A 243,793-nucleotide genomic window follows, 5' to 3' on the forward strand; every position below is an offset into this window, starting at 1 on the left:
GTTGCAGACATGGCTCAGATCCTGTATTGCTATGGCTGTGGTGTAGGCCTGTAGCTGCAGGTCCAATTTGACCCCTAGACAGGAACTTCCATATGCTGAGGGTAATGCCAAAAAAGACAAGGAAAAAAAAAAAAAGAAAGAAAGAAAAGAAAAATACTACTTCAGGAGTTCCTGCTATAGTGCAGTGGACAAAGAATCCAACCACAGTGGCTTGGGTCACAGCTGTGGCTCGGATTTGATCCCTGGTCCAGGAATTTCCATATGCCATGGGTGCAACCACAAATAAATAAATAAAATAAAAATACTGGTTCAGTTTCTTTTTAAAGTCACCTGAGGAGTTGCCACTGTTGCACAGCAGAAATGAATCTGATTAGGAACCATGAGGTTTCGGGTTCAATTCGTGGCCTTGCTCAGTGGGTTAAGGATTTGCACTGCCGTGAGCTGTGGTGTAGGTCGCAGATGCGGCTTGGATCCTGTGTTGCTGTGGCTGTGGCGTAGGCCAGCAGCTGTAGCTGATTTGACCCCTAACCTGGTAACCTCCATATGCCCCGGGTGCAGCCCTAAAAAGACAAAAGACAAAAAATAAAAATAAAATAAAAACAGCTATGTCAGTTACATTTTAAAACAATTCTTACTGAAGTACATTTTAAAATAATTCTTACTGAAGTATGTATGTGTATAAATGTACATTAAATCTTTAGTATGCTTAACTATACACAACTTTTCCCTCAAAGCATTTACCAGTCACTCCAACCAAAATTTTCTTTCTCTGGAGTTGTGATTTTCAACCTGAGGGATGTTTGGCAATGTTTAAGCCTTTTTTTTTTTAATCTTTTTAGGGCCACACCCACATCATACAGAGGTTTCCAGGGAGGGGTCGAATCGGAGCTGTAGCCACCAGCCTACGCCAGGGCCACAGGTCTGTCTGTGACCTACACCACAGCTCGCAGCAATGCTGGATCCTTAACCCACTGAGCAAGGCCAGGGAACAAATCCGCATCCTCATGGATGCTGATGGGGCTTATTAACTGCTGAGCCATGATGGGAACTCACATTCTGGAGACATTTTTAATTGTCAGAATTAAGGAGTTGCTTTGAGCAGCCAGTAGAAGGAGGCCACAGATGTGGCTACATACCCTACTAGGTACAGAACAGACCCCGCCTGACAAAGAATCATTTTCTCTAAAATGCCAATAACGTCAAGGATGAGTCACAAACATATATAATTTGTGTTTTCCACACTTTCATGCCTTATAATTTTGGTTAATTTCTTACTTAAAATAGTATTAGCCTTTTAAAACAATTTTTTTTTTTTTTTGGCTGTCCCACAGCATATAGAGTTCCAGGGCCAGTGATGAGATCCAAGCCACAGTTGTGACCTACACCAAAGCTTCAGCAATGCCAGCTCCTTTAATCCACTGTGCCAGGCCAGGGATCAAACTTGCATCCTGGTACTGCAGAGACACCACAGATCCTGCTGAACCACAGCGGGAACTCCAAAACAATTGTTTCTTAATTTCGTTATCACCTGTGATAGTTCACATCAAGCTGACCAATACTCAGAAGAGTATACATAAAGAAGATAAAAAGTAAAAGAACAGGAAGTTCTCTGGTGGTCTAGTGGTTAGGACTGGGCACTTTCACCACTGTGGCCCAGGTTCAATCCTTGAAATTCCACAAAAAAAAAAATTAAAGACATAAATGAGAGCCTGTGATCAATGCATACTCTATCTGCAAATAACCCCCAGGCGAGAGTGGAAGAATATTCAAAAATGATTAATTGAAAAAAAAGGGGAGTTCCCGTCACGCCGCGGCGGAAACAAATCCGACTAAGAACCACGAGGTTGCAAGTGCGATCCCTGGCCTCGCTCAGTGGGTTAAGGATCTGGGCTCAGTGGGTTAAGGATCCAGTGTTGCCATGAGCTGTGGTATAGGTCACAGACATGGCTCGAATCCCGAGTTGCTGCAGCTGTGGCACAGGCTGGCAGCTGTAGCCTCCAATTCACACACCATATGCCATGGGTGCGGCCCTAAAAAGACAAAAGATAAATAGACAGACAGACAGACAGATAAATAAATAAATAAATTTTTAAGAGGCAGGGAACTCAGCCTCAAGATTAAGCATTGTGGGAGTTTCCTGGCTCAGCAGATTAAGGGCCCGGCATTGTCACAGATGTGGCTAGGGTTGCTGCTGTAAAACAGGGTCGCACCCTGGCTCCAAGCTCCCCATGCCAAAGATGTGGTAAAAAAAGAAAAAAAAAAAGGATCTATCACTGTGTCTGCAGATGAAAATCTGAATGCATTCAAAGCGTACGAATCCATCTCAAAACAGGCAAAATGACCAAAATTTATAGGGTTACAAGTCAACATAGTAGGTCAATTATATCTAAATAAAACTGCAAAAGACAAAGTGCAAAAAAATTTTTATATTATTGCAAATGTCTATTTCCTGGTTTTGATGCTGCACTACAGTTTATATAAAATGTCACCTCTGGAGGGAACTAGGGGAAGTGTAACCAGAACTTATTGCGCAGCTTCCCATAAGCCTATAATTACTTCAAAATTAAAAAGTTTTCAAAATGAATTCAAGAGTTCCATTATGGCTCAGCAGAAATGAATCTGACTAGTATCCATGAGGATGCAGGTTTGATCCCTGGCCTCACCCAGTGGATTAAGGATCTGGCGTTGCCTTGAGTTGTGGTGTTGGTCACAGATGAGGCTCCCATATGGCATTGCTGTGGCTGTAGCGTAGGCCTGCAGCTGCAGCTCCAATTCTACCCCTAAACTAGGAACTTCCATATGTTGCAGGTGTGGCCCTAAAAAGCAAAAAAGAATTCAAAAACAGACCAAAAAAAAAAAAAAAAAAAGCAAAACAGAGATGGCAAAATATACCTACTCATATTTGGTGGTGAAAGAATAGTCCTTTCAGGAAATGGTGCAGAATCAATCTTTTTTTTTTTAATTTTTTTTAATTCGTAAAAGCCTTGATCCCTATGTCATACCAAACACCAAAAATTTCAAAAGCATTATAAACCTAAAGATAATGACAATAACCTTCTAACAGAAAATATAGGAGAATGACTTCACGGCCTTAGAGTAAACAATGATAGAAAAACCATTAAGAACAGAGTGAACAGGGAGTTCCTACTGTGGTGCAGGAGAAACAAAGCAGACTGGTATCCATGAGGATGCATGTTCAATCCCTGGCATTGCTCACTGAGTTAAGGATCTGGCGTTGCTATGGCTGTGATGTAGGCTGGTGGTCTGGGAACCTCCATATGCCACAAGGTACAACCCTAAAAAGCCAAAAAAAACAGAAAGAAAAGAAAAGAATAGAGTAAACCACTAAACCACTTAAAATCTGATCTGGATTTCTTTCATCAGAAGACATTAAGTAAAAATGAAATTGACAGAACAACATAAATCAACTATAATAGAAAAAATAAAAACCTAAAAAAAAAAAGTAAAAATGTGAGAAAACCTATAAAGAAGTCTATTAGGACAAATGATGAAATCAGAAAATGTTGACTGTAGATTACATAACAGTATTACATCAAATTTAAATGTCCTGGTTTTGATAATAGTGCTAGGGTTGTACAAGATTATGTGCTTATTCTCAGGAAATATATACTGAATTATTTATGGAAAAGGAGGGCATGAATTCTCTTACTTATAAACAGTTCAGGAAAAAAATACGCACACAAAAAATTGAGCGAATGGTAAAGCAAAAGGAATAAAATGCCCTTCATTGGTAAACCTGGGTAATGGGTAACAGGAGTTCCTTATACTAGTCAATAAAATCTTTTGAAAATTTGAAATTACTGCAAAATAAACGCATCTTTAAAAGCCCACAATGAGGAGTTCCCATCGTGGCGCAGTGGTTAACGAATCCGACTAGGAACCATGAGGTTGTGGGTTCGGTCCCTGCCCTTGCTCAGTGGGTTAACGATCCGGCGTTGCTGTGAGCTGTGGTGTAGGTTGCAGACGTGGCTTGGAACCCGCGTTGCTGTGGCTCTGGTGTAGGCCGGTGGCTACAGCTCCGATTCAACCCCTAGCCTGGGAACCTCCATATGCCGCCGGAGCGGCCCAAGAAATAGCAACAACAGCAACAACAACAACAACAACAACAAAAAAGACAAAAGACAAAAGACAAAAAAAAAAAAAAAGCCCACAATGAGAAGTTCCCTTGGTGGCACAGTGGTTAACGAATCCGACTAGGAACCATAAGGTTGCAGGTTCGATCCCTGACCTTGCTCAGTGGGTTAAGGATCCGGTGTTGCCGTGAGCTGTGGTGTAGGTTGCAGACGCGGCTCGGCTGCCACGTTGCCGTGGCTGTGGCGTAGGCGTAGGCCGGTGGCTACAGCTCCAATTAGACTCCTAGCCTAGGAACCTCCATGTGCCATGGGAGTGGTCCTAGAAAAGGCAAAAAGACTAAAAAAAAAAAAAAAGCCCACAATGAGAAGTTCCCATCGTGGCTCAGCGGAAAGGTATCTGACCAGCATCCATGAGGACGCAGATTCAATCCCTGGCCTCACTCAGTGGGTTAAGGATCCAGTGTTGCCATGAGCTGTGGTGTAGGTTACAGATATGGCTTGGATCCGGCATTGCTGTGGCTGTGGTGCAGGCCACAACGCTCATTCAACCCCTCGCCTGGCATCTCCATATGCTGTGGGAGTGGCCCTAAAAAGACAAAAATAAATAAATAAATAAAACCCCACAATGAAATACCAGCACATACACACAAGAATGGTCAAAATTAATGAGACTGACAATACCAAGCGCAAATGAGAATGTGGAGCAAATGAAACTTTCAGACATTGCTGGTGGGAGTACATATTGGTAAAACCACTTTGGAAAACTGGTTGGCGATACCTACTAAAATTAAACACACACCCACACTATGACACAGCAAATCCACTTCTAGGTATCCAAGAGAAATCGATGTGGCATATATCCACAAGTAACACATATAAGAATGCCAGAGCAGCTTTATTCACAACACTCGGAAAGTGGAAACAATATAAATGTCTACCAGTTATATAAAGGACTTTTTAAAATGTGTTGTATTTGTGATAAAATACTATATAGCAAAAGTATGAACAAATCTCTGCTATATACAATAACGTGAAAGCATCTCATAGTCACACTGTTAGGAGAAAGAAGCCAGACAGAAAAGAATAGACTGGATTTGGTGACCACCACCACCCCTTGTATAAATTCAGGAAGAGAAAAAACTAATCTCTCTTGATAGAAGTCAGAATAGTGGTTACTTAGAGGTACGAGGTACGAGGAGGAGAGTATCGATAGGCAAGTGGCATGAGAGGCTCTGCTGAGTTGCTGAGAACACCGTAATCCGAATGGTGTCCAGAAGGTTATATACATATATAAAAATTCAATCTGTACACTTCAGATCTGTGCACTTTCTTGTATTTAACACATTCAGTAAAATTTATAACAAAAGAAAAAGCTGCCTTCCACACACTGTCCAAAGAATATCTTCCATTTTAGAATGGAAAAACATCAAAAATATTTCAAACAAGACTCTAATGCACAGGAATAAATTTCAAATTCACTTCTCAAGTCAACAAAAGTCACATAAAGCCACTATTAAAACAGAGGAAAGAGTCAACTTCAGCTATAAGACTTCTCTAATGTGACGCCATATGAAACACTCTATGAAAAAATATTTTCCTCTACTAGTACGAGTGGATTCCAAAAGTGATTTCAGTATTATTCTTCATTTCTGCTTTTATTCACTCCATGACACCCAACGATTTTCCATTGCCAGATGACTCAAGAGTCATCCATTACTTCTCTTTCCAGTAATAAGAGACTGGACCAAACAAAATGAGACTCCACTCTCAACAAAGCCAATTTTTTTATTTGGGTCCATACTGAAACTTTCTCTGCCTGCCAGTTACCCAAATCACTGACTTTATATTGTTCCCAAATGAAATCCATAAAAATTGTTTCCTGGCTAGCAATCTTGACATGGCAGAGTCTGTTGGCATCCAACCTCAAATAAATAATAGACTAATTGGTATTTACCTCAAATATGTCCTTGCATGTTTTCCCTAAAGTTTTTAGTGTAAAGGCAACACTAAAAGTGTAAAAGCTATACTTTAGGGCAAATATTTCCTTTCAAGGCAAAGGTTGTACTTTTTTTAGCTCAATGTGTTAGCGACACCTAGTGTTATTTCTTTGCAGTATATTCAAAGCTCCAAGAACACACCAAATCTGAACTGAAACTAAGACTGTTTCACACAATTCAACTCTCATCTTTTAAGTGCTGCAATGAATGTATTTTCAAATTTTCAAGATATATTTTTTTAGCTATGTAAGTATATATATATATGTTTTTTATTACTCAATGAATTTTATTACATTTATAGCTATACAATGATCATCACAACCAAATTTTATACCATTGCCATCCCAAACTCCCAGTGCATCTCCCCACCCTGAACCTGTTTCATTTGGATAAAATTCTTTTTTTATTTTTGGCCACACCTGTGGCATGCAGAAATTTCCAGGCCAGAGACTGAACCTGTGCCACAACATCAACCAGAGCCACAGCAGTGACAATGCTGGATCCTTAACCTACTGAGCCACCAGGAACTCCCAAATTCTAATTCTTATAAACTATGCTCCAACACCCATTTCTGATAAAAAAAAAAAACCTTTCCAAAAGTGGGCATAGAGGGAACCTACCTCAAACAAAGAACCCCATCAAAAAATGGGCAGGTAATCTAAACTGACAATTCTCCAAAGAAGACATACAGATGGCCAAAAAACACATGAAAAGATGTTCAACACCACTCATTATTAGAGAAATGCAAATAAAACTACCTTACACTGGCCAGAATGGCCATCATCAAAAAGTCAACAGAGGATAAGTGTTGGAGAGGGTGTGGAGAAAGGGAACCCTATTACACTGTTGGCGGGAATGTAAATTGGTGCAACCACTATGGAAAACAGTTATGGACATGCCTCAGAAAACTAAAAATAGAATTACCATTTTATGCCACTCCTGGGCATCTATCCAGAGAAAACCATGACTCAAAAAGATACATGTACTCCAATGTTCATTGCAGCACTACATACAATAGCCAAGACATGGAAACAACCTAAGTGTCCACTGATAAAGAAGACGTGGTACATATACATGGTGGAGTATCACTCAGCCATTAAAAGGAAAGAAGTAACAGCATTTGCTGCAACATGGATGGACCTAGAAATTATCGTACTAAGTGAAGTCAGTCACACAAGGAGACACCAATATCAAATGCTATCACTTACATGTGGAATCTAAAAAAAGGACACAATGAACTTCTTTGCTGAACAGATACTAACTCACAGACTTTGAAAAACTTATGGCTTCCAAAGGTGAGGGGATGGCACTGAGGGTTTGGGATGGAAATGCTGTAAAATTTGGTTGTGATGATTTTTGTACACCTATAAATGTAATAAAATTCATTAAGTAATTTTAAAAAAATTAAAATAAAATAAAACTATGCCATATAACTTACCAGGCAGCACCAGCCCCCAATCAAGACCTTGGAAACATCTTTGACTTCTCAATGTCTTATCAGTTACCAACACAACAAACTTAGTTCAGGCTCTCAACATCTCATATAAACAATGTCAAACTGACTCCTAAGGGGCCTCATGTTCTCTTCTTTTCTCCTTATTTTCTATTCATTCCACAGCCACATAAAACCAATCTTTATTAAATATGGATTTGGGAATTTTCTGTTACTCAAAGATTCTTAATGAGTTCATACTGGCTAAAAATTAATAAATCCAAATCCTCGTTCTGCAATTCAGATCTCCTCCCTGAATCTTCCATATCTCATTCCATGTCCACGGAGAGCTTACAACCACTCAAACATCAGTATTCACAGAGATGCTATTTGTGTTAAATGAAATAATACATGACAGAAAAATCTCTAAAACACACTCACTGTCATAAACAATTCCTCCTCCAACTGGATGCCCTGCTGACAGTGTTTGTCAAGCCATGTTATGAAGGCCCGATTATTTATTTTTTTTTTAATTTCCACTCTGGCACAAACAGATACTTCTGTAAATGACAAACACATGTTTTGGTGATGTTTAACTGGCAAATAGCTATAGGTTTCCAAAAGCTTACTCTCATTTTCTGTACCTATCTTGTTGTAAACAGTAACAAACATTTCACTATCACCAGTTCATGGACCAGCACCAGTCCATGGTCCACAAACTCACTGTGTTTCCTTCCAAGTCTGCTCCTTATCATACTTTTCCTATTTTTATAAGAGGCATCGCTGTTGACCTCTGTTCAAATTCCTCCAAAGACTTCTACAACCCGTTTTTTTTTTTTTTAATGGGCAAAAAAACTGTACAGATAATCCCTAAAAGATATCCAAATGGCCAATAAACATGTGAAAAAGTGTTCACCCTTATTAGCCATCAGGGAAATGCTAATTAAAACCACAAACCACCAGAATGGCTGAAATTAAAAAGACGGACAACACCAAACATTGGCAAGGATATAGAACAACTGATACATTATTGGCAGAAATGTAAAAAAAAAAATACAACTACTTGAGAAAAAAGGTTTGGAAGTTATAAAACTAACTACAGGAGTTCCCAACATGGCACAGGGGGATCAGCAGTGTCTCTGCAGCACCAGGTCACAGGTTCAATTCCAGGCCCAGCACAGTGGGTTAAAGGATCAGGCATCACTGTGGCTACCATGTAGGTCACAACTGCGGCTGGGATCTGATCCCTGGCCCAAGACCTCCACATGCCATGGTGCAGCCAAAAAAAGAAAAAAAAAAAACATTAACTACATTCCTACCCTATGAAGCAGCAATTCCACTTGTAGATATTTATACGTTTACAGAAAAAACAGAAGTGCTTTGTTTATAACAGGCAAAAGCTATTAATAATAGCCCAGTTATCCCTCATTAAGAGAAGGGATAAACTATGGTTTATTCACATACTGGAATACTATTGAGCAATAAAAAGGGACAATGAACAAGAGTGACTCTTATAAACATGCTGAGTGAAAGGATCCTCACACAAAAAGAGTGCAGTGCATACAGTATAACAGTACAGAAAGTTCTAAAACAGGCAAAATTAATCTATAGTAGAAAAACAAAATCAGTGGCTATTTCATGAATAGGAGAGAGGAAAAATTGAGAATGGACATAAGGGAAATATCTTGAGTGACAATCACATTCTATTGGGTTCTATTGGGTTTCCCTGCACTTATCAAAGCTCCAGAAATGCACATATTAAGATTTGTGTAGGAGTTCCCATTGTGGCACAGTGGTTAACGAATCCAACTAGGAACCATGAGGTTTCGGGTTCAATCCCTGGCCTTGCTCAGTGGGTTAAGCATCCAGCGTTGCCGTGAGCTGTGGTGTAAGTTGCAGACTCGGCTCGGGTCCCGCGTTGCTGTGGCTGTGGTGTAGGCCAGCCACTGCAGCTCTGATTAGACCCCTAGCCTGGGAACCTCCATATGCTGTGGGAGCAGCCCTAGAAAAGGCAAAAAGACCCAAAAAAAAAAAAAAAAAAAAGTGTGTAGAAGATCCCTGGTAGCCTAATGGTTAAGGATTTGACATTGTCTCTGCTGTGACTCAGGTTGGGACCCTGGCCTGGGAATTTCCACATGCCATGGATGTACCCAAAAAACAAAAACAAAAAAATTAAAATTAAATAAAGATTTGTGTATTTAGTTGTGTGTAAATTTTACATTAGAACGCTAATCAAATATTGAACTCTAATGATATGCATGCAAAAAGTAGGGGAAAGTATTCTGATGTTTGCAATTTACTTTGAAATACATCGAAAAAGATGGAAAGGTAGAGAAAAAATGAAGCTGGTAAAATTTTCACTGTATACCCTAGTTGGTGGGTGTATGTGTTTCAACTTTGCTCTGTATTCAAAATGTTCTTATGGAGTTGCCATCATGGCACAGTGGAAACGAATCCAACTAGGAACCATGAGGTTGTGGGTTTGATCCCCGGCCTAGTTCAGTGGGTTAAGGACCTGGCGTTGCCATGAGCTGTGGTATAGGTCGTAGATGAGGCTCAGATCCCTGCAGCTCTGATTCAACCCCTACCCCGGGAACCTCCATATGCTGCTGTGTGGCCCTAAATGTTTGAAGTTCTTACAATGGCACAAAGCTCATTTTGTAAACTATCTGGCATTCTTCACCTGCCCACCCAGCTCCACCAAATTGCCTCCTTGCTGTTCTTAAAGGAAATAGTCCTATCACAGAGGCCACTGCCTTGGAATGCCCCTTCCTCAAACACCAATAAGGATCAGGCCTCCATACTTCTGCTCAGACGGTCTTTGAGAGAGGCTTTACAAGAAAGCATCTTATGTAACACATCAGCCACCCCATCATAACACTTGGTACATGTCTGTTTATTATCAAAGCATAGCTGGGAATTCCCTGGTGGTCTAGTGGTTAGAATTCAGATCTTTCACCACTGCAGCCCAGGTTCACTCCTTGGTCTGGGAACTGAGCTGCTGCACACCACAGCCAAAAAAAAAAAAAAAAAAAGAAGAAGAAGAAGATGAAAGAAAGCATAGTACATCTGTGTATATCATCTTCCCCATCCTCCAACCCACCTACCTAGAATGGAAATTCCCTAAGAATTTAGCTCAATGTTGTTTTCCCAGCACCTTGAACAGGGTCTGGCGTATAAAAAGCAATCAATAAATCGTTGCTGAGTGAATGAATTAATAAATGAACAAGGCAAGTATAAATCACATGGCTTTACAAGAATGTAATTTGGCAAATCAACCAAAAGCCCTAGTACACCTACTTTTATTGATCTCTCCAAACTACATGACCAAACAGATATTTATCTCAATATTTTTTAAGAAGGAAAAAACCTTAAGAAACCCAAATCAATGTCCAACTCTACAGAAAAGAACATTTCCACCTCAGAGCCTCTGACTTTACTTTTTGCAATTCCAATCTTTTTTTTCTTTTCCTTTTTTTTGCCATGCTGACAGCATGCAGAAGTTGTTCCTGGGCCAAGGATCAAACCTGTGCCACAGAAGCCACCCAAGCTGCTGCAGTGGCAGTGCTGAATCTTTAACCCACTCCACTGCAAGGGAATTCCCTGCTTTTCCAATCTTACTATGGCTAAATCATAATTAACTTCTATGCCACTTCCTTATTATAACCTCTTATTTGCTTCTTCATATTACAATTTGTCTGTAAGCCTGTTTACTCTTCAGTAAAATGCAGTTAAAGATAATAATAACTACTTAATAGAGTTACATGATGAGAAGTGAGAGCTTGCATGTAAAGAGATTCCCACGATTGCTGGCCCACTTTACAAGTCATATACAGCATGTCCCTCATTCCTTCAGCCTTGAATGGCATGGCAAACATAGCCGTCTCTTAGCAACTGCTTGTGAGATAAATGGATGGGACCTTAGAGAAAGCATCGCCAGGTTTCCTAGCAGCTAGCCTGCTGCAAAGTATTTTATTTTAGGGATTCAACCATCTTCATACTTACAGGGATGCTCCAGACCTGCATTCCATCACTGTAGCCAATCATGATCAACAAAGGAGGCTCATTCCCTGTGCTATGTATTTCATGAAATTCCAGATTTCTTGATGTATCTGCATTAGAATTAAGTAACAAGGGAGCAAATTAAAAAGTCACAATGTCAATCAACAAAACAACCTCACTGTCATTACTGTTCTTGGTGAAACAATTGTTTAAATTGTTTTTCAATAAAAAGCGCACATTTGGAAGACATTTCAAAGCGAAATTACAAGTTGAAATTACAAAACTAGTAGTTTTTTCCTTTTTTAACAGTACCTATAATAATTAGCACAAGTAAGGTTATAAAAACCAACCTCACTAGATACCTAGGGAATATTAATATCAGGAACAAAACCACTTGTAAATGATCAATGAAAATAAAACACTTTACCAAAATTAATTAAATATAAATATGAAGCATTATCATCCAGAATTTCTAATATGTATAAATTTAGCAATGGAAAAAAATATTATGTTCCTTTACACACAGGAATTAAATTCTCATATAAGTGAACAAACTGGGCATATGGTCCATTACAAAAGAATTATGTGTACTTTTCTAACCAACTTTTCTCATTCACATCAGTGAATATTAAGCATATGTTATATAATCATATTACAAACGACATCCTTATTGAAAAAAATATTATACCTCAAAAATCTCTAATCAAGCCTTCTATTCTCAGATCACCTTATCTCCCGGCAAGTTAGCTCAATTATCTGCTTATGATTCATTCTCTGACTTCAGTAGGACTCCAAGCCACTGACAGCCCTGTCTTCTCCGTATTCTTCAGATCCCTCTTATATCTACTCTCCTCCCACCTTACAGTCTTAGATCAATCATCTCAGTAACTTCTGCCAATTGCCTACATTCTCTCTCTCTCTCTCTTTTTTTTTTTTTTTTGCCTTTTTAGGGCCAAGCCTGCAGCATATGGAGGTTTCCAGGTTAGGGGGTCTAATCAGAGCTACACCTGCTGGCCTACACCACAGCCACAGCAACACTCAATCCTTAACCCACTAAGTGAGGCCAAAGGTGGAACTTGCATCCTTATGGATACTAGTCAGATTCGTTTCTGCTGAGCAACAACAGGAACTCCAAGCACCGCTATAAATTAACTTATCTCCAAAAACGTCAACTGAACCCTCAAAACTGCACAACGAGCCTACTCTATTTTCTGGAATTTATTCCACATTTTCAAGGACTCTCTTAAACTTTCTCCAAGCCCTGACTCCATCCAACCTCTCCTTACTCAGCAGATAATGTGTCTCATATTACACAGGCAAACTAGAAACTTCCTGTTTCCAAAGACCTATGTGCATCTGGACCACCCACTTCTCATTCCATCCTATTACAAACAGTCGTCTTTCCTTCTGTCTTAAGTAAATCCCTCCACTCTGCTTTGGATCCCATCTTCCCCCAACCTTTTCCAAACACTCCTTTCCTGTAGCTTTCATTCCTTCCATGCTACTGGGTATTGAAACATGTTAAAGTCTCTCCTATCTTTCAAAAATGTTCACATAGGCATTCCCATTATGGCTCAGCGGAAACAAACCAGACAGAGGAATATCCATAAGGACTCAAGTTAAATCCCTGCCCCTGTTCAGTGGGTTAAAGGATCCGGCATTGCCATGAGCTGTGGTGCAGGTCGCAGATGCAGCTTGGATCTGGCATGGCTGTGGCTGTGGCTGTGGTGTAGGCCAGCAGCTGTAGCTCTGATTCAACCCCTAGCCTGGGAACTTCCATATGCCATGGATTCAGCCCTAAAAAACAAAATAAATAAATATAAATAATAAATAAAAATGTTTATATAAACCAATACCAGGGAAATTTAGATTCAAATGACAACAGTAAAATTAATAAAAACTCTAGAGAACAATGTAGAAACATATTTTCATGATCACGGTACAAGGACACCAAAAACCCTCAACATAAAAGATTGGCTAATTCTAGGAGTTCCCATTGTGGCTCAGCAGAAACTAACCTACTAGTATCCATGAGGACACAGGCACTGATTAATCAGGTAAATCATTTAGGTGGTGATTGGTAGAAAGAGCTTCTATTTTGTAGTCATTCTTGGAAGGGTTTTCATGAAAAATGAGGTAAAGAAGTGAACTCATAGAAAATGACTGAGGAGTTCCCGTCGTAGCGCAGTGGTTAACGACTCCAACTAGGAACCATGAGGTTCTGGGTTCGATCCCTGGTGTTGCTCAGTGGGTTAAGGATCTGGCATTGCGGTGAGCTGTGGTGTAGGTCGAAGACACCGCTCAAATTTGACACTGCTGTGGATGTGGCTGTGGCTGGTGGCTATAGCTCCAATTGGACCCCTAGCCTGGGAACCTCCATATGCCAGAAGCGCAGTACCAAAAAGATTAAAAAAAAAAAAAAAAAGAGATTGGCAAATTCTACTATAGTATTCATTACATTAAAATGAAGCCCACTGTGCTGCAGCAGATTAAGGATCCAGGATTGCCGAAGCTGTGGTACAGGTAGCAGCTGCAGCTCAGATTTGATCCCTGGCCTAGGAACTTCCACATGCCGCAGGTAAGGCCAAAAACAAGCAAAAATAATTAAGAACTTGTGTTAATCATGAACCATCCTTAGCAGAAAAATGAAAAGCCAAGCCAGAGCAAGGGAGAAGAGACACTTGTAACCCCACAAGGATTCACCTAATACAACTAACAATTAAAAATCAATATGAAGGAGTTCCCTAGTGGCCTAGTGGTTAAGGATCCAGTACTGTCACTGCTGTGGCTCTGGTTACAGCTGTGGCTTGGGTTAGATCCCTAGCCCAGGAACTTGGCATGCCCTGAGCACAGCCACCAAAAAAAAAAAAAAAATCAGTATGAAAAAGGTAACTCAGAAAACAGGCAAGAGACATGAAAAAACACTTCAAAAGTAGGAGAGTCAATCATCAGTAACCATGAGAAGTGGCTCAACCTCGTTTGTAATCAAGGAAGTGCTAATTAAAACCACAGTGACAAAACCAAGCATTGGCAGGATGTGGAGTCAAGAGACTGCCTATTTACCGACAGTAAATGTATTCAATACAATCACTTTGGAAAATCGTTTGACAATATATATTCAAGTTGAAGATACCACGCTCTTTGACCAAACAGTTCCACTCTAGATGTATACTCTTTAGAAGCATAAGCACATATACACCAAGAGACAAGAAAACTCAGAGCAGCATTATTTGTAAAACCCCCAAAACTAGAATCAATCCAAATGTCCATCAACAGAAGAATGGACAAGCACAGCAGTATACTGATACAATGGAAGACCATATTCACAGGAAAAAATGAACTACTACCATATACCGTAACATGGATGAACCTCACAGACATAATAAGTCAAAGAAGCCAGACACAAAAGCCTATGTACAAATGATTCTATTTATATGAAAGTTAGAATCTTTGGCAATTAAGTAGCAATATTCTATTTCTTTTTTTTTTGTCTTTTTGCTATTTCTTTGGGCCAATCCCGCGGCATATGGAGGTTCCCAGGCTAGGGGTTGAATCAGAGCTGTAACCACCGGCCTACGCCAGAGCCACAGCAACGTGGGATCCAAGCCGCGTCTGCAACCTACACCACAGCTCACAGCAACGCCGCCGGATTGTTAACCCACTGACCAAGGGCAGGGACCGAACCCGCACCCTCATGGTTCCTAGTTGGATTCGTTAACCACTGCGCCACAATGGGAACTCCAGCAATATTCTATTTCTTAACCTAAGTGATGGTTACATAGGTTTTGGATTTGTAAATATTCATTCATTCATCTATACTTTTGTATAATTACCATGATATATTTGCACAATAAATATTTTTTTAAATCATAAATCAGGAGTTCCCTGGTAGCCTAGCAGTTAAGGATCTGGCCTTGTCACTGCTGTGGCCCAGGATCTATCCCTGGCCCAGGAACTTCCACATGCCTTAGGCATGGCCAAAAAAAAAAAAAATCATAAATCAAAGCAGTGATAGCCCTGTCCCTTTATTTTACTTCATCATTTCCTTTCTTTCTACAAGTAAAATTCCCTGTTTGAAGGAAGATACACAGATGGCCAGCAAACACGTGAAAAAATGCTCAACATCGCTGATTATAAGAGAAATGCAAATCAAAACTACCATGAGGTACCACCTCACACCAGTCAGAATGGCCATCATTAATAAGTCCACAAAGAACAAGTGCTGGAGGGGTTGTGGAGAAAAGGGAACCCTTCCGCACTGTTGGTGGGAGTGTAAACTGGTACAGCCACTATGGACAACAGTTTGGAGATAACTTAGAAATCTATACAGGAGTTCCCCGTCGTGGCGCAGTGGTTAACGAATCTGACTAGGAACCATGAGGTTGCGGGTTCGGTCCCTGCCCTTGCTCAGTGGGTTAACGATCCGGCGTTGCCATGAGCTGTGGTGTAGGTTGCAGACGCGGCTCGGATCCCGCATTGCTGTGGCTCTGGCGTAGGCCGGTGGCTACAGCTCCGATTCGACCCCTAGCCTGGGAACCTCCATATGCCGCCAGAGCAGCCCAAGAAATAGCAACAACAGCAACAACAACATCAACAACAACAACAGACAAAAAAAAAAAAAAAAAAGACAAAAGACAAAAAAAAAAAAAAAAAAGAAATCTATACATAGAACTTCCATATGACCCTGCAATCCCACTCTTGGGCATCTATCTGGACAAAACTCTACTTAAAAGAGACACACGCACCCGCATGTTCATTGCAGCACTATTCACAATAGCCAGGACATGGAAACAACCCAAACGTCCATCAACAGATGATTGGATTCGGAAGATGTGGTATATATACACAATGGAATACTACTCAGCCATAAAAAAAGAATGACATAATGCCATTTGCAGCAACATGGATGGAACCAGAGAATCTCATACTGAGTGAAATGAGCCAGAAAGACAAAGACAAATACCATATGATATCACTTATAACTGGAATCTAATATCCAGCACAAATGAACATCTCCTCAGAAAAGAAAATCATGGACTTGGAGAAGAGACTTGTGGCTGCCCGACGGGAGAGGGAGGGAGTGGGAGGGATCGGGAGCTCGGGCTTATCAGACACAACTTAGAACAGATTTACAAGGAGATCCTGCTGAGTAGCATTGAGAACTATGTCTAGATACTCATGTTGCAACAGAACAAAGGGTGGGGGGAAAATGTAATTGTAATGTATACATGTAAGAATAACTTGATCCCTTTGCTGTACAGCGGGAAAAAATTTTTTAAAAAAATTCCTTGAGTTGTTTCTGTCATATGTTCTTCATCTCTCATTCACCCCAAATCCACTTCAAAATGTGTTTCTGTACCCAACATTTCTCCCAAGTGACCTCCGCTATGGTCACCAATAACCTACAAGTTGTTGAATGTAGGTTTTCCAGGCATTTCTTGTTAAGACTATTTAGCAGCTTTAACCAATGCTCACCATTTTCTCCTTAAAATATTTTCCCTTGATTTTCTAAGCCTATCCTCCTGGTTTTCTTCCGCTCTAGTCACTCCTTGGCCACTTCCTCTGCTGGCTGAGCTTTTTCTAACTACTCCTTAAATACTGGAATTACTCTGAGCTAATTCTACATGCCCTCTTCTTCTTACAGCATACCCTCTACACCCCCCCCCCCCGCCCCCACCAAGTGATCGCATTCCAACCATTCCTTCAGTTAGGATCTGCTAGTGACTCCCTCAGTGTGGGTTTCTGGATGTCTCAACAGACGATCAAAGTCCGCTCCAAGATCAGGATTTCCTCCCCAAACCTGATCTTCCAGGGCTCCCTATTTTGGTGAAGAGCATGATTATCTGTCCAGATAGCAAAATCAGGAACCAGCTTCTTCCCTCCCTCTAGCAATAAATCTAGGGCCAATCTTCCTACACACCCCTGTGTACAATGTCTACTGCAAAAGCATAAATGACTTCCTGCCTCCACCACTGCCCACCGTACTATACAGTCAGAGTGCTCTTTGTAAGATACAAATAACAACATCCCTCCTCACCCCAGTTCTAGACATTAGAGACTTCCCGTTGCTCAAATATAAAGATGAAAAGATTGAACACAGCTTATACTCAGTGATTTTTTTTCATGCTGATTTTCCTTTAACAGGAATTCACTAGCAGAAAATTCATAGCACGTGATTCTGTGTGCAGCAAAATTCAGAATCATAACCTTATTTTCCTAGGGCATAATTAATGCTCTTTAAATCTAACATTTAAATGCTCTTTTATCATCTGTGTTTTGTATATACATCATTTAATTGGGTGCACAAAAACCCTGCTTGACATGCATCTTATCATTGATAAGACCAAGGTATAATTTACTCAAAGCCAAAGAGAAATCTCAGGACTGTCGTTTTTGTGTTTTGCCTTTTTTTTTTTTTTTTTTTTTGGCAGATGGAAGGTTCCCCACCAAGGATCAAACCCACAATGAAGTTGGAACTGTGCCATAGCTGCCTGTGGCAACACTGGATGCTTAACCCACTGTGCCATTCAGGAATTTCCGAGAAATCTCAGGACTCTTGACACTCAACCCAGTCATCTTCTACTACAGCTACCATCTTGGAATTCTCCTGTGGTGCATAGGTTGAGGATCCAGCATTGTCACTTCAGCAGCTCAGGTCACTATCACAGCTCAGGTTTAACCCCTGGCCTGGAAACTTCCACGTGCCATGGCACAGCCAAAAAAAAAAAAAAAAAAAAAAAAAACCGAGGAAACAAACAAAAAATACAGCAACCAACTTGATCACAGGTTGTGACTTTTAGAAGGGCTCAAATGCCAAATATAAGACTCCAAGGTCGTTATATAAACAAAATCTTCTTATTCTAGATTCTGCTTAGTCACTTGTGCTATTTTCATTTCTCTGGATGGTGGTAGAACAACCTTTATTACCTGTGAATGAAACTCTTAATTTCATAAAAATCTTATTCTTCAGAACTGTTAGAGCTTTAAGCAATTCTTATTCTTTGACTTTATATCTTCTATCACACAATCAATCACTGGTTAGTTCATCCAATAACTACTCTTCACCTTTTTTTTTTAACTGGTTTCTTTTTTATTTCTCCCTTAAATATGGACTTTACGGTCTTACCTATACAGACAACTAGCCATGTGGTTTTAGCTAACGACAATGTCCTCCTTCAAAACACGTCTATCTTATCTGTGAACCTCGCCCAGTGTGTACTCAGTACACTCTCCCTCCTTAGAAAACTGTTTGCAATTGAGAAGGGGAGTAGGGAATACTGGCTTTTCTGCTCACCTTCCATCGTGGCTCAGTGGTTAATGATCCTGACTGGTATCTATGAGGTTGCAGGTTCAATCCCTGGCCTCGCTCAGTGGGTTAAGGATCTGGCATTGCCTTGAGCTGTGGTGTAGGTCACAGACGTGGCTCGGATCCTGAGTTGCTATGGCTGTGGTGTAGGCCGGCAGCTGTAGCTCCAATTTGACCCCTAGCCTGGGCGCCTCCACATGCCTCAGGTACAGCCCTAAAAAAAAAAAGCAAGAGCAAACCCATGGTTACTAGAGGGCTCAGATCTGATCCCTGCTGGGGAACTCCATATGCCACAGGGTGGCCAAAAAAAAAAAAAAAAAAGAAGAAGAAGAACAGATATATGTGTGTGCACTTTGCTGTGCACTTGAAACTAACACCACATTGTAAGTCAATTATACTCCATTAAAAGTGAACACACACCCATACACAAAAGTTCTGGGCCTTTAAGGGCCGGAAAGGCAAGTGGGGTTGAAGCATAGCTTAAGAGGGGACATAGTTAGATGGGAAAAGGACTAAGCTTGAGGCACTTGTAGGACATCTAAGTGAATACATCTAGGAAGTAAGTAGCTGAAATGGGGATCCAGGCCCACTGGAGCCACAGAGGCTTATAACAGCTACTATCCTTGCATACCTCATACACTTCCTACTCTATGCTTCCCTCTTTCCTTGTAACTAATCCTACCCCCCCCCCCCATCAAGCACAGGAGCAAGCACACAGCTAGCCGAGCCAAAGCTAGTACCACATCCTTAACCACTGCAACTATTCCCATAACTGGAAAGTATTCCAGCAGGGACTTAAAGAGATAGCTGTACACACACGAATATTAGTATTATTCAGAAAGCCAAAAGGCAGAAGCAACCCACATGACCATCGATGAAGAAATAAACAATATGTGGCAGATACACACAGTGGATCATCAAGCACAGGCTACAGCATGAGTGACCCTGGAGGAGATTATGCTAAGTGAAATAAGCCAGTCACAGAAAGACAAATACCGGAGTTCCCCCTGTGGCTCAGCAGAAGTGAACCCAACTAGTATCCATGAGGATGCAGGTTTGACCCCGGCCTCACTCAGTGGATTAAGGATCTAGCATTGCTGTGAGCTGTGGTGTAGGTCACAGACATTGCTCAGATCCTGTGATATTGTGGCTGTGGTGCAGGCCGGCAGCTGTAGCACCAATTCAACCGCTAGCCTGGGAACTTCCATGTGCCGCAGGTACAGCCCTAAAAACCAAAAAAAAAAAAAAAAGACAAATACTGTATGATACAGCTTATAAAGTATCTTAAGTATCTCAAATTCATAGAGAATTCAAGTAGAATCATGGCTGCCAAGGGCTAGTGGGAAGAAGAGAATGTAAAGTTGTTGTTTAATGGGTGTAGCATTTCGGTTTTATAAGATAAAGAGTTCTGGATTTTGGTTGCCTAACAATATGAATGAACTTAACACTATTGAGCTCTGCACTTGAAAATGGTTAGGATGGGACATTTTACCACTGGTTGTTTTGGGGGTTTCTTTTGGCCTTCTAGGGCCAAACCCAGGCTAGGGGTCTAATCAGAGCTACAGCTGCCGGCCTACACCAGAGCCACAGCAACGGGGGATTTGAGCCGCATCTGCGACCTACACCACAGCTCATGGCAACGCCGGATCCACTGAGCGAGGCTAGGGATCAAACCCACATCATCATGGATCCTAGTTGGATTCATTAACCACAGAGCCACGAAGGGAATGCCCATTTTACCACTGTTGGTTTGTTTTTTTGCTTTTGATAGCCATACCTGCAGCATATGGAAATTCCCAGGCCAGTTCCCACTCCACAGCCACAGCAATGCCAGATCTGAGCTGCACCTGCGACCTACACTGCAGCTTGTTGTAACAGCAGATCGTTAACGCACTGAGCGAGGCTAAGAATCAAACCCACATCCATACAGAGACAACATCAGGTCCTTAACCCACTGAGCCAGAGGGGGAACACCCTGGTAAATTGTATGTTAAATGCATTTAACCACAATTAATTTTTTTTAGATTCCCTTAAACTAATGACTTGCAACTAAAAAAAAAAAAAATCCTGTTGAATATAAAAATCAATGACTAAGTACAATATTAGACCTTGATATTAGAACTGACCAACTCAGGATGAGCTAGAGGAAGGCAAGAATTTCCCCTCACAGGCTAGGAAGTGGGCAGTTCTTGTGTTTTGGGACTCAAACTATACACTGGGAGTTTCCATTGTGCCACAGCAAAAACAATTCTGACTAGAATCCATGAGGATGCGGGTTTGATCCCTGGCCTTGCTCAGTGGCTTAAGGATCTGGCATTGCCTTGAGCTGTGGTACAGGTCACAGATGCAGCTCGGATCTGACGCTGTGGCTGTGGAGCAGGCCGGCAGCTACAGCTCCGATTGGACCCCTACCCTGGGAACTTCCATATGCCATGGGTGCAGCCTTAAAAAAAAAAGAAAAAAAAAGACCAAAAAAAAACATCATTTTTTTTACTGCTGACATGAAACTGTTAAAAATTACTTATTATTTTTCCTCTATGCTGTACAAGTGTTTGCTACTATCTGGCTCATATTGCCAAGACCACAACCACATTTTCTTTGTTATTAAATCAAGAAAGTCCTACAATACATTCTGACATCCACAAAGCAAATATATTTCCAGCAGAGAAAAAGTCTGAATTCAGGAGGAAATGGTGACAGAAAACAAAAGATGGCAGATACATAAATAGTTTTTAACAAAGAAGGAAAAGGAAGGGAGTTCCCAGGCAGCTCAGGGGGTCTGGCATTGTCACCGTGTGGCTCTGTTTACAAATGCGGCACGAGTTCACTCCCTGACCCAGGAACTTCTGCATTTCGTGGGTGCCGCCAAAAAAAAAAAAAAAAAGAAAGAAAGAAAAGGAGGAAAAATATACTGGTAAACAGGAAATTTCACAGTCATAAAAAGATAATTTTTTTTGTCTTTTTGCCATTTTCTTGGGCCGCTGTCACGGCATATGGAGGTTCCCAAGCCAGGGTTCAATCGGAGGTGTAGCCACTGGCCTACACCAGAGCCACAGCAACGCGGGACCCGAGCCGCGTCTGCAACCTACACCACAGCTCACGGCAACACCGGATCCTTAGCCCACTGAGCAAGGACAGGGACCAAACCCGCAACCTCATGGTTCCTAGTCGAAATCGTTAACCACTGCACCACAACGGGAACTCTGGTAATGATTATTCTGCAGTTACAAATCTGATACAACTGACCAAACTTGAATTATAAAAACCTCTTTTCTAAGAACTTGTTATCTCACTTGGACCTGACGTTGAAGGCTAGGCAACATATGTTGACAGTGACTTTAAGTAAGACTCGCACGACACAATATTATTAATAGTTCTAATAAAGTTTCCACAGTTGAATATGTTACTTTTTAAATTAAAAATAAAATTGTCTTATTTCTCTTACTTTAAGAGAAAGTAATCTGACTAAAAGTAAGGGTTCTCTTTTTGGAATTAGGTCAACCTCAAAGATTTAATTCATATGCCCCCCCCAAAAAAAGTTAAAACCATACCATTTAAATCTGCATTTTCAAATCTGACCCAGACTATTTTCTCCTTCTCTTCTGTTAGAGGCGTTCCACTGTAAGCCTGCAGAACAAACAGAAACATTTGAATGAAAATGTTTTTGTGGGTTTTTTTTTTTGTCTTTTTGCCTTTTCTAGGGCCTCTCCTGCAGCATATGGAGGTTCCCAGGCTAGGGGTCGAATCGGAGCTGTAGCTGCCAGCCTACATCAGAGCCACAGCAATGCGGGATCCAAGCCGCGTCTGCAACCTACACCACAGCTCACGGCAACACCGGATCCTTAACCCACTGAGCAAGGCCAGGGATCAAACCTGCAACCTCATGGTTCCTAGTCAGATTAGTTAACCACTGCGCCACAACGGGAACTCCCAGAAGGAAAATGTTTTAAAGCTCAAATATTACTGTTGTTCAAAACAAAGAATAACTTAAAGCCAACCCTATCCCCTTTGAACATCACCAAGCCTCTATCTTGGGTACCAGCACATTTTGTCATATTTTTACTCCCAAAGTTATGCAGGAGTCTGATAACCTTGGTCAAAAAACATTTTTTTGGAGTTCCCTTATAACATAGTGGGTTAAGGACCCAGCATTGTCACTGAAGCAGATCAGATGGCTGCTGTGGCAAACGTTCAATCTCTGGCTGAGGAACTTCCGCATGCCACGGTCACGGCCAAGGGTTTTAGCCTAAGAATTGCAGAAACCTAAAGTACAATGATCAGGAGTTCCCGTTGTGGCGCAGTGGTGAACGAATCCGACTAGGAACCATGAGGTTGCGGGTTCGATCCCTGGCCTTGCTCAGTGGGTTAACGATCCGGCGTTGCCGTGAGCTGTGGTGTAGATTGCAGACGTGGCTCGGATCCTGCGTTGCTGTGGCTCTGGCATAGGTTGGTGGCTACAGCTCCGATTAGACCCCTAGCCTGGGAACCTCCATATGCCGTGGGAGCGGCCCAAGATATAGCAAAAAAAAAAAAAAGAAAGAAAGAAAAAAGAAAAAAAAGTACAATGATCATAGTCTATTAGGAAGTATCACTATAATTCAAAGGTATTCAAAAAACTAAATAATCTCCTATATTGGTCAACAAATAGAGCTGAAGAAATAAACCAAACTACCACACATAGGAGTTGATGATCAGGCAATTATACTCTACCTAGAACTGTCAAAAGCATTACATTCTGCTAACCACAGCTCTGGAGGATGCTGGCCTAGGACTGGGGGTGAAGAAAAAAAAAGTATTACTTTTTCAGTCTCTTATCTGGCCTCCAGACCCAACCTATTAGCTTTCTTGCAGGCCTGCAAGGGTCACAAAGATAAGTATAAACTGCCAAGAAGTCACAGGAAGAGTATCAACAGTACCTACTAGTATTCAAAGGGAGTCATGCCCCCACAAAGCAAATATTTTTATTTAAAATATTTTAGATTACTATACATATTTGTAAGCATTTAACGCGTCAAAAGAAGAGTGGCAACATTTTCAGTTATAAAGTAGTACTCAGGTCACAGAACATTTCATATAAGCTGTATTGAAAGCACACAAAAAAAACCACTATCCCATATGTAATTTGTGTTACACAGGACTTGCTTTCAATTCTCAAGCCATTTTATACTCCCTTTCTCATACCACACAAGGTTAATGGCCACTGAAAATATTACTAAAAGACAGGGTTATTATTTTTTTTTTGTCTTTTTGCCTTTTCTAGGGCCACTCCCAGGGCATATGGAGGTTCCCAGGCTAGGGGTCTAATCGGAGCTGTAGCCACCAGCCTACACCAGAGCCACAGCAACTCGGGACCTGAGCCGCGTCTGCAACCTACACCACAGCTCACGGCAATGCAGGATCCTTAACCCACTGAGTGAGGCCAGGGATCGAACCCGCAACCTCATGGTTCCTAGTCAGATTCATTAACCACTGAGCCACGAAGGGAACTCCAAAACAGGGTTAGTTTAATAGTAGGTTTACTATACAATAAGAGAAAAAACATACACCTCCTTATGATTTCAATTGTCTTTGTTTTCAAAAAAAACAAGCAGAGATGTGTATAGGGCAGTTGATTCCTTTGGAGAAAAGGAAAACTTGCACTAAAAACAACTGATTCATCAACTTTATCTTCAACCACCTCAGCATCTTCTTTTCTTCTTCCTTGGCCTTGCTCTCTTCATCCTTAAAACTCTCCTTTTTAAAAAATAGCCTTCTTGACGTTCCCATCGTGGCTCAGAGGTTAACAAACCCAACTAGTATCCATGAGGACTTGGGTTTGATCCCTGGCCTCGTTCAGTGGGTTAAGGATCTGGCATTGCCATGAGCTGTGTGTGATGTAGGTCAAGACACAGCTCAGATCCCACTTTGCTGTGGCTTGTGGTGTAGGTTTGCAGCTGTAGCTCCGATTCAACCCCTGGCCTGGGAACCTCCATATGCCACAGATGCAGCCCTAAAAAGATGAAAGACCAAATTAAAATAGCCTTCTTTTTTGGGAATAGTTTTAGATTATTAAACTTAGTAGAGTTCTCATATTGCTCCCCCCCGACCCCTGCTCCGGCCAGTAACTCCTACTGTTAACTACCTAATCTAACCAAATCGTACCTTACACTATGGTGTACTTGTCCAAACTAGGAGACTAGCACCGTGCATTGCTACTAATTATGCCCCAGACTTTATTGGGATTTCACCAGTGTGTTTCCACCAATATCTTTTCTCTGCTCCAGGACCCAATCCAGGAATCCACACTGCATTTCCAACCACTTCTTTTTTTCCTGTGTCTGGCTGTCCCTTAATCTGGTAAAGCAATAACATATTTCAAATTTTTCTTCCATTTAGCAGATTGATTATAAGGCTCTGTATCTCCTGCTTATTCAGCATTCTCTCAATGCCTCTGCAACATTTACAGGATGCTCTCCTTTGATTTCTGACTGATAGGCAGTGCCAAGGTTTAAAAGAGGCCTTTCAGTGTACTGGGATTCTTAAACTGCTTTTCTTTCCCCTTCAGGGGGAAACAAGACTTTCATAATGAGGCTGCATATTTTTGCTATGTCTTCAAGTTTTCCTCTCTCCTTAGCAGACATAGTGTCCTTTTCACTAAGCATTTCTGAGAAATTTCTATGAAGTTGACTTAAGCATCTTAGGGCTGCTTCTTATGTATCTTCCTGCAAGTGGGCATCAAGAAAGCATGTGACAGGGAGTTCCCGTCGTGGCACAGCAGAAACAAATCTGACTAGGTAGGAACCATGAGGTTTCGGGTTCAATCCCTGGCCTTGTTCAGGGGGTTAAGGCTCCAACATTGCTGTGAGCTGTGGTGTAGGCTGTAGACGCAGCTCGGATCCCGGGTTGTGGCTGTGGATTGGAACCTCCATATGCCTCAGGTGCAGCCTGAAAAGACAAAAGACAAAAAAAAAAAAAAAAAAACAGAAGGCCTGTGACAGCATGACATTCTGCCTCTCATTTTTTTATGATATTCTTTGCTCATGTTTGGTATTTTATTGTTAGTGAAGCCCAGATGCACCCAGTGCCCATCCAGGCTCATTTGCTACCTTCATGGAGGTCACTGTACTGCCGCACAGAGGCTTGTCCCTCTCCCCCCAGCACTGACTCTGTTAGCCCTCCTGCTCACCCAAGAGCCAAGTGCTCTACCTCTTATTTAGACTTGAAATTTCACCTCATTACTGAGTACAGGGTAGGTTTAGTTCTCCTTTTATTCCTTATCTGGTTTCTAACATATATACACGTTCGTAAGCGTAAAGCTACGGTTGAATTTTTAAAACACAGAAGGGAATTCCTGTCGTGGCACAGCGGAAACAAATCCAACTAGTATCCTTGCGGATGTGCGGGTTCAATCCCTGGCCTCGCTCTGTGGATTAAGGATCCCGTGTTACCATGAGCTGTGGTGGAGGCCACAGATGCAGCTCAGATCCCACATTGCTATGGCTGTGGTGTAGGCCAGCAGCTATAGCTCTGATTCAACCACTAGCCTGGAAACCTCCATATGCCATGGGTGTAGTCCTAGAAAAAGGCAAAAAGACAAAAAAAAAAAGACTTAGCACACGGGAAAAAATAAGTAAATAAAAACACAGCAACTATCATTATAAATGTGATTGTTTTATTTTTCACCATAGAGAAAATAACTTCCATATGTGCTATTATCAAAAGTAAAAATTTTTTTCTTTTTATTAAACTACAGTTGGGGAGTTCCCGTCGTGGCTCAGTGGTTAACGAATCCAACTAGGAACCATGAGGTTTCGGGTTTGATCCCTGGCCTTGCTCAGTGGGTTAAGGATCCAGCATTACTGTGACCTGTGGTGTAGGTTGCAGATGTGGCTTGGATCTCACATTGCTGTGGCTGTGGTGTAGGCCGGCAGCTACAGTTCCGATTAGACCCCCAGCCTGAGAACCTCCAAATGTCGAGGGAGTGGCCCTAGAAAAGGCAAAAAGACAAAATAAATAAACAAACAAACAAACTATAGTTGGGAGTTCCCATTGTGGCTCAGGGGTAATGAACCCAACTAGTACCCATGAGGACACAGGTTTGATCCCTGGTCTCACTCAGTGGGTTAAGGATCCGGCTTTGTGACAAGTTGGGGCATAGGTTGAAGATGAAGCTCAGATCTGGCATTGCTGTGGCTGTGGTGTAGGCCAGCAGCTGCAGCTCTGATTTGACCCCTAGCATGGGAACTTCATATGCCAAGGGTATAGGCCTAAAAAGATAAAAAATTAAAATATAAATAAATAAACAAATAAACAAAAATATAGTTGATTTACAATGTTGTGCCAATTTCTGCTCTACAGCAAACTGATTAATATATATACACACACACACATATATAGACATATTTTATTATTTTCAGGCATGCTCTATTCCAGGAGATTGGATATAGTTCCCTGTGCTATACAGTAGGACTTTATTGTCTATCCATTCTAAATGTAATAGTTTGCATCTATTATCAAAAGTATGAAGTGGTTTCAGGCATTCCTGCTGGCAAAATGGTTTAAGAATACAACTGCAGTGGCTCAGGTTGCTGCGGAGGCTTGGGTTCAATCTGGCATTAAAAGGATCTGGCGTTTCCATTGCAGCACAGGTCACAGCTTCAGCTCAGATTCGATCCCTACCCCAGGAACTTCCATATGCCATGGGTTGCAGTCATTAAAAAAAAAAAGTAGTTTTTTTAAATTATAATTATTCTATAGGGACCATGTATCATAATTTGCTTAACTGCTACTGACATTTGGGCTGGCTACAATTTTTCACACTGAAAAAATGTTACATGTCTCACTGAAAAGTTTTGAGCTTTAACTTTTATCTTTGCTGACGTGTGTGCACATGCACGCACTTTTTAGGGCTGCACCCTTGGCATATGGAAGTTCCCAGGAGGGGTCAAATCAGATCTGCAACTGCCAGCCTATGCCATAACCACAGCAACGCCAGACTCGAGCCATGTCTGCAACCTAACCCACAGCTCATGGCAATGCCAGATCCTTAACTCACTAAGTGAGCCCACAGATCAAACCCACATTCTCATGGATCCTAGTCGGGTTTGTTAACCGCTGAACCATTAAGGTAACTCCCTGACATTTTTTTTTAATAAAATTTCCTAAATACAATTATTGTATCAAAGAGTACATTGGATTTCCCATCGTGGCTCAGTGGTTAACAAATCTGACTAGGAACCACGAGGTTGTGGGTTTGATCCCTGGCCTTGCTCAGTGGGTTAAGGATCTGGCATTGCTGTGGCTCTGGTGTAGGCCGGGGGCTACAGCTCCGATTAGACCCCTAGCTGGGAACCTCCATATGCTGAGGGTGAGGCCCTAGAAAAGACAAACAAAAAACAAAAAAAAACAAAGGGTACAGCATAGGGTTTCTACCAACCATTAATGACACCTGTAAAACAGTGTGAGTTCATTCTATTTGTGACAACTAAAAAAGCTATACTAAGCTAACAACATATTTTTTCCCTTTGAAGGGTATCTGGAAACTCACAGAATAATTTCTAAGCTCCATGAACTCAAGGATTCCCAGAATAGGGCAGGAATTGGAACATAAGAGTAGCTTTTTTTTTTTTTTTTTTTCTTTTTGGCTTTTCTAGGGCCGCTCCCACAGCATATGGAGGTTCCCAGGCTCGGTGTCTAATCAGAACTGTAGCCGCCGGCCTACACCAGAGCCACAGCAATGCAGGATCTGAGCCGCGTCTGCCACCTATACCACAGCTCATGGCAACGCCGGGTCTTTAACCCACTGAGCAAGGCCAGGGATGGAACCCTCAACCTCATGGTTCCTAGTCGGATTCGTTAACCACTGAGCCACAGTGGGAACTCCCATAACATCAGCTTTTAAAAAAATCATTTTCCAAATGGCTGACCACACAGTGCCACTGGGGGATTTTGGATTAAATATGGAAAAAAGGGGGCCATGAGTCACCAAATCTGGCCTGCCACCTGTGTTCATAAATAAAGTGGGTTGGGTTTTTTTGTTTGTTTCTTGCCTCACTCATGGCATATAGAAGTTCCTGAGTCAGTGATCAACCCACACCACAGCTGTGATCCAAGCCAAAACAATAACACTGCCAGATCCTTTAACCCACTGCGCCACCAGAGAATGCCAATAAAGTTTTATTTTAACACAGCCACACCCATTCTTTTACAAAAAAAAGCAGGACTAAGTAGGTGCAACAGACATTGTATGGACTACAAAATTTATCTGGCCATTTACAGAAAAAGACTGCTTGAATGCTGTGCAAAACCAGGAAGCCAACTTAACCCAGTGCCTTGACACAGTGGATGCTGGAGTAAATGCCTGCTGCCTGAGTTTTTGCTTGCTTTCCACAGTAACTAGAATAAAGACTTGCATGACATAAATTTCTTTTTTTTTTTTTTTCTTTTTAGGGCCGCACCTGCAACATATGTAAGTTCCTAGGCTGGGGGTCGACCCAGAGCTGCAGCTGAAGCCTTCGCCACACTCACAGCAACACCAGATCCAAGCTGCACCTGCAACCTATGATGCAGCTTGCACCAACTCTGGATCCTTAATCCACTGAAGGGGGCCAGGGATTAAACTCGAATCCTCATGGATACTAGTCGGGTTCTTAATCTGCTAAACCACAATGGGAATTCCCAACATAAATTTCTTTTTTTTTTTTTTTTTTTTTTTTTTTTGGTCTTTTTGCCTTTTCTTGAGCCGCTCCCGTGGCATATGGAGGTTCCCAGGCTAGGTGTCAAATCGGAGCTGTAGCCACCGGCCTACACCAGAGCCACAGCAACGCGGGATCCGAGCCGCATCTGCAATCTACACCACAGCTCACGGCAATGCCGGATCGTTAACCCACTGAGCAAGGCCAGGGATCGAACCCGCAACCTCATGGTTCCTAGTCGGATTCGTTAACCACTGCACCACGATGGGAACTCCCCAACATAAATTTCTTAAATGAATATTCTCATTCTTAGATAGATCCTTGATTACAATTTTACTTCCACATTTACTTAACTCTGATCCAAATCTTCACAGACAATAGCGTTGATTATCTCCTTTCTTTTCTTTTTATTTTATTTTTATTTATTTATTTTTTTTCATTTTGCCTTTCCTAGGGCCGCTCCCGTGGCATATGGAGATTCCCAGGCTAGGGGTCTACTCAGAGCTGCAGCCACCAGCCTACACCAGAGCCACAGCAATGCCAGATCCGAGCCGTGTCTGCGCCCTACACCACAGCTCACGGCAACACCAGATCCTTAACCCACTGAGCAAGGCCAGGGATCAAACCTGCAACCTCATGGTTCCTAGTCAGATTCCTTAACCATTGCGCCAGGACGGGAACTCCTCACTATCTCCTTTCTAATGCACAATCCTCATAAAAACTAAGTTAATCTTCCTTCCAGCATTTCTACCCTATCAGTTTTAGCAGGCCCCTATTTTCAAACCATTACTCAATCTAGTATTGTTATTTCTCTAGCAAACTCTCCAACTATTCCCTCAAAGCCTCTGACCACAGCCTCTCTCCTCCAGCCTACAAAAACATGCTACACAGGGATTCCACCAGCACAAATGGTGCCTCTGTAAAAATTTGATAAAGCGGCACCCAAGGGACAGGCAAATTACCAAATTTTTTTTTTCTTTTGTCCTTTTAGGGCCACACCTACGGCATATGGAGGTTCCCAGGCTAGGGGTCTAATCGGAACTGTAGCTGCTGGCCTACGCCAGAGACACAGCAACGTAGGATCCGAGCTGCATCTGCAACCTACACCACAGCTCACAACAACGCCTGATCCTTAACCCACTGAGCAAGGCCAGGGATCGAACCTGCAACCTCACAGTTCCTATTCGGATTCATTAACCACTGAGTCAAGATGGGAACTCCACCAAAATTTTTAAATGCCCCTTCCTTGGAACTAGCCTCATGTCAGGGCTCAGGGCATAAGAGAAAGGTACAGTTTGCAGAAGACCAAGTTGGATTTCTGCCCCACATTGTCTGGAAGCCTGGGCTGTACAGAGTACAAGATGTTCCACAGCCACAGCAAATCTGCTGCCTACCATCCCCAGAGAGGCAATTTCCCTCACTACCAAGTACCCAACCTTTCCAACCCTTTCAATTAATTCTACCTTCAATGTCCTTTAGAACTTGATTCTTTCCCTCTTTCTTCACTATGCACTCCCTTAGCAATATTCTGTCTATATGATCATGTTTAACACTTTCTAAGTCACTGCTACTACATCTGACAGTTTCAAGCAAACAGACTTCCCTTCTTAAGCAGGATCCTCAGGAAAAGAAAGTATATACACCCCACAGACCTTATCATTGTGGCCTATTTTCATTAAAGTTGACTGAAAATAAAGAAGTACCCATGTGCCTTACTACTTTCCCTTATTTGAGTCATACAATTTTTTTGCTAAAGGGACATTTGGATTTTAGACTTTTCAAGGGCCTTTTTTTTTTTTTTTTTTTTGTCTTTTTGCCATTTCTTGGGCCACACCTGCGGCATATGGAGGTTCCCAGGCTAGGGGTCGAATCGGAGGTGTAGCCACCGGCCACGAAAGGAACTCCATCAAGTGCCTTCTTATAAAGCTAGGACACTGGATCTATGAATGTCCTCTCTGAACATGACAGATTCCACGGCGGTCAGAACACGGACATCACCACAGGAGAAAACACAGAAGCTCTTCCCTTCAGAAGTTCCAGTGAACAGTGCTTCCCAAAGAGACGGTTTCAAGAGTTCCCGTTGTGGCTCAGTGGTCAACGAATCCAACTAGGAACCATGAGGTTGTGGGTTCGATCCCTGGCCTGGCTCAGTGGGTTAAGGATCCAGTGTTGCTGTGAGCTGTGGTGTAGGTCGCAGATGCGGCTTGGATCCCACATTGCTGTGGCTCTGGCGTAGACCAGCGACTACAGCTCCGATTGGACGCCTAGCCTGGGAACCTCCATATGTCGCGGGAGCGGCCCAAGAAATAGCAAAAAGACAAAAAAAAAAAAAAAAAAAGAAACTGTTTCACAAGAATCACCTGAGATTCTTGCTAGCAACCCAAGTTACTGGATGCCAACCACAATCTCACTGAGTGCAAGTCTCTTGGACACGGGCCTGGAACTTAGTATTTTTAATGAGTGTGCCAAGTGTTATGTTAATTTAAGTCTGGGTGAGCAGAGACTCAAGTCTTAAGTGCGGCAGAGATGATCCCAGGAGGACTGCTCCCATTCTTTTTTGTCACATTTACAGAAAGGGAACAGGAACGGACTCACTCTCTTACAACTTAGTAACAAGGAACTTCGTAACCAGGCAAGTTCTAACTGGCATAAAAGCACTGCCTGAGATGAACATGATACAGACTTGCACTGGTTAATGTAACATCTAGTTAACCAAATAGAAAGCCTATATTGTTTTTTTCACTTCCCACAGGCAACATTTAAGTAGGACAAGAGAAAGACTTTGGAAACAGAAGCCAAGGAGACCGTCCCAAGCCCCATCTCTCAACTTCACATCTCACCTCGATTCCTTTTAGGAAAGCAGGTGCTGAGGAATAATAATTGTGCCACCGTCAGCACAAAACTAAGGCACATCTAATAACAGCAAGAATGGTTCCACCCTGCAAATGCTCAGGGTGCTACAACATCAAAAGTCTTTCTAAATTTTTTTTTTTTTCTTTTTAGGGTCGCACACACGGCATATGCAGGTTCCCAGGCCAGGGGTCCAATCGGAGCTACAGCTGCCAGCCTATGCCACAGGCACAGAAACGCAGGATCCAAGCCGCCTCTGTGACCTACACCACAGCTCACGGCAACGCGGGATCCTCAACCCATTGAGCGAGACCAGGGATTGAACCCACAGCCTCACGGTGCCTAGTCAGATTCATTTCTGCTGTACCACCATGGGAACTCCAAAAGTTTGAAGCTGATACTGGTGTCAAGTTTAGGAAACAGACTGTTTCAAGGCTTCCCTGGACAAGAGCAAACTTACTATTTCTGACACCACAGACACTTACCTGAGGTACAACATCCTGCAGAAAAGTCACGACACTTTCCATGTAGGACTGCTCTCTGAAAAAAAGGGTGAAATGGATAAAATTTATCATGTCACCTTAATACGAAACATGGAAAAGCTTCTTCTACGAGCCCTAATAAAGTTATTCATAACATTTTTTTAAAAAAGAAAAAGAATCTCCTGTGTGGCACTGCGGGTTAAGGATCCGTCAATGATGCAGCTGTGGTGCCGGCTGCAACTACGATAAGGGTTTGTTCTTTTTGTTTGTTTTTTTGTCTTTTTTTTTTCTGCCTTTTCTAGGGCCGCTCCCACGGCATATGGAGGTTCCCAGGCTAGGGGTCTAATTGGAGCTGTAGCCACAGGCCTACGCCAGAGCCACAGCAACTAAGGATCCAAGCTGCGACTGCGACCTACACCAAAGCTCACGGCAATGCCGGATCCTTAACCCACTGAGCGAGGCCAGGGATCGAACCTGCAACCTCATGGTTCCTAGTTGGAATCACTAACCACTGCGCCACAACGGGGAACTCCTATGATGCGGGTTTGATTGCTGCCCCAGGAACTTGCATATACCATGGGTTCAGCCAAAAAAAAAAAAAAAAAATTCTCATGGCCTGGTAATTCTGCTAATCTGCTTTCTTAATTTCTTTGTATATTGTGTTAAATACAAATGATATTTTAACTTTTAAAACATTCTCTTAAAATTTATGCCCTTAAAAGGTATTTTTGGTTGCACCCATGGCATGTGGAAGTTCCCAGGCCAGGCATCAAACCCATGTCTCAGCAGTGACCTGAGCCACAGCTGTAACACTGCTGAATCCTTAACCACTAGGCCACCAGGGAACTCCCACGCTCTTTTTTTTTTTTTTTAATGTTTGGCTGCACCCATGGCATGTGGAAGTTCCAGGGCCAGGGAGTGAACCACAGCTGATGCAGAAACAATGTAGTTATGCCATGTACTTATGCTGTAGGCCACACAGGCAGTCCACCATGCTCAATTTTTTTTTTTTTGACTAAAGTATAGTTGATTGAGAATATTGTGTTAGTTTCAGGTGAACAGCAAAGTCATTAGTTCTACATTTTTCTGATTTTTTTTATGATAGTTTATTACAAGATATCAAATAGTTTTTTGTGCTATACAGTATGCCCTTGTTGTCTCTCTATTTTACATATAGCAGTACACATGTTAACCCCATATTTCTAATTTATCCCTCCCTCATCTTTCCCCTTTGGCAACCATAAGTTTGTTGTCTATACCTATGAGTCTATTTCTGTTTTATAAATAAGTTCATTTGTTATTTTTTAAATGCCACATATAAGTGATACTGTATAATGTTTGTCTTTCTCTGCCTGGCTTAGTTCATTCACTATGATAATCTCTAAATACATCCATGTTGCTACAAGTAGCAACATTTCATTCTTTTTTATGGCCACATGCTCTTTTTTTTTTTTTTTTTTTTTTCTGTCTTTTGTCTTTTTAGGGCCGCACCCTCAGCATGTGGAGGTTCCCAGGCTAGGGGTCCAATCAGAGCTGTAGCTGCCAGTCTACACCACAGCCACAGCAACGCCAGATCTGAGCCTCCTCTGTGACCTACACCAAAGCTCACGGCAACGCTGGATCCTCAACCCACTGAGCAAGGCCAGGGATGGAAGCCCGCAACCTCATGGTTCCTAGTCGGATTCGTTTCCCCTGAGCCATGACGGGAACTCCATGCTCTCTTCTTTTGATATAGATGAACTTTTAACTAGTGTTTGAAGGACTGATGACAGAAGACTTGGCTTAAGCAGGACCTTCCTCTTGAGTCAGAGCAGAAGCATGCCCTAGTTAGAGCAAGAAAAGCTGTTGCTGATGACTCAGTATGTCATGACCTCCTCTTTAATCTGGTTACAAACCTTGTCCCTTACCTGTATAGAGCAAAATAGATCTCTATTTTGCTGCATGTGCAGGCCTTAAAAAGAGTTTTAAGACATCTTCACAGGGAGTTCCCTTTGTGTCTCAGTGGCTGAGGAACCCAACTAGTATCCATGAGGATGCAGGTTTGATACCCAGCCTCGCTCAGTGGGTTAAGGATCTGGTGTTGTCCTGCACTGTGGTGTAGGTCGCAGACACAGCTCAGATCCTGCATTGCTGTGGCTGTGGTGTAGGCTGGTAACTGCATCTCCGATTTCACCCCTAGCCTGAGAACTTCCATGTGCCCTGAGTGCGGCCCTAAAAAAAAAAATTTTTTTTAATTAAATTAAAAAAAAAAAAAAACTGGAGTTCCTGTCGTGGCTCAGTAGTGAATGAATCCGACTAGAAACCATAAGGTTGCGGGTTCGATCCCTGGCCTTGTTCAGTGGGTTAAGGATCCGGTGTTGCTGTGAGCTGTGATGTAGGTTGCAGATGCAGCTCGGATCCTGCATTGCTGTGGCTCTGGAGTAGGCCGGTGGCTACAGCTCCGATTCGACCCCTAGCCTGGGAACCTCCATATGCCGCGGGAGCGGCCCAAGAAATGGCAAAAAGACAAAAAACAAATAAACAAAACAAAACAAAACAATCATAAAAAAAACTAAGTATGTCTTCACAGAACTATTTTTTTCTTTTCTTTTCAGGGCCAGACCCAGGCTAGGGGTCGAATCAAAGCTACAGCTACAGGGCTACACCACAGCAACATGGGATCCAAGCCACATCTGGGACCTACAGCACAGCATAGACAACGCCAGATCCTTAACCCTCTAAGTGAGGTAAGGGATCACACCCACATCCTCATGGATACTAATCGGATTCATAACCTGCCGAGCCACAGAGGAACTTCCAACCATTATTTGTTAAAAGAATACTGAATAAATAAAATAACTTCAAAAGTACTAAAATTATGTATTGCATAACAAAAAGCAATATACGTGAGGCTGCACAGAACACTGCATAAGCACACAGACTGGAGACAAACTGCTTGAGTTTGATCCAGGTTCCCCTTTCTTTCTTTTTTTTTTTTTTTTTTTGGTCTTTTTGCCTTTTCTAGGGCGGCTCCCGCGGCATATGGAGATTCCCAGGCTAGAGGTCTAATCAGAGCTGTAGCCACCGGCCTACGCCAGAGCCACAGCAATGAGAGATCCGAGCCACGTCTGCAACCTACACCACAGCTCACGGCAATGCCAGATCCTTAACCCACTGAGCAAGGCCAGGGATCGAACCCGCAACCTCATGGTTCCTACTTGGATGCGTTAACCACTGCGCCATGATGAGAACTCCCAGGTTCCCCTTTCTTGACTGTTACCAAGTACAATTTATTTAACTTTTCTCTGCTTTGGTTTCCTCACCTATAAAAGGAAGACTGAAATAGTACCTAACTCATAACTTAACCTGTTGCAATGGTCCATCATTAGCAAAGAAATAAAGAGCCTTAGGAAATGCAGGAGGGAAAAAAGGAAGAATAATGGTAAAATATCATATTATACACATACTTTTGTTAGCCTGAGAAGGTAGTCTTTACATATCATGCTATTCTGTCCAAGAGAAATAATTCAAACTGCTACAATCCCATTATTAACATTTTAAAAGGCAGAAAACAAATTTCACTTCTTAGCCAAGTATTCAAGGGTCTTAATTGTCTACCGCAACCTCCTTTAAACAGGGCAACTTCCCTAGATTTCATTTATGAAAACAGCTTGCCATTCCCACCTCAGCTCACTCTATTACCTTTGCCAAAAATGTGAGCTTGACTCTAACTGCCAAAATTCTATTCATTTAGCTTCTTAATGAAACCTAAAGATCTAAAATACTCCCACTAGGAGTTCCTGTCGTGGCTCAAACGATCCCAAATAGCATCCATGAGGATGCATGTTCAATCCCTGGCCTTGCTGAGTGGGTTAAGGATCCAGCATTGCCATGAGCTGTGGTGTAGGTCACAGATGAGGCTGGGATACAACAATGCTGTGGCTGTGGTATAGGCCAGCAGCTACAGGTCCGATTCAATCCCTAGCCTGGGAACCTCCATGTGCTGTGAGTGCAGCCCTAAAAAGACAAGAGATCAAAAAATAGAAATAAAAATAAAATAAAATAAAATATTCCCACTAAAATATTCCTTCTAAATTCTCATGCTGTTTTGCTAGCATATTTTTTACTTATTATAGTGCTTCCAAGTATACACATTTAAAACTATATTAGATTAAAAGTATAGATATGCTTTGTCAAAAAATGCTTTAAATAGGGAGTTCCCATTGTGGCTCAGCGGAAATGAATCTGACTAGTATGCAGGAGGAAGCAGGTTCGATCCCTGGCTTCACTTAGTGGGTTAAGGATCTGGCATTGCCCTGAGCTGTGGTGTAGGTCCCCGGCACAGCTCGGATCTGATGTGGCGGTGGCATAGGTCAGTGGCTACAGCTCTGATACAACCCCTAACCTGGGAATCTCCATATGCTGCAAGTGTGGCCCTAAAAAAAAAAAAAAAAAAAAAAGACAACAAAATGCTTAAAATATAGAACTGTACTTCCTATGACACTGACTATGAAATTTCTGAGATCTAGCGTAAGTGACATCACAATCTAGTAAACATACACACACATATGAATGAATATATCTATGTGCATGCCACAAAACAATACTAACTCCCAACTTTCATGTTTTATTTCATTTTTTAAATAATGGTCCTGATCCATTAAATGATTTAATGACCCACTAACTGTTAAACTTGAGGTTTGAAAAAAACAGTACTCAAGGATTTGTGGAGTTCCCTTGTGGCACAGGGGGTTAAGGATCCAGTGATGTCACTGCAGCAGCTTGGAAGAGTTCCATTCCTGGCCTAGCAACTTCCACATGCCCTGGGGACAGGCCCCCACAACTAAAACCAAAAAAAAGGATTTACCATAGTGCTTTTCACATACTCTATAAATGTGCTAAATACATCAACCTGAGCTCCAAATTATTGCTTTTATTTGGCCTTGGTAATGATATTTGTCATCCTGTAAAGCCAAAATTAAACGGATTTTACAAAAGTAAGCACTGCTCACAAAGGAAACCTGAAAGTTACCACTCCTTCATTTATTAGGCTTATCTGAAACTTGCTTACGTGACAGCCTGAGGGCGCACCACCACTCCACCAGTACATCGACTGGGTCTTCTGGGGGAATCTGTAGCCATTGCTTCATTCACAAAACCTGTTTCCAGAACAAAAAGACAGAAAAAAACAGATTATTGTCATTGGGGGGGGTAAGGAGGAAGATTTAGGGCTGCTTGCTAGAGATCCCTTGCCAAAAATACCTACAATATAGGAAAATTCCCCAACAATTCCTATTACACCTGAAAGAGGGGAGGGCAGAAGAGGAAAAAGTAAGATAAAAGATTTCTTGAGGTTTTCTTATTTGGACCACGACAAGAACCACAAAACTACTTAAGACTCTTGCAGGACCCTGTGATCCCCTGTTAATATAAACTAGGAAGGGATGCAAAGCCCAGCACAGGATCACTTTATAAAAACAAATGTGCTACCTTTGTGAGCCAAAATTAAAGAATTTACTGAAATCTTCCATTGAGAACAATGAAAATATACCTGGTACACTATTTTAAGACCAAATGGAACAATGAGGTAATACCTCCAACTAAGACTGTGGGGACTCTATGAATAAGACTGTGTATTTTAACATGTATTGTGATGGATGTGAACTAGTCTTACTGTGGTGGTCATTTCACAATATATACAACTTTCAAATCATTGTGTTGTACACCTGAAACTCATATATATATGTACACCTGAAACTCAATTATATGCACTCAAAAAAAGACTGCATGATCACAATTTAACAAGATGTTTGAAATCCCATTTGTTAAAACCCCCATCCCCCACCCCCACTACTGTAACCTAATCATCATTGTCTAAATAAGCAACAATAACTTATATTAGAAGCCCCTTATCCTTTCCAGTCACGTCATTGAACCCTGACCCTCGAATGTCTAAAAAGCACCTGAATCACTGGGGAGATTTTAAAAGCATGGAATGTGCTTGATTAAGGTTAAAAGAGACAGATCTCTTACATGGTTCAGGAAAGAAAGCCCACAGCCTGGAATTAATCTTGAAAGCCCCTAAAACCATCTCTTTTAAGCAGGGAGCATTCTATCACCTTATCTGAAAACTCGCACATTGATGAGTCCCATCTGCCACAACCAAAACACCCTTCGCCCCAACTAGCCCAGGTACCCATTTCCCCAGTGGATACCTTCACCTCCAGTCCCTCAGCTCTCTCATTTCCATTCCTCCCTTTATTTCTCGAAACACAGCCTCCCAAGAACAGTCCTCAAGGGCCCTGTCTCCTGAGGAAGACCCTCGCCAGCCCCTCAGATCCCACTCTCCTGAAAGACAACCAGCACGGCGCTACCCACTTAACCTCCAACGCTGAGCCACCGCTGCCCCTGGCCGCCCTCTGGCCCCTTGCCCTTCCTCCCCTCCCCCTCCGATCTCCACAGATCCCCCTCGTCGAATTCCTGCCAGCCAAGCCCTCTCCCCTCACGCAGCTAGTCCCTCGTCCTCGCCCAGCCTCCCCAAAGCCACAGCACCGCCAGCCCTCTCACCGGCCGCCCCGCCGGTAAACGCTGTTCTCCAGCTCAAGGCTCACTGTTTGGAGTCTCCCTTCGTGATTGACGGTTACCACTTCCTACCACGCCTCAGCGGAACTACCTTTCTAGCCAATCCCAGAAGCAAACTGTTCGCTGCCGGGCACCGCCCTCAGAGGTCAGCTTCGCCAACCAGCAAGTAGAAAAGAGGCGGGCCCGCCTCCTGAATTGATCCAATCCGCTGGGGCTCGAGGGAAAACAAAACAGTATGTAAGTTCGGGTGAAGCCGAGGTGTCAGGTTCGGTTGCGAACGCAGGCAGGTGTGGAGGAGTGACTAACATGTCTCTTTTCCTTTGCACATAGAACCTCCGTAGCTTCGTGAGACAGTATCATGCTGCAAAAGCCTGTGCACCTCACTTGGGCGTCTCAGGCTGGGAGTCGGACCACTGGAGAACCGGTCTGTTTACATCGAATTCTCGCGACAGCTGGTTCGGAGCTCAAAGCACGTGGACATGGCAGCTGCCAATCACTGTTAGCGGGCCACTCACCCATCCCGAACCCGCCTTCTGCCCCGCCCTTCTCGATGTGTTTACCTTCCGGGAGCCTAGGCTTATTTGCGCTGGTGGGCAGCCCTGGAGCCTAGGTGGTGATCTGAATGAGGGGTGAGGAGGGTATTATCAATTTGACTTAGGTTTGTGGACCACGCCTGACCTCTTCCTTACCTGTTTATACTTCCCGTAAGGAACAGATTGAGATTTCCATGGTGTCTTTCCATCAGATATATTTACTGTTTTATTGAAGGAACACTCAGTACAGTCCTAGGCACTTCATGAGTACTATCAAGTTTAACACTCATGACAATCCCGTGAGAATATGGCTTATTAATAGGCACGGAGTTTGTAACAAAGTGGCTGATACAACAGTAGAATTTTTTTTTTAATTTTTAGCAGAGTGGAGGAGGTGAAAGTTTAGTAAAGACACCTCACCGGAAATATGCAGTTAACCAAGTGCTGGAGAGACAGACAGAGACCTAGCCAAGAAGCCACCCGTTTGCTTGTGACGCTCAATTAGTGCCAATAAAAAGGACACCCTAAGTGATATTTATCAGGCTAATGTTTGCACATTGGCTAATAAAAGATTTTGAACATTCGTCTTTTTCCACAACACAAATTCCCAGAACTGTGGAGATTTTTTCGTCTTTTTTTTTTTTTTTTTTTTTTGAGTTTTTAGGGCTGCACCCAGGACATATGGTCAGGCTAAGGGTCAAATCACAGCTGTAGCTGATGGCCTTCACCACAGCAACAACATGAGACTAGAGCAGAGTCTGTGACCTACACCACAGCTCACAGCAACACCGGATCCTTAACCCACTGAGCAAGGCCAGGGGTCGAACCCGCAACCTCATGGTTCCTAGTCGGATTCGTTAACCACTGAGCCTCCACGGGAACTCCAGGAAAACAGAAATAAACTCACAGAAGTTTGTTATAAATAAACTTCAATAAACACATTGAAGTTGTGTAAAATGCTATAAAAAATGGATATAAATAGAGATAGGAGATGGCTTATTTTAGGTGTTGTGATCAGGAGGTGACATTTGAACAAAGAATTCAATTAAGGAAATGAGAAAGCTACTCTAAGGGAAAAGTAGTCTAGACAAAAGACACAAGTATATAGGCCCTAAAAAGGAATGAATTTTGAAGAAGAATTATTAGGGTGTTCCCATCGTGGTGCAGTGGGAACAAATCTGACTAGGAACCATGAGGTTGGGGGTTCGAATCCTGAATTGCTATGGCTGTGGCTGCAGCATAGGCCAGCAGCTACAGCTCTGATTCACCCCCTAGCCTGGGAACTTCCATATGCCACGGCTGCAGCCCTAAAAAGACAAAGGACAAAACAAGCAAACAGAAAAAAAGGATCCCACGTTGCTGTGACTGTGGCATAGGCCAGAAGCTGTAACTCCAATTCAACCCTTAGCCTGGGAACTGATGCCACAGTTGCGGCCCTAAAAAGCAAAAAAAGAAAGGAAGGAAGGAAAAGAGAATTCAGAATGATGCCTGTAATTTGGGCTTGAGCAAATGAGTGACAACATTTACAGATAGGATGAACCCCGTTGAAGTTATGCATTTTTTTTTACTGGAAGTGAATTTCTCTGCCCGGATTTCATCCTTTGTGAATTGTGGAAAGAATGTTATGAGCCTCATAAGATAATGTTACGAGGTGTAAATAAATTTTAAATTCCTAGAACCAATTAGAAATTTCTTTAAATTAACTACTTCTAAGTATGAATTAATCAACTATTTCTAATTACTCCTTTTTCTCCACAAAGATGTTCAAATCTCTCATGAGCCTGCAAATAGAGAATAAAGTAGAATTTGTGGTGAGCATTTCCCACTCATGCTTAATACATTTTGCCAGCTCCTGAGTCATTTCAGAGTATTGGAACTTGGGGAAACTTCAACAATCTATTCTGGGGACTGAGCAATCCCAGCTAGGAAAATCATTTTCAGTGTAAGAGTGATTTCAAGCCAGAGTCCCGTGTTCTTCCAGTTGCTACAATAGCCCATTGTAATAAATCTCAAATGACTAAAATTGCCCCTCCCAAGGCCCTGCAAATCAAAAACAACGAAGAATTTCCCAGAGAATTGTCAGGGAACTGTACATATGCAAACCAAATGTCAAGGTCAAGATATTTTCTTTTTGTTTGGTAGGATTAGGATTCTTTTTTTAGCCTCAAACAAGCCATTGCCTCACTTGTTTTGGCCCCCAAAACACTGGAACAATAATCACATGATTTAAGCAGTGATAAAATAATTTGATTTCACTTAGAATCATGATGAACTGAGCCTGGAGGGAACTCCCAGAACTTTAATATTTCAATTTTCAGTCAAGCATAAGGAAAAATAAAGAGGAGTTCTCTTGTGATGTATTGGGCTAAGGATCCAGTGCTGTCGCCACTGTGGCTTGGGTTCATTCCCTGGCCTGGGGACATCTACATGCCAAGGGTGAAGCCAAAAAAAAAAAAAAAAAGGAAGGCATTCCCGTCGTTGTGCAACAGAAACAAATCTGACTAGGAACTATGAGGTTGCGGGTTCAATCCCTGGCCTTACTCAATGGGTTGAGGATCTGGCGTTGCTGTGGTGTAGGCTGGCAGCTATAGTTCAGATTAGACCCCTAGCCTGGGAACCTCCATATGCTGCGGGTGAGGCCCTTAAAAGACAAAAAAAAAAAAAAAAGAAAAAGATGGGGGGCACCAGCATGGGGTCCAGAAAGATGTGGTTTTCTCCTATTGGCCTTGCTCAATTACCCATATCAGTCTTTGTCCAATAGGGTCTTAGGGGTGAAAATATTCCATAAGTCTCATAAATTCTTTGCCCTTTTCTTCCCATAAACTGAGTCACAGGAGATTAGGGATTAATGTGCATCTGGGCATAGGTACACTCCCTACAGTAAACAAGGCCTGTGGGGATGTTACTCCCTGGAGCCCTTAAGCCACAAATGTTAATCAATGGCCATATCAAAGAATGTGTGGAAGCTCATGCTCCTACACTGACTACCTGAATTAATATTCTGCAGGTTTGATTCCTGGCCTCACTTAGTGGGTTAAGGATCTGCGTTGCCAGGAGCTGTGGCTCATGATCACGCGGCTCAGATCTGGCGTTGCTTTGGCCATGCTGTAGGCCAGTGGCTACAGCTCAGATTCAGATTCAACCCCTAGCCTGGGAGACTCCATTTGCCTTGGGTGCAGCCTTTTTTTTTTTTTTTTTTTTTTTTTGTCTTTTGAACTTTCAGGGCCGCACCCACGGCATATGGCGCATGGAGTTTCCCAGGCTAGGGGTTGAATTGGAGTTGTGGCCGCTGGCCTACTCCACAGCCACAGCAATGCCAGAACCCATCTGCATCTTCAACCTACATCACAGACGGCAACGCCGGATCCTTAACCCAGTGAGCAAGGCCAGGGATCGAACCCGAAACCTCATGGTTCCTGGTCGGAACTCCCGATGCAGCCTTAAAAAGCAAAAAAATAAGGGGAGTTCCCGTCGTGGTGCAGCGGAAACAAACCCTACTAGGAACGATGAGGTTGGGGGTTCAATGCCTGGCCTTGATCAGTGGGTTAAGGATCTGGCATTGCCGTGAGCTGCGGTGTAGTTTGCAGACACAGCTTGGATCTGACATTGCTGTGGCTCTGGCGTAGGCCAGCAGCTACGGCTCTGATTCGACCCCTAGCCTGGGAACTCCATATGCCATGGGAGTGGCTATAAAAAGACCAAAAAAAAAAAAGCAGAAAAATAAAATAAAAATAAAGGATCTGTGGTGGGAATCTGTGGCTGGAGTTCATGGCAGGAACTTCCATATGCTGTGGCCCTAAAAAGACACTGCTATGGCTCGAGTCACTGTTGTGAAGCAGGTTCAATCCCTGGCCCAGGAACTTCATGTGCCATGGGCAAGGCCAAAAAAAGGGAAGAAGTTAAAAAAATGAGTAAGACTATTAGGTAACATTTAAAATTGAATCTGCAGTAACAGTTTTGAGAGGGTAAAATTTTAATATTAGGTAACATTATTGAGCTCTATATGGCAGTCATTGTAGTATTATTATCTACATTTTACAGGCGAGGACCAAGACTCAAAGATGATAAGCCATTTAGCCCCAAATGCAGGCACAGTGGTAGCACTCCATGGTTCTTGACACCCCAGCTTTCTGCCTGAAAAGAGGAACCCCAAAGAAAGAGTACTGGGGAGACTGTATAGAGGGAGGAGCTCAGGAAAGTGACTCCACTGAGTACATTATGCATGGATCAGATCCTAATCAGCAAGTCAAAGACTAAGAACTTAACTGGCAGATAGATCACTGCCCAGGTCCCAGGCTCCACTGGGTGATGCACACAAGGGGCAGATCAAATTATACAATGGCAGAGGTTTCCCAGGAAATGAAATGACATTGAAACCACAGCCCACAGAAGGTGGGTTGGAACATGAAGCATGCAATTAGCCAGATTGATTGCCTATTAAAACTATCAGTGATTCCCCCGAAGAGCTCATCAAGAGTGTCACATTATTCAGATGTCTAGGATATAATCCAAAATTACACGGTGTACAAAGAACCAGGAAAATTCCACTTCACCTGGAAAAAAAAATTAACAGATGCCAATACCTAGATGACAAAGATTATCTGGTGCTTTAAGCAATATTAAAAAATTGGCCTTGCAAGAAACTGTGAACACGCTTGACATGAATGAAAAAAATAGAAAAATCTCAAAAAAGAGAAGATACGAAGAAGAACTGTAAGCAGTTAGGGTCGGGGGGGCGGGGGGGGGGGGAGGTGGGGTGGGGAGGTGGGGAGACAACCAGGCATGGCTCTCTTGGATCCTAGGTGGGTTAATTAACTGCTGAGCCACAGTAGGAATTCCAGACATGGCTCTCTTAAGTGAAGCAATTTTGACCTAAGCCATTTTGTGATCTAAGCCTGGCCACGAAGCTTGCCCTTGAACAGGTCTCAGTGATTTTAAGGGAAGTGAGGGAACACAGAAACAAAGGAAAAATCAAGAAATAACAGTTCAATGATAAAACAGAGTCCCAGTTCCTCTTCAAGGGATATACATAACAATCTCACACAGGAAGTTTCCCTGTGGCACAATAGATTAAGGAGCTGGTGAGGACAAAGAGGTGCATAAGTTCAATCCCTGGCCTAGGAACTTCCACATGCCATGAGTAGAGTCCAAATAATAAAAACAGCAATATGATGCATATCCTCTGGGTTGTCCTTTTTTTTTTTTTTTAAACAGCACATGGAAGTTCCTGGGCTAGGACTGAGTCAGAGCTGCAGCGGTAGGCCTATACCATAGCCACAGCAATGCTGCATCTACAACCTGTAACTCAGCTTGAGGCAACACCAGACCCTTAACCCACTGAGAAGGGCCAGGGATCAAACCTGCATCCTCACAGATACCATATCAGGTTCTTAACTCACTGGGCCACAATGGGAACCCCTGTGTTCTCAATTTTTTGTTCATAAGAGATAAGCTTCTGGGAGTTTCCATCGTGGGCAGTGGTTAACGAATCTGACTAGGAACCATAAGGTTCCAGGTTCGATCCCTAGCCTTGCTCAAGGGGTTAAGGATCTGGTGTTGCCATGAGCTGTGGTGTAGGTCACAGACACAGCTCAGATCCTGCATTGCTGTCGCTCTGGCGTAGGCCAGCGGCTACAGCTCCAGTTAGACCCCTAGCCTGAGAACCTCCATATGCGGAGGGAGCGGCCCTAGAAAAGCCAAAAAAAAAAGAAAGAAAGAAATAAGCTTCATTCAGGCGCTTTCATCTTCCCTGAGTTCCAAAGGGCAGATTCAAACAGTGGTTTATCAGGGAAGGGAGGAAAAGCAGAAACAAATGAGGAGGAGCAATCAAAAAACAATAGTGCAGGGAGTTCCCATTGTGGTTCAGCAAGTTAAGAATCCCACTAGTATCCATAAGGATGCCGGTTCAATCCCTTGGCCTCGCTCAGTGGGTTAATGGATCTGGTGTTGCCAAGAGCTGCAGTATAGGTCACAGATGCAGCTTGGATCTGGCATTGCTGTGGCTGTGGTGTAGGTAGGCAGCTGTAGCTTGGATTCAACCCTGCAGGTGTGGCCCTAAAAGAGAAAAAAAAACAAAACCAAAACCAATAGTGCAGCAAAGGTTCAGGGTCCTGGTTCCTCCTCAAGGAATATTACAATATCTTTGAGTTTTTCAGTAGGAACTAAGGCCCCCAACCCAGGGAGGAGGGATGGTAACTTAAGGCTGAGAATGAGATTCCTGAAACACTGTCCTGTTACCTCATCACCAACCTATCAGAAGAAAAGTCTCAACACAATAGAAGATAAAAACTCTGTCTTACCCCTCCTCTCCCAATGATTTTTTTTTTCTTTTTAGGGCTGTACCCACGGCATATAGAAGTTCCCAGGCTAGGGGTCAAATCATAACTGCTGGTCACAGCCACAGCCTCAGCCACATGGGATCAGAGCCCTGTCTGTGACCTACACTGAAGCTCACAGCAACACCAGGTCCTTAACCCACTGAGCAAAGCCAGGGATCAAACTCGTGTCCTCACATATACCAGTTGGATTTGTTACCATTGAGCCACACAGGAACTCCCCCAAATGATTTTTTTAGATTTAATGGTCCTTGGACTTCCTCTGTGGCTCAGTGGGTTAAGGATGCCAGCATTGTCACTGCAGGAGCAGTGCTAGGATCATTGCTAGGGCACAGGTCTAATCACTGGCCCAGGAATTTCCACGTGCTGGAGCATGACACACACAACCCTCCTCCGTATTTCATGGTCCAGCAGAATCTTCAGAGTTGGTTTTGGGACCACAGTCCTCCTTCTCCCCAGGTTGCTGGCCTCCTGAATGAAGCATCTTTCCCTTTCCAACCAACACTCCTCTCTTGAGTATTGGCTTTGGAGTAATGAGAGGATGAACCAGAGTTTGGTAACAACAGTTTCCTCCTGGGAGAAGAGGAGGCTGCTGATTGAGTTAATAACTGATCTTGCCTACATAGGAAAACCTCCATAAAAAAATCCCTGAACTTTGAGCCTCAGAGAGCTGCCAGGTTGGTGAACATACTTATGGGCTGGGAGGGTGGTGCAACCCAAATTCATGGGGACAGCACCCCCTACATTTGGGACCCTTCTGGACTTTCCCGATGTCTCTTTATCTAGCTATTCATCTATATCGTTTATTATATGATAACCTAATAAAACATGTTTCCCTGAGTTCTGTGAGCTATTCAACCAAGTGTCAAAGCTGAGGCGGTGACTGTGGAAATGCCAGCCAGTCAGAAGTATATGCAACACCTGGGACTTACAGTTGGTGTTGAGGAAGCACCAGGAGACTGAGCCCTTAACTTCTGAGATCAGAGGGACAGCGTCAGCCCGAAATGAATTGTAGGACCCCCAGTTGTTGTCTGCAGGAAATTGGAGAACTGGGAGTTTCCACTGTGACACAATGGGATCGGCGGTCTCTGCAGAACCAGGACACAGGTTCAGTCCATTGCCTGGCACAGTGGGTTAAAGGACAGAGCATTGCCACAGCTGCAGCATAGGTTGCAACTGTGGCTCGGATCTAACCCTGGCCCAGAAACTCCACATGCCAAGGGGTGCTCCCGCCAAAACAAATAAATTGGAGAATTGCTTAGTGTGGGAAAACCCGGAGATCTGACAAGTACTATGAGTGTGAGTAAAGGAAGAAATAGTGTTTGTTTTCCTTTCAGTGGACATGGTTAAGTAGTGGCATAGTTACATAATATATCCAGGACTTCTCTGGTGGCACAGTGGGTTAAGGATAAGGCTTGCGGCGGGTTTAATCCCTGGCCTGGTAACTTAGACATGCCACAGTTGTGACCAAAAATAATGAGAATAGTAGTATATCCAGAATAGAACAGTAAAGAATGAGGAGGCTTTGTAATGTACTGATTTGGGAAAATCTTCAAAATATGATTGAGAGAGAGAGAGAGAGCACATGTATAGTTGCATATCTATGCACAGATTATCACTGAAAGAACACACAAAAGGGGGGAATTGTTGGCTACTTAGGGACTGTGGTTAGGGTATTTTCATTACGTACCATAAATTTTCCATCATGTATTATAATACTGATCTATACACTATAGGCAAATAAAATTTCATAAAACTAATGGAAACATCAAAACACTATTTGTGACATTCCCACTGTGGCTCAGCAGAAACGAATCTCACTGGCATTCATGAGGACGCAGGTTCGATTGATGGCCTTGCTCAGTGGGTTAAGGATCTGGCGTTGCCGTGAGCTGTGGTGTAGGTCGCAGACGCAGCTCAGATCTGGTGTTGCTGTGGCTAAGGTGTAGGCCTGCAGCTACAACTCCGATTGGACTCCTAGCCTGGGAACCTCTATATGCTGCAGGTGTGGGTGTAAAAAGACAAAAATAAATAAAATAAAGCACTATTTGTAATTGCATGACATCTTCAACCCCTGAAAGAATAGGCCTAAAAACAGCCCTAGGAACCCATACTCAAAAGAGCTAATTTTACCTTTCAGTTTGTCTCAAACAAAAAATATTTCCAGTATTAGATAGCTACTAGTACAGTATGGAACTGGACTCTTTTGCACTAAAAATATGATCTAGAAAAAATGCTACCGCATTTTTGCATTAAAAAATTGGTCTGAAAAACAAAGATGGAAAAATCTTTCACAGAAAATTGACTCCAAAAGCATATGCTGATTGCTATGTTATCTTGGAAAGATCTGAAAAAAAATTCAAAACAAATTTTTTCAGTTTTGAAAACTAACCAGAATTAACTTTTCACCCTGGATCACTGAGTCTCAATCAACCCTCTTATGGAAAACTGGTATGCTTCCAATTGTGCCGTTCCTGGCATACTTACTGTAGGTTCATGGTCAATGTTGAAGCATGAATTAACTCTTCAATGTCTTATTTAGAGTCCTGTTGTAAATTAATAAAAATTTAAAAAGTCTCTTTAGGAGTTCCTGTCGTGGCGCAGTGATTAATGAATCCGACTAGGAACCATGAGGTTTCGGGTTCGATCCCTGGCCTTGCTCAGTGGGTTAAGAATCCGGCGTTGCTGTGAGCTGTGGTGTAGGTCGCAGACGCGGCTCGGATCCCGCGTTGCTATGGCTCTGGCGTAGGCCTGTGGTTACGGCTCTAAGGCTCTAATTCGACCCCAGCCTGGGAATCTCCATATGCCACGGGAAGGAGTGGCCCTAGAAAAGGCAAAAAGACAAAAAAAAAAAAAAAAAAAAAAAAAGTCTCTTTATAGGTAGTTCCCCTTTTGAGTCATCAGATTAAGGACCCAATGTTGTCTCTGTGAGGATGTGGGTTTGATCCCTGGCCTCACTAGGTTAAGGATCCGGTATTTTTGTTTCTTTTGTCTTTTTAGGGCCACATCCACGGCATATGGAGATTCCCAGGCTAGGGGTTGAATCGGAGCTACAGCTGCCTGCCTTCGACACAGCCACAGCAACTCAAATCCAAGCCATGCCTGTGACCTACACAACAGCTCAAGGCAACACTGGATCCTTATCCCACTGAGCAAGGCCAGGGATCGAACCCACATCCTCATGGATCCTAGCCAGGTTCGTTAGCCACTGAGACACAAAGAGAACTTCAGGATCCAGTGCTGCCATTTCGTGCAGCCTGTTTCGGATGTGGCTCAGATCTGGTGTTGCCTTGGCTGTGGTGTAGGCTGGCAGCTATAGCTCTGATTCAACCCTAGCCCAGGAACTTCCATGTGCTGCATGTGCAGCTGTAAAGACATTAAAATTTTTTTAAATTTCACTTTCTAGAAAAATTCATCACAGCAAAATGAATGGGTTAAGGATTCGACATTGCTGTGAGCTGTGGTGTAGGTTGCAGACGCGTCTTGGATCTGGTGTTGCTGTGGTTCTGGTGTAGGCCAGCAGCAACAGCTCCAATTCAACCCCTAGCCTGGATATCTTCATATGCTGTGGGTGCAGCCCTTAAAAAAGAAAAAAAAAAAAAAAGAGCCACCAACAAAAATCCAGCAACATCAGCAACAGTTCACTGATTTATTAGCTGAACAAACATATCCATATAATCAATGAAAACTGTACGATATATAAAATAATTTAAGAAATGTTGGGAATTAGCAGCACCATCCGTTATTGAAATAGCAATAAAAACTTCACATATTTTTGCAAACACGAGAAGAGGATAACTACTTTTAAGACCTACTAATGCCACTGAATAGCTAGGATGATTGAGAAGGGCATTTTTAGCAAACACGCCTCCTTCTACTTCAAAGATCTGGTGAGCAAATCTGATAATTAATGTTTTATTTTTTATTTTATTTTTTGATACTTAATGTTTTAGAAAAAATGCTACTGAATGAAATACGAGATACTGCATAGTATTTTAATTAGGACAGGAAGTCTAACATCCAGCTATTGTTGCATGGCTCAACACTTCTGCTTCTATGAAAAATTTAGTTCTTAATTATGAAATTAGAAATAAAAATAATTTTTAAAAGACCACTAGTTGTCTCTAAGAAACATTAAGCGGAACACAGGTCACTATGAAAATACATCACTTTTCCAGTTTGCGTAATAATTTACTTTAAAAAGTTGTGTAGCTTTCATCACAAGTGACTTATACAAATTTCTTAATAACCATTTTTAAAAGTTTAAATGTATTTCTAAAATCTAATAGAGTCTTCTGATTTTTTTGTTTAAACCTTTAGCCCTGTTGTTACATTTACCATGTATCAGAGTAAGAGACTGAGTTTGTGTGAAGGATACAAATTTACACACATTTTACAGTAACTTATACCCTAAAATCTACAAAATTCACATTTATAATACAAGCAAGTACAAGGCTAGGATAAAACAGAATTCCAAAAAGTCAAACTGTTTACTATTTTTTATTCTGCCCCCTTAAAAAAAGTTCAACTTCGGCACCAAATTCAAAAAGCCCTCTTAGAAGTCTGGAAAAAAGTTTTCCAGACATATTTCAGCAAACACAAACAGTTTTTCTGTGCTGGTGAAGTAAAGGATTTCCAATTTTCTTCTGGCCCCTAAGTCTGCGCCGCATGGTAAGTTTAACAGAGTTCTTTCGCTGTGAGGTTGTGGGGAGGCTGGCAGGCTGAGCACCGCTGTTTCGACTTAAGCCATTTCTTCTATGCTTCTTCATAAGAGGACCAGAGTTGGATTCTTCTAATGTCCTTTTGAAATTTGCTGGAGGGGTTCTTTCAACTTCTTGGGCTTTCATTTGACCTGGGGTCGACATTTTTAAATTTTTTTGGTCCATGACACTGTTTGTTGAATTGGTAGGCACAAGACCAACTGACAGGCTATTATTCAAAGAATCGTGTATCCTTAGAGTCAGGGCTTTAGTGCAATTTTCTTCAAGTGGCTCTGGATCTTTTGAGGATATGACTGCAGGCTGGATATTCCCTCGAGCCATCTCAGTGGGGACTTCTAAATAATTCTCTGAGAAGGCACTGCTACGGACAAGGGCAGAAATATGGTCCTTAGAGTTCAGCCGTGGCCACGGGTCCTCCTCCAGAGACTGGAAAACAACAGGGTAAAACAAGTAAGAAATAACTTATCCTACAATTAATTCAGCTTAACCACAGGGAGATAAAGGGACTTCATTAGAGTGACACATTTATTTGGGGGATTTCTTTCCTATGTTTTAATTTCTAAATATTTAATAGTGTGGAAAATCCATCTCCTGAACACTAGCTGCTGTTCTGTGATTTGAGAAAACTGGACATATGGGGGGGGGGAACATACTAACTATGGTGGGGGCAACTTTCAAAGATAAAAGTGAAAGTCATGTGGAAACTTTCCAGCATTTTTTTTTTTTGCTTTTTAGGGCCACACCCATGGCATATAGAGGTTCCCAGGCTAGGGGTCGAATCAGAGCTGTAACCACAGGCCTACGCCACAGCCACAGCAACGCGGGATCTGAGCCACGTCTGCGACCTACACCACAGCTCACAGCAACGGCAGGTCCAAGCCACATCTGTAACCCACGCCACAGCTCACGGCAATGCCAGATCCTTAACCCACTGAGCGAGGCCAGGGATCGAACCCACAACCTCATGGTTCCTAGTCAGATTTGTTTCTGCTGTGCCATGAAGGGAACTCCCCAGATAAGAGTATTCTTATAAAATAGATATCTTCCACTATAATATTTAATAAAGTCATTGCTTTAATACTTTCTCAAAGACCAAGCTTAAGCCTCAATACTGTGTCTTCCCCAAATACATAACATTTCCCTCATTTTCTCTCTCAATCAAATCAAATTTATGAAAACATTAGCATATTCTTAAAAGCCCAAGTAAACTGTTTTTCAGAATGGTAAATGAAGGCATATTATCTGGTTGGCCTCTGGTACAAAATTAAAAAGTGGCCTAATAAATAAAATAATAATATTTCCATTAATGTTTCTGGAATCAAAAAAAAGAAAAAAGAAATTGAAGCAATCTAAAACATTTCAATCTAACCATTCACATGAACATGTTTTACCGAAAAAAATAAACGGATTTTAGGTCCAATGAGACTGGAAATAAGAAACGCTGAAGTTCCTAATTTGGTTCTGCCCCAAATAGAATACTGCTGCTGCTACTACTGCTACTACTTTTTTTTCTCTCTCTCTTAAATTAAGAATATACTCTTTCTTTTGGGGGTCATAGGTTCATTTGTACTTCACACAGTTTATTGAAAGCCCAATTCTCCTTATCCGTTTTCAGACATTGGGCAGCAACCCTATTTCAAAGTACCAGTGTGGAGAAAGGATAACAGGACAGTCTCTGTTCAAAAATATCAACAACCTGTCTTTGAATTTATCACCTCTGCATTAGGTCGATTCCAATGCCTACTTCTTACTACCCTGATCACAAACGTTCTGACTAATCCTAGAAAATTATATCTAGTCATAAGCAACTGCTGCTAAAAGTTCATCTTGTTTGAATACAGAAAAAGCATCTGTAACTAGACCAGGCAGCAGATAAGTTTTTTAGAAGACTTCAGACTATCAAATCACTAATTTAGGCACAAGAAAAAAGGTACTGATCAAGTTATTTATAAGAACAGAACATATTGCCCTAGTTTGTATAACAAGGTTAGAAACTGGATAGAATTGATTTACAAAAGAAAAACAATGCGGGAGTTCCCATTGTGGCTCAGCTACAGTAACTTACATTTCTAAGCCCTCTTATGAGTTCAGAATGTTCGTGATTTTGCAAGATTACACCCTAAAAATACACACTTTAAAAGGTTCACTACTTCAGAGATCAACTTTCTTGAAAGCCCCATATAGTTTACAATCCAACAGTAAACAACTAATCACTAATTGTGCCTAGAATACAACTGAAACTAAGTGTTGATTTTCTGAAAGAAGTCTCTTCCTCACTGCTCCTTCCTATAGCTCTTGGCTTATTTTAAAAAACAGCTAAATTTAGTTTTGCCCTAAAAAAAAAAAAAGATGGAGAAAGAAATGTGTGCCATAGTAACATATCACTTAAACAGAAGTATCTTTACTCTATCTGTCCCAAAACAAAGATCTGACTACCGGTTTAAGCTTATGATTTAAACAGAAGTTGAAATGTCTATAGATAAATAAGCTAGTCACAGATGCCTAGTCTGAACATGCGTTAAGTCTTAAAAACCACTCAAAATCAACAAAAATATCATTATATTTATCTGGATGTTATTAAACACTGTATTATTATAATAATGAAATAAATCAGAGATACCTGTGAGTAGCCATGGTTAAGTGAATTAAGACAAACAAAACAATCTCTTGAGCAGAAATTTGCCTTTACTTACTTGTTAGGCTGGAGCCAACAATACTAGTTATTCTAAATGGCTCTAAATATTTTTTTCATATTTAGATTGGAGCAAATGGTTAACGAATAACCATGTCTACATATTAGTGCATTCATAAATCTCCTAATCTTTACTTTGGTGTAATTATTAGATCATTATTTCTCAGAATTTTAAAATACGTTTTTTGGGGTTTATTGGCCATGCCCATAGCATATGGATTGAGCCACTGCAGTGACAATGCTGGGTCCTTAACACACTGTGCCACAAGAGAACTCCTAAAATATGTTTTAAAAATTATTTTTGGAGTTCCCGATGTGGCGCAGCAGAAACAACTCTGACTGGTATTCATGGGGATGCAGGTTCTATCCCTGGCCTCACTCAGTGAGTTGGGGATATGGGGTTTCGGTGAGCTGTGGTGTAGGTCGCAGACCCAGTCTGGCTCTGGTGTTGCTGTGGCTGTGGAGTAGGCCAGCAACTGTAACTCCGATTTGACCCCTAGCCTGAGAACCTCCATATGCTGCAGGTGCGGCCCTAAAAAGAAAAAAAGAAGAAGAAGAAAACTACTTTCAGGTAATACTAAGCAGAGAAATTCTGTCTATTATAACTTAAACAGTATAGAACTATGTACCTTGACCGGTGGTGTAGAACATGGGGAAGGAGTTATCACGCAGGTTTCTTGACTATTATAGGAAGGACTATCGGTCAGGTTCAGATAAAGCTCGTCTTCATTGGCGAAGTTTCCCTTACTGTCCACTCCCGGAGATATGCAGATCACTATGGCACTAGTGTTATCTGCTCGAAGCATTCGCTGCCTCCAGCGGCCTAGTGCTCGATTCACAAGCATTTTGGCACAAGATTGTCCATGCTCACCCTGTAATTAAAAGAAGGAAGATAACTCACACTTCATTGCCACTACATCTGGAGCAAAAAATTAGGTGTTCAACATGGCCTATATAATTAAATTTGCAAAATTTCAAACATAATCCACAGTCTCCATAACTACGTTAACATAGTAACTGCTCTAAATTTTAAAAAATAATAAAATAAGGCCTTATCCTGTGGTTAAATTTCGCCTTTATTTTTATCTTTTTGGTAGCAAGAAACTTGGTTTACATCTTAAACTTAATGAGGAAAAGTTATACAGAAGTTACCTTAAAGTAGAAGCCTAAAGTAATTATCAACAATTCACAAATGAAATAATCACATACTGCAAAAAAAAAAAAAAAAAACTCATTGCAAAGGGATAATTTCCTCCACAAATAAGAGCTTTCTGCCAAAGACAATCCTAGCATAAAAACTGTCAAACAATATGAACAAAATTCAGAGATAAGGAAATAAAAATGGCCCTTCAATATATATAAACGGTTAATGTCACTCATATGAAGAAAAACCAATACAATAAGTGGTTATAGTAGGGATCAGGTACATACCAACAGAAACAGTTAAAAAAAAAAAAGAAAGAAAGAAAGAAAGAAACAAAAAAGCTTAAGTGATCTTGTGTTATACAAATAAATGTAGCTTGGAGTAAAATGTATAGCATCCACACATGGATTTAATAATTGCTAAGTTTCAAAGAACAGAAATGAAAATGATGTGCTCCAGAAAACAGAGCTTCATAACTTTAAAAGTACTGAAAGATGAAGAGAAGTGGAAATATTTGACAAAGAAAGATGTCATGAACTAAGTGGGAAAAAATTTAATTAATGTTAATTTATGTAATGTGATAAAAATGTATTAATGTATTAGAAGTGTAAAATATTAAACTACTATATTATAATGTATGCTCTATCATAAATAATGTACTATAGTACTATAAGCACTTTATTAAAAATTATGTAGTGCATATATATCATTTATTGTCAGCTATATCCCTGAAGTTTATATATTCAAACTGGATATATAACTGGGTTTTGTTCATCCTTTCCTTGGGAAACAGGGAATCTTTTTTTTTTTTTGCCATTTCTTGGGCCGCTCCCAAGGCATGTGGAGGTTCCCAGGCTAGGGGCCTAATTGGAGTTGTAGCCACCGGCCTACGCCAGAGCCACAGCAATGCAGGATCTGAGCCACGTGTGCGACCCACATCAGAGCTCACAGCAACGCCGGATCCTTAACCCACTGAGCAAGGCCAGGGATTGAACCTGCAACCTCACGGTTCCTAGTCGGATTCATTAACCACTGAGCCACGACGGGAACTCATGGGAATCATTTTTATTTGGGGTTGTCTGATCTTGGTCATGTTACAGTACTCCAACACTTTGATGATAATGGCAAACTGCAAAACTCCTCTCAGCTACTTTAAAATCTTAATATTACGCCATTCTGGCATTCTGAAGAAAAGTATCACTTTGCATTTTTTTTGGTCTTTTTGTCTTTTTAGGGCCACACCTGCAGCATATGGAGGTTCCCAGGCTAGGGGTCGAATCAGGGCTGTAGCTGCCAGCCACAGCCATAGCCACGCAGGATCGGAGCCACCTCTGCAACCAACAGCACAGCTAATGGCAACACCAAATCCTTAACCCACCGAGCAAGGCCAGGAATTGAACCCTCGTCCTCATGAATACTAGCTGGATTCATTAATAACCACTGAACCATGATAGGAACTCCTTACAATGTTTTTTAAAAATGCTTTTTCTTCTTTACTTTTCTCTTTTATTTTGGCTGTGCCCACGGCATAGAGAAGTTCCTGGGCCAGGGATCATCCCATGCCACAGCTATAACCAGAACCAGATCCTTTAACTGCTGAGCCACGAGGAAACTTCTCCCCCTCCCCCCGTTTTTTTCATTTTAGGATGGCACCTGCAGCTTATGAGCCATGACGGCAACTCCCAACATGCTTCTTCTTGATAACAGCTTCTAGCCACCAGTAAGAAATTTGAGTGTCAGCATATTTTCCCTCCTTAAAAACCCTAGTTGTGTTAATTCTACCACTGACATATTTCTTTTTTGCTTGTATGTGTGGTATGTTCTGTTTGCTTTACCATTACTGCCTTAGGTCAAGCTGGCACAAATTTTCATTTGGAACATAACAGCAGCTTCCAAAGAGAAAGCCTAATAGATCCATTAGTAAAAATCAAATAAGATACACTGGCAATGAGAATCAATATGTGAAGAGAGGTGGAAACAGTCCTTATAAATAGGATTCCATTCATCAACATTTACTATTTCTCAGGATTCTTCACGAATCACTGCTGATACCCATTTTCTTTCATTGCCAGCTCTGCATGAGTTTTATTAAAGGGCTAAGTGGTTTTCCTACATCTCTTAATAAGTAGAATCCTCAGGAGTTCCCACTGCGGTGAAACGGGATTGGTGGCATCTTGGAACACTGGGACCGAGGTTTGAGCATCGGCCTGTCACGTGGGTTAAGGATTCAGCATCACCACTGCTGCGACTTAGGTCACAACTGTGGCTGGATCTGATGCCTGGGCCAGGAACTCCATATGCCATGGCGTGGCCAAAAACAGAAAAAAAAAAAAATTAAAAAACCCCAGAATCCTCGTATATTATTATTTACCCTCTATTTTACATTCCACCCTGCAATGGGTGTGCTTTCTAAAATGCAGCTTTTCAGTAACTCTACTACGGACCATAACGACCTAACTTCATGACAGATCATTTAAAACCATTTTGCCTCCTGTCTTCCACTCACATCAAGTTACTTGTGAAAACCGAATTTTGTTTTGTTTTTTTGTTTGTTTGTTTTTAGGGCTGCACTTGTGGCATATGGTAGTTCCCAGGCTAGAGGTCGAATCAGAGCTATAGCTGCGGGCCTACACCACAGCCACAGCAACTCGGGACCCATACTGTGTCTGGGACCTATACCACAGCTCACGGCAACGCCAGATCCCCGACCCACTGAGTGAGGCCAGGGATTGAACTTGCATGCTCATGGATATTAGTCGGATTTGTTTCCGCTGTGCCATGACGGGAACTCCATGAAACTAAGTTTTGTGTCTCTTCTCTTTGACTTACACATTCTATTCCTTTGCCTGGAAAGCTTTGCTCTCCTTTCTTGATCTCTTTACCTGGCAAATTCAGCCCCACCTTTAAGACTTGCTCAAATACCACTCTTGTCCATGACATTTCCTTATGGAGTCTTGCCAAGTTTCCTATTTTCTCCCTCTCAGTTCTGATAACACTTGTTCTAAGTATTGTTGTATGATGCTTCCTTCACTAGTCATACTAAAAACATAGGTGTTTATGAATAGGTTTTCCCAACACACTACTCACTAGCTCTCGGCCTCATCATTCCACTCTGTCATAGTAAAGAATTCTAAATCCAATAGACAAAACAGTCTATTTTATTTAGTCTTTCTTTCACATCTAACATCACTGATCGAATGCATCTTACTAGCCTCAATTTCATAAAACTGAATAGACATGATTCTTAAACGACTGACAGTCAAATGGTATTGACAGCTATCTATATATCCTATTTGTAATAATATGGTGAATGCTAAGCAAGGACCACATCCTATTTACCTGTGCATTCTTTACACCTAGCACCTAATATGTTAGTTGAGAAAATGAATGGAGGCTATTTAATTTTTTTTTTTTTTTTTTTGTCTTTTTAGGGCCCCAGTGGAGGCGCATGGAGGTTTCCAGGGGTCTAATGGGAGCTGTTGCTGCTGGTCTACGCCAGAGCCACAGCAATGTAGGATCCGAGCCACGTCTGTGACCTACACCACAACTCACGGCAACGCCGGATCCTTAACCCACTGAGCAAGGCCAGGAATCGAACCCGCATCCCCATGGTTCCTAGTCGGATTCGTTTCCACTGTGCCATGATGAGAACTAATGGAGGCTATTCAATACAAATTCTTTTATATTGCCTCCTTGTCATCCTAAAATAGAACCCATCCTAGAAAAAAAAATCATCTTTTCATAGCTCACGCCCTTGAGCCACCGATTCCAGTTACTTCCATGGCTCTGGACCTTCAGTCCACCAATATCCCTACTTCTCTCATACTGTCAGTCTTCCTCTTAAGACTATAAATATGCCTCCCCCTTTTTTTTTTTTGCTTTTTAGGGCTGCACCTGCAGCATATGGAAGTTCCCAGGCTAGGGGATGAATCTGAGCTACCAGCTGCCTGCCTACGCCACAGCATAGCAACACGGGATACAAGCCACATCAGCAACCTACACCTAAGCGCACAGCAACCCCAGATCCTTAATCCACTGACTGGGGCCAGGGATCAAACCCATGTTCTCGTGGATACTAGTCACGTTCACTATCGATGAGCCACAACAGGAACTCCTAAAACTGCTTTTAAGACCCTCATTATCTTTTCAAGCTTTCAAGTTAACAATGGCACATTCCCTTGTCTTCTTCAATACCCACGACATCTATTTTCCTAGACTCCCCAAGCATTCTTTCATCATTTCCAATCTGCTGGCTAATGCCCTCACTTCACCCGAAACTCTTCATCCTCAAAGGTCACTAATAAAAGATCCTGTCAAACCTAACACCCTGTCTGCATCTACCTGCCTCTACTTCTTTGTAGAACTTGACCTTGCTGACTACTACACCAAAACTTTCTCTCCTTGTTTTCAAAAACACTGTACTTTCCCAAATCTTCTTACTTTGCTCAGAATGAAGAGAAAATCAATTTTCAAGCAAGCCAGGAAGGAAAGATAAGGGTATTCTTATTAACCGTTTTTTCTGGGTTTGCAATTATCTAAATATAGGTGACACAGAGTTACCATGTGACCCAGTAATTCCACTTCTAGGTAGACACCTGAGAGATCTGAAAACATGTCCACACAAAAACTCATATATGAATGTTAACAGCCCTGACATTCAAAATAGCCAAAAAGTGCAAACAACTCAAATATCCATCAACTGATGAATGGATGAATATTATATATCCATCACTGGAAAATATTCAACCATAAAAAGGAATAACTAATATAAGCAACATAAATGAACCTTGACCATGTTTTGCTTAAGTGAAAGCAGACAGACACAAAAGGTCACATATTGTATGGTCTCATTTATACAGCCAAAACATGCAAATACTCAGATATGAAAAAAAAAGAATTGGTACCAGAGTACCAGAATGACTGTGAATTTTGGCTTTTGTTTTTTGGGAGGTTTTTTTTGGCCATGCCTGCAGCATGTGGAACGTTTCCAGGCCAGGGACTGAACCAGTACCACAACGGCAACCTGAGCAGTTGCAGTGACAATACTAGATCCTTATCCCACTGCACCACAAAGGAACTCCATGCTAATGGTTATGGGGCTTGTTGGGGGGAGCAGTGATGAAATACTGTGGAATTAGTGGTGACATTATAACTTTGAGAATATCCTAAAAACCACTGAACTGAATACTTTAAAAAGGTAAATTTTGGTGCTCCCTGGTAGCCTAGTGGTTGAGGATCCACCATTGTCACTGCTATGACTCAGGTCACTGCTATGGCACGAGTTCAATCCTTGGCCCAGAACTTCTGCATGCTGTGGGCACAAACAAGAGACATAAAAATAACAGGATTTCCCATTGTGGCTCTGTGGACTAAGAACCTGACATAGTGTCTGTGAGGATGCAGGTTTGATCCCTGGCCTCACTCAGTGGGTTAAGAATCTGGTGTTGCTGCAAGCTGCAGCATAGTCACAGATGTGGCTTGGATCCAGTGCTGCTGTGGTTGTGGTGTAGGCCAGCAGCTGCAGCTCTGATTCAAACCCTAGCATAGGAACTTCCATATGCCACAGGTGGGGCCTTAAAAAGGAAAAATAAAAGAAACTTTTAAAATTTAAAAACAAAATAAAAGGTATATCTCAATTTTTTAAAACAAGGATTGTTGAGAGTTCCATAGGCCAGTTAGTCAAGGGCTGTTAGCAGTTGTGTGTTTTGTTATCTAGTTTAATTTAACTATTCCCTGTCTCACTCCCCTAATGAGCTGCAGTCTACATTTTCCTTTCTTCTACAGCCAAGTAAAATGCAAAAATCTACTCAAGGTGAACATCCCTAGTTTATATTCAAGACCCACAACAAAAGTACTAGAACAGAAGTTCCCACTGTGGCACAGTGGGTTAAGAATCCAACTGGCGGAGTTCCCGTCGTGGCGCAGTGGTTAACGAATCTGACTAGGAACCATGAGGTTGCGGGTTCGGTCCCTGCCCTTGCTCAGTGGGTTAACGATCTGGCGTTGCTGTGAGCTGTGGTGTAGGTTGCAGACGCGGCTCGGATCCTGAGTTGCTGTGGCTCTGGCGTAGGCCGGTGGCTACAGCTCCGAATCAACCCCTAGCCTGGGAACCTCCATATGCCGCGGGAGCGGCCCAAGAAATAGCAACAACAACAACAACAAAACAACAACAAAAAAGACAAAAGACAAAAGACAAAAAAAAAAAAAAAAAAAGAATCCAACTGGCTCAGGTCACTGAGGAGGCGAAGGTTGAATCTCTGGCCCAGCACAGCCTTGCCACAGCTATTGCTTGGATATGATCCGTAGCCCAGGAACTTTCATATGCTGTGGGTGTGGCCGTTTAAAAAAAAAAAGGACTGGCGCAATATGTAGATAATAATATTGAATTGAGTTACTTCTCACCATCAAGTATTTTTTCTCCTCTTGGTCCTGGCACATTGAGACAGCATCTTGAGGTGGAATCATATTCCAAAGTCCATCACTCCCCAAGATAATATACTTGTGCTTCTGGGGGTCAAGAGTGTGGACACTTGTGTCTGGTTCAGGTGACACCACAAACTCACCACTGAAGAAATCATAGCTCCACAAATCACCTGGGGAGCAGGAAGCAGAAAAAGCAACAATATTATTTGTTGTCTATCACATCAACAGAATAAAGGACATCCCCATGTTCATCTCATGTACAGAAAAGCATGTGGTAACATTAAAAATCCATTTATGATTTAAAAAAAAATTATTAGCAAACTAGAAATTTTAAAAGGTTAACTCCCTTATAAAAGTATGCCTTTATCATCATTTATCTTCCAGTTCTATACACCAGCTATCCTTCTCAACACAGTAAGATAATAAATATAAATCATATATATGAATTGGAAAGGAGAAATTAAAAATATCATTCCTTGTAGACAATTTTATTTTTACATGGGAAACCAAAAAATTAGACAACTTATCAGAATAGAAACACTCAGCAAAGTTGTTAAATACAAACCCAATATATGTCAGTTTGACTTATTTATTTTTTTGTCTTTTTGCCTTTTTGCTTTTTTTATTGTTTTTATACAATAACAAGAAACAGAAAATGTAATTTTTTTTGGTCTTTTTGACTTTTCTTCAGCCGTTCCCGTGGCACATGAAGTTCCCAGGCCAGGGGTTCAATGGGAGCTGTAGCCACCGGCCTACGCCAGAGCCACAGCAACTCGGGATCCAAGCTGCGTCTGTGACCCACACTGTAGCACACAGCAACACTGAATCCTTAACCCACCGAGCAAGGCCAGGGATTGAACCTGCAACCTCACGGTTCCTAGTCGGATTGGTTAACCACTGAGCCACGACGGAAACTCCAAAATTTTTTTTTTTTTAAGGGCTGCACCCAGGCTAGGGGTGGAATTGGAGTTGCAGCAGCTGCTAGCCTACACTGCAGCCACAGCAATGCCAGATTCGAGCTGCATCCGTGACCTACTCTACAGCTCATGGTAACACTGGATCCTGAAACCCACTAAGCAGAGCCAGGAATCAAACCCGGGTCCTCATGGACACTAGTCAGGTTCATTACTGCCGAGCCAGAATGGGAACTCAGAAAATGTAAAATTTTAAGCAATTCCATTTACAACAGTGAACTAAATGTAAGGTACTAGGAAATCAATTTAAAAAATGGTGTCCAAATCTTTCATGGTGTCCATTATACTACATATACAATCAGATTTCAAAACATTAAAAAGACTAAATAGGAGTTCCTGTTGTGGTACAGCAGAAACAACGCTGACCAGTAACATGAGGTTGTGGGTTCAATCCCTGGCCTCGTTCAGTGGGTTAAGGATTCAGCGTTGTTGTCAGCTGTGGCATAGGTAACAGTCACGGCTTGGATCCTGTGTTGCTGTGGCTGTGGCGTAGGCTGGCAGCTGTAGCTCCGATTAGACCTCTAACCAGGGGAACTTCCATATGCTGTGGGTGTGGGCCCCCCCCAAAAAAAGTGAATAAATGGAGAAATAAACCATAATCAAAGATAGAAGACTTATTATGAAGATGTTAATTCTCCCAAAAATAACTTATAACATCAATGTAATTGCAACCAAAATCCTAAAAAGACTTTAGAAGAATTTCACAAGCTGATTCTAAAATGTATAAGATCCTAAGATGTATAGGATCTGAGCCCCACCTGTGACCTATGCCACAGCTTGCAGCAACACCAGATCCTTAACCCACTGAGCAGGGCCAGGGATGAACACTCAACCACACGAATACTAGTCAGGTTCTTAACCAGCTGAGTTACATCAGGAATTCCCCCTCCCTTTCTAAACTTTTTTTACAGGCTGCACTTGAGGCATATGGAAGCTCCCGGGCCAGGGATCAAATTCGTGCCACAACAGACACAATGCCAGATCCTTAGCCTATTGCACCCCAGCAGGAATTCCTTCCTAGTTCTTCTTGACTAGCTCCGCATATGACAATGCCTAGACTTCTGCCTTTTAGATTAGATGTAAACCTCAAAATGTTTAATGGAACTTTTAGTTTACTCAGGGCATCCAAAAGATAAAGGAGTTCCCATTGTGGCTCAGTGGTAATAAACCCGACTAATATCCAGGAGGATGCAGGTTCGATCCTGGCCCTGCTCAGTACACCAAGGATTTGGCACTGCCGTTAGCTGTTATACAGGTTGCAGGTTTGACTTGGATTCCAAGTTGCTGTGGTGTAGGCCAGCAACTACAGCTCTGATTCAACCCCTAGCCTGGGAACTTCCATATGCTGCAGATGCAGCCCTAAAAAAAAAAGAAAAAAGAAAAAGATAAATGAAACTGAAATAGAAAAAAAATTATAGAAACTACTGTTTTGTGATACATAAAATACAGTAATAAGTGGGACAACATAAACTCCTCTTTTGTTCCCCAAAACAGGAAGGAAGAGATAGAAAGGAGGAAACATTAATTTCTGCCTCTTTTGTTTGTTGTGAAATACTTTGGGGGATATCCTAAATTAAGAGTAAAAGGTTTTCAACAAGAGGATAAACTGTTTCTGCCATCTTTCAGTAAATCTGACTCTTGCTAAATAAGCTCTTTGCCCTCTCCCTTCCTTATTTATAGGAAGCGCTCTCTGAGAGAATCAGAGTTCATTCACTTCATCTACTTATTTATTTATTGTTGGCTGTGCCTTCAATATACAGAAATTCCCCAGAGCAAGGGATGGAACCCACACTGCAGCAGCTTCCCGAGGCGCAGCAGTGACAATGTCGGATACTTAAGCCACCACACCACAAGGAAAACGCCTCTCATTCTCAGCCACAGCCTATAAAAATGTAGTATTTTCTCATGATATCTATTCCTTTTATTCTCACTTCTCTGTTCCATCTACCCTAGCCTTTCATCAGACTCTCTTCTATTCGCCTTTATTCCTCCTATCACAATGCTGTTGACAAACGCAGTTCCTGTGCCTAGAACACATTTTCTTCCTCTATCAACTTCTAGTAATTCTTCACAACTCAGCTTAAACATCACTTCTCTGAAGTTCCTGATGTGGTGCAGGAGAAACGAATCTAACGAGGAACCATGAGGTTGCAGGATCAATCCCTGGCCTCGCTCAGTGGGTTAAGAGGATCTGGCATTGCTGTGGCTGTGGCGTAGGCTGGCGGCTATAGCTCCGATTAGACCCCTAGCCTGGGAACCTCCATATGCCACGGGTTCAGCCCTATGAAGCCAAAAAAAAAAAAAAAAAAATCACTTCTCTGGCCTCTCAGGTAATATACTCCTACTCTAAGTTCTCATTAACACACATACAAATACTTTATAGGTATAATTTTTCACCTCTTTTTATGATCAGTTGATGAACGTCTTTTCCCTTTAGGATCTGTCACTCAGCACATATTGCACGCAAATATCTGTTCAATGAATGAATTGCAATATTGAAACGCAATTCCATTAGGCAGCCACTAGGAGGCAACTTTGCTACATGTGCACTTCAGTAATTGTGATCTTCACCAGTGCCTAGATGGTACCAATTTTCAAAAGCAACCTTCTCTCTTTCCCAAAAACTAGAAAAATAGCCATAAGACATAAGAATGGGAGTTCCCATTGTGGCTGAGTGGGCTGCAAACCTGACTAGTATCCATGAGGATGTGGGTTCAATCCCTAGCCTCAGTGGGTTAAGGATCTGGAGCATGCATGAGCTGCAGTGTACGTTGCAGATGTGGCTTGGATCTGATGTTGCTGTGGCTATGCTATAGGCCAGTAGAAGCAGCTCCAATCTGACCTGGGAGCTTCCATGTGCTGTGGGTGTGGCCTTAAAAAAGAGAAAGCAAGCAAGAAAGCTAGAACTTAAGTATTTCCTACATTTTGTCCACAAGTGCCAGAACGAGGACTGGAAAAGTAATATAACAAAGTATTTCTTCCAGCTTAAATGTTCAACTCTAAAGAATATTACCTTTTGGAGTTCCTGTCACGGCTCAGTGGTTAACTAGAAACCATCAGGTTGCAGGTTTGATCCCTGGCCTTGCTCAGTGGGTTAAGGATCCAGCTTTGCCGTGAACTGTGGTGTAGGTCACAGACACAGCTCCGATCTGGTGTTGCTGTGGCTGTGGCGCAGGCTGGCGGCTACAGCTCCGATTACATCCCTAGCCTGGGAACCTCCATATGCCACGGATTCAGCCCTAAAAAGACAAAAAAAAACCCAAACAACAATAACAACAAAAAAACTGTTGTAGGACCCTACTTAGAGCAATCATATTTTCTCTCCTGCAGGGAGTTTTTACTGTTCTTGTGGATCTTTCTCATCAACTGCTATTTTTTCTTATTTATTTTTAATTTTTTTGTCTTTTGAGGGCCGCACCTGTGGCATATGGAGGCTTCCAGGCTAGGGGTCTAATCAGAGCTGTTGCCACAGGCCTACACCACAGCTACAGCATCGCTAGATCTGAGCTGCATCTGCGACCTACACCACAGCTTGCGGCAACGCCAGATCCTTAACCCACTGAGCAATGCCAGGGATCGAACCCACAACCTCATGGTTCCTAGTCGGATTCATTTCTGCTGCACCATGACAGGAACCCCATTTCTTTCCTTTTAAAAATAACAATACTTTCTAGTCTAGCAAAACCTGCCATTTTTCTCCATCCCAAATTCTGAAAAAAGTGTCTAATCTTTTTTTAATGGCCACAGCAGACATTTAATATTTAGTGAAAGAATAAACAAACATGAAGAAATGAGGACTCTGTGTGTGGTTTTAAAACACGACCACATATTCTTTTTTTTTTTTTTTTTTTTGCCATGCCTGCAGCATGCAAAAGTTCTTGGGCCAGGGCTCAAACATGAGCCACAGCAGTAACAATACAGGATCTTTAACCCACTGTGCTACCAGGAAACTCCAATGTGCACATATTCTTTTTTTTTTTTTTTTTTTTTTGTCTTTTTGTCTTTTGCCTTTTTTTTTGTTGTTGTTGTTGTTGCTATTTCTTGGGCCGCTCCCGCGGCATATGGAGGTTCCCAGGCTAGGGGTCGAATCGGAACTGTAGCCACCGGCCTACGCCAGAGCCACAGCAACTCGGGATCTGAGCCGCGTCTGCAACCTACTGAGCAAGGGCAGGGACCAAACCCGCAACCCCATGGTTCCCAGTCGGACTCGCCAACCACTGCGCCACAACAGGAACTCCCACATATTCTTTGAAACTACTTTTTTCTTCTTTTTCCCTGCTTTTTAGAGCTGAACCCAAGGCATATGGATGTTCCCAGGCTAGGGGTCGAATCAGAGCTACAGCTGCTGGCCTACACCACAGCCACAGCAACATGGGATCCGAGCCGCATCTGCAACCTACACCACAGCTCACGGCAATGCCAGATCCCTAATCCACTAAGTGAGGCCAGCCAGGGATTGAACCTACATCCTCATGGATACTAGTAGGGTTCGTAACCCGCTGAGCCACAAGGGCAACTCTAACACTACTCTTTTTAAAGAAGTAGAGCACAATTCCCCTCCACTTACTGATGGGTGAGACTTAGGGATTCAGTGCTAACAATATCAACAACAAAATATATATATATATGGGGCAAGTGATGAAGTGTCATTATGATACTAGATCACAAAAACATATTGTGGGAAGTACCTTGTTCTCAGATCACTCGCTCTGGGGAAGCCAGTGATCATGTCATGAAGACTTTTCAGATGATCAAAGTCATAGCTGACAGCTTGACTGCAACCACATGAGAGCCCCTGAGCCAGAACCACCTGGTTAAGTCACTCCCAGGTTCCTAAGTAACAGAAACCATGTGAGATAATAAATGTTTTGAACTACTCAGTTTGGGAGTATTCTGCCAGATAGCAATAGATAACTAATACAGTGGAATTTTAATAATCTGGTCTAATTATTTTGGGGAGAAATTCAGTAATACCTGAAGCTAAAGATGTATATGTATCTATGAACTGAGCTTTCCAAGTGGTATGCCTTGGATGGCCTGAGTGTGAGCTTGGTCTAGTAGGGTGAATCCTGGGTGGCTAGAGCCTTTAGGCCAGTTACTTCCAGCCTCAATTAGCCTTTTCTGTTTTTTCATTTTGTTTTGTTTTTTTAGGGTCACAACTGTGTCATAAGGAGGTTTCCAGGCTAGGGGTCAAATCGGAGCTGAAGCCGCTGGTCTATACCACAGCCACACCAACACCAGATCCGAGTCATGACTGTGACGTACACCACAGCTCATGGCAACGCCAGATCCTTATCCACTGAGCGAGGCCAGGGATTGAACCCATTTCCTCATGGATACCAGTCAGATTCATTTCCGATGAGCCATGATGAGAAGTCCAAGAATTTTTTTTTTAACCAGCTACAATAATTTTTATTTAACTGACCTAAAATTTGCTTCTCCTTTTTCTAGTTCCTCAGACCTATTTAAAAAAAAAAAAAAAATCAGGCTAATTTCTCTTCTAGATGACAAAACTTCACAAATATTAAACCAGCTAGAAGTTTCCTCAGTATTTCTATTCCAGGCTACAAATATCCTTCCAACTTATAGTGTGTAAGTTCAGGAGAGTAGCAGCATCATCTAGCAGAAAGAGCTTATACTCTTAAATTGAATTAAGCCATAATCAAAATGCCAACTATGTAGACTTGGTCAACTGACTATTTCAGCTAAGGCAGTTTCTTAATTAATAAACTGGATATTCTACTGTATTATAGCATTTTAAGACTGGTTTTTTTGTTTGTTTGCTTTTTAGGGCTGTGCCCGCAGCATATGGAAATTCCCAGGCTAGTCAGGTTCATTAACCGCTAAGCCACAGAGGGAACGCCAGGTCTGCATTAGTTTTTATGACTAAAATACATTTAACACTGTGGGATTATTTTATGCTCATAAGCAATCAACTAAAACAAAAAACAGGAGTTCCTGTTGTGGCTCAGTGGTTAAGGAATCTGACTAGGAACCATGAGGTTGTGGGTTCGATGCCTGGCCTTGCTCAGTGGGTTAAGGATCCGGCGTTGTCGTGAGCTGTGGTGTAGGTCACAGACATGGCTTGGATCCCGAGTTGCTGCGGCTCTGGTGTAGGCCAGCGCTGATTAGACCCCTAGCCTGGGAACCTCCATATGCTGTCAGTGCGGCCCTAGAAAAGACAAAATAAAATAAAATAAAATAAAATAAAATAAAACAAAAAACAAAAAAAAACCTTCTCATTCTCTTTCAAATGAAATGTTATGAAAGCAGACAGTCTCCCAAAGAATATTCTGAACTTAAACCTAGCACTTTATATTTATTAAATTTCAGATTACTGTCAGCTTACTTTAAAAAATATTTCACCTGGAGATCATTTCAAATGTACAAAGTTATAAAAATAAAACTGTGAGAAAGAACACCCATCTCTGCTCAGATTCACCTACTGTTGACATTTTTGCTCCGTCTGTTTTCTATCTACATATAAAGATTCTGTGTGTATATATAAACAATATTTTATTTTATTTATTTATTTATTTATGTCTTTTTGCTTTTTCTAGGGCCGCTCCCACGGCATATGGAGGTTCCCAGGCTAGGGGTCGAATCGGAGCTGTAGCCACTGGCCTAGGCCAGAGCCACAGCAACGCGGGATCCGAGCCGCATCTGCAACCTACACCACAGCTCACTGGCAACACCGGATCCTTAACTCACTGAGCAAGGCCAGGGATCAAATCCGCAACCTCATGGTTCCTAGTCGGATTCGTTAACCACTGAGCCACGACGGGAACTCCAACAATATTTTAAATAATGGCCTTTTATTCCTAACTACTTCAAAGAGTATTTGTGAAGAATAAGGACAATGCAGTTATTAGCTCCATAAATTTACATTAATGTAACATTTATCTAATATACCATCTACCAAACATATTCTGAATTATCAGATGGCCAAATAATGTCCTTTACAGGATCCAGGCATAGGATCAGGAATATCGTTTACTTGCTAACATTTATTTAGCCTTCTTTAATCTAGACTGAGGCTATGCATTCTTTTTTTCCTTTTTTTGGCCGCCCCACAGCATACTGAACTCCCAGGCCAGGGATGAGATCCAACCCACAGTTGGCAAACCACGCCACAGAAAGGGCAATACCAGATTTCTAACCCACTGCGCTAGGCTGGGATCAAACCTGAGTCTGAGCGCTCCAGACGTGCTCCTGATCCCACTGGGGCACAGCAAGAACTCTGAAGCTATGCATTCTTTTTTTTTTTTTTTTTTTGTCTTTTTGTTGTTGTTGTTGCTATTTCTTGGGCCGCTCCCGCGGCATATGGAGGTTCCCAGGCTAGGGGTTGAATCGGAGCTGTAGCCACCGGCCTACGCCAGAGCCACAGCAACGCGGGATCCGAGCCGCGTCTGCAACCTACACCACAGCTCACGGCAACGCCGGATCATTAACCCACTGAGCAAGGGCAGGGACCGAACCCGCTACCTCATGGTTCCTAGTTGGATTCGTTAACCACTGCGCCACGACGGGAACTCCGAAGCTATGCATTCTTAACCAGAGTACTGCATGGTGATACATGCATCACACGTCAGGAGGCATATACTGTCCAACTACTCCTCATCAGTGAGGGTGATTTTCATTATCCAGTCAAGGTACTTACTACCTGATTTCTCTACTCTCTAATTACTACGTTTTCTCTCTGGCAACTAAAAGTAGTTAATGTTAACATTTTACCGTGTAAGTACTTTTGAATATTCGTATAATATACAAAAATGAGGACTACCCCCCACCCTTTTTGTCGTTTTGCCTTTTCTAGGGCCGCACCATGGTGTATGGAGGTTCCCAAGCTATGGGTTGAATCGGAGCTGTAGCCGTCAGCCAGAGCCGAGCCGCATCTGCGACCTACACCACAGGGATCCTTAACCCACTGAGCAAGGCCAGGGATCAAATCCACAACCTCATGGTTCTTAGTCAGATTCCCTAACCACTGAGCCACAATGGGAACTCCCCAGGACTACCCACTTTATTTCGTTCTCTAGGTAGTTAACAAATGTTGAAACAAGCTAAGGAGGAGTTCCCATTGTGGTGCAGCAGAAACAAATCTGACTAGTATCCATGAGGATATGGGTTCAATCCCTGGCCTCGCTCAGTGGGTTAAGGATCCAGCGTTGCCGTGAGCTGTGGTATAGGTTGCAGATGTGGCTTGGATCCCGTGTTGCTGTGGCTGTGGCACAGGCTGGCAGCTGTGGCTCCAATTCAACCCCCAGCCTGGGAACTTCCATGTGCTACAGGTGCAGCCCTAAAAAGACTAAAAAAGAAAGAAGAACCAAGCTAAAGAAAAAAAAAAAAATTAGCATTACATCAATCAAGATCTCCCTCTTTAAACGTACATCAATCTATTAACCAATACCTTTTGACATACCCTGAAAAAAGCTCATGTAATGTTTATTATTCAGCCTCCATCTCCCCACACGCTTATGCCATCCCCGAAAAACCAACAGAATATGTCATAGAGAAACTTAACCTTGTAGCAGGTCATAAGAGAAATATCTAGAGATCTGAGCTTAATAAGCCAAAAAATGTGGTAAGATTACTAAAAGTTAACAGCAGCCAGGATTCTAGGACTCCATAAGTCCAATGCTCAGGTAGCAGGAACTAGGTGCTTCCACTGTACTTCCAAATGGTCAGACTACATCTTGCAAAATGTCCTCAATTCTGGAATCATATTATTGAAGGAAACATCTAGAGGAATATGCCAAGACTAATGAAGGGTCTAAAATTAGCCTAGAAGAACAGGGTAGCCAGTTCTGAATGGGTAAATGACTGTCATTATGCAAAAGGAAAAATAAATACACGGCACTGCCCTGTCGGAACACTTCTGTGGAGGCAGATTTTAACTCACAGGAGAGTTGCCTAATAATGCAACAGTCTGTACTTTGAAACATTTCAAGTAAAGATTACTGAAGACATTCAAATGGGTTGAATTCCTTTTTGTCTGAATTACTCCCGAGCTATCTCTCTGAACTGAGTAGGAATGTCTAAAACAGGAAAACCAGTTGTTTTTTCTGCTCTGTCCCTCCTTCACCTGTTCTTTCTCTTCTCAATCACTTAGGGGTTTCAAGGCTTACTTGAAATACTTGGCACATACACACGTCACATATACAAAATAACTTGGCATCTACTTTTCTAAAGTGAAAGTTCACTGTAGTTTTGGACCTGGAATAAGACCTTGCCCTCGGTCTGTGCTGAGTTCCCCATGAAATAAAACCCTCCATTCTTTAGTAATATTAATTCCTTGCATCCCATGCCTTCCTTCTAAGCTCACTAATGTTACAAATGCCAATAGGTAACTCGAAATTTGCCATCCTCCTGAACTGTTAACAGCAGCTGACTATATCACCTTCCCCTCTCTTTTTGCCTTGCCAACAACCGGAGAATCAAATATCAATCAATTCACTTATGTCTACCATGAGTGAAAGGGCTGGGTAACTCAGACAAAAATTTGTAAAATATGTAAAGTGCCTAAAATACTGCTACAGGCCCCTAAATGGAGTCCTTGGCTCCAGTTTTACTGCCTTATAATTTTAGCCATTATGACCTTTTAAAAACAAACCAGATCATGTCACTGCCCTACTTGAATAAACAACAGCAACAACTTTTATGGATCATTTACTATGTACCAGGCACTATTTTAAGCACTGTACATGAGTTAAGTTACCCAATACTCCAATAGTATGGAGGTCCCCTGTGATTGGAACCTAGCAATTCTGGCTCCAAAGTCTACCTCTTAACCACTATGGTTTCTTATCCTACTCTTCAATCCCCTTCCAAAAGCATTTAAAATAAAATTCCTCCTTGCAGGTCCCATCGTCTCTCAGTGGTTAATGAATCTGACTAGGAACCATGAGGTTACAGGTTTGATCTCTGGCCTTGCTCAGTGGGTTAAGGATCCGGCGTTGCCATGAGCTGAGGTGTAGTTTGCAGATGCAGCTCGGATCCCGCGTTGCTGTGGCTCTGGCATAGGCTGGCTGCTACAGCTCCGATTAGACCCCTAGCCTGGGAACCTCCACATGTTGCGGGAGTGGCCCTAGAAATGGCAAAAAGACAAAAAATAATAATAACAATAAAATTAAAAAATAAAAAATAAAATTCCTCATCAAGGTCTAGAAAGGCTTGTAGGATTTAGTTCTTACCTACCACTCATAATGTTTTTACCAAACTCCTTACTTTAGCCTGCACCACAGCATTTTTTTTTTTTTTTCCTTTTTAGGGCTGTGGCAAATGGAGGTTCCCAGGCTAGGAGCCAAATCTGAGCTACAGCTGCCGGCCTACACCACAGCCACAATGCCAAATCCTAGACACATCTACATCCTACACCACAGCTCACGGCAATGCCAGATCCTTAACCCACGGAGCAAGGCCAGGGATCGAACCTGCAAACTCACAGTTCCTATTCGGATTCGTTTCCACTGCACCACAAAAGGAACTCCTGCACCACTACTTCTTAATCAGGTAGGTGTCCTCATCTCCATCTTCATCTGTGTTTTTTTTTTGGCTGCCCTGCAGTATGTAAAAGTTCTCATGCTGGGGATCAAACCTGGGCCACAGCAGTGACCTGATCCACTGCAGTAACAACATAGGATCCTTAAACTGCTACTCCATAAAGGAACTCCCTACGAGTTTACTTTTTTTTTTTTTTTTTAATTTTGTACTGGAGGCATATGGAAGTTCCCCAGGCCAGAGACTGAATCCGAGCCACAGCTGCAGCAATGGCGGCGGGTCCTTAACCTAGTGTGGCACAGCAGGAGCTCCCACGCTAAGTTATCTCTATAGCTGTAATCTTCTAGCCTTTCTTCTAAAATTGGGTAGAAGAGAAAAAAAGTACGTTCATTTTGTCATGGACAGTTTACTTTGCTTGCTAAAGAAAAAAAGAGCTTTGAAGTTTCCTAAGAAAAATATGATGGGCTGAATAGGGAAGGACACTCAGAAATAGTGTGAAAGCTAACATCAAGCCTGGTCATATATTACTTCCTTAAGAATAAAGAGGAATGGAAGTTCCTGTGTGGCGCAGTGGTTAACGAATCCGACTAGGAACCATGAGGTTGCGGGTTCGGTCCCTGCCCTTGCTCAGTGGGTTAATGATCCGGCATTGCCGTGAACTGTGGTGTAGGTTGCAGACGCGGCTCGGATCCCACGTTGCTGTGGCTCTGGCGTAGGCCGGTGGCTACAGCTCCAATTGGACCCCTAGCCTGGGAACCTCCATATGCCGCGGGAGTGGCCCAAGAAATAGCAAAAAAAAAAAAAAAAAAAAAAAGAATAAAGAGGAATTAACAAAACATTCAACATAACTTATGATCAAAGAACAACTGGCACTGCAATCCATACTTTACCTTCCCCTCAATTAGGTTTTAAATCATTTACTATCATATCATATTTCTACCTTCATTATGTGGCAAATGAGGTTAATTCTCAGGCTTCTCTTTATTTTACCACCACATATTGTAGAGAATCCAAGATTATTTCACCAAATATAAGTTGTACTTACCAAGTGCTCTTGCTACTGCCAGAAAAGGAATCTGGTCAATGACTGTGCTCCTTCTGACAGGTCCATTGTGGGTGAGCCGAGGTCGTTTCCAAACTACACGATTCACTCCAGATTTGTTCATCACACTAAAAGATCAAGTTCATATAAATACTCTAAATGATTAAAATATGACAACTAAGGCTAAATAAGCAATGTGTTAAATAACATATAAAATCATATTACATCACAAAATAATGACTTGTCTGTTTTAGATACAAAGATGCATAAACCAAAGCTCCTATTTAGAAGGCAGAAACAAAACAGGGTAGATTAATTAGAAGAATTTGGGAGTTCCCTGGAAGCTTAGCAGGTTAAGGATCTGGGATTCCCACCACTGTGGCTTGATTTGATCCTTGGCCCTGAACTTCCTCACGTTGTGGCTGTGTCCACACACACACACAGTAGAAAGGGTCCCTCAATCTATGCCTGAATGTCTGAAATGGGAAACAGGCCCTTCAACCAATTTAAGCATAATCTTTCTAGAATTTTTTTTAAAAGCAAAGAGAAGAAAAGTATTCCTTCCTAAAAAAAGTTGAGGGAAAGAGTGACAAAGAGAATTTCTAAGAAACTGTATTAGCCTGCCTGATATTCACCTGACAGATACCTGCACAAGTCGGAAGTTGACTCCTGACTCTCAAAGACAGACTACATCAAGATAATCAAATTAAGTTCTCACACTCAGGGCCCACGTGCACACTGAAACACTTTGACTATAATCTGAATTTCATTTGATCGACAGCAGGCCAGCTGACAGGGTGTGGTCTTCTTGACAGTCACCGTTCTCGTTACCAGTGAGAACTATGACACCCTGATGTAGACACGAGTCTCTTAATAGTTTACTATGTTGACTATGAGTAGCATGACTGTCCTCCTAAACTGATGAACACTGAAACTAAACTAGTTTCAAAAGATGGAAAGCTGGGGAGTTCCCATCACAGCTCAGCGGTAACAAACCCAACTAGTAGCCATGAAGACAGGGGTTAGCTCCCTGGCCTCCCTCAGTAGATTAAGGATCTGGTGTTGCTGTGATCTAGGCTGTAGCGGTGACAATATCGACCCTTAGCCTGGCAACTTCCGCATGCTGCAGGTATGGCCCAAAAAAGACCAAAAAAAAAAAAAAAAAAAAAAAAAAAAAAAAAAAAAGATACGGAGTTCAGTGGTTAACAAATCCTACTAGGAACCATGAGGAAGCAGGTTCGATCCCTGCCCTTGCTCAGGTTGAGGAGCTGGCGTTGCTGTGAGCTGTGGTGTAGGTCGCAGATGTGGCTCGGATCTGGCGTTGCTGTGGCTCTGGCATAGGCTGGCAGCTACAGCTCCCATTCGACCCCTAGCCTGGGAACCTCCATATGCTATGGGAGCGGCCCTAGAAAAGGCAAAAAGACAAAACAAAAGATATGAAAAGCTTAAGAAAGGACACATGGTGACCATCTCCACAGGAACGTCACTTACGAAATGCTGTATACCTCAGCAGTACCCAGCCAGTTAGCTTCCATCTATGGCTTTTCTATTTCTGCTCTAACTTCAAAGGAATGACGATATTAGAAAGAGCTGAGACAGAGAGAAATTTCCTGCAATGACGGAGATGTTCACTCTGCACAGTCCAATACAGCAGCCATGTCTGGCCACTGGGCACTGTCATCACGGCTAGCACAAATGAGGAACTGAATTTTTATCTATTTATTTGTTTTGATCTTTTTAGGGCTGCACCCACAGCACATGGACGTTTCCAGGCTAGGGGTCAAATCAAAACTGCAGCTGCTGGCCTATACCACAACAACAGCAATGCAGGATCCAAGCCATGTCTGCGACCACAGCTCATGGCAACACCAGATCCTTAACCCACTGAATGAGGCCAGGGATGGAACCTGCATCCTCATGGATACTAGCCAGGTTCTTAACCTGCTGAGCCACAATGGGAACTACAGGAACTGAATTTTTAATTTTATATAATTTATGTTTAAATTTAAATAGTCATATATGGCTAGTGGCTACCATACTGGACAGAATAGGAGAAGAATGAAGCAAGTACAGAATGATCAGACAACTCTGTCTATGTTAACGCAGAGAAAAATTCAAGAGAGCTGCTCACTCACTATCCCCTTTAAGAATCAGTTTGGAGAGTTCCCATTGCAGATCAGTGAAAAGAAATCTGACTAATATCCATGAGGACACAGGTTCCACCCTGGCCTCACTCAGTGAGTTAAGGATCCAGCGTTGCAGTGAGCTGTGGTGTAGGTGGCAGATGTGGCTTAGATCCAGTGTTGGTGTGGCTGTGGTGCAGGCCAGTGCCTACAGCTCTGAATCGACCCCTAGCCTGGGAAGCCCTTAAAAAAAAAAAAAAAAAAGTTTGCTTTGTAATACTGAAAGCAACATTGTTGTGTGTCATAGTGGAAGTCAGAGTATCAAAGGTAGTCACTTTGTGATTTTATGCTTTCTTCAATGCCCATTCTCAAAAAGCAAACAGGAGAGCAAAGACTAAATCTACCATTCACAAAAATCTATGAAACGTAAGTTATACGAGGAGAGGGCAACATTCTGCCTTCGTAACACTTTATGCTGTTTTGTTCTTTCCTAAACATGCTCCCTACAAAACAAGGCTTAATACTTAATTACAGCAGCTACCCAAATTGCTTCCAATATAACTCTACTACACGCTCTCTTAATACTTAACATTCAAAGATATTATGGTGTCTGTGTTTCTGAGAAAAAGGAGACAAAATAATGGCACTGGTTAAGAGTTTTAAAGCCAGTATCAAAAACCCAAAGCAACGTTGTAAAAGATGCTGCTTTTATCGTACTCCCTGCTATTGTCCTGTATGATTAAAAGGCATATACAAAGGATCAACCTGATTTGCAGAGCAGCAACAGAAGGCTGGAAAAACAGAGCACTGGCCCGTTGCCTAGGATGAGGACAGGGGGAAAGGAGGAAATAACCTATAATCAAACAGCTCAATTTGTGCAAAAAGATTCCTGCTCCCAAATGGCAAAGAGCATCTGTCCAACTAGCCACATAGTATTTTAAGTTATAGGACAAAAAATATAAACTCTAAAAAATTACTAAATAAAAATATAATTTTAAAATTCATAGAGAAAAATAGTCAAGTAAAGTATTTTTTAAGACTGATGAGAAGAGTTCCCATTGTGGCTCAGTGGTTTAAGAACCTGACATATTATCCATGTGGAGGCGACTTCAATCCCTGGCCTCCTTCAGTAGGTTAAGGAGCCCTGGCCTCACTCAGTATTAAGGATCTGGGAGTTCCCATCGTGGCGCAGTGGTTAACAAATCTGACTAGGAACCATGAGGTTGCGGGTTCGGTCCCTGCCCTTGCTCAGTGGGTTAAGGATCCGGTGTTGCCGTGAGCTGTGGTGTAGGTTGCAAACGCGGCTCGGATCCTGAGTTGCTGTGGCTCTGGCGTAGGCCGGTGGCTACAGCTCCGATTCGACCCCTAGCCTGGGAACCTCCATATGCCGCGGGAGCGGCCCAAGAAATAGCAAAAAGACAAAAAAAAAAAAAGGGATCTGACATTGCTACAAGCTGCAGTGTAGGTCACAGATATGGCTCAGATCCAGCATTGCTATGGCTGTGGTGTAGGTCAGTGCTGAAGCTCTGATTTAATCCCCATATGCCACAGGTAGGGCAATTTAAAAAAAAAAAAAAAAGAAGGTACTAGAAAAGTGGCTTTCAAAAGTGCATTTAACTAGGAGTTCCCATTGTGGCTCAGCAGTTTATGAACCCAGCTAGTATCCATGAAGATGCAGGTGTGATCCTTCCCTCATTGGGTTAAGGATCCAGCATTGTGGTGAGCTGTGATGTAGGTCAGAGACATGGCTTGGATCCCACGTTGATGTGGTGTAGGCCAACAGCTGAGGCCCCAATTCAACCCCTAGCCTGGTAACTTCCATATGCCACGGGTGCAGCCAAAAAAAAAAAGGGTAGATTTAACTACATTAAAATAAACTTCCATGTGGAAAAAAATGCCAGGAGCAGAATCAAAAGACAAACTGTGAAAAAAAATCTGAAACTTATCCCATACATTAGTCTAATTTCTCTAATGTATATAAGTGGCTCCTACACACTAATGCAAAAAAAACACAAAGAATGTAAACAAAAATACACAGAAAAGGAAATATAAATGGCTCAAATGAAAAGATAATCAATCTTAAGATCAATCCAAATTGAAACATCACCAAAATACTTTTTCTTTTTGAGCCGCCTCATGGCATATGGAATTTCTGGGATAGGGATCAGATCCCAGCCACAGCTGCACTGTAGCAATGCTGGATCCTTAACCCACAGCACCACAGGAGAACTCCCAGATGCCTCTTTTTTTTTAACCTAAAACTGAATACAATCAAAAAGTTCTATAAGTACGTTGTCAAGAACATCCACATATACTGTAGACAGACATATAAACTGGTACAACCTCCATGGAGACAGTGTGTGTGTGTGTCTGTGTGTATTTTTTTTTTTTTTTTTTTTTGCTTTTTAGGGCCACACCTGCGGCATATGGAAGTTCCCAGGGTAGGGGTCTAATCAGAGCTACAGCTGCTGGCCTACACCACAGGTGCTGCAACGTGGGATTCGAGCCTCATCTGTGACCTACACTTCAGCTCACGGCAACGCCGGATCCTTAACCCACTGAGCAAGGCCAGGGATCAAACCCGCATCATGGATCCTAGTCAGGTTCATTAACTACTGAGCCACAGAGGGAACTCCCCATTCTCATATTAAAAATTCCTGGCTGGGGTAGGAGGAATTGAGGAATGTGGTCAAAAAGTACAAGCTTCCAGTTATAATTACATACCATATGGATATAATGTACAAATGAGGACTATAGCTAACACTGCTATATGTTATACAGAAAAATTATTAAGACAATAAATCCAAAGTGTTTTCATCACAAAGAGAAATTTTTCTTTAGTCTCTCTTTTTTTAATTGTATCTCCACAAGACAGATGTTAGCTGTACCTACTGTGGTGATTATTTCACAACCTAAGTAAACCAAACCAAACCAAACCAAACCATCATTTAATGCATCTTAATTTATACAATGTCATATGTCAATCATTTTTCAATGAAACAGGAAAAAATTGTGTGTGTATATATATATATATATATTTTTTTTTTTTTTCTCTTTAAATAATACCACAGGAGTTCCCACCAGGGCACAGTGGGTTATGAATCTGATTGCAGCAGCTCAGGTTGCTGCAGAAACACAGGTTCAATCTCTGGCTGAGCCCAGTGGATTAAAGGATCTGGAGCTGCTGCTGGTGCAGTGCAGTTAGCAACTGTGGCTCGGATTCAATCACTGGCTTGGGAACGTCCATATGCTGCAGGTGCAGCCATAAATTTTTTTTTTTTTTTTGTCTTTCTGCTTTTTCTAGAGCCACTTCCGTGGCATATGGAGATTCCCAGGCTAGGGGTGTAATCGGAGCTGTAGCTGCTGGCCTACACCACAGCCACAGCAGTGTGGGATCTGAGCCGTGTCTGCAACCTACACCACAGCTCACGGCAACACCAGATCCTTAACCCACTGAGCAAAGCCAGGGATCGAACCAGCAACCTCATGGTTCTTAGATTCGTTAACCACTGCGCCACGACGGGAACGCCATATAATTTTTTTTTTAAAAAAAGGTAAAAAAAAAAAATTTCCCCATATATATGAAGTTCATACTACCCTACCTTTACTTTTATGTGTAAACATTTTGATAACACCATAATTTTAAAAAATTTATCTATAAATATTATTTTAATGGCCCATATCATAGTCAATGTTACAAACATATAATATACTTAATCACTTTCCAGCTGTTGAGCCTTCAAGTTATTTTCAGCTAAATTACCAATCAGTAAACACTATATTCAATAACTCTACTCAGATATTTTGGTCCACATTTCTTATTTCTTCTTTAGGGTAGATTCCTGAAATTACTGAGTCTATATTTTAAAGTTAGTAGTATGTGTTTTATTTTGTATAGGTCATACCAATATATAATCCAACCACCAGGATACCCATTACCACACAAATTTTGCTAACCCAATAGCAAAAAATAGAATTTCATTTCAAATAATGTTAAACATTCTTTCAAATGTTTATACTACTCTTTTGTGTTTTTTTGTTGTTTAAACTTCCTCTCCTTTATCCACCTTTCTGAAGGTGGTAGGGTTTCAGTATTTTCTTATTGCTCTTTTGAACTCCTGGTAATTTAAAGATGTTAATTCTTTTCTTCAATTTATTATATCTCTGTAAAAGACTATTTTGATGTAATATAAATAAGAAAAAGGAAGCAAGTAATAGCATCAAGGTAATATTTTATTTAGTCTTTTTAGGGCCACACCTACAGCATATGGAGGTTCCCAGGCTAGGGGTCAAATCGGAGCTTCAGTTTCCTGTCAACGCCACAGCCACAGCAATGCAGGATCTCCAACCCACTGAGCAAGGCCAGGGATCAAACCTGTGTCCTCACTGAATGAATTTTTTTTCTTTTTAGGACTGCACTCATGGCATATGGAAATTCTCAAGATATGGGTTGAATCAGAGCTATAGCTGCCAGCCTACACCACAGCAATGCAGGATCCAAGCCACGCCTGCAACCTACACCATAGCTCACATGGTGAATGCCGAATGCCCAACCCACCAAGGGATCGAACCCACATCCTCATGAATACTAGTCAAATTGCTTCTGCTGCACCACTATGGGAACTCTTAGAATGAGTATTTAGAAAACACTGGATTCTGTTTAACTTGCCTTAGATCTTTGATTTTTAAAAATTAGTATTGGGTTAATTTTTAAATTTTCTTATTCATTCCTCTGATTTTTAGAATAATGTTACATTTTACTTTGTATCAAAAAGTATTACTCTGAAGTCAAATTCAGTTCATAGTTTACAAACTGTCTATACATTTTAAGACGAAAGTTGAAATAGGGGTTTTACGCACATATGACTTAGAATCAAAGGGAAAAGCTGAAGGCTAATTCTAATAAAATTCCACTCCCAACAGATTAAAATTGTTCTACTCTGGAACTCTAAGGGCTGCTCTGTCCAAATTCTAAAGGGCTTGCTGATCTGATCAGTATTTATGTAAAAGGTTTCCAATAAATCCTTGTATGTATTGTTACTTGAGTGCCATTAAAATATTATTTCCCTTAGGAGTCAGTATCAGAAATAAAACAATAATTCAAAATAATAAGATAAATATGAACATACACAGACTTTTCACAAGCAAACTAAATATCTGTAATGCTGAGAAAGTAACTTCATTAAATGGAGAAGTAGGTTAATCTGGGTAAGTAAAGAAGAAAAGGACCACAAAGAACCAAAAGAAGAAGGACAAAAGAGCACAATGATTACCTTCCACCAAGTCCTTCGATTCGTTCTCTTTCCTTGGGAAGTTCTGGCTTATGATCCTGTGTCACCTCCACAGCTCTGATAAAATCATCTTTTGGGTCATCCTGAATTCCAAGAACCACCCCTGAGTCACCCACGTGAGCTACATACATCTTCAGGCCCCGTATGATGACCACACTGGCAGTTGTCCCTGATGTGCTGGGAAGACCTGTCATAGTCTTTGGCCATTCTGCTGTAATTAAAAATAAAACATTTTACTCTTCCAGGTGTAAACATTAATACTGTGGCAGAATACAAATGGCAACATAGGGGGCGTTCCCATGGTGGCTCAGTGGAAGTGAATCTGACTAGTATCCATGAAGACGCAGGTTCGATCCCTGGCCTCACTCAGTGGGTTAAGGATCCAGTATTGCCATGAGCTGTGGTGTAGGTCACAGACTCAGCTTGGATCTGGCGTTGCTGCGGCTGTGGCATAGGCCATCGGCTACAGCTCTGATTCAACCCCTAGCCTGGGAATTTCCAAATGCCATGGGAGCAGCCCTAAAAAGACTTAAAAAAAAAAGAAAAAAGAAAAAAGCAACGTGCGCTGAATTACCATCTTAAAATTTAAATTAGCTTGGGAAATGTTTAAGAAAAATATTTTGAAAGCTATTAAAGAACTTGTATTAATTCACTGACACATTAATAAATTAATTTTATAAACATTATGATCATCAAGGCAATCCTAGGAGAAAAATATTACAGGACACATCTACTAATTTCACATAGGTTTTAGTCCTAACCACATTTAGTGGCAAAGGCATTGTAAGTTTTGATACCATATTGCCAGCGACTTCTTTATTAAACTTTCTTCAAAAAGATTTTCAGAAAAAGCAATTTGTTTTTGAAGTAACTGTTAAATATTCACAACCTAGTAAGTAACATTTATGGAGCACCTACTGTATACCATATTCTGTGTTATATGTAATACTAACAACAAGCCTAAAAGATAATGAAACTAATCCTGCCTATTTTGCAGATGAGGAAACTAAAACTTTGAATGGCTAAGAAATTTTCTCAAAATAATTCAAGTATTTAAAGTGGCAAAGATCCCACATATTTAATTTCAAAACCTATAATGACTGATTATATTCACTATGATTTAAAAATTCTGAAATATTCTGTACTATTAAACAAACTACAAGTTATAGCTCAAGATAGCAAACTGAGTTCAAAAACTGACACATTCTACCCATCAAAATCCTACTGAAAGGACAGAATATATGTAAATATTAGAAAAAGTCCATAGCAGTCATGAAACACAGAGAATGATCATAAGAAAATCTGAGGAATTCCTGGAATTTTAAACTAATTGAATTATAGTGAGGGAAAAATCAAAATGCAAAATCTGTAATACAACATAAGGAAAAAGCACAGTCAGTAAAGAAGGCAGTGCATCAATCAGTATTCTCTGTAAGATAGAATTCCAGAAAACTTCAAACTCAGAGGCAGCAGCAAAGACTATAGACAGGAATGGATGATAAAAGCTTGGCCGTCTCCTAGGTCAGTGCCTTAACTCCCTGCATGGTAAAAGGTAAACATTTTCATTCCTAAGCTGGTAACTAAATATCTCTCTGGTGCATCTGCGGATAGCGACAACTGGGTCTCAAAGGGGATGAGGAAGAAGAAATACACCCCCCCCCCACGCACACAAAAAAATGGATGAAGTGCCACACAATGTTTATAGACAAAAGGTTTCTCTAACATATTCTAGCTAGCTGGGTTTTTTTCCCCTATATTACATATGCTGAAAAGACATCTCTTGAACCCTACAGTGTATCTCCCCATCACATACCTTCCCAGTGATGGAACCCACGCTACTGTGTGATCTCACAACAGAGATCTGCTTACAGTACACGAAATAAATGACCTTCACAAGTGAGGGAAACCAGAACAGCTATCAATATTGATGAAGCTGGAAATTCACATACACACAAGCATATACAAATGTAAAACCATCTGTAACAGTACCAGACACATAGAAAGTGCCTGTGGGAGTTCTAGGCAAGGGCCTGAAGCCGAACCACGGCAGTGACAATGCCAGATCCTTATATCCTGCTGCTCCACAAGGGAACTCCATATTTCACACTTTTAAGTTAAAAAGAAAAAGAAATTTAAAGCAGGAAGAAGGCATCAATTTTGCAAGCAGAGAGCTCCCTAGCACATCCTTTGCAGTTTGGTTACAGACGTCATCCCTAGAAGCTTAGCCTGGAATATTGTATATGTTTATTTAGCCCTGATTTCAATTATTTTATGGGTTAAACTAGAGCTCTTGCTAAAATTTTCCTTTTTAAACAAGCTAGAAGAAATTGTTTTCTGCAGCTAAGAACCTGAGGGAAAAAATTATCACAATAAATGTGAGTGAGGTGAACAGCCAGAAAGAAGAGTTCTAAGATGACTCAAATTTAACTACAGTATACAAATAATTTGGCCGTTTTCAAAAAGCACCTAGAACAAGATGGAAAGGAAGAAAAAAAGCTAAAAATAAAAAAATATATTCAATGCAATATTAATATTTAAATCACATTTTTTGGTCAAAAGTACTAATATATCATCGAAGATATTCTGCAATTATCTAAAAATACTGAATACTCCATGCTTTCCCTATTCATTTTAAATGTCACCTTTTATCATGTTTTACATTTTGCCTCATATCTATTTCTGGACTCATCCAACTAATCTATTTATGGTTCTTTCTAATAATTTGGAGTATAAGCATCCCCCAATTATTCTTCTTTTTCAATATTCTCTTAAGCATTTTTCCAGATGAATTTTAGAAGCAACTTGCAAAACTGAAAAACAAAGCCTATGGAGGTTCTGATTGAAACTGCAATAAATTTACATATTAAGGAATCTCTTCTCTTTACAATTTGTCTTCCTTAGTCTTTCTTGTTTTCTACTTTACATTCTGTACCTTTTTTTTTTTTTTTTTTTTGGTTGCGCCTGCAGCATTAGAAGTTCCTGGGTCAGGGACTGAACTCACATGGCCACAATGACCCAAGCCACTACAGTGACACCAGATCCTTAACCCTCTGAGCCACAAGGGAACTTCTTTACAATTTAATCTTTTAATTTTCAACAAAATGACTTAAAACTAGGAGCATAATAAAAGGACAGTATCAGATAGTATAGGAACTCTGGCTTAAGTATCCTTTAAGAAATGTGTTTAAGTCATTAAAATAAAAACTAATAAACTTTACACTGAAATATAAAATTTCTGTATGAGAGCTTCCTTGCCTGCCCACTTGCATCTCTTACTAGCATCCTATTCTAATAAATCTGTTTCTGACCTAAAAAATAAAATAAAATTTCTGTATGAAGTAAAGCTATTATAAACAAGTATAAAATGTATATGTTCCTTAGGATAAACTTAACATTTAGGGTACTTACGTACTTAACCATGTACCAGTTAATATATACTGACTCATTTAACTTTCAGGAGGTAGGTACTATTATTAACTCTTTTTTTGTTTGTTTTGGCTATACCCATAGTTCCTGGGCCAGGGAGAAACCTGTGTCATAGCAGTGACAATTGAGAATCCTTAACCACTAAGCCACCAGGGAACTCCTTATTAACTCCATTTTAATAAAGATGAGGGAGTTCCCATTGTGGCTCAGGGGTTGACATACTCGACTAGTAACCATGAGGTTGTGGGTTTGATCTCTGGCCTTACTCAGTGGGTTAAAGATCTGGTGTTGTTGTGAGCTATGCTGTAGGTTGCAGACGTGGTTTGGATCCCATAGCTTTGGTATGGAGTAGGCTGGCAGCTACAGCTGTTTCGACCCCTAGCCTGGGAACCTCCATATGCCGAGGGTGTGGCGCTAAAAAATTAAATTTTAAAAAAAGATAAGGATACGCTGGCACACAGAGGTAAGGCCACACAGGTACTAAGTGCAGAAGCTGGGACCCAAACCCAGGCAATACAACATACTCCTGATTACTACGCTAAGAGTTCTTACAGAATTCTAATGTTGGGAGTTCTAAATTCTTCTAAATAGGGCGTTCTAAATTTTTCTAAACAGGAATAAAGAGGAGTTCCCGTGGTGGTGCAGTGGAAACATATCCGACCAGGAACCATGAGGACCTGGTTCGATTCCTGACCTTGCTCAGTGGGTAAGCTGTGGTGTAGCTCGCAGACATGGCTTGGATCCCGCATAGCTGTGGCTGTGGCATAGGCCAGCAGCTATGGCTCTGATTCGACTCCTAGCCTGGGAACTTCCATATGCTGCAAGTGCAGCCCTAAAAAGCAAGAAAAAAAAAAAAAAAAAAAAAGAATTCTAATGTCAAAGTAGTACTGAATAGTAAAAGTCTTAAGGAAGAAATTTGAAAACTTGTATCAATAACCATCAAAAGATATAAGTATTCTTTTACCAAATAATTTGACTTTGGGAACTTTTTTTTTCTGAGGAAATAATCCAAATGGAGGCAAAGGCTGCTGCTTTTACTTTAGCCTTTATTTATAGTATTAAATCTAGTACATACCTGTCTAGCCCACATTCTCCCTTCAAGTATTAGCATCCCGGTTTTGTTCTGGGGTACAAAGCCTACCCTGCCCCCCCCCTTTTTTTTGGTCTTTTTAGAGCACATGGAGGTTCCCAGGCTAGGGTTCAATCAGAGCTACAGCTGCCAGCCTACACCACAGCCAGAGCAACATGGGATCTGAGCCACATCTGTGACCTACACCACAGCTCATGGCAACGCCAGACCCTCGATCCACTGGGTGAGGCCAGGGATCGAACCCATGTCCTCATGGATGCCAGTCACATTCACTAACCGCTGAACCACGACAGGAACTCCTGTACTTCTTTAGTGGAATTGAAAATCCTGCTGGCTCCTGGCCTAGGATGTAGGCAAATGACCTAAACTATTTCACTCTTTCAGGTATTTGCATCTTTAGACAGAAAAGCATAAAGTCAGAAAACTGTGGGAGCTGACTGATCCCAGAGAATGAAAACTTTCAATGAGCGTCCACTAATTCTGATCACCTACGGCCTCAGACAAACCCTGGTTCTGTCCATTTTGAGACCTGGTTTAGCCCTTGGTTTGATTCTGTGAGCTATCAAATGCCTTTCCAATCAATAAACTCCAATGTTCTTTTCCTTCCTTGTTATAGACTGAGTCAGTGTGTGCTATTTTCAAAAAATTGTAATACAGGAGTTCCCGTCGTGGCGCAGTGGTTAACAAATCCGACTAGGAACCATGAGGTTGCGGGTTCGATCCCTGCCCTTGCTCAGTGGGTTAACAATCCGGCGTTGCCGTGAGCTGTGGTGTAGATTGCAGACGAGGCTCGGATCCCGCGTTGCTGTGGCCCTGGCGTAGGTCAGTGGCTACAGCTCCGATTGGACCCCTAGCCTGGGAACCTCCATATGCCACAGGAGCGGCCAAAGAAATAACAAAAAGACAAAAAGACAAAAAAAAAAAAAGTAATACAAAACTAGTATCACAGAGTAGGTTGCAGGCAACTGACCCTCAGAAAACTGTCAATTAGCTATGGAACCAATTTGAGACTCTTGTTCAAATTCTAGATAGTAACCAGTAATTAAGACAGGGCTGAATTACCGATAAAGAATAATGATAAGCAGGTCGAATAGTTAGCATACTAGCTTAGAACTTTGGCAAAATTTTTCTAGGTCAGCTAATGCAAACATAGACCCAACTCTGGCCTAAGATTCCACGATTAAGAAACAATTTGATATGACTGTTACAAGGTGAATTATGTCCCTCCAAAAAAAAAGGTATGTTGAAATCCTATTACTCAGTACCTCAGAATGTGACCTTGATGTTAAAACACATAGGGAGGAGTTCTCTTGTGGGGCAGGGGGTTAAAGATCAGGCATCATTACAGTGGCCTAGTTGCTGCTATGGTGTGGTTAGATCTCTGGCCCAGGAACTTCTGCATCCTCGGGTGTGGGAAAGACACACACACACACACACACACACACACACACACACACACACACACACAAACACGACAGCCATGTGACTAGAATGATGCATCTACCAGTCAGGGAATGCCGGGAACGCCTGATAAACAGGAAGCTATAAGAGGTAAGGAAGGACTCTCCCTTAGAGCTCTCAGAGTAAATAGAACATGGCGCTGCCAAAATCTTGATTTTGGACCTCAGGTCTCCAGAACTGTGAAACAATAAATTTTTGCTGTTTTCAGCCAACCAATTTTGGTACTTTATTATGGCAGTTCCAGAAAACAAACACAATAATACAGAGAAATAATTCAAAGATTTGGGAAGATGGGACGCTTAGATTACATCTTTTATATGCACATGTATCCTACTTACCCGTCCCAAGAAAGGTTGGCAAGAGTCTCCAACTTTAATACTTAGGGAAGCAATCAGGTAAATACCAAAATCTCTTCTTTACTGATTGACCGACTGATTAATTTTTGCCTTTTTAGGGCAGCACCCATGGTATATGGAGGTTCCAGGCTAGGGGTCGAATCGGAGCTACAGCTCCCAAGGCAACTAAGGATCCAAGCCACGTCTGCAACCTACACCAAAGCTCATGGCAACGCTGGATCCTTAACCCACCGAGCGAGGCCAGGGATCGAACCCGAAACTTCATGGTTCCCAGTTGGTTCGTTTCCGCTTCGCCACAACGGGAACTCCCAAAAATCTCTTTTTAATTGACGTATAGCTGATTTACAATACTGTGTTTGTTTCAGGTATACAGCAAAGAGATTTGGTTATACATATATCTGCATTCCTTTTTAAAATTCTTTTCCATTATGGGTTATTACAAATTTTGAATACAGTTCCCTGTGCTATACAGTAAATTCTTATTGTTTTATCTATTTTGTACATAATAGTGAAACACCAAAATCTTTTAAATACATTTTACTGACTTCTCTCTCTAGGCAAGAAATACTAAGGCAAGAGGCTGCAATGAAAACAATCTCTATGGGGTGGGAGAACCCCAAGGTGAGAGATCACATAGGAGCAGTTAATTACCCAAAGTAAAATTGTAGACTCACCAACACAGGGTAGAAGAAAAACTGGATCTCCAGAATGGTCTTTCACCAAAAAAAAAAATCTTCCAAGATTAAAGAATTGTTACCTTTCTTCAAAGTAATATGTGGCCATTTCCACTTAGCTATACACCAAGAAGAAAGAAATACCCACAACACTGACAAACTACTGAATGATGGCTCTAAGATAATTCTGGAGCTACAGAACACAGCCACAGTCCATTGATAATGAGGTCAGGTACTACAAAGGACTCTCTTTTTTCTTCAATTTTTAGCCACCTGGCAGTATATGGAGTTCCCAGGCCAGGGATCAGATCCAAGCTGCAGCTACAACTCTGGATCCTTAACCCATTGTGCTGGGTTGGGGATCAAACCTTCGTCCCAGTGCTCCCAACATGCCACCAATCCTGTTGCATCACAGCAGGAACTCCTAAATCTGGCCCACCTCAGACTCAGTGAAATCCCAAACCTACCCCACAGCTAATTTGGTCAGTGACTCATAGCTTCCCCTCATAGCTCTTCACTGATTGGTCAGAAAGTCTATCATGGTAGAAAAGGCCAAGTGCAAGACTTTGGAGCGCCCCACCAATGATACTCCCTTCCGAAATAATAAAGAATTATTGATTGTAAATCAACTATAATAAAAAATGCTTTAAAAGAATTATCACAGCTCTCAGAGAATCATAAAGATTGCTGTCACCATTAAAACACGACAGGTGGCATGGTGATCTAATGTATTCCACTCTATAGTTTGACCACTGCAAAAGTCTGATAGTTCCTGGAAAATGACAGAGAATTATAAGCAAATTGTGATTCCAAATGATGCTGAAGTTTCTGATTTATTCTCTTTATTAAGACAAATAAATATAGTCTTGGCTCTCTGGTGTGCATCCAGCAGCAGATCTCTGATAAAACTGCTACCTAGATTCCTGGAGGTATCCAGGTTTCTCATCCGAAACCTGCTTCTTCAGGTTAACTCTTTTTTTTTTTTTTTTTTTTTCAGGAATAATCCAAAGAATTTTTCTTGAACAAAGAAGAGAGTAAACTGTCAACAAAATATTCCATCACTCCCAAATACTATCATAGTATCTAGTTTCTTTTTTTTTTTTCGTCTTTTTGCCATTTCTTGGGCCGCTCCCGCGGCATATGGAGATTCCCAGGCTAGGAGTCGAATTGGAGCTGCAGCCACCAGCCTAGGCCAGAGCCACAGCAACGCTGGATCCGAGCTGTATCTGCAACCTACACGACAGCTCATGGCAACGCTGGATCATTAACCCACTGAGGAAGGGCAGGGACCGAACCCACAACCTCATGGTTCCTAGTTGGATTCGTTGACCCCTGCGCCAGATGGGGACTCCTAGTTTCTTTTTTTTTGACCACACCCTCAGCATGTGACATTTCCCAGCCCAGGGATCAAATGCATGCCACAGCAGTGATAATGCTGGATCCCTAACCGCTAGGCCACCAGAGAATTCCTACAGTATCTGATTTCTTCAAATGGGCATCTCCTACAGAACCGAAATGGGCCATCAAAATCAATTAACCCTGATACCATACTACCATCTAATCCACAGATCTCATTCAAATTTCATCAATTACCCTAATAATATGCTTTATAATAAGACGATAAAACTCAGGATCCCTTGTTATATTTACTTATCATGTCTCTTTAATCTCTTTCATCTGGAACAATTCGTCAGTGTTTCCTTAATGCTTTTTAGGAGTACTTGGCCAATCATTTCAAAAATGACTCTCAGTGTGGGATCTGTGTCCTGTTTCCTCATGTCTGTAATCAGATTATGCCTATTTTGGCAGGAATATCACAGAAGTGTTAAAGATGATCTTCTCACTGCAGGCAGTAAACGATTTCAATTTGTCCCATTAAAAGTGATGCTACCCTTGATCATTTGTTAAGATGGTGTCTACCAGGTTTCCCCTTATATTTCTCCTTTTGTAATTAATAAATGTTTCATTGGGAGATTATCTGGAATAATGTAAATATCCCCAGAGTGGGTTGAATGGTGCCACCTCAACCCCAATCAATAAAAGACATATCCACCCAGAACCTGTGACTGTGACCTTGTTTGGAAAAAGGATCTTTGCAGATGTAATTAGGTTAAAGATTTTAAGGGGAGATCATCCTGGATTAGAGTGGGCCCTAAATCCAAAGATGAGTGTCCTTAAAAGAGAATAGAAGGAGGAGATATAAAGACAGTGGAGACTGGACAACATATCTACAAGCCAACAAATGCCAAAGACTGCTGCCAGCCACCAGAAGCTAGGAAAGAGCATGAAACAGATTCTCCCTCAGAGCCTCCAAAAAGGAATCAACCCTGCTTACATCTGGATTTCAAACTTCTGGCCTCCAAAATCATGAGAGAACAAATTTCCGTTGTTTTAAGCCACCCAATTTCTGCTAATTTGTGACAGCACCTCTACAAAACAAATACAGCAATTCTGTTCCTCAAATTTTTTACATAACTAGTTTTGTAACATTTATGATGTTTCTTGGCTGAACAATTGATTATGATGGTTACCAAATGTGAATTTTTAGTTCCATCATTCCTTCTACATTCATCAGCGGACTTTTATAAAGTAATGATGATTAACAAAAATGGGGAAAAACAAGTACTTGTCAAGTAGGGCAAATTCGTTCAGAACATATGATGTGTGAGAGGGTGAAGGTCTAGGTTCAAAAGCCTATGATGTCCACATTAACAAAAAAAAAGTCAAAAATCATATGATCATCTCAATAGACGCAGAAAAAGCATCTGACAAAGTTCAACATCCATTCATGATCAAGACCCTCGCCAAAGTGGGTATAGAGGGAACATTCCTGAATATAATCAAAGCCATTTATGATAAACCCACAGCAAATATAATCCTCAATGGGGAAAAACTGAAAGCCTTCTCACTCAAATCTGGAACAAGATAGGGATGCCCACTCTCACCACTGCTCTTCAACATAGTTTTGGAAATCCTAGCCACAGCAATTAGACAAACAAAAGAAATAAAAGGCATCCATATAGGAAGAGAAGAGATCAAACTGTCACTGTATGCAGATGACATGATACTATACCTAGAAAACCCTAAGGACTCAACCCCAAAACTCCTTGAACTGATTAATAAATTCAGCAAAGTAGCAGGATATAAGATTAACATTCAGAAGTCAGTCGCATTTCTGTATACCAGCAATGAAATATTAGAAAAGGAATACAAAAATACGATACCTTTTAAAATTGCACCTCACAAAATCAAATACCTCGGAATACACCTGACCAAGGAAGTAAAGACCTATATGCCGAGAACTATAAAACTTTAATCAAAGAAATCAAAGAAGATGTAAAGAAATGGAAAGATATTCCATGTTCCTGGATTGGGAAAATCAATATTGTAAAAATGGCTATACTACCCAAAGCAATCTACAGATTCAATGCAATCCCTATCAAATTACCCACAACATTTTTCACAGAACTAGAACAAACAATCCAAACATTTATATGGAACAACAAAAGACCCAGAATCGCCAAAGCAATCCCGAGAAACAAAAACCAAGCAGGAGGCATAACTCTCCCAGACTTCAAGAAATACTACAAAGCCACAGTCATCAAAACAGTGCGGTACTGGTATCAAAACAGACAGACAGACCAATGGAACAGAATAGAGAATCCGGAAATAAACCCTGACACCTATGGTCAATTAATCTTTGACAAGGGAGGCAAGAACATCAAATGGGAAAAAGAAAGTCTATTCAGCAAGCATTGCTGGGAAACCTGGACAGCAGCATGCAAAGCAATGAAACTAGAACACACCCTCACACCATGCACAAAAATAAACTCAAAATGGCTGAAAGACTTAAATATACGACAGGACACCATCAAACTCCTAGAAGAAAACATAGGCAAAACACTCTCCGACATCAACATCATGAATATTTTCTCAGGTCAGTCTCCCAAAGCAATCGAAATTAGAGCAAAAATAAACCCATGGGACCTCATCAAACTGAAAAGCTTTTGCACAGCAAAGGAAACCAAAAAGAAAATAAAAAGACAACTTACAGAATGGGAGAAAATAGTTTCAAATGATGCAACTGACAAGGGCTTAATCTCTAGAATATATAAACAACTTATACAATCCAACAGCAAAAAAGCCAATCAATCAATGGAAAAATGGGCAAAAGACCTGAATAGACATTTCTCCAAAGAAGATATACAGATGGCCAACAAACACGTGAAAAAATGCTCAACATCGCTGACTATAAGAGAAATGCAAATCAAAACTACCATGAGATACCACCTCACACCAGTCAGAATGGCCATCATTAATAAATCCACAAATAACAAGTGCTGGGAGGGGCTGTGGAGAAAAGGGAACCCTCCTGCACTGCTGGTGGGAATGTAAACTGGTACAGCCACTATGGAGAACAGTTTGGAGATACCTTAGAAATCTATACAGAGAACTTCCATAAGACCCCGCAATCCCACTCTTGGGCATCTATCCGGACAAAACTCTACTTAAAAGAGACACGTGCACCCGCATGTTCATTGCAGCACTATTCACAATAGCCAGGACATGGAAACAACCCAAATGTCCATCGACAGATGATTGGATTCGGAAGATGTGGTATATATACACAATGGAATACTACTCAGCCATTAAAAAGAATGACATAATGCCATTTGCAGCAACATGGATGGAACCAGAGAATCTCATACTGAGTGAAATGAGCCAGAAAGACAAAGACAAATACCATATGATATCACTTATAACTGGAATCTAATATCCAGCACAAATGAACATCTCCTCAGAAAAGAAAATCATGGACTTGGAGAAGAGACTTGTGGCTGCCTGATGGGAGGGGGAGGGAGTGGGAGGGATCAGGAGCTTGGGCTTATCAGACACAACTTAGAATAGATTTACAAGGAGATCCTGCTGAATAGCATTGAGAACTTTGTCTAGATACTCATGTTGCAACAGAACAAAGGGTGGGGGAAAAACTGTAATTGTAATGTATACATGTAAGGATAACCTGACCCCATTGCTGTACAGTGGGAAAATAAAAAAATTATAAAAAAAAAAAAGTCTATGAAGTAATAATAGTTTTCTTCATATTTAGTTACAACTCGCTTTCCCTCTCTTTCCTCTTATCCCTCTCACCTGCCTTCTGTACTCTGTCCATTTCTGACTCTGTCTTTAATGAAAACTATCTGCCAAACCCAGAACAATTTAAGAACAGTTTCTTCATGACTCATTCATTTGGCCATCTTCTTTGAAGTAAGTGCTCTGATCTTTAGTTGAAAAAATCAAAATAGGAGTTCCCATCGTGGCGCAGTGGTTAACGAATCCGACTAGGAACCATGAGGTTGCGGGTTCGGTCCCTGCCCTTGCTCAGTGGGTTAAGGATCCGGCGTTGCCGTGAGCTGTGGTGTAGGCTGCAGACGCGGCTCGGATCCCGAGTTGCTGTGGCTCTGGCGTAGGCTGGCGGCTACAGCTCAAATTAGACCCCTAGCCTGGGAACCTCCATATGCCGTGGGAGCGGCCCAAGAAATAGCCAAAAAAAAAAAAAGAAAGAAAAAAAAAGAAAAAATCAAAATAAATAGGAGTTCCCGTCGTGGCACAGCAGAAACGAATCTAACTAGTAACCATGAGGTTACAGGTTCGATACCTGGCCTTGATCAAAGGATTAAGGATCCGGCGTTGCCGTGAGCTGTGGCAGACAAGACTCGGATCTGGAGTTGCTGTGGCTCTGGCATAGGCCGGCAGCTACAACTCTAACTAGACCCCCAGCCTGGGAACCTCCATATGCCGCGAGTGCAGCTCTAAAAAGACAAAAGAAAAAATAAATAAATAAACCTTCCATATTTCATCTTCCTTTACAAATACTTCGGCAAATTCCCTATAATCATATCAGAGATAACATTTCATTTATTTCAACGGTATGGTGTTACCTTTCTAATGGCTCTCTTGATAACATAAATCAATGAACCATGATACAAAGGAATGAAAACTGCATTTTGTTCACTATCTTGTCTGGACCATCAAAAGAAAAGGGTAGTAAGAAAATTATTTCTAAAAAAAAAAAAAACAATAACAACTACAGCAATGCCAGATCCTTAACCCACTGAGAGGGGCCGGGGATTGAACCCACATCCTCAGGGATACTGGTGGGATTCATTCGTTGCCTCTGAGCTACAACAGGAACTCCCCTGGCTAATATTTTAAGTAAAATATTAGTGTTTCCACTGTAGTACAGCAGGTTAAGAATCTAGCGTATGCATATACCATATCCAGCCTCAGGAGAAAACGATGACATATGCTACAATTTGGACAAACTTTAAAGATACTCTCTGCTAAATAAAATAAGACACAAAAGGCCAAATACTGTATGATTTCACTTGTATGAGGCACATAGAATAGGTGAATTCATAGCTAAGGAAAATAAAATAAAGTTTTACCAGGGGCTGGGGAAGAGAAAAATGGGAAATTACTGCTTAAGGGTGTAGAATTTCTGTTTGAGATACCAAAGAAATCCTGAAAATGGACAATGGTGATTGTGGCACAATACTGTGAACATGCTTAATGCCAATGAATTGTACACCTAAAAATGGCAAAAATAGTAAATCTTGTACGTATTTTATCACTTTTTTTTTTTTTTACAGTGGCAGCATTTGGAAGTTCCCAGGCCAAGCCAGGGATCAAACCTGCACCTACAGAGTGGTGGGATTCTTAACTCACTGTACCACAGCAGAACTCCTATCACAATTTTTAAAAGGGGAAATATTTTTAATTTTAAAAAAGTAAGAAAGTCAATTTAATCATTACACAAAGAAATTCAAAGAAATTAGAAGCTACTAAGCAAGGAATTGCATGATTAGCCCTAAGAGATTAATTATAAGATATGCCATACAGTATCTTTGCCCCAAAAGACCTCTTTCAGCTGAGACACAGATAAAACAGCAGTTATCTCAAAATGGTGAGTGATCTTTACAGGGATTCTACAAGGCCAAAGCTATTCTCACAGTAATAAAGAATTTATTTGCCCTTTTCACTGTGTTAACATCTGCACTGATGGTTCAACAGAAATGGTTAGTAGAGATCTTGTTATTAGAGATCAGCGATAACAAACCCAACAGTCATTCATGAAGATGCTGGTTTAATCCCTGGCCTCACTCAGTGGGTTAGGATCTGGTGTTGCCATGACCTGTGGTGCAGGACCCAGATGCAGCTCGGATCTGGTGTTGTTGTGACTCTGGCGTAGGCTGGCAGCTGTAGCTCCAACTGGACCCCTAGCTGGGAACTTCCATATGCCTCAGGTGCAGCCCTAAAAAGACCAAAAAAAAAAAAAAAAAGCAGTGGTTAGTAAAACTGCTGGTGCCTCAGCAGTTGTCAAAGCAAACTAAAAGTCACTGTATTTCGCCACAGTTACCCACTTAAGAGTTTTTTTTAAAGGAAAAAAGAAGGAAAGAAAAGAAAAAAGACAAACAAGTTTCAATTAAGAATGTCCTTGAGGAGTTCCCATGGTGGCTCAGTGGTTAGTGAACCTGACCAGCATCCATGAAGACGTGGGTTCGACCCCTGGCATCGCTCAGTGGGTTGAGGATCTGGCATTGCCATGAGCTGTGGTGCAGGTGGCAGATTCGGCTCGATCCCCCATTGCTGTGGCTCTGGTGTAGGCCAGCGGCTACAGTTCTGAACCTCCATATGCCTCAGATGCAGCCCTAGATGACAAAAAGACAAAAAATTTTTAAAAATAAAAGAATGTCCTTGATGGAGTTCCCTGGTGATTCAGCCAGTTAAGGATCTGGCATTGTCACTGCTATTTGCTGCTGTGGCACAAAAGAGTTCGACCACTGGCCCAGGAACTTCCACATGCCACGGGAGTGACCCCCAAAAAACTCCAGAATGTCCTTTGATGATGCAATAAGTTAACTTTATTTTAAACTTCCACCCATGTCTTTTTAACATCCTGTATGACAAAAAGGGAAGCATGCATAAACACTTCTGTTGCATGCTATGGCTGTCTAGAGAAAAAGTGAAAAGCACTTGTGATTATGCAAGTTATGAAATGAACTAGCCACATTCTTCACAGACCATCATTTTTACTTGAAGGACTGATAAAATGTGTTAATAAACTTTGGCATTTTGGGAGTTCCCATTGTGGCACAGTGGTTAAGGAATCCGACTAGGAACTATGAGGTTGCGGGTTCTATCCCTGGCCTTGCTCAGTGAGTTAATGATCCAGCATTGCAGTGAGCTGTGGTGTAGGCTGCAGACGTGACTCGGATCCAGCGTTGCTGTGGCTGTGGCGTGGGCCAGTGGCTATGGCTCTGATTCGACCCCTAGCCTGGGAATCTCCATATGCCGTGGAAGCGGCCCTAGAAAAGACAAAACGACAAAAAAAAAAAAAAAAAACTTTGGCATTTTGTACATTTTCTTCAAAACAAAGTGCTTTTCACTTCAAGAAAAGCAACTGACAGTATTTATTGCTAAGTGACAAATTTCTGCCTCTTAAGAACTCATATTTTAGGAGTTCCTACAGAGGCGAAATGGGATTGGTGGCATTTCTGCAATGCCAGCACACAGGTTTGATCCCTGGCCCAGCACAGTGGGGTAAAAGATCAGGCACTGCCACAGGGTGGCCAAAAAAGAAAAAAAAAAAAAAAACCTCACATTTTAGGAATTCCTGCTGTGGCACAGTAGGTTAAGGATGCAGTGTTGCTGCAGCTGCAGCGTAGGCTGCAGCTCAGAATTGATCCCTGCCCCAGGAACTTCCATATGCTGGAGGCCAAAAAAAGCCCTCATATTTAAGACTTTGTATATCCACTACGATGAACTTGATAGCTTCCTAGTCTTAAATTTCTGATGAGATCAGTGATATTAACAAATGTGATGCTTTAATATCATATGATAAATGCATCAGGAGTTCCCGCCGTGGCTCAGTGGTTAATGAATCCAACTAGGAACCTCGGGATTGTGGGTTTGACCCCTGGCCTGCTCAGTGGGTTAAGGATCTGGGGTTGCCATGAGCTGTGGTGTAGGTCGTAGCCTGGGCTCGGATCTGGTGTTGCTCTGGTGTAGGCTGGTGGCTACAGCTCCGATTAGACCCCTAGCCTGGGAATCTCCATATGCGTCAGGTGCAGCCCTAGATGAGACAAAAAGACAAAAAATAATAATAATAATAATTAAAAAAATAAAATAAAATGCATCTATACTTGAAAGATATGCATAATTCAGTGAACCATTATTTTCCAAATTCCTAATGAATGGCACCATGTCACAAAATCACAACTGGGTAAAAGACTGATTCAAGGTGCAAGAGACCAATGGCTCTTAATGTCAAAATGCAGAAGTTCAATGGATAAGGTTTCAGATTCTATTTTGAGTAACCTTAAGAAGCTACCAATTTGGTATGGAATATCACAATCATCTGAAAATACAAACAATTCCTCCCTTTTCCTACTACATACGTTTGCAAGTCTGCCTTTTCACTTACATACGTCACCAGACAACACAGCATAAGAGAGTGAATGAATGCAGAAACAGGTATGAGAATATTTATTTCAAATTTTCTTATTTGGGGGAAAAAAGTAATTTTTCACTTAAAAATATGTCAACATATATGTTTATTTTTAATAGATTAATAACTTTAATTTCTCAATTTTTAACTTCTCATACAGTAAATATGATAGATATAGCCCACACAAACAAAAGCTCTTTAGGGTTCTAAGTCCTTTCAGTACAAATTTACGAGAGCAAAAAGTTTGAGAAACACTACTATAACCCAATGAGAACTACAAAAGTGGAAACTTGACATAGGAAGTTTCCTTTGTCAGGACTTCCATATACTCAGCGTACTCTTTTTCCTTAATTCAAGTTTTGCGGATAGAGTATGAGATTAACTGTGGAACAAAGCAAACTTTAACATTTGGTGCATAAGGCTCTAAACCCATGCCTCAAAGGAGTGAAATCTTGGCACAAGAATTATGTTAAAAAAAAATACACATTCAAAAATAAATAAATAAATAAATAAAACACAGACATTCATTAATAAAGCATGGTTTCTGCTTTATTAAAAAATGCTCAAGTAAAAGGGTTTATACTTGGATCCTTTTGGTGAAAACATGTGGCAAATTCATGCTGTTTCAACTGTACTGCAAAATAAACAGAATTCCAAGTAGTACTTTGTGTCTAATCTTCCTCTATCTTGTCTTGCTGTCCCTCCTACTTGCCCTGCAAGCAATGAAATGACATATTTCTGGAATATACTGCAGTGCTTTCAGCTCTGCTCTGCCTACACAAAAACAAAACAAATCCATAATAGGGACCTCTGGGATTGGATGGAAAACAGCCTCCCACAGGCGGACTGGTTATGCTATGAGTCAATCAAATAATTCTTGGCAGAAAGCCAGGCAAATAGAAAACAGACTCTGAAAGAGCCTAGTCTACAACTCCATCAGAATACCTTTTTAAAAATGTTTTGTATTTGACCAATCTTTACACTCTATGTCTCTCTTCTGGAAATAAAGCAACACTATGCCACCATATAAACAAGAGGATTTTTTTTAATGACACACAGTATCATTTTTTCCTCTAAAAAATAATTTATGCCATTCATTCACAGCAATGGGTAAGCAACTATAACTCAACTTATGTTAGGTACAGAAACAATGGCTGCTTTAGAAAACATTTAAGGCTTAGATGAAACTGCAACTAAACCAAACTTTTAGAAATTAAGGTCTCTAATTCCTTTTAGCATATCAGCAATTCCTTATCTCTTGCTACTTTGACGAGCAGCTACAATTTAGCTACAAAGAACTTTTAACTAGGAACTGCTGAGAACTATCTGACAGCAATTAGCTAATAGCAACTTCAGCAAAAAAAAAAAAAAAAAGTGCACTTTAAAAAAGCCCTAGCTGAATTTAACACGTATTCTTAACGTAGGATCAATTTAGGCGGTAAGAATGCATTCGGCGCTGGTTTTCATGAGCAGTACAAGCATAAAGATCCTAGAAACACTTGATGACCACCACACACACGAAATTCCTTCCAAGCCTTTAGGTCGCCGGATAACTTGTTAGCCTAACAGTTTACTCTAACTACCAGCCACCAGGGGTCAATTTTGGAGGACTGACACCGCCCGTAGGAGACAACCGAGTCTTTCAAAAGCAAAATTGTGACAAATTCGAAGGAAACGCTCTAATTTTTGCCATCTCCCGCTTCCTTTGCGTGTTTCAGGCAGCACCGTGTCTTCAATGAATCTTTTGGCCAAATCTGGCGCCAGGTTTCAAACATGTTTTCGCTGGCCGCCACCAAAGTGAAATCGCGAAGGGAGAGGACCGCTCCCCCACTGATCCTTGGCGGGGATGGGGGGTGTAAATAAAACGTGGAGCGTTTGCACAGAGACAGTAATCCTGTCCTGCCCAAAGCTACTTTGTTTGCCCGGACCTCCACCTAGAAGAGTCTTCACTCCCACCGATGGACACTGAGAGCGCTCTCGTTGTGGGGACCTGCAGTGCTGCAGCTACGGCCCCCAACCTGGCGCTACAGTCTCCTGAAAAAGAGGCGGGCGCCAAATAAGCCGGGGAACTTACCCAATTTCTTCCACATGGCGAGGTGACAAGCAAGGAAGCCCTTGCGGATGGCAGCGCACACCTTCGCCGGCTCGGACGAGGTGAAGCCCTTCTGTTTTTTGATGAAACCCCACAAGTGCTCCCGGGCAAACTGTGCCGCCTCCCGCCCGCCGTGCCCGTCGCACACGGCGAAAAAGGCCACCGAGGAACGGCGGCGGCAGCAGCGGCCGGGAGCTGGCGAGGCCCCGGCGTCCGGCGGAGCGTCGCGAGCTTCTCGGGCTGCCACCGCTGGGCCTTTCCCCGAGACTTCGCCTCCAGGAAGGGCCGGCGGTGTCCGCTGCGGGGGCGACGGCTGAGAAAGCGACCGCCGCGGCGAGGGCTTTTCTTCAGTTGTCGGCTCGGGCTCCACCACGATCTGAGTAACGTCCTCCATGTACTTCCTCCCGCCCTGGTCGGAGAAGACGCTCACTCCCAGTGAGTACAGCCCCGCCATGGCCGGCTGGCCGAGATCCCGCCGGTCCCACGCAGCCCGCCGAGCGGCGGGAGACACTCGGCGCTAGCCGGCCAACTATTGTTTATCTTCGACGACGCCGAGAAGGGGGAGGGGGCGGTCCCGGAGGTGGGGGGGCGCGATGTCGGGACTTGTCCGCGAGAGCTGGGCCGGAGCGCCCGGGCAAGCGGAGCCTAGCAGCTGCGCCTGCGCAATGCACCTCCCCCGCCTGCCCGCGCCCACCACACAAATCGGACGTTCTCCCCGGCTGACGTCACTCGGCTCTCTGGGGCCGACCAATCCGGAGTCGAGTTGGGGGCGAACACGCCCTCCGCCCCTCCCTTCTCCCTACAACGGCCGCACTCCCTCCTCCCTGCGCGGGCGCGAAGCCAGCGCGCTACCCGGCTGGCTTTCGCTTTGCAGTGGGCGGTTTCGTCCTCCGGCTTTTCGGCGGGTGCTAAACGCTTATCTAGCGCCTTCTCTGTCACCTTTTTGCTCCGTCCCCGCGGTCGAATTGCAGCCTGCTGCCCAGGGCGTTGCGTTGCTTGCCTGGTGGGAAAAGCCGTGTAGGCTCGGGCCTCGCACGAGTGTGAAGAATCTAGAGAGAAAAACCTTCCATTTCTTGAAGTGGCGGGAAACCTCAGTTTGGAAGGTGGTTTGTGAATAGGCTGGGAAAAGCGTGGCACTGTCGAACTGGACTTGGGTGGGATGGATCCGACTGGGAGTTGTGAAAGGAAATCCACTTTGTGTTAAGAAAACACGGGAAATTTCCACCATTGGCTGCACGGTCTCGTTTCACATAAACTAGGTATGTCGGACACTTAAACGGCTTATGTTTTAAGTTCTTTTCAGCTTTTGCTAAAAGTAGTACTTTCCCCGATGAGCCCTGGATGCAGCATTTTAGTCCTTCGGCGGAATCACTTGAACAGACCACTTGAAAATAGGTTACAAAAACTGCCCAGCGCTCGAGTGCTCCAAGACCTTGGTTATCGTCTCTCCTCTTCTCCCATGGGTTGCAATCTAAGCCCTAAAACCTTTGCCCGGATTTCGACGGCATTAAAATAAGCCTCAGAGTTGGCAGGTCAGTTTGTTATCAACAGCAAATGTTCCTGTGAGTCAAATTAAAGTTCACTTTTTCAGTTTTCGGCCACTTCACCATCACCTCTGCTGTGTGCCCCTTCCTGTACAGCCTTAGAAATTTCCAAATGAAATGCTCCTGGTACTGAACTGGGAATAGGGAAAAAAACTGCTCTCTCTCTTTTTTTTTTTTTTTGTCTTTTTGCTATTTCTTGGGCCGCTCCCGCGGCATATGGAGGTTCCCAGGCTAGGGGTCTAATCGGAGCCGTAGCCACCAGCCTACGCCAGAGCCACAGCAACGCAGGATCTGAGCCACGTCTACAACCTACACCACAGCTCACGCAAGGCCAGATCGTTAACCCAATGAGCAAGGGCAGGGACCGAACCTGCAACCTCATGGTTCCTAGTCAGATTCGTTAACCACTGCGCCAGGAGGGGAACTCCATGCTCATTTTTTTGACATCTGGCACAAGAAATACAACTAGAAAAAAAAATCCTCCCAATAAAAGAAGTAAAATCACCCCGAAATGGAGAAAATCTGAATAGATCCATTAAATTAAAAATGTAATCAAAGATAAGCCCTATGTTAAAATGCACCAGACCAGATGGTTCCAGAGTGTAAAAACACTTGGAAAAAATCCCAGCTTGTTTTGAAAGGTGATCATAATCCTGTTATCAAAACCTAGTAATTATAACACTAGAAGGAAATCTATAGACAACATTTTATACTAAATGCAAAAAAAGGTGAAATATTAGCAATTCTAATCCAATAATCTCCATAACACAAGACCTGCCAAAAAGAACAGTTTATGTAGCTCTATATTATTCCTCTTAAATAGTTTACCCAACTTCCCTTCCCCTTGTAGAGATTACAAAGGGATCATTACTTCATTCTCTATAATCCTTTTCCCTCAGTCACAATCAGTAGCCTCAGGGTCATCCATCATTACCCTGATTAGCATCTCCATGCTACTCTCTTGATTCAGTACCCTGCTCTTCACCAGTCATCCTAACCATTTCTCTCCACCCTTTAGGTTTCAACATCTGTTATCAGCCATTTCCTCTTTGTTTTTCACTCTTCTCTAAATGTTCCCATCAGCTTCCTGTTCCAACCGAAAACTGGTTGATTGCCTAGCAAAACTACCTCCCTTACAACTTTTCAAGTAGATTATTTTTCCTCTCAACAGATATTCTTATCTTCGAACCGTCTCATATTGCCTACAAATCATTTCCCTTCCTTCCTCCTTCAAAAATCTAAGCTCTCTCTCTCTTTTTTTTTTCTTTTTGCCATTTCTTGGACCGCTCCCTCGGCATATGGAGGTTCCCAGGCTAGGAGTCGAATTGGAGCTGTAGCCACCGGCCTACACCACAGCCACAGCAAACGCCGGATCCTTCACCTACTGAGCAAGGTCAGGGATCGAACCCTAAACAGTACCTAGTCAGATTCGTTAACCACTGTGCCACAATGGGAACTTCAACCTAAGCTCTTTTAAAATTAGTGACAACTGCCACAACACCAAGATACTGTAACACCCCCTTCATTTGTTCCTGGCTCACTGTCTAATTTGCTTCCACTATGCTTTTTGTTTTGTTTTGTTTTGTTTGTCTTTTTAGGGCCGCACCTATGGCACATGGAGGTTCCCAAGCTAGGGGTGGAATGGGAGCTGTGGCCGCCGGCCTACCCAACAGCCACGGCAACTGGGGATCCCAGCTGTGTCTTCTACCTACACTACAGCTCACAGCAATGCTGGATCTTTAACCCACTGAGGGAGGCCAGGGATCGAACCTTCTCCTCATGGATACTAGTCAGATTCGTTTCCGGAGTCAGGACAGGAGCTCTTGTCTTCCACTATTCTTGTCGCTTCTTAGCCACTTTATTTTTCAAAATGTTATCCACATTTTCTGTCCAATACCCTGGCTTCTCAGCTCTTCATCTTCCTCTTCATGGTGACATGGCCTTGCTACCATTAAGAGCAATCCCTCTATTGTGTTCTCATTTCTCTTTCCTCTATTGAGATCTTTACTCCACCAGGTATCTTTTTTTTTTTTTTTCTTTTTTTGGTCCTACCTCATCAATTCATCAATTTCTCTTTTTCCACCAAGTCATTTCCATCTTTGTAAAAACGTGTCCTGGTTTCTCCGCCTCCTCCCCCCACACCCATGGCTTGCAGAAGGTGCCAGGCCAGGGGTCAAACCCTTGCCCCAAGCCTCTCTCTAGATTCTACTTCCAATTCCTACCTCATAACTTCTCCTTAACCCATTCTAATCAAGTGCCATCCCTGTAATGCTGCTAAGACTATTTTTAGGACATAACCAGACCTCTCTGCTTCCAAAGCTAATGATGATTTTTCTGTTCTTAGGAACTTCTATTCCAACTGATGCAGCCAGTGGAACCACTATTTCCTTCCTGAAACTTAGTAGCAAGTCAAACCATTGCTTCCTTCTCAAAATTTTGTTCTCTTGGCTGAAAAGAGACCACACCATTCTTCATTTCTTCCTACCTCATTGATTGATCACCCCTTTTCACTTTCCTTTGCTGATTTATCCCCAGCTAGACCTCAGGTGGTTGGGAGTGCCCAGGGCTTTGTCATGTTGGGCGTGCCCAGGGCTTTTTCTTTTCCTATACACTCTTCCCAGGTAATATCATCCAGGGCCAAAGCTCTAAAAACTACTCGCTGATGACTCGCAAATTTATATCTCCAATCTAAACTCTACCAGAGTCCCAGACTCTGTATGCAACTGACACTTGACAGTTCCACATAGGTGTCTAATGGCCATTTCTACTTAACATGGCCGTAACAAACTCTTAATTTCTTCTTCATGTCTCCTCCTCCCTCAGTCTTACCCATATCAGTAAACATGGCCATTCCCATGCTGTTCAAACCACCAAACAGGAGTATTTTGATTCTCTCTTTCCTCCATCTCCACCCTCCTAGATCCCCAACCCATTCCAATCCTTCTAGTTCATCTGCACATCCTTTTGACTAAATCTTCAATATCGGTACTGAACCCACCACTTTTCACTATGTCCACCATTACCATTCCATTCCAAGCCACTATTACGTACGACTTGGATCACTAGATTAGTCTCCTCTCTTTCACTCTTGGACCTCTGCAATCTTTTCCCCACTAGCTTTCTATCTAATCTTTCAAAACCGTGAATGAGGAAGTTCCCTTGTGGCACAGCAGGTTAAGGGTCTAGTGCTGTCACTGCAGCCGCTTGAGTTGCTGCTGTAACTCAGGTTTAATCCCTGGCCCGGGAACTTATACATGTTGTGAGCACAGCCAAATAAAATAAAATAAAATAAAATGTGTCCAGAAGAGGAAATGGATAGGAATAGTCAAAATGTTATTGAAAAAGAAGAATATTAAGATGGTTAGTGGTCCTGCAAATATTGGAATATTTTATAAAGTTGAGAGTGGCAGAGAAATGGCAAATTGACCAATAGACAATAACACAGAACAGAGAGAGTTCGTAAGAGGATCAATATATATATTTTAAAGGAGAATGAGATGGATATGACATTTCAAACAATTGAGGGAAAGACTGATTATTCATTAACTGATGTTAGGACACCTGGCTATCTCTTTGTTGGGACAACTTGCTATCCTTGAAATGGAAAAAAGGAGTTCTTGTCCTGGCTCAGTTGAAACGAATCTGACTAGTAACCACAAGGACATAGGTTTGATTCCTGGCCTCGCTCAGTGGGTTAAGGATCCGGCATGGCTGTGAGCTGTGGTGTAGGTCACAGACTTGGCTCAGATCTGGTTGAGATCTGGTGTTGCTATGGCTGTGGTGTAGACCAGTAGCTGTAGTTTGTTCTGGACCCCTAGCCTGGGAACCTCCATATGCTAAAGGCACAGCCCTAAAAAAAAACAAGAAAGGAGTAAAAAGGTGAAGTCCTTAATACAGGCCAGTTCTAAAATAAAATGGCAGGTGGACTAAAGTCCTAAATTAAGGGAAAATATATAAAAGTGCAAGAAGAAATGAGATTTTTTTTACTTTTCAGATTGGCAAAGTTTGATCATATATAGAGCTGGGAAAGGTGTAGAGACACGCACTCTAATTAACCATTAATTTATTTCTAGTTTCAGTCCGTATCAACTGAAATTTAAACTACATATATCTTTTGACCTAGAAGTTCCACTGCTAATAACTTATTATATAGGCACTTTTGCAAAAGGTACATTTATAAGGATTTTTGTAGCAGCATTGTTCATAATAGTAAATTTATATATATATATATATATATATTTTTTTTTTTTTTTGTCTTTTTGCTATTTCTTTGGGCTGCTCCCTCGGCATATGGAGGTTCCCAGGCTAGGGGTCGAATCAGAGCTGTAGCCACTGGCCTACGCCAGAGCCACAGCAACACGGGATCCGAGCCGCGTCTGCAGCCTACACCACAGCTCATGGCAACACCAGATCCATAACCCACTGAGCAAGGGCAGGGACCGAACCCGCAACCTCATGGTTCCTAGTCAGATTTGTTAACCACTGCGCCACGACGGGAACTCCAATATATATATATTTTTTAAATGCTAGAAGAAAATATGGGATAGACTGTGCTAAAGTGCCTCTTGAACTTTTTCTTTGACCCAAGCCACTACAGTGACAATGCTGGATCCTTAATCTACTGCACCATAAAGGAACTCCATCTTTAACTTTTCTTTCTTACGTTTCCAGTGGTGTTATGCTTAAAATATCCTTTTCGTTTCTGAGATCCGTGAAATAGGAGTAAATTTTCATGTTTTCTTCTAGTATCTTTGTGGTTAAAATGTGTTTTTATATTCAAGTTTATTTGGAATTATCTTGGCATGAAATGGATTTGAGTTTCTTTCGAATAGTTGTTTTCCAATGTCTTTTATAAAATGACCCATTTTTTGATCTATCGGTTAGTGACACTCCCATTATTAAATAATAAGTTTTTATATACTCTTGGAGCTATTTCAGTTCATCTAATTTTTTTTTTTTGGCTGCACACTGCACACACAGCAGAAGTTGGCCAGACCAAACCTGCACCATATCAGCAACCCAAGCCACATTGGTAACAATGCTGGATCCTTAACCAACTGAGCCACCAGGGAACTCCTTAATGTAACTATTCTTATTCACTAATTTGTTGATTTGGGAGTCATATTTTGCTTCTAATTATTGAGTTCAAAATGTTAAACATATACTACAAGGATTAATCTTAGAAGAAAAATAAGACTATAATTAATTTGCTGTTGTTTCTTCCTATGGCAGGTAAATAGTAGCATCTACTTAGTATAGTTCATTGCTCATCTATTAGAGCCACTCTGTGTACTTAGACTTGTGAGGATAATGTGTCTCAAGAGGTTAAATTCTATAACCTTGCCTTTACTCTGACCCTGTTGTTTTTGCAACTCAGTATTTAGCAAAATAATCAGTCTAATCTGGCTGCCGCTGTCACATTCATCTTGTGCAAAAGTAAATTGGTAGGAGACACAAAATTAGAAGCACTGCTGCCAGAGTCCCAAAGGTGTCAAACCTGTATGTGTTCTTAATTAGCCATGGAAATTCAATCTGTCATGTTTTCTGCAGATAGCTGGTTTTGGTCATTAGTGTGGAAAGAATATTCATACCTTTTCTCTTTAGATAGTTCTACTTACATACTTAGGCTCTTTTTCTAAAGAGAACTAGCCTACTTTTGAATTTATTAATGCTTTTCCTTGATGAAAATTTCCATTTTTATCATTTTCTGAAAAGTTAAACAGAAGTTATATGGCTAAGTAATTTGGGAAAGGCATTTTTTTCCTTGAAGTACTGTGTACTATTAGTTGTACTCAGCAGTATTGTTTACTATGCTTCTGTTTGAGGTTTTAAGCTCCAAATAGTGTGCCCTTCAAAATTAGAGACAAAATCAGAGAAGACCACCTTTAAGATAGAAACTAATAAAATTTAAAGATCACATTCATTTTTAGATGCTAATGTCACAATTTTTGTTTCTTTTTTTTTCTTTTCTTTCTTTCTTTCTTTCTTTTTTTTCTTTTTTTTTCTTTTTTTTTTTTTTGTCTTTTTAGGGCTGCACCCGCAGCATATGGAGGTTCCCAGGCTAGGGGTCGAATCGGAGCTGTTGCTGCCGGCCTACACCACAGCCACAGCAACAGCAGATCCAAGCCGCATCTGCGACCTACACCACAGCTCATGGCAATGCTGGATCTTTAACCCACTGAGCGAGGCCAGGGATAAAAAACCTCATCGTTCCTAGTCGGATTCATTTCCGTTGCGCGGGAATGCCATAATTTTGGTTTCTGAGATAGGGTAGGAGCAGATTATTTTAGAATACTCACTGCCTCTGCTGTGCCAAACGGAACTATAAAGCATAAGTTTTTTTTTCACCGTTTTTTTCTTCCATCTAGTCTGTGGGACTTGGAACTTAGAAGGGACTTCAGGGCGTTCCCTTAGTGGCACAGCGCAGGTTAAGGATCCAGTGTTGTCACTGCTGTGGCTCGGGTTTTGATCCCTAGCCCCAGAATTTACACGTGCCGTGGGTGCGGCCAAAAAAACAAGGGACTTCCGAACTGACTTTTAAAGATAAACTTTTTAAAAATTTATTTATTGAAGTATAGTTGATTTACAATGTGGCGTTAATTTCTACTGTACAGCAAAGTGATTTGTTTTTTTACATATATATAGAGTCACACACATACATTCTTTTTCATATTCGTTTCCATTATTGTTTATCACAAGATATTGAATATTTTCCCTGTGCTACACAGTAGGACCGTGTTGATCCATTCTATATATAATAACTTACATCTGCCCATCCCAGTCTCCCACTTTATCTCCCCCCAAACCACCTCCCCCTTGGCAACCACACGTCTGTTCTCCATGTGAGTTTGTTTCTGTTTTGTAGATAAGTTCATTTGTGTCATATTTCAGATTTCATACGTAAGTGATATCATATGGTATTTGTCTTTCTCTTTCTGACTTTCTTGACTTAGTGTGATAATCTCTAGGTTCATCCATGTTGCTACAAATGGCATTATTTAATTCTTTTTTATGTCCAAGAGTTGTATGCCATTGTGTATAGGTACCACATGTCCTTTATTCATTCCTCTGTCAATGGACATTTAAAAAAAAATTTGTCTTTTTAGGGCTATTCCCTCAGCATATGGAGGTTCCCAGGCTAGGGTTGAATCGGAGCTGTAGCCACCGGCCTACACCAGAGCCACAGCAATGCAGGATCCAAGCCGCATTTTCGACCTACATCACAGCTCAGAGCAACCCACTTAACCCTAACCCACTGAACCCACCGAGCCAGGCCAGGGATCAAACCCACATCCTTATGGATGCTAATCAGGTTCGTTAACTGCTGAACCACACTGAGCCACAAAGGGAACTCTTTTTTTTTTTTTTTTTTTTTTTGTCACTGGATGTTTACCTTGCTTCCAGGTCTTGGCTATTGTAAACAGTACGACAGTGAACGTTGTGGTACATGTATCTTTTCAAATTTTAGTTTTTTCCAGTTATGTGGGATTTCAGGATCATATGGCAACTCTTTTTAGTCTGTTGAGGAAGCTCCACACTTTTTTCCATAGTGGCTGCACCAATTTACATTCCTACCAACAGTGTAGGAATGTTCCATTTTCTGCACAGATTTATTATTAGTAGTATTATTTTATTTTTTTGTCTTTTTGCCATTTCTTGGGCTGCTCCCATGGCATATAGAGGTTCCCAGGCTAGGGGTCTAATCAGACCTGTAGCTGCCGGCCTACGCCAGAGCCACAGCAACACGGGATCAGAGCCACAGCAAGGCAGGATCCGAGCCGCGGCCACGACCTACACCACAGCTCACGGCAGCGCTGGATCCCCAACCCACTCAGCAAGGTCAGGGATTGAACTCGCAACCTCATGGTTCCTAGTTGGATTCCTTAACCACTGCACCACAATGGGAACTCCTATTTAAAGATTTTTTTTTAATGATAGCCATTCTGACCAGTGAGAGGTGGTATAAAAGTAACCTATTAGATCACCTATTTTAGAGAAAGGAAGCTTGTATTTTTAAATTAATATTGGCTAAGTAGCAAGAACAGAACACTTAATACTTACAATTTGCTTTAGATTTAATGCTTTTATTTTTTTTCTCCTGGGATGTTCTCTTATCAGAAAAATCCTGTTTTTTTTTTTCTTCCAGCATATGCTTTAACAAAAAAATCAATTCCACTTTCTCACTAACTTGGTGCAAGTTACTTCATACTATCTCCTCTGTTGTAAAAAAAAAGTAGTGAAATCAACTATAATGGTAATAATTAAAATCATTTTTTAAAAAAAAACAAAAAATAGGGAGTTCCCGTCGTGGCACAGTGGTTAACCAATCCGACTAGGAACCATGAGGTTGCAGGTTCGGTCCCTGCCCTTGCTCAGTGGGTTAAGGATCCCGCGTTGCCGTGAGCTGGGGTGCAGGTTGCAGACGTGGCTCGGATCCAGAGTTGCTGTGGCTCTGGCGTAGGCTGGTGGATACAGCTCCGATTCGACCCCTAGCCTGGGAACCTCCATATGCCTCGGGAGCAGCCCAAAGAAATAGCAAAAAGCCAAAAAAAAAAAAAAAAATGTAATCATTGAAAATGTTTTAACATTTTTAGCTTGTGGGCTGTAAAAACAAAACAGGTGGCTGGCCAGATATGGCCCAGGAGCGGTAGTTTGCTGATCTAGACTTATCCTCATTCAAATATGAATAATGAGAAAAACACTTGATCTGTGACTGTTAGGAAACGCAGAAGAAAAAGCGGCCCTAGAAATGGCAAAAAGACAAAAAAATAAAATAAAAATAAAAATAAATAAAAAAATAAAAAATAGGAGCTCGGATCCCGTGTTGCTGTGACTCTGGCGTAGGCTGGCAGCTACAGTTCCGATTAGACCCCTAGACTGGGAACCTCCATATGCCTTGGGTGCAGCCCTAGAAAAGACCAAAAAAAAAAAGACAAAAAAATAAAAACAACATCAAAAAATAGTGTATAGAAAATGTCTAGGATAGTACCTGCATACAGTAAGCACTCAATAAATGTTAGCTCTTCTCATTGTTATTGATGACTTATTTCTTTTCTTTTTTTTTTTTTTTTTTTGTCTTTTTGCCATTTTTTGGGCCGCTCCCATGGCGTATGGAGGGTCCCAGACTAGGGGTCGAATCGGAGCTGAGGCTGCCAGCCTACGCCAGCGCCACAGCACCACGGGATCCGAGCCGAGTCTGCGACCTACACCACAGCTCACGGCAACGCCGGATTCCCAACCCACAGAGCAAGGTCAGGGATTGAACCCCCAACCTCATGGTTCCTAGTTGGATTCGTTAACCACTGCACCACGATGGGAACTCCTGATGACTTATTTCTATTAAGCTTCTTGATTAGGTTTTCTCAGTATTATTTTTCACTTTACTCTCCTATAATCTGCCCTCCATCCTCTTTTCCTTCCTGAACCGTCAACCTCTTATCTACTAATTATCAAATTCAATTCCATTTCTCTTGCTCATTGACCTCTGTGCTTAATTTATAGCTTTCACCACACATATTCATATGTACTTTAAACATTTTAACTTACATTCACATCTATTCATTTGCCAATCTTTTGATGTAGGGCCAAGGCCTTTACTTTGAATATGAGTCCACTGTTTGGAGTTCAGCATCCCTCCTTCTCCCATAAACCACATCAACAGTGTATCACTGATGACTTTCAGTTTTGACTTTCTTTTTTCTTTTCTTATAGGGCTGCTCCTGTGACATATGGAAGTTCCCAGGCTAAGGGTCTAACCACCTGAGCTACAGCTAGCTGCCAGCCTACACCACAGCCACAGCCACACCAGATCTGAGCCGTGTCTTTGACCTACACCACAGCTCAGGGCAATGCTGGATCTTTAACCCACTGGGCGAGGCTGGGGGTCGAATCCGCAACCTCATGGTTCCTAGTCAGATTCGTTTCAGCTGCACCATGACAGGAACTCCAGTTTTGATTTCTTTAAAGTGGAACAAGAACATAAAAACTGATACTGAGTGCTCTGAATGCAGAATCCTGCTGTGTTTTATGACTTACCCAACCCACCACCCATCCTTTACAGTAGTCTCTCTCACTCACACCTAATTCACAGCCATTTATTTTACAATTGATTTGCCTTTATCACATCTTTCTAAATCATTCAATTTATTTTTTTTAATTTTTTTAATTACTCAAATAAATTTATCACATCTGTAGTTGTATAATGATCATAACAATCTGATTTCACAGGATTTCCATCCCACAGCCCAGGCACATCCCAAACTGTCTCCTCCAGAGACCATAAGTTTTTCAATGTCTGTGAGTCAGCATCTGTTCTGCAAAGAAGTTCCGTCTGTCCTTTTTTCAGATTCCACATGTCAGTGAAAGCATTTGATGTTGGTGTCTCATTGTATGGCTGACTTCACTTAGCATGATAGTTTCTAGGTCCATCCATGTTGCAAAAAATACTGGTGTTTCATTCTTTTTAATGGCTGAGTAATATTCCATTGTGTATATGTACCACATTTTCTGGATCCACTCCTCTGTCGATGAACATTTAGGTTGTTTCCATGTCTTGGCTATTGTAAATAGTGCTGCAATGAACATTGGAGTACATGTGTCTTTGCGAGTCGTGGTTTTCTCTGGATAGATGCCCAGGAGTGGGATTGCTGGATCAAATGGTAATTCTATTTTTAGTTTTCTGAGGAATCTCCATACTGCTTTCCACAGTGGTTGCACCAATTTACAATCCCACCAACAGTGTAATAGGGTTCCTTTTTCTCCACACCTTCTCCAGCACTTATTGTTTGTAGACTTTTGGTTGATGGCCATTCTGGCTGGTGTAAGGTAGTAACTCAGAGTGGTTTTGATTTGCATCTCTCTAATAATGAGTGACGTTGAACATCTTTTCATGTGTTTCTTGGCCATCTGTATGCCTTCTTTGGAGAATTGTCTGTTTAGATCTTCTGCCCATTTTTTGATAGGCTTGTTTTTTTTTTTTTTTTTTTTTTGGTATGGAGCTGCAGAAGTTTATAAATTTGGGAGATTAATCCCTTGTTAGTTGATTCACTTGCAAAGATTTTCTCCCATTCTGTGGGTTGTCTTTTTGTGTTTTTTAGGGTTTCCTTTGCTGTGCAGAAACTTTGAAGTTTGATTAGATCCCATTTGTTTATTTTTCTTTTTATTGTCAACACTCTGAGAGGTGGATCTGAGAAGATGTTGCTGTTGTTTATATCAGAGAGGGTTTGGCCTATGTTTTCCTCTAGGAGTTTGATAGTGTCTGGTCTTATATCTAGGTCTTTAATCCATTTGGAGTTTATTTTTGTGTGTGGTGTTAGGGAGTGTTCTAATTTCATTCTTTTCCATGTGGCTGTCCAGTTTTCCCAGCACCACTTATTGAACGAGCTGTCCTTTCTCCATTGTATATTCTTGCCTTCTTTGTCATAGATTAGTTGGCTTTAGGTGTGTGGGTTTAATTCTGGGCTTTCTATCCTGTTCCACTGATCTATATATCTGTCTTTGTGCCATTACCATGCAGTTTTGATGACTGTTGCTTTGTAGTATAGTCTGAAGTCCGGGAGCCTGATTCCTCCAGCTCCATTTTTCTTTTTCAGGATGTCTTTGGCTATTCTGGGTCTTTTGTGCTTCCAAACAAACTTTAAAATATTTTGTTCAGGAGTTCCTGTCGTGGCGCAGTGGTTAACGAATCCGACTAGGAACCATGAGGTTGCGGGTTCGATCCCTGCCCTTGCTCAGTGGGTTAACGATCCGGCGTTGCCGTGAGCTGCGGTGTAGGTTGCAGACGAGGCTCGGATCCCGCGTTGCTGTGGCTCTGGCGTAGGCCGGCGGCTACAGGTCTGATTAGACCCCTAGCCTGGGAACCTCCATATGCCGCGGGAGCGGCCCAAGAAATAGCAACAACAACAACAGCAGCAAAAAAGACCAAAAGACAAAAAAAAAAAAAAAAAAAAATTGTTCAAGTTCTGTGAAGAATGTCCTTGGTAATTTGATAGGGATTGCCTTGAATCTGTAGATTGCCTTAGGTAGTATAGTCATTTTGATAATATTAACTCTTCCAATCCACGAGCATGGTATATCTTTCCATCTATTTGTGTCATCTTTGATTTCTTTCATCAGTGGCTTGTAGTTTTCAGAGTATAGGTCTTTTGTTTCTTTAGGTAGTTTACTCCTAGGTATTTTATTCTCTTGGATGTGATGGTAAGCAGGATTGCTTCCCTAATTTCCTTTTCTGCTTTTTCATTGTTAGTATATAGAAACGCTGTTGATTTCTGTGTATTGATTTTGTATCCTGTGACTTTGCCAAATTCGTGGATGAGCTCTAACAGTTTTCTGGTATAGTCTTTAGGATTCTCTAGGTATGGTATCATGTCATCCGCAAATAGCAATAGTTTTACTTCTTTCTTTCCAATTTGGATTCCTTTTATTTCTTTTACTTCTTTGATTACTGTGGCTAGGACTTCCAGAACTATGTTGAATAGTAGTGGTGAGAGCAGACATCCTTGTCTTGTTCCTGATCTCAGCAGGAATTCTTTCAGCTTTTCACCTTTGAGAATGATGTTTGCTGTCGGTTTGTCATATATGGCCTTTATCATGTTGAGGTAGGTTCCCGTTATGCCCACTTTCTGAAGGGTTTTTATCAGAAATGGGTGTTGCATTTTGTCAAAGGCTTTTTCTGCATCTATTGAGAGGATCATATGGTTTTTATTCTTCAGTTTTTTAATGTGGTGTATCACTCTGATGGATTTGCGGATATTGAAGAACCCTTGCATCCCTGGGATAAATCCCACTTGATCGTGATGTACATTCCTTTTAATGTATTGTTGGATGCAGTTTGCTAGTATTTTGTTGAGGATTTTTGCATCGATGTTCATCAGTGAATTGGCCTACAGTTTTCTTTTTTTGTAGCGTCTTTGTCTGGTTTTGGTACCAGGGTGATGGTGGCCTCATAGAATGAGTTTGGGAGTATCCCTTCCTCTGCAATTTTTTGAAATAGTTTCAGAAGGAGAGGTGTTAGCTCTTCTCTAAATGTTTGATAGAATTCTCCTGTGAAGCTATCTGGTCCTGGACTTTTGTTTGTTGGAAGTTTTTTAATCACAGTTTCAATTTCAGTTCTTGTGATGGGTCCATTCATCTTTTCTATTTCATCTTGGTTTAGTCTTGGAAAATTGTACTTTTCTAAGAATTTGTCCATTTCTTCTAGGTTTTCCATTTTATTGGCATGTAGTTGCATATAGTAGTCTCTTATGATCCTCTGTATTTCTTTGATGTCCGTTGTTACTTCTCCTTTTTCATTTCTAATTTTATTGATTTGAGTCCCCTCTTTTTTTTCCTTGATAAGTATGGCTAGGGGTTTATCAATTTTGTTGATCTTTTCAAAGAACAAGCTTTTCGTTTTATTGATCTTTTCTATGGTTTTCTTTGTTTCTATTTCATTGATTTCTGCTCTGATCTTTATGATTTCTTTCCTTCTACTCACTTTAGGTCTTGTCTGTTCTTCACTCTTGAGCTGCTTTAGATGTAAAGTTAGCTTGTTTATTTGGGCTTTTTCTTGTTTCCTGAGGTGGGCTTGTATTGTTATAAACTTTCCTCTTAGAACAGCTTTTGCTGCATCCCATAGGTTTTGGAGTGTCGTATCTTTGTTGTCATTTGCTGCTAGGTATTTTTTAATTTCCTCTTTGATTTCTTCAGTGATCCATTGGTTGTTTAGTAGCATGTTGTTGAGTCTCCACGTGTTTGTGTTTTTTGCAGTTTTTTTCTTGTTGTTGATTTCCAGTCTTATAGCGTTGTGGTCTGAAAAGATGCTTGATATGATTTCAATTTTTTTAAAGTTACTGAGGTTGGATTTGTAGCCCAGGATATGATCAATCTTAGAGAATGTTCCATGTGCACTTGAGAAGAATGTGTATTCTATTGCTTTTGGATGAAATGTCCTATAAATATCTATTAAGTCCATCTGATTTAATGCTTCATTCTGGGCCTGTGTTTCCTTATTGATTTTCTGTCTGGTTGATCTGTCCATTGCTGTAAGTGGGGTGTTAAAGTCCCCCACTATGATAGTGTTATTGTTGATTTCTCCTTTTAAGGTTGTTAGCAGTTGCCTTATATATGGTGGTGAACCTGTGTTGGGTGTGTAGATATTTAAAATTTTTATATCATTTCTTGGATTGATCCTTTGATCATTATGTAATGTCCTTTCTTGTCCCTTAAAATATTCTTCATTTTAAAGTCTATTTTGTCTGATATGAGTATTGCTATCCAGCTTTTTTTTTTTTTTTTTTTTTTTGTCTTTTTGCTATTTCTTTGGGCCGCTCCCACGGCATATGGAGGTTCCCAGACTAGGGGTCGAATCAGAGCTGTAGCCACTGGCCTACGCCAGAGCCACAGCAACACTGGATCCGAGCTGCGTCTGCAACCTACACCACAGCTTATGGCAAGGCCGGATCATTAACCCACTGAGCAAGGGCAGGGACGGAACCCGCAACCTCATGGTTCCTAGTCGGATTCGTTAACCACTGCGCCATGACGGGAACTCCTCCAGCTTTCTTTTGAGCCCCGTTTGCATGAAATATTTTCTTCCATCCTCTGACTTTCAATTTGTATGTGTCCCTAGAAATGAAGTGGGTCTCTTGAAGACAGCATATATATGGGTCTTGTTTTTGTATCCATTCAGCCAGTCTGTGTCTTTTGGCTGGGGTGTTTAGTCCATTCACATTTAAGGTAATTATTGATATGTATGTTCTTATTGCCATTTTATTAATTACTTTGGATTTGTTTTTGCTGCTCTTTTTCCTTTCCTTCTTCTCTTGTTCTTTTCTGCCTATAGAAGTTCCTTTAGTATTTGTTGTAAGGCTGGTTTAGTGTTGCTGAATTCTCTCAGCTTTTGCTTATCTGTGAAGGTTTTGATTTCTCCTTCAAATCTGAACGAGAGCCTTGCTGGGTAGAGTAATCTTGGTTGGAGTAAACCATTCAATTTAATTTTCACACAGAGGACTTTATTTTTCTTCCACTCATATTTCAACATGTTATGCAACGTTTAATTAAGTATGTAATTAAACAAGAACAACTGGAAAAAACAGGTTTCTGAACCAGCATTGACTCAACGAGTGGGAGCAGTAGTGTCTGGATGTATCAGAGAATCAAAATCTAGTCCCAGAGATTCAGCATGCATTCGGCCTCAGTGTCTTTTTTTTTTTTTAGAGGCAAAGGAGAGCACTGATTAATCCCGTAAATCATTTGGGTGGTGATTGGTAGAAAGAGCTTCTATTTTGTAGTCATTCTTGGAAGGGCTTTCATGAAAAGTGAGGTAAAGAAGTGAACTCATAGAAAATGACTGAGGAGTTCCCATCGTAGCGCAGTGGCTAACGAATCCGACTAGGAACCATGAGGTTGTGGGTTCGATCCCTGGCCTTGCTCAGTGGGTTAAGGTTCCGGCGTTCCCTTGAGCTGTGATGTAGGTTGCAGACTCGGCTCAGATCCCACATTGCTGTGGCTGCGGTATAGGCCAGTGGCTACAGCTCTGATTCAACCCCTAGCCTGGGAATCTCCATATGCTAAGGGAGTGGCCCAAGAAATGGCAAAAAGACAAAAAAAAAAAAGGATCTGGCATTGCTGTGGCCGGCAGTTACAGCTCCAATTAGACCCCTAGCCTGGGAACCTCCATGTTCCGTGGGTGTGGCCCTAGAACAGAAAGAAAAATGACTGATACTGTCTTTGTAATGAGAATAGTATAGCTTACTCTGCTTACCTACATACAATAAACTAAAAATGAAATTAAATATAATACTCTAAGAGTAGATTTTTTTTTTTCCTGTTCAGCATCCACCCACCTTTCTTTTGGTAAAATTATACAGTGATTTTCTTCTCTCTCCCTGACTCTCAAGCTATCTCATTGGGTAGCACTAGTCCCAACACCAGCTCTAGGAGGGATCCCAGATTGGGGTTAAGCTGTTCAGTGTATTCTGTCCCATTAATGAATTCATAGCCTGATCAGAAGCTGGTGAGATATGAGGACACATTTGCTGGGGCTTCTGGGAGAGAAAAGCTTCTCCCTAATAATGGAACCACTGCAAGAAACTTTTACCCAAGGATTTGGTGACTGCTGCAGCCATTCAGAACCAGTCTGAATATGAAGCTTAACACTCAGAGGAAGAAGATCTGGGAGCTAGGTCCTGGCGATATTATTTAATCTTTGAATGATGTAATTATCCCTGGACCCACCAACAGTGGGGGGGGGGGGTCCTCAGGTTCTCAGTTTCCCTTTTAATGAAACCACTTTGCCTTGAATTTTTCCTCATTTGCAACATAAAGAATCTTCATTGACAAAAATAGAAATCTCCTGTTCCTCCTCCACAGAGAGCTGGAGATGGCCAGTAACTAGTATGGTTGGTCTTATTTGGGCTCTGAACCGTCCTGCATTCTTCTGTGTTGCAGTATTGCTTTCATTGCATTTGGTTTGTTCTGAGATTTCTGCTTCTTTGTGTTCCTTTTTGATATGTCCTAGTTTTTGCTTACATACTAATTCAAATTACAGTTTTTATATACTGGGCTTTTTTTTTTTTTTTTTTTTGCCATGATGTGCAGTGGCTTGATGTAGGATCTCAGTTCCCAGACCAGGGATTGAACCCAGGCTGCAGTGCTGGAAGTGCAGAATTCTAACCACTAGACCACCAGGGAAGACCTAAGACTTTATTTATTGACTTGTGTGTAGCAGGAAATTGATTTTTGTGATTACTAATTTTATACTCCCAGAACTATTCCTATTACCTCCAGGCCCTTCCTTAATTCATAAAGTCATAAGTTCACTTTGAGCTTATGCCTCAGGCAGGTGATGTTAGAGAAAAAAAAAGTTATATATTCAACTTTTTTGTTTCAAAAGCCTTGGTATACAAAAATATGTAATTCATCAAAGCCAGTTTTTGTGGGTAATGAAGGTGATATTTTACAAACTTACAGGAAAACATTGCACCATTGTCTGCAATAGCAAAAACTGAAAACATCCATCAAAAGTGGACTAGAGGAGTTTCCTGGTGGCTCAGCAGGTTAAGGATCCAGCATTGTCACTGCTGTGGCTTGGGTCACTACTGTGGTGTAGGTTCTATCCCTGACCGAGGAACTTACACATGCCTTTGGTGAGGCCAAAAAAATAATAATGTTACAAGATATAAAATGAATGATGTTAAATGAAAATAAATTGAAATGGCCATAGCATATTGTTTATACAAATTTAAACACACTTAAGGCAATACTCTTTTTTTTTTTTTTTTTATTATTATTTTCCCACTGTACAGCAAGGGGGTCAGGTCATCCTTAGATGTATACATTGCAGTTACAGTTTTTTCCCCCACCCTTTCTTCTGTTGCGACATGAGTATCTAGACATAGTTCTCAATGCTATTCAGCAGGATCTCCTTATAAATCTATTCTAGGTTGTGTCTGATAAGCCCAAGCTCCCGATCCCTCCCACTCCCTCCCCCTCCCATCAGGCAACCACAAGTCTCTTCTCCAAGTCCATGATTTTCTTTTCTGAGGAGATGTTCATTTGTGCTGGATATTAGATTCCAGTTATAAGTGATATCATATGGTATTTGTCTTTGTCTTTCTGGCTCATTTCACTCAGTATGAGATTCTCTAGTTCCATCCAATACTCTTTTTTTGGTCGCACCTGCTGTACATGGAATTTCCCAGGCCAGGGATCCAGCCCAAGCCATAGCAGTGACAACGCTGGATCCTTAACTACTAGGCCACTGGGAAACTCCAAGGCAATGCTTTATATTGCCAAAGTAGCATAATTTGTGTAATATATAGAAAATATAAAGTAATTTAACATGTCTGACATCTAAAAAAGTATACTGGAAAAATAGAAACATATCCTGGTAGTGATTACCTTCGGGGAAAGGAGATGCATAATAGGACTTTGGGGTGCATAGAGAGAGATAAAGGAATGTCAAATTCGCCTATGATAGGGCTACTGTGGAGTGCAGGGGGTTAAAAATCCATAATTACAGAGTTCCTGCTGTAGCACAATAGGACTGGTGCTCCCAAGATGCCACAGCTACAGCTTTGGATGCAACTGTGGCTCGGATCTGATCCCTGGCCTGGGAACTCCATATTCTGCAGGACAGGAAAAAAAAAAAAAAAATACAGCAGTGCTGCAGCTGTGACAAAGTCTTCAACTGTGGCACGGGTTGGATCCCTGGCTCAGGAATTCCACATGGTGCAGATGCAGCCAAAAAGGGGGGGGGGGAATTCAGCTATGATATTTTTACTTCTTTTGTTTAAAATATAACCAAAAACAGAGCCAAAAAGTATGACAAAAAAGTTAATTTTCAATCCTTGGTAGTGAGGACACAGATGTTCATTTTATTATTCTCTAGATTTTTCTGTATTTAAAAGAAGTTCTCAGGCTTCCCATTGTGGCTCAGTTTAAAGAACCCAATGTTGTCTCTGTGAGGATGCAGGTTTGATCCTTGGCCTTGCTTGATTGGTTAAGGATCCAGTATTGCTGAAAGCTGCAGTATATGTCACAGATGTGGCTCAGTTCCAGTGTTGCCCTGACTGTGGCATAGGCCTTCAGCTGTAGCTCCAATTTGATCCCTAGCTTAGGAACCTCTTTTTGCCATGGATGTGGCCATAAAAGGAGAAAAAAAAAAGAGTTCTCAAAGAGCAACAGTAAATGATTGTGTAGGCTATGTTAGGAGGAGAACTAAAAGAGAAACTGTAGAGCCTGAATACTGGTGTGTTCCAGATACAATTATCCTGTAAGCCTGGCCCTCTCTGTAAGCTCAGCCTGGAGGAAGTCAGTCAAATTCCTCCAGATGCAACAGGGGGCATGCCTCACTTTCCTGGGAAAGTAGTCACCAGCCTCTAAGCCTCACCCCCAGAATGGTGAGGCATCAGGAGAGTAGAAACAGATGCTTGTGGGATTTGGAAAGATGCATCCAAAAAGCCTCATGTCAGTTGCGTGTTCAATCCCTGGCCTCGCTCAGTGGGTTAACAATCCAGCATTGCCGTGAGCTGTGGTGTAGGTCACAAACATGGCTCAGACCTGGCATTGCTGTGGCCGTGGTGTAGGCCAGCATCTGTAGCTCTGATTAGACCCCTAGCCTGGGAACCTCCATATGCCGCAGGTGCGGCCCTAAAAACCAAAACAAAACACAGGACCCAGAGTGTCATGAGAAACAGCCAAAAAAGCAATCTCAGCAGATGCTAAAGCAAATGAGTGTTGACTTATGATCATCTGCCCCTTTCAATACTCAAATTCCACATATGGGAGACTCTGAATGGAATCAGCCCATAAGAATTATTTGAAAGAATATTCAATTTATTAAGATTATTTTTTCATTAATGTGGGGAAGTAGGGATAGTAAATGTAAACTTACTTATAGAAAATAAGTTTTCATTTCTTAGAGACCTGAGTTTGTATAGTGACTACATCTGGATGTCTATGATTCTACTCAGGACATTTTTAGAAAATATTAGGTAAGGCTGGAGTTATCCTGCGGTGCAAGTGAGTTAAGTATCCAGCATTGTCACAGCAATGGCTTGGATTGCTGGGGCTTGGGTTCAATCCCTGGCCCAAGAACTTCCACATGTCATGGGCACAACCAAAAAAAGAAATATATATTAGATAAGGCTGTGTGATATACTTCACTAGTTCTCCCTCACCCCCTTTTTTTCTATCTTAAGCATTCTCTGGTCTTATTTTTGCATTTCCTTTAATAGAGAAATGTCTTTCTCCTGATGTAACTGGAAAGGAACTCTTTTTTTTTTTTTTTTTTGGTCTTTTTGGGGCCGCACCCATGGCATATGGAGGTTCCCAGGCTAAGGGTCCAATCGGAGCTGTATCCAGCGGCCTACACCAGAGCCACAGCAACACAGGATCCAGGCCATGTCTGTGACCTACACCACAGCTCACGGCAATGCAGGATCCTTAACCCACTGAGCGAGGCCAGGGATTGAATCTGAGTCCTCATGGATGCTAGTCACGTTCTTTAACTGCTGAGCCACGATGGTAACTGCTGGAAAGGAGTTTTTTAAACACTTCTTGGGAATTGCTCTCCGAAAAGAGAAGGTCAACATTGTGTATCACTTTGATAAGCCCAATATCGTGGCCTACTTGCTTTGAGGGGACAGGACACACACTCATAGAAGGAAGCTAGGCATTATCTTCTTTTTTTTTTTTTTTTTTTTTTGCTATTTCTTGGGCCGCTCCTGCGGCATATGGAGGTTCCCAGGCTAGGGGTTGAATCGGAGCTGTAGCCACCGGCCTACGCCAGAGCCACAGCAATACGGGATCCGAGCCGCGTCTGCAACCTACACCACAGCTCACGGCAACGCCGGATCGTTAACCCACTGAGCAAGGGCAGGGACCGAACCCGCAACCTCATGGTTCCTAGTCGGATTCGTTAACCACTGCACCACGACAGGAACTCTGGCATTATCTTCTATTCAGAGATCCTTTCCTTGCACCTTGTCTTGCTGGAGAGTCTTGAAAGTAGTTGTCCAGGGTTGTCTATAGTTTATCCAGGTTCTGAATTTGGCTTCTGGAGAAGAGTTAAGTGACTCTGAGGGTGCACAGCAGTAGCAGGACCGGAAACAAAATATTACACAAGATTTCCTGCCTAGAGTAATGTAATAATTTTCAAAATATGAATTCTGTGGTGGCAGTATAGGTGGATCTGTCATACTGTCTGAAAGAGGTAGAGAACCATGGGCATTGAATAGCCATCTGGGATTATAAGTGTGGTCACATCCTTGTGATTGGTGGGCAGTCGATCTAGAGACTCTTGAAGAATCTCTAATATTCTGTCAGGTATAGGGACATGAGAAACATACTGAAAACATACAGGCACAGCACAAAGCCTACTGTGGGGAAAGTTTATAGAAGACTCAGCAGAGGGCATGCAGCCCCCTAAGCTCTCATTATCCCATGGAGAGGCCAGCTTGGGTCAGGCGCAGCAAGACATTCTACAAATACTACTCCAGGAGGAGTTCCTGTCGTGGCGCAGTGGTTAACAAATCTGACTAGGAACCATGAGGTTGCGGGTTCAATCCCTGGCTTTGCTCAGTGGGTTAAGGATCCAGCATTGCCATGAGCTGTGGTGTAGGTTGCAGACGCAGCTTGGATCCCGCGTTGCTGTGGCTCTGATGTAGGCTAGCGGCTACAGCTCCAATTTGACCCCTAGCCTGGAAACCTCCATATGCTGCGGGAGCGGCCCTAGAAAGGACAAAAAGACAAAACACACACACACACACACATATATATATATTGCACCAGGAAAACAAACAAACAAACAAAAAAAAACTTGCACTTGAGCTGCTGTATATTCACAGGGAAATGGGAGGGTGTGCAGAACACTCGTCAACTAGTTTTCTGTTTGGAGGAGAGGCCATGAACACAAGAGGGACATTCTGCGGGACAGCTGTCTAAAGGAGTTCAAATACCTGTGCTAGTATCTGCTAGTCCTTCTTGCTTAGCTAGTCCTGCAGTACCAGCTCTTTACTAGGCTTCTCAAAGATGGAGGGATTGAAAAAAAGATGGAGGGACTTGTCTTAAAGCCAGCAGATGTTCATCCCCCCTCACTTCTGATCTGAATGATTGATTGATTGATTGATTTTGCCACCCTTAGGCATATGAAGTACTAGGGCCAGAGACTGAAACCAAGCCACACCTTCAACCTATGCCACAGTTATGGCCACTCCAGATCCTTAACCCACTGTGCTGGGCTGGGGATTGAACATGTGTCCCACGGCTCCCAAGATGCTGCTGATCCCATTATGCCACAGTGGGAACTCCTAAATCTAATTTTATTTTATTTAATTTATTTATTTATTTTTGTCTTTTTGCCTTTTCTTGAGCTGCTCCCGCGGCATATGGAGGTTCCCAGGCTAGGGGTCGAATTGGAGCTGTAGCCACTGGCCTAGGCCACAGCCACAGCAACTCGGGATCCGAGCTGCGTCTGCGACCCACACCACAGCTCATGGCAATAAACCGCTGAACAAGGCCAAGGATTGAACCCGCAACCTCGTGGTTCCGAGTCGGATTCGGTAACCATTGCGCCACGACGGGAACTCCCTAAATCTAATTTTAAATTGAAGGCAATAAAGAATGAGGCATTCATGGAGGCAGATACCATTGAAAATTGATGGGCACTCCTTCATGACTTAGTCAGGTAAGGATCCAATGTTGTTACTGCTCAGGTTCTTGTTCCTGCTATGGCAGAGGTTTGATCCCCGGCCCCAGGAACTTCTGAATGCCATAGGCAAGGCCAAAAGTAAACAAAAAACCTATACACACAATAAAGCTGGTCTCTCAACCTGTGCCTGAATGACTGAAATGGGAAACTGGCCCTTAAATCGATTTAGTCATAGTCTGTCTGGGAGTTCCTGCTGTATCGAAATGGAATTGGTAGCATCTCTACAATTACAGGATGTAGGTTTGACTCCCCGCACAGTGCAGTGGGTTAAAGGACCCGCTGTTGCAGCAGCTCTGGCTTAGGTCATAACTGGAGCTCAGATCTGATCCCTGCCCCCAGAACTCCATATGCTTTGGGGCGGCCAAAAAAGAAAAAAAAACAAAAAGATGGAAAAAAACCTCTGCCCATTCCTTTGGGCGTTTTGGGTCTTAATCTGCTGGATTTTTTTGGAGGGGCACATCCATGGTGGGGGGCTTGTCAGTTCTTGAACATCCTTCTGATTGGTTGGTGAAGTAATTGGCAGTCAACACCATTAACTTTCTGGTTCTAACTGGTCTGGGGTCTTTTATGAGCAGCATGCGGTTAACTTGCATGTTAGTATCTGCAAAACAGCTCAAAGAACATGGCTCAGAATAGTATCCATAGTTCTTGAGGACTGAAGTTCCTTAATTTTGTTTAATGGCTAAAGTATTATTATTTTGCTTGACTGTTTTCCTTTCTTTCTGCATTTTCTCACTTCTCTGATTAAATTTATTCTTTGGAACCTGAGGAAGGCCGAGGAGGCTAAAGTTTTCTTTTCCTTTAATTAAAAAAAATTTTTTTGGTCTTTTTGTCTTTTCTAGGGTCGCACCTGACACATATGGAGGTTCCCAGGCTAGGGGTCTCATCGGAGATGCAGCCACCGGCCTATGCCAGAGACACAGCAACGCTGGATCCAAGCCCTGTCTGCGACTTACACCATAGATACCACAGCTCACGGCAATGCCAGATCCTTAACACACTGAGCGAGGCCAGGGATCAAACCCACAACCTCATGGTTCCTAGTCAGATTCGTTAACCACTGAGCCACGACGGGAACTCCCTTTTATTTTAAATTTTAATTTTTTTTTTTTTTTTGTCTTTTGTCTCTTTAGGGTGATACCTGAGGCCTGTGGAAGTTCCCGGACCAGGGGTCTAATTGGAGCTGTAGCCGCCGGCCTATACCACACCCACAGCAATGCCAGATCCAAACCACATCTGCGACCTATACCACAGCTCACAGCAACGCCAGATCCTTAACACACTGAGCGAGGCCAGGGATCGAATCCGAAACCTCATGGTCCCTAGTCGGATTGGTTTCTGCTGCGCCATGATGGGAACTCCAAGGCTAAAGTTTTCTATGGACAAGAGGCAGTGGGAGGATGTAGTGGGAAGCTGCATTGGGGTGGGGGTCCTGCTTGGTTATAGATTTGTTATACAAGTACAGCAGTATCTCATAGAACCAGAGGACAGGAAGCCTAGGCTGGCCTGATGAGGATCTTGAATTGAGACCTGAGGGAACCAAGGCAATTGTTCTTTTTATCTTTCTAGAAGTGTAGAGGGCTTCAGCTGTGCCTTTCTCAGCAGACAGGCCCTTTGCTTGTTCATCAGCACACATTCATTCAGCGAATATGTACTGAGCTCTTACCGTGGACTAGGACTGTTCCGGCAATGGAGATAGAGAAGGGAATCAAATAGACAAAAGCACAATAGACAAGGACCCATTTCTCTCTCTCTTTTTTTTCTTTTTTCTTTTTTATGGCCATACCCATGACCTGTGGAAGTTCCTGGGCCAGGGATTGACCTACACTGCAGCTGTGGCAATGCTGGATCCTTTAACCACAGCACTAGGCTAGGGGTCGATCCCATACCTCTGCAGCAACCCAAGCCGCTGCAGTCAGATTCTTAACCCACTGTGCCACAGGGGGAACTCCACAAGGATCTATTTCTCAATTCCAATTTTTTTTTCTTTTTAATTTTTTCTCCATGCCCATGGCATGTGGAATTTTCTGCATCACAGCAGAGACAACGCCAGACCCTTAACTTTCTGAGCCACCAGGGAACTTCCTTGATTCCAATTATTTTACAGGCTTAAGTGAAGGTCTTCAAACTCCAAAGAAAATTGGTTTCAGATCAGAGCAGTACAGCCTTCTGATCTAGCATCAGCAGAGGGTACCACTGAGCCTCAGGTGCAGTGAAAGAGGGTTCTGGAGCCCAGCCAGACCTCTTTGTTCTGGGTGCCCCTCAGCTATACAGAGACAGTTGTTTCTGAGGTTTCACATTGAGGAGTGGGAGTTGGGAATTGTTGTGACAGTGATAACATGCAAAACACAGAGAAAGAGAATAAAAGTTAGTATGTGCTGGAGTTCCCGTCGTGGCGCAGTGGTTAACGAATCCGACTAGGAACCATGAGGTTTCGGGTTCGATCCCTGGCCTTGCTCAGTGGGTTAACGATCCGGTGTTGCCGTGAGCTGTGGTGTAGGTTGCAGACGCGGCTCGGATCCCGTATTGCTGTGGCTCTGGCGTAGGCCGGTGGCTACAGCTCCGATTCAACCCCTAGCCTGGGAACCTCCATATGCCGCGGGAGCGGCCCAAGAAATAGCAACAACAACAACAACAAAAGACAAAAAGACAAAAAAAAAAAAAAAAAAAAGTTAGTATGTGCTGAGAAACTGACGTAGAAAATCAAACAGGAGAGTTCCCATTGTGGCTCTGTGGTTAAAGAATCTGACTAGGAACCACGAAGTTGCGGATTTGATCCCTGGCCTCAATCAGTGGGTTAAGGATCCGGCGTTTCCAAGAGCTGTGGTGTAGGTCACAGACATGGCTTGGATCTGCCGTTGCTGTGACTCTGGCATAGGCTGGTGGCTATAGCACCGAATCAACCCCTAACTGGGACCCTCCATATGCCATGGGAGCAGCTCAAGAAATGGAAAAAAGACAAAAAAAAAAAAAAAAAAAAAAAAAAAAAAGAAAGAAAAAAGAGAGAGAGAAAGAAAGAAAGGAAGAAAATCAGACAGTGCAAATAAAATGTCAGTCTAGGAGTTCCCATTGTGGCTCAGCGGTAAGGAACCTGACTAGTATCTATGAGGTTGCAGATTTGATCCCTGGCTTCACTCAGTGGGTTAAGGATCCAGTGTTACCGTGAGCTGTGGCTTGGATCCCGAGTTGCTCTGGCTGTAGCATAGGCCAGTGGCTGCAGCTCTGATTCAACCCTTAGTCTGGAAACTTCCATATGCCATGGGTGTGGCCCTAAAGAGACAAAAAAATAAATAAATAAATAAAAAGAACAGGCTCAGATACAAAAAATGGGTATGAGAAAATGAGACAGAAGTCAACAAACTGGTGATGCGAGTTTAGAAGGTTTATTGTTAAATCCAGAGGAAGGGCAGACATTATGACTAGTTAATCCAGTGATTCAGTGATTCAGTGATATCAGGAGGCCCATCTCTTTCTTCATCCAGAGATATAAGGAAGGCTCCCTCTATCAGTCAACATTACCTGTTTCCCCAGTGTGGTGAGAGAAATGATCCGGCCCCAAATGTCAGAAGGGTGGGAACTAGCAAATGCTTTTTTATTTTATTTACTTATTTATTTTTTTTATGGCTCCACCTGTGGCATATGGAGGGTCCCAGGCCACGGGTAAAATCAGAGCTGCAGCTGCTGGCCTATGCCACAGCCACAGCAACACCAGATCTATGCTGCAGCTTGTGGCAATGCTAGATCCTTAACCCACTGAGCAAGGGCAGGGATCGAACCTGCATCCTCACAGTGCCAACATCAGGTCTTTTTTTTTTTTTTTTTTCTATTCACTTTTTTTTTTTGAGTCTTTTTTTTTTTTTTCCCACTGTACAGCAAGGGGGTCAGGTTATCCTTACATGTATACATTACAATTACATTTTTTCCCCCACCAACATCAGGTCTTTAACCCTCTGAACCACAGCAGGAACTCCAGGGAGCCCTGTTTTAGACCTAGCAGGCTCACTCCTCTGAAGCATCTAGCTGGGGTGTGGGAGGGGTAAATACCACAGAAAGACAGGTAACGAGGGGTCTGAGAGGGAAGAAAAGATGGGAATAAAGTCCTGCTCAAAACCCAAAGGAAGGGAATGTCAAAAAGGCAAACACAGGAGTTCCTATCCTGGTGCAGTGGTTGATGAATCCGACTAGGAACCATGAGGTGGCAGGTTCAATCTCTGACCTTGCTAAGTGGGGCGGCATCCGGCATTGCCATGAGCTGTGGTGTAGGTCGCAGAAGCGGCTCGGACCCTGTGTTGCTGTGGTTCTGGTGTAGGCTGGCATCTACAGCTCTGATTAGAGCTGTAGCCTGGGAACCTCCATATGCCATGGGAAGCAGCTCTAGAAAAGGCAAAAAGACAGGAAAAAAAAAAAAAAAAAAAAAAAGGAAGGCAAACATAGTAATGCCATAAGCCTAAAAAGAGGTCAAGTAAGTTTATGACTCAAAACCATCCATCGGATTTATCCATAAAGGACTTGTTACTTTTGCCCCCAAAGTTCCAGTAATGTGTTAAGAGATCGAGGGGTGAGTGAGAGGTGATGACCAAGAGACCCTGATTATAACGTAGGCAAGTCACTCAAGAACTTTGTGAATGGAAGGGGAGAAAGAACTAGCCGATGGGTCAAGGGAATAATTTCTCTTTAATTAATGAAGAAACAGGATCATTTAAAAAATACTGACAGCAGGAGGTCCCGTCGTAGCTCAGTGGTTAACGAATCCAACTAGGAACCATGAGTTTGTGGGTTCAATCCCTGCCTCGATCAGTGGGTTAAGGATCTGGCATTGCCGTGAGCTGTGGTGTCGGTGGTGTAGGTCCCAGACGAGGCTCGGATCCCAAGTTGCTCTGACACTGGCATAGGCCGGTGGCATCAGCTCCAATCAGACCTCCATATGCTGCAGGCGTAGCCCTAGAAAAAAAGGCAAAAAGACAAAAAAAAAAAAATTAAAAATACTGACAGCAGAGTTCCCCGTTGGCTCAGCAGGTTAAGGATCTGGCCTTGTCACTACTGTGGCTTGGGTCACTGCTGTGGTGTGAATTCAGTCCCTGGCCCTGGAATTTCCACATGCTGCAGATGCTGCCAAAAAAAAAAAAAAAAAAAAAAGAGAGAGAGAGAGAGATTCTGTCAGGTAATATCCAAAAGAGAATGAAAGCTGAAAGGGAGGCGGGTAACTGTGGATGCTTCCAGAGAAGAGAATGCTATTTAGAATAGTGATTCTCAAACTCTTTTTATTTATTTATTTATTTATTGGTCTTTTTGCCTTTTCTGGGGCCACTCTCTCGGCATATGGAGGTTCCCAGGTCCAATCAGAGCTACAGCTGCCGGCTTACGCCACAGCCACAGCAATGCCAGATCCGAGCCACGTCTGTGACCTACACCACAGCTCACGGCAATGCCAGATCCTTAACCCACTGAGCGAGGCCAGGGATCAAACCCACAACCTCATGGTTCCTAGTTGGATTCATTAACCACTGAGCCATGATGGGAACTCCAATTCTCAAACTCTTAATGTGAATATTATTCACCTGAAGTCCCCCCGGGGTTCTATTAAATGTGCAGTCTGATTCGGTAAGTCGGGGTGGGACTTAAGAGTCTACATTTCTAACAAGTTCTCAGGTGATTCCAGTGCTGTCAGGTATGGGCCCCACTTTGAACAGTAAGAATTGAGAGCAGTAGTTCTCAAACTTCAGTGTCATCAGAACCATCTGGTGGGCTCATTAATCTCAGTTTCTGGGGAGTTCCCATTGTGGCTCAGCAGTAATGATCCTGACTGATATCCATGAGGACAGATTTTATCCCTGGCCGAGCTCCGTGGGTTAAAAGATCCAGTGTTGCCGTGAGCTGTGGTGTAGGTCACAGACATGGCTCGAATCCCGTGTTGCTGTGGCTGTGGCATAGCCAGAGGCTATAGCTCCAATTCAACACCTAGCCCGAGAACTTCCAAATGCCAGGGGTGTAGCCCTAAAAAGACAAAAATATAAATAAATAAATAAAATAAAACTAGGTTTCTGGGATCCACTCTCAGACTTTCTGCTTCAGTACTTCTGGAATGGGGAACACGAATTTGCATTTCTTTATTTTTTATTTCTTAATTTAATGTAGTTTTTTGTTTTGTTTTGTTTTGTTTTTGTTTTTTTTTTTTGGCCGCACACATGGCATGTAGAACTCCCCAGGCCAGGGATCAAACTCTGAGCCACAGCATCGACCCAATCCACTGCAGTGACAACACAGGATCCTTAACCCACTGGGCCACAGGAGAACTCCCAAGAACTTGCATTTCTGACAAGCTCTTTCTGACTTGCTGCTGATGCTGCTAGTCCAGGGATCACCTCTGAGAAGCCCTGATTTAGCATATAAGTGGAGAAAACCACCTTGGAAGAGAGATAGCTTCACCACTGGAAGATAAGGAAAAAGCAAAGACTGATAAGGTGGCAGATAAGTTTGTAGGTTTGTGGGAAAGCAGGACACTGAAGTAGGAGTGAAGTCAGCCGAGAGCAAGGGAGAGGCTGATGGGATGAGGAACTATAACTATTAGGTGAAGGCTTGTTGCCTTCCACTTAGCTCTTCTCATAATACCGCACAAAAATTCAATTCGTTTTGTTGTTTATTAAAAGAACGTTTTGCAATTAATTCATCCAGATAAGTTGACTGGGAAGTTATGTGGTTCAGTGGAAGAATTATTAAGATTTTCCTGTGACTGGTAACCAGAAACACCTGCTTTGGAAATTTCCAAGCCCGAATCTTGTTTTGTTTGTTTTCTGTCTTTTTAGGGCTGCACCCTTGTCGTATGGAGGTTCCCAGGCTAGGGGTCCAATTGGAGCTGTAGCTACTGGCCTACACCACAGCCACAGCAACATGGAATCCAAGCCACATCTGCGACCTACATGACAGCTCATGATGACACCAGATCCTTAACCCACTCAGCATGGCCAGGGATCAAACCCGAGTCCTCATGGATGCTAGTCGGGTTCATTAACCACTGAGCCATGACGGGAACTCCCCTCGCTTCTTGTTTTATCTTAAAACCCCTACTCCTTGTACTAATCTTTGGAAGCTAGGGGGCTCATGGTCTCCTGTAATCCATACATCATAGGGGCTGGAGGGAATTTTCAATTCTTTTTTCATTTCCATAATTACCAAACTAGTATTCCTCTCAGATGGGTAAAAATTCCTTTACTACTTTTCTTACTCGTTCCACTAGTTTATGATTCTATTCTATGCTTGTAAGAGCTTGTAGCACTGGACTTCTATCTATTGCTAAACCCCATTTTGTGTCAGCACCCTAATAACTTAATTGTCCCTTGAAAGAACCATTAAACCCCATGATCTCACACTCTGTGACTTACACAACTCTAGTGACGTAGAGTTTCACTCCAGGTCAACCAGGCTCATACATGATCATGCTAGAAAATGCTCCATATCCGAAATCAATGACTTCAATGGATCTACCATTCTCTATTTCTGCCTCTTCCAAGCCCTAACCTTTATTGCTCCTGTTCTTAGATCATATAGAGTTCTTCACACCCCTCCCCCAGCTTTCTATGTGACAGACAAATAGAAAACAGACATAGGATCTTGATCTTTCTTCTCCCAACCTTTAGCTCCATTGCTGCCTCACTTCCTTAACTCTTTGGTCCAACCTTTCTGGTTTATCACCTCTGTTACTCTTTCAGGAGCACTCTCACCTCCCTCATTACCCTTCCTTCTCTGTCAACCTGGACAGCAAATACCGGAGTCCCCATTATGGTTCAGCAGTAACAAACCCAACTAGTATCCACAAGGTTTCGGGTTCGATCCCTGGCTCAGTGGGTTAAGTATCTGGCATTGCCATGAGCCGTGGTGTAGGTCCCAGGTGCAGCTTGGATCCCACGTTGCTGTGGCTTTGATGTAGTCTGGCAGCTACAGCTCTGATTTGACCCCTAGCCTGGGAACTTCTATATGCCTTGGGTGTGCCCCACCACCCCCCAAAAAAAAGAAAAAGAAAGAACGAAAGAATAAAACAGCAAACACCATCTCAAGAATAAATCCTGTGCAGTCTTCTAGGCCCCTGTACCAAGAATGCTGAGCAATGCTCTGAGGATAAGTGCTGCCTCAAGTTTCTGGATCTGTAAAGCCAGAGCAGGACTCAAGAACCTCATTCGTTGTCCTTGTTCCATTCCCTTCCTCTTCCATTCTTCTCTCCCACCTTTCTAAGCTTCCCCCACTCACCTCAGACCCCCTTAGATCCAGAGCTACTCACTCTGCAACTTTCTTTTTTTTTCTCTCTCTCTCTCTTTTTATGGCCACAACCTTGGCATTTGGAAGTTCCTGGGCTAGGGGTTGACCTGGAGCTGCAACTGCTCTCCGTAGCCACAGCCACAGCCACAGCAATGCTGGTTCAGACCATATCTGCAACCCACACCACAGCTTGTGGCAAAGCCAGATCCTTAACCCACTGCTTGAGTCGGTGTTTCATACCCACATCCTCATGGATACTAGTCGGGTTCTTAACCCGTTGAGCCACAACTGGAACTCCTACTTAAGATAGTTTAAATTGGATTTCTGTCAGACCCACAGTATCTTAGCCAATATAGCTGTCTCTTGGGGTATACCGTGTTTTATTTTTCTTCTGCGTTTCCTAACAGTCACAGATCAAGTGTTTTTCTCATTATTCATATTTGAATGAGGATAAGTCTAGATCAGCAAACTACTGCTCCTGGGCCATATCTGGCCAGCCACCTGTTTTGTTTTTACAGCCCACAAGGTAAAAATGTTTAAACATTTTCAATGATTACTTTTTTTTTTTTTTGTCTTTTTGCCATTTCTTGGGCCGCTCCCGCGGCATATGGAGGTTCCCAGGCTAGGGGTCGAATCGGAGCTGTAGCCACCGGCCTACGCCAGAGCTACAGCAACGCGGGATCCGAGCTGCGTCTGCAACCTACACCACAGCTCACGGAAACACCAGATCATTAACCCACTGAGCAAGGGCAGGGACCGAACCCACAACCTCATGGTTCTGAGTCGGATTCGTTAACCACTGCGCCACGACGGGAACTCCTTCAATGATTACATTTTAATATGGCTATATAAGGACCTATATAATAGTCTCTTGGCCCACAAAGCCTACAATGTTTACCTCTCTGGCCCTTTAAAAAAACCTTACCAATTCCTGATTTAGAAAAATATGATAATTGACTGAAAATATTGCGCACTTATTTTCCGTGTGTCTCTCACTATTTACCTGGCTTCTCTTGGAGTCCTTCATTATGTGGGTTTAAATAATAAGTTCAGAATGTCCGCTTCCTGCACAGCATTGAGGGGAACTAAGAGTGATTGGTAATCTTATCCTGAAGTTTGTCTTGGTGGACCTACACCCAGTGTTTGTTCAAATTCCTGCTCCAGGCAATGGTTTTTGGTATCTGATTTTGTGTTTGGCCTGGCTTCTGCTTTAGGTACAGGTGTATGGCTTCCTCCTTGGCTGTTTTGTGAGTTGCCTCATAGGGTCAGTTGCCCATAAAAATAAGGAAACTTCTCCCAGCACTGAGATGAATGACTTGCTTTATTATGTGCTGTCCGGGGGGGAAAAAAACATCTCCACAAGTTTTTCTATTTTCATGGCTCCCTTTCTTTCCTAACCTCTGTGCACCTGCCTACAGATACTATTGATTTGTAGTGTCAAAAGAAATTCCAGGAGTTCCCGTCGTGGCTCAGTGGTTAACGAATCCACCTAAGAACCATGAGGTTGTGGCAATCCCTGGGCTTGCTCAGTGGGTTAAGGATCCGGCGTTGCCGTGAGCTGTGGTGTAGGTTGCAGACGTTGCTCAGATCCCAAGTTGCTGTGGCTCTGGTGTAGGCCGGTAGCTACAGCTCCAGTTAGACTCCTAGCCTGGAAACCTCCATATGCTGCGGGAAGCAACCCAAGAAATGGCAAAAAGACAAAAAAAAAAAAAAAAAAAAGAAAAAAAAAAGAAATTCTAAGTAGATGGAGTTCCCATTGTTGCTCAGAGGGTTAAGAACCCCACATAGTGTCTATGAGGATTGATTCCTGGCCTCACTCAGTGTGTTAAGGATCCGGCTTTGCCGTAAGCTGTGGTACAGTTTGCAGAGGCAGCTCAGATCCAGTGTTGCCGTGGCTGTGGCATAGGTGGTCAGATGCGGCTCCAATTTGATCCCTATCCTGGGGACTTCCATGTGACACAGGAGAGACTGTTAAAAGAAAAAAGAAAAAAAGGAAATACCAAGTAGAAATAGCCCCAAAAGGGGTCTTTTTTCTAGGAGATCTTATTTCTCTGATTAGTGGGGATCTACTAGGGTTTCCTCTACTTAGTTTTCATGATACTACACTAATCTCTTGGAAATGATATGTCCGGGTTTTAGCCTTACATTGAGTCCTAGGTGACCATTATGTAGCTGAAATTATTGTGGTATATATCTATGACTCCTTTCCATTGTCTCATTAGTGACATGTATTTTCATCTTTTTTTGTTTGTTTTTTTGCTTTTTGCTTTTTAGGGCCACACCCATGGTATATGAAAGGTCCCAGGCTAGTGGTTGAATCAGAGCTGCAGCTGCTGGCCTACACCACAGCCATAGCAATGCGAGATCTGAGCTTTGTCTGGAACCTACACCACAGCTCACAGCAATGCCGGATCCTTAACCCACTGAGTGAGACCAGGGATCAAAACTGCATTCTCGTAGATACTAGTTGGGTTCGTAACCCACTGAAGCACAATGGAAATTCCCTATATTTTCATCACTGATGTTAATTTTTCCTTTGATTATTTAAATCAACTGTGTGGAAATAGAGATGTTAGTGTACATTTCTTTTACTCACACTCAGTCACTGGAGGATAACAAAAACTCACTAAAGACAGAAAGCTTTTGTCAGACTACCAACTGGGACCCCAAGAAGGCACAGTTCATGGCCCAGTGGTAATGTCAGGAATGACATGGAAATAATATGAACTGATTCTTAGAGGAAGGATGGAGAAGTCTGGAGAAAAGGCATTATTGATTGGCTCCAATAATGCCAGGTGAAAGGTCCAGAGCTAAGTAGGAAGATTTAGCACCTCATCCCAAATAGCCCATGATACCTTCCTTTCCCCACAGGAAGGGGATGGATCAAGAACACATCCTGGAGGACAAGATGGATTAAAAACAACAACAGCAAACAAAAATAAACAAATAAAACAGAACTTGAGGAATCTGTTGGGGAGTTCCCACTGTGGCTCAGTGGTTAACAAATCCGACTAGGAACCATGAGGTTGCGGGTTTGGTCCCTGGCCTTGCTCAGTGGGTTAAGGGTCTGGTGTTGCCGTGAGCTGTGGTGTAGGTCGCAGACGCGACTCAGATCCCGTGTTGCCATGGCTCTGGTGTAGGCCAGCAGCAGCAGCTCCAATTGGACCCTAGCCTGGGAATCTCCATATGCCGCAGGAGCGGCCCAAGAAATGGCAAAAAAAAGAAAGAAAAAGAAAAAGAATCTGTTGGGATTTGTTCTAGCCAGGGCACTCATACAATAAGAATTTGACAGAACTCAAGTTACCACCTTCTGTCCAGGGTGCTGCTGTCCGTAAGCAGTCTTCTACTACACAGCAGACTAGTGGGGTGTTCCGTTTTTTTTTTGTTTGTTTTTTTTTTTTTTGACTGCTCCTGCAGCATATGGAGGTTCCCAGGCTAGGGGTTGAATCCGCACTGCAGTTGCCAGCCTACACCACAGCCACGGCAACACCAGATCCAAGCCGCATCTGTGACCTGCATCATAGCTCACAGCAACGCCAGATCCTTAACCCACTGATCAAGGCCAGTGATCAAACCTGCATCCTCATGGCTACTGGTCAGGTTCTTTACTACTGAACCGCAATGGCAACTCCTAGTGGGATGTTCTTGATGAAATATGTTCCAGTGACCTCTGGAAATTCTATTTAAGAGAACCATACACTTTTAGGATAACATCAGAATAAGTTAAATCACACTGTGATGAAGACTCACAGTTTGACCTTGAAGTTAGATGGAAGCAGGACAAACTTTAAATCAAGACTGCTGCAGAGATGTAGGCTGTCTGAGAAGAACCACATTTGGAAATAAGCTTGCCTGGAGATCAGTTTCCAGACTGGCAGGGTGAGGACCTCAGTGAACTCAGTTTTGCACAAAAACAATGAAAATACTGGCAAAACAGCTAAAATCAACTGTTCTAGAACTTTGGGAACTTTGAGAATTAACCAAAGCTACAGGAGAAACTGAAAATCATCTATCCAAGAGAAACAACTGAACTTTGGTTAGAGACTAGGTTTTTAACTTGTGAACGGGATACTATTCCCATCTACCCTCCTGCCCCAGCTTAGCTTCTTTCTATCTGTCTGTCTGTCTGTCTTTTCCTTTTCCTTTTTAGGGCTGAACCCGCAGCATATGGAAGTTCCCAGGCTAGGGGTCAAATCCAAGCTGCAGCTGCCAGCCTACACTACAGTCACAGCAGCACTGGATCCAAGGGGTATCTGTGACCTATGTTGCAGCTTGCAGCAACTCCCAATCCTTAACCCACTGAGCAAGGCCGAGGATTGAACCTGCATCCTCATGGATACTAGTCAGTTTCTTAACCCAGTGAGCCACAACTCCTGCAGCTCAGTTTCTTGGTAGCCACAAAAAGCCAGTAGTCTCATAGCCAGTGGAGAGGACTGACTTCTTGTGTAGCTCAGTTAAAAGCAACATCCTCAGAACACTGTCGATATTTTGTCTGAACCTGCAGCTCCCTGGAAAATCTCTATTAGGTAGTTGTGGCTATTTCATTTGACTCAGAATTCAGCTGAGCAAAAAAAATTATACCTTACTCCCAGGGCATTATCAGAACAATAGTCATCCACTGGCAACATGGCAGCTGCCTAAGGCTGTGCTTTCAGTTGGGGTTAGCAAGAGACAGGTTGGGAATTTGGGTACATCTTGGAGAACTAGATAAGCGCAGGGAACTCTGAAAAGCTCTAGCTTATTCCAAGGGATCTAAAAGGCTGTATGAATGCACAAAGCTGTGCACACGCCCGGGAAAGACACGGGAGTGGAGGAGGTCCTGGTCACTAACTTCTGGCTGACGTTAAGGCTCTTTGCAAACAGAAAGTGCAAGTGCAGGCTGTCTGGAAAACTGCCGCGGGTTTAAAGGCAGGCCTTCTTACACAGATTCCCTTGACAAAGGGCAGAAGACACAGTGACATCCACAGTGAAGCATACCTTCTGTTCCTAAGGAGCTTTAATTTTTCTTCGTAAGTTTAGGGAATGAGTAACAGGATCTAGAACTCCAGTCCCAAGAAGTGTGAGCAGAGAGGAATGACCTCGTTGGACAATTTTAGAGGAGGAAATGGAGAAAGTGTGATCCTGTGAGGGTTCAAAAGTGATCCTGGCACTGAGGCTGGGCCACAGCTCCCGAACCCGAGAATCAAATACCCAGGGTGAGGAGTTCCCATTGTGGCTCCTTGAGGATGGTGGTTTGATCCCTGGCCTTGCTCAGTGAGTTATGGCTGTGGCTGTGGCATAGGCCAGCAGCTTCAATTCTGATTTGATCCCTAGCCTGGGAACCTCCATATGCCGCAGGTGTGGACCTAAAAAAAAAAAAAAAAAAAATATATATATATATATATATATATATATATATATATATATATATATGTATATGTATATGTATATACACACACACAGGTGAAAGTGAGGAGCTCAGTGGCCTTTGCCTTCCTCTAATCTACCGTGAAACTCTACCTCATGGACAGCTGGGGGAATGAGGAAAAGCAGGGAGACAAAGGGCTAAGAAAGATTGGAATGAACTGGGGATCCTTAGGGATACAGCCTGAACCATGCCTTCCCTTCTCTCCTTAGAATTTTCCTCTTTGTCATAAATCATCTGTGGAATGGAGACGGTAGCCATTACTGCATGCTCCTGCATGAGTCTGGGAATCATTGGAACTCTCAGAATAAGAATTAGGAGAAGAATACAAAGGGAGGTGATATGTCAACATAGCCTCAGCACAGTCTTGAGCTAGTCTCCTCACCAGAGTGAAGGAGGCTGCTCCCTTTTGGATAGCCCAGGATCCCCCGTTACCCTCTTGCCCATTCCATCAAAGCCTTTCCTCTTCTGCCTTGTCCAGGTCTGAGTTCTTTTCTCTCCCCTGCCTTATCTGTCTCTGTTCTCTGCAGAATTCTCCCATACTCATGGCTATCAGTTGGCTCCCACAAGTCCCCAGCCATAGATATGAGAGGGATGAGGTACCAAGATTAGCTGAGTCCCTGGACAGAGAACTCAAATACCAGTGAAGACTACTGACTTCAGCTGAAAGCAGAGCCTAAGACAAAGAATTGAGTGAAGGTAATTTATTTGGAAGATGATCACAGGAGGGACTGAAGAAAATGAAATAGTGAAGGCAAAGATCATACAAGGGTCTTATTTATTTATTTGTCTTTTCTAGGGCTGCACCCACAGCATATGGAGGTTCCCAGGTTAGGGGTCTAATCAGAGCTGTAGCCGATGGCCTATGCCACAGCCACAGCCATGACAGATCTGAGCCAAGTCTGTGACCTATACTACAGCTCATGGCAATGCTGGATCCTCAACCCACTGAGCGAGGCCAGGGACTGAACCTGCAACCTCAAGATTCCTAGTCAGATTCATTAACCTCTGACCCATGATGGGAACTCTCTTATTTATTTTTTATTTATTTTTATTTTTTAATTATAGTTGATTTATAATGTTCTGTCCATTTCCGCTGTACAGCAAAATGATCCAGTCATACATACACATTCTTTTTTTTTTTTTTTTTTTTTTTTTTTCTCTTTTGTCTTTTTTTTGTTGTTGTTGTTGTTGCTATTTCTTGGGCCGCTCCCGCGGCATATGGAGGTTCCCAGGCTAGGGGTCGAATCCACCGGCCTACGCCAGAGCCACAGCAACGCGGGATCCGAGCCGCGTCTGCAACCTATACCACAGCTCACCACAACGCCGGATCGTTAACCCACTGAGCAAGGACAGGGACCGAACCCGCAACCTCATGGTTTCTAGTCGGATTCGTTAACCACTGCGCCACGACGGGAACTCCATTCTTTTTTCTCATATTATCTTCCATCATGTTCTATCATAAGTGATTGGACACAGTTCCCTGTGCTATACAGCAGGACCTGAATGCTTATCCATTCTAAATGTAATAGTTTGCGGAGTTCCCCTCATGGCTCAGGGCTTAATGATCCTGACTAGGATCCATTAGGGCATGGATTCTATCCCTGGCCTTGCTCAGTGGGTTAAGGAACCAGCATAGCCATAAGCTGTGGTGTAGGTCACAGACGTGGCTCAGATCCTGCATTGCTGTGGCTGTGGTGTAGGCCAGCAGCTGCAGCTCCAATTAGACCCCTAGCCTGGGACCTGCCACATGCTGTAGGTGCAGCCCTAAAATGCAAAAAAAAAAAAAAAAAAAAAAAAAAGTAGTAGTTTGCATCTACTAACCCCAAATTCCCCTTCTATCCCACTCCCCCCACTTCCCCTTGCCAATGACAAGTCTGTTCTTGTCTGTGAGTCTGTTTCTGTTAATTTGTGCCATATTTTAGAGTCCACATATGAGTGATATCATATGGTATTTGTCTTTCTCTGTCCAACTTACTTCACTTATGGCTTCTTGGCCTTTTGGCTAAGAACAAGGGTAGTATCTGTTCTTATCAGTTTTATAAGAGTCTTATGTAGATTGTTGCTATGGGAGTTTCCATCGTGGCTCAGCAGAAATGAATCTGACTAGTATCCATGAGGATGCACGTTCGACCCCTGGCCTCACTGAGTGGGGTAAGGATCCGGCATTGCCCTGAGCCGTGGTGTAGGTCACAGACGTGGCTTGGATCTGGCATTGCTGTGGCTGAGGTGTAGGCTGGAGGCTATAGCTCCGATTCAACGCATAGCCTGGGAACCTCATAATGCCGTGGGTACAGCCCTAAAAAGACAAAAAACAAAACAAAACAAAACAAAAAAACAGGATTGTAAGAATTGTTGCTGTGGGTGACAGGGCCTCTGGTTAGTTGCGCCTCCTGAGAAACTACAGAATGCCTCTTAGAGTGGTCCCTCTGAAGGATGGGAGGCTGGATCTTCATCCACTCCCATTCCCCTTTGGATAAGTTTGCCCCGATGGCACTTGTCTTTGGTTCTAGCAGATGCCTGTGGCTCTAGAGAATGTCCTGAGGCAGAATATGAAAGGTGCACTGTTTATGGTCATGAGCAGTCTTAGTCCTGGGTGTATCTGAACTCATACAGAACTATCCACCGCAGCTGCTTCTGAAAGCAGAGACAAGTCAAGGAGACTTAATGCGAGGGCCCAGAGGGCCTGCCGTAGGCTCCGTCTCTGATTTTTATTTTTATTTATTTATTTATTTTTCTTCTTTGGCTGCCTCTTGGCCTATGGAGTTCCCAGGCCAGGAATCAGATCCAAGCCGCAGCTGCAACCTATATGGTAGCTGTGGGAGTGCCAGGTCCTTTTAACCCATTGTGCCGGGCTGGGGATAGAACCTGAGTCCTGGTGCTGCAGAGATGTTACAGATCCTGTTGTACCAGAGTGGGAACTCCTGACTTTTAAAACTCTCTCCTCAGAGACCGTTATTGATGAAATAACTTGTAATGTGTGTGTGTGTGTTTTCTTTTTGGTTATCAAATACCCTTTATTAATTTTCTTTACAGTTTTAAACTAGCACCACTGTTGGTGTCATCTGTGAGGCCGTGAGGGTGGCGGCCATCAACATCACAGCCTACAGACTGGGAAGCCCCCAGGATCTCTTTAATGGTTCCAGAGTGTTCTCTAGCTAAAGATTGGTGCCCCATCTGTTGGGCAATGTTGGCAATCTCATCAAAAGTGATGTTTTGATTGTGCCTAATTGTTTTTCTGCTTCTTTCTGTCTGTTGCCCGTTTCTTTTTTCTCTTTCTTTCTTTCTTTTTAGGGCCACACTGGTGGCATATGGAAGTTCTCAGGCTAGGGGTCTAATCGGAGCTACAACTGCCCGCCTATGCCACAGCCACAGCAACGCGTGATCTGAGCTGCGTCTGCAACCTACACCACAGCTCACAGCAACACCAGATCTTGGACCCACTGAGCAAGACCAGGGATCGAACCCGCATCCTCATGGATGCTAGTCGGATTGTTTCTGTTGTGCCACAATGGAAACTCCCTCTTGGTGGTTCCTTGAGACCTTTGATGAGCTGGGCAGTGGCAGAAGGTACCACCTCAATCTGGGCCTGTGTGTTCTGAATGGTCAGTTTTGCTATAATCCTCAGACCCTTATAATCACCAGTTGCCTTGGCGATGTCATCACCAACTTTTTTTGGAGACAGATCCAGGCGGCTGATCTTGGGTGCCAGGGCAGATGTGGCACTAACTTCTCCACTGGGGTATCTAGGTATATCTCTTGTTGGGGTTGAACTTAGATGGTATGGTAGAGCCTGCTGGTGTCAGATGAACCCGGATTCGGGATGATGGAAGAAAGTTGCACCTTGGCTTCCTCTGATCTGAAAATGTAACGGGTGTTTATTTGTGTCCCTTCTTTTAGCTGAAATTCAAATGTGAAGTTCCTGGTTGGCAGAGAAGGAGAGAATGTGCTATTCCAATAAACCTAGCATGGAGCTCAGGAGGGAAGAAACAGACGGGGCTGTAATGGGCTGCCATTTGACTCAGTAAAGGTCAAGTTGCAAATAATTTGGAGTTTCAAATACTTGCATAAGTTTCAGATAATTTTTCTCTCTAAACTCAGAAATTGGAATTCCTGTCGTGACTCAGTTGTAACGAGCCAGACCAGTATCCCTGAGGATGCAGGTTCAATCCCTGGCCCTGCTAAGTGGGTTAAGGATCCGGTATTACCATGAGCTGTGGTGTAGGTCACAGATGAGGCTCAGATCCCACATTGCTGTAGCTGTGGTATAGGCTGGCAGCTACGGCTCCAATTGGAACCCTAGCCTGGGAACTTCCATATGCTACAGGTGCAGCCCAAAGAAGACAAAAAAATTTTAAAAAATAAAAAATACATAAACTCAGAAATTGGGTTTCAGTTTTACTCTGATATTTCTTAAGAAATTTCAAGGATCTTCTCTATAAATGTTCTATGTCTAAGTTCGTGAAATGCTTCTTACCTTTGTTTAAAAGATTTCCAGAGCTTTTAGCTGCTGCTCTTATGGGTGCAGAGAAGCAGTCATGATTTATACTTTTCACAAATAATAAGGCACCTATTGAATTCTCAATAGATATATGGGATTTTTGGTTTAGTGATTTTCCTGTTGGGTATGAGGATTCTTTGCCATCAGAGAGTGGACATATTAATGAACTTCCCATCATCACTTAACACTTGAACCTTGACTCTGTGTACTTTCTCAAAATATCTTGCTACCACAGTAGTTAATGACTTGGACAGGATGATAATATGAATTGAGACAATATTTTCCTTTTAATGATTGTATGTTGATTGATTTTAAGGGACGTAGAAAAGACAAGATAATATGTAGTGGAGTCATGAAAGGCCCTTTTGGCTGGTTTGTCTTGTGAGTAGAACCATGTGGAGGGTCTTGGTTCCCTCTCTGGGCCAACTCTATTATCCTCACTGAGGTGGTAACTGGTTGTTAAAATGGAAGCCATACTAATTCTGTCCACCAGGGGGCATTTGCAAAACAGAGTATTTCAGTATGTTGCAATTTCACTCTTGACTAATTGGGGAACCATCCAAAGATGTAAAGTTGACATCCAGCTGCAGAGAGGGTGTGCTCTTTCTGAAGAAACCTCTGAGGGTACTCGTAAATAGAAAAGGAAGATATTATGTACGGTTAGAATGTAAGAGAGTCTTCTGATGGGATTTGATGACCCTGATTTTCCTTAGGATCATAGGAAGGTTCTGTTTGGTTAGGAGTAGCTCCCTCTTCTCTCTTGGATGTGAGGTATAATGCTTTTATTCAAAACAGAGAATTTGCTTATTGCCTCACAGAAGTCCTCACTCACCCTGAGTGGACGGAAAAGTACCAAGATTGGACTTTTTCACTTATCTCCAGAAAATTGACAAGAAAAAAGACACCTTGATCAACCTCATGCAGACCAGGTTGGTGGTTTGTTTGTGGCATCCTCAAGTACTGAAGTACTTACTGCTTTTATCCACTTGGCATCTCTGCCATCACTTCCTTCTGGTAGCAGACTCTCTCTAGGCAGAGAGAAGGCCTATGATCCAAACTAGGCTAACCTTACACAGGAGTTAGCCACCAGAAGTCAGGGGCTTAGACAGATTCTCTCTCCTAGGAATTGCAGTCTTGAATGGAGACGCATAGAAATAGCTTAGAATGAAGATGCCTATGACAACGTCCTAAAGATAAGTTCTGTGAGGTGACTGGGATGCTAAACTCTTTCCAATCTAGGCCGAGCAAATAGGCAAGAAAAAGTTTTTTAAATGTCCAGGGAGTTCCCATCGTGGCTCAGTGGTAATGAACCTGACTAGTATCCATGAGGACTTGGGTTCGATCCCTGGCCTCTCTCAGTGCGTTAAGGATCTGGCGTTGCTGTGAGCTGTGGCGTAGGTTGCAGATACGTCTCAGATCCCAAGTTGCTGTGGTTGTGGTGCAGTTTGGCAGCTACGGCTCAGATTGGACCCCTAGCCTGGGAACCTCCATACGCCACAAGTGAGGCCCTAAAAAGAAAAAAAAAAAAAGATATCCACATTGGAAAGGAAGAATTAAAACTCTCTCTCTTTGCAGATGATATGATCTTCCATGTAGAACTTCCTAAAGAATCCACACACATGCAAAAACTGTTAGAGCTAATAAATAATTTTTATAAAATTGCAGGGTACAGAATAAACACAAAAATTAGTTGCATTTCTTTCTTTCTTTTCTTTCTTTCTTTTCTTTCTTTCTTTCTTTCCTTCCTTCCTCCCTCTCTCCCTCCGTTCTCCTTTCTTTCTTTCTCTCTTTCTTTCTTTCTCTCTCTCTCTCTTTCTTTCTTTCCTTTTAATGGCTGTGACATACGGAAGTTCCTGGGCCAGGGATTTAATCTGAGCTGCAGCTGTGACTTACCCCACAGCTGTGGCAACTCTATATCCTTTAACTCACTGTATCACAGTGTGAACTCCCAGTTGTATTTCTATACACCAGCTACAAAAAGTATAAAAAGGAAATTAAGAAAGGAGTTCCCACTGTGGCTCAGTGGTAACGAACCAGACTAGTATCCATGAGGACTTGGGTTCAATCCGTGGCCCTGATCCCTAGCCTGGGAACTTCCATATGCCATTGGTGTGGCCCTAGAAAGGAAGAAAGAAAGAAAGAGAGAGAGAGAGGGAGAGAAAAAGAAAGAAAGAAAGAAAGAAAGAAAGAAAGAAAGAAAGAAAGGAAGAAAGAAAGAAAGAAAGAAAGAAGGAAGGAAGGAAGGAAGGAAGGAAGGAAAGAAAGAGAAAGAAAAGGAAACAATTGCAAATAAATCATGGGGATGTAATGTACCACATGGTGATTATAGTTAATAATGCTATATTGCATATTTGAAAGCTGCTCAGAGAATAAATCTTAAAAGTCCATATCATAATAGCGTCAAAAAGAATGAAATACTTCAGAATAAATCTAATCAAAGAGATGCAAGACTTATGTATTGAAAACTATAAACCATGGCTGGTTTAAATTAAAGATCTAAATACCTGGGAAGATTCCCCATGTAACAGATTGGAAGGTTTAATATGGTTAAGATGTCAATACTACTCAAAGTAGTCTATAGATCAATGCAATCTCTGGCAAAATCCCAATTTTTCTTTTTCTTTTTTTGCAGAAATGGAAAAAGGCAAGATTATTTTATTCTAAGTTTTCTGATATGATCACATTTAAGGAATATTTTCTAGGAGTTCCCATTGTGGCTCGGCAGGTTAAGAATCTGACTAGTTTCCATGAAGATGCATATGGAGGTTCCCAGGCCAGGGGTTGAATTGGAGCTGCCGCTGCTGGCCTACACCACAGCCACAGCAGCGCCAGATCCGATCTTTAATCCACTGAGGGAGGCCAGGGATCGTACCTGCAACCTCACAGTTCTTAGATTTGTTTTTGCTGCTCCATGACAGGAGCTCCCCAAAGTGGATATCTTTAAACAAGAGAAATTTATTTTTTCAATGTTCTGGAGGCAAAAAGTCCAAAGTGAGGGTATCAACAGGGCCATGACCTCTCTGAAGGCTCTAGGGGAGGATCCTTACCTGCCAGGTTTCTAGCATTCCTTGATTTGTAGACATACAACTTCAATCTCTGCCTCCATTGTTACCTGGTGTCTCCCTGCGTCTCTGTCCAAATGTCCTCTTCTTACTATGGTTCAGTCATGGACTAGGACTTATTCTAATCTAATACACCCTCATCTCAACTGGATTACATCTATTAAGACCCTGTTTCCAAATAAGATCACATTCTGAAGTACTGCGGACAAAACTTCTACATATCTTTTGAGAGGATATAATTCAACTTTTTTTTTTTTTTTTTTTTTTTGTCTTTTTCTAGGGCGGCACCCACGGCATATGGAGGTTCCCAGGCTAGGGGTTGAATCAGAGCTGTAGCTGCTGGGCTACACCACAGCCACAGCACCTCGGGATCTGAGCCGCGTCTGTGACCTACACCACAGCTCACAGCAGTGCCGGATCCTTAACCCACTAAGCGAGGCCAGGGGAACCTGAAACTTCATGGTTCCTAGTCGGATTCATTAACCACTGAGCCACGACAGGAACTCCTACTTCAACCTTAAATAGTGCCTGGAGTTCCTGTCATGGTGCAGTGGAAACGAATCTGACTAGCATACTTGAGGACGCAGCTTCAATCCCTGGCCTTGCTCAGTGGGTTAAGGATCTGGTGTTGCCGTGAGCTGTGGTGTAGGTCGCAGACGTTGCTTGGATATGATGTTGCTGCGGCTGTGGTGTAGGCCAGCAGCTGTAGCTCTTATTGGACCCCTAGCCTGGGAACCTCCATATGCTATGGGTGCAGCCCTAAAAAAAAAAATCAAAAAAAAAAAAAAAAAAAAGGCTGAAAGGGGGGGAGGAATAGGACTTTTTGAAAATTTTTTATTTTATTTATTTATTTATTGTCTTTTTTTCTTTTCTTTTCTATGGCCACACCCACACCATATGGAAGTTCCCAGGCCAGGAGTCTAATCAGAGCTGTAGCCACTGGCCTATGCCAGAGCCACAGCAACATGAGATCCAAGCTGTGTCTGTAACCTACACCACAGTTCATGGCAACAACGCCAGATCCTTAACCCACTGAGCAAGGCCAGGGATCGAATCCACAACCTCATGGTTTCTAATCGGATTCGTTAACCACTTTTTATTTAAATCAGCTTTCTTAAGGTAGAATGTGGAAGTTCCCAGACCAGGGATTGAACTCGAGTCAGCAGTGACAAGGCTGTATCCTTAATTGTTAAGCCACCAGGGAACTCCTAAAATGTACTCATTTTAAATATACAATTCTGTGTGTTTAAACAAATGTATACACTCATGTAACCAATACCACACCACCCCAAAAAAGTTTCCTTATCTTCTTATGCAGTAACCACCCCTATCCAAAGCTCCAGGCAACCATTGATCTATTTTCTGGCACTATATCTTTTTTTCTTTCTTTCTTTTTTAATGGCTTCACCTGTGGCATGTGGAAGTTCCTAGGCTAGGGGTTGAATTAGAGCTGCAGCTGCCAGCCTAAGCCATGTCCAGATCCAAGCCAGATCCAAGCCATGTCTGTGATGACACCACAGCTCATGGCAACACTGTATCCTTAACCCACTGAGCAGGGCCAGGGATCGAACCTGCATATTCATGGATACTAGTCAGGTTCATTACTGCTGAGCCACATTGGGAACTCCCCTGTCACTATATCTTATATTTGCTTTTCCTATAATTATATTTTAATGCAAGAATACAGCATGTAGCTGTTTTTGTCTGGCTTATAATAATATAATGATCTTGAGATTCATTCATATGGTGGCATGTATCAGTAGTTTGTTGCATTTACTTTAAAAAATTATTATAATTGGTTTACAATGTCCTGCCAATTTCTGCTGTACAGCAAAGTGACACACACACACACACACACACACACACACACTCTTTTTCTTACATTCTCCTCCATCATGTTCCATCACAGTGATGATATATAGTTCCCTATGCTCTACAGTGGAATCCCATTGCCCATCCACTTCAAATGCAAAAGTTCTCATCTACTAACCTCAGAGTCCCAATCCATCCTGTTCCCCCATATCCTCCATGTCCATGATCTGTTTCTGTTTTGTAGAGAGATCATTTGTGTCATATTTTAGACTCCACATATAAGTGATATCATACAGTGTCTTTCTCCTTCTGACTTACTTTACTTATTATGAGAGTCTCTAGTTCCATCCATATTGCTGCAAATGTCATTATTTTGTCCTTTTTTATGAATGAGTAGTATTCCATTGTATATATGTACCACATCTTCCTAATCCATTCCTCTGTCACTGGGCATTGAAGTTGTTTGTTTCCATGTCTTGGCTATTGTGAATAGTGCTGTGATGAACATATGGGTACAGGTATCTTTTTCAGTGAAGGTTTTGTCTGGATATATGCCCAAGGAGTGGGATTGCTGGGTCATATGGTAGTTCTATATTTAGTTTTTTGAGGTATTTCCATACTGTTTTCCATAGTGATTGTACCAATTTACATTCCCACCAACAGTGTAGGAGGGTTCCCTTTTCTCCACATCCTCTCCAGCATTTGCTGTCTGTTGACTTGTTAATGATGGCCAGTCTAACTGGTGAGATGTGGTGCCTCGTTGTTTTGATTTACATTTCTTTAATAATTAGTGATGTTGAGCATTTTTTCATGTGCTTTCTGGCCATCTGTATGTCTACTTTGGAGAAATGTCTATTTAGGTCTTCTGCCCATTTTTCAATTGGGTTATTTGTTTTTTTCTTGTTGAGTTGTATGAGTTGTTTGCATATTTTCGAGATTAAACCTTTGTCAGTTGAGTCATTTGCAAAAATTTTCTCCCATTCTGTGTATTGTCTTTTGGTTGTTTTTTTGTTTGTTTGGTTGGTTTTGGTTTTTTTGTTTTTCGTCTTTTGTCTTTTTAGGGCCGTACCCGCATATGGAGGTTCCCAGGCCAGGGGTTGAATTGGAGCTGTAGCTACTGGCCTACACCACAGCCTCAGCAACAAGGGATCTGAGCCGAGTCTGCAACCTACACCACAGCTAATGGCAATGCCAGATCCTTAACCCACTGAGGGAACCTGAGTCCTCATGGATACTAGTCGGGTTCATTAATCACCAAGCCACGACAAAAACTCCTCTTTTCTTCTTTTCAGTGGTTTCCTTTGCTGTGCAGAAGCTTTTGAGTTTAATTAGGTTCCATTGGTTTATTTGTGTCTTTATTGTCTTTATTCTAGGAGGTGGATCAAAAAAGATATTACTTGGAGTTCCCATCGTGGCGCAGTGGTTAACGAATCCAATTATGAACCGTGAGGTTATGGGTTCGGTGCCTGCCCTTGCTCAGTGGGTTAACGATCCGGTGTTGCCGTGAGCTGTGGCGTAGGTTGCAGACGCGGCTCGGATCCAGTGTTGCTGTGGCTCTGGCGTAGGCTGGTGGCTACAGCTCTGATTAGACCCCTAGCCTGGGAATCTCCATATGCCACGGGAGCGGCCCAAGAAATGGCAAAAAAATATATATATATATTACTGTGGTTTATGTTACAGAGAGTTCTACCTATATTTTCTTCTAGGAGTTTTATAGTATCTGGCCTTACATTTAGGTCTTTAATCCATTTTGAGTTCATTTTTGTGTATGGTGTTAGAAAATGTTCTGATTTCATTCTCTTGCATGTGGTTGTCCAGTTTTCCCAGCACCATTTATTGAAGTGACTATCTTTCCTCCACTGTATGTTCTTGCTTCCTTTGTCATAGATTAATTGACCAAACGTGTTTGGGTTTCTTTCTGGGCTTTCAATCCTGTTCTATTTATCTATATTTCTGTTTTTGTGCCAGTACCATACTGTTTTGATGACTGTAGCTTTGTAGTAGAGACAGGGAGCCTGATTCTTGCAGTTCTGTTTTTTCTTTTCAATTATTGCTGTGGCTATTTGAGGTCTTCTGTGTTTCCATACAAGTTTTATTATTTTATTTATTTATTGGTCTTTCTAGGGCCGCACCTGCGGCATATGGAGGTTCCCAGGCTAGGGGTACAATCAGCCTACATCACAGCTGTCAGCCTACATCACAGCTGTCAGCCTACATCACAGCCACAGCAACGTGAGTTCCAAGATGAGTCTGCAAACTACACCACAGCTCATGGCAATGCCGGGTCCTTAACCCACTGAGCAAAGCCAGGGATTGAACTTTCATCCTCATGGATACAAGTCAGATTCTTTTCCACTGAGCCACAACAGGAACTCTTCCATCCAGATTTTAAAATATTTTCTTCTAGTTCTGTAAAGAATGTCATTGGCAATTTGATAGGGATTGCGTTGAATCTGTAGATTGCCTTAGGTAGTATTGTCATTTTGATTCTATTGAGTCTTCCAATCCAAAAGCACGGTTTATTTTTCCACCTATTGGAGTTCCCGTCATGGCGCAGTATTTAACGAATCCGACTAGGAACCATGAGGTTGCAGGTTCGATCCCTGCCCTTGCTCAGTGGGTTAACGATCCGGCGTTGCCGTGAGCTGTGGTGTAGGTCGCAGACGAGGCTCGGATCCCGAGTTGCTGTGGCTCTGGTGTAGGCTGGTGGCTCCAGCTCCGATTCCGCTCCTAGCCTGGGAACCTCCATATGCCGTGGAAGCGCCCCAAAGAAATAGCAAAAAGGCAAAAAAATAAAAAATATTTTTCCACCTATTTGTGTCTTTCTTTGATTTCTTTCATCCATGTCGTATCAGAGTACAAGTCTTTTGTCTCTTCAGGTAGGTTTATTCTTAGGTATTTTATTCTTTTTGATGCAATGGTAAAAGGAATGGTTTCCCTAATTGCTCTTTCTGCTCTTTCATTGTTAGTATATAGAAATGCAATCCATTTCTGTGTGTTAATTTTGTATCCTGTGACTTTACCAAACTCATTGATGAGCACTAATAGTTTTCTGGTGGTGTCTTTAGGATTTTCTGCGTACAGAATTATGTCATCTGCAAACAGTGATAGTTTTACTTCTTTTCCAATTTGGATTCCTTTTATTTCTTCTTCTTTTCTGATTGCCATGGGTAGGACTTCATGACTATGTTGAATAACATTGGTGAGAGAAGACATCTTTGTCTTGTTCCTGATCTTATTGGAAATGCTTTCAGTTTTTCGCCATTGAGAATGATGTTAGCTATGGGTTTGTCATAAACGGCTTTTATTATATTGTAGTCCCCTCTATGCCCAGAGTTTTTATCAGGAATGGGTGTTGAATTTTGTCAAAAGCTTTTTCTGCATATATTGAGATGATCCTACTTAATCATGGTGTATGATCTTTTTAATGTATATTTGCATGGAATTGGCTAATATTCTGTTTAGGATTTTTGCATCTTTGGTCATCAGTGATAATGGCCTGTAATTTTCTTTTTCTTTTTTTGTGGTATCTTTGTCTGGTTTTGGTATAAGAGTAATGGTGGCTTCATAGAATGAGCTTGGGAATGTTCCTTCCTCTGCAATTTTCTGAAAAAGTTTCAGAAGAAGAGGTGTTAACTCTTCTCTGAATGTTTGGTAGAACTCAGCTGTGAAGCCATCAGGTCCTTGACTTTTGTTTTTTGGACATTTTTAAATCACATTTTCAATTTTAGCACTTGTGATTGGTCTATTCATATTTTATATTTCTTCCTGGTTCAGTCTTGGTAGGTTGTATCTTTGTAAGAATCTGCCCATTTCTTCTAGGTTGTCCATCTTATAGGCATATAGTTGCTTGTAGCAGATCCCTTGTATTTCTGCCGTGTCAGCTGTAACTTCTCATTTTTCATTTCTAATTTTATCGATTTGAACCCTCTCCCTTTTTTTCTTGATGAATCTGGCTAATGGTTTATCAATTTTGTTGGTCTTTTCTAAGAGCCAACCTTTGATTTCATTGATCTTCTCAATTGTTTTATTTGTCCCTGTCATTACTTTCTGATGTAATCTTTATGATTTCTTTCCTTCTACTAATTTTGGGCTTTGTCTGTTTTTCCTTCGCTGGATGTTTAAGGTGTAAGGTTAGGGTTTTTTCTGAGTTTTTTCTTCTTTCCTGAGATATGATCATATTGCCATAAATTTCCCTCGGTAGTCTTATGATTGGCTCACAGGATCAACGCAGTACTGGAGAATCAGGCTCAGAAAACAAACATGCCCAGACAACTCAGGCCTAAGCAGCAGGGATCACCACAGCTGTCTTTTATCAGGAAGTGTTGGGAGTTCCCGTCGTGGCTCAGCGGAAACAAATCTGATTAGTATCCAGGAGGACGCGACTTTGGGTTAAGGATCCGGTGTTGCCGTGAGCTGGGGTGTAGCTCACAGAGGCTGCTCAGGTCCTTCATTGCTATGGCTGTGGCGCAGGCCGGCAACTATTGCCCCGATTCAACCCCCAGCCTGGGAACGTCCATATTCTGAGGGTGCGGCCCTAAAAAGACAAAAAAAAAAACAAAAACCCAAAACCCAAAAAATCTGTCCCTGCCATGACAAGACACTGCCACTCTAGCCATACTTGTGAATGAGTTCTGACCATCACTTCATCTTTTCCTCACTCCCTCAAGACTCAAATTCCTAGGTAGGAGCATGTCTTCGGTCTTTTTTTTTTTTTTTTTTTTTTTTTTTTTTTTACAGCCACATTTCATTTGTGACCTATGCCACAGTTTCTGGCAATGCCAGATCCTTAACCCACTGAGCAAGGCCAGGGATTGAACCTGCATCTTCATAGACACTATGTGGGGTTCTTAACCCACTGAGTCACAATGGGAACACTCATTTCTTCGGTCTTGTTGCCGAAATATCAGCTGCCTCTGTACACAAATGCCAAACAGAAATGTGAAGCAGAGTTGGAAGAAACAGACAAAGTGGCTTTAATTGCCAGGAAAAGAGAGGAAGACAGCAGGCTAGTGCTTCAAGGATTGTGTCCCCTTGGAGGGGTAGTGAGGAGTCTTACAGTGTTTAAGGAGCAGGGCATGACCAGCTCATGGACATTTTCCTGATTGGTGGGTGGTGAGGTAACTGGGAGTCAGTGTCAACATTCTGGTTCCAACTCGTCTGGGGTCTACGTGATTGTGGGCAGCGTACAGTTGACTTCTTCCACGTGGTCGGGGCTTCAGCACCTGCAAAACAGCCCAGACCAGTTGGTACCAGAAGGTTAATAACCTGAAAAACAGCTCCAAGGATGTAGCTCAGAATTTTATCTATAGTCTTTGAAGAACTGAAGGTCCTTGGCTTTGTTGAATGGCTGAATTATGATTACTGTTTTTCCTCTGTATTTCTTTTTAACTTCTTTGATTAAATTGGTTCTTTGACTAAAATTTTTCTATAGATAAAAAGGCAGGTGGAGGACGGGGGTCGGGGGGCCCACTCTGGGAAGGCCACACAGTGTCTTGCTTGGTTACAGTCTTGTGTGCTGGCTGCTGGGAAGGGGAAGAAAGTAAGAAGGATCTGCCTCTTTGGTTTCTGTCCTGGGAGGTGAGCTACTTTCTTTCACAGTGAAAGAGGTTGGATGATGGCAAGCCAAAAAAAACAGCCCACTAGTCTGTGTCTGAGGAATATCCATTACAAGTTTCCTTCTTTTTTTGCGAAGAGATAAAAGTAATTCAGATGCTGTAGTCTAAGAAGTGGAAGTTTACAGGCAAGGTAAACATTTTTTTTTTTTTTGCAAGCTATGGGAAACTTAGGGTCACAACTTGTTAGTGTAGCTCTTCTCCCATTGAGTTTTTTTTGTTTGTTTTGTTTTTTTTTTTTTGTCTTTTGTCTTTGTTGTTGTTGTTGTTGTTGTTATTGTTGCTATTTCTTGGGCCGCTCCCGCGGCATATGGAGGTTCCCAGGCTAGGGGTTGAATCGGAGCTGTAGCCACCGGCCTATGCCAGAGCCACAGCAACGCTGGATCCGAGCCGCGTCTGCAACCTACACCACAGCTCCCGGCAACGCTGGATCGTTAACCCACTGAGCAAGGGCAGGGATCGAACCCGCAACCTCATGGTTCCTAGTCGGATTCGTTAACCACTGCGCCACGACGGGAACTCCCCACTGAGTTTTAATTCCACAGGGGGTGGACCCTGAATATCTGCAGTGGGACCTTTGAGATTCATGGCAAATCTGAAACATGGAAGTCCTTTCTCCACTCTCTTACCCCCACAATGAAAATTCTGCTGTGGCCAATGGTTGGCCCCTAGCTTGTAGATTTACATTGCAATTTGATTGGGGTGAATCACTATTTCATAGGAAATGAAGTTTTGTGAACAAGGGGATTATGCTGAAACGTTTTCATGTGTTTTTCTAGAACTCAGGAAAAGTATGGAATTGAGTTGGAACATTCTGGGAGGGGCTGGAAGAACTGCCATGAGTCTGATGAAAGGTGGATAGAGCTGCGTCTGTCAAAGAAAGAACTCTAACAAACTGGCACCTGAATGAGACCTCTCTAGCTAGAGCCTTGAATAAGGAGAATTGGAAAAGGGGAAATTTAATGCTTCTTTGGGTGTGAGGAGGGAGAGATTCATTAGGGGAACACCAATTTCTCTCAAAATATAAGGGAAAAGGATTATTCTGTTAAATTCCAAAAGTTATACCTTTTAAAAATAGTTGAGGAGTTCCCTTCATGGCTCAGTGGTTAATGAACCCAACTAGGAACCATGAGGGTGTGGGTTTGATCCCTGGCCTCGATCAGTGGGTTAAGGATCCGGTATTGCTATGAGCTGTAGAATGGTTCACAGATGTGGCTTAGATCCTGCATTGTTGTGGCTGTGATGTAGGCCAGTAGCTTTAGCTCCAATTCAACCCCTAGCCTGGGAACTTCCACATGCCATGGGTGCAGCCCTAAAAAGCAAAAAAAAAAAAAAGTAGTCGCCCTGGTGTTACATGGGTGGTGTCATCAAATAAACTAAATTTGAAAATATAACTGAGCAGGAAATAAGGTGTGACTTCTCTTTTCATGTAGTATATAATGTGGCTGTTGGATTCAAAAGTGAATGTCTTGCCTTGATCTATTTCAAAGGTTTCACAAGTGGTTTCAGAAGTCAGGATCAAAGGACCATTCATAACAGCCTTGGGGAGCTAGACTACTTGTCTTATTTGCTCCAGACCAGTGTCTGGGAGGCTGGCCCAGGATGTGTGGGCAAAATTTGTCTATTGCCTTGATCTCCTCCCCTAGAACATCCAAAGGGCGCACTGTGTTCTAGGAAAAATTGATACAAAATGGTCAACAGGGGACAAATTCTGAAAAAAACTTGCCTGCTAGACTTCAAATCTGACAAGACCCTAGAAAATGTTAAAAACGTAGGATGGAACACACGAAAATTTAAACTACTTTTTCTAAGGCCAAAAATATTCATAAATGAAAACAAACTCCAAATGACAAACCAGGAAAAATACTTTCCACTACTTGATAAAGGGTTAGTATTCTTAACACACATATTAGAAAGAAACCACACCCTAGCTGGAAAAGGAGGAGAAAAACATAAATAAGCAGCTCATTAAAAAAAAAAAACCCACAGTTATTAACATGAAAATAGCTAATAACATGAAATGATTAGTAAATATGGAAAAGTTTTCAACTTCACCAATAACTTCAAAATACAAATGAATGCAGCAAAGAAAAAAATGTTTTTACCTACTAGAGAGGCAGCAGTTAAAAGACCAATACTACCCAGTGAATTTTGTGGAAATTAAGCAATCATGTCCTTTGGTGAAAATCCAACTTGATATAGCTTTTTTTGCAGGGTTATAAAACAATGCCCATCAATCTTTACAATTTATTCCTTTTATTTTATTTTATTTTGTTTGCTTTTTATGGCTGCACCCGCAGCATATGGAGGTTCCTAGGCTAGGGGTCCAATGGGAGCTACTGCTGCTGGCCTATGCCACAGGCACAGCAATGCAGGATCCAAGCCTCGTCTGAGACCTATGCCACAGCTCACGGCAACGCCAGATCCTTAACCCACTGAGCAGAGGCCAGGGATCAAACCCACAACCTCATGGTTTGTAGTCAGATTTGTTTCCACTGTGCCACGATGGAAACTCCAACAATGATTCCTTTTAAAGCATCTTCTCTTCTACTGGAAGTGTATCTCATGTATATGTTTATACAAATGGAAAAAAGATATATGTACAAGGTTGTTCACTGCAATGTTATAATAGGAATAAAAACCTAAGTTCAATGTAAATGTCCAACTAATAGAGAAAATTGGTGAATTGCTAACATCCATCCAATGAAACACTACGGAGCCATTAAAAATAATGAGTTCCCACTGTGGCACAAAGGGATTGGCAGTGTCTCGGGAGCACAGGGACGCAGGTTTGATCCCCGGCCTGGCGAAGTGGGTTAAGGATCTGGCATTGTTGCAGCTGCAGCTTAGGTCACAACTGCAGCTTGGATCTGATCCTTGGCCCCAGAACTTCCATATGCGATGAAAGTTCCAAAATGAAAATCAAAAATTTCAAATATGAAAAAGAAAAAGAATACTAAGATCAATATATTTTTACTGCATCAATGTTCAGCTCAGTAAATTATTATAAAGCAGTTATACCCATTAACAGCCCAGATGCCCCCTTCATGCATGCTCTTAGTCACAGGCATCCTCTGCAGGGGTACCTACTTCCTGATTTCCATCACTACACATTATTTCTGTTTCGAATCTTATATAAATAGAATCATACAGTATATTTTCTTTTGTGTCTGTTTTTTGGGGGGTTATCATTGTGAGACACATTGATACAGAATATTGCTATAGTTTGTTAATTTCTGTTGCTGTATGGTATTTTTATTAAATATACCAAAATTTATTTATCTATTCTACAACTGGGTTATCTATCGTTTTGAGTTATTATGAATAATGTTCTATGAATGTTTCTTTTGTATGTTTTCACATATGCCTACATTTCGTTGGGTATATATGTAGGAGTAAGAATATTTCGTGTCTATGTGTATATTCTTTTAGTAGATGCTGCCAACTAGTTTTCCAAAATGGTTGCGCCAATTTTTTTTTTTTTGTATTTTTGTCCTTTTAGGGCTGCACTCGTGGCATATGGAGGCTCCCAGGTTAGAGGTGTAATTGGAGCTGTAGCCACCGGCCTGCACCACAGCCACAGCCACGCCAGATCCAAGCCTCGTCTGCGACCTGCACCACAGCTCATGGCAACTCCGGATCCTTAACCCACTGAGCGAGGCCAGGGATCGAACCCACAACCTCGTGGTTCCTAGGGGATTCGCTAACCACTGTGCCAAGACGGGAACTCTCTCTCTCTCTCTCTCTTTTTTGTCTAGATTGCACCAATTTTTATTTCTTTGTCTTTTTAGGGCCGCATCTGCACCTTATGGAAGTTCCCAGGCTAGGGGTCAAATCGGAGCTACAGCTGGCAGCCTACACCACAGCCGCAGCAATGCAAGGTCCGAGCCGCATTGAACAGGTGACCACTGTAGCTGGAATACAGTGAGGAGGAAAGCAGGAGGAGATCCCTCAGGGAGGGGTGGTGGGGGGGGTGGAAGGAATTTCAGATCATGTGGAGTCTTTGTGGCCATTGTAAGGACTTTTTTGGGGCTTCTCTTTGGTATGTGGAAGTTCTAGGGCCAGGGATTGAACCTGTGACACAGCAGTGACCCAAGCCACGAAGTGAAAAATGATCGATCCTTAACCCACTGTGCCATATGGGAACTCCTTTGTCTGTCTGTCTTTCTTTTTCTCTCTTTCTTTCTTTCTTTCTTTCTTTTTTCTTTCTTTCTTTCTTTCTTTCTTTCTCTTTCTTCCTTCCTTCCTCTCTTCCTCTCTTTCTTTCTATTTCAGTTTTACTTTGAGGAATGCAGTGAGATTGTTTTTAGGAGTCATCCAGATGAGAGAGGATGATGGCTTAGACTAGGGTGGTAGCAGTAGACAGGGTTAAAAACTGATCAGATTCTACATATATCTCCTCCTCCTCCTCCCTCTTCCTCTTCTCCTCCTTCCCCTTCTCCTCCCCTCCTCCTCTTCCTCCTTCTTCTCCCCCTCCCCCTCCTCCTTCCCTTTCCCCTTCTCCTCCCCCTCTTCCTTCTTCTTTTGTGCCGCCCATGGCATATGGAGTTCTTGGCCCAGGGATCAGATCCAAGCCTCCTTACAACCTATGCCACAGCTGCAGCAATGCTGGATCCTTAACCCACTGTGCCAGGCCAGGGATCAAACTTGCATCACAGTTCTCCCGAGACGCCATTGCGCCACTGCAACTCCTCCACATTTATCTTTTTTTTTTTTCTTGTTTTATTATTTTAATTTTTTTCTGCTGTACAGCATGGGGACCAAGTTACCCTTACATGTATACATTTTTTCCCCCACCCTCTGTTCTGTTGCAATATAGGTATCTAGACATAGTTCTCAATGCTACTCAGCAGGATATCCTTGTAAATCCATTCCAAGTTGTATCCAATCTACATTTATCTTGAAGGTAGAACCAACAAAATATTTTTTGGTGGTGGAGTTCCCATCGTGGCTCAGTGGTTAGCAAACCCAACTAGCATCTATGGGGACACGGGTTCCATCCCTGGCCTCACTCAGTGGGTTAAGGATCTGGCGTTGTCGTGAACTGTTGGTGTAGGTCGCAGATGTGATTAGAATCCTGAGTTGCCATGGCTGTGGCGTAAGCCGGCGGCTACAGCTCCAATTCGACCCCTAGTCTGGGAACCTCCATATGCAGCAGGTGTGGCCCTAAAAAGACAAAAAGACCAAAAAAAAAAAAAAAGATATTTTGGGGTGGATAGGGTGCAGGGCATGAGAATGAAAGGAATCAAAGATGATTCCAAGTGAATTCTAATGTCTTTACTATACTCCAATAATAAAAAGAAACTCATGGAGTTCCCATTGTGGCTCATTGGATTAAGAACCCGACGAGTGTCCGGGAGGATGCCGGTTTGATCCCTGGCCTTGCTTAGTAGGTTAAAGATCTGGCATCGGAAAAAGGTGTAGCGGAGGTCGCAGACACAGCTCGGATCCAGCATTACAGTGGCTGTGGTGTAGGCTGGCAGCTGTAGCTCCAATTCTACCCTTAGCCTGGGAACTTCCATATGGTGCAGGTCAGGCCCTAAAAAGGAAAAAATAATAAAACAAAATAAAATAAAAATAAACTCATAACTTTCCATGCTTTCTCATCCGCAACAGTAGATGCAACGTGACAATGGAGCAGTGTTAACTGTTCTAAGGGAAAAGGATCATGATTCTAGACTGCTTTACTTGGCTCTCTCTGAAGTGGCAAATTATCTTCACAGTCAGAGAAATTTACTGGCTGAGATCCAACTAATTTTGGGACAACCACATCAAAGATAAAAAGAGAAAATTTTTAAAAAGGAGTTCTTATTTTGGCACCACAGTGTCAGGGGTGTCTCTGCAGCCCCAGACACAGGTTCAATACCCAGCCAGGCACAGTGGGTTAAAAGATATTGCGTAGCCACAACTGTGGCACAGGTCACAACTGTGGCTTGGATCTGATCCCTGGCCCAGGAACTCCTTATGCAGCAGGGCAAACCCCCCCCCAAAAAAAAGGCTCAGCACAACAGTCAAATCACATCCATGAAATCCCTTAAGCCTCCACCACCATTCTCTGGGAAAGTCTTCACTTGCATGCCTGTTTCATGCCCATGGCTTGAAGCCTGCCAGCAGAATGTGGCAACCTTGGAGTGGGAGGCCTTCCTCAGGTCGGTGACTGGCACAGGTTCTGAGGTACTGCAAACCATCTATCAACAGATTTTGTTTTTTTCCTTGAGGAAGTACTGCAGCTGGAGTTCCCATGGTGGAGCAGCAGAAACGAATATGACTGGTATCTATGAGGATGCGGGTTTGATCCCTGGACTTGCTTAGTCTGTTAAAGATGTGGCATTGCCATGAGCTGTGGTGTAGGTCACAGACAAGGCTCAGATCCTTTGTTGCTGTGGCTGTGGTGTAGGCCAGCAGCTATTGCTCAGCTTCCACCCCTAGCCTGAGAACTGCCATATGCCGTGGGTGTGGCCCTAAAAAAGCTACCAAAAAAAGGAAGTACTGCAGCCGAATAAAAAGTGAATCAAGACAGAAATATCAAAAATAGGATGCATGGGGAGTTCCCATCGTGGCACAGCAGAAACAAATCCAACTAGGAACCATGAGGTTTCGGGTTCGATCCCTGGCCTTGATTAGTGGATTAAGGATTCAGCATTGTCGTGAGCTGTGGCGTAGGCCGCAGATGTGGCTTGAATCCCATGTTGCTGTGGCTCTGGTGTAGGCCGGCAGCTGTAGCTCCAATTCAACCCCTAGCCTGGGAACCTCCATATGCTGCAGATGCACCCCCACCCCCCAAAGAATTGGAAGCGTGATTTATTAGAAACCATGATAAGCAAGGAAACTGTCAGATCTCATGGTTAGGTATACATAGTTGTCAATAAAGTGATTTTGAAGTTTAATGCAATTCTTCAAAAGAGATCTTAACAAAGAAGAGGCAAAAAAAGAAAAATTAATAACAATCTTTAACCAAATCACAATAAAAGTGGAAGTGGGGTAGAGTGCTGGGGAGAATGAAATCTAGTTACAATTTTCCCATGTATTTGGAGTTCCCTGGTGATCTAGTGATTAGGACTTGGTTTTCACCCCCAAGGCCCAGGTTCAATCCCCAGTCTTTGAACTGAGATGCCACCTCAAGCTGCTGCATGCTGTGCTCACCCCCCACAGATAAAAAAGTATCCTGTGTAGGGTAGCAAAATTATAGATAAGTATCTTGATGCTCAGAAAAATATCAGCTTGTATCATAATTATTAACAAACAGGTAATCACAAGTAAAAGAGAAAACGGATTTAAACAGAACTTGCAAACCCATATGTCCACAGGGGCCAGAGAAGTAATGTAGAAGTGGATATTTTTCTTTTTTCTCCTTGAAAAATAGCTGTATTATAGTCAGCTTGGGCTGACATAAAATACCATAGACAGGTTGGCTTTAAGAACAGAAATGGGGGAGTTCCCGTCGTGGCGCAGTGGTTAACAAATCCGACTAGGACCCATGAGGTTGCAGGTTCGGTCCCTGCCCTTGCTCAGTGGGTTAAGGATCTGGCGTTGCCATGAGCTGTGGTGTAGGTTGCAGAAGCGGCTCGGATCCCGAGTTGCTGTGGCTCTGGCGTAGGCCGGGGGCTACAACTCCGATATGGCGCGGGAGCAGCCCAAGAAATGGCAAAAAGACGCGAGGAAGGAAGGAAGACAGACAGACAGACAGAAAGAGAGAGAAATGTATTTTCTTACCGTTCTAGATGCCTGGAGTCTGCTATCAGAGTTCCAGCATAATCAGGTTCTGTGAGAGAGCTCTTCCTGACTTGTAGATGGCTGCCTTCTTTTTTTTACTTTTATTTATTTTTGTATTTTTTGGGTTTTTTTAGGGTCAAACCCGCAGCATGTGGAGGTTCCCAGGCTAGGGTCCAATCAGAGCTACAGCTGCTGGCCTACACCACAGCCACAGCAACACCATATCTGAGTCGTGTCTTCGGCCTACACCACAGTTCACACTGGATCCTTAACCCACTTACTGAGGCCAGGGATCGAACCCTTCAGCCTCATGGTTCCCGATCTAATTTGTTTCCGATACGCCACCACGGGAACTCCTGTGCTATCTATTCTTATAAGGACACTAGTCCCATCAAGAGACCCCACTCTCCGGAGTTTCCCTTGTGGCTCAGTGGTAACGAACCCAACCAGCATTCACGAGGATTCGGGTTTGATCCCCGGTCCCGCTCAGTGGGTTAAGGTGTTGCTGTGAGCTGTGGTGTAGGTCAAGGATACAGCTTGGATCCCATGTGGCTGTGGCTGTGGTGTAGGCTGGCAGCTACAGCTCTGATTTGACCCCTAGCCTGGGAGCCTCCATATGCCAAGGGTGTGGCCTTAAAAAGACAGAAAAAAAAAGAAAGAAAAAGAAAAAAGAAAAGAACTTCTTTTTCCCAATATGTTTGGTTTTTTTTTCCGTCTTTTTGTCTTTTCTAGGACCACACCCGCAGTATATGGAGATTCCCAGGCTAGGGGTCTAATCAGAGCTGTGGCCGCAGCCCCACGCCAGAGCCACAGCAACGCTGGATCCAAGCCAAGTCTGCGACCTACACCACAGCTCATGGCAATGCCAGATCCTTAACCCACTAAGCGAGACCAGGGATCAAACCTGAAACCCCATGGTTCCTAGTTGGATTCATTAACCACTGAGCCATGACAGGAACTCCACCAATATGTAATTTCAACCAAAGTCTCAGAATTTTTTCCTGTTAGTCTTGCCCGGGGCCATCATCACTCTGGCCAAACCTTAGTCTTATGCCAGCCCTTATTGCTGAGGGGTGGGTTCAGTCCCATCTGAAACACATGAACTGAAAGTGGGGGAGAGAGTTCTCCAAAGAAAACTCAGGCTATCAGTACCCGAAGAAGGAATAGTGGACAAGCAAAAATAAAACATGTCCACCCTAGTGCCTCTGTATTCTTTGAAATTGTTACAGGAAGTATGCTTTACTCTTAGGAAAAAATTAATTTCAAGACACAAAAAGTTTAAAGATGGAGTTCCTGTTGTGGGCAGCAGAAATGAATCCGCCCAGGAGCCATGAGTTTTCAGGTTCAATCCCTGGCCTCAACCAGTGGGTTAAGGATCCTTCGTTGCCATGAGCTGTGGTGTAGGTGGCAGACGAGGCTCAGATCCTGCACTGCTGTGGCTGTGGCATAGGTCTGTAGCTGTAGCTCCAGTTCAACCCCTGGCCTGGGAACCTCCACATGCCTCGGGTGTGGCCCTAAAAAGGAAACAAAACAAACCAAAACAAACAAACAAAAAATTTAAAGGTGAACAATGGTTATCTCTGTATGATGGGTTTAGAGTAAAAATTTTCCTAGTTTTCTATTTTTTCCAAATTTTCTTTCATGAGTATGTATTACTTTTAAATTAGAAAATAATAATTATTATTTTATAAAATATACCTGTGAGCATAAGGAAGTTCCCAGGGTAGGGGTCAAATCAGAGCTGCAGCTGCAGCCATATGCCACAGCTACAGCAACACCAGGTCCCAGCCACATCTGTGACCTACACTACAGCAACACCAGATCCTTAACCCACTGAGTGAGGCCTGGGATTGAACCCGAAACTTCATGGACACTGCTGGGTTCATAACTCACTGAGCCACACAAAACTCCTCTCTCTCTCTCTCTCTTTATTTTTTTTTTAATTTATTTTTATTTTTTTTTGCTTTTTAGGATTGTACCCACAGCATAAGGAAGTTCCTCAGCTAGGCTTTGAATCGGAGGTACAGCTGCCGGCCTACACCACAGCCACATAAATGCCAGATCTGAGCTGCAATGCTTAACCCACTGAACAAGGCCAGGGATCCAACCCATGTCCTCATGGACACTAGTCAGGTTTGTTTCCCCTGAGCCGCAAGGAGAACTCCCTGGAACTCCTCTCTCTCTCTTTTTTTTTTTAAATAGTTATAGTTGATTTACGATGTTGTGCCAATTTCTGCTGTCCAGCAAAGTGATAATATCATCACTTTGGGATTATCATCACTTATGATAATATCATCTGATGTGTTTCTCTTAGGTAACGACCCCTTTTCTCACTGATGTAGTCTTGGTGCTAGTCACACACATTGCCTTGTTCTCAACTGGCCAGAGTTGGACATGTGACCCAAGCTAGCCAGTATGACTTTCTGTCCTTGAAATCTGAATATTGTCATGTGATCTAAGGGATAAAAAAACATTTGGAGCTGCTTTTTCCTGCTAGTGATCAGCATTTGCGAAATGTTCCATGCCCATCATTGCTGTTGGATCCCAGAGCTTCTTGAGAGACAGATTTTTTTTTTTTTCTTTTTAGGACTGCACCCACGGCATATGGAGGTTCCTAGGCGAGGGGTGCAATCCAAGCTGCAGCCGCCAGCCTACACCAAAGCCACAGCAATGCTGGACCAGAGCTGCGTCTGTGACCTGCACCACAGCTCAAGGCAACACCAGATCCTTAACTTACTGAGCAAGCCCAGGGATCAAACCTGTGTCCTCATGGGTGCTAGTCAGATTTGTTAACCACTGAGCCACAATGAGAATTCCCAAGAGACAGATTTCTCACTCTGCTCCCTCACGAGTACTCTCTGCTTGTGGAATTGTCAGCTGTGACAGGCTGCCAGTGGCCAGCTCTGGGAGGCTGTCTCAGGTTCTTAGGTACACAGAAATCATTGTGTGGTTCTGAGCAGTTGCTCAGATCCCTTCACAAATGCTGGGTATCCCCAGGTCATTAAAGAATCACTTCCGTATCATGCTGGGGTGCCCTGTGATGTTGTCTAAGGCCCATATGCCTGGGCCTCTCAGGCAGCAGTTCCTACTGTGTGTTCTTACTCCCTTTCTAGATTCTACTTATGAAAATAGACACTCTGCACTCACCCCCCCACCCCCCAAATCTTTTACTCATTCCTACTCTAGGATCCATGCAGATGTATGGGGGTGAAGGGTGGAGACAGTGATGGGACAGGTTGCAGGGCACTGACCCAACATCAATTTCCTATACTTCCCGTCTGTGCTTTCCCCCTGCATCCTTTCTCCTTTCCAGCAAAAGAAGTTAGTAGGAGGGGTGGGGAAAGCCTATTCCTCAGATCTACTGTGTGGTCTATGTATGTAAATTCTTTCTATTCTTCTTCCTAGACTTTTGAAATGCAAAAGCAAAGAAAAGGATCCTTGTTTCCCTCTTCTGTGTCCTCTCACATCAAACAAATGGGCATAGAACCATTCTCTCCACTGCCTCAGAGGGGGGAAGGGTTTCTGTTTACTTTTTGTTTTTTGTTTTTTGTCTTTTTGCCATTTCTTGGGCTGCTCCCACAGCATATGGAGGTTCCCAGGCTAGGGGTCAAATTGGAGCTGTAGCCGCCCGCCTACACCAGAGCTACAGCAACGCGGGATCCCAATTGCGTCTGCAACCTACACCACAGCTCATGGCAGCAAGGCCAGGGACTGAATCAGCAACCTCGTGGTTCCTAGCCGGATTCATTAACCTTGACGGGAACTCCTCTGTTTACATTTAAAAATGAGTATCTTACCACATAAACAAGCTGTATGAACATCCCTATACATATGTCTCTTTAAACATGTGGGGAAATATCTATAAATTAACTGGGAATTTGCACACTTTTTGAGACTATTGATACGTATTGCCTAAAGTTTTTCCAACATAACTTTAGTGTCTTCAGCTGTGTATTTAATGTACTTCGTCTTGTTATTGGGCTAGCTGATCACTCTAATGTTAATATTTTTAAACACAAAAATATTGTAATACCACTTCATACTCATTAGGATGGCTAGTTGTCCAAAAAAATGGAAAATAACAAGTGCAAGGACATGGAGAAATTGGAACCCTTGTGCATTGCTGGGAATATAAAATAGTACAGCTACTGTGGAAAACAGTTTGGCAGTTCCTCAGAAAGTTAAAGGTAGAATTACCATATGATCCAGCAGTTCTACTCTGAGGTATCCATCCAAAAGAATTGAAAATAAGGACTCAAACAGATGTTTGTATACTTAGGTTCATGGCATTATTCACAATTGCCAAAATGTGGGGATAACCCAACTGTCCAGAAACAGATGAATGGATAAACAAATGTAATATATACATGCAATGGAATATTATTTATTTTAAAAAGGAATGAAATTCTGACACATGCTACAATATGGATGTACCTTGAAAACCTGGCTAAATAAGCCAGATATTGGAGTTCCTGCTGTGGTACAACTGGATTGGCCGTGTCTCTGGAGTGCTGGGAGGGAGTGCTGCAGCTGAGGCTTAGATCTGATCCTTGGCCCAGGTACTCCATATGCAGCAGGGCAGCCAAAAAAAGAAAAAAACAAATAAGCCAGACATAAAGGGACAAATATTGTATGATTTTACTTATATGACCTACCTAGAATAAGTGAACACAGAGACAGAAAGCAGATTAGAAATTACCACTACTCAGCCATAAAAAAGAACAAAGTAATGCCATTTGCAGCAACATGGATGGAATTAGAGATTCTCATACTAAGTAAAAAGAAAGTCAGAAAGAGTAAGACAAATACCATATGATATCATTTATATCTGGATCTAATATATGGCACAAATGAACCTATCTACAGAAAAGGAACAAGCTCGTGGACATGGACTTGTGGTTGCCAAGAGGGAGGGAGTGAGATGGTTGGGAGTCTGGGATTAGCAGATGCAAAGAATTGCATTTAGAGTTGGATGAGCAATGGGATCCTGCTGTAGAGCACAGGAAACTATATCCAACCACTTGTGATGGGACATGATGGAGGATAGCGTGAGAAAAGGGATGTATATATATATATATAACTGGGTCACTTTGCTGTACAGCAGAAATTGACAGAACATTGTAAATCAACTATAATAAAAAATTAAAGGAGTTCCCGTCGTGGCTCAGTGGTTAACAAATCCGACTAGGAACCAGGTTGTGGGTTCAATCCCTGGCCTTGCTTAGTGGGTTAAGGATCTGGCATTGCCATGAGCTGTGGTGTGGGTCACAGACGCAGCTCAGATCCCTCATTGCTGTGGCTGTGGTGTAGGCCGGTGGCTACAGCTCCGATTGGACCCGTACCCTGGGAACCTCCATCTGCCTCGGGAGTGGCCCAAGAAATGGCAAAAAGACAAAAAAAATAAAATTAAATTAAAAAAAGAGAAACTACCAGGAGCCGGGAAGAGGGGGGATATAAGGAATTGTTGTTTAGTTGGTATAGAGTTTTGTTTGAGATGGTGAAAAAGTTCTGGAAATTGATGTCAGTGATGGTTGCGCAATATTGTTAATGAACTTAATGCCAATGCACTGTACATTTAAAAATTGTTAAAATAGTGAAACTTTTTTTTTTTTTTGGCCTTGCCCACGGCATGTGAAAGTTCCTGGGCTAGGGATCTGGTGCAGGAAAGCTGCACCAATGCTGGATCCTTAACCCACTGTGCCAGGGGAGAACTCTCACAATATTTGAAAAGGAAAAAAAAGGCATTTTAACATGTGGGTTTTTGAAAGTTTGAGTTTAAATATTTTGTGAAGCTGTGAACTATGCATTTTTTCCCCCAAAGGGAAACAGGAAGGCCTATTCATTTATTATTATAATTACTGAATGTTTACCTTATTCTGCCCTAGTCTTGGTATCTGAAATACACAATATCTTTTGTCTAGTCCTTAAGATGCTTATGGACCCATAGAGGAGATAAGCCATCCATATATGATATAACATATCATTGTAAGAGATGTTACTTGGCAGATTACAATGTGATCTTTTCATTTTTTATTTTCTTTTGAATTATACATTCTTACCCTTTTTACTTTCTTATCTTTAACTATCCTCAAAAATTATCAAGTTTTGGGAGTTCCCGTCATGGCGCAGTGGTTAACGAATCCGACTAGGAACCATGAGGTTGTGGGTTCGGTCCCTGCCCTTGCTCAGTGGGTTAATGATCCGGCATGGCATTGCCGTGAGCTGTGGTGTAGGTTGCAGACGCCGCTCAGATCCTGCGTTGCTGTGGCTCTGGAGTAGGCCGGCAGCTACAGCTCCAGTTGGACCCCTAGCCTGGGAACCTCCATGTGCCTCGGGAGTGGCCCTAGAAAAGGCAAAAAGACAGAAAAAATAAAATTAAAAAAATTATCAAGTTTTTTTCCTCCTAGTTTTCCCAAGACTGCCTATGTATCTTATAGCAACTTTATGCTTAAACGTATCCCAAACTGGACACAAACTCCTCAGTGTGTTGTTAATCTCAGTAAATGACCTCCCCATATATCTTAGCTTCTAAGTTAAAAGTCTCTATTATTTGTATATTTTGACTAAAAAGTTTTGGTGGGGAGTTGGAGGTGGCTGGGATGCACTTAGGTAGGATAATGTCTTTATCAGCTGACTCAAAGAGTTATATTAATATGTAACTTTGCATATAGTTTGCTTTGTTCCTATTTTCTCTCTCATTGAAAAAGTTAAAACTTTTCACTTTTGTGGTCACAAATTAAAGGACCACAATTTTGTTTCACAATTTTGCATTGTTTTTTAATGGCTACACCCATGGCATATGGAAGTTCCTGGTCTAGGGACTGAATCCCAGCCCCAATTGCTGCAGCTGAGGCAATGCTGGGTCCTTTAACCCACTGTGCCAGGGCTCTGGATCAAACCTGCACCTCTACATAGGCCCAAACCACTGTAGTTGGAGTCAACTCACTGCATCACAGCGGGAGCTCCACTTTTTTTGCATGTATTTTATTTAATTTCTTTTGAATTTTATTACATTTATAGTTGCACAATGATCATCACAACCCAATTTTATAGCATTTCCATCCCAAACCCCCAGCCCTTCCCCCCACCCCCACCCTGAATCCTTTGGAAACCATAAAATTTTCAAAGTTCGTGAGTCAGTATCTGCTCTGCAAAGGAGTCATTGTGTCCTTTTTTTAGATTCCACATGTAAGTGATAGCATATGAAGTCGGTGTCTCACTGACTAACTTCACTTAGCATAATTTATAGGTCCATCCATTTTGCTGCAAATGCCATTATTTCCTTCCTTTTAATGGCTGAGTAATATTCCATTGAGTTTATGTACCGCATCTTCTTTATTCACTCCTCTGTTGATGGGCATTAGGTATATTGTCCCACTCCCTTATGTCTTGCAGAGTTTCTGCTGAAAAACCTGCTGATAACTTTATCAGGGTTCCCTTGTATGTTGTTTCTTTTCCCCAGCTGCTTTCAATATTTTCTCTTTAATTTTAGTCAGTTTGCCTAATGTGTGTCTCAGAGTGTTCCTCCTTGGAGTTATTGTATATGGTACTCGTTCTGCTTCTTGGATTTGGGTGAGTGATTCCTTTCCCATGTTAGGACGTTTTTGGCTATCATCTCTTCAAATATTTTTTTTCTGGCCCTTTCTCTCTCTCTTCTCCATCTGGCACCCCTATAAGACAGATATTGGTACATTTAACGGTTTCCCAGAGTTCTCTTAGATTGTCTTTATTTCTTTTCTTTCTTTTCTTTTTTTTTTGGGGGGGGGTCTTTTTGCCTTTTCTAGGGCCACACCCAAGTCATGTGGAGGTTCCCAAGCTAGGGGACTAGGCAGAGCTGTAACCGCCAACCTACACCAGAGCCACTGCAACATTGGATCCAAGCCACGTCTGCGACTTGCACCACAGCTCATGGCAACGCCAGATCCTTAACCCACTGAACAAGGCCAGGGATCGAACCCACTATCTCATGGTTCCTAGTCGGATTCGTTAACCACTGAGCCATGATGGGAACTCCAGTATGGTCTCCTTTTTGCAGACATAGAGTTGTAACCTCCCTTGCTTCTGATGTCTGCCCCCCTCGTGGCTGAAGCTGGTATGGGGGCTTGCTGTAGGTTTCCTGATGTCAGGGACTGGTGCCTACCCACTGGTAGGGGGAGCTGATTCTTGTCCCTCTGATGGGTGGGGCCAGATTTTTCCAAAATAGCCACCTCATGAGGAACACACATTGATGATTATTCCCAAGACCTTTGCCTCCAATGTCCTTCCCCCACAAGAAGCCACAGTCACCCCCTGTTTTCCCAGGAGATCCTCCAAGAACTGCAGTCAGGTCCAACCCAAATTCCTATGGAGTCTCTGCTTTGCCCTGGGACCCAGTGCACATGAAAGCCTGTGTACGCCTTTCAAGAATGGGGTCTCTGTTTCCCCCAGTCCCGTGGATCTCCTGTGCACAAGCCCCACTGGCTTTCAATGCCAAATGCCACAGGGGCTCCTTCTTCCAATGGTGACCTGACATGGGGCTCAGAACTCTCACTCTGTAGGTGAGTCTCTATGATATGGTTACTTTCCAGTCTGTGGGCTGCCCACATGGCAGGTATGGGGTTGCTTAATCAGGTAATCACCCCTCCTACTGCCTCTTTGTCTTCTTGTGAAGAATATCTTTTTTAACAGTTTGTAGTCTGTTTGGTTGAAGGTTGTTCAGCAGTTGGTTGTAATTTTGTGGATTTTATGAGAGAAGGTGAGCGCCAGCCCTTCTACTCTGCCATCTTAATCCTGTCTCTTTTTGCATTTTTTTTTTTTTTTTTGTCTTTTATCTTTTGTCCTTTTAGGGCCACACCCGTAGCATATGGAAGTTCCCATGCTAGGGGTCTAATGGGAGCTGTAGTCGCCAGCCTATACCACAGACACAGCAATGCCAGATCCAAGCCACATCTGTGACCTACACCACAGCTCACGGCAACACCAGATCCTTAACCCACGGCAACACCAGATCCTTAATCCTTAGGCTGGGAACCTCCGTATGCCGTGAGTGAGGCCCTAAAAAGACAAATGAATCCGACTAGTATCCATGAGGATGTGGGTTTGATCCCTGGCCTCACTCAGTGGATTAAGGATCTGGTGGTGTTGTGAATTGTGGTGTAGGTCACAGATGTGGCTCAGATCTGGCATTGCTGTGGCTGTGGTGTAGGCCGGCAGCTGTAGGTCCAATTCCACCCCAGCCTGGTAACTTCCATATGCCACACTTGTGGCCCTAAAAAGCAAGCAAACAAACAAAACAAAAAGAAAAAGAAAAAAAAAGAAAAGAAAAAGAAAATTGATCTATTTGGGTTTTTTTGTTCGTTTGTTTTTTTTGTCTTTTTGCCATTTCTTGGGCCACTCCCTCGGCATATGGAGGTTCCCAGGCTAGGGGTCTAATCAGAGCTGTAGCTGCCGGCCTACGCCAGAGCCACAGCAACACGGGATCCGAGCCGCGTCTGCAACCTGCACCCCAGCTCACGTCAACGCGGGATCCTTAACCCACTGAGCAAGGCCAGGGACTGAACCCGCAACCTCATGGTTCTGAGTCGGATTCGTTAACCACTGCGCCACGACGGGAACTCCGAAAATTGATCTATTTGGAACTGTTACAGGACTGTTATATCCAAAATTAACTCATTATCTTCACACTACTCTCATAATATCCTGTGCAAACGCTATCCCAGTATTTCTCACATTGTATTCTGATTATTGATTACATCTGTCTTTTCAAGAATGATCCTTAAGCCTCTATTCTATACATTGGCCCAGCACTAGCAGCACAAATATAAAACCACTCAGACCTTCCATACTGATTCTCTCCTTTTTTTTTTTTTTTTTTTCCTTTTTTGCTCCCCCCATTGGCATATTGAGTTCCCGGGCCAGGGATCAGATCCGAGCTATAGTTGCAAGATATGCCACAGGTGCAGCAGCACCAGATCCTTAACCACACTGTGCTCAGCAATCCCAAGATGCCACTGATCCCATTGTGCCACAGCGGGAACTCCTGATTCTTTATTTCTGATTGCCAGAGTAAGTAGGCAGACTGCATACAGGGCAGGTTCCAAGTGGGCTTCCCCAAAATGAGCACTGGCAAATGATAGGTTATATTTTCTACTGCTCTTAGGGCCAAATGGGGGTGTTACATATATTAACAAGGACAGTAGAGATCAAGAATGGGAGAACAGGACTTCCTGTCATGGCTCTGCAGAAATTAATCTGACTAGTGTCCATGAGGATGTGGGTTCAATCCCTGGCCTCGCTCAGTGGCTTAAGGGTCTGGCATTGCCATGAGCTGGGTACAGGTTGCAGACGCAGCTGGGATCCTGCATTGCTGTGGCTGTGGCATAGGCCAGCAGCTACAGGTCAGATTCGCACCCTAGCCTGAGAACTTCCATATGCCACAAATGCAGCCCTAAAAAACAAGCAAACAAACAAAAAAGGAATGGGAGCGCATTCTAGCACGTAGCAGTTTGGATTAATTTTGGAAAGAGGAAACCACATTTAGCAAGCAGGGTGAATTTAAAGGAGTCCTGGGAGTTCCCATCGTAGTGCAGCATAAACGAATCCGACTAGTATCCAGGAGGATGCAGGTTCAATCCCTGGCCTCGCTCAGTGTGTTGGAGAACTGGTCTTGCAGTAAGCTGTGATGTAGGTTGCAGAAGCAGCTCAGATCCTGCGTTCCTGTGGCTGTGGTGTAGGCTGGTAACTAGCTCCATTTTGCTCTCTAGCCTGGGAACTTCCATATGCCTCGGGTGCAGCCCTACAAAATCTAAATAAATAAATAAGTAAGTAAGTAAATAAATACAAGATGGACAGTACTTATGTACCTGTCCAAAAAACTCTTGAGTTTTTTGAAGATATGGGTAATGGTGCAGAGGATTGAGAACTGGGCAGGATTTCCCATCTGCATTGTTCCCGAAATTATAGGAACTTGTTGACAAAGCCTTGCTCTGCTCTTTGGTGGCTGTGAGTTATAAGTCCCAGTCATTTTGCCTATGTGATGTGAAGTGCCTTAAGTGTGACTCGATAACTCTATTTATGATGTCCATGTGACAGTTGGTCTGTGGATGATGGGTATTGAATACGTGAATTTAGATTTTGAGGGCTCTGACAAAGACTCTTCAAATTCAGGACAAGAATCATTGTTTCCAAGGGGTTGGAGAAAAGGGAACCCTCCTACACTGCTGGTACGAATGTAAGCTGGTGCAACCACTATGGGGAACAGTACGGAAGTTCCTTAAAAAACTAAACATAAAGCTACCATATGATCCAGCAATCCCACTCCTGGGCATATATCTGGAGGAAACCGTAATTCAAAAAGATACATGTTACCAGTGTTCATTGTAGCACTAGTTATAAAGTGACAATAGCTACGACATGGACCGCAATCTAGGTGTCCATCAGCAGAGGCTGGATGGTGAGGATGCGGTTCATAAGTACAATGTAAAATTACTCAGATATTAAACAGCATGAAATAATACCATCTGCAGCAACATGGATGGACCTAGAGGTTGTCATACTAAGTGAAGTAAGTCAGAGAAAGACAAAACATCTTGAGATCACTACTATGTGGGATCTGATATAAATGACACAATAGGAATTACAAAAAAAAAAACAGATTCAAAGATTTTGAAACCAAACATGTTTACCAAAGGGGAAATTGAGGGGATGGGGGATGAATTAGGGGGTTGGGATTGATGTATACACACTACTATATGTAAAATATTCCAGTGACAAGTATAGCACAGGGAAATTCACTTAATATTGTATAATAATCCGTATGGGAAAGGAATCTGAAAAGGAATGGATATGTTTATGTACAGCTGACGTACTTTGCTGTATGCCTGAAATTAACACAACTTTGTAAGTAAACTATAGTCCAATAATATTTAAATAAAATAAAAGACAAATATAAAAAAAGGAATCATTGTCTCCATTCTGAGGCTCTATTATAAGTTTAGGCAGTTCACTCTTTTATGTAATGCAGCAGAGCCATCCTCAAAATTAAGAAAATTGTCGGAGTTCCCATTGTGGCGCAGTGGTTAACGAATCCGACTAGAAACCATGAGGTTGTGGGTTCGGTCCCTGCCCTTGCTCAGTGGGTTAAGGATCCGGCGTTGCCGTGAGCTGTGGTGTAGGCTGCAGACGCGGCTCGGATCCTGTGTTGCTGTGGCTCTGGCGCAGGCCAGTGGCTACAGCTCTGATTCGACCCCTAGCCTGGGAACCTCCATATGCTGTGGGAACGGCCCAAGAAATAGCAAAAAGACAAAAATAAATAAATAAATAAAGGGAAATTAAAAAAAAAGAAAGAAAGAAAAGAAAATTGTCCAACACAGGCTATGAATTGTCTCATTCTCCTGAATGAATTCATTTATTTACTGAGGTGTAGCCCTGAGAGGGAACAGGTTGACTACAGAGTCTAAGGTGATGGGTTCCTGGGACCTTTAGGGGATTGGAATGGGGAGATCTACTGTGGCATAACCATCCCATCCTTAGTGATAGAAATGAATAACCATTTTATTACATTCCTGTGGGTCAGGATTCAGAGCAGAGCAGGGGTATTTGCTTCACGCAGCTCTTTGATGCTTGGGCCCTCATCTGGAAAGACTGGAATAGCTGAGGGTAGCTCAGATGCCTTGGAATGGCAGGAATCCTCTGGAGGTTTCTTCACTGAAACAACTGGTGCTTGAGCTGGGATGACTCAAAGGCTGCATTCAGCTGGGATTGCTAACTGGGAGTACTGACATGTAGCCTCTCCATGTGGCTTGGGCTTTCTCAGAGCATGGTTGCCTCAGGTTGTCCATCTTTTGACATGATGCCTCAGGAATCCAGGAGTGAGTGTTCCGAAGAACAGGGTAGTCTCTGTATGGCTGAAGTGACCTAGCATCACTTCAGCTGTGCGCCATTTATCTAAGCAGACACAGTGCAAGCAGATTCAAGAGCAAGGTACTTAGATCTTTGCATCTCGACGAAGGGAGAAACTACAACTTAAAAATCATCACAGAAGTTCCCGTCGTGGCTCAGTGGTTAACGAATCCGACTAGGAACCATGAGGTTGTGGGTTCAATCCCTGGCCTCACTCAGCAGGTTAAGGATCTGGCCTTTCCATGAGCTGTGGTGTGGGTCGCAGACGTGGCTCAGATCCCACATTGCTGTGGCTCCGGCATAGGCCAGTGGCTACAGCTCTGATTAGACCCCTAGCCTAGGAACCTCCATATGCCACCAGAGTGGCCCTAGAAAAGGCAAAAAGGCCAAAAAAAAAAAAAAAAAAAAAAAAAAAAGATCACAGAGTTCCCCTATGGCACAGCCATTTAAGGATCTGGTGTCCTCTGCAGTGGCTCAGGTCCACATGTGTGGGTGTGGCCAAAAAAAAAAAAAAAAAGTCAAAATATGGAGTTCCTGTTGTTACTCAGTGGTAACAAAACTGACTAATATCCACGAGGATGCAGGTTCAATCCCTGGCCTCAATCAGTGCATTAAGGATCCAGTGTTGCTGTGAGCTGCAGTGTAGGTTGCAGATGCGGCTCGAATCTGGCATTGCTGTGGCTGTGGTGTAGGCCAGCAGCTATAGCTCTGATTTGATTCCTAGCCTGGGAGCTTCCATATGCCACAGGTGCAGCCCTAAAAAGCAAAAAAAAAAAAAAAAAAAAAAAAATCAAAATGTGTATTGCCTTTTAGGATTTTCAGGATTCTTTTTGGACCAAGTTCATGTCTCATATAACTCTGCATAGTGCATAGTGGAAGGCTTTCTGCCAAATTTGAGGCTACCAGTAGTCAAGGTTTTAAGGGGATTTACTGGACTATTGGGATAAATTTGTGATACAAAGGACTTCTGTCTGCCAAAATGTTTAGGTGGCCATGAGAGCTTTCCAGGCCTCTTCTATATTCCTCCCTTCTGTAGTTGGGAGTGCAGGATTTGAAACCTTCTGGCTCTGGTAGTCTTGCTGACACACAAGTCTGAGCCTTTTACTTCCTTGCTTACAATTCTTTAGGGACTCTCCATCATCTCTAAGATAAAATCCAAGATCATTAGCATCACATTGGCCCCTTCATGATCTGATCCTGACTACTGAAAACTCAGACGCTATGCTATCATCCAAAATATGAAAGGCAAGAAGTTCTCTATCGGAGCAGCAGGGAAGGATCCCGTGTTGTCACTGCAGCAGCTTGGGTTGCTGCTGTGGCACGGGTTAAATGTCTGGTGTAGGAACTTCCACATGCTGTGGGTATGGCAAAAAAAAAAAAAAAAAAAAAGGGTTAGGAGTTCCCCATGCGGCACAGCAGAAACAAATCTGACTAGTAACTGTGAGGTTGGGGGTTTGATCCCTGGCCTGCTCAGTGGGTTAAGGATCTGGCATTGCCATGAGCTGTAGTGTAGGTTGAAGATGAGGCTTGGATCTGGCATTGCTGTGCCTATGCTGTAGGCCAGCAGCTGTAGCTCGAATTAGACCTCTAGCCTGAGAACCTCCATATGCCTCGGGTGTGGCCCCAAAACGCAAAAAAAGTTTAAAAAAATATTAAAGGCAGTGTTTATATATATTATTGAGTTCAAATCCCAGCTCTGCTGGGATTTTCTAGAGTATAAGGGGAAACTTTCTTTGCTCAATTGAGCGCAGTCCACAGCAAAAATGGCTTAGTTTCCACTAGTTTCTCTATTCAGCCAGTTCACTAGGGCCCAGCCACCAGATGGATTCTAATTCTGGAATCAGTGCTCCCCTTTGACCCAATGTCAGCCCTTTGGTTCTGACTCCCTCACCCTCACAAAGAACAGTTTTTCAGGGGCCCTGTCCTTTTGAGCAGTCTGTTCTTAGGGCCTCCCAGTCCACCACACTTTTTAACTTCCTTCCTTCCTTCCTCCCTCCTTTTTTTTTTTTTTTAAACAATGTCCTCAGGTGTTCCTGACGTGGCTCAGCGGTTAACGAATCCAACTAGGAACCATGAGATTTCGGGTTTGATCCCTGCCCCTGCTCAGTGGGTTAAGGATCTGGAGTTGCCGTGAGCTGTGGTGTAGGTTGCAGATGCAGCTCGGACCTGGCATTGCTGTGGCTCTGATGTAGGCCGGTGGCTACGGCTCCGATTAGACCCCTAGCCTGGGAATCTCCATATGCCTTGGGAGCGGCCCAAGAAATGGCAAAAAGACAAAAAATAAATAAACAAATAAATAAAAATTAAAAAAAATGAACAATGTCCTCAAGCCTGTGGAAGTTCTGAGCCCAGAGACTGAACCCTTACCATAGCAGTAATCAGAGCCACAGCTAAAACAATGCCGGATCCTTTACCCACCAGGGCCCTTTCAACCACGGAGAATCCTTCATCTGGACACATTCTGCCCAGCAGCACCTAAGGTCCATATAGCAATCAACATGTGTGCCTGACACAATGTAACCTGTTTATAGGACCTGAGCTCAGGTCCTGATTCAGCCCCAATATCCTAGTACGATTTCAGGGAATTCATTAATGCCTTGAGGTAGGGTTGCTGATAAAATACAGGGGCCAGTGAAACTCGAATTTCAGATGAACAATGAATAATTTTTTAGTATAAGTATGTCCCATGTGACATTTGCATGGATCATATATGGATAATTATGCCTTTTTTGTGGGAAGAAGTTGAAACAGCCTCAAAAGGTCTGTGTCAAAGAATTCTTTCTTTCTTTTTTTTTGCATTTTAGGGCCGCACCTGCGGCATATGGAGGTTCCCAGGCTAGGGGTCGAATCGGAGGTGTAGCTACCAGCCTACACCACAGCCACAGCAACACCAGATTCGAGCCGTGTCTGCAACCTACACCACACCTCACGGCAACGCCGGATCTTTAACCTGCTAAGCAAGGCCAGGGATTGAACCCGAACCTCATGGTTCGTAGTTGGATTCGTTAACCACTGCGCCACGACAGGAACTCCAGGAATTCTTTTTTTTTTTTTTTTTTTTGTCTTTTTTGCTATTTCTTGGGCCGCTCCCGCGGCATATGGAGGTTCCCAGGCTAGGGGTAGAATCGGAGCTGTAGCCTCCGGCCTACGCCAGAGCCACAGCAACGCAGGATCCGAGCCGCGTCTGCAACCTACACCACAGCTCACGGCAACGCCGGATTGTTAACCCACTGAGCAAGGGCAGGGACCGAACCTGCAACCTCATGGTTCCCAGTCGGATTCGTTAACCACTGCGCCATGACGGGAACTCCCCAAGAATTCTTGATAAAGGATTTGCTAAAGGAACTTATGTATTTGGGTGACTCAGAATGGGTGGGTAAAACTATTGCATGTAACACACTTGTATTAAAAAACTATTCGTGGAGTTCTTGCTGTGCTGCAGCAGGTTAGGGATCATAAGTTGTCTTTGCAGTGAGGAAGGTTCCATCTCCAGCCTGAAGCAGTGAGTTAAGGATCTGGCATTCCTGCAGCTGCGTGGTAGGTTGCAGCTATGGCTCAGATTAGATCCCTGGCCTGGGAGTTTCTATATGCCGAGGGTGCGGCCAAACACACAAAACCCCAAAAACCCTACAAACTATTCGCTGTTTATGTGAAATTATAATTTGGGAGTTCCTGTCATGGCTCAGTGGTTAGCGAATCAGACTAGTATCCATGAGGACGTGGGCTCGATCCTTGGTCTTGCTCAGTTGGTTAAGGATCCGGTGTTGCTGTGAGCAGTGTGGTGTAGGTTGCAGACTTGGCTCTGATCTCACACTAACTGTGGCTGTGGTGTAGGCTGGCAGTACAGCTTTGATTAGATCCCTAGCCTGGGAACCTCCATATGCTGCAGGTGTGGCCCTAAAAAGACCAAAAAAAAAGAAAAAAATGTAGTTGAGCATTTGTATTTTTTTTACTTGCTAATTCTGGCACTCTACCATAAGGCTAACCATAGCTTTCCCATGTTCATGGGTACAGAGTAAGAACTGGTATAGACTGAAAAGAGGACTAAACATGTTTTCTTCTTTCTTTCTTACCAATGATTTAACTATTTAACCTTGAAATACCAGGGTGAACTGGAAGAACCACTTCCAATTCTTTTAGCTTTAACGTCCGCACATTATTATTATCATTGTTTTCAGGTTTTACATAACGATTGCATGAATATGAGATTGACCGTGTCACCAATAATGGCCAGTGGTTTCCTTGTTAAATTCCTAGAGCAGGGGTTCCTGTTGTGGCTCAGCAGTTATGACTCAGACTAGACTCCATGAGGCTGTAGGTTCTGTCCCTGGCCTTGCTCAGTGGGTTAAAGATCCAGATTTTTTTTTCTTTTGTCTTTTTAGGGCCACACCTGTGGCATATGGAGGTTCCCAGGCTAAGGGTCGAATCCGAGCTGTAGCTGCCAGCCTATGCCACAGCCACAGCAATGTTGGATCTGAGCCTCGTCTGCATTGCTGTGGCTGTGGTGTAGTGTGGCAGCTGCAGCTCGGATTCGACCCCTAGCCTGGAAACTTCCATAGGCCACAGGTTCAGCCCTAAAAGGAAAAGAAAAAAAAAAAAATTCCTAGAGCAGAAAGATGTTGCATGAAGTTCTTGAAGTCACAGACATGGAAAATTAAGTTACATAAGTAGCAGACATTCAGGCTGAGAATGGAAGGGAGGTGAAACATGTACACTCAATTATCCAACAATCCCCTGAGGCTGGGACTAGAACTAGAGGAGAAAGTTGAAATCTTAATTTCTGTTTCACCACTAAGTCATATTGCAACCACCATTTAGTCCTTTTTTTCTTACCACTATTTGTAATTCTGTAATCTGGCTAACCTTCTCACCAAATTCTAAAGCATTTCTTTTTCCTTTTTGGGGGTTAGGGGGGTGGAGAATAAGTTTCATTTAGAAAAAGAACCATGAATTCGAACACTGCAAATGGTGACACAATGCAAGTCTTCCTGCCATCCTGATCCCTAGCCCCTAAGTCGAAGGTTCCTAACTTGACTTAGGGACCAGAGTCTAAAGGCGGGTTTCCAGAGTATGCGAATTCCCTGCATGCATCATTTTCAATGGACTGATGATTGGGCCTCCAAACTTTTATCTGAGCTCGAAAGGTTCCGTGCCTAAGAAGTCTGGAGGCAGGATTGGCTGAAAGGACTGATGCAGCCAGTGATTCGGAAGGAGCTGGTAAAAACCTGTCTTAACTCGTCCGGGTGAAAAACGTTTACCCTCATCCACCCAACTTCGGCCCCTAGGAAAATACGTCCCCGTAGGCGGGATCACCGCTGTTTGCTTCCCAAGTTTTTGCCTGCCGCATTCCTTCCCTCCAGCGCGTAGGCGTGCGCTGACGTCATGACGCCGCACACGCAGCCCCGCCCCTGCAGAGATCGGCGCTGGGACGGACCCCGGGCTGCTCTCAAATCCGGAATGTGAGGCCTCGGCCCGCCTGGTCTCGGCTCTTTGGCCAGCTCTGCACACGGGCCTGCGCCCGCTGCCACCGCCCCCAGCTCACCCGGAGGAGCCAGGGCGGCCGCGCCCTTCTGCCGTGTGCCCGCGTGGCCAACGCCGTCTTTCCGAATCCTCCGGGGCCGCAGAGGGGTTCGCTACGGAGGGAGGCGGGGGCCTTCGGGAGGAGGAGGCGGAGGAGGCGGAGGAGGAGGGAAGGAAGATGGCGGCCGTGGAACTAGAGTGGATCCCAGAGACTCTCTACAACACCGCCATCTCCGCTGTCGTGGATAACTACATCCGCTCCCGCCGAGACATCCGCTCCTTGCCCGAGAACATCCAGTTCGATGTTTACTACAAGGTACAGACGGTGGGCTACCGACCGTGGGCCTGCTCTCTGCCCTCCTGCCGCAGCCCCTGGGGCCGCACCCCCTTCCACGTCCGCGAACCCCCCGCGTTTAACCCCTTGCTCCTCCTGGCAGGATCGCCTCCCAAGACATCTGGGACGGTGTTGGGGAGTCCAGTATAGGGACACCCATCTGGTACCCTCTGTCTCTCAAACCCTTGGCTTTGATTGATACGTCTAAGAAATGAGTCTTTCCCCCCTTTTGCTTTTCCCTCCTACAGTGGGGCCCCTTTGGATAGGCCTTTTGCGTGGACTTTATTGCGCCCTCGACCCACTCAGCTCTTCCCTTCTAGCCTGTGTCTTCGGGATATTTTCTGCCCTCCCTTCCCAATTAAGTAACAGCATCAGCTGGACTTTTTGCTTTGCTCTTTTTCCCCTCCTTCTTACTTTTCTCCTCCCGTCGCCCTCCTTGCCAAGTGTTTTTTTCTGCTACGTGTTCCTTCGTTTCACCTTTTTCTTCCTAATCTGGAGGGAGTTGAGGAATTATTGGAAGTAGTCGTGTGCCTTATTCACATATTCTTTAAAGCTTTGGTTTTTGTTTATAGTGGGGATTGAGTGGGGGGTTCTATTAATATGGGAGTGGTGCTAAACTACTTGAAGGGGAAAATCTTTCGGGGGGGGACCTTTAGAATTAGAGTTTAAATTATGGTCATATATTTGAAAGTTGTAGTCTTGCAGCATTCCTAAATTGCTCCCCCTCAAAAATCAGAAAAAGTCTCCTAGTCAGTCTCTGAGGAGTTTAGTTTCAAGGGTAAGTGTCTTTAGACGTGGACAGTTTTGCAGTGTTTAGAGAGGGAGGAGAACTTTATGGACTCAGAGCCTCCCTTTTCCTCTCCCCCACATTTGAGTGTGAACAGTAGACTTATTCAGTCCTCCTTGCCTTGAATCCATGTGGATAACTCCAGTAGCCACTTATGCAAAATTCGACCAGAAGTAAAGTGTGATTTATCTTTTAGATCTAAACACTTCCTCTTGATTTGTAAGTTGGCTGGAATATTGTAAACTGATATTTAACAGATGTGTGTGTTCTTATTTTATATGTACAGTGTTTTATGGCAGTTGTTTCATTGGGAAGATTGCCCGCTTCCTCCACCCTGGAATATTTTTTCAGAAAGCAGCTGACTTGCTGCATTTCACTAAATCCAGCTGCTTTACACCAATTAGAACAATTAAAAATTTTTCCTCCTAGGTATTTGGAGAATATTCAGTTTGGTCATTTATATTATTATTTGGGGCGGGGAGGAGAGGTTAGAGAAAAATCTCCCTTTATTCCAAACCCCTTTGATACATTGACTTACTTTAGTCTAAGGACATTTTGTATATTTAAGATTTGTTCCTCCCAGGAAGGATGATTAGATTTCTTTCTCAACCTGGGAAACTGCAGTTTTGCGCGTGTGCTAACTCTACTCATTTTATTAAATTGTATGTAATCTTTTACTTTTTTTAGAAAAAAAAATCATTGGAAATTTAAACAGTACATTTAGTGGTTGATTTCCTTCAAAGTACTTGGATATCTTCTAGTAGTTACTTTGCTTCTAACTGAAGCTTTTCGTTTGAAGATTATTAATAGTGAATATGAGCAGGTGGTGCTTTTGCCACATTTTCTGTTGCACGTAGTCCACAATGTTTTAATATGGTGTCTTTTTGGTACATTTTTACTCTTTAATAATTGTATGCCTGTTGGGAATGTGGCACTGTGCTAAAGTGAGGGCGTGTGCCTGGAACTGTAGGTGCTTTTATACACTTACTTTGTTTAATCCTGACAGTTAAACTATAAAGTAGGGCATAACCCTGTTTTATAGGTGAGAAAGTTAAGTAGTTTAATCAAGGTCTCATACCTAATATTTAGTTCTTGCTTTCTTGCTTACTGTCTATAATTTCCAGTTTTCTCCACTTTAGAGCCCAGAAGAAACTCATAATCAGATCCCTTCAGACATCCCAACTTCCATCAACAGGCATGGTCATAGACAAAATATACTAGTATAAAATTCCCCCATCCCAATTCATCGTAGTCCAGTGTCACTTTATTAATTTTTGTCAGTAGCTTCAGGTGACGGCACAGTCATAAAGCTTTAGGAGACTGGCTTGTGGAATGAAAGGGAGGTGAGAAATAGGCATGTTGACTACTCCCTAAGAAGGGAACGGAGAGAGGTATTGATATGTAGAAAGGGTCAAATGTGAATGTTGTTAGAATGTTAGAATACATGTATAAATATATTTATGTTTAATGAGCCTATCAGTCTTAAATTGGAGTTGAGGAAAGAGTACTTTGGAAGTTCCCGTTTTGGCTAGTATCCATGAGAACGTGGGTTCGATCCCTGGCCTTGCTCAGTGGGTTAACGATCTGTCAAGCTATGGTATAGATTGAAGACCTGGCTCGGATCCTGTGTTGCTGTGCTCTGGCATAACCTCTAGCCTGGGAACCTCCATATGCTGCGGGTTCGGCCCTAAAAAGACAGAAACGAATACTTTTCCTCTAAGATCAGATGGAAAGAGTTAAAGGTGAAGTTCCCACTGTGGCTTAATGGAAACGAATCTGAGTAGCATCCATGAGGACGCAGGTCTGATCCCTGACCTCGCTCAGTTGGTTAAGGATCTGGAATTGCCGGGAACTGTGGTGTAGGTTGCAGACATGGTTCGGATCTGACATTGCTACGGCTGTGGTGAGGGCCAGTGGCTGCAGCTCCCTCCCATTCAGCCCCTAGCCTGGGAACCTCCATATGCCTCGGGGGCAGCCCTAAAACACACACACACACACATGCACACGTACACACACAAAGAGTTAAAGGCATAAAGTATTAACATAGGTAAGTTTGCAAAGAATGGTTATTATGAATTAGGAGGTAAGATCATCTGCTGAGAGTAAGGGATAATGGTGGCTTTTTGTAGGAAGGCTAAAAAGAAATTGGAAATGGCTGCTAATAAGATATGTAAGAAGGGAAGCTTACTAAAAATGTTTTTGTTTGTTTGTTTGTCTTTTCAGGGCTGCACCCGAGGCATATGGAGGTTCCCAGGCTAGGGGTCTAATCGGAGCTGTAGCCACTGGTCGATGCAACGCCAGATCCTTAACCCACTGAGCAAGGCCAGGGATCAGACCCACAACCTCATGCTTCCTAGTCAGATTCGTTTCCGCTGCACCACAATGGGAACTCCCTAAAAATATGGTTTTTTTTATTTTAAATTGATGGGATGTATAGATTGTTAAATAAAATAGTGCCCTAGAATAATGTCTTTGAATCAGAATGGTTTTCCTCCAGAGGCATTTACAGTTTAGGTACGAAAGTACATAAAGTGAATATGGAGTTCCCTGGGGCCTAGAGGTTAAAGGATCCAGCATGTCACTGCTATGGCGTTGGTCACTGCAGTGGCCCAAGTTTCAATCCCTGGCCTGGGCACTTCCCTGTGCTGTAGGTGTGGCCAAAAAAAAAAGGTAGATAAAGTGAATAGAAAGAATTGTAAAATTGTATACCATGTGAAAGCAAATAGAGTGAAAGAGTAAAGGGCTGGTTTTTTCTGGGAATGAAGTTTTATCTTTTCTTTTTATTGCAATGGCTGAACGGTCTATTTTATGTCCTGTTCTGATTATAGAATTTGTGATATAGTTAAGTTTTTTTTTTTTTTTTTAAAGGGCCATACCTAAGGCATATGGAAGTTCCCAGGCTAAGGGTCGAATTGGAGCTGTAGCCACTGGCCTATGCCACAGCCGTAGCAACTTGGGATCCCAGCTGCATCTGTGACCACACCACAGCTCAAGGCAATGCTGAATCCTTAACGCACTGAGCAGGGCCAGGGATCGAACCCACGTCCTCATGGATACTAGTTGGGTGTGTTACCTCTGAGCCATAATGGAAATTTCATGATAGAGTTAAGTTTTGACAACATGGAGTGCTGTTGTGTAATGTGTTCTATTTATTTTTTTTGGGCTTAAACGTGATAATTTGGGTTTTTAAAAATTATTATTGTATGAGTCTCATGGTGAAAACCTTATGAATTAATGCCTGATTTAGTATTAGAGTTGACTTAATTTTTTCTTTTTCAGTGTTTATTTCTATTCTTAGTTGTATATAGCCTCAATTAGTATTCTGATTATCTTTTAAAATTGGCTAGTAACAAATTGAAAAAAAATTCTTGCAATATATTTGACAGCCAAAGGGTTAATATTCTTTTCACATAAAAAAACCCTTAGGACTAATAGGAGTTCCCGTCGTGGCGCAGTGGTTAACAAATCTGACTAGGAACCATGAGGTTGCGGGTTTGATCCCTGGCCTTGCTCAGTGGGTTAAGGATCCGGCGTTGCCGTGAGCTGTGGTATAGGTCGCAGACGCGGCTCAGATTCCGCGTTGCTGTAGCTCTGGCGTAGGCCGGTGGCTACGGCTCCAATTAGACCCCTAGCCTGGGAACCTTCATATGCCTCAGGAGCGGCTCTCAAAAGGCAAAAAGACCAAAAAACAAAACAAAACAAAACTCTTAGGACTAATAAATTGAGAGCAAAAAAACTTTTTTGGGGAGAGTGGGGCATTAAAGAACATAAATAGCCAACCATACCATGTATCTGGATGGGAAAGTAATATATTATGTCAACTCAGTTTAAGCTGTGAATTTATTACAACTTGCATCAGAATCTCAGAATTTTATTGGATATAGAAAACTGACTAAATAAGATACTTATATGGAGGAATTAGTTACATGAGAATAAATGACCCAAAGAAATTTTTTAAGATGTACAATACTTAAGATAGTTGAGTATATCAGAAGGCTACTTTTTTTTTTTTTTTTTTTTTTGACTGTGCTCGTGGCATGTGGAAGTTCTTGGGTTAGGGATTGAACGCAAGCCACTGCAATGACAACACTGGCTTCTTAACCTGCTGCACCACAAGGGAACTCCAGAAAGCTACATATTTTAAAAGAGTATAGTATTGGCACAAGACCAGCAAAGAGGGAACTTGATTATAGAACATAGTAGACAGTCTAGATAGAAACCAGAGCATATTTAAGAATTTGTGGCATTCCCACTATGGTACAGTAGGTTAAGAACCTGACGGTAGCAGCTCAGGTCACTGGAGGTTCAGGTTCAATCCCTGGCCCAGTGCAGTGGGTTAAGGACCCACTGTTACTGAAGCTATGGCTTAGGTTGCAGCTGTGGCTCAAATTCAGCTCCTGGCCTGGGAACTTCCATATACCCTGGGTTTGGCCAAAAAATAAAGTAAGGAGAACCTATTATGTTGAAAAAGTCATAAGACAGTGCCTTATTTTATTTTATTCTATTTATTTTTTTGGCCACAGCATGCAGAATTTCTCAGGATCATACCTGAGCCACAGCACTGACAATGCCAAGTCCTTAACTGCTAGGCCACCAGGGAGTTCCCACAATGCTATATTTTAAATAAATGGGGAGTTCCTGTTGTGCCTCAGTGTTAACGAACCCAGCTAGTATCCATGTGGACTTGGGTTCAACCCTGGCCCTGCCCAGTGGGTGAAGGATTCAGCATTACTGTGAACTGCAGTGTAGTTCGAAGGCTCAGTTTGGATCTGGTGTTACTGTGGCTGTGGTGTAGGCCAGCAGCTGCTGCCCCAGTTGAACCCCTACCCTGGGAACTTCCATATGCCGCAGGTGCAGCCCTAAAGGAAAAAATAAATAAATAAGTGGGGGGAAATTTGTTTTTTGGGGGGAAAGTGAGATCTCTACTTTGTACCATATACCAAAATGAATTTCAAGTGAATTAAAGATTTAAATATGGCAAATAGGATCATAAAAGTATCAGAATAAATTACTGCGTCAACATTTTACGGTTGGAAATGAAGAAATTCTTCTTTAAAGAAATTATTTTTAAGGTAATTAAAAAATTTTAGAAATGTCAAATATTATAAAAATAAGTGATATAGAAGATGAAATCCTGTTACTCATCTTGCCAACACTGCAATGCCATCTTGGCATAGAGAAGGGTTTTGTAAGCATGAAACCAACACCCAGGAGAAAAAAAAGTAATTGATGCTTTTGAGTACATTAAAAAATACAGGGGAGTTCCTGTCGTGGCTCAGCAGAAACGAATCTGACCAGCTTCCATGAGGACGCAGGTTCCATCACCTGGCCTTGCTCAGTGGGTTAAGGATCTGGCGCTGCCATGAGCTGTGGTGTAGGTAACAGATGTAACTGAGCCACGACAGGAACTCCATAAGCACGTTTTTTTTAAAAAAAGACCATGCAGATGACATTTGTCAGACAAGGGCTGAATTTCCTAATACAGAAAGATCTAACGCTAATCAGTATGTAAAGGGCAATCAACTCATTTCTAGAAGACCAAAATAGCTATCTTACAGAACAGGAAAATATAATGGAAGGCTGATAAACATCAAAAGATGCTCAAATGAAATGCAAAGTAAAATGCAGTGTTGGCGTTACCCTCGTGGAGCAGCAGAAACGAATCCAGCTAGGAACCATGAGGCTGTGGGTTCAATCCCTGGCCTTGCTCAGTGGGTTAAGGATCCGGTGTTGCCGTGAGCTGTGGTGTAGGTTGCAGACGCAGCTCGGATCTGGCATTGCTGTGGCGTAGATTGGCAGCTACAGCTCCAATTAGACACCTAGACCCATAGAACCTCCGTATGCTGCGGGTACGGCTTTAAAATAACAAAAGACCAAAAAAAAAAAAAAAAAAAAAAAAAGAAGAATGCAGTGTCAAGCCAAATCAGTCATGAAGGAGAAAGAAAATCTGGAGGACTTACACCATTAAATGTCAAGCTATAACAATTAAGATAATATGATATTGGCACGTGGGTAGATAAATAGATCATTGGAACAATACAGTCAGTCCAGAAACAGACTGACACATGTATACACCTGATTTATGATAAAAGTGACATGGTAATACAGTGGGTAAAGGAGAATCAAATAAATAATATTGACAGTTAGGTATTCGTAGGGGGAGAAGGATCATGATCTTATATCATATGCAGTTATCCTTTTGGGGTGGGTTACTGATCTAACTGTGACAAACAGTTTTTAAGGAAAAAGTTTTTACTATACCAGCAAAGATTTATTAAATAGGATACCAAATGAGCTAAATATAATATAATTTGACAAATGGGCCTATATTAAGATCAAGAATATCTATTCATTAAAAGATACCATTAAAAGAGTGAGATGAAAAGACAAGTCCAGAGTGGGAGAAGATATTGGCAGCACATATATTTGATAAAAGATTCAACCTGCATCTAAAGAACTAGAGATTAAGAAAATGAGAAATAACCTATTTTTTTTTTTTTTAATGGGGCAGTAACTTCAGTAAACATCCAAAAAAGGGATACTTGGAGTTCCTGTCGTGGTGTAGTGGAAACAAATCCGACTAGGAACCATGAGGTTTTGGGTTCAATCCCTGGCCTCGCTCAGTGGGTTAAGGATCCGACATTGCCGTGAGCTGTGGTGTAGGTTGCAGACGTGGCTCGGATCTGACATTGCTGTGGCTATGGTGTAGGCCGGTGGCTACAGCTCCAATTAGACCCCTAGCCTGGGAACTTCCATATGCCGAGGATACGGCCCTAAAAGGACAATAGACAAAAAAAAAAAAAAAAAAAAAAAAAGATATTCGAAGATCCATGAATCATTTGGAAAGATGCTTAACTTCATTTCGTCTTAAGGGAAATTGCATTCCTACTATACTTTCCTCAGAATGACTAAATGAAAAGAAAGTGTTGGTAAGGATATGGAGCAATCAGAACTCTCACTTAACTGTTAATGGAAGTGTTAATTGATACACCATTTTGAAAAACTAGCATTATCTGCTAAAACTGAACATGTATATATCTATATCTATACCCTATAACACAGTAATTCTACCCAAGATGTATACACTGAAGAACGTTCAGAGCAACACTGTTCATAAAAACCAAAAAGTAGAAGCCATCCCACTGCGTATCAATAGGAGAATTAATAAATTATGAAATAGTCATATAGTGGAATATTTACAACAAAAATGAATGAATTGCAACTGTTGGAAACCACATGGATGAATCTCACAGATGATACTGAGTGAGAGAAAATAGTCATAGGGATATATTCCAGAGGCTTCCAAACTTTCTCCCTCCACAGCACTCTGGGGCTGTTTAATGCACTATTTAAGTAGTTAGATATAGAAAGCTCAATAATACCTATGTCCTAACAACTTGGAAGTTCCTCTGTGGTGCAGGTCACAACTGTGGCATGTGTTTGATCCCTGGCCCGGGAATTTCCACATGCCACAGGTGTGGCCAAAAAAAAAGAGAAATACTTGAAATTGAAGGAAAAAATACGTTTACCTCATTCTTAAATAATGACAATGTTTGTGTTTGGTGGGCACTATACAGCTTTTCAAATCTTGGGATCAGGTTGGTCACTACCATTCTCACATTCCATTCCACAATGATTTTTGCATCTCACCTTTATCATAGCAACCACTGACAATGCTACCTCACAAAGACAAGACATCATTGAAAGGAATAGAACAATCTAGTATTTGGCGTGGGGTAATACAGATGTTGAATAGTGTTTCTTTCAAACTTAAAATATCTCTAGTGTACTTTGGACACTGGAAATTTAGTGTATGATTCCATTTGTATGAAGTTCAGAAAAAGGCAAAATTCATCAAAAGTGTTATAAGTCAGGAGAGGTTACCGCACGAGGGTAGTGACTATACAGGGGCACAAAGGGAGATGTCCGGGATTCTCATAATTCTTTGTGTCATGATCTTCATGTTGGTTATAGGTGTGTTCCCTTTGTGAAAATTTGTTAGGCTTTATATTTAATTTATTATTACATGTTTTCATCAAAGTATGGTTGACGTACAATACTATGTAAGTTACAGGTGTGCTTGTAGTGATTCATAAGTTTTTTTGTTTGTTTTTTTAAGGCTGGACCCATGGCATATGGAAGTTCCCAGGCTAGGAGTCAAATCCTTAACCCACTGACAAGGCCAGGGATCAAATCCGCATCCTCAGGATACTAGTCGGGTCTGCTAACCACTGAGCCTCAGCAGGAACTCCCACACTTTAAGCATGAGTTGTGCATTCATCTGTATGTATGTTATACTTCAATAAAAGGGTTAACAATTAACATCATCTTCACTTTCTAGATTGTTGTGGTTTAGTAATTCAAGTCGCTCAAACCCTTTAGCCCACAATAGTTTTTCTACAGAAATGCTTTTAGACTGTGCAGAAAATTCTGTTTAGGGAAATTAAGTGTAGTATTGTTTATGATCATAAAAATTAGAAACAGCTATATGCTAATCAATTAGGAATGGGATATCATACTGTGATTAGAAAGAAAGGAGTTCCCATTGTGGCTTGGCAGGCTAAGAACCTGACACTGTCTCTCTGAGGTTGTGGGTTTGTTCCCTACTCACGCTCAGCAGGTTAAGTGTCTGGCGTTGCCACAAGCTATAGCATAGGCCTGCCGCTGAGGCTTCAGTTCGACCCCTAGCCTTCGAACTTCCGTATCCTGCAGGTGCACCTGTAAAATAAAGAAAAGAAAAAATGAGGATGCTGTATACACTGGGGTAGAGATGCCAGAGCAGTTGTTACAAAGTAGTATGAATAACAATCCTGTTTGTTGTTGTTGTTTAAATGGAGAAATTTATGTGTGCATTTGTTTACACATTGAAGAATCTAGAGAAACACAAAATTCTAATAGTGTTTATTCAAGGGGTAAGATAGTAGTCATTTTTAACTGTGTACATAGATTCTCTTTATTTTTTTTTAATACTGCTTGGATTTTTATGACTGTGTTTTGTTATATAAAACAAGTAAAGTTGAATTTTTTTTGTCCTTTTGCTTCCAAGGCATATGGAGGTTCCCAGCTAGGGGTCTAATTGGAGCTGTAGCCACTGTCCTACGCCCAAGCCACAGCAGCGTGGGATCCGAGCCATACCACAGCTCACAGCAACTCACGGCAACGCTGATCTCCAACCCACTGAGCCAGGCCAGGGATCGAACCCACAACCTGATGATTCCTAGTCGGATCTGTCAATCACTGAGCCACATCGGGAACTCTGAATTTTTTTTAAGAATAAGATATCTAGGACTTCCTGGCGTGGCTCAGTGATTGATGAATCTGACTAGTATCCATGAGGACACAGGTTTGATTCTTGGCCTTGCTCAGTGGGTGAAGGATCCAGCGTTGCCGTGAGCTGTGGTGTAGGTTGCAGACGCAGCTTGAATCCCACGTTGCTGTGGCTCTGGTGTAGGCCGGCGGCTACAGCTCCAATTAGACCCCTAGCCTGGGAACCTCCATGTGCCGCGGGAGCGGCCCTAGAAAAGGCAAAAAGACACAAAAAACAAATAAATAAAAAAAGAAAAGAAAGAAAAATAATTCAGCTAATTAAGTAGTTAATTCACTAGCTAGCCAAATCAGCAAATGTGAGAAAGCTTACATTCTCAAAATTAGGAATGAGAAAGTAAAAACAACCATAGGTACAATGGAAAGGGGGGAAAATATTTTGTTAAAAATTTCTTAATTATTTTTATTTTTTTCTTTATTTTTTCTTTATTTCTTTATCTTTTAGACTGCACCCCCAGAATGCAGATGTTCCTGGGCCAGGGATTGAACCCATGCCACAGCAGTGACAACACCAGATCTATAATCCACTTAGCCACCATGGAACTCCAAAAAAATAGCTATTTAAGTTGTAGAATAGCTTCTTTAGATAACGAATAGCTTGTATAATTCTGTACTAATCAGTCTGATAATCTTACTGAAATGTGTTTCCAGGAAAATACAAATGACTAAAGAGAAGTTGATAAAAACTGACAAAGAAATTGAGAAAGTATACTTTTCCTTTTGTCCATGTGCCTTCTCCCTCAAACACAACTCCCACCAATTTTAGACACTTTTCTTGGATATATTCAAAGAACAGTTGATACTGTTGATTTTTTTTTTTACTTTTTTAGGGCCGCACTTGCGGCATATGGAGATTCCCAGGTGGGGTCTAATCAGAGCTGCAGCTGCCGGCCACAGCCACAGCCGTAGCAACACCAGATATAGGCCAGATCTAAGCCGAGTCTTCGACCCACACCATAGCTCACAGCAATGCTGGATCCTTAACCCGTTGAGCGAGGCCAGGGATCAAACCTGCAACCTCATAGTTCCTAGTTGGACTCATTTCCACTGCACCACAACAGGAACAGAGTTTTAAAACTATTATTTCTCAGCGTTCCCATCCTGGCTCAGGGAAAATGAATCCGACTAGGAACCATGAGGTTTCAGGTTCCATCCCTGGCCTTGAGCAGCAGGTTAAGGATCCAGCGTCACTGCGTACTGTGGTGTCACAGATGCGGCTTGGATCTGGTGTTGTTGTGGCTGTGGTGTAGGCCGTCAGCTACAGGTCTGACTCAACCCCTAGCCTGGGAACCTCCATATGCCACAGGTGCGGCCCTAAAAAGACAAAAAAAAAAGAAAACGATATGATTTCTCTCCAAATCCTGTATCTTAGAGCCAAATTTAATACCTTAAATGTGTAATGAATAAAAACGTTTTTAACATCTGAAACGGAGAATTAAAGTTTATGACATTTAGTCTTGCAAATCAGGAAGAAAAAGAAGACTGTCACATTGACAGCGACTTTTTTTTGGTCTTTTTAGGGCTGTGCCTGGGGCATGTGGAAGTTCCCAGGCTAAGGGTTGAATTGGAGCTGTAGCTGCCAGCCTATGCCACAGCCACAGCAACAGCAGATCCAAGCCGAGTCTGTGACCTACACCACAGCTCATAGCAACACCAGATCCTTAACTCACTGAGCGATGCCAGGGATCAAACTTCAGGAACTCCCAAATGCTTTTCCTTTTCAATTTAAAAAATGTATATGCAGTTCTTCTGGAATCAAAGGAAAAAAATGTTTTAATGTTGGCTATCTCGAATACCCAATGAGTTTTCTTTTTTTTAACAATTAAAAAAAGTTGAGTATAGTTGACTTACAATGAACTGTGTGGAGAATGTGTTTTCTTATAGAAACAAAATGTTTTCTTAAAACCATACTCTCTTCTTTTTACTGCCTTATAAATGCACTCCTGTTTTCACCAAAATTGTTAGTGAAGCTAAAAAGAAGTTGAGGAGTTCCCGTCATGACGCAGTGGTTAACGAATCCGACTAGGAGCCATGAGGTTGCGGGTTCAATCCCTGGCCTTGCTCAGTGGGTTGAGGATCTGGCGTTGCCATGAGCTGTGGTGTAGGTTGCAGACGCGGCTCAGATCCCACGTTGCTGTGGCTCTGGCGTAGGCTGGCGGCTACGGCTCTGATTAGACCCCTAGCCTGGGAACCTCCATATGCCGAGGGAGTGGCCCTAGAAAAGGCAAAAAGACCAAAAAATAAAAAAATAGAAAAATAAAAAATTAAAAAATTAAAAAAAAAATAAAGAGAAGTTGAGAAACTTCTTATTTAACTATAGAGATGAATGACACATATTGAGTTATATATGGCTGGTTATCATTGTTGGTTAAATTTTACATTTAAGTAGGGTTTTTTTTTGCTTTTTTTTGTTTTGCTTTTTAGAACCTTACCTGCAGCATACGGAGGTCCCCATGCTAGGGGTCAGACTGGAGCTACAGCTGCTGGCCTCGCCACAGCCACACCAGTGCCAGATCGGAACCATGACTGCTGCACCACAAGGGGGAACTCCTAGATTTTTGTTTTGACCTTCCATTTGTATCATGGTAGCATCTTCCACCATTAACCCAATTATGCTACCTTGAAAATTATGCCATTGACCTATCAAATGAGAGACAGAGTTAGAGAATCTGGGTGTTAGAATTGTAAGTTCATTTTTATAATGATTGGGGAGAAAAAAAACCTCTTAATTTCTTATTTAATGAATGGTAAATTTAATTATCTGTATATGTGGATAGTGTATTTAAATGTTAGGAAAGGGTTGCCCTCCCAGTGGAGTATTAACTGTTTCCTGTGCTTTAAATAATGTGAACATGTCCACTGAACCTTTTAGCTTACTTACCAATAAGCAAATAATTGCCCTGCAAGATACAAATAATCATATGTTGGTAAATTGTATTTTTTAGGTATGACATAGAATCAATGAGTATGGAGCAACTGAGAAATTAAAATATTATAAGAAGTGATTTTTTTTTTTTCTTTGTTTTTTAGGGCCACACCGGGGCACATGGAGGTTCCCATCCTAGGGGTCCAGTCGGAGCTGTAGCCACTGGCCTACACCACAGCCACAAGCAATGCTAGATCCAAGCCGCTTCTATGACCTACAGCACAGCTCATGGCAACGTTGGCTCCTTAACCTGCTGAGCAACCTGCAACCACATGGTTCCTAGTCGGATTTGTTTCTGCTGAGCCACAGCGGGAACTCCAAGAAGTGAGAAATTTGAATGTTGGTTTACCTCCAGAAGAAAGCTTATTTTTCGTGTGCATATATTAAAATAATTTTGTACTTGCTTTAATCCAAGAATATATATAATCTGAGATTATAGTGCAAACAACAGATAAAGGACATAATATGAAGTACGCGATGCAATATGAGAATAAAGTAAAGGAATATTAAGTTATATTCCTTCCAAAGGGAATTTTTTCAGAGCTGTATTTTAAATTAATTTTTTTTTCTGTCTTTTTTTTTTTTTTTTTTTTTTTTTTAAGCTATTTCTTGGGCTGCTCCCGCGGCATATGGAGGTTCCCAGGCTAGGGGTCGAATTGGAGCTGTAGCCACTGGCCTACGCCAGAGCCACAGCAACGCGAGATCCAAGCCGCGTCTGCAACCTACACCACAGCTCACGGCAACGCCGGATCCTTAACCCACTGAGCAAGGGCAGGAACCAAACCCGCAACCTCATGGTTCCTAGTCGGATTCGTTAACCACTGGGCCACGACGGGAACTCCTTAAATTAATTTTGAGATTAGTGAATAAGAATAATGTATCTTGAAGTGTGTTAAGCATATTATTACTACTTTATTAGTTTTAGAGGTAAAAGATACACCCGTTTAGAGATAACGGACGCATTTTTTTTTTTTTTTTTTTTGGCTACACCTGCGTGTGGAAGTTCCCAGGCCAGCAACTGAACCCACAGCAGAGTAGCAACCCAAGCCGCTGCAGTGATACCAGATTCTTAATCCACTGCACTACAAGGGGACTCCTGCATTATTTTTTTAAAAAAGAAAAAATTTCATTAAACACAAAAGTAGATAGAATGAAATAATGGACCTCCATATATCCCCTGCTAAGCTTTATTTACTTATTTATTTATTTTGTCTTTTTGCTATTTCTTTAGGCCGCTCCTGCGGCATATGGAGGTTCCCAGGCTAGGGGTCGAATCAGAGCTGTAGCCACCAGCCTACGCCAGAGACACAGCAACGCTGGATCGGGATCCGAGCCACGTCTGCGACCTACACCACAGCTCACAGCAATGTCAGATCGTTAACCCACTGAGCAAGGGCAGGGACCGAACCCGCAACCTCATGGTTCCTAGTCGGATTCGTTAACCACTGCGCCACGACGGGAACTCCTCCCCTGCTAAGCTTTAGCAGTTACCAGTTCTTGGCCAGTCTTACTGCTGAATCTGTTCTCCACATTCCCCTATCCTATAGTATTTGGAAGCAGATCTAGACATCATATAATTTTATCATCATAATTTCATTTCATTTCTTTTTTTCTTTTTCTTTTTTTGGTCTTTTCTAGAGCCACTTCGACAGCATATGGAGGTTCCCAGGCTAGGGGTCTAATCAGAGCTGTAGCCACCAGCCTACACCAGAGCCACAGCAATGCAGGATCCGAGCTGAATCTGCAGTCTACAGATTTTTTTTGGCTACACCAGAGCCACAGCAATGCAGGATCCGAGCTGAATCTGCAGTCTACACCGCAGCTCACGGCAACGCCGGATCCTTAACCCACTGAGCAACGCCAGGGATTGAACCCACAACCTCATGGTTCCTAGTTAGATTGATTAACCACTGAGCCATGACGGAAACTCCCATAATTCATTTCTTCATATAATTTCATCTGTAAAATTTTAGTAGCCATCACGCTATTATAACACCTAATTCCATATTTTTATTAAATAGCCAGTCTTTCAAATTTTAAGTTGTTTTAAATGTCAAATATGTGTACATTTTTACAGTTTGTTTGGGTCAGGATCCAGATAAGATCTATACCTTGGCTGTTGCTTGATACACCTCTGAAGTCTCTCTTAATCTGTAGGTTCTCTTTCCATATGTTTTCTTTCTTTGTAACTTGTTGGAGAAACAGGATCCTTTCTTTTTCTTACAGACTCTATAGAGTTTCCCTGCAGTTGAGATTCTAGTGATTGGCATATAAAACATTTTCATCATCCTTATAGGTTTTTAGCTTTTATCCTTGTGGGCACTTCCTAGGTTTCACTGGTTTCAAACCAGTTTTTAAACCAGATTCTGGGTTTAGGGTCTGTAAATAGTATGAATGGACTGCATACTTACATGTGTCCCAGGCTGGAGGTTTCAGGTTTTCACAGCAGACTTGTTGTTGTAGGAGATGTTCTAGACTTATTCCTGGCTTTAGGCACTTAGTTCAGCTCCAGGTCCCTTTACTTACAAGGACCTGCTGCCTGGACTCCTTCCTATCTGGTCTTTGCACTCTGGTCCAACAACCATTCTGAGGTATTAAACTATTCTGTTTTTATTCCTTTCCAGCTGTTTTTGAGTTTGTGTCTTCTTAATTTTGGGCAGCTGTAGAGTTTCTGCTCTTGATTTCAAACTTGGCTGTTTATCCAAAAGTTATTTTGTGATATTTTACCCAGCCTTACTCTGTGTTTGGAAAGGGGTTGGAAAGTTTTTATCTGTCAGTGCTGACATAATGCTAGAAGCTTTATTCTTGTTCCTCTTCCAAACTCGGCTGAATTTCTTTCTTGGACTGAGTGTTTTATTTGTGTGTGTTTTTTTTTTTAATTTGTGTTCCTAAAACACTCTGCCTATCTCTCTTATGTAATCTGAACATGATTTATTTTTCTGCTTTGACAACTTCTAAATTTTTTGAAATCACAGAGCAGTTCTTCCTCTCTTTTTATTCCTATGATGGACATATGTATCCCCAAACCTAGGCCCATTTGCCTTAATACAAATGTTCCTGATATTTATTTAGTTTATTTTTGTTAAGAAGGAAAAAAAAAAAAGTATGGAGTTCCCCGTTGTTGCTCACTGGTTATCGAACCTGACTAGTATCCATGAGAACGCGGGTTCGATCCCTGGCCCTGCTCAGTGGGTTAAGAATTCTGCGTTGCCGTGAGCTGTAGTGTGGCCGGCAGCTGTAGCTCTGATTTGACCCCTAGCCTGGGAACCTCCATATGCCGTGGGTGCAGCCCTAAAAAGACCAAAACAACTAAAAAATTAAAAATATAAGTAGACTGTTTCTGGCTATAATATTCTTGCCTTTGATGTGAAAATCACAAAGATTAGGCTCAATAAGCAGGGAGTAATGAATATGCCAGGGTACTTGGTAAAACTTCAGATGTTATAATAGGGAACACCTATTTTTGTCTATAAATTTAAGCAGCTATTATGTGGAATTTGTTCTTGATTTTTACATTTAGGTGCTGGCACTTTACGTTCTTTGTGACTATTAAGTTCACATTTGTTCTCAGAGTTTATTGTATGGGCACTGTGTCAGTACTGTAGAGGTCAGGACATGAGAGCCTTGTGGATGTGTCTCTTTAATGTGTTTTCAGTCCTATTTGGGAGACAGTAAATAACTGTATCAAATCAGGGGTTTCCCCTTAGTGTCAAATTCATTAGATGAATCTGGGAAGTGTCAATCAATAATTGTAGAATAACAATACTAAATACTTAATTGTCTAATAATAAACCACAGAGGTAGAGTGTATGTCTTGAACTTTTTTGTTTCTTCTAAGGTCCTGAGTTCTGTCCAGAGTAGATTGCTACCAATTTGAATTTTGCATTCAGGCAATATTGAGTGTATATCTAATAGTAGGCACTGTGGTGGGAATTGGGGATATAGTGGTGACAGTGGTCACCTCATCGAGTGTAGAGTGTAATAGAAGGACATGTTTAACAGATTATCGCTCAGGTCAATATGTGCATGTGTGTCTTAATGCACCTGTGGAGGAAAAATACAATAGGTCATGAGAAGGTATAGCAGGGAACAGAATTTAGATTGGGGAGTCAAGTCTCTGTGAGGAAGGGACATATTAGCTGAGACCATTAGGATGAGTTACAGATTAACTAGGCAGGCATTCATGGTACTAGTGCTTCATGTGGAGGCAGCAGCATGTGTGTACAAAAAGTCATGAGGTGGGATGGAGCTAAAGGAAAATTAACATGGCGGGAATGTAGGGAACACAGAGAAAGTGAAATGTGAGGTTTGAAAGATAGGCAGGAATCACGTGACTTAGACTTTTGTACGCTGCATTAAAAATTTTGGGTTATGGGAGTTCCTGTTGTGGCACAGCATAAGTGAATCTGACTAGTATCCATGAGAATTCAGGTTTGATCCCTGGCCTCCCTCAGTGGGTTAAGGATCCAGTGTTGCTGTGAGCTGTGGTGTAGGTCGAAGACGTGGCTTGGATCCTGTGTTGCTGTGGCTGTAGTGTAGGCCGGCAGCTACAGCTCTGATTAGACCCCTAGCCTGGTTACCTCCGTATGCTGTGGGTGCTGCCCCAGAAAAAGACAAAAAAAAAAAGGTAATGAGAAGACCATTTCTACCAAACATTTGCAGTAATCCAGGTGAAAGATGGTGATGAGAGTAGAAGTGAAAGACATGAAATATAAATCCTATACCATAAATGTACATTTCATTAAATATTATTCCAGATTTTTTTTGGTCGTGGCTGTGGCACACAAGTTCCTAGGATCCAACCCACACTACAGGAGCAACGCTGAGCCACTACAGTGATGCCATATCCCCAACCAGCTGAGCCACAAGGAAACTCCCCATTTAAATGTGTGCATATGTAATGGTAGACAGACAATTTAGGAACAGAAATGGAGTTATGTTACTCATACTTTCTGAAACTTGGTCATTTTATGTATCATGGCAATTTTTCCTTGATAATTTTCATTTCTGAAGATTTTTGCTTTTAATGCTACTTTAAAAAGAGAGACTCAGTTCCAAACATGAATGAGATACAGGAGTTTCAAAGAGAGTGGAGGGGGAGGAGGAGAAGGAGAAAGAATAGAGTTTTTGTAGTTATTTTTAGACCGTAGTTTTGGACTCAGATTCTTTTATATCACTTTCTAAACTTTTCTGAGTTTTTGTTGCTGGGAATTAGCCTAGATTATCTTGTACGCTAACTTGATATTAACACTAAGCTGTTCACTCAGCTGTGGTAATTTTGAACAGGGAGGGCAGGCATGTCAATACAAAATCCCTTGGGTTAAGGAGGGCTTTTAGCTCCGTCCTTATCTCCCAAAGAGTTCTCTGGATTTGGGGCTGTCTTCATTGCCCTTTCATTAAGTGCCTTCAGTTTTCTGTAAGATTTTTACTTTAGTCTCTGAAAGCCCTTGCTTCTTAAAACATCACCTGAAGTTTCACCCCTTTTTGTATTAAAGATACTAAATGTTACACAAGGATGTTACTAATGTTTTATTTACTTTTGTTGTATTTTTAATTTTTGTTTATAGTTTTTTATATCCTTGGACATCTTCAGTGTTTATGTGATCATATATCTTTTCTTCCTTTATGATTTTTGCCTGTGGTAGATAATGCTTAAAAAGGCAATGTTAAAAAATAAAATAAAAAAAGCCATGTTACCAGGTAGCTTTTTTTTTTTTTTTTTTTCTTTCTGCAATTTCTTGGGCCGCTCTGGCGGCATATGGAGGTTCCCAGGCTAGGGGTCTAATCGGAGCTGTAGCCACTGGCCTACGCCAGAGCCACAGCAACACAGGGATCCGAGCCTCGTCTGCGACCTACACCACACCTCATGGCAACGCCGGATCCTTAACCTACTGAGCAAGGCCAGGGATCGAACCCGAAACCTCATGGTTCCTAGTCAGATTTGTTAACCACTGAGCCACGATGGGAACTCCACCAGGTAGCTTTTAACATTACTATAATTTAATTGTTAATGTTTACAACTTTAATAAGTCTGAAATTTATGTTTTATGAGAATGTACCCTACTTTGTTTCCCCATTTTATGCACTAATTTTTATTTAACTAAATTTTTTCTTTCAATGATTTTAAAATACTTCCTTTATCATTGTTACTTTTTTACATATACTAAGATCTGCTTTCGAACTTTGCGTTTTGTTCCATTGATTGGTCTATCTTCATACCTCTACAATAAATACTGTGGCTCAGCAGGTTAAGAACCTGACTAGTATCCATGAGAATGCGAGTTTGATCCCTGGCCTCGCTTAGTGAGTAAAGGATCTGGAATTGCAACAAGCTGCAGCATAGGTCACAGATATGGCTCAGATCTGGCATTGCTGTAGCTGTGGTATAGGCCAGCAGCTGCGGCTCCATTTCAACCCCTAGCTTGGGAACTTCCATATGCCTCATGTACAGCACTAAAAAGACCCTCCCGAAAATTATATTTTATTCTCCGTATCTGTTGGGAGATAATTTACCTACTTCTAAAAATAAACTTATTTCTTATTTTCCTTAAAGTACCAATAGCTAAAAGTAGTTCCTAGACCTTTAATAGCATCATTACCCAGTGGGTGCAGAATCTAATATTAAAACACATTATGTAATAGTGAACTAAGATAGGTCAAATTTAAAAAGATCTGATAAGAAAATCATTACCAAAGAACCTAGAGCCTCAGTTCTATTTCTTCTAAGATCTACTCCATAAAATGTATGAATCTGTGAAGGGAGTAATCTACTGTTTGTATAAAAATGTTTTAAGTTGTCCATTTTATACTCCTTCTTTCTGGCATAGTTTCTTCGAAAAGCACCATAATTTATCGAGAACATGAATGTAAGGAAAGACTGCTGCAAGCCAGATTGTTGCTTTACCACTTGCTAATTGCGTGATTTTGAGCAGGTTTTTAAACTGTTATGCCTCAGTTTCCTCATCTTTGGAAGCACAGAATATATTGCATCTGAAGAGCATTTAGAACAGTGCCTGGTACCTACACATAAAATCTTTGCAAGGATTAAGTGCTATTTTTATTCTGGGTTGGTATTCAGAAATCCCATTCATAAAATGTACAAATTTGCATTTTGGGGGATAAGCCTGGTAAGGATTAAAAAAAATTTTTTGTTGTTGTTATGAGTTCTACATGCAGAAGTTCCCAGGCCAGGGATTGAAGCTGCACCATAGCAGTGGCCCACACCATACCACAGCACTGACAGCACTGGATCATCAACCCATTGAGCCACCAGGCAACTCGTAATTTTTTTTTTTTGCTTTTTAGTGCCGCACCTGCGGAATGAGGAAGTTCCCAGGCTAGGGATCGAATCAGAGCTACAGCTGCCAGCTGCCAGCCTATGCCACAGCAACCACAGGATCTGAACCACATCTTCAGCCTACACTACAGCTCATGGCAATGCCAAATAGACCCTTAACCCACAGCACGGCCAGGGATTGAACCAACATCTTCATGGACACTGCTCTGATTCATTTCTACTGAGCCATGACGGGAACTTCTAAAATTTTTTTTAATTGAACTATAGTTGTTGTACAAGAAAGAATTTTTTTTTTTTCTTGGCTTTACTCTTGGCATGGAGAAGTTCCTGGGCCAGGGATTCAGCTATACCAGAGCTCTAACCAAAGCCACAGTAGTGACAATGCCGGATCCTTAACCCACTGAGCCACGAGTTAACTCCTCTCCCAGAATTTAAATGTGGACCCATTTTAAGCTAGGAAAATTGAATGGCTGAGAGAAAAAAAACTTCTCTTTGTTAACCGGGCCTTTTTATAATATATTTGAAACTGTAACTAGGCTGCTTTTCTAAATTTTAGTTTCAAATCCATTTGGTAGACATTTTCAGTATTTAAAGGGTACTATGAATTGTAGAAATTAAAAAGTTTAATGTAATTGTTTTTATTTGACTGGTGAGTGTAGGCAGAAAAGTTGTATAAAGTTTCTTCTAACAAAAGAAATTCTAAGCCATGATGAGTTATTTTGGTAAGAAAGTAAGGTCTTTTTGTCCTATACTGTTTTCGAAGTATGTATATTTATTTATTTTGGTAGCTACATCTGTTTTTCTGCCTCAAATCAGAAACTTATCACATTGTTAAGCCCCCAAATAGGGATTTTATTATAAATTCTCAGCATTGTGGGGCTTTTTTTGTTTGGTTTGTTTTTGTTTTTGTTTTTTGTTTTTGCTTTTTAGGGCCGTACCTGCAGCATATGGAGGGTCCCAGGCTAGGGGTTGAATCGAAGCTACAGCTGCTGGCCTATGCCACAGCCACACCAATGCCAGATCCGAGCGGCGTCTGCAACCTAGACCACAGCTCACTGCAACGCCAGATCCAACTGAGCAAGGCCAGGGATTGAACCCACAACCGAATGGTTCCTAGTCAGATATGTTTCTACTGAACCACAACAGGAACTCCTCAGTGTAATTTTCCCTCAGTTATTCTTTATTGTTTAATAGTGAAGGTGTATGTGATGGTGCTTAATAGTCGTGAATTTTATCATATACATTCCCAGAACCCTCTTCCCCCCTCTTTTTTTTTTTTTTTTTTACAGCGGGAAACAATCATTTGCAGATCTTTCCTTATGAAGGTTTATGGCTAATATGACTATTTAGCCATTAGGGAAGATAACATTTCTGCCTCCCCTTCCTGATCATGTGCTAGTCCCTGTCCCCTCTCCCCTACAAAAATCATTATTGATTTGCATTAATATATCTACCTATTTTGACCTAGTGATTTATACCCAAGAGTTTGCTGTCTGTATTTCTAATACGTTTTCCCCGCGCAAAGTTAACTGGCCCATTGGGCAGATGAATTCAGGATCGTGTCCTCTTTCTGAAACCCATGTTTTCATGAAATGAGCTAAGTGTTAAGTGCCTGTAATGAATGTAAAGTGAGTTGGTATAACAAAATTCCTGCCTTCTGTGGCTTTATATTTATATAGCATATATAAATTCAGTAACATTTGGTGAAGTTGAGGCAGGGGAAAGAGGGGTAGTAGTATTTTTTCAACTGTGTGCTTGTATTATTTGGGATAAACATTTAACACATTTATTAAAATATTATTTTAAATGGGAGTTTTTAAAAAATCAGACAAAAGGAATAAATGCTTGTGACATGGTTAGATACCCTGCTGTACTGGATTACTTTAGATGTGATTTCTGTTAGTGTGCTTATGAAGTTTCATGCCCAGAACTGAACTGAGATTCTCATGGTCTGAAGAGCCTTTAATGGAGCATAGTGACCAGTTTTGGCTCCTGGACAGTTTCTTTACTCTCATTTTGATAATTTTGCTTTATCTAGTTTTGTTTAAGGAAAAAAGAAGTTAATTTTAAGTTACTTGAGTATAAATATTTTTAATGTTTAATAAATAAAATATTACATAGTACTTTGTGGTACTTAGCATATACCAGATACTGTTTAACAAATATTAATCTCTAACTATTACATACAACTATTAAAATGTTTTATATGAATAATAGAGATTTTTAATTTAACATTACATTTCTCTTAGCATAAGCATCTTTCCTGATATTACTGTGTAATCATAACTTTAATATTCATCAATTCATCAAATATTAAGACCATCAAGTTACATTCATAAGTATAGAGAATTAAAATATTAAAAATTATTTTTGTTTTTAATTTCAGCTGTACCAACAGGGACGCTTATGTCAACTGGGCAGTGAATTTTGTGAATTGGAAGTTTTTGCTAAAGTATTGAGAGCTTTGGATAAAAGGTAAATTCATTTTGTAACAATTGTGGTAAACTATACGTAATCTAAATTTTACCATTGTGACTTTTTTTTTTTTTGCTTTCTTGGGCCGCACACACAGCATGTGGAAGTTCCCAGTCTAGGGGTCGAATCAGAGCTACAGCTGCCGGCCACGGCCACAGCCACAACAACATGGGATCTGAGCTGCATCTGTGGCAACACCAGATCCCTGATCCACTGAGCAAGGCCAGGGGTCAGACCCGCATCCTCGTGGATACTAGTCAGATTCATTTCCGCTGCACCACAATGGGAATTCCTCATTGCGACCATTTTTGTAAGTGTGCAATTCAATAGTGTTGTTTTGAAACCATCAGTACCACCCTTGTATTTTTGTGTTCAAGAAAAAAAGAGTGAATTCATCTTCCTCACTTTGGTTAATTTGTGGTAGGAGTTATGTGTACCTGTAGGCAGCATGACCTTTGACTGTATTTCTTGTTCTCTTTAGCATTCTTCCCTAAATTTGCTTTAAATGCCATTTCTTTTTCCTAATCTACATTTCAAGGAAAATAAGAATATACTTTTACAGAATACTGCTAATCTTTAATATGAATATTGCCAAGTTGTTTCATTTGTTCAGCAGATGAAGTAAATGCTTGTTAGAATGCCTACTATATGTCAGCTACTGTACTAGATGCTAGAGTTACAGCAGTGAGTAAGTTCTACGAGGTCTCTTCCTCATGAAGGTTTATTTTAGAAAGGTTTATAAAATAATCAGCAAGTAAGTAATTAACATGATTTCAATGTTAAGTAATACCTTTGGAATGTGGTCTGTGTACTAAGCCTAAGAGAAATTTCTTGGTTAGTTGACTAATAAAATTAATCTGTAAAAAATAATAGATGAGGACTTCATTTTGGGGCAATATGCAATAGAAATGCTTAGGCACTATACTATAATAGGCAATGGGAAAACTTAAAAAAAAATCTTGGGAGTTCCCGTCATGGCTCAGTGATTAAAAAAACCCAACTAGGATCCTTGAAAATGCAGGTTCGATTCCTGGCCTCACTCAGTGGGTTGAGGATCCTGCATTGCCATGAGCTATGGTACAGGTTGCAGATGTAGCTCAGATCCCACGTTGTGGCTGTGGTGTAGGCCGGCAGCTGTAGCTCTGATCCTACCCCTAGCCTGGGAACTTTCATATGCCCTAGGTGCGGCCCTAAAAAGAAAAAAAAAATTTTAATTTTTTACTCTAAGAGAAAGTTAGCTTTCTTGGATTTGAATTTCTCTATGCAGTTCTAAAGATGACCATTGGAAAGATTTAGTGGAATACCTCTCCTTCATCTCTCAGGTTATCTTTCACCAAGTCCAAATCCCTTGGTAAGTGTTTAATATATCTGTGAAACTGAAGTTTCCGTCATGGTGCATCGGAAACGAATCTGACTGGGAACTACGAAGTTGCGGGTTTGATCCTTGGCCTTGCTCAGTGGGTTAAGGATCCGGCGTTGCCGTGAGCTGTGGTGTAAGTCACAGATGCGGCTTGGATCCTGCGTTGCTGTGGCTCTGGTGTAGGCTGGCGGCTACAGCTCCAATTAGACCCCTAGCCGAGGGTGCAGCCCAAAAAAGACCAAAGAAATAATAACAATATATTTGTGAAACTAGAAGCATGTACTGTAACTTTTTCCCCCCTTTATCCAAAGCTGTGACTTTGTTATTTACATTTTGTTTAAAACAACTTTTTATTGAGATACTTCACATATGTAAAATTCACTGTTTCATTCATTTTATTTAATTTTTTAATTTTTTTTGTCTTTTCTAGGGCCTCACCCGCGGCATATGGAGGTTCCCAGGCTAGGGGTCCAATCGGAGCTGAAGCTGCCTGCCTACACCAGAGCCACAGCAATGCAAATCCAGGCCGCATCTGTGACCTACACCACAGCTCACGGCAACGCTGGATCCTTAACCCAGTGAGCAAGGCCAGGGATCGAACCTGCAACCTCATGGTTCCTAGTCAAGATTTGTTAGCCATTGAGCCACGATGGGAACAACAAATTCACCATTTTAAACTGTATGGTTCAATGGTTTTTAATATATTCACAAGAATTTGCAACTATCACTACTATCTAATTTTAGAACATGTTCATCACCCCAAAAAGAAACCCAGTACGCATTAACAGTCACTCCCTCTTTCCTCTTATACCTAGTCCCTGGCCTACCATTAATCTGCTTTCTGTCTCTGAATGTATATAATCTAGACATTTCGTATAAATGGAACCATACAATGTGTGTTTTTTTGTGACTGAATTTTACATATAATATTTTCAAGTTTCTTTCATTTTGTTGTTTGTATTAGTACTTCATTCCTTTTTATGGCTAAATAATTTTCTGTTGTATGGATATACTGTGTTTATCTAGTCATCTGTTGATGAATATTTGGATTGCTTCTACCTTTTGGCTATTATGTAATGCTGCTGGGAATGCTCACGGACAGGATTTCTTGTGGACATACGCTTTCAGTTTTCCTTTTTATTTTTTTTTTAGGGCCGTACCTGTAGCATATGGAAATTCCCAGGCTAGGAGTCGAATCAGAGGTATAGCCGCTGACCTACACCACAGCAACATGGGATCCGAGCCACATCTGTGACCTACACCACAGTTCACGGCAATGCCAGATCCTTAACCCACTGAGGAAGGCCAGGGATTGAACTCTTATTCTCATGGATGCTAGTCAGGTTCATTAACTATTGAGCCATGACAGGAGCTCCTGCTTTCAGTTCTCTTTGTATCTATAACTGGGGTAACTTGAGGGTTAGCTTTCCGAGTAACCTCTAAATTTTATTTTCCACAGCAGCTGCACCATTTTACATACCTGTTACCAATGTATGAAGGTTCCAATTCTCCCATGTCCTTGCCATCACTTTTTTAAAAAAAATGTATTATAGCCATCAAAGATGGTGTGATGTTATATCTTATTGTGAGTTTGATTGCATTTCCCTAATGATTAATGCTATTGAGCATCTTTTTTGTGCTTATTGGCCATGTGTATATTTTCTCTGGAGAAATCCCTATCAGCTCTATTGCTTATTTTTAACTGGGTCATTGTTGTTATAAGACAATTCGTTTTTTAAAATTGATATCAGGGGAGTTTCCATTGTGGAACGGCAGAAACGAATCCCACTAGTATCTAAGAGGATTCAGGTTCAATGCATGGCCTTGCTTAGTGGGTTGGAGATCTAGCATTGGTATGAGCTGTGGGGTAGGCCAGAAGCCGTAGCTCCAGTTTGACCCCTAACCTGGGACCCCTAGCCTTTGGCCATATGCCTCAGGTGTGGCCCTAAAAAGCAAAAGCAAAAAAACAAAAAGTCGTATTAAAAGTTCATTTCAGGAGTTCCCATCGTGGCTCCGCGGAAACAAATCTGACTAGCATCCATGAGGACACGGGTTGGATCCCCAGCCTTGCTCAGTGGGTTAAGGATCCCGTATTACCGAGAGCTGTGGTGTAAGTTGCAGATGTGGCTTGGTTCTGGTATTGCTGTGGCTGAGGTGTAGGCCAGTGGCTATAGCTCTGATTCGAGCTGACCCCTAGCTGACCCCTAGCCTGGGACTTTCTCCATAGGCTGCGGGTGTGGCCCTAAAAAGACAAAAAAGGAAAAATTCATTTCATCCTTCATTGTCATCAATTTACACATACAGAATCATTCAGTGATCCACTGAATTAAAAATATTAGGCTAAATTGTGATTTTTTTTTTTTTTTTTTTTTTTTTTTTGGTCATTTTAAGGCTGCACTCTTGGCATAAGGAAGTTCCCAGGCTAGGGGTCGAATTGGTGTTGTAGCCACTGGCCTACACCACAGCCACGGCAATGCCAGATCCTTAACCCACTGAGCGAGGCCGGGGACTGAACCACTATGGGAACTCTTAGACTGTGAATTGTTACCGCCTCATAATGCATAAGGCAAAAAGCTTTTTATTTTATTCCGTCATTGAAAAAATACTGTTTTTTGAAAACATTAATTAACATTTTCTTTTTTTTTTTTTTCTTTTATCTTCTTTTTTTTATTGGCCCTCCCTGTGGCATTCAGAAGTTCTCAGCCAGGGATCAAACTTGCGCCATAGCAGTGACTCCAGCCATTTCAGTGACAATGCTGGATCCTTAACCCACTAAGCCACCAGGGAACTCCCATCCCAGCACTTTCTAAAAGGATAAAATATATTACCTTTATAAAAACAAAAGTAGCTTTTTCCTTCTCTTTCAGACATTTGCTTCATCATTGTTTCCAGGCTTTGATGGATCATGGTGTGAAAGTTGCTTCTGTCTTGGCCTACTCATTCAGTAGACGGTGCTCTTATATAGCAGAATCAGATGCTGCAGTAAAGGAAAAAGCCATTCAGGTTGGCTTTGTTTTAGGTAAGTAATGATAAAAATCAAGGAATGTTTTGTCCTGTGACACGACTAAGAATTAAATTTGCTATCGTTAAAGTAGTCTTCTAGGACATTCCCATAGTGAGCGTAAGGAAGTTATGAGAAAAACATGAGAAGAACTAGGTGTGTTATACTGAACATTAACTTATGCTCTCTTTCTAAAAAATCCTTACGACATTCTGATGATGTGATGGTATTCATAGTATTTTACAAATGAGGAAACAGATTTGGAAAAGTTGAGTAACTTGCTCAGATCACATAGTAGTGGAGCTAAGTTTAGAATCCTGCAGCTCTGTGATTCCAAACCACTTTTCTTTCTGCCATGTCAAGCTGCTACCAACCTCTTTTGTCAGCTTACTGTATGCTGTGATATGGGACTTCATCCTTCTGGGATTTTAGCCTTCCCATCTCTAAAATGAGGAAATTTGTATTACTATGAGAATGCTGAAAACATAAATGGAAAAGGATTCTAAGAAGGTTTTGTGTGCTATACATATAGAAAAATATTGTTTAGTGTTTGCATAACATTTTAGTATGGTTTTTATAAATCTCCATAGGTAAGTATGTTTCAGGCAAACATTTATTAAAATTATTGCTACCTTGGAGTTCCCATCATGGCGCAGTGGTTAACAAATCCAACTAAGAACCATGAGGTTGAGGGTTTGATCCCTGGCCTTGCTCAGTGGGTTAAGGATCCGGCGTTGCCGTGAGCTGTAGTGTAGATTGCAGATCCTGAGTCACTGTGGCTCTGGCGTAGGCCAGTGGCTACAGCTCCGATTAGACCCCTAGCCTGGGAACCTTCATATGCCGCGGGAGCGGCCCAAGAAAGTGGCAAAAAGACAAAAAAATAAAATAAAATAAAATTATTGCTACCTTTCTTTGTCTTTAGAAAAAATTTTATTTTGAAATGATTGTAGATTCGCAGTATCAAAATCAGGGAATTGATACTGGTTTAATACTGTAACCTAGACTACAGACCTTATTTTACTTTCATTGTTTCATACCTATACTGTTTTATACTTTCATTGTATGTTTTCTTCCTTCCATCCTTCTTTCCTCCCTCTCTCCCTCTCTCTTTTTCTTTCTTTTTATGGCCATACATGCAGCATATGGAAATTCCCATGCCAGGGGTCGAATTGGAGCTGTAGCTGAAGCCTGTGACACAGCCATAGCAACACCAGATACGAGCCACATCTGTGACCTACACCACAGCTTGTGGCAAGGCTGGATCCTTAACCCACTGAGCGAGGCCAGGAATCAAAGAGACTATGGTGAGTCCTTAACCCGCTGAGCCACAGTGGGAACTCTTTTTTAAAACTTAATTTTTTTTTATTACTCAATGAATTTTATTACATTTATAGTTGTACAACAATCATCACAACCTAATTTTATAGCATTGCCATCCCAAACCCCAGCACATACCCCATCTCCCCGCCTGTCTTATTTGGAAGCTGAGTTTTTCAAAGTGTATGAGTCAGTATCTGTTCTGGAAAGAAGTTCATTGTGTCCTTTTTTTAGATTCCACATGTAATGATAGCATATGATGTCGGTGTCTCACTGTCTGGCTAACTTTACTTCGCATGATAATTTCTAGGTCCATCCATGTTACCGCAGATGCCATTATTTCTTCCCTTTTAATGGCTGAGTAATATTCCATTGTGTTTATGTACCAAATCTTCTTTATCCACTCCTCTGTCGATGGACACTTAGGTTGTTTCCATGTCTTGGCTATTGTATATAGTGCTGCAGTGAACATTGGAGTACATGTGTCTTTGAGAGTCATGGTTTTCTCTGGATAGATGGCTAGGAGTGGGATTGCCAGATCAAATGGTAATTCTATTTTAGTTTTCTGAGGAATCTCCATACTCTTTTCCACAGTGCTTGCTCCAATTTACATTCCCACCAACAGTGTAAGAGGGTTCCCTTTTCTCCACACCCTCTCCAGCACTTACTGTTTGTCGACTTCTTGATGATGGCCATTCTGCCTTGTGTAAGGTGGTACCTCATAGTGGTTTTGATTTGCATTTCTCTAATAATGAGTGATGTTGAACATCTTTTCATGTGTTTTTTGGCCATCTGTATGTCTTCTTTGGAGAATTATCTGTTTAGATTTTCTGCCCATTTTTTGATAGGATTGTTTGGTTTTTTGGTATTGAGCTGCAGGAGATGTTTGTAAATTTTGGAAATTAATCCCTAAGCGACTTATCAGTCGCTTCATTTGCAAACATTTTCTCCCATTCTGTGGGCTCTCTTTTTGTTTTGTTTAGGGTTTTCTTTGCTGTGCAGAAACTTTTAAGTTTAATTAGGTCCCATTTGTTTGTTTATTCTTGTTTTTATTGTCATTACTCTAGGAGGTGGAGCTAAGAAGACATTTTTGATTTGTTTTGTTTTTTAAATTTGACGTATGAGTGAGATCATGTACTTGTCTTTGGCTTATTTTGCTTATCATGATACCCTGTAGGTCCATCTGTGTTGTCACAAATGGCAAGACTTTTCTCTTTTTCTTTAAAATTTTTATGGCTGTGTAATATTCCACTGTGTGTGTATATAAATATACATTACATTAGACTTTTTTTTTCGTTTTTGTCTGCCTCGTGGAGTTCCTGGGCCAGGAATCAGATCCTAGTCGCAGTCACCACCTAAGCTGCTGCCCTGGCAACACCAGATCCTCAGCCTACTGTGCTGGGCCAGGGATTGAATCTGGGTCCCAGTGCTCCCAAGTTGCCACTCATCCTATTGCACCACAGCGGGAACTCGTACCTCACACCTTCTTCATCCATTCATTCATCTGTCAGTGAACATTGAGATTGCTTCCATATCTTGGCTGTTATAAATAATGCTGCAGTGAACATTGGGGTGCATAAATCTTTTTGAATTAGTAGTTATTGCTTTTGGGGGGTAAATTTCACAGAAGTGAAATTGCTGTATCATGTGGCAGTTCTATTATTATTTCTTTGAGCAGCCTTCGTACTGTTTTCCATAGTGTCTTCACTATTTACAGTCTCACCAAAGGTGCATGAGGGTTCCCTTTCTCCACATCCTTGCTAAATGTTTTTTGGTGATAGCCATCCTGACAGGTATGAGGTGGTATCTCATTGTGATTTTGATTTGCATTTCCCTGATGATTAGTGATGTGGAGCATCTTTTTCATGTATCTGTTGGTCATCTGTGTGTCTTATTTGCAAAAATGTTCAGATCCTCTGCCCATTTTTTAATTGACTCTTGTTTCTTTTGATGTTAGTGTGTGCCTTTCTATGCAGTTGATTCCATGTAAGGATTCAAATAAACGCTATTACTGTCAGGATGCAGGATTTTTCCTTCATCATAGACTACCTTTAATTTTTATTATTATTATTAGAGTTGATTTACAATGTTTCATCAAGGTCTGTTGTCACCTTTAATTTTTTTTTTTTTTTTTTTTTTTGTCTTTTTGCCATTTCTTGGGCCGCTTCCTCGGTATCTGGAGGTTCCCAGGCTAGAGGTCTAATCGGAGCTGTAGCTGCCAGCCTATGCCAGAGCCACAGTAACGCAGGATCCGAGCCGCGTCTGCGACCTACACCACAGCTCACAGCCTCGCCGGAACCTTGACCCACTGAGCAAGGGCAGGGATCGAACCTGCAACCTCATGGTTCCTAGTCAGATTCGTTAACCACTGCGCCACGACGGGAACTCCTAATTTTTAACTTCTTACATTAATGTGTGTATATGCATGTTCTCTCTCTCTCTGGCATGTGCACATATTCTTTGCCAACAAATTTTCATGATCATTTCCTTCAATGTTAGACAAGTTTTTTGTAGTGGTCATAGAGTGTTTGCTAGAGGAACTTAAGAACATTCTTTTCTGAAAAGAACTCAGCATTTATCTTTTGATAGTCCCATGGAATATAAATTGCAACAAAGAATTTTGACCGAAGAGTATCTTTTAACAATAGAGTATTTGTGATGTTGATGAATGTTAATATTGACATCTATTTAGTCCTAGATGGTCAGCGAAAAAATCTTTGTGGGAAATAATTTACTCTCCAGGAAGGTGAAAGGCAGGAACGCTGATGTTCTGTTATCTCTACAGCCATTATTATGAGCTAGATTGAAGAAATATCTTGGAGATAGAATTCCTAAAAGATGTAGTTATATTATCAGTCTTTATCCTAAGATTATGTAGTCAGTAAAAAAAACACTTCATGCCAGGGGTATACACAATGGGAGTATACACAAGGGAGTTCCCACTGTGGCTCAGTGGAAATGAATCGGACTCGTATCCATGAGGATGAGGTTCAATCCCTGGCCTTCCTCAGTGGATTAAGGATTCAGCATTGCCGTGAGCTGTGGTGTAGGTCTTAGACATGGTTGGGATCCCATGTTGCTGTGGCTGTGGTGTAGGCCAGCAGCTATAGCTGTGATTCATCCCCTAGCCTGGGAACCTCTATATGCTGAGGGTACATCCCTAAAAAGCCAAAAAAAAAAAAAAAAAAGTGTACATGATGGAGACTTTTAAAAAAAAATAGCTTTATTGGGGAGTTCCCGTCGTGGCGCAGTGGTTAACAAATCCGACTAGGAACCATGAGGTTGCGGGTTCGGTCCCTGCCCTTGCTCAGTGGGTTAACGATCCGGTGTTGCCGTGAGCTGTGGTGTAGGTTGCAGATGTGGCTCGGATCCCGCGTTGCTGTGGCTCTGGCGTAGGCTGGCGGCTACAGCTCTGATTCAACCCCTAGCCTGGGAGCCTCCATATGCCGCAGGAGCGGCCCAAGAAATAGCAAATAGACAAAACAAAACAAAAAAAAATATCTTTATTGAAATATAATTCACATCCCATACAATTCACCCATTTTAAGTATATAATTCAAAGTTTTTAGTGTCCTCACAGACTTGTAAAAACATCACCACAGTAAGTTTTATCTTTTGTCTTTTTTTGTTGTTGCTATTTCTTGGGGCCACGACGGGAACTCCACCACAGTAAGTTTTAGAACATTGTCATCATCCCAGAAAGAAGCCATATACCCATCAGCCATCACTCTTCATTTCCTTCTAACCCCTCCAGCTCTAGGCAACCATCAGTCTACTTTCTGTTCCTGTACCTATTTTTGGTATTTTATTTAAATGGACTCATAAAACATGATCGTTAATTGGCTCATTTTATTGAGCATAGTGTTTTCAAGTTCCATCCGGGTCGTAGAGATAGAATTTATCTTATTTGTTTGTTTGTTTATTTTGCCTTTTTAGGGCCGTGCTGGTGGCATGTGGAGGTTCCCAGGCTAGGGGTCCAATCGGAGCTGTAGCGGCCGGCCTACACCAGAGCCACAGCAACGTGGGATCCGAGCCGAATCTGCAACCTACACCCCAGCTCACGGCAACGCCGGATCCTCAACCCGCTGAGCGAGGCCATGGATTGAACCCGCAACCTCATGGTTCCTAGGTGGATTTGTTTCCGCTGCGCCATGGCAGGAACTCCTAATATAAAAAATTTTTAACCAGGTATTAGAGAACTGAAAAGACAAAAAGGCAGCAAGCAGGCATTAATCATAGCACCTGCAAGAATCACGTGCCACACCTAGGACTTGGGATACCAGGAGATGGGGTTGGAATTATTAAAATTTAGAAGCTTGAGGAGGTGCCTCACAGAGCCGGAATGCCACTCAGCTGGTACAGGTGCCTCAGAGTTCTGAGAAGGGGGCTCTTTGGTCTAGATCTTGACCTCTAGGGACGGCTCCTGACTGGCTGGTGCTAATGTCTCTGATGGGGTTCCGTGAATCTGGTTCTGTAAGTGTTGGAAAACTGCAGGTGGAGTTGGCTTACTGAGATGAATTGCCTCTGCCAGATAAAGAAACATTGCCCTGGGGCACTGCTGTGGGCAGGAACCTTGCTGGCCGAAATGGAAGCTATCTGGGAGTCTCTCCAGCTACTCCAGTCTTACATTCTTTCTCTCTAGTGCCTTTGGTGGAGACTACCAGGGAGCCAGCTGGTGAAGGAGAAACGTGGTGTAGAGAGTTCTAGCCCGGCATCATAAAATAGTCTAGAAGGGTTGGTTTGAAGCTGAGAGACCATAGCCTCATAACCAGCACAATGTACACTGTGTTTGCTATGATGAATAGGAGGTTGCTTAATATGAGTACTATTATTATTATTACTATTATTATTTTTGGTCTTTTTGCTATTTCCTCGGCCGCTCCCGCGGCATATGGAGGTTCCCAGGCTAGGGGTCGAATTGGAGCTGTAGCCGCCAGCCTACGCCAGAGCCACAGCATCGCGGGATCCGAGCCGCATCTGCAACCTACACCACAGCTCACGGCAACGCCAGATCGTTAACCCACTGAGCAAGGGCAGGGACCAAACCCGCAACCTCATGGTTCCTAGTCGGATTCGTTAACCACTGCGCCACAACGGGAACTCCAATATGAGTATTATAATCTCATTATTCCATTCACTTGATAAGGACCCTAAAACAACAGATGTTGTATATGAAAAAAAAGTATTATTAAGCATACTAATCTCTGGTTAAAATAATTAATAGCTTTAATTAAACATAAAACACAAATCTTTGCAAAATATATTTTCTTGACTCAGATATTATTGACACTTTTAAGACCATTTGACACTATCAAAAAATGTATTAAACTCTTAGGAGGGGTCAAGAGCCTCAAAAAAGATAGGACAGTATTCTAAGAAAATGATGCCCCATGCATTAAGGCTGTTGGAGGACAGCTGTTTAATTTTTTGCTTAAAAAAAAAAAAAATTAGATGAGCAGCACTACTGTCTCTTTTATCTGTATAACCTCTATGATGTACTGGTATGCTAAGAAGATGAAGTTTATTCAGATGTCTTTATCCTCTTTGGGATTAAGTATGGAGAGATTAAAAAGCTGTGTTTACCCTGCATGATGAAAACATGAGAATCACTAAAATATAGTAGCAAATTAGCTGGAAAATGCCAACTCTTAGGCCATGGAGTACTTTTAGAGGGTTAAAACTCTTGACTTCTTGTTCAAAATCTCAGTTTTTTTTTTTTTTTCTTTTTACAGCTACACCTACAGCATATGGAAGTTCCCAGGGCAGAAGTCTAAACATCTGAACTGCACCCAACACTACAGCTTGCAGCAAGGCTGGACCCTTAATATACAGAGTGAGGTCAGGGATTGAACCTGCATCCTCATGGACACTAAGTCAGGTTCTTAACCCACTGAGCCACAGTCAGAACTCCTCAAGGTCTCAACCTTGATTTAATTCCCCTGGCTGGAAAGTTTTGTGTGTTTTATTTTTGCTTTTTTTTTTTCTTTAGGGTCCACATTTGTAGCATACAGAAGTTCCTAGGCTAAGGGTTGAATCAGAGATGCAGCTGCCAGCCGACGCCACAGCCGCAACAATGCAGGATCTGAACATCTGTGACATACACCACAGCTCACCACAAAGCTGGATACTTAACCCGCTGAGTAAGACCAGGGATCAAAGCCACATCCTCATGGATATTTGTCAGGTTTATTACCACTGAGCCACAACAGGAACTCCGTTTATTTGTTTTTAATTTCATAATTAGTATATTTGTTTTGGACTAGACATAATTTTAATATTAGGGATTTTTTCATTTTAGATAATATTCATTGTGAGCATATTCTTTTACTTACAGGTGATTTATTAAATTATCTAAAGTTTTTGGATTTTTCTTGTCCTGTAGGTGGCTTTCTTTCAGATGCAGGCTGGTACAGTGATGCCGAGAAAGTTTTTCTTTCCTGCCTTCAGTTGTGTACTCTACATGATGAGATGCTTCACTGGTTTCGTGCAGTAGAATGTTGTGTGAGGTAAGTTGGAACAGATGTTTCAGTTATATGCTGTAATAGTATTGGTGGCTTTTAAAGTTTTATCTCTTCTAAGCATAATCCAACATTTGAATAAACCTTGGAGGTGACATTCATGTGTCACTGTCACTATTCTGGCTTCCCTGTCTCTTATCACCAAAGCAGAGTTATCTTGCTATAGACATTTTAGCTTAGATTTGAGTGTTATGAACCAGACTATGTATTGATGTTGTCTTAGTGTCTTAGTGTGCATTTGTTCATCCATTCAACAGATTAATTATTGAATGCTTAGTATGTACCAGGAACTGTACTAGGCACTGGATGCTTGGAAAAGAAACACACTTTTTTCTTGTGTTCTTTTTTTTTTTTTTTGTCTTTTTGTCTCTTCCAGGGCTGCACCCTTGGCAAATGGAGGTTCCCAGGCTAGGGGTCTAATCAGAGCTGTAGCTGCCGGCTTACGTCACAGCCACAGCCATGCCAGATCCAAGCCACGTCTGTGACCTATAGCACAACACTGGATCCTTAACCCACTGATCGAGGCCAGGGATTGAACCCACAATCTCATGGTTCCTAGTTGGATTCATTAACCACTGAGCCATGATGGGAATTCCCCTTGTTTTTTTTAACCCTACTCTATTTACATTTCTAGATTGTACCTAACCTGATTAATATTTTATTTATAAATAACTTTTCTTTAAAATATATTTATGCTTAAAAGAAAGGCAGGCAAATATAGAAGTAACTCTTTGCTTTTACTCTCTTTATTCTTTTTTTTTTTTTTCCTTGTCTTTATTCTTTTTGCATATTTAGTTTTAGCTATTTTCTTGTAGGTTTTCTCTCTGTTCCCTCCCCCCCTTTGATTTGACATTTCTTAAAAAGAATTTTCTAATAAATCGAAGTGAAGTTTTAAAAAACAACAAAATAATTCTTTGTCCTAAGTTAATTGAAGTCTGGTCAATTTACTGAATTTATAGTCTTCTGTTTTTATTGAATAAGGGTTCATATTTCCTTTGTATCTTTGAGATGAGTTAATCCAATCTGAACCTCTTTAGAGCTAAATACAGATTCTTCCATATAAAACCATTGTTCGCTGCCCTAAAGATGCCGGACCTGCCGGCACCATGGCTGCAGCTGCTCTGCTGCACCTGTGACCTTGGGGCAAAGAGGAAGCGGCTATTTCTACGCTCAGTGCCCAGAACAGTGGGCACTAAGAATGGTTTGTAGCCGGACATTGCTGAAAGAAGAATAAGTAAATAAATGAGTAAAACCATTGTTGATTTAAGCTCAAGTTGACTAACTCTGCTCAGTCTTTTGAGGTTATTGTTACCCTGTTTTATACAAGGCTCTCCTGTGTTAGATATTAAAATCCTGAAGTTAATTATAACGTGCAAACTTAATTATAAATAGTATTTTAGGAGCTTATGATAATTTCCCATGGATATAGTATAATAAATTATAGTAATACTTGTGTGCAGTAACTATAAAGAGATTGGCATTTGGGGCCTTTAATTTGTAGGGCTGATAAAAATAATCTTTGTCATCTTTCCTCCGCAGTTCTGCCTATCCTATCTTTGTGGGAATAGGAGACTAGACTATCTCATGTGGGATGTTAGGGGTTAGCTCCATGTTTCTTTGTATATGAGCTAGTTAATTTAGAACAGAAAAACCATTTTGTTTGATTTCATTATAGATTCCTCTTTTGACCAAGAGGGTAGAAAACATTTTGTTCTTGTATGTGCTTGCTTTTTATTCATCAAGTGGGAAGGGTCTGTTCTTCCTTCCCTTCCTCCCTCCCTTCCTTCCTTCTATTCTAGAAGATTTATTTCATCCCAATAACTAAGATTTCTTCTGTCTGAATTTAAGGCTCCTATATAAATTTTGTATTAATGTAATCAAAAGATTGAGTATCCTCACAAAACCAGGGCTTCTCCTCCCTTTCTCACTTTGTCATCTTTAGCATGTAGTTGATACCAGTTTGCAAATGTTATAGGTAAGGGGGGAAGGCTCTTGCCGCTTTCCTTTTCTTTCTTTTTTTTTTTTTCAACCAGAAAAAAGTTTCCCAGAGGCCTAGCCCTGTCTTCTTTGCTTACTTTGAAACAGGGACACATTCTCTACATTCTCCAACCAGTATAAGGCAGTCTAAGGATCAAAACATTTTTTTAATTGTGCGTTTTGCCCCACCAAATGAACTCATGGGTGTGCATTAAGGAAGGAGGAGAGGGGAATATTGGATAGGTAACTGTCAATACAGTGACTGTTCTCACTTTCAAAACAGGCACATATGAACAAGACCAGGCACGTATGAGCAGGCACCAAGAAACAAGACCGTTTGTAAAACCAGCTTACTGCCTGTATACCTACACATGTTGTTCTTAAGAATTTGAAATTTGAAAATAAAATTTGCCTTTACGCAGCTGTGTTTGCCAAATTTTTGATCATTGCAAGCATGGATATAATTTTAACATTATAGTAGTATCATTTAAAAAAAAAAAGATTAAATTTTTCTTACTTAGCTTTTAATTGAATTGGAAAAGGGTTGTTTTGCAGAATACATACTAATGAAATCCTTTGGCCGATCCCAGAAGCTTTGAGCCCAGTATAAGAGAATGTTTTTAAATTTAAAACCAGTTTATCTGGGGCTGGCATGGAAGCAGTGTAGAGCAAATATCACAATCATCTTGTGAAACCTGGTACCATATTTCAGTCTTTGTTATATTCCTTGAAGACTCTATCTAGTTCCTTTTACTTGTTTTCTAGTTAATAGCTTTGCTTTTTCTTACGCATATGTCTATTACCAAACAAATTGAAAACATATAGAAAACTATGAAGAAGAAAATAAATACCATGTATAACACTGCTGCCCAGAAATAACCACAGTAATTATATTGGTATATTTGGCGGGGGGTGGGGGGTTAAGTGAAAAAAAGAACTTTCTGAAGTGTGCAGGGAAAGAGACTTGAATCTAGATTGAAAAAGAGTGCTAAGCCATGGACAGGTGAATTACCTGAAATCCAAGGACAAATGGAAATTAGATTCTAAGAGACAATAACAGTATCTCAATTACTGAGAAAATACTGCACAGACTTTTAGGATATAACTTAAAATTTTCAAATATATAGAAACTAAGTATATTTCCATGTACTTTTTCTGAGGAAAATAGTTAGGAGTTTCCTGCTGGCTCAGCAGGTTAAAGATCTGGTGTTTTCACTGCTGTGGTGTGGATTTGATCCTTGGCCCAGGAGCTTCTAAATGCTGTGTGCAAAGCCAGAGGAAAAAAAGGGGAAATAGTAGTCAAAAAATTTCTCTAATCAAATAAATGTTCAATAATAACAAATCTCAAGATAGAGGAACAAGGTGTAGAAAGAGTGGTAAGCAGTGAATATTGTAATTACGTAGTTAGACACAAATGGAGTAGAAAAAGAAGAACAAAGTGTGAATTTATAATATATCTTATGTAAGGATTTTTTTCAAACTGGAAATGAAAGGGAAATTCTAGAAATTCCCAGTTACCACATACTATTAAATGTAAGATAAGTTTTTTTCACCTGAAAATTGTAAAGAGTATAGAGTTGCCTTACAAAGTGACTCATGTTATGTGATATTCTTTCAAGTCTGTTATTTCGAACAAAGAAGTACCACTTGGGGAAAAAAATGTTAGCCTGAAAGTTTAACCAGCCAATATCAGGACGCTCATAGGGTTTACCCAGCAGAATTTTATTTTGAAGGAAGTAATGGAATGTAACACATTCAGAATTATTCTGGAGGTCAGAATGACTTTATTAACTGGCTTTTTGAATGTTACTTTGAAATGTGATGCATTAAGTGGTTTGGTTGTAGAGATTATGGATATCTACTTAGGTGGAATGGGAAAGCCCAACAGTCTTAATGCTTTGCAAATGGTTGCTGGTACCTTTGAATAAAATTTCTTTTCTTTCTTTCTTTCTTTTTTTTTTTTTTTTTTTTTGTCTTTTGGCCATTTCTTGGACTGTTCCCACAGCATATGGAGGTTCCCAGGCTAGGGGTCGAATCGGAGCTGTAGCCGCCATCCTATGCCACAGCCACAGCAGCTTGGGATCCGAGCCACATCTGTGACCTACGCCACAGCTCACGGCAATGCCAGATCCTTAACCCACTGAGCAAGGCCAGGGATCGAACCCTGCAACCTCATGGTTCCTAGTCGGATTTGTTAACCACTGTGCCACAATGGGAACTCCTGGATAAAATTTCTAGTGACATCATCACAGACTCAAAAGTGTTGATTTTCAAGTAAGTGAAAATGTTTTGCTCTGAAAAACTGTTAAAGTGACTCAAAAAGTAATTTGGTGATTATGAAGATAAAGGTTTTAAGATGCATGTGAGGAGTTCCCAGTGTGGTGCAATGGGATCAGTGGTGTCTTTGCAGCGCCAGGATGCACGATGCTGGCTTGGCACAGTGGGTTAAAGGATCTGGTGTTGCCGCACCTGCAGCTCAGATCAGATCCCAGCCCAGTAATGCCATATGACTCAGGGTGGCCAAAAAAGAGGGGGAAAAAAGATGCATGTGAATAGTTTAGATAACATTTCATAAACTGAGAAAAAGTAATTTTAGAAATTTTAATTTAGATTTAAAATATGTATTTATGACATAAGTTAAAGATGATTTAAATATTCAAGTTGATAAAAAACCTTTTGGGGTGGAAAATGGAAGCTCGTGTCATTATGTTCAGGTTGCTTTATATTGGGCAAATATGATAGCCTATTTTAAAAACAGACATTTGGAAAAAATGTCGTATAACAAAGCGTTATAGAGAACATGGTGAATAGAGTATGAATGGCTATCATTGTTTAATGTTTAAACGTCAGTGCTAGGATGGGAGTTCTCATCGTGGCGCAGTGGTTGTCGAATCCGACTAGGAACCATGAGATTACAGGTTTGGTCCCTGGCCTTGCTCAGTGGGTTAAGGATCCTGCATTGCCGTGAGCTGTGGTGTAGGTCGCAGATGCGGCTCGGATCCCGCATTGCTGTGGCTCTGGTGTAGGCCGGCAGCTTAAGCTCCGATTGGACTCCTAGCCTGGGAACCTCCATATGCCTCGGGTGCGGCCCTAGAAAACGCAAGAAGACAAAAAAAAAAAAAAAAAAAAAAAAAAAGTCAGCGCTAGGAAGGAGTGTATAATAAATTGGAGTTTCTATGTGGCTCAGGGGGTTAAGAACCTGACATAGTGTTTGTGAGGATGTGGGTTTGATCCTTGGCCTTGCTCAGTGGGTTAAGAATCTGGCATTGTTGTGAGGTGTCACATAGGCCTCTTATTAGAATGAAGCTTATGGGAGTTCCCATCGTGGCGCAGTGGTTAACGAATCTGACTAGGAACCATGAGGTTGCGGGTTCGGTCCCTGCCCTTGCTCAGTGGGTTAACGATCTGGCGTTGCCGTGAGCTGTGGTGTAGGTTGCAGACGCGGCTCGGATCCCGCATTGCTGTGGCTCTGGCGTAGGCCAGTGGCTACAGCTCTGATTCGACCCCTAGCCTGGGAACCTCCGTATGCCGCAGGAGCGGCCCAAAGAAATAGCAAAAAGACAGGAAAAAAAAAAAAAAAAGAATGAAGCTTATGGGAGTTCTGTTGTGGCTTAGCAGGTTAAGAACCTGACATAGTGTCTGAGGATCCAGGTTTGATCCCTGACCTTGAGCTGTGGGTTAACCATCCAGCATTGCAGAAGCTGCAGCATAAATCACAGATACGGCTTGGATCCTGTATTTCTGTAGCTGTGGCTAGGCCAGCAGCTGCAACTCTGATTTGACCCCTAGCGTGGCAACTTCCATATGCTGGATGTGTAGCCGTTAAAAAAAGAAAAAAAGAAAAGAAAAAGAATGAAGTTTATGGACATAGATTCTTTCTCTTATTTACCACTGTATCCTTTGTACTTAGAAAAATGACTGGCAGGTAATAGATGTTCATACGGTACTTAACTATGAGAGACTTTCAAAACTTTTATCATATGAACCAACATTTTTTTTCTTTCTAGCTGTACCCACAGCACATGGAATTTCCTGGCCCAGGGATTGAACTCGCACTATAGCAGCGACAACACCAGATCGTTAACTCATTGAGCCACAAGGGAATTCCCAGACCATCGTATTTCATTTTACCGTGATCTTTAACAGGATTTCACTTACATTTTTTTATGTCTAGTTTCTGTGGTGAGAGGGATCATTGCAAACTGCTTGGTCATTAGATCAACAATATCACTATCAAGTGATATCATCTCTTTATTTTATTTTTTATTTTTTTTGCTTTTTAGGGCCACACCCGGGCCCATGGAGGTTCCCGGGCTAGGGGTCTAATTGGAGCTGCAGCTGCCGGCCTGCACCAGAGCTACAGCAATGCTAGATCAAGCCACGTCTGCGACCTACACTACAGCTCATGGCAATGCCAGATCCTTAACCCGCTGAGTGGGGCCAGCGATCGAACCCTCAACCTTATGATTCCTAGGCAGATTCATTTCCACTGCTCCATGATGGGAACTCCTTGTCTCTTTATTCTGTATAGTATACCTTAGCATGAAAAGTTGCCTATATAGTGAAAACATTTTTTCGATTTTATATTTCTGCTTTAAAATATAAATCTAATCAACCCACTGTTCTACAGTAGCCTAATTATATTTTATTTCTTAAGTTGAAATTTGGTATTAAGAAAGGTATTCCATTCACAATTTTAGATTAATAACTCCAATATCAGATTGTTTTATTTGAGGGCTTTAGTTTTTTTCTAAAAGCAGATAACTGGTGAGTATCAGGAGGATACACACGGCATTGTATACTATTTGCTACCTTACTGATAATAAGGTTAATATTAGGTTACTTTTTTCCCTGATTGTACACAGGAATGATAGAGATCAGAAGATTGTTAGTGTTTCTCATCTTGGTTCATTGATCTGTTAATATTTTGGGTATAAATACAAAAATTAGATTTTGAGTATCTGGATTTCATTTGATGACTCCCAAGGACTGCTTGCCAACCTCTCCATACTTGGTTTTCCTCCTTCTTCTTCTTTTTTTTTTTTTTTTTTCATACTTCATTTTCTTTTTCTTTTGTCTTTTTAGGGCTGTACCTGAGGCCTATGGAAGTTCCCAGGCTAGGGATCGAATTAGAACTACAGCTGCTGGCTTACGCCACAGCCACAGCCACACCAGATCTGAGCTGCATCTGCAACCTACACCGCAGCTCATGGCAATGCCCGATCCTTAACCCACTGAGTGGGGCCAGGGATCAAACCCACATTCTCATTCTAACTGGTTTTCTAATCTGCTGAGCCACAACGGAAATTCCTCTTTTAAATAATTTTTATAATTTGTTCCCTCTCAGGGCTGAGCATTTGCAGAAAATTGTGTTAGCATGATATATGGACATGATGTTTTAGTGAACATTATAGTAGATAAATATGCCTCCAGTCCTCACACTCTTCTCCTGTCTTGTGTGGTCCATACAGATGTATAGTCTCTTGCTGTCTAGACCTCATTGTGATCGAAAGTGTTTTACTACTCTTGCATGTCACTAGATAGTCAGCATGGTTTTACAGACACTTTGCGTGAAGAACTCTGTATTTTTCCTCCATAGAGGATAAAGATTATAAAAGAAAGAGCTGACAATACCACTCTTTTCAGTGGACTTACTGGAAAGATAAGCAAAAAGAAACATTTCTGAAGCAGCATAGAATGAGTGTTAACTGATCAAGGGTTGCACAGATATACAAGAGAAAAATAATGCAAAGTAATGGTGGTTTAGTTAATAGTATTTCATGTTTGTTTTTACTGTTTTCCAATTTTTAAATAATGAAACTGTATTTGGGATTTGGAACAAAAAGTTAGGTGATATATGAGCACATGGTGAGTGCACAAAGCCTACAAAATATTTAGAGAAGATAAGGAATCAAAGTTGGATGATGTTAATTATGGGTAGCTTTCTGTGACAAGCATATACTTCTGTGCATTAGTCCTAATTTGGGCCAGTCAGTTGTTATCCAGTGCTGCCCCATTTCCTGTGTTTGGTGACCTTGGCTACATATTGGGTGCTACATAGTGATCTGGTCTTTCTTGGAAATATTGATCAGAAATAGAGGAATGTCATTTGTGCTTTTGCAGATTGCTTCACGTGCGAAATGGAAACTGCAAATATCATTTGGGTGAAGAAACATTTAAGTTAGCTCAGACATATATGGATAAACTCTCAAAACATGGCCAGCAAGCAAACAAAGCTGCACTCTATGGAGAACTGTGTGCACTCCTGTTTGCAAAAAGTCACTATGATGAGGTGAGTGCTTTGAAGTACATTTCACTGTGACCAGTAAATACCTGTAAAACAGAAGATAAATCATGTAATCTGATATTTGTCTTAATAGATGTCATTTTCACATATTAGGTTCACTTAAAGCAATATATATTTGTGATGGAATATTTAAAATTGAACAAAAGGAGTATTCTGTGAGATAAATTTTTGTCATACACATTGTACAATTTAGAGGCTGTTTTAGTTCTTAATTTGATGAAATGTATCTCTGCCTAAATTATTTTGAGGGCATTCTCTGTTAAATGAACTTTTATTTTTTTGGCTTTTTAGGCCGCACCCATGGCATATGGAGGTTCCCAGGCTAGCGGTCGAATTGGAGCTATAGCTGCCAACCTATACCACAGCCACAGCAACGCTGGATCCGAGCTGCACTGTGTCTGCAACATGTACCACAGCTCATGGCAATGGGATCCTTAACGCACTGAGCAAGCCAGGGATCAAGCCTGTGTGTGTCCTCACTGATACTAGTCAGATTCATTTCCACTGAGCCACAACTGGAACTCCTAAATGAGCTTTTTATAGATGCTTTATTATTGGATGTGTAGCTCTGGGTGAACTCTCATAACTTAAAGGCATTCATTTCAGTGGGAACCTAGATTTTATTTACACTTTATTGCATTGTTTTGCTTCTTTCTGTGCAGTATGAGAAAGATAGCTTTACTCTTGGTTTTATACTATTAAACTAAAGCTTTAGTGCTAATGAATACGTATTTGAGAAGTGGTCAGTGTAGGCTTAACTCCTTGATTATGTTACTTTATTCCGGAATGATGTCTTAATTACTCTATGCTATCTGATAGCTGTCATTTAGCTTTCTCCATCCTTCCTTCCTTCCTTTCCATCTTTCTTTCTTCTCACCCATGTGGAAGTTCACAGTTCAGGAATCAAACCTGCACCACAGCAGTGACCAGAGCCACTGCAGTGACAACACTGGATCACCAGCCCACTGAGGCATCAAGGACTCCCAGCTTTCCTATTTTAAAATTACCCCATCTCAAAGTTACTGTCGTGGCTCAGCAGAAACCAATCTGACTATAGTATCCATGAGGACACAGATTCGATCTCTGGCCTCACTTGGGGTTAAGGATATGGCATGGCTGTGAACTGTGGTGTAGGTCAAAGACATGGCTTAGATTTTACGTTGCTGTGGCTGTGGCCAGCAGCTATAGCTCTGATTCGACTCCTAGCCTGGAAACCTCTATATGCCAGAGGTGTGGCCCTAAAAAAAACCCAAAAATAAAATAAAATAAAATTACCCCATCTCAGTTTTTGCCCTGTAAAATATATATTCAAAATTTAAAGGAAAACGATCATTAGAAGTGAAACTGGAGAATTCTAGAATATTCATCAAGCAATTCAATTGTTGAATCCTGTGGTGAGAGCATGTTTAGGTTTTTAAGAAACTAGCAAACTTTATGTACCAATATATATTCCCACCAGCAAGGAATGAGAGCTCTTGTTGTTCCACATCCTTGACGGCATTTGGAGGTGTCAGTGTTTTAGATTTTGACCTAATTCTAATAGGCATGCCTCATTGTTTTACATTAACTATTTTTTAAAGCTTAACCATTCATAAGATGAGTAAGTTCTGGGGATATAATGGATAACATGGTGACTATAGTTAATAATACTGTATTTTATATCTGAAATTTGTTAAGAGTAGATCTTAAGTGTTCTCATCACACAAAAAAAGGTAACAGGAGTTTCTGTTGTGGGTCAGGGGTAACGAACCTGACTAGTATCCTTGAGGATATGGGTCCATTCCCTGGCATTGCTCAGTGGGCTAAGGATCCAGCGTTGCCTTGAGCTGTGGTGTAGGTCGAAGGTGCAGTTCGGATATGGTGTTGCTGTGGCTGTGGCATAGGCTTCCAGCTACAGCTCTGATTCAGCCCTAGCCTGGGAACTTCCATATACCTCAGGTGCAGCCTGAAAAGACCAAAAAAAAAAAAAAAAAAAGTAACAATGTAAGGTGATGTATGTTAATTTGATTCTGATAGTCATTTCGCAGTGTATGTATATATCAAATTATCATGTTGTACACCTTAAATATATACAATTTTTATTTGTCAATTGTGCCTCAATCAAATTGTGGGAATTTTTTTGAAAATCACCAAGCTTATGTGTTAGAATCTAAAATCCTGATCAGCATGTTCTCAGGAGGTTTATGTGTATATTCTTCTGATTATTATTATTTTTTTTAATTGTCTTTTTTCGCTGTTTCTTTGGGCCGCTCCCGCGGCATATGGAGGTTCCCAGGCTAGGGGTCCAATCAGAGCTGTAGCTTCCAGCCTACGGCAGAGCCACAGCAACGCAGGATCCGAGCCGCATCTGCAACCTACACCACAGCTCACAGCAACGCCGGATTGTTAACCCACTGAGCAAGGGCAGGGACCAAACCCGCAACCTCATGGTTCCTAGTCGTGTTTGACGGGAACTCCCCCTGTGGCTCTCCTTAACTACACATCTGTACTTTGACCAAAACCCCATGTTGGAGAGCAGCCTCTGTGGAGAACATTAGCAGCCTTGTAGCAAAGGCAGAAACATGGGGAAGGAATTCCTGGTTCATAGAGCTTTCTCCCAGAAATGGTACATTTCACTTCTGCTTATATTTTAATTAATATTTTAGGGGTTTCCTGTCGTGGTGGCAGTGGAAACGAATCTAACTAGTATCCATGAGGACGAAGGTTTGATCCCTGGCCTTGCTTAGTGGCTTAAGGATCCGGCATTGCTGTGGCTGTGGTGTAGGTCGGCAGCTATAACTCCAGTTCGACCCCTACCCTGGGAACCTCCGTATGCTGCCGGTGTGACCCTAAAAAGACCAAAAAAAATTTTTTTTAATTGGTTAAAGGAAATCAAATAAGCACTCTCATCTTTAATGTGGAAGAGAAGTTTATCTTTCCCCATGGAGGGACAGTATGTATTTTAAAAGCAGTATTACAGTTTACCACGGATTTTACCTTCTTTTTCTGGAACAAAATCAGCTTATTTAGTGTCTTAGGAAGAAACCAGCTTTTTTTGGCCTAAATCATATGTATTTCATTTTTGCATCAAAATTGCTTCGGAATAGCTATATCTTTTAGGTAGAATGGGAAGAGATAGAAGCTTACAGAGGAAAACAAATGTTTACTTAATTTATTTTCCCTACATCTTTTTTGTGATCTCTTCACTTTTTTTTTTTGTCTTTTTGCTATTTCTTGGGCCGCTCCCGCGGCATATGGAGGTTCCCAGGCTAGGGGTCCAATCGGAGCTGTAGTCTCCGGCCTACGCCAGAGCCACAGCAACGCGAGATCCGAGCCACATCTGCAACCTACACCACAGCTCATGGCAACGCCGGATTGTTAACCCACTGAGCAAGTGCAGGGACCGAACCCACAACCTCATGGTTCCTAGTCGGATTCATTAACCACTGGGCCACGACGGGAACTCCCTCTTCACATATTTTGTTTCTTTGAAACAGTTCTTACTATCCAAAGTTATTTATTTTTCCCTACTAAGCACTATGACACAAAGAATATTTTGTTTTGTTTCTCACTAGCTACCTAGATGCTAGCACATTGTCTGGTACTTAACCTCTCTGCACTCCATTTTCCTATAATAGTAGTAGTTCAGGGAGTTCCCATTGTGGCTCAGTGGTAAAGAACCCTGGTATGCATGAAGACTCAGGTTTGATCCCTGGGTTAAAGATCTGGCGTTGCGGTGAGCTGAGGGGTAGGTCACAGATGCAGCTTAAATCTGGTGTTGCTGTGGCTGTGGTGTAGGCCTGCAGCTGCAGCTGTGATTCAGCCCCTAGCCTGGGAACCTCCATGTGCCATGGGTGCAGCCCGAAAGAAAGAAACAAACAATAGTAGTACATTTCTCAAAGGGGTGTTGTGTCAGTTAAATGTGTTAGTGCACAGTAACTGGAACAAAGTAAGCACTCAACTAAACAAGCAATTAAGACATAAAATAATAAGTGTTAAAGTAGGAGAAGGAAAGTATAAGAAACCTAGTCCAGAGCTGAAACCCGAAGGACAAGTTGGGTAGTTTACGGTTTGGAGGAAGGAGAGGAAGATATTATAAGGCAGAGGGAACAGTATATGCGAAGGCTTCTAGGTAAGAAAACATGCCTCTAATTTCCTAAATATGTGTCACATATCCAAAAAAAAAAAAAAAAATGTAGCAAACATATACTTTCAAGAAAACTTAGGCGCTGAGAGAAAATATTAAGTGTAAATATTTTGTGTGTGTTCTTATCCAAGTACTGAAAGCCTACAGGAAAAATTCATAATCATTTCATTAAATATTGTCAGTTTGTTATATCACAAGTTTTGCTCTTTAAATATGTTTTTAGGCATACAAATGGTGCATTGAGGCAATGAAGGAGATCACAGCAGGCTTACCAGTCAAAGTCGTGGTGGACGTTTTAAGACAAGCCTCTAAGGTGAATATAATGATTAAGATATTAATGGATTATAGGATTTAGTAAACTTTAAATTTGGTTTGTTTGTTTGCTTGTTTTTTTGTCCTTTTGCCTTTCCTAGGGCCGCTCCGTGGCATATGGAGATTCCCAGGCTAGGGGTGTAATCGGAGCTGTAGCCACTGGCCTACACCAGAGCCACAGCAATGCGGGATCCGAGCCACATCTGCAACCTACAGCACAGCTCACGGCAACACGGGATCCTTAACCCACTGAGCAAGGCCAGGGATCGAACCCGCAACTCATGGTTCCTAGTCGAATTTGTTAACCACTGAGCCACAATGGGATGGGAACTCCTTAAATTTGTTTTAATTAACCTACTATTTAACAATTTAGGTACTGTATACTCATGGGGAACAAAATCTAAGTTTTTCAGCTCAATTTTAGAAATCTGGCTTTTAAAATCTTTACAGCAGCCTGAATTTCTTATGCCATGTAGTCTGGGCTGTAGTCACTTTTCTCCTGAAGGATAGCCTAGTATTAAATCTCTGATTCAGGAGTTCCCGTTGTGGCGCAGTGGAAAGGAATCTGACTAGGAACCATGAGGTTGTGGGTTTGATCCCTGGCCTCGCTCAGCAGGTTTAAGGATCTGGTATTGCTGTAAGCTGTGGTATAGTTCGTAGATACAACTCAGATTCTGCGTTGCTGTAGTGTAGGCTGGCAGCTGTAGCTCTGATTAGACCCCTAGCCTTGGAACCTCCATATGCCATAGATGTGGCCCTAAAAAGCAAAAAAAAAATTGAGCGCTGCAAAATAGTTGTAAGTCATTCTAGAACTGGGATGTAAGTAAGTACCTTAGAAAATAATATGCAATATGGTGAACCCTCCCCCCAGTGTTTTATTTTAATAGTATGTAAGGATTATACCAGCTTTGTAAGGTAACTTTGTTATAACAGATTTCTGGGCATGACTGTCAAAATTTTAGTTTCATACTTTCTCAATATAGGTACAGATTTGTTTATAATGGAATTTTCAAATACTTGAAGGGAAGGAAATTACAAATAGAGCTATTTATGTTTGAAGATGCTTTCTTCTTTTCCAGCATTATAGTTTGAATATATAAACCGTACTTGTTTTAGTACACTAATTAACTGTTCAAAAGTTATTTAACAATTTTTCACTTTATCTTTAGGCTTGTGTTGTAAAACGTGAATTTAAGAAGGCTGAACAGTTAATTAAACATGCAGTGTATTTGGCACGGTAGGTGATTGTTACTTAAAATACCATTTTAAATTGTTTGTCTCTACTTGATATCCTAATAATTTTGTATCTTTTTATAGGGATCATTTTGGATCCAAACACCCAAAATATTCTGATACACTGCTAGATTATGGGTTCTACTTACTCAATGTAGATAATATCTGTCAGTCTGTTGCAATTTATCAGGTATGTTACTAGTTACATTTTGTTTTGTTTCAACCTAAATTGACTTGCTGACCTTCAATTTGGGGTGTATAAACCACTCTGAAAATAACTCTTTCTGAGCCTTTCCTCAGATGCGGCATACCATTATTTTATTAAGTAATGCCTAGAAGGTTTAAAACTTAATGTTTTAGGAATTAATTTTGTATCTTTTTATAGGGATCATGTAGAGAAAATCATCCAGGAAGAAAGGTTTTGGGTTGTGAGAAGTTTTCTGCTTTTCATTTACCCAACTGGTAGATTATCTTTATTGTTAATTTAGTGCAGATTATTATAGCAGCCTTTGTAATAGCAGAGAGGGTTGATGACAGTTGTTTTAGGCCTCATCTCAGTCATTCTCAGGTACATGATGCATTATGCCATCGTGGAACAGGTATCCTTTATTTTATAGTTCTAAGGAAGGACATAGAGAAAAACGCTGATGTGATTCCTAAGACGTGAATGATTTTTATTCTTCAGCCATTGTCTTTTTAAGTCAAGCTCACTCTTCAGAAAATCAGGCCTTATGGATGAGTTTAATGTTCTGTTACGATTTAAATATAGCAGAACTTTTCTTCAAAACTGATGGGATTGAGTATTATATAGAACGTATATTTAAATTACTAGGATGCTTAATTTAACGGGGTAGTGTTTTCTAAGGATTTACAGTGTTATCAGTTATTTTCATGACTCTTTCAGGCAGCCCTTGACATTCGGCAGTCAGTGTTTGGTGGCAAAAATATCCATGTAGCAACAGCTCATGAGGACTTGGCTTATTCTTCTTATGTTCACCAGTATAGCTCTGGCAAATTTGACAATGCACTGTAAGTTCCACTTTTGTTTTCAGTGAGGGATTAAGTGCTGTTGCTATGTTTTGTTTTGTTTTTCCTAATATAACACTATTTAATGTACCTTATGGATTAACGTTGCCCTCCTGGAGCTTTAACAGGATCCCTAAAATATTCTTAAAGTCATTTCAAATCATGCCAATTTATAAGCCATTCAGTTAGATCTTACGTGGTTTAATATTTAGACTTGGATGTCTTCATGTGAAATTGATTTATTTTTAAAGTATCTCCTTCAATAATTTTTCTTTGAATAACGCTATAGCATCTGGTTAAATGACAGACTTAACCTAAAAACTTCTTGCTCACAACATGAAATAATGAATAAAATATAGCAGTCATCTTTTTAAATGCACAATTGAGCTTGTAAGAGAGATAGAAAATCCTCAAGGGCCAATAATGCACTAAAATCCGAAAGAGTAGGTATGAACTGTGGTGTAACTGTTCTGGGGTGGTGGGAAAGCTTAGAAGTTTCTGTAACCTTGGTTGAACAGCAATCCTTAGTTTAAGAGACAAGGCATTTTTTTCCATAGGAAGGTGTGACTTAGAACTGAAACCCTCATGTGAAGCCAAGATTAAGGCTACACCCTCAAGAAAAGGGTAGGCTAAGGGAGAAAACTGCCCCCTGGCAAGAGGTCACATGGAAGTGTGTCCATCTTAGGTTGGACTTGCAGTTGAACAAGTAAGGGAAATTTATAACTTATAGACCTCTGCCTTGCATTGGGGGGTATCATGCATGCAGAAGCCTCTAAACTGAAGAAAAATATTAAAGAGCACTTTGGGACTGCTAGTTCTCTTGGGATGCTTTTCAGAAGAAAATGCAGAACTCTTGGAAATAATTAACCTTCAATCCAAACCATACAGATTTTCCATAGATCTAACTCTGCAGGTGAATTCACAGTAAAAAAAAGTTTTTAAATAACAGAACAGTTCCTCTCTGAGTCAGCAGACATAATAAGATCAGAACCCTAAAAATGTCAGTTAACAGAACTTTTTGGTTGCTACTATAAAGTGATTCTTAAATGATTAAAGTGTTTAGAGAGTGATGGTAGATTTTTTAGGGTCTTTTGTATAGGCTGGTCTGGCAAGACTTCAGTTCAGGGGTGAGCCGTGTGAATATTCAGAGGATAAGCATTACAGAGAGACAGTAAAGCAAGTGCAGGAGTCCTAGGTGAGAATGCGCTTTACATGTTCAGAAAACCAGTAGGCCTGTGAGGTTGGAAGGGAAAGAGCAGATTGTTTCTGACATGGGAAGAGATGAGGTCAGAGAAGTAGCCAGTGAATCTTTTGTTCAGTCTACAGAAGATTGGAACTTTAAAACAAAAAAACTGGTCCTTTACAGGTAGTTCTAGAAATTCTATCGGTATTATAAAGTGTGATTTTTCTTTCTTTCTTTCTTTCTTTTTTTTTGTCTTTTGTCTTTTTAGGGCCGCACTCGTGGCATATGGAGGTTCCCAGGCTACGGGTCTAATCAGAGCTGTAGCCGCCGGCCTAAGCCAGAGGCACAGCAATGCGGGATCCAAGCCACATCTGCGATCTATACCACAGCTCATGGCAATGCCAGATCCTTAACCCACTGAGCGAGACCAGGGATCGAACCCGAAACCTCATGGTTCCTAGTCAGATTCATTAACCACTGAACCAGAACGGGAACTCCATAAAGTGTGGTTTTTTTTTTTTTTTTTTTTTTAAATGCTTAAAATCATTTGTAATTAAAAAATGCCAAAACACGTATCTATCTGTTTTGCAGATTTCATGCAGAAAGAGCTATTGGTATCATTACCCACATTCTACCTGAAGATCATCTTCTTTTGGCTTCTTCAAAGAGGGTGAAAGGTACCCCTTGCCATCTAATCTTTCTCTCTCTACCCCTCCCATCCTCTACCTCTGCCTCTCTCTCTATAAATATATAAATAAAAAATATATTTTAAGATTCCTTTAGCTGTCAGTTATAATAGGTGTCTAGTCTCTGATGTTTTAAAATTGATGGTAAATGTTACAAAATAGGGATGTGTGTTTATTTCCTCAGGGTTAGACTACATATGAGAAAAATAGCCAGTCCACTATTTGCTTGCAATTCTTAGAATTTCCAGTGTTTCATAATGAAAAGTTATTTGCTTATCTCATATAACAATTAATAAACAAGAATACCTTTCTTTTGCCTCTTTTTCCTTCCTTCCTTCCTTTCATTCCTTCCTTCCTTCCCTTCTCTCCTTTAAAAGAATCACAAATGATTGCTGTGTGGTGACATGGGTAGCAAACTGAAGGTGGTTTTTTCACGTACCTTCACCTTTATTGTGCAGGACTCTGAAACTCAGTTTCATATCAGGTTACCCTTAGTGTTGCAAGGCTCTTGCTGCATACCACTTTCTTCCTTTCTTATTTTAACTCTTCTGCAGATTGCTACCCAAGGCCCTTTCATTTTGCCAAGATGATTGGGTCACCTATGTGGTAATTCCATGCATGTTAGATAACTCTTACCTTAATTCTGGAGCTGGGTTCCCCCCCACCATCCCCTCCTCTAGGTTTGCACTTTTTAAGTCATGCAATTAATACATGACTAATGTCAGAAATTAAAAGTCAGGGAGTTCCGGAGTTCCCGTCATGGCGCAGTGGTTAACGAATCCGACTAGGAACCATGAGGTTGCAGGTTCGGTCCCTGCCCTTGCTCAGTGGGTTAACGATCCGGCGTTGCCGTGAGCTGTGGTGTAGGTTGCAGACGCGGCTCGGATCCCGAGTTGCTGTGGCTCTGGCGTAGGCCAGTGGCTACAGCTCCGATTTAACCCCTAGCCTGGGAACCTCCATATGCTGCGGGAGCGGCCCAAAGAAATAGCAAAAAGACAAAAAAAAAAAAAAAAAAAAAAAAAGTCAGGGAGTTCCCATTATGGTGCAGCGGAAATGAATCTGACTAGTATCCATGAGGATGTGGGTTTGATCCCTGGCCTCACTCAGTGGATTAAGGATCTGGTGGTGTTGTGAATTGTGGTGTAGGTCACAGATGTGGCTCAGATCTGGCATTGCTGTGGCTGTGGTGTAGGCCGGCAGCTGTAGCTCTGATTCAGCCCCTAGACTGGGAACTTCGTATGCCTCAGGTGCAGCCCTACCAAAAAAGAAAAAATTAAAAGTTAGAAAAGAGAAAAAATTGTTACCTGAAATCTCATCAATCCAGAATCAACATTTGATTAATACTTTTTTAGGTTTTTCATTCTTCAGATAATGAAACGAGTGAATAATTTGTTTTTAGTTCTATAATCTGATTCGTTCATGTAGTATATTATGCACATTTTCCTATTTCAATACATGTAGGTTTATGTACTCTCTTCTTTTCTAATGCTTTTGATCTCACTTGTTTTATTGGATGTTTAAATTGTTTTTTAACCTTCCTTTAAAAATGCTACAGTGGAAATTCCCTGGTGGCTCAGTGGGTTAAGGGTCCAGCATTGTCCTTGCTATGTATGGCCCTGGTCACTGCTGTGGCATGAATTCAGTCCCTGGCCCAGGAACTTCCACATGCCTTGGGTATTCCCCCACCACCACCAAAAAAAGCTGCAGTGAACTAAATTTCTTTTACTTTGTGCACATAGACAGGTTTCCTAGAAATAAAATTACCTGGTAAAAGAATATGTATTTTTAAGACTTTAAATGGAACTTGAGAGTCTTGAATGGGACTTTGAAATTGAACTGTCTTCTTGTCTGGTTCGTTTGGTCATGTGAGTAGGAGGAAACCAGTTCTTTTAGTTGTATTTGGTTAAAGGTTATATGATTTACAAAGTGTGGTTTCAAAATTTTCAACATTGCTTAGGTACTCCTTGACCCAGTTTCACAACTTTGAAAAATTTGCCTTTTTGGAGTTCCCGTCATGGCACAGTGGTTAATGAATCCGACTAGAAGCCGTGAGGTTGTGGGTTTGGTCCCTGGCCTTCCTCAGTGGGTTAAGGATCCCGTGTTGCCGTGAGCTGTGGTGTAGGTTGCAGACATGGCTCGGATCCCGAGTTGCTGTGGCTCTGGCGTAGGCTGGTGGCTGCAGCTCCAATTGGACCCCTAGTCTGGGAACCTCCATATGCCGTGGGAACGGCCCTATAAAAGGCAAAAAGACAAAATAATACAATATAATACAAAATTAAAATAAAATAATAAAAATTTGAAAAAAAAATTTTTTTTGCCTTTTCGAAGTTCCCGCTGTGACTCAGCAGTAACGAACCCAACTAGTATCCATGAGGTTTCGGGTTCGATCCCTGGCCTTGCTCAGTGGGTTAAGGATCCAGCGCTGCCATGAGCTGTGGTGTAGCTCACAGACGTGGCTCAAGTCCGACAGCTATAGCTCCGATTCTACCCCAGCCTGGGAACTTCATGTGCTGCAGGTTCAGCCCTAAAAAGACCAAAAAAAAAGTTTTGCCTTTTCATTCTTCCATTGCTCAAAAAAAAATTCACGCCTGTTAAAAACATTCAAAAATTTATATCAACAAATACAACATGTATGGTATATAGTCCGTCTGCAAATAATTTGATGTATGTATCATTGTCTTCCTAAATTTGAAATTCATTATACTGTGCAAAATAGAATGACCCCAAAAGTGTTGTTGTTTTTTTTTCATTAAAATGGGATACTTTCATCTTTATCAGTTCTAAAGCATGAACACGTATAAGTACATACAACAAAGATTTGTAGAATTTAAAATTTTCTGATTAGCTTTAATACATAGTTTGGTAATGCACTAATTTTATTGCCTTTTTATTCAGCGCTTATTTTAGAAGAGATTGCAATTGACTGTCACAATAAAGAAACTGAACAGAGGCTGCTTCAAGAAGCTCATGATTTGCACCTGTCTTCACTCCAGCTAGCTAAAAAAGCTTTTGGGGAATTTAATGTACAGACTGCAAAACACTATGGAAACCTTGGAAGACTTTATCAGTCAATGAGAAAATTTAAGGTAGTATGTCTTACTATACTTTTCTCTCTAAATAATTTTAGATAAGAAAGTACAGTCTTTTTTTTTTTTTTTTTTTTTTGTCTTTTCTAAGGCCGCACCCGAGGCATATGGAGGTTCCAAGGCTAGGGGTCGAATCGGAGCTGTAGCTGCTGGTCTATACCACAGCCACAGCAACGCCGGATCCTTAACCCACTGAGCAAGTCCGGGGATCGAACCTGCAACCTCATGGTTCCTAGTTGGATTCGTTTCTGCTGTGTCATGACGGGAACTCCATTTAAGATTTATTAAGACTTGGAGTTACCAAGTCTTTTAGAATTTTGGGCTATTCTTCATATTGTCTATTATAGGATCACAGTAGGGAAAGGGTGAGAATTGCTGCCTATGGCGTTTATTTTTATCTAAAAATCAGTTTACGTGGAGTTCCCGTCGTGGTACAGTGGTGAACGAATCCAACTAGGAACCATGAGGTTGCGAGTTCGGTCCCCAGCCTCGCTCAGTGGGTTAACGATCCGGCGTTGCTGTGAGCTGTGGTGTAGGTTGCAGACGCGGCTCAGATCCCGCGTGGCTGTGGCTGTGCCTGTGCCTGTGCCTGTGCCTGTGGTGTAGGCCGGCGGCTACAGCTCCGATTGGACCCCTAGCCTGGGAACCTCCATATGCTGAGGTAGCAGCCCTAGAAAAGGCAAAGAGACCAAAAAAAATAAATAAATAAAAATAAAAATCAGTTTACGGAATTCCCTTTGTGGCACAGTGGTAAACGAACCGAACTAGTATCCATGAGGAAGCAGATTCGATCCCTGGCCTCGCTAAGTGGATTAAGGATCTGGTATTGCCGTGATCTGTGGTGTAGATTGCAGGCGCAGCTTGGATCCTGCATTGGTGTGACTCTGGCATAGGCCAGCAGCTATAGCTCCAATTCAACCCTTAGCTTGGGAACCTCCATATGCCGTGGGTGCGGCCCTAAAAGGACAAAAAGACAAAAAAAAAATTGTTGAAACTCCATTCCCTGTTGGCCTGGGGGTTTAAGGATCTGGTTTTGTTGCTGCTGTGGCATGGGTTCGATCCCTTGCCCGGGAACTTCTCCATGCCTCCAGTGCAGCTAAAAAAGAAGTCAAAACTCAAAAAAATAAAGTGTACTTCTGTGTCAAATAACATAAAGGTTCTAGGGGGAGTTGCCACTGTGGCACAGCGGGTTAATGATCTGGCATTGTCTCTGTGGCAGCACGGGTTTGATCCCTGGTCCTGTGCAGTAGTTTAAGGATCCAGCATTGCTGCCCCTGTGGAATAAGACAGCTGCAGCTCAGATTCAAGGTCTGGCCTCGGAACTTCCATATGCTGCTGGTGTGGCCAAAAAAAAATGAGTAATAAAAATATAAAGTTAACAAGATTCTATGAAAATAAGGTTTCTTAACAAGGTTCAATTAAATTTTGGAGCGTATTAACTGAAGAAGTAATTTTCATTTTAGAATATTTTGATGTTTAAATTTCTTCTAACAATTTTTTATTATGAGGACAAGTTATATCTATCATTTTGGCATAGACCACTATTACTGTCATCAGCTTAGGTACCTAGCTTCCCTAAACCAGTAATGCTTCCCATAAGCAACCTTCGGATGAATATGATGTGTTCTCTTAATGCCATCCATAAGATTTCTCTGGCATTTGGAAGAATCTTACTCACTGGATAAGAATTGTTGACAGAAGGGAGTTCCCTTCATGGCTCAGCGGTTAATGAACCTGACAGGGATCTATGAGATGTGGGTTCCATCCCTGGCCTTCTCTGTGAGATGGGGACCCGGTGTTGCCGTGAGCTGTGGTGTGGGTTGAAGATGCAGATTGGTCCCAGGTTGCTTTGCTGTGGCTGTGGTGTAGGCCAGCAGCTGTAGCTCTGATTCATCCCGTAGCCTGGGAACTTCCATATGCCGCGAGTGTGGTGCTAAAAAAGAAAAACAAAAAGTTTACATAAGAAAAAGTGAAAGTGTGATCTGGTGGTTAATACAGCTTAATTATTTTTCAGGAAGCTGAAGAAATGCACATCAAAGCAATTCAGATTAAAGAACAACTGCTTGGTCAAGAAGATTATGAAGTAGCCCTTTCAGTGGGACATCTGGCTTCTTTATATAATTATGACATGAATCAGTATGAAAATGCTGAGAAGCTTTATTTGCGATCTATAGCAATTGGTATGTTACTTTAAAATTTTCTTAGTCAATTGATTAGAGATCAACATGTCTTATATATTGTATAGAGAAGTGTTTTGTTTTGCTTTGTTTTATTTTTGCTTTTTAGGGACATACCTATAGCATATGGAGGTTCCCAGGCTAGGGGTTGAACTGAAGCTACAGCTGCTGGCCTGCACTACAGCTATAACAGATCCAACCTACATCTGTGACCTACATCACAGCTCACGGCAACACCAGATCCCCAACCCACTGAGCAAGGCCAGGGATCAAACCCATATCCTCATGGATCTCTTCGGATTCCTTACCACTGAGGCACGATGGGAACTCCCTACTGCTTGTTTCTTAATGGTGCCTTTCAGGGAAGAGAAATTCTCAAATTTTAAAGTAATCATATATATTGTTCTTTTCTTTTATGGTTAATACTTTTTTTTTTTTTTTTTTTTTTTTGTCTTTTTGCCATTTCTTGGGCCGCTCTCGCGGCATATGGGAGGTTCCCAGGCTAGGGGTCTAATTTAATTGGAGCTGTAGCCACCAGCCTATGCCAGAGCCACAGCAACGCGGGATCCGAGCCGCGTCTGCAACCTACACCACAGCTCACAGCAACGCCGGATCGTTAACCCACTGAGCAAGGGCAGGGACCGAACCCGCAACCTCATGGGTCCTAGTCGGATTTGTTAACCACTTCGCCACGACGGGAACTCCTGTTAATACTTTTTATATTCTGTTTTATATTCTTTTTTTACCCCAAAGTCATGAAGATATTCTTTTGGAGGATTATTTTCTAGCAATTTTGTTTTACCATTCACATTTAGATCTGTAATCCCGAAATTGATTTTTGTTTATGGTGTGGGGTAGGGATCACACCCCACCTCCACCCCCCAAATATGGATATGCACTTGACCAGGACCTTTTTTTTTTTTTTTTCTTCCAAAAGACCATCCTCTCCCTTCTGCTGTTCTACTTTTGCCATAAATCATATGTCCATGTACATGTGGATTTCCCATGATCCCTGATATATTACCTGGCTTAATCCTGAAATATAAGTAAAGTAGTTTTAGAACTGTTAACCCATGATACTGTGAAAACCAAACCTACTGCTTATACTTTTTTTGTCTTTAGCCTGAAGATGTGTAATCAGGCTAAAGTGGCTCAGTGGGTTACAGACCTAACTAGTATCCATGAGGATGAACATTCAATCCCTGGCCTCTCTCAGTGGGTTAAGAATCTGGCGTTGCTGTGGCTGTGGTATAAGCCAGCAACTGCAGCTCCAATTCAGCCCCTACCCTGGGAACTTCCGTATGCTGCAGGTGTGGCCCTAAAAAAAGACACCCCCCCAAAAAAAAATTTACTGGGATTATTTATCCCCTTGCCCCCTGTTATCAGTATATTCATTTGAGAGATAACCAGGTTCATTTGCTTGTGTTTGTGTAACATTCCCCTATTTTTTTTTAGTTTTTCATTTTTTATTTAGCATATGAAATATTAATATTCTAAAAGTTAGAACTATGTATAGGATGATATGCTCACAGATGTGTGATTCCCCCTAATTTCTTCCACTCACTTTCCACCCATTCCTGTGGTTAGCAGTCTCTTTAGTTTCTCATTATCCTTTCTGTGTATCTTTTTGTACAGGTGTTCAAATACATAAATATTCTTCTTTCCCTTTTTTACATAAATGGTAGCATACTCTAGGTACTTTTTGTACCTTGTCTTTTTTTTTTTTTTTAACGTATCAGTGTACCCTGTTAATCACTCCATGTCAGTTCATAAAGAGCTGAGGGTTCCCGCCTCTGTATATAGCTGTGTAGATGCCATTGAGTGGATGTGGCATAGTTGATTGAACCATGCTCCTGCGTGGCTTCATATGTTTCTCATGTTTTGCACGTATACATGATGCTGTAATGAATAGCCTTGTGCATGTACTTTTCTACTGTTTAAGGTGCTGCCATTCCAATCAGTCCCTTCAAACAAGTTTTATAATTCTCATGAGATTAGCTGCTTTAGACAAGAATTTTTTTAAGTCTTAGAGGTGGTTTATGAGTAGGACTGTGTTGGGGAGCACTGATAAAAGGATTGAGTCTATCCCTTTCAAGGGAATAAAACCAAGCCACCCTGTTTTAAAGATTTGAACTTGTGTTGCCTTGTGGAAGCCACTTGTCATTTCATTACTTGAATTTGCTTTCTTTTTCCGGTTACTTTCAGGGAAGAAACTGTTTGGTGAAGGCTACAGTGGACTAGAATATGATTACCGAGGTCTCATTAAACTTTACAACTCCATTGGGAATTACGAGAAAGTGTTTGAATATCACAACGTTCTGTCTAACTGGAACCGGTTGCGAGATCGGCAGTATTCTGTGACCGATGCTCTCGAAGACGTCAACACCAGCCCCCAGTCCACTGAAGAAGTGGTGCAGTCCTTCCTGATTTCTCAGAATGTCGAGGGACCGAGCTGCTGAGGGAGGACCTCAGTTAACCAATTACCTTTTCCCAGATTCCAGGGAATTCATACTGTGAAATCAAAACCATGTTGTTTTTTGGGGCTGGAATTTACATTGAAACACTGGTCCAGTCCATTGACCCTATTTGGGTGATCCCTATCTTGCAGAGTGTCTGTAGGAATAAGCATATATTCAGTTATATTCAGCATGTACCGCATGTATAAGTAGTCTGGCCCATATTTTCAACCTAGTAGAACAAACAACAGGATTTTTTTTTTTTCTTTTTAAAAAAATAATTCATTTTGCAGAAAGCCTGAAAGAAAAAGAGAACCCCTAAATAAACTATTTAAGAGTTTAAAAGAGTTGCATTCTTATTATGTAAGGATGATTTTAACAACTTTTTAACGTAAATTCTTCCTTGAGGAGGTATTCAATACTGTATTGTAAAGACATTTTATGGGGAAAATCTTTATATGCAGTATAGAAAAGCTAACACAAGTACTAATAGAAGAGGGACATCCTGACTTAGGTTTGGCTGTCTTACCCAGAGAAGTGGATGCAACCACTCCAGAGCTCTATTACAAGGGAAGGACTGTCAGATTCATCTAAACTGGACCAGTGTTGATCTGTAAGTAGTAGAAAAGCTGATAAACCAGCAGTTTTAACTCTTCAGTTGTTTTGGTTTTGTTGTATTTTTGGGGGGTACAAAAACACAAGATGCTCTGATAGCATTTGCTAACAGGACCAGGAGGATCTGAAAAGGACCAGCCTAAAATAGAAAGGGGTTATTTGGACCAGAGGCTTTAGATTATTATTTTAGCCCCTGCCTGTACTTCTGTCGGTAGGATGATTTCATTGAAATGTGTAAAAAAACTGATAATGCAAAAATCATATTCATGTTGTAGACACCCAACTAGGGAGATTTGGTGATTTCAGTCAAGGTACACAGATGGCAATGCCATAAGCAAGTCTATAAATATCTGCGCAGCCATCCCCCCCTCATTTTAAATGTTACCTTAATAATCAACACATTAGCAAGTAATATTGGCTAAGAGTCATTAAATAGCTCATGTCCAGGTCAGAATTTTAGGTTACTGTAGTTTATGAGAATTAATGAAAAAATGAATTCCCAAAAATAAGCAAGTCTTAGAAATCCTTCATGTTTATGGTAAATAATAGTGCAACTAGGTCATTTTATTTGAAATTCAAGAGTCAAATGGGAAAGATTCCCCTGATGATATATATCTGTTTTACTAACTTGTCTTTGTTTGTTGAGTTTTGATTTTTTTTTTTTTTAAGCCAGTTAGGTTATTTAATATTGAGGTAATATGCCGATTTGAGAAATTGTGACATGTAGCTGTCTGAGAAACAAAGGTCTTTTGCTGTTACCTCAGTTCTTATTATAGTGGCCTATTTGGTGCCTCTATAGTTAAGAATCAGGGTTTTCCCCCCTATTTTCAGGGGTTCACGACTTGGCTGTCAGAGATGTTGCTCCTGGCTGATGCTCGGAGTGGGCTGTGGGTGAATGGATGTGTGCTCAATTTTGGTTTTCTTTTAACAGGCATGTTGGAGTGGGAAGGGGAAAAATCAAAACTGTCCACCGCATTTGAGTACAGAAAAAGTAATTGGAAATTTCAGATAAATTTGATTTTAAACAGTTTTTTTTACCTTCCCAAATACAACCTCATTTAAATTTGTTATTTGCTGTCTTGTTAGTTATGAGCCAGTGTTTTTAAGTCCCCAGGAGGAGACTGACTAGGGGAGGTACCTAAAGAGATGAAGCAAGCCCAGACCCTAAGATTATAGATAACTCTATGTGATTTGGAAACCTGGGTTCAATCCTTAAGTTGAATTCTTTTTCATTTTGAAAAGAGTACATTGGTCCACCTGTACCTGTACCTCCCCTCCCAGTTAATTGCAGTCTAATGCCAAGAGGCACCTCTTTATTAATTACCAAATAGTCTGTGTGACCAAGGACTAACATTTTTAAGTTACTCAACTCTGTCCTCATGGGCTTATATATTTAATACCTCCAAAGATTTATTTTAAGGATAGGCTTTGTATACTTCCGTTGGTTATTTAGAGTCCTGTGGTATGTTTGTGCTATAGGAATGTCATGGTAAATTGTTTTTCAATAAATATTTTAAAACTTATGTTTCCATATGAAGTTTTTTTTTTTTTATCCAAATTTTTGGTTTTGTGCACATATAGTATTTCCTAGGATAAAATCAAGCAGATGACTTAAGGCCTCATCTTTGATTTGGTTTGAACTCAGCTTAGCTCATATTCAGTGAGAAAGCAACATGTTATTTAGAAACAGGATCGCAGGGTGATAATGTTAAGTGGCAGCCAGTTTTTCTTTAAAAAAAAAATCATTATTGGTAGTTTCCCCATATTACCACTGCTTTAATGTAGTTTTCTATAAATCCATATGCGCTGATTTAATTGCCAGTTTCTGTTAGTGATGTAACTTAATATGCTTTTACTTCTGGTTCTAATGAAGAGGCATACCTAAATAATTTTAAGTGTGGGATTTATCCTTTTAGTCAGGATATTTAGGATAAGTTATCATCACGATTTATGGGGTTAAAAAAATCTCGAAGAAAATAATAAATGTACCTCACAATAGCCAATTGCTTGAACAAACTTTTCATCTATGATGGGGTTGTGTGTCAAGAAGCCTAGGTCAACTTAAAAGACTTTTCTGGCCGTTCAGCAAAGTAATGTTAAATAAGGGGCCTTTGGTCTCATCTTTTCTTGACTTTCATTTTTTTCTCTCTTACCCAGTCTTTTTCCTAAAGTTTGGTGCTACTCAAGTTGGGTGCATCAGGGAGCCCTGTAACGCTCACTTGCCATTCGGGTGGTCAGTCACTCCTGCGTCGGTTTAAGAGAGCCGATTGGGTTTTTTAGATCTTAATTTTTATGGAACCCCCCAAAGCATTAGGACCCTTCTCACCATCTAAGCTCTGTCAGCAAAATATGAACTCACTATTGCTTTGGAGTAACCCCCATACAGGTGTGCTTTCATTTATGAAAATAAAATATTTGATAAAGACCTTTGCTCTTAGCCTTTATGGGAAGAGTTTATAATATGAAAATCAGGTCCAATGACTGCAGTTTTACAAATAATGTCACTTGGCTACTCCTTGCAGTGCAGCCAGATGCTAAACAATAAACCTAGGACATGATTGAAGCTCTTGGCCATACCTCACAGACTGAAAGAATGGTTTGCCAAGTAGCAGGTGCAGCCCTCCCCTTCCAAAAGTAGAAAGTTCCTGCGAAACCTCTCTAAGCCAAAACGGATGAACAGCAAAGAGGCAGTTACCTTGGGACACATCTTGCTAACAGATGCACAAGAAATCGAAATAAAGCACAGAAGTTTGCACAGCTGAGGCTACGATGACTTGACGCTGAGATCCTGAGTGTAGTTCCAGGAAAGGAGCTTGGCAGTGCCACTCTTGCTGCTCAGGGTGCTGCTGCCTCTGTAACAGCTGTCTGCAAAATACCCTCTGGATGCTATTTTGGCTTTTCAAAACCTTTTTTCATAAAAGTGAAAATCCTTTTCTGATGTCTTTTGGTTGGTGGAGACAGATGCTAATGTAGGTCTTTCATAAAACCCAAGTGGCATAAAGTGAACTTTTCAAAAAGCAGGAGATACATGTATGACTGCCACTTTACTCTTTTTCCCCTGAATTTATTGCCTTGCTACTTCCAAACTGTTCTTGCTTCTGGATGGCAAAGTTACTACTGGAAAGATATCTGTAAGTAAAAAATGTTTTTAAAGAGTTTTATTTTTGCTTTAGGAATTAACATGTATTTCACCTCTTGACTTTGGAGGACCTCAGTTCTTGCTAGGAAATTCCTTTTTTTTTAATCTGACATTTGAATTAATCTCCAGCTTGAACGCTAGTAGTTGTCCACAAATCTCAGGAATGTTTTAGGCAGAAAACTGGTTTTACCCTGTTGGTGATCTGAAGGAGTGTGCTTTAGGATTTTTTAAATAATGCTCTTCTTTAATTGCAATCCTAGGCATCTATAGCATGAGTGGCCTTAGTGAGTTTGTTAAAGTGCACATTTTTTTTTCAAAAGTAAAATTTAAGATTAAAAATATATGCTATATATAGATATCTAGAAAACTTGGTTTGTGGTGCACAAGTTAAGTGTTGGGTCACTAAATAACTTTGCAGGTACCATTCGTGTAACATTACTCATTTCTGTAGATTCCTTTTCTGGGAAGACATGTTGCCATGGTAACTAAAACTTTTCAGTTTCGTTTTCCTTTTATGATGTGAATGAATGCTATGTTTTATTAAATATTACCAGGTCAGTACTATTTTTATACTTTATTAAGCTACAGGGGATTTTAGTTTAATAGACTCGAAATTAAAAGCTCTTAATGAAACCATTAAGCAAATCACTATCAACTCTTTACATGAAAATCCCCACTAATAGTGCCACAGTGATTTCTAGAAAAATATCTAAGGTCATTGATAGATTTTTTTTTTTTTTAAGACAGTTCTTCATTGTGTCAGAAATGACCTTTCGTATAATCCTTATCACAAACTTGTAGTGCCCACCGTTGTTTGTAACCATGAAACCATACTAAGTATGTTTGTAACCAGCATTGTGATATATTCTGTACTTGTATTGCTAAAAATGAATTATTGACTTAATAAATATAGTGTTCCTGCATCCATAGTGTATCCGTTTCCAGTTTAGTCGTGATCGCTTTTGATTGGGACTTGGGAGTAAACACTGCAGACTGTTCTTGTTAAAGAACAGTGCGAGTGGTGTTCCCTTCGTGGCTCAGTGGCTAACGGACCCGACTAGAATCATGAGGATGCGGGTTCAATCCTGGCCTCACTCAGTGGGTTAAGGATCCGGCGTTGCTGTGAGCTGTGGTGTAGGTCGCAGATGCAGCTCGGATCCTGAGTTGCTGTGGCTGTGGTGTAGGGTGGCAAACAAAAACAAAAACAAAAAAAAGCAGAACCAAAAAAAAAGTGCAAGAGAAACTGGGGACTAGAACAAAAGTGCTCTTGCTCGGGAGAGTGGGATGTGTGGCAGTGGCAGGGTCGACACATGGTAACAGCATCTGGAGTTGGCACTCATGAGAGGACCTTAGAAAAGACAAACACTGCATTAATACAGGGCATTTTTACAAAATAATCACACCACTCTTTCCCCCAGTCCTTTAAGAGGCTGAGAAGGGGTGAGGTTCTGCCAGCAAGAGTGGAGAAAATCCTGAGTGTGGGTTGTAGTTCGAGCCCTGCTCCTGAACAGGAGGAATTTGAGATATGTCACTATCAGGCTCTTTGTGTTTCATTTCCTCAGGTAAATGGTGGGGTCAAAATAGGTCTTTAAAAAAAAAAAATCCTCCACCATGAAACAGCGTTGAATCTCAAGCCCTCAGAAATTAGTTACAGGTAATGAAGCCAGATTTTGAAAGATAGAGAGGAGTTCCTGCCGTGGTGCAGCAGATACGAATCTGACTAGGAACCATGAGGTTGAGGGTTTGATCCCTGGTCTTGCTAAGTGGGTTATGGATCCAGTGTTGCCATGAGCTGTGGTGCAGGTTGCAGACATGGCTTGGATCCTTCATTGCTGTGGCTATAGTATAGTCCGG

At 41.8% G+C, this 243,793-nt stretch overlaps 4 protein-coding genes, 4 long non-coding RNA genes, 1 other non-coding gene and 2 pseudogenes across 39 annotated transcripts in view; 6 read left to right on the top strand and 5 right to left on the bottom strand.

The window, feature by feature from the left end:
• The window catches only part of BCAS3 (BCAS3 microtubule associated cell migration factor), a 580,731-nt gene extending 540,868 nt beyond the window's left edge, over window positions 1-39,863 (bottom strand). For 21 of the 26 annotated variants that reach the window (XR_014821299.1, XR_014821300.1, XR_014821301.1 and 18 more), the window contains exons 1-5: window positions 39,383-39,439; window positions 37,887-37,974; window positions 32,840-32,894; window positions 22,383-22,458; window positions 11,529-11,635 (exon numbers count right to left, since the gene is read on the bottom strand). Coding sequence is in view for 21 of the 26 variants with exons in the window: in XM_021068166.2 (XP_020923825.2) it covers window positions 11,529-11,635; window positions 22,383-22,458; window positions 32,840-32,894; window positions 37,887-37,957 (309 nt within the window). In the remaining 5 variants the exon portion in view is untranslated. Of the gene's footprint in view, window positions 1-11,528; window positions 11,636-22,382; window positions 22,459-32,839; window positions 32,895-37,886; window positions 37,975-39,382; window positions 39,440-39,488 lie in introns of those variants that run through there. The other 5 variants (XM_084985045.1, XM_084985048.1, XM_084985047.1 and 2 more) reach the window with 2 other exon arrangements.
• Window positions 39,864-49,900: 10,037 nt separating this feature from the next.
• On the bottom strand, window positions 49,901-100,454 carry PPM1D (protein phosphatase, Mg2+/Mn2+ dependent 1D). Of its 3 annotated transcripts, none has more exons than XM_084985054.1 (6): window positions 99,768-100,454; window positions 81,158-81,383; window positions 73,765-73,889; window positions 61,225-61,415; window positions 54,308-54,550; window positions 49,901-51,412 (listed from the first exon to the last, which is right to left on the bottom strand). In XM_084985054.1, the coding sequence occupies exons 1-6, from the start codon at window positions 100,237-100,239 to the stop codon at window positions 50,855-50,857; spliced, it is 1,815 nt and encodes a 604-aa protein (XP_084841180.1). In that variant the 5' UTR covers window positions 100,240-100,454; the 3' UTR covers window positions 49,901-50,854. The 3 variants fall into 3 exon arrangements, 2 of the variants coding, with proteins under 2 accessions (XP_084841180.1, XP_005669070.3); XM_005669013.4 differs by having other exon boundaries at window positions 81,158-81,386; XR_014821305.1 differs by having other exon boundaries at window positions 50,247-51,753; window positions 54,201-54,550; window positions 81,158-81,386.
• Window positions 89,538-95,447, bottom strand: LOC146398218 (uncharacterized). Its single transcript, XR_014821314.1, has 2 exons — window positions 94,749-95,447; window positions 89,538-93,972 (listed from the first exon to the last, which is right to left on the bottom strand). It is a non-coding gene; the product is annotated as an uncharacterized LOC146398218 (long non-coding RNA).
• LOC146398219 (uncharacterized) lies at window positions 100,379-164,244 on the top strand. 2 transcript variants are annotated; one of them, XM_084985055.1, is made up of 2 exons: window positions 100,379-101,044; window positions 161,850-164,244. In XM_084985055.1, the coding sequence occupies exon 1, from the start codon at window positions 100,379-100,381 to the stop codon at window positions 100,901-100,903; it is 525 nt and encodes a 174-aa protein (XP_084841181.1). In that variant the 3' UTR covers window positions 100,904-101,044; window positions 161,850-164,244. The 2 variants fall into 2 exon arrangements, with proteins under 2 accessions (XP_084841181.1, XP_084841182.1); XM_084985056.1 differs by lacking the exon at window positions 161,850-164,244 and adding an exon at window positions 137,706-137,874.
• On the top strand, window positions 139,161-139,314 carry LOC146398220 (U2 spliceosomal RNA; annotated as a pseudogene).
• Window positions 140,206-178,141, bottom strand: LOC100736689 (large ribosomal subunit protein uL11 pseudogene; annotated as a pseudogene).
• A 6-nt stretch (window positions 178,142-178,147) lies between these two features.
• Window positions 178,148-242,862, top strand: APPBP2 (amyloid beta precursor protein binding protein 2). 3 transcript variants are annotated; one of them, XM_013981135.3, is made up of 13 exons: window positions 178,148-178,593; window positions 201,332-201,420; window positions 205,648-205,799; window positions 213,481-213,604; window positions 221,717-221,885; window positions 226,250-226,339; window positions 227,508-227,575; window positions 227,656-227,761; window positions 228,476-228,600; window positions 230,372-230,457; window positions 233,362-233,552; window positions 235,567-235,732; window positions 237,935-242,862. In XM_013981135.3, exons 1-13 carry the CDS (start codon window positions 178,456-178,458, stop codon window positions 238,186-238,188), a joined length of 1,758 nt encoding a protein of 585 aa, XP_013836589.2. In that variant the 5' UTR covers window positions 178,148-178,455; the 3' UTR covers window positions 238,189-242,862. The 3 variants fall into 3 exon arrangements, 2 of the variants coding, with proteins under 2 accessions (XP_013836589.2, XP_084841203.1); XM_084985077.1 differs by lacking the exon at window positions 201,332-201,420; XR_014821333.1 differs by lacking the exons at window positions 230,372-230,457; window positions 233,362-233,552; window positions 235,567-235,732; window positions 237,935-242,862 and adding an exon at window positions 232,667-232,721 and having other exon boundaries at window positions 228,476-230,049.
• On the bottom strand, window positions 178,437-184,278 carry LOC146398221 (uncharacterized). The gene is made up of 3 exons (XR_014821367.1): window positions 184,062-184,278; window positions 183,040-183,686; window positions 178,437-181,613 (listed from the first exon to the last, which is right to left on the bottom strand). It is a non-coding gene; the product is annotated as an uncharacterized LOC146398221 (long non-coding RNA).
• LOC146398222 (uncharacterized) lies at window positions 185,972-189,087 on the top strand. The gene is made up of 2 exons (XR_014821368.1): window positions 185,972-188,763; window positions 188,882-189,087. It is a non-coding gene; the product is annotated as an uncharacterized LOC146398222 (long non-coding RNA).
• On the top strand, window positions 214,702-214,835 carry LOC146398223 (small nucleolar RNA SNORA43). The gene has a single exon (XR_014822134.1). It is a non-coding gene; the product is annotated as a small nucleolar RNA SNORA43 (small nucleolar RNA).
• On the top strand, window positions 216,496-221,270 carry LOC146398224 (uncharacterized). Its single transcript, XR_014821358.1, has 4 exons — window positions 216,496-217,329; window positions 218,289-218,573; window positions 218,620-218,864; window positions 219,128-221,270. It is a non-coding gene; the product is annotated as an uncharacterized LOC146398224 (long non-coding RNA).
• Window positions 242,863-243,793: the final 931 nt, after the last annotated feature.

The sequence above is a fragment of the Sus scrofa genome, chromosome 12, assembly GCF_054392235.1.
Source record: "Sus scrofa isolate SSC_HxYL_T2T_F1_AM1 chromosome 12, Sscrofa_HxYL_maternal_Yorkshire_Landrace_v2.0, whole genome shotgun sequence".
NCBI lineage: Eukaryota > Metazoa > Chordata > Mammalia > Artiodactyla > Suidae > Sus > Sus scrofa.

Bases quoted from the DNA above. Each gene is read 5' to 3' on its own strand.
- PPM1D (XM_005669013.4), bottom strand. From the start codon at position 100,239: ATGGCGGGGCTGTACTCACTGGGAGTGAGCGTCTTCTCCGACCAGGGC. The intron at 73,890-81,157 runs GTAATCATTGTG...TTGATCTTTTAG, and splicing joins ATCGAAGGACTTGGTGGAAG to TGTGATGAACAAATCTGGAG. The intron at 61,416-73,764 runs GTAAGTACAACT...CCTGCTCCCCAG, and splicing joins GGCAGTAGCAAGAGCACTTG to GTGATTTGTGGAGCTATGAT.
- LOC146398219 (XM_084985055.1), top strand. From the start codon at position 100,379: ATGTCGGGACTTGTCCGCGAGAGCTGGGCCGGAGCGCCCGGGCAAGCG.
- APPBP2 (XM_013981135.3), top strand. From the start codon at position 178,456: ATGGCGGCCGTGGAACTAGAGTGGATCCCAGAGACTCTCTACAACACC. The intron at 221,886-226,249 runs GTGAGTGCTTTG...ATATGTTTTTAG, and splicing joins CAAAAAGTCACTATGATGAG to GCATACAAATGGTGCATTGA. The intron at 233,553-235,566 runs GTAGTATGTCTT...ATTATTTTTCAG, and splicing joins AGTCAATGAGAAAATTTAAG to GAAGCTGAAGAAATGCACAT.